Genomic DNA, 252,480 nt, shown 5'->3' with positions numbered 1-252,480 from the left:
CAAAGTGCCCTACATGGCACCCTCTCTTACATCCATATTCAGTCTACCACCAAACCCTGTCCATTCTTTGTTCTATGATGTCTCCTTGCCTTGCCTTGCCTCAGCCCCTCCCCTGGTTATCCTTTACATACTGTTGGAGTCCTCTTCCTAGTAGGCTTTGGAGCCAGGCTGCCTAAATTAGAACCTAAGGCCCATCCCTTACTGGCTGTATGAGATAGCTACGTACTCTCTCTGTGCTACAGTTTCCTCATCGGAAAAATGGAGATCAATAGTATTTACGCCACAGAGTCTTGAGGACTATGCAAGTTAATATAGGTTAAGTGGCTCTCTCAGTAACTGATACAGGGTAGGCACTTAATAAATAGTTCCTGTCATGTCAATCCCATATTATATTTAAGACCTTCTTTACTCAGAGTAGTTTGTGGGCCAGTAGCATCAGTATCATCTGGAAGCTTGTTAAAGATTTTGTCCCTACCGCAGACCTATTGAGTTGGTACTGATCTGCATTCCAACAGGCACATTAATACTGAGAAGTTCTGGTTTAGATGTTCACTAAATATTTCTGAGTAAAGCATGAACTCCCTAGCAGAGAAGAAAAGTGCCTTGTGTGTGATCTGCATCCTCCCACCAAGCCCTTTGGGGGTGGGTTGGGGAAAGGAGCAGGCCAAGGTCTCTTTGCTGGGCTGTGTGCACTCTGTCTACAGGGGGGCAGCATAGTCAAATACACGGTTTTCAGGGACACACATCAGACAATTTTGTTCACCAGGCAAGTCATAATAGTCATCAGAGTTGATCATCAGCTAATTCACTTTACACATATCTATTTAGTCCTCACGGCAACCCTATGAGGTAAGTGATGTTATGTTCCTTTCACAGGTAGGCATTAGGTCCAAATTTGTATAGCTCAGAAGTGGTGGTGTCAGAATTCAAACCTAGGTTGTTTCCTCTTCACGCTGCCTCTTGGACAATATAGGGGACCCTGGTCAGAGTTCTTTTTGGTGAAGATACCTGGCAAGAGGATGATGACCAGCCTTGATGGATGGAGACTGAGAATGAATGAAATGTTCATTGAGCTTTGTGTTAGATACTGTTCTAGTTACTTACATCTTTATCCTTTGTATCCTTGTGAAGTATGGGCATTATCCCCAGTTTATTTATTATTAATTTTTTTTTAAAGTTCACATAAATTATATTTTTAAGTTGAAGTATAGTTGATTTACAGCATTGTTAGTTTCAGGTGTACAGTAAAGTGATTTGGTTATACACACATGTATATGTATTCTTTTTCAGATTCTTTTCCATTATAGGTTATTACAAGATGTTGAATATAGTTCCCTGTGCTATGCAGTAAGTCCTTGTTGTTTTCTATTTTACGTATAGTAGTGTGTATCTGTTAATCCCAAACTCCTAATTTATCCCTCCCCACCCCCACCTTTCCCCTTTGGTAACCATAAATTTGTTTTCTATATCTGTGAGTCTATTTCTGTCTTGTAAATAAGTTCATTTGTATCATTTTCTTTTTTAGATTATACATATAAGTGATATCATATGATATTTGTCTTTGTCTGTCTGACTTAATGTGATAATATCTAGGTCCATCCATGTTGCTGCAAATGGCATTACTTCATTCCTTTTTTATGGCTAAGTAATATTCCATTGTATACACACACACACATACATATATATATACCACATCTTTATACATTTATCTGCTGATGGACATTTAGGTTGCTTCCATATCTTGGCTATTGTAAATAGTGCTGCAGTGAACATTGGGGTGCATATATCTTTTCGAATTAGAGTTTTTGTCTTTTCCAGATACATGCCCAGGAGTGGGATCGCTGGATCATATGGTAACTCCATTTTTAGTTTTTTAAGGAACCTCCATACTGTCTTCCATAGTGGCTGTACCAATTTACATTCCTGCCAACAGTGTAGGGGGGTTCCTTTTTCCCCACACCCTCTCCAGAATTTATTATTTGTAGACTTTTTGATGATGGCCATTCCGACCGGTGTGAGGTGATACCTCACTGTAGTTTTGATTTGTATTTCTCGAATAGTTAGTGACCTTGAGCATCTTTCCATGTGCCTGTTGGCCATCTGTATGTCTTTGGAGAAATGCCTATTTAGATTTTCTGTCCATTTTTGGATTGGGTTGTTTGGTTTTTTTGATATTGAGCTCTATGAGCTATTTGTATATTTTGAAAATTAATCCCTTGTTGGTTGCATTGTTTGCAAATATTTTCCCCATTCCATAGGTTGTCTTTTCGTTTTGTTTATGGTTTCCTTTGTTGTGCAAAAGCTTTTAAGTTTAATTAGGTCCCATTTGTTTATTTTATTTTTAATAAATTTATTTATTTATATATTTTTGGCTGCATTGGGTCTTTGTTGCTGTGCGTGGGCTTTCTGTAGTTGCCGTGAGCGGGGGCTACTCTTCGTTGAGGTGTGTGTGCTTCTCACTGCAGTGGCTTCTCTTGTTGCAGAGCACGGGCTCTCTGCGCACGGACTTCAGTAGTTGTGGCACGCAGGCTCAGTAGTTGTGGCTCACGGGCTCTAGAGCGCAGGCTCAGTAGTCGTGGCGCATGGGCTTAGTTGCTCCGCGGCATGTGGGATCTTCCCAGACCAGGGATCGAACCCATGTCCCCTGCATTGGCAGGCGGATTCTTAACCACTGTGCCGCCAGGGAAGCCCCATTTGTTTATTTTTGCTTCTATTTCCATTACTGTAGGAGACGGATCCAAAAAAATATTGCTGTAATTTATGTCAAAGAGTGTTCTGTGTTTTCCTACAGGAGTTTTATAGTATCTGGTCTTACATTTAGGTCTTTAATCCATTTTGAGTTTATCTTATTAGGTCTTTACTCCATTTTGAGGTGTTAGAGAATGTTCTAATTTCAGTCTTTTACATGTAGGTGTCCAGTATTTCCCCAATTTAAAGGCAAGGAAATTTTTTTAACATCTTTATTGGAGTATAATTGCTTTACAATGGTGTGTTAGTTTCTGCTTTGTAACAAAGTGAATCAGCTATACATATACATATATCCCCATATCTCCTCCCTCTAAGGCAAGGAAATTGAATTTCAGAGATGTGAAATGACTTGCTTACAGACATATCTAGGAGATGGCAGCATCTTTGGTCCACTATACCCCAGCAGAGAAGGGGCCATTCATATGTTCACATAACGTATCTTTAAGGAGCACCTGCTATGTTCCGTATGTCACAACATCCTTGTGAAGCCTACAGATCAGCACTCCATACTCAGGAAGAAAATAAAGGAGACCCTCGGACCCTTTGAATGAAGGAGTTCTACAGAGCCAGAAGGAACATATTTTGGTCAAACCAGAGGCCGTTCTGTCAGACACACACTCTAAGGAATGTCCAAGGAGAGATGCCTGAAAGGAGAAGGTAGGCAAATGGGTAGACACAGATCTAATGTTGAGGGCAGAGAATCTTGAGATTGAGAAGACTCAAAGGCATGAGGAGAGTTGGACATGACTTGTTGGTGTTATCCTCTTCTAAACCTGCAGTTATGAACATTTATTTGCTGATTAAGCAAACCTGAGCAGTTATTCTGTGCCAAGCCTCCAGTGGACTCTGGAGACAGATAAATAAATAATGAGACACTTCAAATGAGCTCATAGTCTAGAGAGACCATTATAGAAACACTGCCCACATTGTATAAAGGGAAAGGGACAGGTAAACCTCTTTGGAAACAGGTCAGGGATAGTTTCACAAAGCAGGTAGCATCTGAGTTGAGCTTTGAAGCATCATCACAAAATGGAGGTGGAGAAAGAAGGGAAATACTTTGCAGGAAGAGGGGGCAGCGTACACAAGCCCAGGAGACTTGAAAGTCAGTCTGATACAGCTGGTAGATTAGTACGATTAGTATGGCTGGAGTAAAAGCTGTAACAGGAGAGGCTGCAGGAGGCAGGTTATAAAGGCCTTGAGTGGCAAGATGGGGAGTTGCCAGAGGTTAAGGAAAGTCACTCTGGTATCCATGTAGGTGGACTGGCAGGCACCAGACTAGAGGCAGGGAGAGCAGTAAAGAGGCAGTGGTAGTCTAGGTAAAAGGCAAAGGTATACTTAACTAGACAGTGGCTGCAGGGTGAGAGAAGGAGAAAGGCTCAATGTTTTAGAGATGGAATGAACAAGACAAACTGATTTGGACAGTGAGGTGCCAAGGACCCTTAAGCTGGATTCAAGGGCCTGCCATCAGAACTGGGGGTGGGGAGTTAAAAGGTCACAACTTTTAACAAGGGGAAAGCAAGAAGAGAATCTACAACAGGAGCAGAGAAAGCAAACAGCGATCATACTCTTTCCTGCATGGACAGTGTTTTGTTTGTAATCTTCCAGCCAACTCTTCTCCTGCTCCAGCTGGCTGCCCCATCAGCGGCCAGAGTCAACACATTCTCAGTCTGGGTTCCGAGCTCAGAAAGTTATGTAAACTCAAGAGGCTCTGATATTCCTAGAGCTGGCTTCCTCTCCCAGCAGTTTGCTAGAAACCCCAGCCTGTAGCCAGGTGAAACCTTGTAACCTGAGATTAGTCAAGTGGCTGGCCTCTTACAGGTGGATGGAGGGAACAGTTAACTGGGTAGTTAGCTGAGCAATGGGGGGAGAAAGTTTTTTCCTGATAATCAATGATGATACCACATATCAATGGCTAATCGAATGTAAACTTAGAATAATTGACACAATACAGTATGTGCCATTTACAGAACACATTTACAGCCTTTTGAGACCTCACAACTCTGTGGAGTGGGTAAGGCAGAGAGATTAGCAGTGCCACCCTACAGATGAGGAAATGAGAGCTCTGATAAGGAAAGTGATTTGCCCAAGGTCACACAACAGCTCCCCCTTTCTCCCTGCCCCCAGCCCCTGGGAACCTCTATTTTACTTTCTGTCTCTCTGAGTTTGTCTGTTCCAGGTACCTCATATAGGTGGAATCATACAATAATTGTTTTTCTGTGTCTGGTTTATTTTACTTAGCATAATGTTTTCAAGATCCATCTGTGTTAAATCATGTATCAAAATTTCATTCCTCTTTGTGGCTGAATAGTATTCCATCTCATGTACATGCCACATTTTGTTTAGCCATTCATCTGTTGTTATACGTACTTGGGTTGTTTCCACCGTTTGGCTATTGTGAATAATGCTGCTGTGAGCATGGGTGTATAAATATTTATTTTGAAGTCCCTGCTCTCAGTTCTTTTGGATATATACCTAGGAGAGGTATTACTGGGTTCTGTGGTAGTTCCATGTTTAACTTTTTGAGGAACTGACAAACCATTTTCCACAGCAGGTGCAACATCAGCAATGCATGAGGGTTCCAATTTCTCCACATCCTCTCTAACACTTAGTATTTTTCCTTTAAAAAAAAAAATTATAGCCATACTAGTAAGTGTGAAGTGGTACTTCATTGTGCTTCTGTAGTTTTTGTATTCCAAGACAGCTAGATGCGGGAGAGAGTGAGTGAGGTGACCCCGGGCAGAGCCCCCATAGAGGGCTCTGGAATTACGAATGTGGACTGATGCTGGCTGGCCCAGGCACTGGAGGCTGGCCCTGCCTGTCCCCAGGCCCACAACCCCAAGAGCCAGAGGGACTCAGGGAGCTGATAGAGAGGATGGCTTTTTCTGGCCTCAAGCACCAGAGGACTAACAGGCTCAGTGGCAACCAGAGAAAGGATTGAGCAGAGGCAGCAGGATAGATTGCCTTGCTCCTCCAGGATGAGCCCACTGACAGTTCCTATTTCCTTTTTTGTTGCAAGAGGGTTAAAAATAGAAATTCCAGAACTCTAGAACCTGGAGAGCATTGTGGGAATTTCTAGGCTGATGGCATCCCCTAGGGAACAGTGTGTAATTTTTAAAAGAATATTTAATATAATTTTTGATATGGTAAGGGGGGAAAAAATCTGTTTTCTGAAACAGATTAAAGAACACAAAGTTAGAGAAAATCTCTCCTGAATGATGTGTCTGAATTTTCAAGACTAAAGAAATTTTTAGATTTATCAGAAGGGTATGGATTTTTTGAGTTTTTTTATACACTTGTGAGTTAGGGAGATAAGCTCCCACATCTCCATAACACACACACACACACACACACACACACACGAACCTCCTTATCGTTCAAGGCCTAAATCAAGTGTCACATGAGCCCATCACACCAGAGATGTAGTGATATCCCTTCCGGACATGTAACATGTTGCGTGTCCCCTTTCCACTAGTATTGTCATTGTGTGGGTTTTCTTCTCTGGGAGCTCTTCAAGGATAGACAGAGTCATCGTCTCCAGCCCCAGCAAAGGGCCAGGCACAGAGGCAACATCAGTAAAGCTTAGTTGAATGAATGAGTGACAGCCACACATGAAATCTGTGCCCATGAAAACACCATCAAGGGTTGGTTGATTCCATCATCTGCCCGCTGTGCTCCTGTTCCAAGAAGCGGACAGGCATGGGTCTCTGAGCCCAGAAATCTGGCTTCTAGTCTTGGCTCTGCCACTGACACACTGTTTAACTATGGACAAGTCACTTCACCTTTCTGGGCCAGGGAAAGTAACTGCCACCCTCTGGTCCCATAAGATGATAAGCAGTTGGACAGGAGGCATGATGGTCATTATTTTAGTTATGCCCCATCTCAAAATGTGGTGAGAGAGACAGTAGTTATCTATGGGGAGCCATCTGATCCCTGCCCTTAAATCCTTAACCAAAAAGACACCTCATTCCTTTGAAATTATATTTGATTTCACCATGGGCTACCCATTTAAAATGCAGATATGCCCCTGGCAGGGATAGCAGGACCCTGTCACTCAGACCTTAGGGGGAGCAGGCCTATCAAGCATTTGATGGGAAGGGTCACGTGATGAAGAAAGGGAATAAAAGAGGATGGGGCAGAGGGGAAGAAGAGGAAGAGGCAGGCTCTACTTCCTAAGGGGGAGAAAGTTGTGGGGATCCCAACGTGAGGAAGGAGAGGTTAGAAGCAGCTGATAGCGGGAGAACTCCCAGCTCCAAATCCGGCTCTGCTTCTAGCAGAGGTCTTTTCTTTGAGCCTCCTTTCCTCTCTTGCCAAAAGAGATGATAATTGTTGTGAATAAGATAAGGGAGATAAAATAGCCGGCACAGAGTAGGTATAAATGTTTGTCTCCTCCCCCAGCCCTTAGCTGATTTCCTCATTTTTCTGAGTATACAGCAGTCTGCAGGCAAACGTCCCTCTGTCCCCACCTCACCCCCTCTCCTTTGGCTTCTCCCAGCTTGAGCAACCAAGGCCCCCGAACAGGGGACTCTTTGAGTGGTTCCATGAAAGGGCAGTTTGTGCTGGCTCCTCTTGGCATTGCTGGATAAGGGCCCCCCAGAATCAACACCCTTTCACTTCCTCCTTCCAGACAGCTCTCCCTGCCCCCTTGTGCGTGAATGGGGGACAGGTGAGGTGGCAGCTGCTCCCCGCCCTCTTCAGGCACATTCTCACTCTTTCTGTGTTCCTGGGGTCCCAATGTGGAAGCCCTCTCATCCCACTCCAGCCATAGGGTTCTCCCCTTTCTCCCAACTCCTGTGATCCTTACGGTGAGCAGCCCACAGCTTTCTATTTGATTATATATAATTCTTTATTCTTATATTTGGGCATGTGCTAATTTTGCTTTAAGGGCAGTGAGCAGACCTCCTCATTTTATTGGAATCTCATGGGGCACCAAGCATGGGGCTGGTCCCACAATAGGTGTTCTCTTTACATCTGTGGAATTGAGGTGATTTGTTCGTGTATTCAGTACCTACATCTGACAGGGCTCTTAGCCATTAGGCATTAGAGGCACAAAGGAAAGATCTTTTCAATGCCTGGGAAAAGGCTGGAGACTCCTTTCAAAAACTGTTGGCTCCAAAAGACATAATTGCTAATGGGAGCAAAGCAACCACAGCAAAATAACATGTAATTCAGACAACAGAGGGCTAGTTAAGATCTTTGGAGACAGACATTCTTTTTGATGGCTGAGTAATATTATATTATATATATATACCACATCTTCTTTATCCATTCATCTGCTGATGGACATTTAGGTTGCTTCCATGTCTTGGCTATTGTAAATAGTACTGCAGTGAATGTTGGGGTGCATATATCTTTTCAAATTAGAGGTTTCTCTGGATATATGCCCAGGAGTAGGATCACTGGATCATATGGTAACTCTATTTTTAGTTTTTTAAGGAACCTCCATAGTGGCTGCACCAATTTACATTCCTACCAACAGTGTAGGAGGGTTCCTTTTTCCCCACACCCTCTCCAGCATTTATTATTTGTAGACTTTTTTATGATGGCCATTCTGACTGGTGTGAGGTGATACCTCATTGTACTTTTGATTTGCATTTTTCTAATAGTTAGCCATGTTGAGCATCTTTTCATGTGCCTATTGGCCATCTGTATGTCTTCTTTGGTGAAACGTCTATTTAGATCTTCTGCCCATTTTTTGATTGGGTTGATTGGTTTTTTTTGATACTAAGCTGTATGAGCTGTTTGTATATTTTGGAAATTAATCCTTTGTCAGTCTCATCATTTGAAAATATTTTCTCCCATTCCATAGACTGTCTTTTTGTTTTGTGTATGGTTTCCTTTGCTGTGCAAATGCTTGTAAGTTTGATTATGTCCCATTTGTTTATTTTTGTTTTTATTTCTATTGCCTTGAGAAACTGACCTAAGAAAACATAGGTATGATTTATGTCAGAGAATTTTTTGCCTATGATCTCTTCTAGGAGTTTTATGGTGTCATATCTTATGTTAAATCTTTAAGCCATTTTGAGTTTATTTTTGTATATGGTGTTAGGGACTGTTCTAATTTCATTCTTTTACATGTAGCTGTCCAATTTTCCCAGCACCACTTATTGAAGAGACTATCTTTTCTCCATTGTATATTCTTGCCTCCTTTGTTGTAGATTAATTGACCATAAGTGAGTGGGTTTATTTCTGGGCTTTCTATGCTTTTCCATTGATCTATACGTCTGTTTTTGTGCCAGTACCATACTGTTTTGATTACTGTAGCTTTGTAGTATAGTCTGAAGTCAGGGAGCCTGATTCCTCGAGCTCCATTTTTCTTTCTCAATATTGCTTTGGTTATTCAGAGACTTTTGTGTTCCCATACAAATTAAAAATTTTTTGCTCTAATTCTCTGAAAAATGCCATTGGTAATTTGATAGGGATTGTGTTGAATCTGTAGATTGCCTTGGGTAGTATTGTCATTTTAACGATATTGATTCTTCCAATCCAAGAACATAGTATATCTTTCCATCTGATTGTGTCGTCTTCAGTTTCTTTCATCAGCATTTTACAGTTTTCAGAGTACAGGTCTTTTGCCTCCTTACGTAGGTTTATTCCTAGGTATTTTATTCTTTCTGATGTGATGGTAAATAGGATTGTTTCCTTAATTTCTCTTTCTGGTATTTCGTTGTTAGTGTATGGAAATGCAACAGATTTCTGTGTGTTAATTTTCTGCAACTTTACCAGATTCACTGATGAGCTCTAGTAGTTTTCTGGTAGTGTCTTTAGGATTTTCTGTGTATAATATCATGTCATCTGCAAACAGTGACAGTTATACTTCTTCTTTTCCAATTTGGATTCCTTTTATTTATTCTTCTCTGATGGCTGTGGCTAGGACTTCCAAAACTATGTTAAATAAAAGTGGTGAGAATAGACATCCTTGTCTTGTTCCTGATCTTAGAGGAAATGCTTTCAGCTTTTCACCATTGAGTATGATGTTAGCTGTGGGTTTGTCATATATGGCCTTTATTATGTTGAGGTGTGTTCTTTCTGTGCCCACTTTCTGGAGAGTTTTTACCATAAATGGATGTTGAATTTTATCAAAAGCTCTTTTTGCAGCTATTGAGATGATCATATAGTTTTTATTCTTCAATTTGTTAATGCGGTGTATCACACTGATTGATTTGCGGATATTGAAAAATCCTTGCATCCTGGGATAAAGCCCACTTGATCGTGGTGTGTGATCCTTTTAATGTATTGTTGGAGTTGGTTTGCTAGCATTTCATTGAGGATTTTTGCATCAATGTTCATCAGTGATACTGGCCTGTAATTTTCCTTTTTTTGTGATATCTTTGGTTGGTTGTTTGTTTGTTTTTAGTATCTTTTTATTTATTTATTTAATTTATTTATTTTTTTAACATCTTTATTGGAGTATAATTGTTTTACAATGGTGTGTTAGTTTCTGCTTTATAACAAAGTGAATCAGCTATACATATACATATATCCCCATATCTCCTCCCTCTTCCGTCTCCCTCCCACTCTTTGTCTGGTTTTGATATCAGGGTGCTGGTGGCCTCATAGAATGAGTTCAGAAGTGTTCCTTCCTCTGCAACGTTTTGGAATAGTTTCAGAAGGATAGGTGTTAACTCTTCTCTAAACGTTTGGTAGAATTCACCTGTGAAGCTATCTGGTCCTGGACTTTGGTTTGTTGGGAGTTTTAAAATTACTGATTCAGTTTCAGTACTGGTACTGGTAATTGGTCTGTTCATATTTTCTGTTTCTTTCTAGGTCCACAGATGGACCTAAAGATTATCATACTAAGTGAAGTAAGCCAGACAAAGACAAATATCACATGATATTGCTTATATGTGGAATCTAAAAAAATGATAAAAGTGATGAACTTATTTACAAAATAGAAACAGACTCACAGACATAGAAAACAAGCTTATGGTTACCAAAGGGGAAAGGGGAGGAGGGATAAATTAGGAATTTAGGAATAAATTAGGAATCTACACTACTATATATAAAATAACCAACAAGAACCTACTGTATAGCACAGAGAACTATACTCAATATCTTGTAATAATCTATAAGGGAAAAGAATCTGAAAAAGAATATATATATACACATATATACTGTATGTGAATCACTTCACTGTACACATGAAATTAACACAACATTGTAAATCAACTATACTTCAATTTAAAAAAAATTTAAAAAAAAAGATCTTCGGAGGCAGACCTGTATTCATTCAAATCCTGCCTCTGCCACTTTATGGCTATGTAACCTCAGGCAAGTTACACATTCTCTGCCTCAGTTTCCCTCGTCTATAAAATGGAGATAATAGTACCTATTCATCATGAGGATTGAAGGAGACAAGTACACCTGAGTTCTTAGCACAGTGCCTGGCCAGTGGTAAACGGTCAGTATGTTACTAATGACAATGATAATAGTCATTAACATAAAGAATCTTCCCTGTAGTGAATCTTGTGAGAGATACTGAGTGCAACACCAGGAACCCAGGTTGGAGAAAGCTGTTAGAAAAACAGTTGAAGAAGCATGCAAGAAAGAAACAAAATTATAAACTAGCTATGTACCAAGCCACAGTCAGTCCTATTTAGAAATAGCTACCTACTAAGCGCTTTTGTGACCTCACAGACACACCACTTTCCCTGAACTGCTCTCACCTGCCTGAAGACAGATGCTCCAAAAGGAACTCAATTGTTAGAAATCCCCTCCTCAAGAGTTTCACCAACCAAGGAAGACTGATCCTTACCACAGGAGAAGAGACTACAAGTGGACACCACACCTAGATAAACTGTCACTATCACATCTCCCACCTATGGGCTGTACTCTAAGGGCCCATTTATCATTCCTAAAAATCTAAGAGGGCTACATCCCCCCTTTCCCTATTAAGATGGTATTTCATCCCAAGTTCTAAGCCACCTCGGGAAGTTATTCATTTTCCTCTGGGTATCTCCCATGTATACATGATATATACATGTCACTAAGCTTGTGGGTTTCCTTTTGTTAATATGTCTTTTATTACACAGGTTTCAGCTAAGAACTCAGAAGGGTAGGGGGAAAGTACTTTTTCTTCCCTACATGACAGTAATTTAGTAAGAGGGTTTCCAGAGTCCTGATGCACTCAGCGGAAATACTGGGGATGTGACCAGGTGCTCATGGAGGCTCTTCAGGAACCTGAATATCAGCACACCAGAACCTTTTCCTTGGGGCCCACAGAGCTCTGGGAGGCAGAAACCCTGACGTGCATGGTGCAGGGAGGGGGCGGAGGCAGCACAGTGTCTAAGCACCTAGTCCTTTACTTGTGTGGCTTCTTTGTGAGCAAGGCACACGCCCTCGCTCCCATTGAGGAACCTGAGCCAAGTCGCCTGGAATGTTCTCTTTGCACAAGTCACTCATCAGTGCAGCTTTAGCTCATGCTAGTCCTTCTGCTGGGAAATGCTTCTCCTCATTAGACTCTGCCTGTAAAAAAAATTCTACCTGGCCTCCAAAGTACAACTCAAAGGAGGCCTTCTTATTCATTTATCCAAAAATATTTGCTGAATGCCTACTTATTTGAAACAGACCTTTTTCTGGGGATACCAAGAGGTGTGAGGAGTGCAGGCAGCCAGGCAAATAAACAAATAGTGAAATTCAGCAAGATGGGGGCTACAGTAGAGGCATTTACAAAGTATAGAGGGGTCTTAAAGCATTCACCCTGCAGGGAAGGCCACTGGCCACAATTAAATGAATAAAGTAATTTCAAGAAAAGTGTTAGGAAGAAAACAAAGTTGGCTAATGTGAACAAAAGTGGCTGGAAGTTTGGGTGTCAGAGAAGGCCTCGGAAGCGACACTGAGCCAAGAGTGGACCGGTAAGACCAGCAGCCACAGCAGCAGCAGCGAACACAAAAGGCCTGAAGAGCGGGACCGACGTTGGTTTTGAGGAATAGAAAGAATGTCTTGTGTCTGGAATGTAGTGAGAGGGGAGCCAAGATGAGATTACACATAAATAAAATGTTATACTCTGCCTTTTGCACTCACTATTACAATGTAAGAATGTTCTTGGTTGTGAAAAATGAGTTGTAAACATCTTTAATGTATTAAAATTTTTTAATGGCTGTATTAAAAAATCATATTTTTAAGAAGTTATTTTCTGCTTTAAAAAAATCATCACATGAGGTACACTCCTAATACAGAGACACCCCCTGCTCAGCCTTCACCAGAAGTCAGTAGGCAGAAGGGCATATGGGGGTCAGGCACCACCTGCAGGCGTCCTCACTGCCACGTCTGGGCCCCCGTGGTCAAGGCTCAAGTAGCAAAAGCCCCAATGACCAAACCCTGGAGACTGGTGATATGTCCTGTTCCCAGCAGAGAGTGTCTGAGCTCCAGAAACTTCTCTCTCCAGCCTCCTTGCCCCCTCCTTTGTATTGTTCACTCTACTGTGACTCATGGCTTTAGGAGAAACTGTAAGTTCTCAGATGTTCCCTGCTAGAGACCACTTCCTTGTTTTCCATTTGCAAGGAATAGGCAATGCTGCCAAAGGCCCTCCTCCAGAAGCTTGCTCTCCTTTCTCCTCTCTTACCATAGCTTTTGGCTTCTGGCTTCTCTGGAAAGCCAAAGGACTCCTCCAGCTTCTCTCTGCCAACATTTTAGTCTTCAGGGCTTGAGCTGCAAGGTCTGCGGAATTCCTGTCCATACTCGTGTATCCACTTGTTGGCCACTGGGGGAAATGGGGAGGAAGAAGAGCAGGCTCAGTGGAGCAGACAGCAGCGATGCTCACTCATAGGGCCATTAAATTCCACACCCTTGGCAACTCACTTGCCTCACCCTGGTCCCAGCCCTACTATGGACTACAAGATGTTGCTTCAGCAGCAGTAAAGAGCAAAAAGGACAGTGGCACCTGGAAAAAGTCCCTGACAGCTCCTGCTACTACAGACTTTTTTTCAAACCCGTGGGTACTGTGGTCACTTACCCTTCATGTAGCTCCTAAAAGCCCACCTCCCCCAGGGAACCATTCCAGGGTAATGAGAGAAAAGGGATGGATTCTCCTGGCAAAGTCCACCTCAGCACAAGAGTCCCTCTTCTACTTCTTTTTCTGTCTTCAGAGCTAAGTGCTCTTAGACACATATATGACATAAACACATCCCCTACTTATTTATCTCTTCCTTGTTTGACCATCTCCTCATGGGGAAGCACCTGATGGTTCTCTCTGTGGGATAGAGGACTGGGACTTGGCAACATATTATTCCTTAGCTGTGCTCAGGAATCAAGGCCCATCTGGTCAGGCCAATAAACTTTTACTGACACCTGCTCTATGACAAAAGCCTGCCCTTATGGGCTCCCAATGTACTGGTGGCAACTAATCCAGAATCTGATCACCTCAATATAATGTGGCACTGTTAAGCTTTTGGAATGAAAAGGCTATGTTATTTTCTATCCATCCCTTATTTCACTTTACCCTGAACCCCTCACCCAATTCCCATGACCAAAAAGGCAGGCCTTACCCCACTTATCTCCTACCAGGACAGGACAGCCAGCATGAAGTGTGTCACCATCCCCTTCACCACTCCTATGCAGGTTCCACCAAAATAGTGCTGCATTCTGAAAACAAGCAGACCCCGCCCCAGGGGAGGTTAGCCCAGAATCTGAGTCCTTAGGAAGCACTTGACTGAGGACAAAGGCATGCATGTCATTAAACAAGAAAACTGTCCACGCAGATTGGGGGCAAGGCATGCATAAACTGCCACAAAATGGTATAAGCTGCCATTTACTCATTCACTCATGCATCACTTATGGAGGGCCTGCTCTGCTCTAGGCCCTGAGGATGCAGAGACGGATCATGTCCAGTTCTCTCAGGGAGTTCATAGCCTTGTGGGAGACACAGACATAAAAACAAGAGGATGAGACAGTGTGACAAGTACTAAGGGAAAGGTGAGCACATAATTTAAAGGGCTTTAAATAATGCAACTAAGAAGCAGCAAGGTCAGGACTCAAACCCAGGCATTTTGATTCCAAATCGTATATGTTCTTTTTCCCCCCATCCCCAGCTTTTTTTCCTATATGCTTACTTTAACCTTGGCCAACCCCCTGAGTTTTGGTAAGATACCCAGCATTTACTCACTGAATGCTTAGGATGTGCTGGGTACTGTGCTAAGTGCTATGAGGCGTGATCTCAGTTATTTGTCTTCATTTCATTCTTGAAGTAAGGGCTGTCATCCCTGATTGATTGATCTGACATTTGGGGGAGATATTAATTCATTAAACAAACCTCTTACCACACTGGCCACCCGCTATGCCTTGCTTGACGTTATACTGCAATACGTTGTTGACTTCTGGAGGCAAGGACTATGAGTTTTCCTCGGTACTCTCAGTGCCTCCAGCCCCCAGTGTTTACTAAACAAATGACTGAAGGGACCAGTTGTTGTCAAGGATCCGAAGGGGACTCTCACCTTTGAGGAGCTCTATTGTAATGGGAAGGCACACATGTAATCATCCTCTTGTAATATAAGTGTAAATAAAATAAAAAATAGGGGTACAAGTAAATGCAGGAGTCAAGAAAATTGAGGGATTATCTTTGATTCTGGGAATTAGGGGAGACCTCTTTTCGTTCCCTCTCCCAGGAATAAGCTTGCAAGCACAGGCAGCATGAACGCTAGGGTGTTAGTTCTGCACTGCTAAAACCACCTGCTGGGGTCAGACCCCCACTCACCTTGACCACAGGCACGCTAAAGTTGCCGTAGATGAAGGCTGTGGCTCCTCCAGCTTCCACCGAGCTCAGCTGCAAGGCCAGAGGAAGAGCCAGGGTTGAAATAGCCCGACTGCCCTACTCTGCCTCCCATGACGTCTGATGTCATTTCTGCATAAATTCCCTCTTGTGTGGCCCTCTTTCAACTCTGGGAGAAATACTTATGGAAATACAATCACCCAATTTAGGAATTGAGAGAGCCTACTCAGTGGCATCAGTATTTGCCTGCAGGGCCACAAGAGGGCAACATTTAGAAATGTCCCCTTTCTTTACCCTTTGAGCTAACATCCTTACTGAGAGTTGCCATAAGTAGATTCGAACTTTGAGGCACTCAGGAAGAAATACAGTTTATGTCACAACCCAAGACACAGACACATCCCTGAAGTAAGTTTCATAAAACATTCTTAACTACATCAGATGCCCTCTGTTATTTTCCATTTTATTTTATTCTATTCTAGTTCAGATTTCTTAAATGCTGACCAGATCCACTAAATTGATTTCACAGCCCACTAATGGATCATGACCAGTGGCTTACAAAACACTGTTTAGATTACAATGACTATTTTTGAAAGCTGGGCATCATAGGAACTACTGATTGCACCTTTGGTGTGTTTACCAGATCACTCAGACCCTCTCTAGGTAATCTCAGCTAAAGGTTTTCACCACTGGTATATTCTAGAATTATGGATGTGTTTACTTAACTTGAAGAGTTATTTCTGATTGTCAAAGAAATATGTAATAACCTAAACATTTTGAAAAATACTGGAAAATACTTTAAAATACTTAAAATAATATTATTCTTCATCTTACCAACTGGAAAAAGAAAAAAGCACTGTTATGGTTTAACTGTACTAGTTGACATTTATTGAGCACTGGCCATATGTTAGGCATCACACTAAGTCCTTACAAATGTATTATCTCACTTATTCCTCACAACAAATATATCATCCTTACTATTCCTGTGAGTTAGGATTGTTATTATTTACATTCTACAGATGAGGAAACCAAGTCTCAGAGAGATTGAGTGGTTTACAAAAGGTCATATAACTCCTTGTTGACTGAGCCAGGCCTAGAGCTGAGCCAATGCTGTCTGACTACAAAGTCCCTGCTCATAACCATTATGCTACATACACTCTTGAACATTAGGTTATTTCCCACTGTTTACTATTATAAACAACACTGTGAACATCTTAACAAGTAAAATCATTTTTGCGTTTTAGATTGTTTTCTTAGGAAAGAGTCTGAGCATTAGTAGTATTGGGTCAAAAGTATATGCAAATATTCAATACTTTAGATACATACTGATAAATTATTTTCTCACCAGCAGCATGACACAGAGTGTCACCCTGGCTAACTGTCTACCAGCACATTCACAGATCCCGCCATATTTGCCTGTGTTACAGAGCAAGGGCTATGGGAGTTGGGATGTTAGCACTTGTTAGAGGAAACAACTGACGTGGCGATTCAGAACCTGGAAAAGGCAGTGGTGATTTTTAGCACATCTTGGCTCCCCCTGTAGTCCTTTGGGAAGGGCGATGAGAGCAACAATTTGCTCCTTGTGTTCAAATAACTAACAAATTGGATGATTCTGTTCAGACCCCTGCTGTCAGCTACTGTGGGTGTAAGCAAGATACAACAGAGGGAACCTGGACTTTCCTGCCTTCCTCTACCTGTGGTTTCACAGTATAGTGGGAAGGAAGGACTTATCCAACAAATTGAAAAGAGAATCGGATCTGTGTGCTATGAAGCTCACGAGCAGGGCATGGATTGTAAGATTGGTGGAGGGGAGGGAAATCTTCCCTCTGTAAACCTTCCACTGTTTTGTACTGGGACTGATCTTATGTCCAGTCTGAGTAGAAAATCACTAACCTGATTTCAACTCAATCCTCCCAATACTTCTTACAGATTATTTTCTCCCTATATAATATTACTCTTATGTTCTCCATAAACCTTAGCTCTTATGTTCAGAAATGTTTATGATGGTCTTAACACCAACCTGAAGATGAAAGGATTGGGCATAACCTAGCACTTCCTAGGTCCCACGATCCCATTTATGGGGTCCTATGCTTGCTTTCTGGGATACATGAGAGAAACATATTGTATGAAACTTCACAGAGAGATATCCCCTTACATTATTTCATCAGATCCTCATGACAGCCCTGTGAGGAGGCGCAGAGCAAGAAAACAAGCTCAAAGAATTGATGTGATTTGTGCTGAGGCCACATGTTAAGTGGCAGAACAAGAATTAGACCAACTGACTCCAAACCCCAAACGCTTTCCATTCCACTCTGTATCAAAGGCTTAAAATCCAAACATATACACACTCTTGCATTTGTCATTTAAAATTGCTGGGCTACCCTTACCATAGTAACTGGGCCTCTGTAATCAGGGAGTCAGCTACAGAAGATACTAGGGGGGTAAAGAACAGGTATTGGCCCCTAGATGTCCTATTCTTTGGTTGGTATCAATGTGCTTCACTGCCTGTGACCTCCCATGCCAGCTTGAGTCATCAACCAGAGATGTACCAGCAGCTGATCCAAGCTGTGTCTCCTGCCCAGAGAGCTGACGTCAGCCATCCCTCTGCCTGATCAGAATGACCATGAGAGGCCAGACACCATTGGCAATGGCAGCCTTCCAGTTCTGCATAAAATTAAAAACCGAGCCACATGAAGAAACATGTTGGGATTGCCAGCATTAAAACTACAGAGTGCTGGCCTCTGATTGTCCTTTCTTGGCTACACTGTGGAGACCAGTTAACAGGACTAAGGAAAGAGGGAATGCTAGGGTGTAGGTGTCTGCTATTCTAATGAGCCTGAAACCAGGCCTTCATCTTAGGGTGTTATGTAGAGGACTTACATTTGGCATGTTTATTCCTTCATTTAACAGTAATACACCTCTTAAAATTTAAGTGACAGATGCCTGAAATTATGACTTGTCCATAGAGAAGGAGGTAAACCCACATGATCTGAAGGGAAGAGGATAGGTGAGATAATGAAGACTGGGTCCGAATTCTATAGGATCAGGTCAGAAACTAGGAGAGGAGGCCAATTTTTTTTTAAGGGGGTATAATGTAGATTTTAGTGAAGAATTTGTGAGGAGATAAGGAAGAAAATTTTCACCGCATATGAGAGAGCCACACTTACTGAATTTCTCTGTAGGCATCTCTGTTCTTCCCTCTTGTAATCTCAGCTGCTTCATTTCTCTCCTCTCTCCCCTCACAGCTCCACAACCTCATCTATAGGTCCATGCTTTTCAACACCAACTAGTCTATGGGACCTCAAAGACAGAGACTCTCACATCCCCTTCCTGTGTTGTTCAGGTCCCAGGATCTCTTGGCCTTCGGTGTAACCCCACTTCCCATCCTAATCACTGACAATGACAAGGTCACATTTAGGTCTACACAATGTAAGCTCTTTGAGGGCAGGAACTGACTTGTATTGATATTTCTTTATCTCTCCTATAGTGCCTAACAAGAGTGCTGTAGGAAATTCACAAACATCCTGGAGATTTTTCTGCTGTGAAATTCAGATAAAATCAGTATCTGATATTGCTTTGAAAACCGTAAAATAAAAGAGATGTAAATAGTCATTAAGTAAGCAGCCCTGGTCCCTCCAGAGCAAGACTCACGTAGATCATAAATGTTGCGACTCGGTTCCCAGAGTTCATTCTGTACAGTGGGCTGGTTGGTGACTGAGACAAAAATAGAACATATCATTATTTTATGCAGATGGCACCAGAGTAACAGCCAGGATGCCACCATAATACAGGGAGGAGAAAAATGGAGGAGTCACAGATGGGATATAGCCTTGAGCTATACCTAGTCAGGTATGTGCCTCTCTTTGCTGGCAGGTACTCAATATACTTTTTTCCTCTTACCACTTTATTAGATACTCATATAAGTGAACTGTATACTACTAATCAAACAAAACTGCTTGTTAGTAGTGAAAGCACTATGTGAGGGGTTGATTGCACCTTCAGGTTCTTGGTGAAATAAATTAACATATAAAATATTACAGGGGCTTCCCTGGTGGCGCAGTGGTTGAGAGTCCGCCTGCCGATGCAGGGGACACGGGTTCGTGCCCCAGTCCGGGAAGATCCCACATGCCGCAGAGCAGCTGGGTCCGTGAGCCATGGCCGCTGGGCCTGCGCTCCGCAACGGGAGAGGCCACAACAGTGAGAGGCCCGTGTACCGCAAAAAAAAATATATTACATAATTATTCTGTAAAAATACTAAGTCATAAGACTGGAGTTCCCAATTATTTGCCAAAGAGGCACAGTTTTTTGTCATAGAAGAGTTTGATATAATTTACATGTCATAAAATTCAATCATTGTAAGAGTGTTTTTCAGTGAGTTTTAGTAAAAAGAAGATGAGTCAGCAGCAATCAGCTTGAAACCAAGGCTTTCAATCTACCTAGAACGAGAACCTTTGTTCTAAACTTTCACGCAGTATCCTCTGGGGGCCCTATAAGAGCTCTGTCTCAGAGAAATAAATAACCCCCTCGTTGCCTACCCCCCGAGATTTGTCACCCACCCCATGGTTACCGTAGCATGGTCAAAGTGAGGCGCATAGTGCCCTCCGATTCCGTAGTTCACCACCTGGAGATACTCTGCGTAGGGAGGCTGGACATCAAGGCCTGTAAGGCAGGCAATGCGATGGTCAAGGGTCACCAGCACTGGATCAACGGTGTCCTTTAGCCAGGCACTAAAACACACCACAGGTTGCAGCATCAGTGATCTGATGCCAGAAATGACTAAATATCTGTGAATGAATGAATGAATGATGTCAACTGCCCGAAGGAAGGAAGGAAGGCAAGGAGGACAGGAAGATAGACACGAATACCTAATTACCTACTCACTCCTCCTGTTAAGTCGGCCCAGTCCATTTTGTGCTCTATCTTAACATTCACACATTCATTCAACAAACACTCTCTGAGGCCTACTGTATGCCAGACCCTGTGCTAGGTGTGTGAAGAGTGAAGGTTCACATCACCAGGCACTGGGATACGAAGAGAAGACAAAACCCTGACTTTAAAAATGCTATGTTTAGAGACATCTCAATGGAGGAAGCTGGGTGCAATGGAAAAAGCTCTGGATTCAGAGGAGTAAGACCAGTCCCGGATCCTCGGCTTGACCCTTGGTCAGGCCCTTAACCTTTCACCTCTCTTAAGGTTCAGTGTATTCACCTATAATATGGGGATGGTAATAATATCTACTACACAGACTTATGAAGATTGTGACAGACAATGCTTCTGAAGATGTTTTGTAAGCTGTATGTTATTGATTGCTGTAAACCACAGAAAAATCTCTGCTCTTTTGTTCTACTCCAGGACAAACCAGGATAGGTCAAAGACCAGAGAGCAAAGTTCTGTCTCTTTTCCTGAATGTCTTGTTAAGGTTCTGATAAAGTGGAGGATTTGGGATCAGAATGTGGTCCCTGGGAAGTGAGGGAGTGCTCCCCAAGCAAAGCCAGTGAGCCTCCTGGGGAGATGATGAAGGCTCTTAAGGGAAGCACCTTGGCACGTCTGGGAAGACCACTTCTTTGGTCTATAAATGATGGATTAATTTGTTCATTCTTCTGTATGGAGTGCATGCATAGTGCTATGCTGTGGGCTCTAAGGTTTACAAAGATACCCAAGACAACGCTGTTGTGTTCTAAGAGCTCATGAGAGGAGACACACAAATATACACAAATACAACTGAGCACAAATCAAGGTAGAGTGAAAAATAAGAACCAGCCCTTAAAGTAAAGTTCTGGGGAGCACAGAGGAAGGAGATGTTAATTCTGACTGGGGCACTTAGGTAAGATGGACACGTAGGCCAAATTTTGAAAGTGCATAAAATTTCAATAGATGGAAAAGACACAGGGATATTCCAGGCTGAAGAAATAGCATAAGCACAGACATGGTGGGGTGATATACTACAGTGTGTGTCAGCAAGAAAGCATTTAGTCTATGAGAGAAGTAATGGGAAATAATGCTAGCAAAGTAGGCTCAGGGCATGTTGTAGAAAGCTGAGGACACTGTGGTCGGGAACCTGGTCTTTGTGGATAGTGATTAGGAGTGCATAGGTGACCTTTGAGGGACCAGTTCCAGTGAAGTTGTGAGGACAGAACCAAAATTCAAATGGGTGCACTGTGGTGGAGGGTGGGTAGTGAGAGGAGGCAATGAGGGTCTCAGTTTCTTTACCTGAAAAGTAAAGAGAATATCACCTATTCCCCTAAAAGCAATGACTCTAAACAGAAGGTTGAATTTTCTCCTTGACACTACAATATCAGAAAGGTTAGCAAAGCAACGAAGCTGAGGTTAGATGGGCCTTTCAAAACTTAGAAAATAACTTCTAATGTAAAAGGTCCCCAAAACGTACCAGACCAAATAAGTTAAGCCAGATGATTCTGAATCCAAGCTTTCATCACTCACTTCGCTTCCCAGACAACAAAACCATCCACCCAGCTTGAGGTCTGGCCTCTCCCCAAGGATGTCATCACCGTCTCCCGTGGCTCCGGTGGGGACCCTCCTCTTACGGTATCCTGTCCTTACAGCACAAACCAAGGGCTACAGTGGAGGGGGAGCAGGGTTGGAGGGGAGGGAATACGGCTGGGCTCTCAACTACAGAAGGTATCAGATCCAGAGATTCTGGCCACCCGTCTTGCCTGAGTGGTGGCAAGTCATGCTTTGAATATGAGTCAGGAGGTAAAGTCAAATTCCAAACAGAGACAGGACTTGTTCCCTGGAAAAGCAATCCTGGTTAGGAGAACAACTACACACTTAATTTTTGGTCTAGGGCATAGGAGTTTTTTCAAGTCTTTCCCTAATAGCCTCCTAGTTAAGTGCTCAGATGATGTAACCACCTGAGAAAGGCCCTTGGGTAAGGGGAGTAGAAACTGCTCCCTCTCAACGAGCATGTACAGATGTAGGCGTGAACTACAGTGGCGTCTCTAATGGCACCTGAATGGCTGTTGCTGACCTTCAGTCACCTGTGCCACAGGCCCAAGGGTGGCCAGCAGGCAGGACCAGAGTCCCTGCCAAGAAAGGACCCCTCTTACCTTTTGCTGATGCGGTACTCCACTGGTAACTGCTTTTCGCCTGATGCCACCACAGATCTCTGTAGCTGGTGTGAAGGATGTAAGAGAAAGTCCAAGTGGTTATGATGCAAAGGGAAGGGCTCTCACTTCCATAGACACGCTTCTCTCTTAGCATAAACCTAACAATCACCTGTTTCTCCTTAATTAAAGGATATTTTGTACATGCTACTAATTTAGTGATAGCTATCAATCTTAAGTGACATAAAAGCTCAGAGTTGAAAATAACCTTTAGCTTCATATCTGGTAAATAGTAAAAACTGAAAAAGGTCTGTAGGACTGAAATACAAGTGATTTTGAATCCCTTTTGCATCTGCAAGACTGAGTTCTGTAAGAACAAGGGCTGTTTCTTATTCATCTTTATATCCCAGTGTTTGGGGCAGGGCCTGACTGATGGTAAGTTAAGCTCTGACTTAGTGTTCGTCAAATTAAATGAACACCTCCAGTGACAGGACACTTTCTACCCTCAGAGGCAGCCTGCTACTTCTGAACAATTCTGATAAAAGCCCTTCCTTACAGAGAATCAAAATCTGTTTTGTTTGCAGCTGCCTTGGTTATGGGGAAAAAACAACCAAACAGGTTTGAAGTCACTAATTTAACTGAATGTCTTTATTTTGTTCTGAATGTCTAGATATAGATTTTAAATTATTTTTAAATAAAGTGGCCTCTAATTGCAAAAGTACTGTACCAGGGACAGAAAGAGAAATATTATTTACATAAGAATATCTACTTCTGCATTTGTCATCAGAATGTCAGCTCCAGGAGGGCAAGGACTTGGTCTTTTTTCAGTGCTGTATCCCCAGGAGGCAAAGAAGGCCTGGCAGGGAGTAGGTGCTCAATATTGGTGAAATGTACCCAGGAGTGAATGAACCAGAGTCCTGTGGCTAAAGACACAGCCCCGGCACTTCACATGCAGTCACAGCAGAGCACGGAGCAACAAAGGGCACGTGACAGAAACCCTTTCCCTTCTCAGAGGCTTCTACAATATTATTATTCCTGCTGCTAAACCAGGTAGACAACCTTGGAAAAGGCTCTTCCCTTGCTTGGACCCGTTTCCCCAGCTATAAAATGCAGCATGGGAACAATACATTCTTGTAGTCCTTCTCAGCCTCTCCCTCTACAATACTAGGATGCAGGGAATCGGTAAGTAACTGATATTGTCTCTTTCTAGTCCTCTAGCCAGCATCCTCTCCTGAGCCATTCATAGAGGAGTGAGGAGAGATTCATAGAGAGATAGTCCCTTCTGTTGTTTTCGGACAACATCAATGGTTTAAAAACAAATCCCAGGGAATCTCCACTCCACCCTGCCTGCCCCCTCCGTTAAAGAGCCACACTGCATTTAATTCCTTTAAGAATTATTTACTGTGCACCTACAAGTCATTCATTTGGGGGGACAAATACTTATTGGTCGTTCTCTGTGCTAAGCACTGTGCTATGCATTGTAAATACAACCTAGGAAACCAGACATAAGGCATCCAGTGGGGCCCTAATGGATAAGTACAGGGTGCTATGGAAATACAGAGAAGGAGCATCTAGCCCATTCTTATGAAGGACAGGAAGGCTTCCCAGGATGCCCAAGAGACAACTGGAATCACACAGGTGAAAAGAGGCCAAGGGAAGAGTGGTTCAGGCAGAGAGAAGAGTGTGTGGGGAGCCAGTGAGAGCACTGCCTGTTCATGGAGAGGCAAGGTGTTTAGGGTGGCTAGGGCGTCAGTATAATGGGAACATGCTGCAGAGGGAGTGGCAGCAGCCAGGCCAAGGAGCTCTGTAATCATTTGAAAGCAAAAGTGACCCATTAAAGAGTTTAAGTGGGCTTCCCTGGTGGTGCCGTGGTTGAGAGTCCGCCTGCCGATGCAGGGGACACGGGTTCGTGCCCCGGTCCGGGAGGATCCCACATGCCGCGGAGCGGCTGGGCCCACGAACCATGGCCTCTGAGCTGCGCGTCCGGAGCCTGTGCTCCGCAACGGGAGAGGCCACAACAGTGAGAGGCCTGCGTACCGCAAAAAAAAAAAAAAAAAAAAAAAAAAGAGTTTAAGTGAGGGCTTGACTCAATCAGATGTGACCCTTTGCAAATTGCTCGGCTACAACGGGCCTAATACGGAGCCAGGCATTTCAAGGACAACATATGATCCCTGCTAGTTTACAGTCTAGCTGGGGGGACAGGATGCTTACCCATGAAACTGATCGTGATTCCAGACAACACGTAAATGGCAGAATAAATGAAAGTACCAAACAGGTGGAGACAAAAACTGAGTTCGGAGGAGGGAGGTTACTGTATGTGGCTCCAAAAAGTGCTCTGAAAAAAATGTTCCTCCTGAAAGAATCTATGAAAGTGGGCCAAAGTGGTCAGGGATAGGGGCCAAGAGAGGCATAGGGTTTCAGCTGAGTCTTCAAGGATGCGTAGGATGCAGATGGGGGAGGAGTGATGAGAGAGCAGAGAAATGCTTCTTTGAGAAACACACAGTGAAGAGGAGCAGAGAAATTCAACACAAGCCACTGAGGTGGCTGTGTCCCATGGGGCAGCCACTACCACACACCCCCAGAGCTTATTCCTGGGTGAGCCAAAGACCAGACAGGGATCAGCAACCCCCAGCGAGACGCTTCTGGAGGAAGGGAGAGTGGCAAGATCTGTGCATGCCAAACAGACGACCTGGCTACAAGGGATTAAATGAACATCTCCGAGTGGGCCGCCTGTCCTGTTACCACAGCAACAGAGTTGTCCTGAGGAAAAAGGAGCTGCGGCCAAACGCTCCCGCTGGCTCATTGAGAAGCCAAAGCTATTGAAAATACATCGTTCCAATTCACCAGGGAGGGGAGCTTAATCGCTTCAAAAACCTTCTGTACAAAGATTCCAGATTTCTCTGAAGGGCTTTTGGATGAAATTATTGCTGTTTTTCTCCCTCCAATCCACGTCTGCTGTCAGAGACTTCCTCAAAATCTGCAGACCTGATCAGGGCACTCCTGTTTCAAACTGTCCCACAGCTCCCCGCCTACCTTCGAGATAAAATCCAAACTCCCCAGCTTGGTACTTCCAGCGCTTCTAATTGTGTCTCACGTTGCAGCCTCAACTCCCACCACCTCGCACCCCCTCCCTTGCACATTTCAGCCCCCGAGCTTCCCCCCCACTCTCTGGACACACCACACAGCAGGCCCGTGCACAGATTGTCTGTCTCCCTGTAATACCCTTTGCCACCTTTCACTCTGATGAATCTCAGGTCCACAGAGAAGCCTTCTCTGTTTCTAACTCTCCCCCTTCCCCCATTTGCTCTTCACCCGACTGCCTTTCCCTCGGAGGAAGGTTCACCTTTTTAGGCTGCCGTAGCACAACTCCCTCACACACCTCTATTACAGCATGTAGCACAGTGCATTGTAAATATGTTTTCCCCATTCTGCAGGAAGCTCCTAAATGGGAGCGAGCAATACTTAACCTCCTCGTAACAGCCCAAGCACCCGGTACAGCATCTGGCACACAGCAGGTTTGTGATGGCCTGGCTGCCGGGGTGAATAGCACACCGTGAAGGCCACAATGTCTGCTTTGACACAGTAGTTCTGAGACCATCTTAATGTACCGTTTGTAAAGAGGCAACATGCTTATAGTGGTGAGGTCGACTGCATGATTTTTCTAAATATTTGCCACACTTCCTGACGGACTAAACTCCCCTCCGCATCAACATCAAGCTTGGCGCGGTGACTGTAGAGCCTTCTCCATGGGAGAATAAGATATACTCTCCCTGCTGACTGCAGTGTTAGCTGTATGCTGTGCCTTAGCCAGGGAAACGTGGGTGGAAGTAATGCCTGGTGCTTCCAAGCAGAAGCTTTAAGAACCAGCTAGTAGTTTGCCATCTCTGCCTTTTTCCTCTCGCATGAGACAGCAGTGTTCCAAAAAGAGGCTGCTCTGTTGGGCTGGGCCCCAGAGGAAGACAGCACGGGGCGGAGCTGCAGCCAGCCCAAGACAGGCAGGCAATGGGAGGATGAAGCCGACCTCTACTGCTGTTGTAGACCTCTTCCACGTATATGGAATGACTGATATTGGGGGAGGGGGGTTCCTTTAATTGTTTGTTGTTTTTTTTTTTGCGGTACGCGGGCCTCTCACTGTTGTGGCCTCTCCCCTTGCGGAGCACAGGCTCCGGACACGCAGGCTCAGCGGCCATGGCTCACGGGCCCAGCCGCTCCGTGGCATGTGGGATCCTCCTGGACCGGGGCACGAACCCGTGTCCCCTGCATCAGCAGGCGGACTCTCAATCACTGCGCCACCAGGGAAGCCCCCTTTTATTTTTTTAGGTTAAATTTATATGCGATGATATGCACAGATCTCAGGAATACCATTTGCTGAGTTTTGACAAAGGCATCCAGCCAGGCACTCCACATCCCTAACAAGACATTGACAGCACATTTTCAATACCCCAGAAAATCCCCTTGTATCCTTTCTCAGCCAGTCCTCACCCTCCAGAGGCAACCACTACTGTGATTTTTTTCACCATTGATTAGTTTTATGGAATGGCTGGTATTTTGAACTCCTGAACAGATGAAGTATCTAGTTGTTCAGGCTGCCTATTCTCACACTTCTGAACACCAGTTATATAAAGAAACAAAGGGAAGTTCTTGGCAGGCCTTGGGGACACTCACCCAGGGTTCTGCAAGGCCTCTAATTTTCTGAGCCTCGGTGTCACTGACAAAGTCATGGTAGAGAACAACATAGGGTTCCAGGTGGATGACCTCTTTCCGGACAGGCTGGAGCAGCAGGTAGGGACTGGAACTGGTCTCATAGGAGCAGTAGAGACTGGGGATCTGGTAGTGAGTAGGCTTAAAGGAAAGACTAGAATCAGCTTAAGAGAAGAAGGGTCTAGGAGCAGAAACTGATTTAGGGGAACTACAGCATAAAAAACCTGGAATGCAGGAGATTCAGAATTCAGTCACTGACGCTGTCCAAATACGCTTTATTTTTTTTTAGTGCATCAGCCTTTCCCCTCATATCGTCCCAATTCTACCTTTTCTCCCTCTATCCGAGCCTGTTCCATTTTTCATTCCCTGAGAAATCCTACCTGGGAACCCAGGGTCTGACATAACTCCTCATAGGTGTCCCTGGTCTGCAGGTGGGGTACGTTGGGCCTCTGGATGACAGCCTCAGCTCCGGCCTGGTTAGGGCTCTCTGCCAAGAGCTTTTCGTATTTCAAGACATTCCTGGCCATCCTCTTATTATCTGGGCCTGGAAGAAATTGGAGCAGGGAATAACACAGGTTAACAAACGGTGGTCCCAGAGAGTGCCACCAAGGTTTCCTATAGCTTCACTGTCACACGTGATCAGCAACTGGACACCTAAATAACTCCCTGTGTCCATGCACAGGAGACTGTAAGGCCCTCACTCCCAGGAGAGTACCTGGCAGTAAGAAAAGACTGAGTGGGCCTGGTAGATCTGAAGGAACACCCTTAGACCAAGGGATCATGAGGATGTGGCTGTAGGATGGTGTGATGGTCAGTTTTATGTAGAGGGAAGAAGCTTCAATCTTTTATTCATTCATTCACCAACTCTCCAGTGAACATCTACTATGTTCCAGACACTGTGCTAGAGGCTAACCTCCCAGAGTTGAGAGTCTAATGGAGAAAAGACACATTAACTACTTACAACACAACACAACAAGGAAGTGCTATGAAACAGAAGTTCAAAGAGCCAAAGCCTATAGCAGAGAGACCCGATCTATTCTTCCCTAGAGAACTGGAAGCTAATTTATTCCCAGCTCTACCAGATCCTTCAAAAAATCCCTAACTGGCCTAGACATAGCAGAGCAGTATGGGACAAAGGGGTTCTAGACGTTGGTTCTAGCTTAGGTTCCTACAGGGGTCTTGTGTTTTGTTTGTGCCCACTTTGGCTGCAGATCCCCCATGGATTGGAGCTACCCATGGCCTGCTAGCCTCTGTGCATGATTCTCAGTGCATCTCAGAAGGAGGTGCTGACTTGTTGTGAGGCTCACAAAGCACCTTTCTCTGAGGAGCTCAATGTCCTTCTAACCACCACTGCCACCACCACCATTATTCTGGCAAAGGAGGGGACAGAAATTACCATCCTTTTTTAACCAGAGAAGAAATGAAGTTTGGGGGAATGGAAATGATGAGCCCAAAATACCAACAAAAATATTGCAAAGCCATTTATGGAACCAGGAATCTCAATTTGCTGTGTCCTACTTATCCACCTATAATAGTGCACAATTTGGGTTCTCTGGGAGAAGCAGAGATTTTAATAGATAAAGCACAAACAAATAAAGAGGGGTTGGGTTATCAATTTGTACCACCAACTGTCTACGTGTTTCCAGACCATACAGCTACTTCCTTATCCTACTGTTTGCCAAATTATCAGAAAGGAATAACATTACTAAATGGATTCATTAGTAAGTGACAGTGAAATCCTACACGAAATACTTCATAAATATTAAAACATAATAGTGATTATGTATCTTACTTTAGTATCTAACTATCTTATTAAAAGAAAACCTGGGAAGCCATCTACCACCAACATTTTAAGCAAAAATATTCAAGTAGAGCTAAGCTAGTAAATCTCCCTCCCAGTTTTACTCTGGTGAGGCGCTGCCTGAAGAGGGTTGAAGCTGAACTCTGTGGCCAACTTGGCAGGATGCTTGCATAGCAAAGTGAGCTCCGGTTTAATGAGAAGAATTGCTATCTTTCTATGAGCAGCCAAAGTGAACATCCCTGCTGAGTCGCTCTCCTTCTTGCACACACAGCTCTCATTGATTGCACTCGTTCCCAGGTCTGCTCCCAAAACCCAGATCTTCAAATGTCCCTAAAGAAACTGGCTCCCAATCTCGGACTTGTTCTCCACTGAAGCAACACTAATATATATGACTGGATGGGGGTGAAGGAGGAAGGGGACAGGTTGATATCTTTTTCTTAGCTTTCTAACTAACTTAAAAGCTCTTGATCAGTATGTAAGATTTAATAAAAAATTAGAAATGTGCCTTGGATTATGAAATTAGAAAAATAAAATTAGACAGCTGTGTTTCATTTGCAAGGACTAAAGGCCAAGAGCAGGAGGGAGTTCCCAGTAAGTCAGACCCGTAGTTATCTTTTATCGTTACGTACTGTACAGAAGAAACTCTCGGGAGAGGCTGAGGGCACAGGAAATATTTCCCACCTATAAAAAAGAAAGAAAAGGAAAAGAAAGAGTTAACTGCACTAAAGATATCTCCTCTGACGAACCATTACATGGATTTTTTAAAAAACTATACGATATTCTTACTAAGAGTAGATAGTAAGACTCATTGAAATGAGCTGCAGACTAAAATGTAGAGGTTCTCTGTCCTAATTCAGGATTTGAGCCCTGATCCAAATCAGGTCTCCTCAGTTTCCTCATTTACAATGACTTATTAACACCCTTACCAGGGAATGGAGAAAAATAAATGAAAATAAACTGTCTTAAAATGCCCTCAAGTCTTTCAAAGCATGCAAAACCATGTAATTGTAGAGTGTTGTTATTTTGGTATATTTTATTATTAAAATTAAAACGGAATTATAAAAACCCTACTAAAAATATAATTTGCTCTCCAGGCTCAGTACTTCTGAGAGTCCACAAAGTTAGAGGAAGGCAAAGGAAGAACTAAACCTGAACCGTTCCCACTGCATAGTAATGACTCTCCCTGCAGCCATTCAACCTTGGGCTACACGTGGTCAAAAGTAAACAGGGGATTTCCAGACAAACCTGGGGAACAGAACCCAGGGCGGGTGGGCTGTGATCCTGCTCTGAGTGCCATGGAATGGTGATGAGCTGCTAGAACTGTATTTCCCTCTGATCATTGTATTTTTGCGTGTGAAAAAATTCATTTTTAATGATAAAAGTAACAATAAGAACACTGTAAAACATATGAGAAATAGGGGGAAAATGTTACACTGAAACCCAGGCATTTCAAGCACTTTGGATAATATATAGTGTTTACATAGTTACAATCATATTTCTTATACATTTTCATATCCTGATTGTTTCCCTCTACAGTGTAATCAGGAGTACTTTTTATATCTTTACATAGTCTTCAGAGACAGCATTTTTTAATTATTATTTTTCATTGTGGTAAAAAACACAAACATAAATTTACCGTCTTAACCATTTCTAAGTGTATAGTTTCAGTAGTATCAATATTAAATATATTCACATTGTTGTGCAACCAATCTCCAGAGTTTTTTCATCTTGCAAAATTGAAACTCTAATCATTAAAAAACAACTGCCAATTCTCCCCTCCCCTCAGCCCCTGGTAACCATCATTCTACTTTCTGTCTCTATAAATTTGACTATTCTAGATACCTCATATAAATGGAATCAAACAGTATTTGTCTTTTTGTGACTGGCTTATTTCACTTAGCATAATGTCCTCAAGGTTCATCTATGTTGTAGCATGTGTTAGAATTTCCTTCTTTTTAAAGACTCAGTAGTATTCCATTGTATGTATACACTAAATTTTGCTTATCCTTTCATCCGTTGATGGATACTTGGATAGCTTCCCACCTATTGGCTGTTGTGAACAGTGCTGCTATGAACATGGATGTACAAGAGAGACACATTTTTTTTTTAATTTACCATCCTAACCATTTTTTAAATTATTTATTTGGTTGCACCGGTTCTTAGCCTCGGCAGGTGGGCTCCTTAGTTGCAGCACGCAGGCTCCTTAGTTGTGGCATGCGATCTCTCAGTTGCAGCATGCATGTGGGATCCAGTTCCCCGACCACTGATCGAACCCAGGCCCCCTGCATTGGGAGCTCAAGTCCCAACCACTGCGTCACCAGGGAAGCCCCAAGACAGAATTTTTAATGGCTGCATTTTATTCCATCTAGAAGCTCCATCACAAACAATCTAACCATTCTGCTATTGTTTGGGCATATAGATTGTTTCTAATTATTTAATATCATGAATTACTCTGTTCTGTACTTAACAGAGGGATAGTTAAGTAATCTACTAATATCTTATAATGTCAGATATTAACCCAGGGTTATAGATTTTCAAACCCTTTTGAGATGAAGAGAACTAAAATACAAATTTACATATTTTTAAAACTCCAGGGCTTTATCACAAGGTAAAATATTTTATCTAGAACAAAGTTAGAGTTACTTTTGAGGTCCCAGTTAAATTCCTTTGGAAATGTGTACACTAAATAATGTTAAATGAAAAAAGAGAATATATACTGTGTATAATATAAAAATAGATTACATTTATTGAGTGCATATGTGTCATAAATTGTGTTAAGGGCTTTACATGTATTAGCTCATTTAATCCTCATGACAACCCTTTGAGGTAAGCATTGAAGGGTAGCAGAATATGCCACCCTAAAGTATGCCTCTTTGGCATAAAGGTTATTTTGAGCTAATTATTTTGAGAAACAACAGATACAGGAGAAGTTTTTCAAACCAGAGTAGAAGTTGCCCTTTTGTAAGGCAAATTTACATTTATAAAGGAAATCTCCATTTGTGAGGGTGTCTCCCCCTGTGTACCTGGAAGAAAAGGATGACTCTACATCAGAGGAGAATCTTATCAATGGAGAAGGCACCCACTTAAATCTACATAACAATCTTAGCCTTGCTTGCTATGCCTGGTCACCTCCCAGAACTGGCTCTCCCCACACCTTCTTTCTTTTGTCTTTAGCTGAATACAGTATTTAAGATGGAGGTTTAGATCCTCTCAGAGTTACTCATCCTCCCTCCCAGCCCCAATATCTCCCATGTCTACAGGAGGTATACATGTTAGTTAACTTATGTTTATTGTTCCTTTTGTTAATCTGTCTTACATTACAGGGAGGTCTCAGACAAAAACTCAGAAGGTTATTCGGAAAATTATTTCCACACTCTTACAGCATCATTATTATCCCCCTTTAAAGATAAGAAAATTAAGGTCCAGGGAGGTTAAGTAAGTTGCCCAAGTTTTCACAGAATTTGAACATAGGTCTGCCTGACTTCAGAGCCTATGGTTTAATTACTACACTTTACTGTCTCTCATTATTAGTAGTTACTGAAATGATTTTTCACTAAAATTTATCATGAAAAAGAATTAAATAATAATAATACTATATATAATATTATATATATTATACTTTTCATGGTATATATAGATATATAATTTTATATGATAATGTAAGGTCCATGGAGGGGCATTTATCCCTAATTTACTAAGGGTAAAAAGGGGACCAGAAATTGTCCATAAGACGATGCCAATGTGTTCTATTCCTGCGGGATAAAAAAAAAAATGTACTATGAGAGCACAAAGAAGGAGAGTCTGAGGAGAATTAAGGAAGACTTCACGAAATAGGTGACATTTGAGCTACACCTAGTAAGATGAATAAAATGTACCAAAGCACGACTGTGGAAAGGGAGAGTCTACAAGTGAGAAGAGGAGAAATCTAAGTAATCATAGGGGAAAAATACCAAAACAATTAGTCAGACACTGTATTTAAAACTCTGTCTTTCAGGGTGAGCTGCTTTAGTTTATCTTCTGTGAGTCTCCACATCAATTCTCCATTTTCTTCTTCTATTAAAATTCAATAACTTCTCGCCGTTTGTTGCATCACAGGGATTCTGTCTCAGCTTTAGTATGTAGCAATTAAGCAGCAGAGTTAGGGAGAGCACCTTGGAAAGTTTTACAACAAAGAGCCACTTACCAGGAACTTGTACTGGAACAGGACTATTTGCTGCACTGCTGTTTTGGCAGCAACACATGGGTTTGGACCACGCACATCCTCCTCCCTTTTCTCAGGAAAAGGGAGAAAGGAAAAGGAATGTATGGAGCAGAAATGGTTTATTAGTTTTAGAAACTCTAGGGAATTGGCTCTGTAGTGATTTTTCCAGCCTATTCTTGAAGACTGTACAACTCTGGTGGAAAATGGGATTAGCTACACAAAGGATGGCAGCTCCCACATGTAGGGAAACGAGCTTTCACGAGGGGCACAACAGGTTATAGATCAACAGTGCCAAAGAAAAACAACAGCTGGAGGAGGTACTGAGCTGATGCTCTGGACCAATGGCACCAGCTGTGTATCCAGACACTATTCACGTCACAGCTGGACTTGACTGCAGACGGGAGAGGATAACAATCAAACTTCGTCCTTGACATTGGCAGTATCATGGCATAATATCTGTGACGAGTTATGAAATGTTGAGAGGGCAAAAGAGCGATCTGCATTGACTATGAAGCTATTAAACATTTGTGGATGCAGCCGCTGCTGCTACAGGTGAGAGACCGCCTCCTACATGGGAGACGATGACTTTAAAGTAGTCAGTACATTGGAAAGAGTACTAACGAAGAATCAGACAGACTTGGGCTCTAATCCCAGCTCTGTGAACTTTGTGACAAGCTAGGAATTCTTTGGAGATTCAGTTTACTCACATGAGAAATAGGGAAATAACAAAACAACTGCCCTTCTTGACTCACATTTGGTCCTGTTGGGAAGATGAAATAAATTAAGAGACATGAAAATGCTTAGAAAATTGTAAAGCAGATATAAAGCATTACAGTTACTGTGATGAAAGCAGTGAGCCTCCTGCTTACTCCCCTACCTGGAAATAGGCGAAGGCCAAGTGATCCAAGGCATCCTCTAGACTTGCCTCATCCTCTGTCTTCCATTCTCCATAAGAGCCTCGGAAGAGACTGACAGCCTCCTCCAGCCATGGAATGGCATGGTAGTAATCTCCCATGTCATAGGCCACCTGCAGGGAGCATAAATACCATCACTAAAGCCTTAGTCCATGGGTAGAGAAAGGAAATGATACTGCAAAGAGTGGAGGGCCTTTGGAACCCAAGAAGGCAAGTTTTCTCTCTAATTCATTTAAATTAAATATATTAAGCATCTATTATACACAAGACAATGTACTAGGCATGGAGAATATAAAGCGTTCTTTCATTTAAAGAATTTATAATCTGGGGAGATGTGAGATATGAACTCAAGTAATTATAACACTGGGCAGAATGGCATGAATGCTTGAGAATCTCAGAAAGCTTCATGGAAGAAGTGCCATCTGAGATGAGCCTTCATTGAAGAAGGAAAAGAATTTCAATGAGCAGAGATTGGAATGAAGGTCATTTTATGGTGAGGGAATGGTAGAAACAGAAGCCAAAACCAAGAATGTGTTCAAGCAGTATATTGTGGCTATAGTCTAAGTCAAAGAGAGGCAGGAAATAAACATAAAAAGGCAATAGGGGCTAAGCTAATTAGAGTGTGACTGTCATGTTTTTAGGAAGATGCTGTTGGTAGCAATGTGAGGAATGGATTAAAAGCATTCAATTATTTATTCAATATTTACTGAGTATTTACAATGTACCTGGTGGTCCCTGCCTTTAAAGAGCTTACAATCAATCAAGGGGCACATAAGTAAACCAATAATTGTGACCTAATGCATTAGACATCTTAATGAAGGTAGACATTGGAACGTTATGAGAGTTCAGTGGATCTGTCCTCTATTAAATGTCTGAATGTGGGGAATATGGCAACACGCACTAGACACAGCTCCTGTCTCCTAATAGCTTACAGTTAACTAGAATACCAGAACTGCAGGTGGAATTTCCTGCAAGTTGATGTTGGAGACAGCAGGGAATTATGAAGTCACAGATTTGGAAGCCCTCTTTCTAATTCAGGTATAATATCCAGCAGGCAGAAAAATAGGGCAGAACCTAGAGATACTGCAACTCTGCCACCTAAACAGTTAAGTCCATTCGTATGCCCCATCTGCCATTAGTCTGCTGTGTTATCTTTCTGGTCCTTAAGTTTTCTATTTGTAAAAACGTTGAGTTGAAGCATAACAATAAAAAATGACTGAACTTTTCCTGTTAAGTTAACAATTTATTTAATTAAGATTTCCATGAGGAACTTTAAGTCTCAGCAATACAGCAGATTGAGATAACTGGAATACTTCCAACCACAAAGACTTAGAAATTTTGAATAAAATATAAAAAGCATTTAATTATATATTTTCAAGAAAGATTGGAAAATACCCAGGTACCAGAAGTAAAAAAGGAGTTGAAAATCCAAGTAATAAGCTTATCAGCAGATGCTGAAGCTGCCTAGGACGGGGTGGGGGTTGGTTCTAGTAACCTTGGTACTTAGTAACCTTAGGTTATAATATCCACATGAGGACAGTATGTGAGCCTTCTGTAGACCTCCCAAAACCTAGGAATTGGAATTAAGACACACTCATAAAACTGAAACCCATGAAAAACTACACTATAAGGGAAAGAGTAGACCAGAAAAAAATCTACCCACTGTCATAAGGAGACAAGAAAGTTGGTTTGTTTCTGTCTGGCCTCTATTCAGAGAAATAGATATGGAAACAACCTAAGTGTCCATCAATGGATGAATGAATAAAGAAAATGTGATCTATATAATTCAGCCATTAAAAAGAATGAAATCTTGCCATTTGTGACAACATGGATGGACGCTGAGGGCATTATGCTAAGTGAAATAAGTCAGACAGAGAAAGACAAATACTGTATGATCTCACTTATATGTGGAAACAAAAACAGAAACAAAACCAAAAACAAACAAAAACCCCAATCCCATAATTAGAGGGAGCAGATTGGTTGCCAGAGGCCAGGGATAGGGGGTAGGCGAAGTGGGTGAAAGGGGTCAAAAGGTATAAACTTCCAGTTATAAAATAAATAAGTCATGGGGATGTAATGTACAGGGGAAAAAAAAAAGTATCTAAGGCTAGTGATACCACCAGACTACCTGGAAGAAGAAAACCCAAAACACTATGAAGGGATATTCCTGCAACTCTGGGCAGAAAAAGGCTCTTAGGGGGGAAAAAGTCCTGCTAAAAATAAGCTCACAATCAAAAATGATAAACTATATCAGGAAATAACTGATAATGAACAAGAGTCAACCAACACAACAGGAGGGTAGTAAAACTAGACAATTAGGAATTTCAGAAAATAGAAAGATTGATCTGCTTTAAAATAATCCATGGAGGAGGGTGCAGATTTGTCTACATGCTAATAATTATCGAAGTTTATTCTGTGACCCAGCAATACCACTCCCAAGTAGTTAACCAAGAGAAATGAAAACACATGTCCACAAAAACACGTACATAAGACTGTTAATAGCAGCTTTATTCTAGCTGATGCTGGAAACAAATCAAGTATCCATCAACATGAGACTGGATAAATAGTTTGTGGTATATTCAAACAACGGAATACTACTCAGCAATAGGAAGGAATGAACTACTGATAAATGCCTCAACATGTATGAATTTCACAGATACAACGTGCTGAGTGACTCAAGAGCACTTTGTATGGTTTAGGACAGTGGTCACCTGGTACCTGGGCAAGGTTAGAGTAGAAAGGGTGGGAGTGGTGAGAAGGAAAAGGAGTAGGGCTGTATTTAGCTATCTGTAAATTCTTTTTAAAAAATCTGAAACAAATATAGCAAAATTTGAACATATATTTCATCTCAATATAGATATAATTGCTTCTTATTTTATGTGTACTTTTCTTATATTTGAAATATTTTATCAGTAAATAAATACAGAAATAAGGATTGCCAGTGAGACTTTTAGGAAGCAACTTACTGAATTTTCAACATATGGTTTTAGTCTCAGAAAAGCCTCACTAAGGAAGCATATATTGGTACCATACATGGAACTGTTTTAACTGGCTTCAATTTAAATTAGCAATGAACATGATGATTCAGCTCTGATTCTATTCAGGATTTCAGAAAAGGAAAAATGGCATACGGAGAGGCTTAGGGCAACCCTCTCCACATTAATTTGGAAGACTGATTCTCAAAACTTGGATTCAGGACACATGAGGCCCCCTCTTATATCAGCTAATGAATACTGCAGGGGCTGGGAGAAATTCACTTTCCTGCAATATGCATCTTCAAAATTAAGAAGGATTTACTCCATTACTTCTTGGGCAAAGGCTAACAAAGAATATATTGTAAAATAACCTCAAGAGTGTTTAAAACTTGTGATCAAAGATCAGTTAAATATCTCATATGGAAGGTTCTTGAAGTCTGTTTTCTCAAGCAATGTTAAAACGATGATTTTTTTTCCTTTGGCTGCAGCACGCGGCTTGCAGGATCTTAGTTCCCCGACCAGGGATGGAACCTGTGACCCCTGCAGTGGAAGTGCAGAGTCCTAACCACTGGACCACCAGGGAAGTCCCAAGTGGCCTGTGTTTTGGCACTACTTTAATTTAGTATTTATAAATGCCTAGGAAATGTTGCAAGGGATTTCACAAAGTCTCAGGAGGCTGAGTTTCCGTGATCGACCTTCACATCACCATTTCCTTTCCTTTCCCCCACCCTTTGACCCTGCTTCTCCTTTCCACCTGGCTGTTCATCTACTGGCGGGGTGCTCTACTTAGGGTGACCATAGGGCCATTTTTCCCAGGACAGTCCCATTTTATGTCTGTCATCCTGGCTAATAACACCTCCTTCACTCTCAAGAGTGTCCTAAGTATGTGATTTCCTTATTATGGAAAGAGCATGGGATTCAGAGTTAAAAGATGCAGGTCCAAATTTTAGTTCTGCTACTTAAAACTGTGTAACCTTAGGCAAGTTATTTACCCTCTGTGAACCTCAGTTTCTTCATCTGAAAATGGGGAATAATACCAAATTTCCAAGTTTGCTGTCAGGATTAGAAATATGTAAAAGGAATCAGGATATAGTGATTTCGTCCCCCAGAAAGAGAGCTGAGCAATTTGCCCTCCCTCTGAATATCATTACCTTGCCAACTTGGAAGCAGTCATCCCCCGTGAGGGAAAAAAGCCGTCTGGGACTGTACAGGTCAGTGACAGCACAGCCGGTGACTCTCTGGAAGACGCCTCGGGCAAGTCCCTTCACACTGAGCATGTACACGTCCTGCAGCCGCATCAGGGCCCTTGCTGCTCCCTCAAGGTCCTCAAAGGCTGGCAGGTCCTGTTCCACCTTCTCATAACCATCCTTCAGAGCTGTAAAGGTCATGAAAGCATCAATCTACCATTCAAAAAACAGGAGGTGAGCATTTAATACAGCAAGGCATCATCACCTTAATGACCATAATCATGAGGCTCATAATATTTCATGAGCAAAGATAATGTTTTATCTGCTTTTGTTCCCAGGGTAACAAAATCTTCTGAATGAGGAACAAACACTCTAGAGTAAAAACTAAGCACCTTTATCATGTTGTTCCATTCTACCTGTCTCCAGGAGTCTTGCCTTTTGGGGGACAAGCTCTTCTTCCTCTTAACTTCCCCAAAGTCAACAAACTTCTTCAAGTACAAAGTAGAGTAAATTAGGAAAGTGATCTTACTACAGATCACACTGTAGTGGCAACTTAATAAAACAGAAATTATTAGAAGACATCACTTTTAGGGACTTCCCTGGCGGTCCACTGGTTAAGACTTTGCCTTCCAAAGCAGGGGGTGTGGGTTCGATCCCTGGTCGGGGAGCTAAGATCCCACATGCCTCACGGCCAAAAAACCAAAACATAAAACAGAAGCAATATTGTAACAAATTCAATAAAGACTTTTAAAATGGTCAACATCAAAAAAAAATCTAAAAAAAAAAAGAAGACGACATCACTTTTACATGTATGTAAATGGGATGATATAACCTATAGTTCTTCATAGCATTGGAGTGAAGATCAAATGAGATAATGGATATGAAAGTGCTTTCTAGGACTTCCCTGGTGGTCCAGTGGTTAAGACCCCGCGCTTCCACTGCAGGGGGCACAGGTTCAATCTCTGGTCAGGGAAGTTCCTCATGCTGCATGGTGCAGCCAAAAAAAAAAAAAAAAAACTAAACTAAAAACTTACTGAAAAAAAAAAAAGAAAAAAGTGCTTTCTAATTATAATCATATAAACATGTTAACAAAGGGACCTAGTTCTTTGTAATAGTTAGAGCTAAGGAGATCAAGTAATACCTACCCACTTCATTATCCTTCATCACATCCCTTCAGAATCTCTCTCCTTTCCACTAAGTCAGGAGATAGAATCTTCTCTCACCCTCCAGCCCTCCTCATTACCTCGGATGTTCTCACTGGCCTCCAGACTATGTACCACATTCTTCCAGTCGGACTGTAGGCGTTTGATGAGAGTAAATGCAAGCAGAGGGTTAGACACAGGGGTTGCTGAATCTTCATGCAAAGATAGCACCTTGTCATAGAATCTGAAAGAGAGGAGTAGAATGATCTCACCTACTGATACAACCACTCTACCGAGTGAAGGCTGGCATGGTGTATGCACATGTAAAGTAGTTAAAAATGAAATGCTGAACCCCTTGAGACTCATGTAATATTCTAAGCAATAAGCACAAAGAATATGAAAACTATCAACACAACAAAAGTAGGTCCATTCATTTGTACATTCAGCGAGTCAGTCTCCACTGGTCAATTTTTGTACGTCAGCTATCATGCTAGATGCTCGAGACCCAAAGGCAAGAGAGAGTGGAGCTCTCAAGGAGGTCACGAATAAGAAAATCCTTTTTTCTCTTATCACTCTATAATCAAAACTTAGAATCTGGTAGAAGCTCGAAAACATTGTTGAATTAGTTATGAAAACTGTGATATGTGCTATGACAGAAGAGAGCATATAATGCTATGAAATGCTCTGGCAATTTGTAGGTAGGGCACCTAACCCAGGTGGGAGTTAGAAGGTGTAAGGGAAGACTTTCCAGAGGATATGCCACCTGATCTGGGTTCCAAAGGATTAGTTAAAATATCAATAGCTACTATTGAGCACTTACCATGTATTAGGCATCCTGTTAAGTGGTTTAAACATATTGTCTCATTTAATCCCCCCAATGATGCTTAGAATAGATTTTATCATGCACTTTTTACAGGAGGAGAAACTGCAACAAGGCTACCTGTTGGTAAACAACAAAGCCAGGAATGAACCCAAGCCTGCCTGACTCTGAAGCTGGGGTTCTTGGCTGATTTTGCCACACAGTTTCCCATGGAGCTAGAACAAAGAAGGGAGGAGAGTAGTTTTATTGAGCCAACAGAGACCAAAGTGTCCAAAGGCACAGAGGCTTGACATATATTTGATCATTCAGTAAGTCACTGGCTAGATGTCAGACTCCATGCTGGAAGCTGAGGATAAACAGGCAAGACAGGGTCCAATGATCAAGGATTTTTTTTTTTTTTTAATAAGGAGGAGGGGGAAAGGATGGTGAAAGGGAAGGGGAGGGGAAGAGGAGGGAAAGGGTGAGGGAGAGGAAGAAGGAGAAGAGAAGGAGAATTTATCATTATTATTTTTTTAAATTTATTTTTGGCTGTGTTGGTCTTCGTTGCTGCGCGCAGGCTTTCTCTAGTTGCAGCGATCGGGGGCTACTCTTCATTGTGGTGCGCGGGCTTCTCATTGCAGTGGCTTCTCTTGTTGCAGAGCACAGCTCTAGGCTCTCAGGCTTCAGTAGTTGTGGCGCATGGGCTCAGTAGTTGTGGCTCACGGGCTTAGTTGCTCCACGGCATGTGGGATCTTCCTGGACCAGGGATTGAACCCGTGTCCCCTGCACTGGCAGGCAGATTCTTAACCACTGTGCTACCAGGGAAGTCCAATCAAGGGTTTCATGGACAAGAAAATAGCTGATTTCTCATCACACTCTTTTCCTAAGTTCAATATATATTTCTATGAAAGAATAAATGAAATACATTCTTCTAGGAGCTAGGAACAAAATTTTGAATAAGACAATAACCTTCATCTTAAAGACTTGCAGCCTTTGAGATCACAAATAATTACATTACAGGTGCAACACCAGATTTAAGAACAAGGTTTAGTGGAGAGTACACAACGGGAGTGATTAATTTGGCCAGAGCAGGTCAGAGAAGATTTCACAGAGGAGATAATAAACTGACTTGATGGGTAAATGCAAATAATGAGGAAGGGAGAAGGAGGCTTCCTTCCAAGGCAGGCAGAGACAGTTCAACATATGCAAAGGTACAGAGAGAAACAGGGAAATTACAAGCCGTTTAGTATTGCTGGAGCACGGGGTATATTGGGAGGATGGGGAGACTAGACTGGAGAAGTGAGGAGCGCCTCACAGACCTTGCTGAGAAATTTGGTTTTTACCCTGCGTGCAATTAGGAGCAGCAAAAGGTTTTAAGTGAGAGTGGAATGCACTATGATACGTTACATATATAAATCTGTGAGAGGGTGGGGAGGAGGGGTTAGAAGTGGAAGTGACCAGAGGCGGAAAGACCATAACAGTGACAGTGGGAGCAGAGAATGGGATGGTTTCAAGAGAGATATTTAGGAAGCAGATCATATAGAAACTGGTGATGGTTGTAATGGGGAATGAACAGGTGGGTTATCCAGCATGCTTCCAACCTTTCTGGTTTGCCAACATTTGCAGAAAATGGCCAGAAATGTTGGGGCCAGAAGTGATGATCTTCCTCATTAATTTCTCTCCTCCTCGATGTCCTACAAGAGTGTTCATACAAGCAAAAGATGCTGTTTCCTTTCCTGGCATACTGTGGTTATTCCATTGCTAACCCTCTAACAGGATTTATATTGTTGAAAGTTATTAGTTATAGTAAGGCAGACTTAAGAGTTCTAGTCCTGCCCTCTAAGACTTTTTTCCCTTTGTTTTAAAATTATTAATTTTGAAAACAATACAATAACAACAATGGAAGTAAAAGAAAAAAGTGTGGGGACTTTCCTGGTGGCGCAGTGGTTAAGAACCCACCTGCCAATGCAGGGGACACGGGTTCCAGCCCTGGTCGGGAAGTTCCCACATGCTGTGGAGCAACGAAGCCCATGTGCCACAACTACTGAAGCCCGCATGCCTAGAGCCCATGCTCCGCAACAAGAGAAGCCACCATGATGAGAAGCCCACGCACCGCAACGAAGAGTAGCCCCCGCTCACTGCAACTAGAGAAAGCCCGCGTGCAGCAACGAAGACCCAATGCAGCCAAAAATAAATAAATAAAATAAATAAATAAGCTAAAAAAAAAAAAAAGCATCTGCCTGCCAATGCAGGTGACACAGATTCAAGCCCTGGTCTGGGAAGATCCCACATGCCACGGAGCAACTAAGCCCGTGCACTATAACTACCGAGCCTGTGCTCTAGAGCCCGCAAGCCACAACTACTGAGCCCACATACAAAGAGGAGCCCCCGCTCGCTGCAACTAGAGAAAGTCTGTGCGCAGCAACGAAGCCACAAATAAATAAATAAATAAATAAATAAATATTTTTTAAAAAAGGAAGTGTGAGCAAAGTGAAAAGGATATGGATTTATAAGAATGCATGCAAGAGCACGTGAGAATAGAAGAGTCCTTTGGCCAGAGTGGAGGACTTCAGAGAGTGGAAAGGGATGGAAGTGACGAATAGAGGGAGTGGCAGGGTGGTGGCGGATTTCAATCCCGTGAAACAGTCAGACCTAAGGATTTCTCAAGGGGACCTCAACTATAAACAGAGCCTGAAACAGAATACTTGCTTCGGGTAGAGGTGCTTCTAGCGAGCCAAACGTTCAATTCAAGCATAAACTAAGGAAAAAGGATCTGCACCTGGGTGCCCCAGGGAGGAAATGGGAAGCCTGTCAAGTCCCAGGACGTCTCTGATCCCCAAGACAGGGGTATCTGAGAGCAGCTACTCTAGGGTTTTGAAACTAAACCAGCCTCCAGGGTGTGGGATTTTGTTTTACTACGCATTATTTCCTGCTTCAGCTCCATATGGAACTACTTAGTGAAAGATATTCCACTGCTAGAGAAAAACACTTACAAGCAAAGACTTGAGCTTGAGTTCAGCCTGAAGGGTAAGTGTCCAGGGACAACTGAGGCTGAGTGGGCAGGAATTTTATAAGACAGTTGAATAGGGAGGAGCTGGAAGGAGACCTGAGAAGTATCCTGACCCAGCCTCCAACTATCCCTCAGTTTCCTCCTCTATAAAATGGCAGAACTGGTCTAGTCTAGAATATCTCTATGAATCCTTTTGGCACAACCATTCTATTATTTCTTTCCATCACCTTTTCCACAACTGAATAAACAGATTCCTCATCTGGTGCTTGAGAACTAATGTATAACAGGCATCAGAGGAAACTGTGGCACAAAGAGAAAGAAGCAAGACAGAGAGGTGAAGATCTGTTCCAAGTCACCCATCAGATCAAAAGCAACATCTTGTTCTCTTCACATCCCACTTTGTATTATGGTGTCAATTTATTTAGGGCAGGGGTTTGATCTCTACTGCAGCACACAATTCAATTCAGTGTTCAGGTATGTCATCTTTCTGTCACACAAAGAAAAAAAGACCTACCAACTGCTATCTGAGGCTGGTTTGGAATCTAAACGTTGGCCTTATGCTCAGCCTCTGAGCAAATAGCTGGTTTTCAGAGACCGAGTTACTGGATGCTGAATTCAAACCTCAGGGTTTCCTAAATGGCATTTTGCTTTAACAAATGCTGAAAATGGAAAATCAAATCCTTTCCTTCAAGAATCTGCACATAAAATTTGCAACCCAATCCCTGCATTAAACATAGCCTGGACAGGTTACCCAACCACAATACATGGGCTATTTTAATTCAATATGTTTCTCCTTTGGAATTCAGAAATAAATGGCTTTGTTTCAGTTCTTCTGAGATATTCTGAATGCTTAATTCCTAGCACAGAAATAATTGCTGCTGATACTACTTTTTAAATCTTGGTGGTTTTTTTAAACTGCAACAACAAAAAAAGGTAGGGGTTAGCTAAATAGTATATAACTAGTATTCATAATACTATACTAGTATACAACTGTATATATTATTGGGCTGGCCAAGAAGTTCGTTCAGGTTTTTGGAAGATGTTACGGAAAAACCCGAACGAACGTTTTGGCCAACCCAATATAACTAGTATAATTTTTATTCATTAACTTGAGGTAGGGAGTAGTAGTTTCAACACCAAAAATATTTAACTTCTAAATTTAGAAATTCAAAGAAGAAGTGATCAACACTGCAAGTTCTCTCTTCTGAACCTGTTCCCCAAGAGGCCCGGCATTAGGATTCTGACACCCATCTCCGTCTAAGCCCCTCAAATAAAGAGATTAGTGGTATGAGAACAAGCACATGAGTAGCAGGGAGCAGGATGGCATCTTGAATCAAAGAGAAGAGTCTGTTCTACTTCCACCAATGAACAAAATTATATCATTTTGCTCTGTAAGCACAGGCCCACAGAACACTAGGCAACTATGCTACTCCAAAGAGTGACAAGAATTATTGAACTTCTCATCATTTATTGTTATAATTAATACACGCTTACGTATACTCTACATATGTGTGTATCATCATGCTATTTCAAACTAACAGTAAATTTAAACATGCATACAACCACTTATAAGCAAACTACATACTTAAGACCATGTACCAAATTACATCATCATTCAGTCACCATTAAGTAACAAACAAGATCTCTCACATACACTTCCTCACACAAACTGATTCCCTTCTACGTGGGCTCTCCCACACAGCCATAGTGGCCCTCACACCTTCTTCCCATATGGCCTGGAAACAGTGTTACTACCGCATACACTCGCTCACAGTTTTATCAGCGGCACACTGTGAGATAGCTCTCTGTGGTCTCAGCTCAGCTGAGGGTCACAAGATATAAATACAGTATTAATATATTCAGATAACTATGTGGTTACACCTCTGTTTCTCATATTGTGAGCTTCTCAGTGTCCCAGGAGAAGGTGCACAGCACATATTCATACATAGGGTATCATATCCAACCATTCATCTTTCATTGTTTGACACTGCAGAGTCGATACATGATGACAGTGCCTCAGTGTTCCAAGTCTTACAGTAGTTTGTTAACTGTATAGCAGAACAACATTGGCCGAGCATCTGCCGGTGTGTACTACACTCAGCATCCCCTAGCATCAACTATGGTTTTGCCCAGTGTTTTCTTGGTGTCAAATACTTTCATATTCATATAACATCTCAGTTATAGTATTTAGAGCTGTTACGTGTGTAAAGAGAAGGGAGGGCAGAAAGCAAGGGGAAGGATGGACGTCTCAGATTAACAATCATGATGTTACAGACTCCGAGCTCCTAGAGGGCAGGGTTTGGTCTTGTTCACCATTCTCTCCCTAGTGCCTGGAACAGTGCTTGGCTCATCGAAGGCACTCAAACATATGTGTTGAATAAACTGATGAACACAAAGCATTATTCATACAGTGACCTGGACAATTATTCGGCATCCTTCACATGCAGACTATGATACCCATAGTGTCATGCCTGCCCAGTCTCAATGACATGTAAATCTCATACATGGTCACAGAATGTCACCCCATACTAAACATCAGTTCCCTGGCTCACACGGTCAACACACGTGTGGCTACAGTGTCACTCTTCTCTCCATTTCACTCTTGCAATGTTGTTGTGTCTCTGTGACACAGAGCCTGGGGGCCCACACAGCTTGACTCAGCACCTTGGGCGGCCCTACTCCACCTCGGAGTCGCTGCTCCACACTTTTCCACAGTGTATCAACTTGGCGGTGTGATGTTGGATTGGGGTGCCACTGTGTGTGTGTGAGGGACAGAGTCAGAGGTCCTACACAGTGTCTTGAGGTCCCACACAGGATGACGGTGTATCTGGGGAGTCACACTGGGCCATGGTATCGCAGTCTCACGGTGAGACACCGCATGTGAGGTCCCGGCAGGGTGTCGATGAACCTAAGAATTACCCAGCCACCCACCCGCACCCCCGTGGCACGGTGTCTTGGCCTCGTCCTCTGACTCGGTCTTCCCTACTCAGACCCCACCCCCTTGCCCTCACCTGGTCAGATCCCGCAGCCGCGCCTCCTCCCCGCGCAGGTAGCGCCGCAGCAGTCCCAGCAGCCGGCGCTCGGGCGCCAGGGCGCGCGCCACACTGGTCAGCGCCGAGAACGTGTCCCCGCGCGCCGCGACCCCGGCCGCGTCCCCTGCCTGGAGCGCCAGCACCGCCAACAGCGCTGCCAGCCGCGCAGCGGGGCCCATCGCCGGCGCTGGCGCGCGTCCTCTCAGACCTTCCAGTCCGGCCCTGCGCCCGACGCTCCGCCCCGGCCCGCCCCCGGCTCCTCCTCGCTCTGACCCCTCCCCTCGCTCTCCACCTCCCACCTTCTTGCCCCCTAGGTCCCCAGACTGCGTGTGGGCTGCCTGCAACCTCAGTGTCCGCCCGCCCTCCACTAAATCACAGCCCTGGGAAAACATTTCCACTGTGTCTATTTCACACTTGGAGAAATTGAGGCAGCGGGTGTGGTGAGGCATGAATTCACCAGTCTATGGCTGTACAACGCCATCCAACGCCTCTGGATCAAGGGGTGGAAATGCAGAAACATCACTGGATTCTGATGGAGAAATCAGGAGAGTAAATGTCATGGTATGGTAACAGCGGTGCGGGTAAAGAGCTGTGACAGACCAGAGGGGAAGAAAACACTTCACACAGAACTTGACGTCTGAACCATCTTGAAGGATGAGTAGAATTTTGACAGGAGGTAGAGGGTGAAGGCCATTAGGGTCAGCGCATGACAAATCTAGGACCTATACAACCACAAACTCTGGGGTCCTGGGTCACTGCTCTACACAACATACCCATGATCACTGAAGCAAACAAAAATATTATTATATCCTACTACTTATTCTTTCCCCCTCTTTCCCAGGCAGTGTTATTCACTCATTCGTTCATTTAACAAATATTCAGCACCTGTTCCACTGTGCTGAGGACAAAGAGAAATAGCAGATCCAACCCTGGACTCATAAGGGGAGACAGAGATGTAAACAAATAACCACAAGTGCTGTCAGGGTAACCGAGGGTTGTGCAGTGAGCAAGGGCAACTCTGAGGAGGGAGCCCATCCCCATGCATAGACGGTGGAGAGGGCTTCACAGAGGGGGCAACGTGTGCAGGTCCAAAAGGATGAAAAGGAATTGTCTGGAAGATGTCGGGCAAGGGAGGGATGGGCTTTCCTGGAGAAGGTACTATGTATGCCAAGGTTCGGAGATGGAAAATAGTTTGAGTTGCAGAGATGATGAAAAGTTCCTTGTGGTTGGGCCTGTCAGATTGTGAAGTGTTTTTGCATGTCATACTAAGAAATTTAGCCTGTTATGAAAATCCAATGGAAGGGTTTTTTTTAATTGAAAAAAAATTTATTTATTCGGCTGCATCGGGTCTCAGTTGCGGCACGCGGGATCTTTGTTGAGGCATGCAGATCTTTCGTTGCGGCACGTGGGCTTCTCTCTAGTTGTGGCGTGTGGGTTTTTCTCTCTCTAGTTGTGGCACACGCAGGCTCCAGGGTACGTGGGCTCTGTGGTTGTGGTGCCCGGGGTCGAGAGCACGTGGGCTCTGTAGTTTGCAGCACACAGGCTCTCTAGTTGAGGCACACGAGCTCAGTAGTTGTGGCGCACAGGCTTAGTTGCCAGGGATCGAACCCATGTCCCCTGCATTGGAAGGTGGATTCTTTACCACTGGACCACCAGGGAAGTCCCCCAGTGGAAGTTCTTAAGGTGGCATTAATAGCCATCCAGTGACTGAGCAAGGTGAAGGAATAAAGGTCCAGCCATTTAGCCCAACATGAGAGAGCTCTGACAGGCAATACTAGCTCTAGCCTTCCTGCCACATTAATCAACGCTTTGTCAAGCCTCTTTGACCTCTTCCTCTGCCCTTTCCTGCTTCCTGTCCCTTTCACAGATGTTGATCCCTAACAAATATCTTGCACTTCAAACTTCATCTCAGCATCTGCTTCTGGAGAACCCGATCTGTAACACCAATGCAATCAACATACACAGCTGGTAAGTGTAGAGCAGGAACTTGAACCCAGGTGGTGTGGATCCAGGTGCCATATTCTTTTTTTTTTTTTTGGGGGGGGGGTGCCATATTCTTAATTGCTACCAGAGGCAGATTTACCATGAAGCCTTTGAAGCTTAAGCTTCAAGGCCCCTAACTTGCACAAACCCTTTCCAACACCCTCAGGATTGAGGGGTGGCAGAACCTAACAATATGTTCACATTGTTATATGTATTTGTAAAATTTGCAAAATAAAGCTATTTTAATGACAATTTTCTCTTTCCACTCTGACTTCCTCTCCATTACACTTCCCCTTATGGTGGGCATGTTGGAATGGCCAAGGGTCTGTATTTACAACTGAGTAGTCATCTTAGCCTGTTTTCTGCCCATAGAAGGTTGAGGGTTGTAGTATGAAGAATAATGGCCCCCCAAAGATGCCCATGTCCTAATTCCCACAGCCTGTGACTATGTTGCCTCACATAGCAAAGGGAATTTTGCAGGTGTGATTAAGGATCCTGAGATGCCCCATTTATTTACTTATTCATTTATTTTACATCAGTATGGGCTCATGAATTTTACTGAATGAATTATAATTCATTACTTTGCTTATTTTGAATCTCATATTGCCCTAGAGTTAGTCAATGGTAGCCTCTTCAATCTGGCTCCTGTGTCCTTTTGATATGTCCCCTTCATTCCTTGAGCACTTCCATAATTTGTTACTTCCAAGGTATTCCAAATCGCCATGTACTTTCCCTGCTCCTGTCCTGGAATCAAGCATTTCCCCCATGAGCCCTGGTTGCTTGTATTCAGAAACTAAGGTCTGGGTGCTAAGTATGCTCATTGCAACTGTAGTGTCTCTGCTCTCAGGTCCTTTCAGCAGACAGAACTACGTAATTATATATAACTCTGTTAAACTTTTCTTAAGTATTTTTTCTTTTAAAAAATGAGATATAATTTACAAACTATAAAATCCACATTTTTAAAGTGTACGATTCATTCATTTTTACTATATTCACAAGGTTGTGCAACCATCACCACTAATATTTTCTTGCACCCCCCCAAAAAAAACCCTATGCCCATTAGCTGCCATTCTCCATCCCCCTCCCATGTGACAACCACCAATCTACTTTCCATCTATATGGATTTACCTATTATGGGCAATTCATATAAATGGTTTCACTTTTGATACTATAATAAATGGAATTTTCTTAATTTCATTTTAAAATTGTTCATTGTTAGTATACAGAAATTCAGTTGATTTTTGTATATTGATCTTGTGTCCTGTAACCTTACTGAAATTGCTTATTATGTTTAATCGTGTTTTTTGTTTATTCCTTATAATGTTATATATAGAAGATTAAAACATTGGAAAATGGAGAGAGTTTACTTCCTCCATTTGAATCTGGATGTTTTTTCTTTCTTTTTTTTTTCCTAATTTACTTTGCTAGAACTTCCAGTGCAATATTGAAGTGACCAGAGATGATATCATTGTCTTATTCCAGATCCTGGGTGGAAAATTTTCAGTCTTTCACCATTAAGTATGATGTTAGCTGTGCATTTGTCAATGCTTTAACTAGGCTGAGGAAGATCTCTTCTGTTCCTAATTTTTTAAGTGTTTTTATCTGTCAAGTACGTTTTCTGCGTCTATTGAGATGATCATGTGGTTTTTATCCTTTTTTGTCTTAATATTATGTGTTATAATGATTGATTTTTAATATTTATTTACTTATTTGGTTGCATTGGGTCTTAGTTGCGTCAGGCGGGCTCCTTAGTTGTGGCAGGCAGGCTCCTTAGTTGTGGCAAGTGAACTCTTAGTTGCGGCATGCATGTGGGATATAGTTCCTGGATCAGGAATCGAACCCAGGCCCCCTGCATTGGGAGTGTGGAGTCTTAACCACTGCACCGCCAGGGAAGTCCCATAATGATTGATTTTTGTTTGTTAAACCAACCTTGCATTCTGGGTTAAATCTTGTTCATATGTTGCTGGGTTCACCTTGCTATTTGTGCTTCACTGAACTTCTTGGTTTATGTCTTGTCAAATCTGGGAAATATTCATATATTATTTCTTCAAATATTTCTTTTTGAAAATCTTCTGGAATTCTGATGACATAAATTAGGTACTGGCTCACAGATCATTAAGGCTCTGTTCACCCTTTTTGTTGTTGTTGTTATTTTTATTTTATTTTTGAATTTTTTTAACATCTTTATTGGAGTATAATTGCTTTACAATGGTGTGTTAGTTTCTGCTTTATAACAAAGTGAATCATTTATATATATATATATATATATATATATATATATATATATATATATATCTCCCCATATCTCCTCCCTCTTGTGTCTCACTCCCATCCTCCCTATCCCACCCCTCTAGGTGGTCACAGACCACCGAGCTGATCTCCCTCTGCTATGCAGCTGCTTCCCACTAGCTATCTATTTTACATTTGGTAGTGCATATATGTCCATGCCACTCTCTCACTTTGTCCCAGCTTCCTCTTCCCCTTCCCTGTGTCCTCAAGTCCATTCTCTATGTCTACGTCTTTATTCCTGTCCTGCCCCTAGGTTCTTCAGAACCATTTTTTTTGAGATTCCATATATATATGTGTTAGCATACAATATTTGTTTTTCTCTTTCTGACTTAACTTCACTCTGTATGACAGACTCTAGGTCCATCCACCTCACTACAAATAGTTCAATTTCATTTCTTTTTATGGCTGAGTAATATTCCATTGTATATATGTGCCACATCTTCTTTAACCACTCATCTGTTGATGGACACTTAGGTTGCTTCCATGTCCTGGCTATTGTAAATAGAGCTGCAATGAACATTGTGGTACATGACTCTTTTTGAATTATGGTTTTCTCAGGGTATATGCCCAGCAGTGGGATTGCTGGGTCGTATGGTAGTTCTAGTTTTAGTTTTTTAAGGAACCTCCATACTGTTCTTCATAGTGGCTGTATTAATTTACATCTCACCAACAGTGCAAGAGGGTTCCCTTTTCTCCACACCCTCTCCAGCCTTTATTGTTTGTAGATTTTTTTGATGATGGCCATTCTGACTGGTGTGAGGTGATACCTCATTGTAGTTTTGATTTGCATTTATCTAATGATTAGTGATGTTGGGCATCCTTTCATGTGTTTGTTGGCAATCTGTATATTTTCTTTGGAGAAATGTCTATTTATGTCTTCTGCCCATTTTTGGATTGGGTTGTTTGATTTTTTGATATTGAGCTGCATGAGCTGCTTGTATATTTTGGAGATTAATTTGTCAGTTGCTTCATTTGCAAATATTTTCTCCCATTCTGAGGGTTGTCTTTTTGTCTTGTTTATGGTTTCCTTTGCTGTGCAAAAGGTTTTAAGTTTCATTAGGTCCCATGTGTTTATTTTTGTTTTTATTAACATTTCTGTAGGAGGTGGGTCAAAAAGGATCTTGCTGTGATTTATGTCATAGAGTGTTCTGCCTGTGTTTTCCTCTAAGAGTTTTATAGTGTCTGGCCTTAGATTTAATCCATTTTGAGTTTATTTTTGTGTATGGTGTTAGGGAGTGTTCTAATTTCATTCTTTTACATGTAGTTGTCCAGTTTTCCCAGCACCACTTATTGAAGAGGTTGTCTTTTCTCCATTGTATATTCTTGCCTCCTTTATCAAAGATAAGGTGACCATATGTGCGTGGGTTTATCTCTGGGCTTTCTATCCTGTTCCATTGATCTATATTTCTGTTTTTGTGCCAGGACCATACTGTCTTGATGACTGTAGCTTTGTAGTATAGTCTGGGATCCTGATTCCTCCAGCTCTGTTTTTCTTTCTCAAGATTGCTTTGTCTATTCAGGGTCTTTTGTGTCACAATACAAATTGTGAAATTTTTTGTTCTAGTTCTGTGGAAAATGCCATTGGTAGTTTGATAGGGAGTGCATTGAATCTGTAGATTTCTTTGGGTAGTATAGTCATTTTCACAATGTTGATTCTTCCAATCCAAGAACATGGTATATCTCTCCATCTGTTTGTATCATCTTTAATTTCTTTCATCAGTGTCTTAGAGTTTTCTGCATAGAGGTCTTTTGTCTCCTTAGGTAGGTTTATTCCTAGGTATTTTATTCTTTTTGTTGCAATGGTAAACGGGAGTGTTTCCTTAATTTCTCTTTCAGATTTTTCATCATTAGTGTATAGCAATGCAAGAGATTTCTGTGCATTAGTTTTGTATCCTGCTACTTTACCAGATTTGTTGATTAGCTCTAGTAGTTTTCTGGTAGCATCTTTAGGATTCCCTATGTATAGTTTCATGTCATCTGCAAACAGTGACAACTTTACTTCTTCTTTTCCGATCTGGATTCCTTTTATTTCTTTTTCTTCTCTGATTGCTGTGGCTACAACTTCCAAAACTATGTTGAATAACAGTGGTGAGAGTGGACAACCTTGTCTCATTCCTGACCTTAGAGAAAATGGTTTCAGTTGTTCACCACTGAGAATGATGTTGGCTGTGGGCAATTTTTTTTAAATCTTTTTTTCTCTCTGTTGTTCAGATTAGATAATTTTAATGAATTTATCTTCAAGTTCACTGACTCTTTCCTCTGTCATGTCTATTCTGCTATTGAGTTCATCAGTGAGTTTTTTTAGTTTGGTTATTATACGTTCATTAGATTCCTCTTTATATCTCTTCTTTCTTGATACTTTCTACCTTTCCATTCACTTCAAGAGTATTCACCCTTACTTCTTGGAGCATTTTATAACAATCTTCAACAATTTCAACATTTGTGTCATCTTTTCCTTGACATTTGTTGATTGTCTTTTCTCATACTAATTGATATTTTCCTGATTCTTTGTATGCTGAGTATCATAGGATTAAATACTGGATATTTTGAATGTTATGCTTTAAATGTCTAGATCTTGTTTAAATCTTATGGATAATAGTAATATTTTTCGTTTTAGCATATAGCTCATCCAGTTTGAGTCAGAAGTACTGACCTGCCTTTGTGGTTGTGGTTCCAATGTCAGTTCAGTTTTCAAAGCTTTTGCAATGCTATTCAGATCTGTCCCAGTTGTATGCCACCCAATGGCCAGTCTTAGATCTGGACAGTGGTCTATTGTATACCTCAGTACTCAGGTGTATGGTATGCTACTTAGCATCAGATCCATGCCTGCACAGTTCAGGGGTGAGGTCACAAATTATGGGGTTGCTTTCCTGAACTCCTCACTCTCTGTGATTTCTCTGATACTTTCCAGTCTTCTGAACCCCCCACTTTTCAGTCCTTTGGCCAAAAACCTGGGGGTTCAGTTACTCTTCTCTGCTGTGTCCTTTTCATGATTGCATGTATCTAGGGCCAAGTGGCAGGAGGATAGAGGTAGAAAAAAAAATCAATGGGGGTTTTCCCTACTACTGGGATTGTTGAAAGCAAAAATTACAACATTATTTGATATGGTTTCAGTGTACGTAGATGTAATACATAAGATAAATTGAAGTTTTAGGTGGCCATAGACACTCACTGCCACCACTGCCATTGTGGCCACCACTGTGGGATTGCCTGGAGGGAGGGGTGCAGGAGGACAGAGAACAACAGACAAGAAAGGTTGGATGTTACCCCCCCACCCCCAAACCTCAATGTGAGAGTCCTCTTTCCCTCTTCTTGAGCCAGAGTTAGAGGGCTTCCCCTGCAGCTTTCTCAGTACTCAACCCGGGGCCCACTTACAGGTTTAAGGTTGCTGAGGATCAAAAAGAGGAAACTCACTGCCAGTTCAGTGGTCCTTCAAATTCTGGTCTTTCCCCTCAATCTAACTGCTATCATTTACTTTGTAGAGTCCTCAAATGCCTGTTCCATGGATTCTGTCCAGGTTTTATAGATGCATTCAGGGGGCAAGACATCATCCCACAACCAGAATTTCCTACGCTTTTATATTTTGTTTTAATTCTGCATCAGAGAGGAATTTTTGAAGTCACTCTAAGTAACAACAGAGTTCCAAGTTCAGCCAAAACCAAACTAAATTTTAACTAAATTATGCTACAAGTACAAATAATTGTGTGACAATAGAATAGATATTTTCCAAGAAAGCTAAGTTTGTGAGGCTCAACTTATGTTCCTGTTTGGTACTCAGCAAGGTTTTTTTGTTTGTTTATTTTTTGACCTGTGTTATTAGACAATTTCTATTTCTGAACGTTAAAAACTAAAAAATGCATGTTAGCTTTGAGGAAATGTTACTATTAGGTTTTTTAATGCAAAAATAGAAAATTGAAGTAGAAATAAAAGGGTCAAGGAAAAGATCACGATTTTCAAATAAATATCAAGGCAGAGGAGAGAAAGGCATTTCCATAAATGATCAACAGCATCAGCTTCATGTCATGCCCCTCTTCCCTGCTCACTCCACACCAGCCACACTGGCCTTTGGCCTTTTCACTTCATGCTCCTGCCAAGCTCTTTCCTGATTCATGAGTAATTTCTGACTCACCCCTACTCACCCTTTGAGTCATTTCCTCAAGGATCTTTTGTTTGTCTGCAGATTAGGTTCAAATCCCCATAATATTCAAAACACCCCCTATATTTTCCCTTGGTAGGATTTATTACAATTATAATTCCTTATTTCTATAATTCATGTCAATCTGCTCTACGAGATCATAAGTTTCATATAGGCCGGACTGAGCTTAGCAGAGTTCCAGGCAATAGTAGGTACTCATTTAAAGAGAATAAATAGAGCAAAAGGAGCATTCAAAATAATCCCACTCATCAATCTCTTTATTGAGGGTCCTCTATGTGCCAGTCCTCTGCCAAGTCTTTTCTAATATTTATCTCCTTTATTCTCACAATAAGCCTATAAGGTATGTATTGTTTTTTTGCATTTTATGGTTGGGAAAACCATTGAAGTTAGTGATTCAACAGCAAGACGGTAAAGCCTGAAATTGAAACCAGCTCTCGGCTGAGTACTCTTTCCACTGCATCATTACTTGGTGTTGCTCATCACCAGCTCCTGGCTCAGCCTCCTTCCGATACCCAAGAAGAGTTTCTGGGATACTGACTTCTCACTTCTCAGTTTTATTCTCCTCTGTATTATGAAAGGATTAAACAAATGGATTGATGTTTCTAAAACTGTGGTCCACAGTACACCTGCATCAGAATCATAGGGGGAAGAGTGGATGTGCTTATGAAAAATTCAGTGTCCATAGCCCTACCAGACTCACTGAATCAAAATGTAGGGGACAAGGAGGCAAAGTCCAGGAATCTGCATTTTTAACAGGCTCTTGAGGAGATGCTTATGCACATTTAATTTAATTTGGTGATTTCCAAAGTTCCCTCCAGCTTGACAGTCTTTTCTTCTAAGACATTAAATTTGGAGGGCATGCCTTTGTATCTCTATCATCTTTTACAGAGCTGTGAACTCAATATATACTATTTCTAGTGAATGAATACATTTGAATTTGGAAGACAGATTCTTAGGTATTTACCAGCTGTGATTCCTTGGGAAAATTACTTCACCTCTTGACCCTTAGAGTTATCATCTTTTAAGATGGAATTAATAATAACAACCCCTATCCTGGCTTCCAACAGTTCGTGTGGGAGATAAATTAAATCATGTTTTTGAAAGCTCTTGTGATTCCAAGTTGAGGAACCGCTACAGGTATAAAATGGACACCAACAGGTGTTACTTCAGTCCTCAAACTCACAGATGGCTCAGTTACAGCTCTTTCAAATGGACAGAATAGGTAGTTTATTAAAACACAAAACAGCAACCACCACCTTTGAAAATCATATTTCCTTGGAAAGACTCTACTTGCTTTTTTATAGAAACCTGAGGCATTCCTATCGCGCCCCCTGGTGGAACTTAGAAGCTAACTCAAATCCACAATTCTTGTCAAACACCGTTTACTTAGCAACAATGTATATAGCCTGGTCCCAGAAGATCCCACATGCCACGGAGCAACTAAGCCCGTGGGCCACAACTACTGAGTTTGTGCTCTAGAGCCTGTGAGCCACAACTACTGATCCCACGTGCCACAACTACTGAAGCCCACATGCCAGAGCCCGTGCTCCGCAACAAGAGAAGCAACCACAATGAGAAGCCCCCGCACCACAACGAAGAGTAGGCCCTGCTCCCCGCAACTAGAGAAAGCCCGCATGCAGTAGCAAAGACCCAAAACAGCCACACACACACACACACACACACACAAAAGTGGAGTCAATTTCCCCTCCCCTTGAATCTGGGAAGGCCTTATTTCATTCTTTAGCCAATAAAATGCAACAAAAGGGACAGTGTGCCAGTTTTGAGCACAAGGACACTTGCATGCTTTGGCCCTCTCTTTGGGAACCCTGCACGGGCACCCATGTGAGCAAGCCTGGGCTCGCCTGCAGGAACATGGGAGCTACGTGAGGCAGAGCTCGGCCAACCCCGCCGAGGCCGTCCTGAACTAGCCAGCACCCAGGCGACTTGGCAGCTGACCTCCACCTATACGTGAACCCAGCTAAGACCAGAAGAACCAGCCTGCTGACCTCAGTCCAAATTGCCAAACTGCAGAACTGTGATATATATAAATACTTGCTGTTTTAAGCCACTAAGTTGTGTGTAGTTTGTTTTGCAGTAAAAGTTGTTACAGAAATTGGTGTCTGAAATGCTACCTTTAACAAAAAACCCCAAATTCACGGCATTGGCTTTGGGATCAGGGATAGATGAAGATTGGAAAAATGTCAAGCAAACCGTGAAGTCTCAGAAAATGGTGAGGGAATTGTGACCGGAGGCTGGAAAAATGGTAATCTGTGTCTTACAGTGGCAAAACAATTGGCAAAACTGTTGCCTATGGTAACTTGGAAGGTGGAGGAAAAATATTCAAAAATTTTTGGTTTGACTAAGGAGATTTCTAAGCAGAATGTTGAAAGTGTCAGTTGGGTTCTCCCAGCTGGGTATGATAACTTTATAACAGGTAGAGAGGTATGAGCTAAAGAAAGGACTGGCCTGCTTGAAACATGAAGTTAGAGAGAATAGAGAGGGGCAGGACTTACTATGTTAAAAAATAAAACTTTCTTCATCTTGAGGCTCTCTAGCCAGCAAAAAATTTTTACAAGGAACTATAGCCTGGAGATGTGAATCACATCAAAGGTGTGGCTGTAACACACTTTATAAAGACCTTTGAGAGAATTAAAGTGATGTCTAGTAGACTCCTAGACAAAAAGACTTCTTGGAATCTTAAGAGCAATATCCACAGAGATCTAATTCCAAAATAGCACTGATAAAATTGAGAGAGATGTCTCAAAAACAATTGTGTATGTATCATTTGGAGTATGGAGTAGACTATAATCAGATACATAGAAAACCCACAAAATTTTTAAATGAGTTGCACATGTGAAAGTGCCACCAGCCAGGACTAAAAGGGACTGAAATAATTCAAATTGCCACTCAGCTACCAATATGAGCCACTTTGTCAGAAGTAGCCAAGGAAGGTGATGGACAAAGGATAGTTCAGAGAGCAGAGCAAAGAAGCAGAGATCAATAGACTAGGGAACAACTCCCAGGGAGTAGAATTTAGGCCTGAGCAAGGAATATTCCCTCTCCCAGGATAGGGGACCTGACAACCTTCATCTACGTGGAGTCCAAGATTGCTCTGTTTAGGGCCTCCCTGGTGGCGCAGTGGTTGAGAGTCCGCCTGCCGATGCAGGGGATACGGGTTCGTGCCCCGGTCTGGGAGGATCCCATATGCCGCGGGGCGGCTGGGCCCGTGAGCCATGGCCGCTGGGCCTGCGCATCCGGAGCCTGTGCTCCGCAACGGGAGAGGCCACAACAGTGAGAGGCCCGCATACCGCAAAAAGAAAAAAAAAAAAAAAAAAAAAAAAGATTGCTCTGTTTAAGGATGTCTATGTACCTTTCATGCTTCTTCTTCTTGAATGGAAATGTCTATTGATGTTACCCTGTCTGCCTCATTGCATACTACGTGTATGGGAGGCAAATAACTTATCTTTTAAATTCACAGATATCAAGGTCAGAAAGAACAACATTCATCAAGTCATTTACAAACCTGATACAGATGATAAGATCCTAGACTTTGAGCCTGATGACATAATTGCAAGAGACTTCTGGGGGTTCTGGAATGGAGGTAAGCATATTTTGCCTGTGGGAGGAATGTGAATAATTAGAGAGTATATATACTGTGGTAGATTATAAAAATGGTCACAATCCTTCAGTCCTCCCTGAATCCATACTCTTTGAGTTGTGACACTGCAGTTCCTCTCATCGAAAGATGGAGACTAAAAAAAAAAAAAAAGAAAAGAAAGATGGAGACTATTTCTCCATCCCTTAAATCTGAAGTGGCCTTGTGACATTTTTGGCCAATGGAATGAAGCAGAGGCATGCTTAAGGCTCAAGATGCCTCAAAAGCATGTTTCAGTTCTTTTTCTTGAAATCCTGTCCTGCCGCCCATGTGAACAGACCTTACCTAGCCTGCTGGAAGACAAGAGACCACATGGAGCAGAGAAGAGCCATCCCCCCAGAGGCCATCCAGCTCCCAGACAACTTGGCAGCTGACTTCAACCCATGAAATGAACCTAGCCAAGACCAAAAGAACAACTCAGCTGAGCTCAGCACAAATTCTTGATTTGCAGAATTGTGAGCTATATAGATACTGGTTTTAAACCACCAAATCCTTTGGGGGGTAGTTTATTATTTAGCAAAAACTAACCAATTGAAGACATCTAACCAATATAGGAGTCAAGGCAGGGAATTGGATTGGGTAGGGGTTTTATAGCAAAGGAAAATATATGAGACAAATGAGAAAGAGTATTGACATTTATTGTTCTAGGTGGTGGGTACATGGGTGTTTGCTGTTATCTTTCTAATTTTATTTATTTTAAAGTCTTTATCATGCAAAATTAAATTGTAACTCTAAATTTAATATAAAAAGAGTAAATGTGGAAGTTCCAAAAGGCAAAGACTCTCCTCTCCATACTATCATTAGGTGATCATATTCATGTCCGTGGCTTTAAATATGTTGATAATTTCTAAATTTAGATCTCTAGCTTAGACCTCTCTTCTGAGTTCCAGACTCATATTTCCAATTGCCTATTTGTCATCTACACTTGGATGTCTCTCAGGTGTCTCAAACATAGCATGTTCAAAATTGGTCACTTCATCTTTCTGTCTATGATAGCCAGTCTCCAAGATGGCCCTCATGATCCCCACCTCCTGCGTAGTCCCTCACAAACTGTATCAGGATTGATCTGTATGACCACAGAATTTTGCAGAAATGACAGCGTGCGACTTCCAAGGCTAAGTCATAAAAGACACTGTGGTTCGTGCCTTGCTCTCTCTTTGGATCACTCACTCTGGAGGAAGCCAGCTGCTTTGCTGTGAGGACCCTCAAGCAACCCTATGGAGAGGCCCATGTGGTGAGGAGCTGAGGCTTCCTGCCATGTGAATGAGCTACCTGGGAAGCTGATCCTCCAGCTCCAGCTGATCCTAAACCTCGCATGACTGCAACCGCAGCTGACATCTTGATTGCAATCTCATTGAGACACGGAGCCAGAACCACCAGTTAAGCAGCGCCCATACTCCTATTCCACAGGAATGGTCAGGGCTTCCAAGCTCACACATGTGCTTCTCCATAGGGCTGCTCATGACATGGCAGCTGGCTTCACCCAGAGTAAATGATCCAAGAAAGAGTACCAAGATGTAAGATAAAGAGTCTTTTATAACCTAATCTTGGAAGTAGGATGGCATTACTTCTGCCAGGCAGGGATTATTGGGGGCCCTCTTGGAGGCTGGCTTTCATATTGCTCAAGGTCTCATAGCTAGTAACAGATAGAAAGGGGGTTTTTGAAACTGGGCGCTCTGAAATTAGAACCTGGTTCTTAACTACTACAAGGTAAAGAAGAAAAAGGGGGAGTTTTACAGATACTGTACAACAAAACTCCACAATAACTGAATTCAGTTGACAACTACAGCTGGATCTCAAATCCTGGCTGGGCTAGAGTTATTGGAAGTGAAGGCGAGGCTCAGTGGGTAAACGACAAGACAACCCCAACTCTGGAAACTGGAAAGTAGAGAATGGGGTCCCAGGGTTCCCAGTTTTCTACTGAGCCAATCTCCCCACATAAGCTGACTGAATGCATGTCAACTAACCAGGCAAGTTCCAGAATCCTTGCTGCCATTCCAGTCCCAAACAGCCTTAGAACCAGGAATTGTTTCTAAGCCATGTCTTAGGCTGGCTTAGAAAGGCTAGATAGATCTGGATGGTGCAACCAAACTTCCAGAAATTCAGGCTGGCTCCATTACCCTAGTAATCATATGACTCCATATTTTATTCAGTTTTAATTGAAAAAAAAAATCCTCACCTCCATCCTGTTACAGTAAGGGGTTTTAATGCATTAAGAAGTAAGATTGGCAGCTCCAGGTCCTTATTTCAGTGTGGGGGAGGGGTGGGGAGGGAGAAGAAATAATGAACGATGACGCATTGAGACAGTCCATAGAGGAGAAGGAGCAAGCTTGCTGGCACCAGGTTGGGGAGGGGGTAGTCAGGTGTGAGAAAAAAAGCTTAGGCCTGGACAACTTAAGTTTGAAGTGCTGTGGGACATCCAGGTAGAGATGACTTGAAAACTGTTGTGTGGCTCTGAAGCTTGGAAGGAAGGTCTGGCCTAAAAACATAGACCTGGGGCTTCCCTGGTGGCGCAGTGGTTGAGAGTCCGCCTGCCGATGCAGGGGACACGGGTTCGTGCCCCGATCCCGGAAGATCCCACATGCCGCGGAGCGGCTGGGCCCGCGAGCCATGGCCGCGGAGCCTGTGTGTCCGGAGCCTGTGCTCCGCAACGGGAGAGGCCACAGCAGTGAGAGGCCCGCGTACAGCAAAAAAAAAAAAAAAAAAAAAAAAACATAGACCTGGAGTCGTCAGCTTCAGAGTGATAGTTGGAACTTCGGGAATTTCATCCAGAAAAAGAGTGTAAAATCGGAAATGCCGTTGGCCGAGATCAGAAACCTATTATCTAGCCTCCGCAGGATGCTTCTTCCTGCGTTCTTTTTGCTGTCTGCTGTGTCTGCAAGGTCTTTTCTCTTTTCTCTACCTGACAAGCTCCTGCTCTTCCTTCAGGGCTCCACTCTAGTCCCAACGATTTTTTCTTTCTTTCTTTTTTTTGCGGTACGCGGGCCTCTCACTGTTGTGGCCTCTCCCTTTGCGGAGCACAGGCTCCGGACGTGCAGGCTCAGCGGCCATGGCTCACGGGCCCAGCCGCTCCGCGGCATGTGGGATCTTCCCGGACCAGGGCACGAACCCGCGTCCCCTGCATCGGCAGGCGGACTCTCAACCACTGCGCCACCAGGGAAGCCCCCAGCCATCCTTTAGAGCCCTTCCTGGATCCAGCAACGATGCCCCTCTATTCCTGCACCATTCTATACTTACCTCTACAACTGCACTTTTATTGCATCCTAATTGTTTTTGTCTTCTTAAAGATGTGGGTTACATCTTATCAACTTTTTATTCACTGTCCTGCTCCTGGTAGGTTACTAAATATTTGTACAGAAGGAGAAAGGGACTACCAGTCAGGAGACCTGAGTATTAGTCCCAGGTTTGCCCCTGAACTGCTTTGTGACTCAGGGGCTCACTTCTCTTCTCTGGACCTTAGTTTACTCCTGATTACAAGGAGGGAGGACTCCTTATGGCTGAAGACTAAGATTCACTGAATGAATTTTAACCAGGTCGTGGGGGAGAAAGCAGCAGATTGGGAAGATGAGTTGGGTTCTGCAGAAATCCACTCTGTGGACTCAAAGTGGATCTCCAACCTGACCCTCAGGCTTTCCTCACTGTAAAGAGAGATGCTTGCATTGAATTTGGGTTCCTTCCAGGGCAGAGGTTCTGAGTTTGTTTCACGGGACACGGATCCCTATCCACCAGGGGAAGCATGCATATGTGGGAATGGCAAACAATTGGAAAAAACTCTGATCCAGTTACTGTTTTATTTTTTTCTGCCCTTGCTCCCTGCTCACCTGAGAATAAATCTCTTCCACCCCTCCCCCAATTCAGCTTTCCTGATTTAGCCTCAGGTTGGTTTCCACCCCACCTCTTCTGGTATTATATTAATTTTGGACCCAGCTCTTTGAAAATTGTCCATGGGGTGATCAGGAAGGTGAGTGGGATCTAAAAAACAGGTCACACACCGGTCAGAATGGCCATCACCAAAAGTCTAGAAACAATAAATGCTGGAGAGGGTGTAGAGAAAATGGAACCCTCTTGCACTGTTGGTGGGAATGTAAATTGATACAGCCACTATGGAGAACAGTATGGAGTTTCCTTAAAAAACTAAAAATAAAACTACCATATGACCCAGCAATCCCACTACTGGGCATATACCCTGAGAAAACCATAATTCAAAAAGAGTCATGTACCACAATGTTCATTGCAGCTCTATTTACAATAGCCAGGACATGGAAGCAACCTAAGTGTCCATCAACAGATGAGTGGTTAAAGAAGATGTGGCACATATATACAATGGAATATTACTCAGCCATAAAAAGGAACAAAATTGAGTTATCTGTAGTGAGGTAAACGGACCTAGAGTCTGTCATACAGAGTGAAGTAAGTCAGAAAGAGAAAAACAAACACCATATGCTAACACTCATTTAGATTCCATATATATGGAATCTAAAAAACAAACAAAAAAATGGTCATGAAGAACCTAGGGGCAAGATGGGAATAAAGATGCAGACCTACTAGAGAATGGACTTGAGGATATGGGGAGGGGGAAGGGTAAGCTGGCACAAAGTGAGAGAGTGGCATGGACATATATACACTACCAAATGTAAAACAGATAGATAGCTAGTGGGAAGCAGCCACATAGCACAGGGAGATCAGCTCAGTGGTTTGTGACCACCTAGAGGGGTGGGATAGGGAGGGTGGGAGGGAGGGAGACGCAAGAGGGAAGAGATATGGGGATGTATGTATATGTATAAATGATTCACTTTGTTATAAAGCAGAAACTAACACACCACTGTAAAGCAATTATACTCCAATAAAGATGTTAAAAAAAAAAAACAGGTCACACAAGGAACAGTTGCTGAATTATGCATATTTAGACTGAGGGGAAAAGTCTTTGAGTGCCAAGGAAATGGATTTTTGTATAACATTGAGTTTCCAAGTGCAGCCAAATAGTAGAAGCTTCAGGAGGCAGATTTCAGCTGAACACAATAAAGAACTCTCTACTGGCCTTTCTTTCCAAGGGAACAACTTGTCTTGGCAAGTTGTCACTGGAAAGGTTCAAATATATATCCTCACTTGGTAGTCATATTGCAGAAAATGATGAGATTGGATAAGATGACCTTTAAGGTTCTTTCCAGTGGTGGATTCTCTCATACCTCCCCCATCCTCACCACCCTCTCTTGGAGACTTTCTGCTTAAACCTTCCCGTGACTCTCATTACCTGCTGATTGAAGTCCAAGCTCCGCAGTGCAGCACACAGGGCCCTCTCCCACCTCTCCACTCTCATCCCTACTCCCAGTGTTGCAAGACGGAACTACTCATGGTTCTCTGCACACTCGTGCTGTCTTCTGCGCTTAAGATGTCCCCCCTCTTCCTTTGCTGAGCTTTTGCTTCTTCTCCAACACTCCCTCTGGCACTGTAGTGGATGTTTGTCACCTTTTGTCTGAACCACAATTTCCAATTGGTCAATTAACTTCCTCTCACTGTCTTGATGGAAGGGTAACTGCAGTGCCCTGTCTCCTGCTACCATTCAGAAGGAAGGTGAGGGGGTCACATCTTTCCCTTATCAGGCTCTAGTTTCAGCTAGGAGGCAGGCATGTGACAAAAGTCCAGCCCACTGGGCCTTCTCTCCAGGTACTTTGAATCCAAAGACATCAGGAAAAGGTAAAGGTGATCTGGTGGTGTGAGGGCGGTGGGAACACTGTCCCGAACAGGCTGTTCCAGCAGTAACCTGGTTGCTGTGTCCTTTCTCCTACTTCTTAGCCTTCTGCAGTGCTCTTGGTTCCTACATATTTCCAGGTCAATAAATATTCATAAAATGAATGAATGAAGCAGAGGGATAAAGGTCAACGACTTAATTTAAGCAAATTACATGCAATACTGGACCATTTAATGATTAGAACCAGAGGTAAAGAGAGGGAAATAAACAGGAGAATGGTCACATCACTACAGGAATGAGGAAGTGCTAGTTTGGGGAAGACAGGGAGGTAGAATGGGGAATAAACATTTTTATTATAATCCCTCCTCCAAGACATCTCCATTTATATACACATGAACTCTTCTCCCTTGGGGATAACAGTTCTATTATTATTTTAGGTGGGATTAGCTTCTTGGTCCCTGTTTTAGGTGGGTCTCAGACCAATAGCCTTGCCCTTACCTTCAGAGACTGTTAAATTTAAAGAACTTGTCAAATATCACATATCCAGTGGCAGGAGAAATCAAAGATGACTTGGAGGTTTCAAACCAGGAAGATACGGGGCCAGGAAAGCAGGAAGAAAATGCTGAGCTCGAGATCTCAGGAGGACATGGGTAGAGATGACCCAGAGGCAGCAAGAAGTAGGTGTTGCCTGAATGAGATGTTGATTAATGGGTTTATAAATCTCTAAAGCTGGTGGTATCACTGCTGCATATTTCTCATCATGTGCAACTCTGTGCGTATGCAGAATCAGTGCAGAATTTAGTGCTTTTCTGCTGCAGGCAGAAACATGAGATGGGTTCATCCATTCAATAAACATTTACTGGGCACCTACTATGGTGCCATGCACTGTTCTAGGCAGTGGTAAAGTAGTGAAAAAGCTACACTCATGGAGACTATGGAGTCAGGTAATACTACTACTTAAATTTATTTGTTATACTGTTTATGTGCTATGAACAATAAAATGGAGGAAGCGCTAGGGATGGGATTAGCATGGTTCCCAGAACATTCCATGCAGAAGGTGATAAAATGACCTTGTAGAATGTTACTCTCACTCATCTTACCTTTAAGCCTGATCAGAGGAAGGCAGGCCTTCCTGGAGACCAGGACTACAGGGTCCTAACAACCCTGGAAACTAATTCCATGACCACCACTACTTTATCACAGCTATATAGTTACTTCTTTGAGAGATTTCCAAACCTTTAACTTTTTATTATATTAGCTGATGCTAACATGGGCAGACGAATTAGGTCAACTGAAGGAGAGAAGGAGAAAAATAAGGTGGAAAGAACTTTAATGTTAGTCCTTTTTTCTGGGACTGCTGATGAACCAATCAAGAAATATTTACTGAGTAATGAGCTGTAATATTCATTTAGGGTCAAAGTAGCTTCTAGGGTATGCCATGTATATATATCAAGAATGTATATATGCCATGTATATATATCAAGAACGTATATATGCCATGTGTATATATATATATATATATATATATCAAGAATGTGTTCAGTTTGGATAGCCAACTTTATAAACTACACAGTATCTAAGATAATAAAAATTACACAGAAACTCATGCCTATGAAGAGACCTGTTTATTACTGATAACACTTCATTTGGCTAAAACCACACGAAAACCACACACACAAATACTTAAATGCAAATTCTCATAGGCAGTACTTATGATACACCCTGGTGTTTTTGTAAGGAAAAATGAGAAGATGTTGACAGAAACTATTAAAACAAGGGCACAATTTTGAACTACTGCTACACAAAAAAATAAATAATTCTTAACTGCATATATTTTATCTGGCATATTCAATGATGTATACAAAGAGTTTGTTTTAGCCTATAACACAAGGCCTCATCATACACAGATGCAACTCTTGTTTGAGTGGTTCTTGTAAGATATATGATGAATCATAACACTGAACAAAAATATACCAAACAGTATCAAATTAGTTGTGACTCACTTGGAAAGCAGCCCTAGCAGGCTCATAATGGCACTAATACTAGTGATATTAAGTCTACACAGACACTTTCTTAGCCTTCTTGGCCAACATCTTGCTTTGAGCGTAAAACACTAGGCATTACATACAATTTCGAAATAGGAATATGCTCTTCTCTCTAAAAAGAAACAGGGTATTTAAGGGTGTGCATGCTTAATAAACTTCAGTACTGAGAATTGTTTTAAAAGCTGAATCAGAAAATGAATGTTTTCAATTGTTTCCTAAACTATTTGTTTCTTTAAAATAAAATCCCATAATTCCTATTGTCATCCATTAAGTACTCTACAACAGGTACTATACTAGGTGGTGTGGAGATGAAAAAATAATAAACCATGATCCTTGCTCTCAGGGAGCTGATAGTCAGGTGCTCCTTCTTAGTCAAGGAATGCCAAAGAATTAAAGAGAACAAACTGGCCAACACCTCTGACTATATTACAAGGTTCAGTGGTAACATAACTGTTTCAGGTCACTTCAATTTGGCATTAATACTTTCAAAAGTCAGCTTCTAAAGGGAATATGCTTGGTATGTGTTTATATTTCTCACACTAGAGTCAGTGTGGTACCCCCAGGGATAATGCAGCAACTGAGGGAGGGCGGGGGGGAGAAAACTGAGAGCCCATGTGATAAACACGGTGCCTCTTTCTGGCAGCACCAGTTTCCATGAAGACTGAAGGAATCATTTTTATACTAAAACAGTTTTATTATGGAGAATGCAAAATTCACTTACATTTTTAAGACAGAACAGGAAATTTCATGAGTGGCAGGCTGCTTCTGATTTTGCTCTCAGGCCCCTTCCCCTACACATTCAGGCTCCTCTGCTTGAGGATTATGCTGGTGGAAAAATTTGAGAAGCAAACTTTAGGTACGTCACTTTGCCCTTATCTTGGTCACTTTACTCATTCTTCTATGTTCTCTTTTTTCTCTATGTTCTCGTGAATTAACAAACAGATGTCTTAATGAATGTAACAGTATGGTGAATATTTAAAGTAACCAATGGTAAACACTAACTTTGTTTCAAACCGGGAGTAAAATCAGGCTGTATAAAGAGTCAGACAATGAGAGATTCTCTTCTTTCCACTTAGTCTTCTTATGGCTTAGGGTAAGATGCTTTAAGGGACAAATGTGCAAAAAGATTATCTCAGATCTTGTGCTTTGCATGCCCAAAGTACAAGGAAACCTGAAATAAAATGCTAGATCAACTGACCATTCATTTAGGTTAGTATGACTCTTTCTTCATCAGTTTCTAGAGCAATTTCAGAAAACAAGTGAATTGTAAAAGGCCATAATAAATTAATATATAGTAGTATCCAGACAAACCAAAAAATGTTATGCAATAGATTTAAAATTACTTCTTACAATGTCTTAAATATTCTCACAATAATAACAAAATAACCCAAAGTCCATAAACAAAAACAGCTTAGGAATAAGTGTAAAGCATTCTGAATGAATACAGTTAAGATCACTTATCAGTGAGGTAAAAGGACAACAGCTTTTCACAGTAACAAAATGTGGGAGGGCACCTAGGGAAAGAGGGAGGTAGAGAGAAAAAAGCATAAAACAAATTTATCCAAGCAGAATTTGGATTTTTCAAGCATCACAAACATCAGTGGAAAACATCTAAGAGAAATACCAATAGCAGCAGTTCGTAGAACAATTTCTCCATTAAACTCCAGCTATTATCTTTGTTGCATCAATTCCAGAAGCAACTTGCTTAAGAACTAGGAGGTCTATTCCCTATATAAAGATATTCCAAAGCATCCAATCTCTTAGAACCTTCTGTCTGCTGAAGTTACAACATCCAAATAACAATAATTTATATTTAAAACAAACCTCTCAACTATCCTATAATGCTATACATTCTTCAAGATGAACAAAATTGTGTTCAAGTCTCACTTAATTTGCAGGTTAAATTAAGCAGGTCTTTATACAATGAATAAAGACTGCACTCATGCATCTACTATTCAACATACACAAGAACCATCTTGTGAGCTAAATTCTTCTAGGTATGGAGTGAAACTGAAATGTTACTTTCAGTGTTCTTTATGACATCATCTTTGTTCCAACCTGAGATTAAAAAAAAAAAAAAGTATTGGAAGGAACCTTAAAAAGCCATTTAGTATACCCCTTTAATGTTAAAATGTTTAATTTTATTTAAAAAAAATCCTTATTCCCTATTATTCTGTCCTTGATGGAGATGGAGAACAGTTTGTCATATTATCAAACTTCCTACTTTGAGTTCTTCAATAAACGATTCAATTAATAACTCAAGAGTTATTAAACTATCTCAACAGCTCTCTCTCCTCCAGAGTTAAATGATCTTAATCCTTTGAACTTCTTCTCATGGATCTTATTTCCCAGTCTATATTTCATTCCTTTTTATTTCTGCTATATACTCCCCTCCCCAGTTCCCATGTGATCCTAAAATACAACATCCTAGCAGGAACTGAATCAGTAAGAGAGGTACTTTTCCTCACCTCCTCAAAGGCCTCCCTGGTCTCTTTTTAGTGGTCACTAATAAAGGAAAACAAAAGCATCACTATCTGCTCATCATAATAACAAGTAAACACAAGTAAACAACTTGCCCACAGCCAGTTCACTCCCCACTTTTCGGGTGATAAGTTTGCCCTTCACAAGAAGCATTTCCTGTGCCACCTTACTGACCTTTCTATTGTTATTTCTACTGTTTATTTCCAGTGCTTTGATCTTGCCCCATTAATTCTTTCCTTTTCCCCAAAGCTCTAGAAAATACCAGTTTTGATTTACACACTCAATGAAAATGCAGTCATTTCCATGATATTATTCATAAACAAAAAGATAAACAATGTAGATCCTAAGGCTGAGACCTACTGGCCAGTACTTCTGTTTCTCCTGGTTGGCTGGGGCTACTGAATTTATTCTGTTAGGCAAGTGTACACCCACTATGTCAAGTTCTTGTTAAATATGCTTAGACAGACTCGAGAGCTTGTCTAGAATCAAATAATTCCCTCAATCTATACACTTCAGGAACATTTGTAAAATTTTGTTAATTTTAACTTTGGATTTTTAAATTTTTGAGATAAGAATCCAAGCCTTAATGACTTTTCACCTTGATTAAGATGACTCAAGTGTTGCATTATATTAAAGCACTCAAAACTGTTCCATTTATAATAGAATGATAGTATGACACGACTTTAGTGATTATGAATGAGCTATTGTATCATTTTAGCTCAACTTTGTTCTTCAGTCACTGAAACACAGATACTAAAACCCAATATACATATTTTTCATATATATATATATATATATATATATATATATATATATATATATATATATAGCATTGTTCATACCACTTTGTAGAATATAGGCCATTTCCTAAATTACAGTCTACATTCCCAAAAGCAAATAAAGCAAAAAATTCTACACATTTCTTCTTTAGTGCAAAGCCTTTGAAAACAAATTCATTCAGAAATAGTGCTCTACATTTAGCTCTATTATCTACAGTCACACAAGACTCAGCTACAAGAAAGTAAGGAAGGAACAAATTAACAATAGTGGCAATACAATAATTTGAAAATCACATCTGGATTATCTGGATTCAACCAAATGTTAGCTGATAGCTGCAATAAACCAAACCATGATTTAATAAATGTTCTAGTCAGTTCAAATTTTATATTATTATTATTATTTAGGAAATAAATTCTCTCATACTAGTTATCGCCCATAGGCAATTTGTTTAGTATAATTACGTACATCCAAGGCCTCATTATTGTTACCTCTTAACTATACCACATGTACTAAGTACTCTGTGAGCTATGTAGGATAGGATACACCTTAAGAAGATTAAACAACACTTCCCTATTAACTCTTTTCTGGAAGATGCAGAATCAACTAAAAGTGACCCTCCAAAAAAATTTTTTTCCACACTAAAAAAGATAAATAGTACTCTTGCGATCAGAAATTCTACAGAAGTCAGCAAGATGTTAGGATAAATTGGACTTTAGTTTTATTTATTTATTTATTTATTTATTTATTTATTTATTTATGGTTGTGTTGGGTCTTTGTTGCTGCATGTGGGCTTTCTGTAGTTGTGGCGAGCGGGGGCTACTCTTCGTTGTGGTGCATGGGCTTCTCATTGCGGTGGCTTCTCTTGCTGTGGAGCACGGGCTCTAGGCACGCGGGCTTCAGTAGTTGTGGCTCATGGGCTCTAGAGCACAGGCTCAGTAGTTGTGGTGCATGGGCTTAGTTGCTCTGTGGCATATGGGATCTTCCCGGACCAGGGCTCGAACCCGTGTCCCCTGAATTGGCAGGCGGATTCTTAGCCACTGCGCCACCAGGGAAGTCCTGGACTTTAGTTTTAAAACATGTAGTTTTAGTGTTTCATAAGATCTAAAATCTGGATGTTTTATTTCTTAGTAAAATGAGCATTACTTCATGTGATAAAGAAATAAATATACTTGTAAAAATGTAATTTAAAGGTTAGGCTTTTAAATAAATTCACAGCTCCTTTCTTAGTTTGGATATTTTTCTTTACTTAGAGGTTGTGATAACTGACACAATTCTAACATGAAGATCCTTAACTACAGTTACACTGAGCCTGCTTTTATTGAGATTTTTACCTACATTCATAACACTTTTATTTTATTTATTTATTTATTTATTTATTTATTTTGCGATACGCGGGCCTCTCACCGTTGTGGCCTCTCCCGTTGTGGAGCACAGGCTCCAGATGCGCAGGCTTAGCGGCCATGGCTCACGGGCCCAGCCGCTCCGCGGCATGTGGGATCCTCCCGGACCGGGGCACAAACCTGTGTCCCCTGCATCGGCAGGCGGACTCTCAACCACTGCACCACCAGGGAAGCCCCATAACACTTTTAAATCAACAAACCTATTTGATATAGAGGGGAAGCACCTATATAGTTTGGAAGATTTTCTTTAACTGTCTGCAAATTAACTGATTAAATTATATTCCATGCAAGAACACTATTTCAATTCAAACCATGCCCTGAGAAGGCACTGAGAAATTTGACAAGAACCAAGCCACTAGGAACGTTGCCACTACTGTTTTATGTTCGGTAAATGTCAGAATTTTAAATAAATACAATAAATTTACACTGCACCAAGAGCACCTGAAACAAAGGTGCTGAAACCACATATTGTAACATCTGTTCTAAGCTAGAAATGCTAAATACCTCATTTCAAATACTCTAATTTGTAAGTTAATACCTGTGATGTAACAATGACACTTTTCCATAGTATACTGGGAACAATGCCATTTTCTTGCCAATTCTATGGATTAATTTCCTTAACTAATTCTACAGTTATATAGCATTTATCTGCCTTAAAAAAGTGCTATACACAATTACAAGAATATGGAACTAAGCTTAATCACACTTTAATAAGAAAACTCATTTGTATTGTTTTGTTTCTGTTGAAGGAAGAATGACGTGTTACCATAATACTTTTAACGTAATGACTTTTGTTCAAGATTATGAAAAATTTGAATCACTTCTCTCCAGACCTTTTCATTTGAAATGTATACAGTTTGTTTAGTCAGCCAACCAAAAAGAAAGAAAGGAAAAGGAAAAAGATAACTTGGCCAGATGAGACAGAGAGAGAATGCTAACTCAAGTTCAATGCATGAAGTTCTTGGTTGTTCTGTTCCATGGGCCAGTGCAAAGCAATGCTGTACTGGTGAACACTACACAGAACGCCAGGTCAGTCCATTTTTCCTGGGCTCAAGAAAATTCTCAATCAAAGCTTCAATGAGTTTCTTCAATTCCTCTTCTAGTAAGGCAGTGTCACTGAGGAAAAAGGTTAAAAATTTTGAAGTTCTTTATTTTCATAGCCTTAAAATTTGTTCAAGTTGTTATAACTTTTTAAGAGGGCATATACCTGATGGGATGATTAAACAACTGGTAAACGAAAGAGAAATTCCCTCAGTTAAAACAAAACAAAACAAAACGAGACCAAAGGTGGGAAGAGGGGAATCACACACACAGAAAACACCATTATCACAAACTGAAATTGAACTGCATTAAAAGGAGTTCCTTGGTACATGAAACATGGATGAGTTATAGTATATCTAAAGATCTCTCCTGAATCAGATAATTTAATGGCTTAGAACACCAATATCAGGTATTAAGATAAAATGGCTTCCTGAGATGTGACTAAAAAAATGAGATGTTTAAAAAATAGCAAGTATTCCCTTCAAAGTTCTCACCTGAAGAGGTGCCACTGCCCAAAACATTTCTAGGAATGCCTCTTTAAAACTGCCTTCACAGTCATTTTACAAGCTACACAACAAATCAATTTTTATTACTTTAATAATCAACCTTCATTCTTAACCAAAGATAGCATTATTCAATATGTTTTACTTCACACTCTGCTCTGAATGACTCCAGGAGGTCATTTTTTTCCCCCAAAGGAAATAAAATCTGCTCCTAAACACAAAGATTAGGGAAACAGTAAATAATGTAACTTGGGCTCTGAAGGCAATTCCAAAAAAAATCTCCTTCCCAAATATATATTGATCAATGACAACCTTATAGGAGATACTACTTATGGAAGTTTAAAAAGTTTAAATACCCTCTGAATATATTATTAAAGTCAAGTTAATTTAGTCACAATTCATACTCCTAAAAGGATATTAATTGGCCAGATTAAGTCAAATCATGCTATATGTAGAAAATGAGAATTTGGCAATAAACAAACTACTTGTTGATCAATTCTTTATGTTCATCAAGAGTTAAAGCTCAGGGCTTCCCTCGTGGCGCAGTGGTTGAGAGTCTGCCTGCCGATGCAGGGGACACAGGTTCATGCCCTGGTCCGGGAAGATCCCACATGCTGCAGAGCGGCTGGGCCCGTGAGCCATGGCCGCTGAGCCTGCGCGTCCGGAGCCTGTGCTCCACAGCGGGAGAGGCCACAACAGTGAGAGGCCCACGTACCGCAAAAAAAAAAAAAAAAAAGAGTTAAAGCTCAGAGAGCCTTCCCAAGAATATAAATTCACTAAAAAATTAAAATTCAGTTCCCAAATAACGCAGCCTCTTTGGAAAACAGTCTGGCAGTTCCTCAAAAAGCTAAACATAGAACTACCATATGACCCAGCAATTCTACTCCTTATATATATATGATATATATCCAAGTGAAATGAAAATATATGTCCACACAAAAACTTGAACACAAACATTTAGAGCACCATTATGCATAATAGCCAAAATGTGGAAATAACCCAAATGTCCATCCTCTGATAAACGGATAAAAAAATATGGTATATCCATACAGTGGAATATCATTGAGCCATGATAACAAATTTTTTAAAAAAGGAATAAAGTACTGATTCATGCTAACATGGATGAACCTTGAAAACATTATGCTAAGTAAAGATGCCAGTCACTAAGGACCACATATTGTATGATTCCATTTATATGAAATGTCCAGAAGAAGCAAATCTATAATGACAAATAGTAGATCGGTGATTGCCTAGGGCTGGGAAGGAGGGGAGTGGAGAGTGACTGCGAATGGGTATGGGGCTTCTTTCTGAGGTGATGAAAATGTTCTAAACTTGATTATAGTGATGTTTCCACAACTCTGAATATATTAAGAAACATTGTTGTATACTTTAAATGGCTGAATGTAAATTACACCTCAATAAAGCTTATATATATACATATATATATATATATAATATTTAAAAAGTCAATTCTCACCTCTGGTCAGGTGACGCACACATCTCTGCATAATACTTTATCTTTGGTTCTGTCCCACTTGTCCGAAGAGTAGCAACACAGCCATTTTGAAAAGTAAATGTAATCATTTGGCTGTTTTTACTCACAGGCAGCACCTATGCACAAATGCAACAACAGCTCAATTACACTTGGTACCTTTCTTGTTTTTAAGAGTTGTAAAATACATTCCACTTATATGAGGTGTGTAAAGTAGCAAAATTCATAGAAAGAGAAAGTAGGAGGGTGGTTGCCAAGGGCTAGCAGGAGGGGGAAATGGAGACTTGTTCAATGGGTACAGAGTTTCAGTTTAGCAAGATGAAAAAGTTCTGGAGATCTGTTGCACAACAATGTGAATATGGTTAACACTACTGAACTGTACTCTTAAAAATGGTTAAGATGGGGCTTCCCTGGTGGTGCAGTGGTTGAGAATCTGCCTGCCAATGCAGGGGACACAGGTTCAAGCCCTGGTCTGGGAAGATCCCACATGCCGCGGAGCAGCTGGGCCTGTGAGCCACAACTACTGAGCCTGCGCGTCTGGAGCCTGTGCTCCATGACAAGAGAGGCCGCGACAGTGAGAGGCCCGCACACCGTGATGAAGAGTGGCCCCCGCTCGCCGCAACTAGAGAAAGCCCACGCACAGAAATGAAGACCCAACACAGCCAAAAATAAATAAGTAAATAAATAAAAATTTTAAAAAAAGGTTAAGATGGTAAATTTTATGTTTTTTTAACTGCAATTAAAAATTTAAAAATATTTAAAAGAATTGTAAAATACAAAAGATTACATGCATAATAATTCACAGCTGTACCATTTACTAAACATTTATAATTGTACAGGCACTGGATTATATACCTTACACACATGATCTCCAGGCCTCAACAATAATCCTGCAAAGTAGATATTACTGCCAATTTATAGACAAGGCTCAAAGAGAATAAACGACCTGTTCAAGGTAATCAGCTAAGTGGCAGAGCAAGAAGTTGAAGCCAGGTCTATTTGTACCAAAGTCCAAACTGCCTCTACATTTGCAAAGTGCTTTAGAATTTCAAAGCACTTTCACAGATAGTTTATCAGTAGTCTCCAAAGCAGAGTGCACATATCCTAGAGGACAGGCAAAATAACCCACTGGGGTGCAAAATATATATGTATTTTTTTTAACCTAAAAGTTAAAACATGAAATGAAGCTTTATTGGGGCTTCCCTGGTGGTGCAGTGATTGAGAGTCCACCTGCTGATGCAGGGGACACAGGTTCGTGCCCCGGTCTGGGAAGATCCCACATGCCGCGGAGCGGCTGGGCCCGTGAGCCAATGCCGCTGAGCCTGCGTGTTCGGAGACTGTGCTCTGCAACGGGAGAGGTCACAACAGTGAGAGGCCCGCGTACCGCACAAAAAAAAAAAAAAAAAAAAAAAGAAATGAAGCTTTACTGACATTAAATATATGGATTAACACTGGTACTCCTCCTGGATCACAAATCAGTCTGTGAAGGTATCTCGAGGGACCCATGGCAGTTGTACTAGGGCAGAAGGGTTGACAGTGGTGCCTTCCCTCAGGTGTAGCGAGCCTGGTCCTCTCCGTGAGATCCCTCTCTCAGTCAGTGGTACTACTAGTTGCTTAAGACAGAGACCTTCCTTCCCTCTTTTCCACTCACAGGCCATCAACTAGCAAGTCCTGTCGATTTTATCCTTTATTTAACTCAATTTTGTCTGGCTCTCTCCATCACTACTGCTATCATATTACATTCAGGCTCCCATCATCTCTCATCTGGATTACTGAAACAGCGTACTAACTGATCTCCCTCCCTGGAAGTCTGCCCCTCTCTAACCCACTCACTGCACAGGCCATTCTTCTTTGCACTCCACACTACAGCTGTAGAGAACTCCTTGTGGTTCTTTGAAAGAAAACATGCCTTCTCACCTCCAGACATAGCACTTGCTGCTCCCTTTGCCTGAAACATCCTCTGTTCCTCCCACATCTGGATAACTCCTACCCAGACTCTAGGACTCAGCTCACAGAAGTCCTCTGCAAAGCCCTCTATAAGCCCCTCAAATCTGAGTAAGGGTCTTTCCTATGCTCTTCCATGGCACCCTTATGTACCCCCAGTAGCCCTTATCATTTTGTAAAGTAACCACTGTTTACTTGACCATTTCCCCACTAGACTCCTGAGTGTAGAAACAGTGCCTTTGTCATTACTGTATTGCCAGTGTGCCTATGCCGGTAGCACAGAAGGGTTTTAATAAATGCCTGTTGAACACACAGTTAACGTCAATCTGAAGTTGGAGAAGAAAGAACTCAGGAAGTGTTTGACAGTCACTGTGTGTGACCTTAGGGGATTAACAAATATCTACACTATGAGTCTTACAAAACTGTTGTAAGCATCAGTGGAGAATAGATAGGAAAGCACTTTGAATAACAAATATCATAAACTTTAAAGGGATTCAAGAGGAAAAAAGCATCACACCAAGGACTATTCTAACCACAGCAACGTTAGAGAAATAAAAAGAAGCAAAAAATTTGGTTCTTTTCAATTAGTTTACAAAGACAGAAAAACAGAAACACACATATGTGCACACCGAATAACAACTGAGAACTAATTTTTGTTGACTGGATGAAAATACACAAAGGGAATATGGGTAGTATTCTACATAAAAGGCTTACAGATTTCCCAAAATATATTATGCGCCTAGAAGCTTGAGACAACATCAGAAATTATAAATAGAAATTTAGGCTAGGGCTTCCCTGGTGGCGCAGTGGTTGAGAGTCCACCTGCCAATGCAGGGGGCGCGGGTTCGTGCCCCGGTCCGGGAAGATCCCACATGCCGCGGAGCGGCTGGGCCCATGAGCCATGGCTGCTGAGCCTGCGCATCCGGAGCCTGTGCTCCGCAATGGGAGAGGCCACAGCTGTGAGAGGCCCACGTACCACACACAAAAAAACACACACAAAAAAACAAAAAAAACAAAAAAAAAGAAATTTAGGCTAATAATTGTCATCATAACAATAACAAAATAAATATAATCAGCAATCTATAGGGCTTTTAAATATTAGTTGAGCACCCACTATGTAGGCAGGAGCTTTGACAGGCATAAAGCTATATTAGAAATGGATCTGCCATGAACAAGACAATGATAACATAAGATGGAAAGTGATAAATGACAAGAGGAAGGCACAGTATATAATGAAACCTCAGGAGGATGATATCGGATTATGGGACCTGGAGGGTATGTGGAGGAGGTGACATTTGCATGAAGTCTTAAAATGGCTAAAGTGTGGATCTGCAGCAGTAGGAAGAAAAGGTAGACTGAGGAAAAAGCCTGAGCAAAAATAGAAAAAAAAATTTTAATGTATATATGTAAGAAACTATAAGTTATTCCATTTGGCTGGAGGTATAGGGAATAAAGTTGAAAAGGGAAGTTAAAACTAGAAAGATGAATAGCTTTGAAATTATAAGCATTTATTTATTTATTTATTTTTAGGTGCTAAGATGATTAGGTAAAATATTAAAATTTAAAAAAATTTTAGGGGCTTCCCTGGTGGCGCAGTGGTTGAGAGTCCGCCTGCAGATGCAGGGGACACGGGTTCGTGCCCCGGTTCGGGAAGATCCCACATGCCGCGGAGTGGCTGGGCCCGTGAGCCATGGCCGCTGAGCCTGTGCGTCCAGAGCCTGTGCTCTGCAGCGGGAGAGGCCACAACAGTGAGAGGCCCGCGTACCACAAAAAAAAAAAAAAAAAAAAAAAAAAAAAAAATTTTAATTTTATTTAAAAATTTTTTATTGAAATATAGCTGATTTACAATGTGTGTTAGTTCCAGGTGTACAGCTATATATATATATATATATATATATATATATATATATATATATATGTTCTTTTTTAGATTCTTTTCCATTATAGGTTATTACAAGACATTGAGTATAGTTCCCTGTGCTATACAGTAGGTCCTTTTTGGTTATCTATTTTATATATAGTAGTGTATATATTTTAATTCCAAACTCCTAATTAATCCCTCCCCCACTTCCCCTTTCATAACCAAAAGTTTGTTTTCTATGTCTGTGAGTCTGTTTCTGTTTTGTAATATGCTCATTTGCATAATTTTTTAGATTCCACATATAAGTGATATCATATGATAAAATTATGGGCTTTTAGACTTTATTTTCAACATTATTTAGCACCACACACCTTTCCCCTCCCTCCCTTTCTCTTTCTGTCTCTCTCATTCTCCTTCCCACTCCCCACCCACAAGGGTAGCATACACTTGGGGGAGTGATGAGGACAGTATGGGAGTCAGAGCCAGTTGGTGAACTTACAACTGCTCTGGAGAAAAACAATGGACCCTAGTTTCAAGAAACTCACAGGCTTGACCTTCAACTGTTTTACTGTAGTATGAGTTATCACAAATTGTTGAAAATTAAAAAAAAATAGGTACTTACTGATTTCTTATTAGGCTGGCTGCTATCATATCCAGTGGTAACATCTCGTATATGCAATATAGCAAATGTCCCACAAAACTTTGGGTATTCTTTTGGAGAATCAAAATTGCGAAGCCTTTCAAATATACTTTTGATGGTAGTTGGATCATAACACAAGAAATACGAAGTTTTTGAAATATGATAACCATATCTGCACAGAGATTTAAAGTGTTAAAATCAGATTTCAACTCACTCTTTAGGAAAGTATGTATTAAAGACAAACCTATTACAGTGTTATGTAGAAAGTGGCAGTCCTTAATGCAGACAATTTTAGTACTTTTTAAAAAGGAATGACTATTCCTCAAAAATAAATTTAGAAGGTTAAAAGTAGCACCAAAACAATAAAAAAATTAGAATGCGAAATTCCTAATAGTAGAACTTACTTTTCATAAACCTTAATCAGTTGTTGTTTCAATGTTATATTCATGGTTTCCAGGTAAGATGCCATCTCAGCAACAACAACGGCTGCACTCACCCCATCCTTATCCAAAACTGAAGTTCCACACAGAAAACCTAAGAATTAAAAACATCTTTAAAAAGAAGGAAAACACAAGCCTATATATAATTTCAATAGTTTTACATTTCTTCAGAAGGACCAATGAATTTAAAAGCCTAGTAATAAATGAAACCCACCGATACTGAAGGTATTTAGGGGACCTTTAAGGTCTTTTTTTTTTTTTTTCCTGATGAGAAATGTATCTACACATTTTGGAGTTTGCGGTGGTTTTTTTTTTTTAAACTCAAAATGCAAAACCAGATGACAAAAACTCCTCTGTACAGAATTAATTTTAAAAAATGCTCTCATTCAAATTTCAAATATTTTAATATTTACTACATACCAATAGACTCCTCAAATGCAAAAAGGACTTCTTTCCCATTTTCCAGAAGGTCTTTTATCCTACTTCCAATCCATTTAAAACCTGGTAACGTTTCCTGAAATGCAGAGGAGGCCATTCTAGTTAAGTGACTCTCTCATAAAAATACATATTAGAGAAAAGTCTGTCACTAAATGCACATAACACTTCCATAGTGATCTTCTGTTATGGTCTTCACCACAAAGATTTATATAGTGGTAAACATATAGTCATAAAGGGCACAGATACACACACTGTCGTGACTGATGCCCTACCATTTTATCGAGCACAGAAATAGGTGATGTAATCCACGAAATATAACCCAATAAGTGGTGATGCATAAAGTCACAAAGTAACATAAATACTCACATATATTATGACCATCTGCTATTTATCAAGCACTGTAACAGCTGCTTTTAATGCTCACAAAAACTCTGTTGCTGAAACAGAGGCTCAGATGTTCAATAACTTTGCCCAAGATTACACTGCATATAAGAGATGAAGCCAGGATTCAATTACACTCCTTCTTAGAAATTGTCCTTTAAGCTGTATTATAAGCACTAATATAAAAGTGCCTATGAAGGTTGTAATTTAGTCCATCTGGGCAATCAAAGGCGTTAAAGTTTTTTTTTTGCGGTACCCGTGCCTCTCACTGTTGTGACCTCTCCCGTTGCGGAGCACAGGCTCTGGACGCGCAGGCTCAGCAGCCATGGCTCACGGGCTTAGCCACTCCGCGGCATGTGGGATCTTCCCGGACCGGGGCACGAACCCGTGTCCCCTGCATCGGCAGGCGGACTCTCAACCACTGCGCCACCAGGGAAGCCCAAAGCTTTTTAATGATACGTTTTTAACATTATCACAACATATACTTGAACCAAGTGTACTTTTACCATAACAGCATGGCCCCAAAAAAACCATCAAAAAGTGACTAAGTCCTTCTTTGGAAATTAGATTTGAGGAATTTTCATCTGATGAACTACTGTTCATTTTAAAGACATGAACTCTTTTAGAGTCAATAGAAAGAGCATGTAATACACAGTGACTCTGGAGCTCTCCATTACTAATTTAAGATTTCTCATTCACCTCTCTACCTCCTCACTGGAAAAAAAAAAAAAGCCAAAAATATCTGCAGCACCCCATCCCCAACAAAAACAAGGAGGCACATTTATAAATAGGTCTTTAGAATCATGTTCTTTTTTTTCTTTTGTGCTCATTATACATTTTTCTTTCTACAAGGAAAAGGTTAACATTAGAGTAATTCAGAATTTTAGGTTTGAATAAATTTTCAATTTCTTCTATTTTGCTATTTGTACTTTAGAAAGCCAGAGACTGGAAGTTCTATTTCATTAAGGAAGGTTCAATTTTCTTTTAGTTAGCCAATTAGTGTTAAGACCTGTAGCTTGATTGTGGCTCAAGAAAAATGCCCAGAGGTGACTTTTTCACTGATGTTTGGCAAAGTTGGCAGAGGAAAAGTAACTTAATTGGTGTCAGTCCCAGTAGCTATAAAAGTGGTCAGTTTAACTGCCCGAGGCTCACAAAGGTTAATGATCTGTGCTGAGAGAGAGTCATTATTTGTTTTTTGGATGTAGAATCACTGGGTCTTAATTTGCAATCTAGGGGACTACTTAAAGTTTCTTAAGACTGAACTTGAAGAGCCTAAACATGCAGTCAATGACACCTACAATTTTTTGGAGTGGAGTTTATGCGATTGATGAGGTCATTCGGAGCCAGATTTTCTCAGTATGGAAGCCAGATACTGTTGTATGGAATAGTAAGCATTAAGGCAATTTTTAAAGAATGTCCTATCTTAGTTTCAGAAACTCACATACAGGATGAATTTGGCTCAACGTTACTAAACAATCAAAAAGATTAAAGTGTTAACAGAATTAGAAAAAAAGAGGGAATTAGAAATGAAATCAATAAAAGTCAGTTTTGGTGGGAAGATGGCTTTAATTTATAGAAATAGGTTTAGAAAAGGAGCACAGAGATATTATCTATTCTTACTTCAAAGTGAAATCCTTCTTTTAGTGCAATTGCCTTCAAAATTTTGGAAGAGACTGTGGTGGCTAACATATAAATGTTCTTCACATCAGCATTTCTTGATTTATTTTTCTTCCAGCAATCAAACATCCACCACCCAAACAAAGCTGCCAACTCATTCCCTGTGAAAACTTTCCAATCACCACTGTAGAGAGAACGAAAATTCAAGTCAAGACCTTTATAACTTCTCATTAAAACTCCTTGACCCCAGGACCTACAAATTACCATCATTCACACAGGAAAACCCAAAAACTACTGTATGGGATTTTTGAGAAAACATTTACTACTACTTCTCTAACTGACCAGGGAGAGCTTAGGGTAGGAATGGCAGCAAAGTACTTTGAAAAATTATTATGCTGTTACTTTTATTTTCTTACTTAATGAGAAATATGTTATAATATGATGTCCTCTTTATGTAAAGACATTTGTCACCACATTATAATGGCAAAAATACACAGCAACCAAAAGGACCATGATTAGGAAATGATTACACTGATAAAGCAATCTGTTGCGATACTATGCCAGTTTAAAAATGAATATTTTAAACAATATTTAAGGACAGAGAAAAATGCTCACAGTACAATATTAACTGGAAACAATCAAGATACAAAACTATATATAGTATGATTACAATTTTATAAAAAACAAATATATCTTAAATATTTGAATAGAGATAACATAGGAAGGAAATGTCAAAATATCAATCTAGGTGGTTATCTCTGGATAGTAGGCTTATGGGAGATTTATTTTCTTATTTTTTTTTATTATTTCCAATGAGCCTATAATACTTAAAATCAAAAACTATTTGTCAAAGTTTAAGCTTTTCATCAGAGGTTTTACTTACTTCTCCTGAAGTTCTGCCACTGCCAGTCGGTCTGCATCAGGATCTGTGGCTAGCACTATCCGGGCATTTTCTTTCTCTGCCAGTCTCAAAGAAAGTTCCTGAAATGGTGACCCAAAAAGCTGGATTGCATTGAAGATGTTAAATTCAATGTAATATTCCTAAATGTAGGCACTATGTTAGTGATACGAATTCTAGAAGGAACTTAGTTTGGCTAAATTTTTTTTTTTACTTTATTTTACTGAAGTATAGTTGATTTACAATGTTGCGTTGATTTCTGCTGTACAGCAAAGTGATTCAGTTATACATATATATACATTCTTTTTCATATTCTTTTCCATTATGGTTTATCACAGGATATTGAATATAGTCCCCTGTGCTATACAAGTGCTATACAAGTAGGACCTTGTTGTTTATCCATTCTATATATAATAGTCTGCATCTGCTAATCTGGTTTGGCTAAATTTAAAATAAGCCTAGAAGTAGGGATATCCACCATAGAGATTTCAAACAAAACAGAATATATGGCTCTAATATAATTTAAAAGATGTAAACTAAAGTGTTTTTTGCTTTTGTAAGTAATCTTTGAACTGTCTAAGAGTTCTAGCTATATGATAAAGTTTAATACACTAATAATAATTTAAATATAGAAAAAATATACCAGCACAGATTCCCCTTCTTCAGGATTTGGGCATTTAACAGTAGAAAAGTCTGGATCAGGATCTTTTTGTTCTGGTACTGGAATTGGAGGCTTAAAACCAAATACTTGAAAAGCCAACTGCACATAGTCATGTCCGACTCCATGAAAAGATGTATGTACAAATTTCAAGGTGGTCTTTGAGTTTAATTCCCTGTAAAGGAAAATATCATTCAGTCAATATCATAAAACTCACTACTTGTGGTATAATTAAAATAATCTAGAGAAAAAGCTAAAATTTATTTTGCTAGAATAAGGAAAATATATTCAACAAGCCATGATATTTTCTAAAAATAGTGTTAGCTATTTATGGAATAGTTACAGAAATATGGAAATAGGTAAGGAAAAATCAAATTTTAGAGGAAATTTCCTTACCTTATATAGAGTGAATACATGTATTCAGCTATAATTTTTAACAGCTTTATTGAGAGTTAATCAATATACTATAAATTCATCCATCGATAGTATACAATTGAATGGCTTTCACTATATTCACAGAGTTGTTTAACCATTACCATAATCAATTTTAAAACATTCTCATTACCCACCAAAAAACTCCATACCCCATAGCCACCACACCCTAATCCTCCCATTTTTCCCAGCCATAGGTAGCACTAAATACACTTTCTGTTTCTATCCCTATAGACCCTACACTGGACATTTCATATCAATGTAACCATACAACATGTGGTCCTTTGTGACTGGCTTCCTTCACTTAGCCTATTTTTAAAGTTTATCCATGTTGTAGTATGCAACAGTACTTCATTTCTTTTCACTGCTGAATAATATTTCATTGTATGGATACACTACATTCTATTTATCCATTCATCAGTTAATGAGTATTTGAATGTTTGTGTTATTTCTACTTTTTAACTATTACGAATAGTAGTATTTAACAATAATTTTAATATAATGAATAGTCAACACATTTTTATCCCTATTGCTTTCTCTTATTTGTTAATCTTATGCTAAGATAATATTATCCTATATTCCCACTTGGATACCTGTAAAAACAGATCTTTTTCAGATCTTCCATGTATCTCCTACAAATGTCCTGCAGAGGATCTCTCTTCAGTGGGCTGGTATCCACTAAATTATCATTCCAGGAACCATTCCAGGGTTCCACACATTCTTCTATACATTTCAGAATTTCTTTGTCATGAGGAGATGTGATCTGAGCACCGTTTTCCCAATAAACCTAGATGATAGGTAAACACAGCTATAATTACTTGAAATGTTGGCCATATGTTTTCTTAGCTACAGTAGAGATATTTGACTTTAAAAAGAAGCATACCTGGACTTCCCTGGTGGTGCAGTGGTTAAGAATCCGCCTGCCAATGCAGGGGACACGGGTTTAAGCCCTGGTCCGGGAAGATCCCACATGCCGCGGAGCAACTAAGCCCATGCACAACTACTGAGCCTGTGCTCTAGAGCCCGTGAGCCACAACTACTGAGCCCACATGCCACAACCACTGAAGCCTGTGCACCTAGAGGCCATGCTCCGCAACAGGTGAGGCCACCGCAATGAGAAGCCCGTGCACAGCAACAAAGACCCAACACAGCCAAAAATAAATAAATAAATAAATAAATAAATAAAAAGAAGCATACCAAATTAATCAAGTAGAAAATGTCAACACTGGACTAACTTAATAAATACCTAAGGATATTGATAGTAATGATTCCACAGGGACTTTTCAATAAAATGATCCAGTATTATTTTCTCATTTAGAAGTATACTTTAATAACAATACAAGTAAAATATAATCGGGGCATCATTACGACAATGTTAAAATATGCATATACCATAATGTACAATCATAATCTTAGATCTATAGCTAAATATATACTAAAGAAGATCTAAGAAACCATGGAGTATCCATGAAACTTGATACTATGAAATTTTAGCATTATAAAATGGTTCTGTTATATGATAAAGAAGAAATTATTTTTCAGCTATAAATTAAAGTAGAATTTATGTCACACTCAATAAAGTCTATTCCAGGAAAGATAGTTAACATGCTAATTATTCCATACACATTTCAGTATATGTATTTTCAGTATTTAATGAAAATACATTTCATTAAGTTGTCAGTTTGTCAAGTAGCCTGATCAAGACAGTAGGAACAGTTAACAAAAAAGCAAGAAAATGTATTTCTATAATTCACAGGATCTCAAGGTTATAAGGGACTCTGCTTAGAGAATATCTATACCAACTTCTCCCATGTATTTGACATGAATCCCTTCTACTGCGTCCTGAATGAAGGAAAGAAGAATACTTTTGAATATATACTATGTACAAAACTCTGTATCAAGCAATATGGTAGACTACATGACCTAAAAATTCTCACTCTGTAAACACCTCAAAATGCTAGATAAAGTAGAAAAAGTATTATCTAAAATGCAGTTTGGTTCACAAGAAGGAAAGGGAAAACTCCAGGCAGTGGGAAAAAAGGAAAGAATAGAAAACCAGAGTGATAAAGCTGTGGGTTGACGCTGTGGCCACCTGGGGTTTGGGAACTGTTCGTTTATCTGACTCCTGAGTTTTGGGGTTTCTTTTTTGTTTGGTTGTTTTTTTTTATATCGGCTCCTGAGTTTTAATGCCCATGTGGAAGGTAGGGAATTGGAACTGAGATGCCACTCTTAGTGGAAACGTAGAATAGAAAAAGTTCTGCCCACTATTATTGAAAGATGATGAGGAAGCATGTCTGTTTCTTCTAAATTCTGGGTGATTAAAAAATTTCAAATCTGAGATCTAAATTGACACAGAAATTGCTCCCAGTCAGTGAAACGCCTGCGTTTCCTGCAGAAATTTAAAAAACAAACCCAAAAATTGCTCTTAAAGGATGCTCCCACATTCCAAGCAACCAACAACACTCTGTCAATAGGCCCTGAAAGCTCTTTATGAAAATTTATATAACATGAGAAAAAAACATCTTGGCCTTTCCTCCCTGCCTTGTAAGTGAATGTGATGCCTAGAGGAACAGCAACACATATAATGGCCATGCTTGAAGAAAAGGCCAAAAAAACTGCAGAGGTGCCAGACCCGACAACGCTGAGCTACAGAACCATGCCAGCAGCCACATACTTCTGGATTTTTTGTTATGTGAGAAAAATAAATTCCTATCAGCTTAAGCCACTTTTGTGGGTTTTCTGAACCTGCAGCAGAAAGTAGCCCTACCTGATTTAGTAACAGAAAAATCCATGCCACAAAATATACCCAGAAATAAACTTAAAAAGAAATGTAAAAGATAAAATATCTTTAAAATGTTACTGAAGGGGCTTCCCTGGTGGCGCAGTGGTTGAGAATCTGCCTGCTAATGCAGGGGACACGGGTTCGAGCCCTGGTCTGGCAAGATCCCACATGCCGCAGGGCAACTAGGCCCGTGAGCCACAACTACTGAGCCTGCGCGTCTGGAGCCTGTGCTCCGCAACAAAAGAGGCCACAATAGTGAGAGGCCCACGCAATGCGATGAAGAGTGGCCCCCGCTTGCCACAACTAGAGGAAGCCCTCGCACAGAAACGAAGACCCAACACAGCCAAAAATAAATAAATAAATTAAAAGAAAAATAAAATAAAATGTTACTGAAGGGTCTAAAAGAAGTCTTGGAAGAATAGAAAGATACATTCTGTTCTTGAATAAAGAGACTCAATCATATGACAAAAATATTGAAGCTTCCTAAATTAATGTACAAGTGAAATATGATACCAATAAAAATGCCAAAATAATTTTTCCAGATGGAAAAAAAATACCATAATACCATGCATGGAAAAATATCATAAATAAAGTCAAAAGGCAAATGACAATATGGGGGGAAACTATCTGAAAAACAAATGACCAAGAGCTACTTTGGAGTTCCTACAAATCAACAAGGAGAAGAGCAACTACCCAAGAAAAAAATGGGCAAAACCTTAAACAGACTTTTCAGGAAAGGGAACACAAATATCATATAAATGCATGAAAAGAAGCTCAACCTTACTCATAAGACAGGTACAGATTAAACATAACATTTCCACATATCTGATTGGCAAAGATGAAAAAGTTTGATAATACAATAATGGACCGTGTGGGATAAAGACCTTAATATTGGTGGTGAGAGTATCAATTAGAACCACCACCTTGAATAGAGAATGACAAATTTTATTTCATAGTCCCTTTGACTCAGAAGTTTCACATCTAGAAATTTATTTTATAGCTCAGCAGGGCCACAGATATATAATGTGAGCCACAATGCAAGTCATATTTACATTACATTCTTTTATTGTATTAACTGTCCGAAATCTGGTGTGTATTTTACACTTACAGCACATCTCAGTTCCGACTAGTCATATTTTAAGTGTTCGATAGCCATAGGTAGCTGGTGGCTATCAGCTTGGACAGTGCAGCTATAGATAAGAATAAAAACAATAGGTAACATTTATTATTTACTGGAGCCAGACACTATACTAAGCATTTTTCATGCACTATCTCCCTTAATCCTTACTCTCACCCTATGATGCTGGTTCTATTATTATTCTCAGTTTGTAGATGGAGAAACTAAAGCACAGAGAAATTAAGTAACTTGCCTTAGGTTACAAAGCTTCTGAGTGGCAGAGATAGGTTTCAAACCCGCAGTACGCGGGCCTCTCACTGTTGTGGCCCCTCCCGCCGCTGAGCACAGGCTCCGGATGCGCAGGCTCAGCGGCCACGGCCCACGGGCCCAGCCACTCCACGCATGTGGGATCCTCCCGGACCGGGGCACGAACCCGTGTCCCCTGCATCGGCAGGCGGACCCTCAACCACTGCGCCACCAGGGAAGCCCACCTCTTTCGTTTTTATCATACCAGCCTCTTCCGGTCTTTGTCCTATCTCCAGCTCCTCTTCTTTCTCCCTTCACTTGAAGTAGATATTCCCTAGGGTTCCATTCTTGACCTCTTTTTCTAACCTACACTGTCTCTGGGCTGCTCATCCAAATAAAGAATTTCCAAATATTCTTATATGCTCTAATACAATATGTATGATGATCCCAAAATCTGTAACTTCAGCGCAGATTTCTCCCGAGCAACACATCTACATATTCAACTGCCTACAAGTCATTGCTGCCTGTTTGACCCACAAATCCCTCAGACTTAATTATGTCCAAAACTAATTAATTATGATTTTTCCCTGCCTCTATAAATGGTAACACTATCCATTTAGCTGGCCAAGGCCAAAATCTTAGATTAGGATTAAATATTCTTTTCCCCAGTAAAACAGAGCTTAGTGTGCCTGGAGTCTCCCTACACAAGATGAAAAAAGAATATAAGATCATGGACTCGTCAGCTAGGAGCCCCAAACACTGGTTCAGTACTGTGCCATATCTTCTGTTTGCCCCTCCAGAGCCACTCTTCACCCTTCCCCACCCTGCTTTCTGCCATGAAGCCTGACACATCAAATAGATCCTGTGGCCAATAGGGAGTCCCAGCAGAAGGTTGGAGGGAGAGGAGAATGAGGTCAAGATACTATTCCTCTGGCTCTCTTCCATCAAACTCCCATTTATTCTTTAAGTTCTTGGTACAAAATGACTTTATTTCTGAAATGGTAGAGAGGGTGGATTTGGGATGGGTTGGGGAAATCAAAGGCAGTAAGATATCAGAAGTAAAAAGACCATTGAAGAGACTATTGTAATAGTACATATTGAAATGTAATAAGGGCCATTAGGGATACACATTCTTTGAGGGGTAGACTCAATGTTTTTATCTTTCTGTTCCCAATGTCTAACCCTGCTCTCCACTGTAGAAAATATACTCAGCACATATTATTTAAATAAAATAAGAACTATGAAATGACCAAAGATGAGGAGTCCAAGGTTTACCTTGTATCCATTGTCTTCTTTGCGGTTGTGAGATGCAGTAATCATCACACCTGCAACTGCTTTGAGCTCCTGGACTGCATATGGCTAAAAAAACAATAACAATAAATATTTGTTTCTTAGCTACTCATACATTTGACATAAGAATAACTTTGATTAAATAACTGGAAAAGACATTAAGATATAAATAGTCTAAAACCTCAATAATCAACTCCAGGTTCCTTGGGTGGGATATAACTAAAGCCACCTAAATATTAGGTCATCAGTAATGACCTAACTGTTAGACTGAATGGTTTTTTTCCCCCTCTAGTCTCATTTAACTTAGTCCTATAATTATTTTGTTCATTTAACAAATATTTAACAAACACCTATTATATGCCAGATACTCCACAAGACTCTGGAGATATGAGAGGGGAATATAATCATAAAATATTAGACCTGGAAGTAAATTTAAGAAATCATCTAATGTATCATATTTTACATATTTTAAACACTGTATACTGTTTATCCAACATTATATAATCATAAGGGAGAATATATAAGAGAAGAACTTAGGTCTCTTGCCTTCCAATTTGAAGATCTTTACATATACTCTGTGGCCTCTATAGCATATAAAGGTCAATTTACCATCTCCCCCAAAGTTAATTCCCAGGTTGAATTTCCCTTTTTCTTTGCAGTTATTATTTATTTGCCTAAGATGTTCCCCATATTCCTTCTTCCATCACATCCAACTTCTCTCCTCCTGGCCATGGGCGGGTGGACACGTGACCCTGATCTGACTAAAGTAACCTATTCCCTTAATGATTTAACTCAGAGACTGGCTCACAATCCAAGCCTGGTCAGAGTCTTTCTCTAAGATGTCTCTGCTATAGGTAGTCAAGGAAGATTGCCTTTTGACTCAAAGACATGGTGATAAAGGGTGCTAAAGATAACTTCCCTAGCAGCTAGAGCAAATCTACCTGCAATAAGAGAGGAAGGCCAACACATAGTTACAGCTGGAAATGGTAACCCAGTGGCAGACTCCTACATAAATGTTCTACATTTCTGGGCCCTCCCTGGTTTCTGTCATTCGTTAGAGCTAATTGTTTAGAAATTCCTTCAATTCTTTGAGCCACTCCATATATTTCCAATAAATCACTAGTAACAGTTTATAGAGACATTATCTAATGGTCAAACATTTGGTAAAACTTGTCCACAAAATCATGTGAACCTGGCATTTTTATTTTGAGAAGATAAATAAAAACCAGTCCAATTTCTTTAGTGGTTATAGGTCTATTCAGGTTTTCTATTTCTTATCAGTTTTGATGTATTAATTATTCCAGAAAATAGGCCAATTCTCCTAAGTTTCACATTTATTTGCACTATGTTATTCAGAATATTGGATTTTCTTAATAGCTATGTATTTATTATTCACTTTTTTACTTTCTTTGTCTTTTTTTTCTTCAGCATCCTTGCCAAAAGGCTTTGTCTATTTTATTAATTGTCTCTTCAGAGAGCCAACTCTCACTTTTGTTGATACACTCTTTTCTTTATTTTCTATTTAATTGATTTTTCCTCATATCTTTATTATTTCTTTTATTTTATTTGGATTTATTCTGTTTTGGTTCTAACATACAAAGTTAAAGTCTTAGCTCGTTATTCTAAAAATTTTTTTCCTAATATATTCATTAAGACTATAAATTTCCCTTTAAGTAGGGCTTTAGCTATATCCCATAGTTTTTGCTATTTATTGTTTTCATTGTTGCTCAGTTTTAAATACAGACAGTCCTTGCTTTGCAAAGTTCCAGTATACATGAATTTCTGATACCATATTTTAGTTAAATAATACCAGTCTCCCAACAACATGCTCAAATTTTAGTTACCATGCTATACTGTGAGTAACTGCATCAAGTATAAACCTGGCTGCTAGCTCTTCCGTCTGAAATAATTATGTATATAAGAGATCCATCATGATTAGTAACCAATCATGTCATCAAGTCTGTCAGTGATTGGTCACTGTGCATCTGTTAGTCAGCTCTCTCACAGACAGCAAAGCATGTAGTTGTGTTGCCTCATCTCCCAGTGATATACCCATTTGACAATTTTGCAAAAATGGATAACTGAAAGAAGGAACTGGCCAAAAAAGATGAAAGTGCAGCAAAGAAACAAAAGTGATAACAGTGGAAGTGACATTTGAATCGACCATAAATGGAGTTATAGAAGAAATAACCAGGAACGTTGACACTGCTGTCATTCAAGAGACTCTAAATGTGCAAGCAGATGAGCTTAGTGAAGGTGAATGTATGGATATAAATGAAGGATGTGGTTGTGATGAAAGGGATGAAGCTGTCCCAGAGGGAGTGATACTGGTAAAAAAAGGAATTCTCAGAGACATTTTATGATACTGAAAGTACAAGCAATAGGGAATTCCCTGATGGTCCAGTGGTTAGGACTCCACGCTTTCACTACCGAGGGCCTGGGTTCAATCCCTGGTTGGGAAGCTAAGATCCCACAAGCTGCACAGCACAACCAAAAAAAGAAAGAAAGAAAGTACAAAAGATAAAATGTGGGAAGCTGATCCAGACTTAGAAAGAAGTGTGATAATTCAGCAAGGCATAGAGAAGATGCTTACTCATATTGTTAAGTTATATGACAAGAAGCAAGCACTGGTCACAGTCTTGATACATTGTATTACAAAGAAATAAAACACTAAAGTGTTTTACCACTTCTAATGTTTTAAATTACAGAGTAGCAAATAAATATTAGTTTATTACTTTTTTCTTTTCTCTGTACATTTTTAATCAAGAGAAAAGGTATATTTAAGGTTTTGACAAAAAAATTTTAAAGGTCACAGAACAATCGAAATTTCCCCCATTGATAACTAACATTGCTTTGCATGGTTTTAGCTTACACAGTTATCTTTTCAGTCCTGCACTACCATGCAAAGCAAGGATGGCTATAGTTTCTAATCTTCATTATATCTTCCTTAATCCATAAATTACTTACGAATGTTTTTAAAATTCCAAACATATGGGGATTTGTGGGCTTCTTTATTTTAAATCTTACTGCATTGGGGTCCAGAGCTATGGCTTAATAAGCAATTATCTTGTACTTGTGAGATTTCCTTTGTGACCCTATTTGGTAAGAATGAGTATCCTACCATCACTGAATACAGGGTTTACACACAGACACACACACACACGATTAAGCACGCTAATTGTGTGTTTAAATCTATCCGTAATAATTTTTGCCTGCCTGATACATCAGTTTCTGAAAGAAGAGTATTAAAATATCCCACCATGACTGTGGATTTGTCAACTTGTTATAGATTAAATTCTTAGATGGTTCGACACATGCTTGTTGAATGAAAATAAATTCAGAGCAAAACTGGTTTTCTTTAGGTCCCTCATATCACTTAATACAGAACTATATGCATGACAAAGATTTAAATCCTGCTTGATTTAAGAAATCTTTTCAAGAGCAATCTTTTCAATCTTTTCTGTACAATCAGTGATACAACGCACTTACTACAAAAGGCGTAGGAACATATCTTGAAAAAAGGTACACAGGAACATCTTTGGCCAGTAAGACTGCAGCAGTGAGTTTAGCAAGCCTAAAAAAAAGAGATTTCACTTGGTCCTTAGCTTTACATACTTTTTGAAAACCAACCTCCCATAAAATAAATGCATTACAATTATTCTGAATATACAGTAGCAAATACAACCGATTCTTATAATCACTAGTTATTTAAGATTCATGCTCCAACTTTAAAATGTTAAATAAGATTTTTTTTGAAAAGGAGTAACAAGGAACAGAATTGACATTTAAATTTCTTCCTTTTTTCTCATTCATCTTCTGATGGCTCTTTTAATAAGAAATAAAACATGCAAAAGGCAAAAAACATGGAAGAAAGTGAAACCAGAGACTTTGATAAACACAATATGCCTATTTACCCCGTGAAGAAAAAGTATCACTACATCATGATTATCTATGTGTGAAAATACCCTAAAACTAATCAAATAGCACTATAATGAGAGAATGCAAGTTACATAATCCTCCTACCCAGTGCCTCTGCCAAAATCATCACACAGTCTATGTCATTCTAAACACTAACTCTAAACATTTAGAAATTTAATCCTTTCTGTAAAAACCAAAGGTTATCTTTGAAATGCTTCCATTTCAGCTCTAAAATAAACATTAGCATGTGATCACACTTTTTTTGGACAGCTTCCTATTTCAGAAATCCTACAACTGGGCATAACATTTTTTTCAAGGTTTTATTCCAATCCAGCTTAATCTCTGAAACAATTAACACTGTACCTCTGGCTGCTGCAGCTGCTGGTTACTTGACCCCGGGTGTCGTACCCCACGACAAAACCTCTTTGCTTGAAGTTTGAGAAACATCTCTCAAGGTATTTGTACATCCCCTGAAGCAGATAAACACAGAAAATTAGTTCCTGACTAATGCCTGCATTTTCTACGACTTAAGGGCTATTTTTTTTTTTTTTTTTTTTTGCGGTACGTGGGCCTCTCACTGTTGTGGCCTCTCCCGTTGCGGAGCACAGGCTCCGGACGTGCAGGCTCAGCGGCCATGGCTCACGGGCCCAGCAGCTCCGCGGCATGTGGGATCTTCCCAGACCGGGACACGAACCCGTGTCCCCTGCATCGGCAGGCGGACTCTCAACCACTGCGCCACCAGGGAAGCCCAGGGCTATTCTTTTTCTGTGTGGTGTGCAGCTTATTGGCTCTCAGGGAATGGCTTCCTCCTTTTGCCCATGTTTACCAATGTGAGAACAACAATGTTCTGTCCTCGGACGTGAGATGATAAACACCTACTTCCTGGAGTTTCAGACACATTTAATACCACAGAAATATCAATTAAGTAACTTAAATCCAATACGATACATAAAACATTAGGGAAAAAAAGATGGGACCTGAGAGTCAGAATGCTAAAAAAAAAAAAAAAAACTGGCTAGAAGAGGCAAAAGAAATTGTTTCTTGCCTTAAGGCTCTAGAGAACAAAATTTTGACCATATTAGGCCTTGCTAAATCATAAGATTGAAGCTAACCAGAAGATTTGATCTAATTTATGACACAAATATTTAAAATCAGCAACATAAACCTTCATTAGAACATTTCTTAAGATGGATCCCATTCTTTAGTTTTAAAATCTCACAGAAAGAAAATCTCATAAACAAGGAAAATTTGCAGTCAAGGGTGACAAAAAAATGAAATGAAGTATTTAATATTGAAAATATCACAATAATAAGCCAAAACACCATTTAACTATCTTATGAATGATTTGCTAACTCTAATAAACACTTCCGTCTGTAAAAATAACACTTCATATTGCTACAGTCCTTTTAAAACTACTTTCTCGGATGTTGCCACATTTAATCCTCACAACAACCCCCAAAAGAAAGAAATGAAGATACCAGTTCTATTTTTGTCTCTGTCTTTCAACATTTCTTCCAAAAAAGATGAAACAAAATAAGATTGAAGCTCCATTTAATGACTTACCCAAAGCCATTCATTCAACCCAAACTATATTATACTGATTTATTGAAGACCTACTATATGGCAGGGACTGCTAAGTAACTATGTGGCAGCACCAAATGAGACCCCAGTGACTTCTGGACCATTCTTTCATGGTTCTTTCAAGTATAATTATTCTTCCTAACCTACTCCCTACAAGTGTGTGTGCGCCCAAGCATGCATGCAATATAGCCCAAATTGACTAGTTTCACCAACTTATTTATTTCTAATGATGATACTATCCTAAAACCTCACAGAATCTCATTCTCTGGTGTAAAAATCCATCTTCTCTTATCCATCTATACATAGGTTCTGAAAAAAACTAGGGTTTAAGACTTAGATTCCATCTGGCTTTTCCACTTCAAATAATGGAATCTCAACTCCTGTAAAAATTTGCACTTCTGTAGAAATTGGTTTTCAAACACCTCCTCCACTCCTTTTTCTGAAGTCAAGGAATCTTCAGTTAAAATGAAAGCTTATAAGGAAACCCAACATACAAAAAAGATCGAACTGAAGCGTTTCTGGATGAAGAAAAGAAAGGGAATGGGGGCAGGAGGAGGCAAGTATCCTACCTATTCAGTCATCTTGTCATCCTTTGTTCCTGATCCCCTACATTAGCCCCTGGATTTAGAGAATTCCCTCAGAATAAGGGTAAAGATGATTTACTGTTTGGTAGTATCAATTAGAATTATATCTACTGAGCAATTCTCTAGTTCAGAACTACTTTTAGTATATGCTAAATGCATTTTGGCCTCAAAAGTGGAGTTCCTTGAAACACTAAGGATGATTCACTGGAAAGAAAAGTAATCTGTTTCTAGAATAAGTTGCATAAGAATGGGGAGAAATAAAACAAATTGTATCATATCAACACTGTCTTAACTCTCAAAATATATGGAAAACCATGTTAAAAGGAAATATTTTCAACTAAATTTTCCAAATACTCTGGTTAATCTTTATCAATGGCCGTATGCCAAAATGAGCAATCACCTTCTTTCTATCTAAATTTGTTTCTTTGTATTAAATGGAAATGTCAATATCCATTTCCTGGTTTCAAATGCAAAGTAACATTGTCACGAAGTTGACAATGGCAACCAAAATAACTCAATAAGCAAGTCAGTCTGTGACTCTAAAGATACATAAATGACCTCTAAGATCAGTTTTGTGCAAGACCAAACGTCAGAATTTATTCTACATTTTTTATTTACAAGAGAGTATCTTGCTGGATATAAAGCTTTTTTTTTTTTTTTTTTTTTAAGAAAAGAAACTAATTTATAAAGCAAAAAAATGGAGTGATAAAAGTACACATATTATAATTTATAATACTTACCTGTGTTGATTGTATTACTGTAAGATCATTAATATAGCAAAATCCTGCCCCCATAGCAGAACGAAGTCCTGCAGTTCCAAAAGTCATTCGGCAACAAAGTCTATCTCGCAGCTCCTTGTTCATCCCATTCCTTAACAGATTTTCAATTTGCTCTTTTGTCTTGGGATTCTATAAAAAAGATGTATTAAAACTTAGTCAGGATCACAAGTAGAGTCCTAATATGAAGCCCTTCTGAGGAAGCAATAAGTATTATTCATACATAACAAGGTTCTACGTTGACTATAAATTCCACAATGCTACTTTAAATTAATATTAGTATGTATAATAAAAAAACACCTGCCATTTATTGAGTCCCCAAAGAGGCCAGACCCTATTGAGTGTGATTTACATATCTCTAATTGTCATATTTTAAAAATAATATATTCAAGGGCTTCCCTGGTGGCGCAGTGGTTGAGAGTCTGCCTGCCGATGCAGGGGACACGGGTTCGTGCCCCGGTCTGGGAGGATCCCACATGCCGCGGAGCGGCTGGGCCCGTGAGCCAAAATTACTGAGCCTGCGCGTCTGGAGCCTGTGCTCCGCAACGAGAGAGGTCGCGATAGTGAGAGGCCCGCGCACCGCGATGAAGAGTGGCCCCCGCTCGCCACAACTAGAGACAGCCCTCGCACAGAAACGAAGACCCAACACAGCCAAAAATAAATAAATAAATAAAGCAAACTGTCAACAAGTAAAAATAAACACTATAACAATAATAATAATATATTCAAGAATTTTTTTTAACAAATTGACAAGAGCTATGGATCCAAAATAAACCTCTTAGTCAAAAATGATATCGACACCAGAAATACAGCTACACGTGGAACAACTCCTACAGAACACCTACTGAACGCTGACAGAAGACCCCAGACCTCCCAAAAGGCAAGAAACTCCCCACATACCTGGGTAGGGCAAAGCGGAGAGATCCCCACACAGAGGATCGGTGCCGAGCGGCACTCACCAGCCCGAGAGGCTTGTCTGCTCACCCGCCGGGGCGCGCAGCGCTGGAAGCTGAGGCTCGGGCTTCGGTCAGAGCGCAGGGAGAGGACTGGGGCTGGCGGCGAGAACTCAGCCTGAAGGGGGCTAATGTGCCACAGCTAGCCGGGAGGGAGTCCGGGAAAACTCTGGAGCTGCCGAAGAGGCAAGAGACTTTTTCTTCCCTCTTGGTTTCCTGGTGCGCGAGGAGAGGGGATTAAGAGCGCTGCTTAAAGGGGCTCCACGGACGGGCGCGAGTCGCGACTGAAAGCGCGGAGCCCAGTGACAGGCGTGGGACGCTGGGGCTGCTGCTGCCGCCGCCAAGAAGCCTGTGTGCGAGCGCAGGTCACTGCCCACACCGCCCTTCCGGGAGCCTGTGCAGCCCGCCACTGCCGGGGTCCCGGGATCCAGGGGCGGCTTCCCTGGGAGAACGCACGGTGCGCCTCGGGCTGGTGCAACGTCACGCCGACCTCTGCCGCTGCAGGCTCGCCCCGCACTCCGTGCCCCTCCCTCCCTCCCGGCCTGAGTGAGCCAGAGTCCCCGAAGAGGCTGCTCCTTTAACCCTGTCCTATCTGAGCGAAGAACAGGCGCCCTCCGGCGACCTACACGCAGAGGCGGGGCCAAATCCAAAGCTGAGACCCAGGAGCTGTGAGAACAAAGAAGAGAAAGGGAAACCTCTCCCAGCAGCCTCAGAAGCAGCGGATTAAAGCTCCACAATCAACTTGATGTACCCTGCATCTGTGGAATACATGAATAGACAACACATCATCCCAAATTGAGGAGCCCGGAGTCAGTGCTGTGCCTCTGAGGTGGGAGAGCCAACTTCAGGACACTGATCCACAAGAGACCTCCCAGCTCCACATAATATCAAACGGCGAAAATCTTCCAGAGATCTCCATCTCAACACCAGCACCCAGCTTCACTCAACGACCAGCAGGCTACAGTGCTGGACACCCTATGCCAAACAACTAGCAAGACAGGAACACAACACCACCCATTAGCAGAGAGGTGGCCTAAAATCATAAGAAGTCCACAGACACCCCAAAACACACCACCAGACGTGGACCTGCCCACCAGAAAGACAAGATCCAGCCTCATCCACCAGAACACAGGCACTAGTCCCCTCCACCAGGAAGCCTACACAACCCACTAAACCAACCTTAGCCACTGGGGACAGACACCAAAAACAACAGGAACTACGAACCTGCAGCCTGCAAAAAGGAGACCCCAAACACAGTAACATAAGCAAAATGAGAAGACAGAAAAACACACAGCAGGAGAAGGAGCAAGATAAAAACCCACCAGACCTAACAAATGAAGAGGTAATAGGCACTCTACCTGAAAAAGAATTCAGAATAATGATGGTAAAGATGATCCAAGATTCTATTTCCCAGATCCAAAATCTTGGAAATAGAATAGACAAAATGCAAGAAACAGTTAACAAGGACCTAGAAGAACTAAAGATGAATCAAGCATCGATTAAAAACACAATACATGAAATAAAAAATACTCTAGATGGGATCGATAGCAGAATAACTGAGGCAGAAGAACGGATAAGTGAGGTGGAAGATAAAATAGTGGAAATAACTGCTGCAGAGCAAAATAAAGAAAAAAGAATGAAAAGAACAGAGGACAGTCTCAGAGACCTCTGGGACAACATTAAACACACCAACATTCGAATTATAGGGGTTCCAGAAGAAGAAGAGAAAAAGAAAGGGACTGAGAAAATATTTGAAGAGATTATAGTTGAAAACTTCCCTAATATGGGAAAGGAAATAGTTAATCAAGTCCAGGAGGCACAGAGAGTCCCATACAGAATAAATCCAAGGAGAAATACGCCAAGACACATATTAATCAAACTGTCAAAAATTAAACACAAAGAAATCATATTAAAAGCAGCAAGGCAAAAACAACAAATAACACACAAGGGAATCCCCATCAGGATAACAGCTGATCTCTCAGCAGAAACTCTACAAGCCAGAAGGGAGTGGCAGGACATAATTAAAGTGATGAAGGAGAAAAACCTGCAACCAAGATTACTCTACCCAGCAAGGATCTCATTCAGATTTGATGGAGAAATTAAAACGTTTACAGACAAGCAAAAGCTGAGAGAGTTCAGCACCACCAAACCAGCTTTACAACAAATGCTAAAGGAACTTCTCTAGGCAAGAAACACAACAGAAGTAAAAGACCTACAATAATGAACCCAAAACAATTAAGAAAATGGGAATAGGAACATACATATCGATAATTACCTTAAATGTAAATGGACTAAATGCTCCCACCAAAAGACACAGAGTGGCTGAATGGATACAAAAACAAGACCCATCTATATGCTGTCTACAAGAGACCCACTTCAGACCTAGAGACACATACAGACTGAAAGTAAGGGGATGGAAAAAGATATTCCATGCAAATGGAAACCAAAAGAAAGCTGGAGTAGCAATTCTCATATCAGACAAAATAGACTTTAAAATAAGGACTACTAGAAGAGACAAAGAAGGACACTACATAATGATCAAGGGATCGATCCAAGAAGAAGATATAACAATTGTAAATATTTATGCACCAAACATAGGAGCACCTCAATACATAAGGCAAATACTAACAGCCATAAAAGGAGAAATCGACAGTAACACACTCATAGTAGGGGACTTTAACACCCCACTTTCACCAATGGACAGATCATCCAAAATGAAAATAAATAAGGAAACACAAGCTTTAAATGATTCATTAAACAAGATGGACTTAATTGATATTTATAGGACATTCCATCCAAAAACAACAGAATACACATTTTTCTCAAGTGCTCATGGAACATTCTCCAGGATAGATCATATCTTGGGTCACAAATCAAGCCTTGGTAAATTTAAGAAAATTGAAATTTTATCAAGTATCTTTTCCGACCACAATGCTATGAGACTAGATATCAATTACAGGAAAAGATCTGTAAAAAATACAAACACATGGAGGCTAAACAATACACTACTTAATAACGAAGTGATCACTGAAGAAATCAAAGAGGAAATTAAAAAATACCTAGAAACAAATGACAATGGAGACACGACGACCCAAAACCTATGGGATGCAGCAAAAGCAGTTCTAAGAGGGAAGTTTATAGCAATACAATCCCACCTTAAGAAACAGGAAACATCTCGAATAAACAACCAAACCTTACACCTAAAGCAATTAGAGAAAGAAGAACAAAAACATCCCAAAGTTAGCAGAAGGAAAGAAATCATAAAAATCAGATCAGAAATAAATGAAAAAGAAATGAAGGAAACGATAGCAAAGATCAATAAAACTAAAAGCTGGTTCTTTGAGAAGATAAACAAAATTGATAAACCATTAGCCAGACTCATCAAGAAAAAAAGGGAGAAGACTCAAATCAATAGAATTAGAAATGAAAAAGGAGAAGTAACAACTGACACTACAGAAATACAAAAGATCATGAGAGATTACTATAAGCAACTCTATGCCAATAAAATGGACAACCTGGAAGAAATGGACAAATTCTTAGAAATGCACAACCTGCCAAGACTGAATCAGGAAGAAATAGAAAATATGAACAGACCAATCACAAGCACTGAAATTGAAACTGTGATAAAAAATCTTCCAACAAACAAAAGCCCAGGACCAGATGACTTCACAGGCGAATTCTATCAAGCATTTAGAGAAGAGCTAACACCTATCCTTCTGAAACTCTTCCAAAATATAGCAGAGGGAGGAACACTCCCAAACTCATTCTACGAGGCCACCATCACCTTGATACCAAAACCAGGCAAGGATGTCACAAAGAAAGAAAACTACAGGCCAATATCACTGATGAACATAGATGCAAAAATCCTCAACAAAATACTAGCAAACAGAATCCAACAGCACATTAAAAGGATCATACACCATGATCAAGTGGGGTTTATTCCAGGAATGCAAGGATTCTTCAATATACGCAAATCAATCAACGTGATACACCATATTAACAAATTGAAGGAGAAAAACCATATGATCATCTCAATAGATGCAGAGAAAGCTTTCGACAAAATTCAACACCCATTTATGATAAAAACCCTGCAGAAAGTAGGCATAGAGGGAACTTTCCTCAACATAATAAAGGCCATATATGACAAACCCACAGCCAGCATCGTCCTCAATGGTGAAAAACTGAAACCATTTCCACTAAGATCAGGAACTAGACAAGGTTGCCCACTTTCACCACTCTTATTCAACCTAGTTTTGGAAGTTTTAGCCACAGCAATCAGAGAAGAAAAGGAAATAAAAGGAATCCAAATTGGAAAAGAAGAAGTAAAGCTGTCACTGTTTGCAGATGACATGATACTATACATAGAGAATCCTAAAGATGCTACCAGAAAACTACTAGAGTTAATCAATGAATTTGGTAAAGTTGCAGGATATAAAATTAATGCACAGAAATCTCTGGCATTCCTATATACTGATGATGAAAAATCTGAAAGTGAAATCAAGGAAACACTCCCATTTACCATTGCAATAAAAAGAATAAAATATCTAGGAATAAACCTACCTAAGGAGACAAAAGACCTGTATGCAGAAAATTATAAGACACTGATGAAAGAAATTAAAGATGATACAAATAGATGGAGAGATGTACCATGTTCTTGGATTGGAAGAATCAACATTGTGAAAATGACTCTACTACCCAAAGCAATCTACAGATTCAATGCAATCCTTATCAAACTACCACTGGCATTTTTCACAGAACTAGAACAAAAAATTTCACAATTTGTATGGAAACACAAAAGACCCCGAATAGCCAAAGCAATCTTGAGAACGAAAAATGGAGCTGGAGGAATCAGGCTCCCTGACTTCAGACTATACTACAAAGCTACAGTAATCAAGACAGTATGGTACTGGCACAAAAACAGAAAGATAGATCAATGGAACAGGATAGAAAGCCCAGAGTTAAACCCACGGACATATGGTCACCTTATCTTTGATAAAGGAGGCAGGAATGTACAGTGGAGAAAGGACAGTCTCTTCAATAAGTGGTGCTGGGAAAACTGGATAGGGACATGTAAAAGTATGAGATTAGATCACTCCCTAACACCATACACAAAAATAAGCTCAAAATGGATTAAAGACCTAAATGTAAGGCCAGACACTATCAAACTCTTAGAGGAAAACATAGGCAGAACACTCTATGACATAAATCACAGCAAGATCCTTTTTGACCCACCTCCTAGAGAAATGGAAATAAAGACAAAAATAAGCACATGGGACCTAATGAAACTTAAAAGCTTTTGCACAGCAAAGGAAACCATAAACAAGACAAAAAGACAACCCTCAGAATGGGAGAAAATATTTGCAAATGAAGCAACTGACAAAGGATTAATCTCCAAAATTTATAAGCAGCTCATGCAGCTCAATAACAAAAAAACAAACAACCCAATCCAAAAATGGGCAGAAGACCTAAATAGACATTTCTCCACAGAAGATATACAGACTGCCAACAAACACATGAAAGGATGCTCAACATCTTTACTCAGAGAAATGCAAATCAAAACTACAATGAGATATCATCTCACACCAGTCAGAATGGCCATCATCAAAAAATCTAGAAACAATAAATGCTGGAGAGGGTGTGGAAAAAAGGGAACACTCTTGCACTGCTGGTGGGAATGTGAATTGGTACAGCCGCTATGGAGAATGGTATGGAGGTTCCTTAAAAAACTACAAATAGAACTACCATATGACCCAGCAATCCCACTACTGGGCATATACCCTGAGAAAACCATAATTCAAAAAGAGACATGTACCAAAATGTTCATAGCAGCCCTATTTACAATAGCCCGGAGATGGAAACAACCTAAGTGTCCATCATCGGATGAATGGATAAAGAAGATGTGGCACATATATACAATGGAATATTACTCAGCCATAAAAAGAAATGAAATTGAGCTATTTGTAATGAGGTGGATAGACCTAGAGTCTGTCATACAGAGTGAAGTAAGTCAGAAAGAGAAAGACAAATACTGTATGCTAACACATATATATGGAATTTAAGAAAAAAAAATGTCATGAAGAACATAGGGGTAAGACAGGAATAAAGACACAGACCTACTAGAGAATGGACTTAAGGATATGGGGAGGGGGAAGGGTAAGCTGTGACAAAGTGAAAGAGCGGCATGGACATATATACACTACCAAACGTGAGGTAGATAGCTAGTGGGAAGCAGCCGCATAGCACAGGGAGATCAGCTCGGTACTTTGTGACCGCCTGGAGGGGTGGGATAGGGAGGGTGGGAGGGAGACGCAAAAAGGGAGGGGATATGGAAACATATGTATATGTATAACTGATTCAATTTGTTATAAAGCAAAAAAATAAAATTAAATTAAATTAAAAAAAAAAAAAAAAAAAAAGAGGGCAGAGCACAGACTCTGGAAATCCATTCTCTCTCCATTGATTCAATCTACGGTACCTACCAGGGACATTCAACTCTACCAGCATCGTGGGTCATTTCTTCTCCTTTTCTCAGTTATGACAACACCACCATAGAACATGCCTCCCTGCAGAATCATCATCCTCTCCCCTCACATATGCCAAACAGCTGGACTCAAAGACTCCATAGGAAATCCCATCCAAAGGGGATAAATGGGTAGGTAGGCAACAAGTACTGCTTTTACTGTCAAATCACCTTTATCCTCTTCTACTGCCAGAGCCATTTCCTTGGTGCCAAAGGAAATCTGACTGGTCATGTCAATTCTCTTGTGAAAAAAAAAAAAAAATGATATCAATTAAAGTCTATGTTAAGTTTTAAAAGAAATATGGAAGCTATTAGATAAATGCCATCAAAACATGCCTACCAAATACTTCCTAAACATCTGTAATTCAAAATGGCCTGATAAGCCTTACTGCTCTTTAAAGTCACAGAAAACCGTTCAATTTATCTACAGCAAAAGTTGACCATGAAAAGGTCTTAAGTGTTAAATGTGGACTTGGTTAAGAGTGAGAATGAAAATTCAGTCCAAATTTGGTTTGTGAAGCAAGACATGCCAACATCTTTATTTTAGGGTTCGTATTTCATTAGCACATACTTCAACTTATTTTCATAAAGCTCAGGGTGCCTATAACTGAAAACAGTGCTTCACAAATGAGTAGCAAGTTTTGAATAGAAATGCAATTACAATAAGAATAAAACTTAAATGGAATTTTCCAGTATTTTCTTTTTAGGAGAAAGAGTCAAATAATAAGAAAATAAGGTAAAGCATAACTTCTCTCTTCCATACCATACATAATATGGATTTAGTCCATACTAACTGCATAGATTGTCTACATCTACAGTCTATATAATGACAATGAATATTCAGAATGATAAACCAAGGCACTTGAAAGACGCTAAATATTAGAGTATATTTGTACTTGTAAAGGAATAAAATCATATTAATATATAATTTAAACAAAAAGGTATTCTGGGGATAGTGGAAATTAAAGTAACCAGAGGACATGCCACAAACTAATGAGAAGCCATGGAAATTTTGATCAACTGAAATTGTAATCTGCTTAAACTAGATGGATGTTAAAAAAAATGTATATACACACACACACACACACACACACACACACACACACACACATATATGTGTATATATAGAGAGAGCACCTTGACTCAAGGAGTCTCTATTTCATAAATGGCACAAACTAACAAATATAGAGCCTACATTAAAATATGAATAGCTATTAAGAGAAAAATCTAAACAATAAGATTATCTGGGCTACTATATATTATTCCAATGTCTAAGATATCGCCAGATTTGATACAGAGGTCAGAGACTTGAAGAGAGTTAACATTTAAAAATAGGTTATAAGAAAGACAAAAACTGAAAAGACTGAAAAACTTCAGTACAATAGAGGGTACAAGGCAGTGTCATACAGTTAGTTACATTGAAATAGGGAGTCTTTTTAGAGTGATTTTGCAGCAATTATCAATATTTAAACTGCAAATGCCTTTTGGCCCATAGATTTCTCTGTCCACAGTAATACCTTCACATGAACAAGATTCATTCATACAAGAATATTCACTGCAGTATCTTACAGGTAGTAGTATTATTACCACTGTATTGATGAAGAGATTAAGATTTAGAGAAGGAGCCTTGTAACACTGAGCTAATATTGGAGGTCTAGACAGGATTTGAATCCAGTTTGGTCTGGCTCTAAAGCCTATACCATCTCACTATAAACAAAATAATTATGTAGGGCAGGTTAATAATGTTTCTAATAATAATTTAACTCCAGCTACAAAGCAAAAAATATTCCTTTTTATTACAGCTGTATAAATATAAAAATGATCCACCAGACATGAATGCTATTAGGTTACTGAGTGTACTTCCTAATATTTATTGCACAGCTACTAGAGTAGGGCCTAAAAATTCTATTTTCTGTTATACATCACAACCAGTTCTAACCTAATTCCTGGTTCTGAAAAAGCCTGTAAGTTGGAGAAAAATAAAAATGGGTAAAGAATCATGATGCATTAGAAATAAGCAAATCTTTATGGTAAAAAGAGCTAAGTGACTAGGTGACAGTCATTTGAAATCTACTTTAAAGGCAGATTTCTCTACTATTTCATAGCTAGACATTAAATTAGATGTTGATGTTACAAACATTTAAAATGTAATTAAAAGTATCTATGTAGCCATGATTATCATATATTTTCCATTTGGATGATGAAATTACATTTGTATTTTGCTGTTAAAATCTTCAAATAACCATGATTTTTATAAACTATAATATGTGAAGATTCTCAAGAATTACAAAATTATTTTAAAAATACTATTTCCGGGCTTCCCTGGTGGTGCAGTGGTTAAGAATCTGCCTGCCAATGCAGGGGACACAGGTTCAAGCCCTGGTATGGGAAGATCCCACATGCCGTAGAGCAACTAAACCCATGCGCCACAGCTACTGAGCCTGAGCTCTAGAGCCCACGAGCCATAACTACTGAGCCCACGTGCCACAACTACTGAAGTACGTGCGCCTAGAGCCCGTGCTCCACAACAAGAGAAGCCACCACAATGAGAAGCCCGCGCACCGCAATGAAGAGCAGCCTCTGCTCGCCGCAACTAGAAAAAGCCTGCACGCAGCAACAAAGACCCAACACAGCCAAAACTAACTAAATAAATTTATTTAAAAAAATACTATTTCCACAAGGAACTAAGATATATTAAATGAAAAGGAAGGAAAAGCAGAAGAGTATATAAGGTGTTTAAATTTGTATAAAAAGATGTATATGTATACTTATGTATAATTCTAGAAATACTCCATGCAAATATAAGACACTACAAATAGTGATTATCTATGATGGGAAAATCAGGGGCAAATGCTGAGGTAGAAAGGATTATTTTTATTGTACAGTCTTGGTTCTGATGGGCTATTTTATGTATGTATTACTTATTTTATGGTAAAAATTATATAGATATCCATGGGGGCTGAGAAAAACTACTACTTGTGTATCTACATGAATACTTTTTACCTCACAAACTACTCTCTTTTTCCTACCTACAGAAAGCTATTAAGAAGACCTGAATCTATAAAACATATATTGGCGCTTTCTCAAATACAAATTATTGTTTTCTTTCTAAGTGTGCGCTCTTATTTACAATTCACTCATTACTTGAGAGTAGGAGAAGCCCTTATCAGCAAAAAAGAAGAAAATTGTTCAACTGTTAAAAAAAAAAAAGCACCTCTAAAATTAAAATGTAAGTCAGTAGGAAAGTTGATTTACATACTTCTTAGAAATGTACTTATTGACCTACTATATAAAATGAAAATTAATTATTTAGAAAGTAAATGTATCCAATCTGAACTAAATTTGCTCTTAACTAGCATATTTTAGAATCCTAATAATTTTAGTACCTTAAAAAAGTAACCCTGAAGAAAATCCAAAGAGATTTTAGTGACTACTAGCATGTTCTATACTTCATCAGAAATGAAGCTGGTTGTTTAGTATGAATCAGTAAGCTAAAGAATACAGAATTAAAGCCATGCATTATTTTCAAATTTTACCTGTATACCAAAAATTTTCCTTTGGTTCTAATCATATGGATTGCTGCAACTTTATACGGCTGAACTGAAGACAAGAAAGCGTCTTCTTACATAACACTGTGTGGAGGTTTTTTTTTTTTTTTTCCCATATTGTAGGTCCATAAGGCCCAAATTCAAAGAAAACATGAAAGAACTGATTTACAAAAAAGGCAACACTTTAAATATATAGAAGTGCCTCTTCTAACAAACTTAACTTCTTAAAGACTTTCATAACTGTGAAGAAAGCTCACATCAACCCAAAATCACACCAACTCTGCCTGCCATGAAATGAAAGTATTAGCGTTTACTTATGAAGGCTCATTTTGGACTCACCCAAGCTTTTCTGAACCTATTCTGTTAATAATTAGGGGGCTTCTGTATTATTTATGCATAACAAATATAAATGTGTATAAAAGTATATAAAAAAGTACGTAATCGTCATTAAATAAAACAAATCAAGTTTGCCAGTGAGGAATTCACCTGTAAATCTTCTTTCCTGGGGCTTCCCTGGTGGCGCAGTGGTTGAGAGTCCGCCTGCCGATGCAGGGGACACGGGTTCGTGCCCCGATCCCGGAAGATCCCACATGCCGCGGAGCGGCTGGGCCCGCGAGCCATGGCCGCGGAGCCTGTGTGTCCGGAGCCTGTGCTCCGCAACGGGAGAGGCCACGGCAGTGAGAGGCCCGCGTACAGCAAAAAAAAAAAAAAAAAAAAAAAAAAAAAATCTTCTTTCCTACTACTTTTATAAACCTAGTATTTTTATAATTCTTATACAGTCTGAATCTCTATTAATATTCTACTACTAAACCTAACAGCTTAAAAGCAATCTAAAATATGAATCTCATTGTTTAGAAGATTAGAACAGATCTAAAAGAACATAACATATATCTAAAAGAACATAACATAAATCTTAATATTGTTAAACATCTAAAGAGGAGACAACATATAAAATTGATTTTTTAGTAACTCAAATATATCTAAAATTACAAATCTGTAACACTTTTAAAGGCTTCTGACAGAGATGGGTGTCTAAACAATAAATATCAGTTTTATATTAACTACAGACAAAAAAAATTAAGTTTATTTCTAGACAGAAGTTAAAATAGGAAACTGCAATCTGAAAATCTGAACGGTGAATGCAACTGACATTTACTTCTGAGGGTCAGCCAGCTTGGAGATCCAAGTCTAGAGTCCTGAAGCAGAACATGTTATCCAAGCCAGATGCTTCCTGAGTCCAAAATACACTCTCTTAAAACCAATAATTTTTTTCCCTTTAAAATGATTTTGGTGTAATTCTAAATTTAATTTCTCCATCTTTAAAAATATTGTAGAAATTAGCATAAGCTAAATTGGCTTAGATAAAACACTTGAATGACTATACTTGTCATATAAAGTGAGATTTACTTAATAATAATTGGTTTAATAAAAGTTGAATAATAATCACTGAGTGAATATAAAAATCATATCCAGGAAAAAAGATGCTAACTACTCCAAAAGTAGAAAATAAGCTTTAAAATAAAATACATTGAGGGCAGACAGCAGAAGCAAGAAGAACTACAATCCCGCAGCCTGTGGAACAAAAACCACATTCACAGAAAGATAGACAAGATGAAAAGGCAGAGGGCTATGTACCAGATGAAGGAACAAGATAAAACCCCAGAAAAACAACTAAATGAAGTGGAGATAGGCAACCTTCCAGAAAAATAATTCAGAATAATGATAGTGAAGATGATCCAGGACCTCAGAAAAAGAATGGAGGCAAAGATCAAGAAGATGCAAGAAACGTTTAACAAAGACCTAGAAGAATTAAAGAACAAACAAACAGAGATGAACAATACAATAACTGAAATGAAAACTACACTAGAAGGAATCAATAGCAGAATAACTGAGGCAGAAGAACACATAAGTGACCTGGAAGACAGAATGGTGGAATTCACTGCTGTGGAACAGAATAAAGAAAAAGAATGAAAAGAAATGAAGACAGCCAAAGAGACCTCCAGGACAACATTGAACGCAACAACATTTGCATTATAGGGGTCCCAGAAAAAGAGAGAGAGAAAGAACGTGAAAAAATATTTGAAGAGATTATAGTTGAAAACTTCCCTAACATGGGAAATGAAATAGCCACCCAAGTCCAGGAAGCACAGAAAGTCCCATACAGGATAAACCCAAGGAGAAGCATGCTGAGACACGTAGTAATCAAATTGGAAAAAATTAAAGACAAAGAAAAATTATTGAAAGCAGCAAGGGAAAAACGACAAATAACATACAAGGGAACTCCCATAAGGTTAACAGCGGATTTCTCAGCAGAAACTCTACAAGCCAGAAGGGAGTGGCCTGACATATTTAAAGTGATGAAAGGGAAGAAACTACAACCAAGATTACTCTACCTGGCAAGGATCTCATTCAGATTCGATGGAGAAATCAAAAGCTTTACAGACAAGCAAAAGCTAAGAGAATTCAGCACCACCAAACCAGCTCTACAACAAATGCTATAGGAACTTCTCTAAGTGGGAAACACAAGAGAAGAAAAGGACCTACAAAAACAAACCCAAAACAATTAAGAAAATGGTCATAGGAACATAAGATTGCATAAAGTTTTTTTTTTAACTTACAGATTTTTTTCTAACAAAGCACAGTCTACTGAGTCTACTATGTTCAACTCTTCTTCCTGAGCACACAGTTAGAATATATTTTCCAGCCTCCCTTAGAGCCAGATGAGATCATGCGACAGAGTTCTGGTCAATGGATCTGAGTAGAAGAGATGTGTGGCATTCCAGGCCTAGCCCATTAAACACTCCCTTACCCCCGCAATCCTCTCTTTCCCCATCTACCCACGAAAGAGAGAGGGCTCCAAGGACTTCCAGGAGTACGTAGCATCAAGATGGAACAAGTGATTCACAGAGCAAAATTCCCCTCTACCTCCTACCTCACAAATACTCCAACAAATTTTGGACTATTTGTTACCACAGTTAACCTGACTTGTTTAATAAAATTAGTATGCAGAGAGGAATACTCGCATACTCCTCAAAACTTTTTTTTTAATGGTAGATTGAAAGAAATCACTTCACTTTCTATGTTCGTATCTTCGGGGCTTATGCAGTATCCTGGTTGGGCTTACTCTTTCCATAATGTTGTTAGTTTCTTTAATAGACTAAGATGTAGAAGACTTGAGTTCTTTACTCAGTCTCTTCTATCAAATAAACTATGAGCCCCTGGACAGGTCACTTCTCTCTGAGGCTCATCAGTACAATTTAGGGGTTGGAATTTAATCTGAAAAGATCTCACTCTAGTATATAGCTTTTCTATGTGCATTTTTTTTAAAAAAAGAAGAAGAAAGAAAAGATCTCTTCAAACCCTAACATTTTGATTGTTAGACTCACTTTGGAATCTAGTCAACAGTTCAAACTCCTTGTCTCTCTCTATTTAACTTTTTCTCCAATAAAGTTCATACTTGGAACTTGTTTTGTCCAGTAAAATACATCAATTTATTAAATTTTTTTCAATCAAGGACAATTGCCAATTGCTAAGAACTGAGTATATCTTGAGTACTACCATACACACTCCTAATTCCAATCAAAAGCAAAAAAAACTTAGAATTTTAATTGGATTATAAACAGACACATATATAAGTTTCCTAAGGTGTTTTAAAAGTTTGACAATAAGTCAGGAATCTTAGGACCCTAGATTGGTAATAGCACCCAACTGCTAGAGGTCTCCCAATATTTCTCTCTCCTTTAATCATACAGTTGGGTACATACATGGCAGCCCAGCTAAGGGCTATACTTCAGTCTACCTTATAGCTAGGTGTGACCATGTGACTAAGTTCTGGCCAATGGAATGAAAATGGGAATGACATGTTCCACTTTCAGGTCTTTCCCTGGAAAGGATTAAGTGTACACTCTCCTGAGTCTTATTCCTCTTCCCATGGGCTGAAGACATCTTGGATCAATAGTGGAAGTCACATTTTGAGGATGGCACAGGTACCCCATACCAACCCTGGACTGCCAGTGACCTCTGAGTGTTACGAGAGAAATTATCTTCTCTCTGCTTTGAGCCATTACATTTTATAGCCCTTGGTATAATAGCTTAGACTGTACCCTAATACAGTAAGTGATGTTTGTGTCCCAATGGGAAATAAGGTTGAGCCTTCTTGACGCCCAATATAATGCTTCTTCAAAACACTGAATTCCATCCCCTAACATTCCTCCTTCTCCTACCTATCCAAGCATTCTTCTTGCCATTCATACATTAAAGCAACATTCATCAAAGTCCTTATTTGGCAAACATTTTGAGGGAAATAACTATACATTTTTGCTATTCTATATTTTTCCTATAATTCTAAATGCAATGTAACTCAAAAATAAGTATTAGGAAAAATGTTAACAGATGATAGTGGGCATTTCCTTAAAAAGAGTATTCAATTACATAATGGGGGTGGGGGTACCTTCAGTTGATAGTAGTAACCATATATTTTTTTTTTCCCTGTGGTACGTGGGCCTCTCACCGCTGTGGCCTCTCCCGCTGCAGAGCACAGGCTCTGGACGCGCAGGCCCAGCTGCTCCGCACAGCATGCGGGATCCTCCCAGACCAGGGCACGAACCCGCGTCCCCTGCATCGGCAGGCAGACTCTCAACCACTGCGCCACCAGGGAAGCCCCGTGACCATATTTTAAACAACTCTATATTCCCCACATTACCTAACCTGTACTTTGTACACAGAAGATGTGTTGACTATGAGTCATTAATGGTGACAAAATAGCCATGTTCTTTCAGGAAACATAAATATTAGGGAAAGAAAATATCAGAACAGGTTTAAGTTATCATGCAATCAAACATAAGAACCCCCAATTGAAATGAATTTTCTAATTAAGTGGTATATTTTTTAAGATAAAGGCCTTTGGAAAAATAATTTCATGTTTTTCTTTGAGGCTAAATTAAATCACAAATATATACTTCACGTGATCACTCAAAAATATTACTTTGTGGGGCTTCCCTGGTGGCGCAGTGGTTGAGAGTCTGCCTGCCGATGCAGGGGACACGGGTTCATGCCCCAGTCTGGGAAGATCCCACATGCTGCAGAGCGGCTGGGCCCGTGAGCCATGGCCGCTGGGCCTGCGCGTCCAGAGCCTGTGCTCCGCAACGGGAGAGGCCACAACAGTGAGAGGCCCGCGTACCGCAAAAAAAAAAAAAAAAAATATATATATATATATTACTTTGTTTTAATTATTACCATATCTTCAGTACCGAGAATAGAACCTGGTACCCAGTAGGCACTCAACAAATATTTGTTGAATTAATCAAAAATATCTACTTATTAAGCACACACTATGCGCTAGGTACAGGAAACACTATAGGGAAGAAGAAGAAGACACCTGTCTTTGCTCTCACAAGGCTCAAGATCTACTGAGGCATAAAGATAAGTAAAAGGGTAATTACCACATTGAATATAAAAAATATTAAAATAGGAGTAAGTAATAGAGTTCTATAGGAGCACACAAGATAAGTCTCTAACCCAGAATGGATTGAAAGATAGAGAGCAGAGTCAGGGAAACCTAACTGGAGGAAGTAATATCTGAAGTGAAAAATGAGTAGAAATTGGAGGGTAGAGGGTGAGGAACAAGTTGAGGGTAGACTGATAGTGAGTTCAGCATTAGACTTATTTACTAAATTTGAAATGATATCTACAGTCAGCATGCCAACTATTAACTTCCCTACCCGATAGCCTCTTCCTAGTAACCGAGGAAATAAAAATTACCATTTTCACTTAGAAACTTTATTAAGAGTTTTCAAAATTATAAGCCCAGTGCTGGAAATGGAGGGTATATAAATTACTATGGCAGGGGTAACAAACCACTCCAAACTTAGTGGCTTAAATCAATAATCATTTATCTCTCACAGTTTCTGTGGGTCATGAATTCAGAAAGGGTACAGCCAGGATGGGGCTAGCTGGGGCTGTCAACAGGAATACACTATCTGTGACATGGTTCCAAGGGCAGGTATCTCAAGAGCAAGCAAGCCAGGTGGAAGCCACATTACCGTTTATGACCTAGCTTTGGAAGTCAGGAAGCTTCACTTCCACTGTACTGCATTTCTGGAGACAGTTACAAAGATCTACCCAGGTATCAGGGGAGGAGATATAGATCCTACCTTTCAACTGAGATGTGCCAAAGTTATAGCACGTGAGATGGGATATGTATATATGATATGAAAAAGATAAATGCATATGATACCAAAAAATGATACATAGCGATATAATATATATGCATATATATAATATATATGGGTGCAGCCACCTTTGAAAAATACAATCTATCATAGAGGGAGTATAAACTGATACAATATCTCAGATGACAATTTGCCAATGTCATAAATAACTTAAATATTAATAGCCTTTGATCCAGCAATTCTATTTTTAGAAACTTATCCCAAGGAAATAATCATAGATGCATGTTAAAATTTAGTCATGAGTATATAAAATTTGTTATTGTATTATGTCTGTAATAGTAAAATATGTATATAAGCAAACTACATATCCAATAGAAAACCAGTTAAATAAAAAGTATGATGTAACAGTGCATTAGAATAGTATATTAAAAATAACTTTAGAATTCTATGATATGGGAAAAAATTCTTGATATATTAAGGGGGAAAGTATATACACCATATGTGCAATATGATTTCAAATTTATAAAATGGATACATACAAATGCACAGAAAAATAAAACTAAAAGGAAACAGACTGTTCTTTATTAGTGGTCATTAAACTTTTTATTCCTTTATTTCCTTGTATGGAAGGATGATATAATCAGGGAGAAAAGTTTAGAAAGTACAAATTAACCCCAAACTCATTTACCTGTGGATTGATATCATTCACCAGTTTAGGAAATTTCACAGCTGTTGTCTCTTCAAATGTTGTTTCTAGTTCATTTTCTTTCCTCTCCTTAAGAGATTTCAATTAAATGTATGTTGGAACTTTTTCACTGTATTGTCTTATGTCTTAAGCCTTCTTCTTTATTTTCCTCTTCATCCTTTTGTCATTCCATCCTTCAATTCTGAACATTTTCCATGACCTATCTTCTAGTTTACTAATTCTCTCTTCAATTCTGTTTGAAATGTTATAAATTCATTCACTGAATTCTTGATTTTAGTTATTGCACTTTTTCAGATCCATAATTTCTATTAAAATCTACTATGTCTTTTTTGTATCATTTTCATTTCTCTGCCCAATTTTTAATTGGGAAGTTGACAAGCATAGTTATTTTAAAGTCTGCATTTGGGACCTCCCTGGTCCAGTGGTTAAGACTCCCTTCTCCCAGTGCAGGGGGCCCGGGTTCGAGTCCTGATCAGGGAACTAGATCCTGCATGCCACAAATAAGAGCCTGCATGCTGCAACTAAAGATCCCGCATGCTGCAACAAAGATCTCATATGTGGCAACGAAGATCCCGTGTGCTGCAACTAAGACCTGGTGCAGCCAAATAAATAAATAAATATTTAAAAAAATAATACTAAAGCCTGGATTTGATAACTGCAGTATAAAGAGCCCCTTCAGGAGTTTCTGTTATCTGTTGGTTCTTCAGGTTCTTGTTCATGTTGACTTGTTTCCCTGCGTGTCTGGTTATCTTTGACTCTGTATTGAATATTATATTTGAAACATTATTAGTAGGAATAATTTGAAACCTGGGATGAAGGTACTTTCCTCTAGGGAAGATTTTTTTTTTTTTTTTTTGCTTCTTCCAGGCACCTGAAGACACTAGTAATCCAGGTTTCCCTTAATTCACTTTTCAGGCTCCAAACGACTCAGAGCTGGATGCAGTCTGTGTGCAGGATGTTTAGTTCAAGTTCACCAGTATTCACAGGTAAGTATTTACGGTATTCACAGTATTCACCAGTATTCAAGTGGAAGTATTTTCAGCGTTCCCACCTATGGTAGGCCCTAAATTCCAATACTTGTCCCTCTATTCTAGCAAGGCTAACAAAAAGACTGCTAAACCTCTTGGCTGCCCATCCTGGATCAGAAAATGAGTACAGGTCAAAGGTGGCCCTAAATGCTAAACTCAACCTCTCTGAATTTCTGTCTTCTTCCAGATCTTGAATGGGAAATTCCTGACTAACCTGCTGAGTCATTAACACCTATAAATCTATACTTTGTCTATCTTTTCTAGCTGTTAGAGGAAAGTTGTCCAAACTACCTCATCTGTCATTACTAGAACCAGAAGTCCTTCTACTATACAATACTGTTCTACATAGTATAGTTTTATATACATTTAACTTACACATATTCAACTATATGTACTTAGCCCTACCTCCCAAAGCACTGCTAAAGACTACATTTTGAGCATGTGCTCCATTATATATGGTGAATTACTATATATGTTATTAAACAGTAATGTAACTGTACCAAGATAGATACTTGAAGTCACATATTCTGTAGTTCATAGGCAATTTAAGATATCCCAAGTGTAATTTTTTACTTTATGAAATTTTCGTTATTTATTGACTTTAGAATCTAACTCCCAAGTAAGACAAGAGCCTACTATATCAGGGATATTCTGACACTGAAGTTATCTATTAGGGATACTTTAGACATTTTAATTCTGAGTAGGAGCTTAAACAAGATGACATCTAGGTCCCTGTCAACTGAGATTCTGTAATTCTGTACTTAATTTAATTTGTACCAGAAAAAGATTCATGGCCTGATGTTTAATACGTATTTTGGAATGGTGAAAATACTAACAATCAGGAGAAACTTTCCCATCAGCATGAAAACTATCAATGAAGGAAACAATAAGACGGGTTTTATTTCTTTTTTAATAAGGCCCAATTTTCATATGCTTCCAAACTCATGCTACAATTATGGTCTGACTGCATTTCTCAGAAATTAAATATCTCTATCTCATATATATGTCATCTTTACATATGCCACAGAAATAATCCAAAAGAAAAAAAAAAGCTGTATGCAAAACAATGCTCTCAGCATTCTTGAAAACAGCTTTTAAAAAATCAGAAACACCTTATTGTATCTGTATGAGATGATGGATGTTTACTAAACCTACTGTGGTAATCATTTCACAATATATGTAAATCAAACCATCATGCCATATACCTTAAACTTTTTTTTTTCTGGCTGCACCATGCAGCATGCGGGGTCTTAGTTCCCCAACCAAGGATCAAACCTGTGCCCCCTGCAGTGGAAGCATGGAGTCTTAACCACTGGACCCCAGGGTAGTCCTGTATACCTTAAACTTATACAGTGATGTATGTCAATTATTTCTCAATAAAACTGGAAAAAAATTAGAAACACTTTAAGATGTTCAACAAACAGAAAATGTTAAGTATGACATATCTACCAAGTATTATCTGTCAATAAAATTATAATTATGTTCTGCATGATAAAAACTACATAAATAAATCCAAAAGACAAACTGAAAAAAAAAACATTTGTAATCAAAACAACTAACAACCCAATTAAAAAAATGGACAGAGGACCTAAACAGACATTTCTCCAAAGAAGACCTACAGGTGGCCAACAGGCACATGAAAAGATGCTCAACATAGCTAATATTAGAGAAATGCAAATCAAAACTACTGACACAATGAAGTATCACTTCACACTGGTCAGAATGGCCATCATCCAAAAGCCCCCAAATAATAAATGTTGGATAGGGTGTGGAGAAAGAAGAACCCTCCTGCAGTGTTGGTGGGAATGTAAATTGGTGCAGCCACTATGGAGAACAGTATGGAGGTTCCTTAAAACACTAAAAATAGTTACCATACGATCCAGCAATCCCACTCTCAGGCATATAAAATCCCACTTTTCTGGAAAAGATGAAAACTCTTAAGTTGAAAATATACACACACTCCAATGTTCATAGCAGCACTATTTACAGTAGCCAACACATGGAAGCAACCAATGTCCATCGACAGATGAATGGATAAAGATGTGGTGTATACATATATACACACAATGGAATATTACTGAACCATAAATAGAATGAAATAATGCCATTTACAGCAACATGGATGGACCTAGAGATTATCATACTAAGTGAAGTCAGACAAATGTCACAGATGTCATTTTTATATGGAATCTAAAAAAAATGATATGAATGAACTTATTTACAAGACAGAAATAGATGCACAGACATAGAGAACAAACTTATGGTTGCCAAAGGGGAAGGGGGGAGGGATAAATTAGGGGTTTGGGATTAACAGATATACACTACTATATATAAAATAGATAAACAACAAGGTCCTAACTGTATAGCATAGGGAACTATATTCAATATCTTGTAATAACCTATAATAGAAAAGAATCTGAGAAAGAATACATATATGTGTATAATTGAATCACTATGCTGTACACTAGAAAGTTAACACAACACTGTAAATCAACACTACTTCAATAAGAATAAAAAATAAAATAAAATAAAACCATCTGTAATATGTAAGTTAACCAAAGGTTTATTTCTTTAAAATAAATTAAAAAAGAGAAAAGATCAATGACTCAATAGAAAAATAAACAAAAGATATGAAGACAGTTCATAAAAAAGGAAATACAGATAGATGTCTTGTAAATATACTCAGGCTCATTTTTAAGAAAAATTAAAATTAAAATATAGCTTTCATTTTTCACATTGGCAAAGAAAAATATTTGATACTACACTGTGGTGCAAGAATTTGGGAAAGCAGGCACTTTTACATATTTCTGGTAGAAGAATAAATTGGTACACCCTCTCTGGAGGGCAATTTGGCAATATCTATCAAAATTTAAAGGCACATAACCTGACTCAATATTCTGTTTCTAGGAATTGATGTCACAGAGATACTGAGAAACACACGTCTAAATATGTGTGTACTACAAGCATTACCCTGACTGCAATAGCAAATAACAAAACAAAACCATAAATGTCCATTAGTAAGATACTGGTTAATTAGTTTGGATATCAATTTAATGAAATACTATCTAGCTCTTATAAAGAATGGAGCAGTTCTATATATACACTGACAAAAATATTTAAAGTGGGGGAAAAAAGCAAAGCGCAGGACACTGGCAGGATAGTATACTAGTATTTATATTAAGGGACAGGTTAAATATCTGTGAAAATATGTACAAAAAGCTAATAGGGCTTCCCTGGTGACGCAGTGGTTCAGAGTCCGCCTGCCGATGCAGGGGACACGAGTTCGTGCCCCAGTCTGGGAGGATCCCACACGCCACGGAGCGGCTGGGCTCGTGAGCCACGGCCGCTGAGCCTGCACGTCCGGAGCCTGTGCTCCCCAGCGGGAGGGGCCACAACAGTGAGAGGCCCGCATACCACAAAAAAAAAAAAAAAAAAAAGCTAATAGTAGTGTCTCTGGGTAGGAACACTTAGATGGATATGGGAAAACAATTGAGAGGGTATTTAGTCAAGTACCTTTTGAATTTGTGTATGTATGGCCTATTTGTTTAACTATATAAAATTACATAGGATAGAATTCCATGCTATGAGCATGGAAATGTTGTGGTAAATAGAAAAAGAAACAAAAATTTAAGCACACTGTGCTAACAGGCAAAGAAAAACTAGATACACTTACAGACAAAGATTAAGTGGGAGGGAATTCCTAGTGGCTCAGTGGTTAAGAATCCACCTGCCAATGCAGGGGACACAGGTTTGAACCCAGGAAGATCCCATATGCCACGAAGCAACTAAGCCCATGCACCACAACTACTGAGCCTGCGCTCTAGAGCCCACGAGCCACAACTACTGAGCTTGCATGCCACAAGTACTGAAGCCCACGGACCTAGAGTCCATGTTCCACAATGAGAAGCCTGTGCACTGCAACGAAGAGTAGCCCCCGCTCTCCGCAACTAGAGAAAGCCTGCGTGCAGCAACGAAGACCCAACACAGCCAAAAATAAATAAATAAATAAATAAAATTAAAAAAAAAAAGACTAAGTGGGAAAGGGAAAAATGTAAAAAAAAAAAGATGTCATATTATAGTTTAATTTATATTAATATATTAAAATTATTTATATATAAAATACTGATGAAGGAAAAAGACCTAGATATATGATTTTCCACAAGACTGCCCCCACTTCAGACATTAATCCCAAGCCCCAGGCTACCCTTACTTCTTTTTTTTTTTTTTTTTTTTTTTTTTTTTTGCAGTACGTGGGCCTCTCCCGTTGTGGAGCACAGGCTCCAGACACGCAGGCTCAGCGGCCATGGCTCATGGGCCCAGCTGCTCTGCGGCATGTGGGATCTTCCCAGACCGGGGCACGAACCCGTGACCCCTGCATCGGCAAGCGGACTCTCAACCACTGCGCCACCAGGGAAGCCCTACCCTTACTTCTTACAGATTGGCTATAAATCAGGGGTTGCCATGATCCCCTCCTCAGGTTCAATAATTTGCTAGAATAGCTCGCAGAACTCAGGAAAACACTTTACTTGTGTTACCCAGTTCATTATGAAGGACACAACTCAGGAAGAGCCAAAGGGAAGAAATGAACAGGGCAAGATACATACCCAAAACCCAAGGTATTTACCCAACAGTAAAGCATGGAAAGATAAGAGAGTCTGAGAGACAAAGAAGATACAGGGTGAAGGTTTAACACATTTAAGAAGATTCCCTGAAGGAGGAGAAAGATACAGAACGCAGCAAAATTGTTGTTCTCCTCTTCTACCTACCTTCACAATTTTCTCTTTGTCTATGTTTTCTAGAGATTAACACCTAGAAACATCATAGCTAATCTTTTGAAATCAAGACAAAAAGAAAATTATAAAAGTAGGTAGAAAAAAATTACCTTCAAAGAAATGATAGTCATTCTAAGTTGACTTTTCAACAGTAACAATGTAAACTGGTAGGCAATGGGATTATATCTTTAATGCACTGAAAGAAAAAACTGCCAGTGTTAATTTCACCCAGCAAAAATATCTTGGAAGAAACACTGTAAAATAAAGACATTTTCAGATAAAATAAAGACATTTTCAGACAAAAACTAAGAGCTCAATGTCAGACGGAAGTAAAATGATCCCAAATGGAAGGTTTGAGTTGAGAAATGAAGAAAAAAGGATATATAGATTACTCTACATAAATATTGACTATAAAAAGAACATATGGTAGGGCTTTTAAAATATAGACTAATAAAAGTAAATATAAGTAGTGTTCTAAAATCCTTGTGTTATCTGAGAGTTAGATAAAGGTATTGATTAACATCTAAATAACACAATGGTCAAAAAAGAAAACAGCAATTAGGAATATTTTGAATCAAATGGTAATGAAAATACTACATATGAAAAATGAATGGGTACAACTAAGTAGTAGTTTGAGGGAGAAAAATGTACATAGTAGAAAAGGCTTAACATTAATGATATAAACATGCATTTTAAGAATGAAATGAGGACTTTGCAGGGGACATGGGTTGTTCGAGCCCTGGTCCAGGCAGATTCCACATGCCACGGAGCAACTAAGCCCGTGCACCACAACTATTGAGCCTGTGCTCTAGAGCCCGTGAGCCACAACTACTGAGCCCGTGTGCTGCAAATACTGAAGCCCATGTACCTAGAGCCCGTGCTCCACAACAAGAGAAGCCATTGCAATGAGAAGCTTGTATACAGCAATGAAGAGTAGCCCCTGCTGGCCGCAACTAGAGAAAGCCCGCGCACAGCAACGAAGACCCAACACAGTCAAAAAAATAATTAAAAAAGAAAGAAAAAAAAAGAATGATATGAACAATGGAAGGACTAAGAGGACATTATGCTAAGTGAAATAAGCCAGTCACAGAAGGACAAATACTGCATAGTTCCACTTATATGAGGTATCTAAATTAGTTAAACTCATAGAAACAGAGTAGGATGATGGTTGCCAGGGGCTGGGGGGAGGAGAAAATAGGTTGTTGCCTTTAGAAGGGTATAAAGTTTCAGTTATGCAAAATGAATAAATTCTAGAGATCCGCTGTACACACTGTGTCTATAGTTAACAATACTGTATTGTGTACTTAAAAATGTGGTAAGAGGGTAGATCTCATATTAAGTGTTCTTACCACTAATAAAAGAAAAAAGAATGAAATGAATAATAAAATTGACAATGAACAAAAACCCCTAAACTAGAAGAGCATAAATTAATGAACTAGAAAATAAACATCAAAAGAGAGTATATTCAGGGACTTCCTTGGCAGTCCAGTGGTTAAGACTCTGCACTTCCAATGCAAGGGGTGCAGGTCTGATCCCTGGTCAGGGAACTAAGATCCCACATGCCGTGCAGTGCAGCCGAGAAAATATTTAAAAATTAAACAAAATTTTTTTAATAAATAAATAAAAGAGTATATACAAAGCAAAAAATTTGTTCTGAAAGAAAAAAGAGAAGGCACAAATAAATAACATCATGAAAGAAAAACAGGTCAGTGCTAGAGATACCACAGATATTAAAATGATAAAAGGATATTAAGAACAATTTTGTACCACTAAATTTGAAATTTAGACAAAATGGACAATTTTGCTCAAGGAAAAAAAAACCTGATTAGAATTATAAATGTGAAAGAGATTAAATAATAAAATGCTCCTGCAAAGAAAGCTCCAGCCCCAGCTGACTTGAATGGCAAGTTGAAAAGTATATTTAGGAAATAAATCACTCAAATCTTAAAAGAACTCTTCCAGGGAAGATAAAAAGAGGGTACACCCATCAACTCTTTTCCTCTGCTTAGCTTAACCTTGATACAACAACCAAAGATATCATAAGAAAGAAAAATCATAGTCCGACCTCACTAATGAACACAGGTGCAAAAATCATAAATAAAATTTATCAAATCAAATCCAGCAATATATAAAAAGGATAATAAATCATGACAAAGGTGAATTTACACCAGAATATAACGTTGGTGTAATATTTGAAAATCAGTCAAGGTGATCCACAACATCGACAGGTTTAAAAAAAAATCAAATGACAATCTGAACAGACAAAGTACCTGATAAAGTTAAACATTTATTACATATGATAAAATCTTAGCAAACAAGGAATATATACAAACTCAGGATGCATGTGCTAAGATCCTGTTAAGATCCTCCAGAGATCGTTTTAATGGTTGTGTCCCTCTCTAGCTGCTATAGGTACTACTGCTATGAGTTCACACATGCAACCTTCTCTGGAGAACTGCCTTGGGATGATCAAAGGCAGCTTATGCAGAGGACCTGAGGGTTATACACACCTTTCCCCTACAGTCAATAGCCAATGACTGTCTGCTGCAGGAGTATAACTCTGTTATGCAATTAATACTCCAGAGAGCATAGAATCGAGCTGAGATTAAACTTCACCTGAAACTATATCATTGCTTAGTTCTTTCCTTTCCCTAACTTGATTCCCTCACTCTTTTACAGGTTTCTCCTGAGAGAAATCATTTGCACAGAAATTCCTATCTTTGCTTCTAGGGAACTCAACCTAAAATACATACAAGTAAAAGTGTTTAACCTTTCAACTTTTAGCACATGAGGAATAGAAAGGAACTTCCTGAATCTGATAATGGCTAGCTATGAGGAGGAGGGAGGCGGGGGTGGGGGGGTGGGGGTGGGGAGAAGAAAATCCTACAGTCCTAGCCAAAAGAAAAAGAGACAAAAAGTACAAGAATTGAAAAAAAAGAAACAAAACTCACATAATTTGCAGAATAAATGACTGAACACATTAAAAAATCTAAAAGAGTAAATAGGGCTTCCCTGGTGGCGCAGTGGTTGAGTCCGCCTGCCGATTCAGGGGACACGGGTTCATGCCCTGGTCTGGGAAGATCCCACATGCCGCGGAGCGGCTAGGCCCATGGGCCGTGGCCATGGCCATGGCCGCTGAGCCTGCGCGTCCCGAGCCTGTGCTCCGCAACGGGAGAGGCCACAGCAGTGGCCCTCCCCCCAAAAAACACACAAAAAACAAAAACCAATAATGCAAATAAAAAAGAAATATTAAAAAAAAGAGAATTAATGTTAGACTATAGTAGAGTTTTTGGATACAAGGTCAATATACAAAAGTCAATTGCATTTTTCTATACCAGCAAACAGAAAAAGAAATAATTTTAAATGGTGCAAAAAAATATCATGTACCACCTGTTCCCTGTATAGCCAAGTAAACTCCAACCATATCTGACCTTCCCACAGGTAACAACTATAACCTCTAGACAAAATTTGAAAAAAAAAAGAAAGAAAACCAAAATCCACAAAGACCTTAAGGTCCTGGAGAGTGAACAAATGCAGATTTGATTCTAAAAGGGAGTTAACACTTGGGAGAAGGAACCAGCATGGAATGTTTCCTGTTTTTATGGCTTTTGAGAGCAGACAGTAGTCAGAGCCCTGAACAGTGGCTGAAACACCAATGGAAATCCCACGGTCCTTGTGGCCTGAAGAACCAGAGCACAAAATTCAGGGCAACCACAGCCACTGGAGTATATGTCCAGAAAGGAGAGAGTCAGAGAGGAAGAACCCCACATTCTGTGCATAAACTCTGTCCAAAACTCTAGCTGACTCCTGTACTACATGTGTGGGACAGACATCAGCTAAGGATAAAAGAAGAAACTGAGATTTGAGCAGCCTTCCAGGAAACAGTTTGCAGTTTGAGTTGAACTAAGTTAATTACATGCTAAAATAAACACAATAAACACTCTCTTGAGGAATAATGGATTCCAGGCTCTCCATAATAGAACACTCATAATGTCCACGATGCAATCCATAATTACCAGACAAATGAAGAACTAGAGAAATGTGACCCATTCTCAAGAGCAAAGATAATTAGTGGTGATCAACTCTAAGATACCCAGATGTTAGAATTAGCAAACAAGGATTTTAACACAGCTATTATCAGTGACTTAAAGAAAAATGTTCTTGCAATGGAGGAAAAGATGAGATATCTCAGAAAAGAAATAGAAACTATACAAAAGAACCAGATGGAAATTTTTGAACTGAAAAATACAATATCTGAGATTAGAAATTCACTAAATGGTCTTAATAGCAGAATGGAGATGAAAGAGAAAAGGGTCCATGAACTAGAAGACAGATCAATAGAAATTATCTATTCTGAAATACAGAGAGAAAAAGGTTAAAAATAAATTTAACAGAGCCTCCGAGATCTAAAAGACAATACCAAGGAATCTAACATATGTATAAAGAAAACTAAGATAATTCATTGCCAGTGAATCTGTATTACAGTAAATGCTAAAGGAAATTCTTCAAGTTGAAGGGAAGTGATACTACTTGGAAATTTGAATTTTTAGGAAAGAAAGAAGAGCACTGGATATGGTAGACAGCTGGATAAATATAAAAAGACTATTTTTCCTTCTTTATGTTTAAAATGCTTAGGACTGATTAAAGCAAAAATTAAAACACTTTCATAAAAAGTGATACAAATGATAAAGGATGGAGGTAGTATTGATGATAAAACATGGGCCAACAATGTTGCAAGAATTTACAAGGAGTGGTATAATATTAACTCTAAATAGACTGAGAAAAGTTAATTTTCCAAAATTGAAACTAATGAAACAAAATCCCCAAAGCCCTTTATCTGTCAAAGAGATTATACTTGTTCTCAAAAAGCTTTCCATGAAGAAAACTTCAGGCCCAGATGGTTTGGGTGGCAAATTCTATCAAACATTTAAAGAAATAAATACCACCATACAAAAACACTTTCAGAAAATAGAGCAGGGAACACTTCAACTAATTTTACAAGGCCAGCATAATCCTAATATAAAAATCTAACAGATATACAAAAAGATCCTTACCAAAATATATAAAAAGAATAACAAGTGGTATTTTTCTGAGGAATGTCAGTTGAATCAACATCTAAAAATCAATGTAATTCATTACATCTCAAAGTAAAAAAATTGCTTAATGCTATGGTACACCCAGATAATGGACTATTATTTAGTGATAAAAAGAAATGAGATCTCAAGCCATGAAAAGACATGGAGGAAACTTAAGTGCATATTACTAAGTGAAAGAAGCCAATTTGAAAAGGCTACATACTGTATGAGGCCAGCTATATGACATTCTGTAAAAGCCAAATTACAGAGATAGTAAAAAGATCAGTGGTTTCCAGGTGTTGAGGGTTGAGGAAGGGATGAATAGGTGGAACATAGAGGATTTTTAGGGCAGTGAAATTATTCTGTATGACAATATAATGGTAGATACATGTCATTACACATTTGTCCAAACCCACAGAATGTACACCACCAAGATTAAAACATATGTATGACCAGGCCACCCAAGATGGCTGTTCTCTTGCTCTCTGAACGTCCCCTATTCGACCAGTGCCTGCTTCACCTACACCGTACTCACATGACTAACCTTCCCTCCTAATCATAGAGACATACTTGCCCCCAGCCCCAGCTAGTGATTGTTCTAATCTTCAGATTAGAACATCTCCGCTATGATAGCTTAACAAAGGGGCAGTAAGGGGCATGCTACTCTGCTGGTTTCCCTGATAACTGATGAGCCAACCTGACATCAATTCCCTCTATAACTGGTAAATTGCCCCCTCCCTTCCACAATAGCAAAGACTACTGCCATGTCCTGCCTGCCATCTCCCACACATGGTGGGGTGTTGCTCCAGGACCTTGCTTCAGACATGTAAGATCCTCATGTCCATTAAATCACTGATGTCTCTGTTGCTGACTCTGGGCTCTTTCTTCGGTCTTGAGGCTGGGCAAGTATAAGGCTGTCAGGTCTGCGGGGTGCAGCCCAACAACATAATATAAATGATGGACTTTGGGTGATTAATATGTGTCAATGTAGGTTTATCAGTTCTAACAAGTGTACCACACTGGTGGTGGATGCTGATAATGAGGGAGGCTGTGCATGAGTAAGGGCAGGGGGAGTATGAGAAATCTCTGTACTTTCACTTCAATTGTGCTGTGAACCTAAAACTGCTTAAAAAATAAAGTTTTAATTAAAAAAAAACAAAACATGATCTTCTCAGTAGATGCAGAAAAAGCATTTGACACAAATTCAATACCCAATAATTATTTTAAAATTTCTCAGTAAATTCTGAATAGTAATTCCATTCCTAGGTATCTACCCAAGAGAAATGAAACATGTTCACACTATGACCTGTACGTGAATTTTAATGGCAGATTTATTCAGAATAGTTGAAACCTGATGTTTCTCAATTGGTGAATGAATAAACAAATTGTTGTACATCCATACAATGGAATCCTACTCAGCAATAAAAAGGAATATACTACCAATATGGACAACAAAATGAATAAATCTCACAAGCATTGTTAAGTGAGGAAGCTAAACCCAAAAAGTCTATATACTGTTATGATTTCTGTAAGGCAAACTATTGGAACAGTGTAGAAATATGACGACTCAACGATAAAAAGACCACCCCCCCAAAAAATGGACAAAGGATTTAAGCAGACATTTTGCTAAAGAAGATGCACAAATGGCTATTGAGCTATAATTACTGATTTATGCTACGACACAGATGAAAATTGAAAACATGCCAAGTTGAAAGAACAGGGACATAAAAGGCCATATATTGTGTGGTTCCATTTATATAATAGGTGCAGAACAGGCAAATCCATGGAGACAGAAAGCAGATTAGTGGCTGTCAGGAGTTAGGAGAAGAGAGGAGTGACTATTAATTATGGGTATAGAGTTTCTTTTTAGGGTGATTAAAATGTTGTGAAATTAGTGGTGATTGCATAACTTTTTTTTTTTTTTTTTTGCAGTACGCGGGCCTCTCACCGTTGTGGCCTCTCCCATTGCAGAGCACAGGCTCCGGACGCGCAGGCTCAGCGACCATGGCTCACGGGCCCAGCTGCTCCACAGCATGTGGGATCTTCCCGGACCGGGGCACGAACCTGTGTCCCCTGCATCGGCAGGCAGACTCTCAACCACTGTGCCACCAGAGAAGCCCATGATTGCATAACTTTTTGAATATACTAGAACCCCTTGAATTAGATACTTTAAAGTGGTGAATTTTATAATTTTATGTTATGTGAATTACATCCCAATTAAAAACAACTACTGGACTTAAATTAGATCAGTGGTTGCCAGGGGCTGGAGTGATGGGATTCACTACAAAAGGACATGAGGCAACGTTCTGCAGGATAGAAATGCTCTATATCTTGATTGTGGTGTTGGTTATGCAACTATTTACACTTGTCAAAACTCTTTAAATTGAACACTTAAAAGGATGAAATTTACTGTCAATTATGTAAATGTAAATTATATTTCAATAAGCCTGATTTTTAAAAAAGTATATAGAAAAGCTCTAAAACTGATGTTGGAGCAGAGGAAAATGGTTAAGGACAGATGCATAGTGTTTTACCTTATAAAGCATGAATTAATGACAAACAATATTGGATGGTTTTTTCCTTTCCCTTTACGAAACATATGGAAAATGTAATTTAACGTTAAAAATACAATACTTGGGGGACTTCCCTGGTGATCCAGTGGTTAGAACTCTGCGCTTCCACTGCAGTGGGCACAGGTTTGATCCCTGGTGGGGGAACTAGGATCCCACATGCCACGCAGCACAGCCCCCACCCCCACCCCACCCCAAAAAAGAAAAAAAATACAATACTTGAAAAATGCTTGAATTCTCAGTGGCTTTATAAAACAGAGTTTTAAAAAAGGATATGCAAATTACAAAAAATAAATTCATGTCAGTGTGAGTTGTGATATAATGTCAACTCTTTTACTGTTAAGTTTTCCTTCATAATTATGTAAAAGTTCCTTGATATTTGGAGGAGAGGACGTTTAAGTCATTTATTTTATGTAAGTATGAACCTAATTTTACAGAAACCACAAATACAACTGATTACTATCTTTGTAAAATGTGACATTTCTATTTAGAGAACATCTTAGGGTGTATTTGACATATGTTATTGTTGACTTCTCTTTTTAAAGAACTATAGCTTCTCAAAATCTTACAGTGTACTATTTAGGGATAAGTTAATAGTATCCATATTTTCAAAAGTTATATACTAAGCATATATTATAAGAAATGTAATACTTCAATTTTGATTTGAGTGTTTTCAGGCATTGAAATAGTTTTGACTAAGGATTTTTTTTTTTTAAGCTGTTTAACCTCCAGGGTTATCTTTATTTAATTGAAAAACAGGGACTTCCCTGGTGGTCCAGAGGGTAAGACTCCAAGCTCCCAGTGCAGGGGGCCCGGGTTTGATCCCTTGTTGGGGAACTAGATCCCGCGTGCATGCTGCAACTAAGAGTCTGCATGTCGCAACTAAGAGTCCACATGCCGCAACTAAGAAGTCTGCATGCTGCAAACTAAGAGCCTGCATGCTGCAACTAAGACCTGGAGCAGCCAAAATAAATAAAATAAATAAATAAGTAAATAAGCAAATAAATAAATAAATAATTTTAAAAAAGAGAAAAGAAAAACAAAACTATTTTTTAAAGAAACAGGAAATTTAGACAAAACCCTAGTAGTCCTAAATATGCCTTAGTTACTTTGGGGAAAGGAGGAAGAGAGGAAAGTGGGATCAGGGAAGTAGACACAGAAATTTAAACTGATTTTATAATTTATTTCCTTAAAAAGGAGAGCTGAGGCTTCCCTGGTGGCGCAGTGGTTGGGAGTCCGCCTGCCGATGCAGGGGACGCGGGTTCGTGCCCCGGTCCGGGAAGATCCCACGTGCCGCGGAGCGGCTGGGCCCGTGAGCCATGGCCACTGAGCCTGCGCATCCGGAGCCTGTGCTGTGCAACGGGAGAGGCCACAGCAGTGAGAGGCCCGCGAACCGAAAAAAAAAAAAAAAAAAAGGAGAGCTGATTCAAAGTTAGCAAAATGCTGTGATTTAACAAAATGGGAACTGTTTACCATTCTCTGTGTTTTTAAAAAAGACAGAAATCAATTTATTAATAAGTCTCATTATTTCCTCCTTAAGTTTCTTATAAGATTCTATGAGCATCCTAATATAAAACTTTTATATCTATATTTCTAGAAGAGTCTCCAAGCTACCCTCTGCTACTCTAAACCATCTCATCCTGATTACATACTGCAGCCAGATTAATCAACCAAGAACCAACAATAAAGTCCAATTCTGATTACATCAAATGTAAAGGTTAGGAAGGGTGGGATCAGATCTCAAAGGGCAGAGGAGTTCAAAACCTTTTTGGATTCAAATACTCTCTCCATTTCTCTGAGTTTGTGTGTAGGTTAAACAAAAAGGTAATTACTACCTCATACAATTCTTGGAAGGATTTAAAAAGACTTTTTATATGAAAGCGTCTAGTACCATGTTTGGCATATTGGCATTCAATAAATACTAGTTTTCCTTCACCTATTCTTAATCACCACAAGAGTCTAACACATGTGCTCTACCTGAGTAGATGGTCTTCATATATGGTCAGTTAATCTATGCAAAAGAAGGCAAGAATATACAATGGGGAAAGGACAGTCTATTCAATCAGTGTGCTGGGAAAACTGGACAGCTACACGTAAAAGAATGAAATTAGAACATTTTCTTACACCATATACAAAAATAAGTTAAAATGGACTAAAGACCTAAATGTAAGACTGGAAACCATAAAACTCCTAGAAGAAAACATAAAACACTCTTTGACATAATCATAGCAATATTTTTTTGGGTCTGCCTCTTATGGCAAAGGAAACAAAAGCAAAAATAAACAAATGGGACCTAATTAAACTTAAAAGCTTTTGCGCAGCAAAGGAAGCCATCAACAAAATGAAAAAAAACCCCTACTGAATGAGAGAAAATATTTGCAAATGATATGACCATTAAGGGGTTAAGATCCTAAATATATAATCAGCTCATACAACTCAATATAAAAAAAACAAAACCCATTAAAAAAATGGGCAGAACACCTGAACAGTTATTTTTCCAAAGAAAACATACAGGGACTTCCCTGGTGGTGCAGTGGTTAAGAATCTGCCTGCCAATTCAGGGAACATGGGTTTGAGCCCTAGTCAGGGGAGATCCACATGCCGCGGAGCAACTAAGCCTGTGCACCGCAACTACTGAACCTGCGCTCTACAGCCCGCAAGCCACAACTACTGAGCCTGCGTGCCACAACTACTGAGGCTGCGTGCCACAACTACTGTAGGCGGCACGCCTAGAGCCCGTGCTCCACAACGAGAGAAGCCACCACAATGAGAAGCCCGAGCACCACAACGAAGAGTAGCCCCTGCTCACCCCAACTAGAGAAGGCCCAGGCACAGCAATGAAGACCCAATGCAGACAAAAATAATTAATTAAAAAAAAAAAAAGAAAACATACAGATGACCAACAGGCACATGAAGAGATACTCAACATTGCTAATTATTAGAGAAATGCAAACCCAAACTACAATCAGGTATCATCTCACATCGGTCAGAATGGCCATCATTTAAAAGTCCACAAACAATAAATGCTGGATAGGGTATGGAAAAAAGGGAACCTTCCTACACTGCTAGTGGGAATGTAAATTGGTACGGCCACTTAGGGAAAACATTAAGGAGGTTCCTCAAAAAAAAAAAAAAAAAAAAAAGAGCTACTATATGATCCCGCAATTCCACCCCTGGGTAGATGTCTGAAAAAAACGAAAACACTAATTCGAAAAGATACATGCATCCCATGTTCATAGCAGCATTATTTACAATAGCCAAGCTATGGAAGCAACCCAAGTGTCCATCAACAGATGGATAAAGAAGATACAACACACACACACAATGATGAAATTTTAAATATTTATTTATTTATTTATTTATGGCTGCGTTGGGTCTTTGTTGCTGAGCGCGGGCTTTCTCTAGTTGCGGGGCACGGGCTCTAGGTGCGTGGGCTTCAGTAGTTGTGGCACGTGGGCTCAGCAGTTGTGGCTCGTGGGCTCTAGAGTACAGGCTCAATAGTTGTGGTGCATGGGCTTAGCTGCTCCGCGGCATGTGGGATCGTCCCAGACCAGGGCTCGAACCCATGTTCCCTGCATTGGCAGGCGGATTCTTAACTTTCCTGCGCCAGGAAAGTCCCCCAAATAATGAAATTTTGCCATTTGCAACAACATAGATGGACCTGGAGGGTATTGTGCTTAGTGAAGTAACTCAGACAGAGAAAGACAAATACTGTATGTAATCACTTATATGTAGAATACAAAAAATAAAACAAACTAATGAATATAACAAAACAGAAACAGACTCACAGATATAGAGAAAAAACTATGGGGAGAGGAAAGGGAGGAGGGGCAAAATAGAAGCAGGGGATTAAGAGGTACAAACTACTATGTGTAAAATAAATAAGCTACAAGGATATATTGTACAGCACATGGAATATAACCAGTGTTTTATAATAATTTTAAATGGAGTATAATCTATAAAAATTTTGAATCAATCGCTGTTTCACACCTGAAACTAATATAATATTATAAATCAACTATACCTCAATTTAAAAAAATCTCTTCATTGTTCTTGCATGTTCCCTGTTCAGTTTCATTTCCGTGATCAGTTTCATTCTATTTTATTACTCTATTTCTCCCACTCTAAATTTTCTGCCCCCATATCCACCATCTATTCCTATCCTACTTAACCTTCAAGGCCCAGCTCAAATTCTACTTCTTACATAAAGTCTTCCTGACTTTGAACTCCTATTGCTCTTAGAAACCAGTACCAGACAGTTGACCACTTAATTGTTCTTTGTTCATGTTTGAATTTTTACTTTTAATTATTAATTATAAGTACATCAATACACTTTCCTTGTTTTAAAAAATACTAATAACGCAAATAAAACTACAGAGATCTTTGACTATTATCATTCCCAGACCCCTCTTTTAGGGGAGCCAATACTGTATGTGATGTATCTTTCCAGACCTTTACCTACATCTACATACTTACAGAAATGTAGTTTTTTTTTTGTTTGTTTGTTTGTTTTTTTTTTGCGGTATGCGGGCCTCTCACTGTTGTGGCCTCTCCCGTTGAGGAGCACAGGCTCCGGATGCGCAAGCTCAGCGGCCATGGCTCACACGCCCAGGGCTCACACGCCCAGCCGCTCCGCAGCATGTGGGATCCTCCCGGACCGGGGCACGAACCCGTGTCCCCTGCATCGGCAGGCGGACTCTCAACCACTGCGCCACGAGGGAAGCCCCAGAAATGTAGTTTTGCTTTATCTTTTTATTTTATATACGTGATATCAAATTGTACACGATGCTCTGGAACTTGCTCATTTCATTCAATAAATCTTGGAGGTCCTCTCAATACATGTAGATATGTGTATTCTTTTCAAATGTCACAGTGTTCTAGTTTATTTATTTATCCTTTCCCCTATTGGTGGGCATTTAGCTTTTTTTATAGTTTTTACCTACATGAATAATGAAATATTTCAGAGGGAAAATGACATGAGAAAATTCTGAAGCAGAAACCACAAAACAAAACTACCACTTACACTGAAGAGATTTTCTAACAAGGTTAAGTCTGGTGAGCCGAAAGCTAAGATGACTTTGTATCTGAGAAGCATAGTATTTTTCATTTACATTATAATTTTCATATTCTTTTGGGCATTCAGTAAGACCATTTTCATAGTTTTTTTTTGGTAAGGTATAGTGCTCATTAAATTATTTGGTGTAAAAGATCCCATGCAGGATTGGATACACTACCTGTCTGTTTATTCTTTCCACCAGCATTAATCATTTTCTCCATTAACTCCCAACACCAGAGGGCAGCAGCCTCAGTACTAATTAGCAATAATGTAGAGAGTTAAGTGACTTAAGAAAAAAATACTCCTTTAGTAAAATCTACACTAAATTACTAACCAACCTTTTATTTGGGGGAAAAGTGTTTCTAAACATATGAAATAGGTAAAAACAACCAAATAAGCAAAACATACTGTCTTTACGCAAAGATAGATAAAAGAAATCAAATTTAGATTATCTGGGGAGGGACCATGAAAATCCGAGCTAGTAGAATATAACATTTACATTCTATGGTTAATTTAATGTATCTTATAAGTACAATTCGGAAGAACCAAATAAAGATAAATTCCTTTTCATTAGCTTTTTCAAAGAGGAGGAAAGGAGGAGATGGGGAAAAAATAATTCCAGATTAAAGATATATCCAAATAGACTTCTAATGGCCTTGTAGAAAACTTAAAGGAACTAAACAGAAAGCCTTTATGAAAGAAAAAACAGGGCAAAGAAGACCCCTAAATAAAAAGCAGAAGTAGCCAGTCTACTTATTTTGAAATTTTCAGGTGGGAAAAAAGAAAGTGCTTTCAAATAAGAATGCTTTCCCTTTCAAATATAAGTACTTTTTAAATTCACGGACTTTAATTTTTAGAAGTTTCAGGTTTACAGAAAATTGAACAGATAATACAGGGAGTTCCCATAAATCCTCCCACCCAACCCGTTTCCCCTGTTGTTAACATCTCGTATTGGGGCTGTAAAGAGGGGAGGTAAGGGGACTTCTTTAATGGGTATAGAGTTTCAGATTTGCAAGATAAAAAAGTTCTGGAGATCTGTTTCATAAAAATGTGAATATGATTAACGCTATTGAACTGTACACTTAAAAATGGTTAAGATGGTAAATTTTATGTTATGTGTTTTTTTACCACAATAAAAAATTAAAATTTTCTGTTTTGTCTTCAGATTGATCCTCAACATTGAAAATAATGTTAAGTACCAGGTTAAGATCATCTAAATATTGTTCACTACAGACCCTAGTAGTGGGCTTGGATAAAATTTCCTTCTCACCAGGCCTACCTTGTGTCTTCTGAAGGTACTGAGATCAAATGGATTTTTTGTTTCCTTAAGCTCCATCAATTAATTGTTCAAAATCATGCCCTGTTTTAGTTTTCTTCAGTTTTGAACCATAACTTGCTTATCCAGGTCTGTTTTCCTTCCTTCCTCCCCTCCCTCCCTCTTCCCCTTCCTCCCTTTCTTCCATCTGTGGATAACTGCTTTTCTTTTTCTGATGTTGCTGTTGCCAGAAATAACATGCCATCTTCAACATTATCATTAACATCTTCCAGCTTTTTATTATTTACGGCATAGGCATTGCATTCTTTTTCAAGACACATTTCTTTGAAGCCCAATGTCAAACTACTACACAGTTGCCATCTGGGATTTCTTTACACTGGACTCCTGGGGTAGTTCCTTCATGTCAGCTTCCCTCATATCTCCTATTTCCTTTTGCTATAGGTTTCTTCAACTTATGCTTTTATATTTTCTATTGCATTTGGCAGGGGGTGGAGGGATACAGTTTTTTTTTTTCCCTTAACTCCCAAGAGCTCATTCTTCTTTCCTATTCCTTTTTCACCTTTCATCTTTCATCATTCCTTAGCATCTTTCCTTGTTTGATGGAATAATTATCTTTTTAAACTTAATTTTAAGATTTTAAGTTCTTATATTCCCTTATTTACCTCAGTTCCTTTCTGGGTCCATTGCTTTGTTTTTATTTTTCATGCTGCTTGTTTTCTTTACATAACTTGATCCTTGGTTAGTCATTGATATCCACAGATTTTTCTGGGAAGCTGGTATGGGTTTTCTCTGGTTTTGTATACATAGGTATGTTTTCTGCCAATCTCTTCTCAAATAAAATGGCCAGTTGGGAGCTCTGTGTTTGTGAGCTAAGCTTACTGTTCTGGAGACTTTGTTAGCACTGATTACATTATTTAAGCTTTCAAAAGAATAACTAAAACTAATGGCATAATGAAATTTAGGAAGGGTGGGGACTCCCCTGGCAGTCCAGTGGTTAAGACTTTGCCTTCCAGTACAGGGGGTGCAGGTTTGATCCCTGGTCAGGGAGCTAAGATCCCACATGCCTTGTGGCCAAAAAAACAAAACATAAAACAGAAGCAATATTGTAACAAATCCAATAAAGACTTTAAAAATGGTCCACATCAAAGAAAAAAATCTTAAAAAAAAAAGTTTAGGTAGGGTGGAGAACAGTGTTAGTGAGCTCTCATTTTTCATAGTATGTATTTGACAGATAACATCCAAAACAAATCAAGGAATAGTGGTACTAGCATATTATTTAGTCTTTTGATGGTAGTCATGAGAATAACTAAAGACACACAGTTAAAAATGGTTTTTAAGGAGCAAACTGAGGATGAGAAGAGGCAATTAGGAACGCCGCTTTCTATTATAATCCCTTTGTACTAATTTTTAAAAATCATAAGCATGTATTTCTTTGAAATAAATAAAAATAAATTAAATTAAAATTTAAATAAAAAATAAATTAAAAGTTAATTAAAATAAATTAAAAAATAAAATGGTAGAAACTAAAGAGCAAATGTAAGAAATTTGGAAATAAAAAGAAAAAAAAATGTGTGTGTGCGTGTGTGTGTGTGTATCTCCAAACCCTTATTTATATGTACTAAATCTCTTGGACAGAGGGAGAATGTTGTTGCCAAGGAAACCAAAGCAACTGTTGAGCAGCAAATTCAGCTCTTTTAAAAAATATTCCATGGCAATTTATTCTGCAGAATATTACAGCCTACCACAGCTTTCACAAAAGTCAGTAAAATGGTTTTAATGAGGTCCTTGAAACTTGGTTTATTATGTCACTAACATTTACTAAATATTCAGGTTACAGAGTCTAGTACAGTGATAAGAAAACGAGAGTAAAGGTCAGATATCCTAGGTTTGGTACCAAGTGTACCACTTAAAAGCCATATGTCCTTGAGCAAGTCGTTTTCCTTGTCTGAAACTAAATTTCTTTACTTATAAAAATAGGGATAACTACTACACGGTTGCTGTGAATATCAAATGATTCAGATCATCAAGGTTTGAAACACTACACAAATAAATTCAAGTAATAAGCACTAATATTTTCCAAAATTAATAAGGTGATAAGTGCTCTTCATTGATTAAATGCCAAATTATGTAAAGTATTAGAAAAATGTGAACAAAAAATGTAATATAGACCAGTATTGTAAAAATTGGATTGAACTAGGTGGCAGATCCAAGTTCTGGTCCAGGCTCTACCCACCACAACTGATAATTTCCACAACTTCTTTGGGTCTCTGCACAATGAAACTGGACTAGACAACCTTTGTAGAGCTGCTTCATGGGTGTGTTTTCCATCACACGATGATGATTTAAAAGGAAATTCATTCACCACTTTTAAAACAATTTGGGCTATATTTTGCTTGAAAAACTTTCATTGCTAGATGTTTGAAAATCACTGACTTTAGAATGAAGTCTTTTATTTCTATTTTCAGGCATTTCATAACCCTAACCTAACTAACTTATCTTTACCTTTACCTTCTACTCTTTCTCAACATAGACCTACATTCTGAGACCATAGTACTCTACTCATTATTTCTCAAAACACCGAGCCAATTCCTGCCTCCACATTGTTTTCAATATGTATGTAGCTGTTGCTGCTACAGCTGGCTGAGCAGCTCTGCCCTGGGTCCCGTCCTACCCCCCACCCATACATTCACACACCCAAATTTGGCCAGTGCTTAATATCTTTGATAAGACTGTTTTCAAAAAGTTAAAATTTACAGCATATCAAAAACAGGAGAGAGTTGTCATGTTAAAGAGAACCTGGCTTCTAGGCCAGCAAGACTTGTCTGTAATTTGATAGAATGTATGAAAGCTGTGAAAGAAAGAAGTAGGAAGGAAGTGGGGGCCTTAGTCAGCTCTAAAAGATAGAAGGGGAGAGCACTGTAGAAGAGTCATCTGTGCATTGCCTGGAGGAGGAACACCTTGATCCACAGACTTGTTGGATTCCAGGGGTAGGACAGTCCCATCATAGAGATTGATGCATTTACTTATTACAGGCTAATGCTGTTAAACATTTATGCCATATATCTGACTCCCTGTGATTTGATTTCACAATCACTAAAAATCTTCTGATTCTTTGACTTCCCTTATGGTGCATCTAGAAAATGGCTTGACTGAGATGAATCTATTTATATTACAACTGTACCATAAATTAATAAAACAGCATTCTGAATTCAGACATCAGTTTCTGTAACCTTGAGCAGGGTGAGTCCATCCTGAGACAAGACAGACTAACAAATTAGTCTGAAAGTATAGGAACCAAGGGTCAGATGCTGGACTATACTAAACGGCACAACAGAATGCCACTCCATAGAAACAGGAATGGGTACCTGGGACCTCCCCAGTAAACACCCTGTCTTGTTGCACTAATTTATTTTTAACACTTACATACACCTTTATTTATTCAAGGCCACTAACGACATACTAATGCGTTTCTATGACCTGGTCTACATGCCTTTCCAACAATTTCTCTCTATGTACCCTAAGCTACAGCAGAAACAAATGTTCTAAGTATACACATTAATGTTTTTATCTCTACTTGGAATATTCCTCCTCTCAATGTTGACAAGTCTAAATTTTAATTAATCCTGAAGGTTCAGCACAGATAACACCTCTTTCATGAAGAGATTTCAAAGACCACCACCCACCAAGGCTAAAACTAGCAATACTGGTGACCTGGGCAAGTAGCAAGTTGCCTTTAGATCAACTTATGTCTTAGTACTATGTGCCGCACCAGAGTCATCAAGAATCAGGGCATTTGGTAGGTTCTTTTTTTCACTATAAAAAAAATAAATAGGTATTCATCAGGTATTAAACTCAGTTCCTCTGTGCTGGAAGACCACATATGCCATCCACGTGTAATGCAATAAATGCTGTTGGTCTGATCTATTATTTTACATTTCTGCACTCTACATTTTAGTGCCCTGGGACATCATAGCCTAGCTTACCTACACTATCTATCTACAGTAGATATACCTTTGCTTACTAATTAAAAGTATTTTTCTCATTAAGAGAGGGATCAATTAAGTAAATCTTATTTTTATTAAATAATGATTAAACTTATTTAAATGTTTATCTGTTAAAGGCACTTGTTACTTGCTCCCTGTATTATATTTGTGAGCTTTTGTTTTATTTTCCCTTCTATTTTCTTTGAAGATACAATCCATATCTAGTTCATCTTTGTGTCTCCCACAGATTTTCAGCCAGTGCCTTGTATGTAGAGGGCACTTTAAATATAAATTAATTTCTCTTCGACTTTCAATGAAGGCTCTTCTCATTCTTTTTAGATGCATCCCATCTTCTTATTGTCTTCCTTGACTACCCAGTCCACAGGTCACTTACTTTTAAACTACTATAAAAACTGACTGCCTATAAACCATTTAATTGCCACCAATACCACCCTTGCGTTATCTTTTTACATGTATATGTATTTCATAGTCTTTTTACATTTTAGTATACCCCAACAATATATAGGTATAGCCTGGACAATTAATAAATATTAATTCGGGCTTCCCTGGTGGCGCAGTGGTTGAGAGTCCGCCTGCCGATGCAGAGGACACGGGTTCGTGCCCCGGTCTGGGAAGATCCCACATGCCGCGGAGCGGCTGGGCCCGTGAGCCATGGCTGCTGAGCCTGTGCGTCCGGAGCCTGAGCTCCGCAACGGGAGAGGCCACAACAGTGAGAGGCCCGCGAAACACAAAATAAATAAATAAATAAATAAATAAATATTAATTCATTCAGGTAACATTTTTAAAAAAAATCAAATCAACAGACCCATTAGGAAAAGTGTAGTCAAAACTGGCACCTAAAGAGAACAAAAGATTTCACCCATGGCAATGAAAAACAAACTCCTATTGTTGAAGGGCCAAAGGCTATGACATCCATAGTAGTTACTAGTAAATTAAATTGTGTTGGAATTCTACAAGTGTCTTTAAAGTTCATAAATCTTCCTTTCACTTTAGGGAGACACAAGTGCAACCACATCCATTTACTGACAGCAGATGGCTTTAAACAACAGCAATTAACTATATTAAACATGTAAGGATAACTTTCATCTGTAATTTAGTTAGATATCCCTGCTGAAGATATTTATACAGTCAGTTTGTAGTATATATCATTTCACAGTATGCTAAATCTTAACTCTTTTATTTCTATTAGGCTTCCTCCTCCCTAATGAACTAAAAGTAGAAGAGCAATCTCTGAATCTTCACTTCTTTTGTATCCTTCCACAACAAGGAACTATATTCACAGCAGGCAATTAATAAATAAAAAGTTCAGCTTTTCTTACTGAGTTTCCACACTGCTAATAAGTAGATGAAATACAAAAATACATCAACATCTCAAAAGCAAAAAGAGAGAGAGCATGAAAAAGGCAGGGGAAAAATGTGGTTTCACTTCCAAATGTGCTGAATAAAAATAATTATGGATGTAAGGAGGCCAGCTTTAGGTTTTAATCATTGTTTTTCCACTACCTAATAATTTGCTATTCAGCTCCTGCTGTCATATAGGTTTTGGGTTGGGTGGCATAAGCTCACCAGGTGACCTAATGGATTTAAAGTTATTTGCATTTTGCACATCCTTAGGATAATTAATGGGATACCACAGATTTTTCACACTTGATTGAAAAAATATATATGTATATACATACATATTTTTTATATATATGGTCAAATCCCACAAAAAGGGTGTTAGCTCTCTAGTGTCTCAGTCAGAACACTCTAGAGCCTTGCTACTCAAAGTGTGGTCCACAGCCCAGCAGGATTGGTATCACTTGGGAGCTCATTATGAGGCAGAAGCTCAGGCCCCACCCCAGGTGTCCTAAATCACAACTTGCATTTTAAGATCTCCAGGTGATCTGTAAGAACTTCAAAGTTTGAGCCGCACTGGTTTAGACTCCAGAGGAAGTATTAGAATGTCCAAGATACATATGATCAAGTAATACTAAATAACTCATAATTGCTTATTTGTTGGTCTTCCTCATCTGCTGACTGAAGGCTTTTCGAGGGCAGGAACCCTTTCTAGCTTCCTCACCACCAGCATACCCTGGGCCTAAAAGGCCCTGAAGCACTACCCAGTGCTCAATGGATATTTTTTGCTGAATGCATGAATGACTGAACAAAGTGAAAATAAAACTTTTTAAGAAAACTAATAATCCTTTAGGAAATTGAATAACATGATTTCACATATTACCACACTAATTCTTTAATTCAGTATTATTAATTCCATTTAAAATATGTTGCCTTCTCTATTTCAACAAATTCATTTAATGCATTCGACAAAGCAAAAGCCTGGATTATCTTGCTCTGTTGGAGCCAAGGGCCTCTTACAAGTGAAATAACTGCATTTTAATTTTAGCTCTCACATATCCATCCTATATGCCTGCACAAGATGAAATCATCGCAACAGTTTGGAGGGGGTGGGGGCAGAATAGAGGAGGAATGGGTAAAGCAAAAACAATTCTGTATCAGGAGCATCACATGAAATCTGGAAAACATGATTTTTGGAATAGGATACTTCCATAAAATAACTCCTGGCCAGAGAAAGAAAGAGAACCCTTATCTTTCTCAAGAGCAAAAGGTGATATTAGAGAATACAAGGGAGCGATAAAAGACCAGCGACTACCTAGCGACGCAAGGTGGAAACACACCAGACCAGAACTAAAAAGGATAGCGGTTAGATAGCGTCCAAGCACAGAGCAAAAAACCACTTTCAGATTTGCAGAGAAGGAAGTCAAGAGAGAAGAAAGGGGAAAGGAAACAGTTGTATTAAGGGTATAGCTTACGATGATGATTAATTATTATATATTATTATTTTTTTGATTAAGAGGGATGACATACACTTAAAGGGGGGGGGAAGGATGGGAGGAAGGGAGGTTGCACTTTCGCGCACTGCAAAAGGAAGGGACTACAGGCGTTCTTTCTCAGCTCAGACGGTCCCAGGGAGGCAGCCCAGGCATAGGTGGGTGGCAACGCCCGGCTCCGCTAGCCGCTGCAGCATGGCCTGAGCCATCTCCCCCACAGCCTGCCTAGCACCGGGTGGGGACGGGAAAGGGCGTACACTGGGTAGGGGGCGGATGCCGGGCTGACCAGGTACCCACCTTATCCCAAGGGAGCCACTGCCCAATGGCCGTGTCTAGCTGAGGGTCCCCGGAGTGATAGGGGGCGGATGCCGGGCTGACTAGATACCCACCTTATCCCAACGGAGCCACTGCCCGATGGCCGTGTCTAGCTGAGGGTCCCCGGTGTGATAGGGGGCGTGGAGTAGGTTGGAGTTCAGGTCCCCCTCGGCGTTTTCAGCCATGGCAGCCAGACTTGGGTGTGCGGGCCTGGGGGGCCGGCGAAGACACGTAGCTGGAGGGGCTTGACGTGCGCTCACCAGGATCCCGACGCCCCCTCCTCACTGAAGGGCATCAGAGACCAACCGCAGGATGTTTGTGCCAGCTCCTGCCGCAGCTTTGGGGGAAGCAGGAGAGAGGGGGGACGCGGCCGCCCCGCTCCCAACGAGACCAGCTCCTGGTCTCTCTGGGCGACCAGACTGTGGCGGTCCCACCGAGAGAGAACAACAACAGTTCTAGATGTCTGGGTCGTGGCCCCGCCGCGGCCGCCGCACTCGCCACTCTAGGCCCCGCCCCCCGCGCCGCTGGCCCCGCCCCCTCCCACCCCTGCTGACTTAAGCTTCCGAGACCCGAGGCGCGAGCCGGTTCCGACGCCTCCTCAGCTGCGCAAGTTAGGGCCCGCGGCGTGGTGAGGAATTGGGGCACAGCCCTTTTTATTTTTTAATTTGCCTTTTTCCACGTGTTTTATCCTTGTTACAACCCCCACACACTCCCACTCGTCTCATTTTCTGGATCAGCCGCTACGGCCACCACAACGCGCTCCGCCTCAGGGCTCGCTTTGTGAATCCCCGTCGCGCGCATAGGCCCCCTCCCGTTTGGTCCAGGGGCGCCCGCCGGCGGGAGGGTGCGCGGGACTGTCCCCGCACGGCGTCACGGGAGTTGTAGTTCTTTTCTTTCCTCGAGGTGTGTGGAGACCGCCGCAAAGACTACAACTCCCAGCAGCTCCGCGCCCTGCGTTTTCTCAAAGGAAAAAAGATCTACCTCTAGGCTGTTCCCTACGGACACGCCCTGTCCGCGTTAGGTTCGCTGCGGTTTGTGGCTCTGGGCTTCAATTAAATTAAACAAGGACTGGTACAGTAAGGGGACAGCTGATACCCATTCAGTGCTTTACAGTTTACGAATCGCGTTCTGTCGTTTCAACCATCGTGTGACAGAGTAAATGGACGTGATCCATCTCCATTTTACACACAAAGAGGAAACTGCCTCTGAGTGAACCGACTTTTTCAAAGAGGCGGAATTCGTGATGCAACAAGGGTTCCAACCTCATTTCAGATCTCAGATGGCAGTTCTTTTTGATCTGCTGCTACAGTGGACTGGGAGGCAGGAAGAACAAGATGGGGGAAAACAAAAATCAAGTTGTGAAGAGGGAAGATGTGTCAGCATTTAACCATAACATAAGTAAGAATGAATAAGAGAGTGCAAAAATCAATGGCAGTAGGAATACAGAGGAAGAAGAAAGATTATTCAAATAGCCTTAAATTTCTCCTTATTTTGGCCTCCTCTCTTTCACACGACTTTAGGTGTGGGAGTTGCTGAGAAGTGCTTACCTGTCAGACGCAGCTGCTCCTGAGTTTTTGGTGTAGCCTTAAAATGGCTCAATGATTTTTTTTTTTTTTTTTTTTTTTTTTTCCGGTACGCGGGCCTCTCACTGCTGTGGCCTCTCCCATTGCGGAGCACGGGCTCCGAACGCGCAGGCTCAGCGGCCATGGCTCACGGGCCCAGCCGCTCCGCGGCATGTGGCATGTTCCCAGACCGGGACACGAACCCGTGTCCCCTGCATCGGCAGGCGGACTCTCAACCACTGCGCCACCAGGGAAGCCCATGGCTCCATGATTTTGATCGAGTATCTTGTAACTCTTTCAAATAAAGAGTTTATATATGATTTACAAATACACCCCTTCATTCTGTGGGTTGTGTTTTCATATTCTTTTTTTTTTTTTTTTAAGTATCTCTATTTCTCTGTTTTTTTTTTTTTTTTTGGCCATGTGGGTTGTGGGATCTTAGTTCCCTGACAGGGATTGAACCTGGGCCTTCAGCAGTGAGAGTGCTGAGTCCTAACCACTGAACTGCCAGGGAATTCCCCATATTCTTTTCAGTGTCTTTTGAAGAACAAACGTTTTTTGTTTTGAGGAAGTCTGGTTTATTTTTGTTGTTGTTGCTCATAATTTTGGTGTCATATCTAAGAATCCTTTGCCAAATCTTAGGTTATAGAGATTTTCCCTTTATTTTCTTCTAAGAGTTTTTATAGTTCTAGCTCTTACATTTAGGTCCTTGATACCTTTCGAGTTAATTTTTATATATGGTGTTAGGAAGGGATCTAACCTCATTCTTCTGCATATGGCTATTCAATTGTCCCAGGACCATTTGTTCTATTCTTTCCTTATTGGATGGTTTTGGCATTCTTGTTGAAAATTAGTTGACTATAGACATATGGGTTTATTTCTGGACTCTCAATTCTAGTCCATTGATCTATGTCTATCCTTGTGCTAGTACCACATTGTCTAGATTACTATTACTTTTTTTTTTGCCACAAAATGTGGCATGTGGGACCTTAGTTCCCCAACCAGGGATCGAAACCGCACCCCCTGCATTGGAAGCTTGGAGTCTTAATCACTGGACCACCAGGGAAGTCCCTAGATTACTGTTACTTTGTATTAAGATTTGAAATCAGGAGGGATAAATTAGGATGTTGGGATTAACACATACACACTACTATATATAAAATAGATAGTCAACAAGGACCTACTGTATAGCACAGGGAACTTTACTTAATATTCTGTAATAACTTACATGGGAAAAGAATCTGAAAAAGAATAGATACATGTATATGTATAGCTGAATCAATTTGCTGTACACCTGAAACTAACACAACATTGTAAATCATCTATGCTCCAATATTAAAAAAGAAAAAAGATTTGAAATCAGGAAGTGTGACTCCCACTTTGTTCTTCTTTCTCAAGACTGTTTTGACTATTCTAGGTCCCTTACAATTCCATATAAATTTTACAAGGATTTTGTCAATTTCTACAAAGAAGCCAGCTGGAATTGGGATTGGGATTGCATTGAATCTGTAGATCAGACTGGGGAGTATCCTTGTTTTAACAAGGTTAAGCCTTCTGATCCATGAACATGTGGTATTTTTCCAATTATAGATCTTCTCTAATATCTTTCAACAGTGTTTTGTGGCTTTCAGAGTATAATTTTTGTACTTCTTTCATTAAATTTATTCCTAAATACTTTACTCTTTTGGATGCAATTGTAAATGGAATTGTTTTCTTAATTTCATTTTTTAGTAGTTCATGCAAGTGTATAGAAATACAATTGGTTTTTGTATATTTATTGTATCTTGAAAACTTGCTGAACTTTTTATTAGTTCTAATCATTTTTTAGTGAATTTCCTAGGATTTTCCATATACACTAGCATGTCATCTGTGAATAGATAATTTTACTTCTTCCTTTCCAATCTGAATGACTTTTATTTCTTTTTCTTGCCTTTTTGCCCTGGCTAGAACCTCCAGTACAAGGCTGAATAGAAGTGGCAAGAGCAGACATCCTTGTCTCATTCCTGACCTTAGGCGGAAAACATTCAGCCTTTCATCAGTAAGTATAATGTTAACTCTGGAGTTTTGTTGTGTGGATATTCTTTATCGTATTGGCGAAGTTCCCTTCTGTTTCTAGTTTGTTGAGTGTTTTTATCATGAAAGAGTGTTGGATTTTGTCAAATACTCTTCTGTATCTATTGAGATGTTCATGTAAGTTTTGGTTTTTTATTATATTGATTTGAAGTATTACATTAATTGATTTTGGGAAGTTGGACCAAACTTGCATCCTGCTTGGTCATGGTATATCATTGTTTTTATATGTTGCTGCATTTGGTTTGCTAGTATTTGTTGAGGATTAATTTGACCATATTCATAATAGATATTGGTCTATAGTTTTCTTATGATGTGTTTTTCTGGTTTTGGTATCAGAATAATACTGGCGTAGTAAAGTGAGATGAGAAGTGTTCTGTCCTCTTCTAATTTTTGAAAGAGTTTGTGAAGAATTGGTATTAATTCTTCTTTAAACTTTTAGTAGAATTCAGTGGTAAAGCCATCTGGGTCTGGAGTTTGTGGGTAGTTTTCTAATTATTGACTCAATCTCTCCACTTGTTATAGGTCTATTCATTTATCTATTTCTTCTTGAGTCTATTTCAGTAGTTTGTGTCATTGTAAGAATTTGTCCATTTTACCAAGGTTATCTAATTTGTAGGCATAAAATTGTTTTTAGTACTCCTTTATAATCCTGTTTTTTATTTTCTGTAAGGTCAGTGATAATGTCCCTTCTTTCATTTCTGATTCTAGTACTTAAAGTCTGTTTCCCTGCCACCCCCCAACCCGCAGCCCCCCACCCCCCTGCCCCATCCGTCTAATTAAAGGTTTGTCAATTTTGTTGCTGTTTTCAAAGAACTAACTTTTAGTTTCGTTGATTTTCTCTATTGCTTTTCTATTCATTATTTCATTAATTTCCACTCTAATCTTTATTATTTTTCTTTTTCTAATTTCCTAATTTTCTTTTCATCAGAATGCAATCTTCTAAACTGGGTGGGCCTTGGGTTTTGTGTATGTGAATGTATTCCAATAAAACTTTATCTACAAAAACAGGTGGCAGACCAGATTTGGCCTCTGAGCCACCGTTTGCCCATTCCTGATCCAGAGTAATGGATCCCAACCCTGGATGCATAGCATTTTAAGGAACCGACTCCTGGGTCTTACTCCCTAAGATTCTAATTCAACTGATCTGGGTTGGAGCATGGTAATTAGTGGTTTTTTGCTTGCTTGTTTTTTGTTTTAAGCTCTCCCAGGTGTTTCAAATGTGTAGCCAAGGCCAAGAGCCATCTTTTCAGAGCAGAGATTTGACCTTTGGGATGTGCGTGTGCGTGTGCGTGTGCGTGTGTGTGTGTGTTTGGCTTGAAACAACAGAAATTTATTATCTTAGAGTTTGAAAGCCAGAAGTCCGAATTGAAGTGTCAGTAAGGCGATGCTCTCTCTGAAGGCTCTAGGGGAGAATGCTTCCTTGCCACTTTCAGCTTCTGGTGGCTCTAAGTGTTCCTTAGCTTATGGCTGCATTACTCCAACCTCTGCACCTGTCTTCACATGGCCTTCTCCTCCTCCAGCTCAGGAACAGCCAAATGGAAGAGATACATAGGCCAAAGTATGGGGAGAGGGGGTGGCGTGGAGCTTCCATTCCCTCCCAGGGTGTGCCACCATCACCATCCTAGTACCTGGATGTGTTCACCAACACCTTTGGGGTTTTAATTTCAGTTACTGTATTTTTTATTTCTAGAATTCTTTTAGATTCTTTTGCACCTTTATTATAGCACTTTTTATGGTTTCTGTTCTCTGTAGAGATCTTCAAACTTGTCTTTTCCTTATCTATAATCAGCATAGTTGTTCAATATCTGAAATCTTTGTGGATCTGTTTCTCTTGTCTATTGTTTTTGCTAGTTCTTGCTCATAGACTCTAGTTTCTTTGTGATCCTTGTGTTTGTGTTGGACATTATATTTGACCAATTATTTGTGAGAATAAATTTAGACTTGCAAGGAAAGGGGATATGACATCTAGAAAGGATTTGCATTTGCTTCTGCTAAGTTCCTTGGAGTTCAGCTACTTTAAGGCTTATAATTCTCTGGTGCTCTTATGACCCTACATAAGGTGTAATTCTGTATAAGATATTTCTCTCCTAGTTTATCCTCACTCTGGGTGTAAAGTTCCAACATATTGTGAGAAGTTTCTTTTATGAGACTCTCAATCTTTTGCAGACCCTGGGCTTTACTTTCTGCCTTTCTTGCCCGAAAGGGTTTTTAATTTAAGGTACAAAATTTTAAGGATTGACAAATGCTTTCAGGGAAAAAACCACATTTCCAGTTACCTCCCTGGGATGACCTTTTCCCTTCACTTTTGGCCTAGTAATTTCTTGTTGGCTTGTCACGTTTCTTCTGTGATTTAAAAGAAGGTGAAAAACTATTAATTGAGCTTTGTTATTTAGTTATAGCAGGATGATTAATTTAAAAAAAAACCCTAGTCTGCCATTTTAAGAAATATTCTATTACTTTGATAATCATCTTTTGGCTGTAAAATATTACATCAAGTTGATCTACCATGTTATTTTTTAAATGAATCTCATTTTGTATGACTCTTAGCTTATCTCCATTTTTCTTTAATAAATAACAATAACAATGAACATTTTTGTGCATAAAGCTGTATTTTGCCTTCTGCGTTATTCCATACATCTAACTTCTTGGGAGTATAATTACTGGGCAATATACTATAAATGTTTAGGACATTTGATTTCCAAAGGGTTGATCTAATTTTTTATGAATTGAATTGCATGATCTTAATCTATTTAATTCTGTCATGGTGATATTAATATCTTTTAAAACCAAGTCAGATAAACAAGTCCTGGCCACCTGTGTAAATAGTTCTCAGGCAAAAGATGACCTTTATGAGTTTTCTTTTAAAATATTAACTTTTTTTTTACAAAAATTATTGAAGTTCAACTTAATGCAGCAAATACTTGCATGTCTGTAGTGTGTGGGCACCCTTCTAGGTGGTGCAGATTCAGTGGTAAACCAGACAGATCCTTGTCCATGCCCTTATGAAATCTAAGGTGGGGAGCACATCATTGAAATGCACTGTGGTAAGTGCTTTGATGACTGTAGTTCAGAATACTGAGGGAGTGTAGAAGAGAGGCACTTAACCCAGACTGGAAAGGCCATGGAAGGTATCCTAGGGGAAGGAATAGCTATGCATAGTAAGTCTTGAAATCAGGTAGCCTAAATTCTCCAACTTTGTCCTTATTTTTCAATGTTCATTGAATTTTCCTTTGCATTTCCATGTAAATTTTAGAATAAGCTTGTGACTTTCTACCAAGAAAAAAAAAAGCCTACTGAGATTGGAATTGGAATTGTGTTAAATCTCTACATCAATTTGGGGATAACTGACATTTTAACAATATTGAGTTTTCCAATCCATGAAAATGGTGTATCTCTTTATTTTTAAGGGTTTCTTTAATTTCTCTCAGCAATGTTATATAGTTTTCAGTGTAGAGGTCTTATAAATCTTAAATATATTCCTAAATATTTTATTTTTTAAACAAGTGTAAATGGTTTCATTTTATAGCATAGCTTGGAACTGAAGAATAAATAGGAGTTAGGGAAAGGGGATATGACATTTTAGGCAAAGTTAACAAAGTAAGAAGAATATTTGGATGTTGAAAGCTCAAAATGACAAATATCAAGCCTCTTTTATCATACCGACATGGAAGAAATATCTCTGAAGTAAGTAACAAGCACAACAAAGAAGACATAGTCTTTTTGAATTCCAGGGTCTGTAGCTATATACCTAATAATAATATCTAATAATGTTTATTAGGTGGAATTATTATCTAACAATAGAAAAATAATATCTAATAAGTTGAGGAGTTAGTTTAAACTCTTTTGGAGAAGGAATAATTTGGAGAACTTATACTTTCTGCTTTCAAGACTTACTATAAAGCTATAGCAACCAAAAGAGTGTGTGGTACCAGCATTCTGAGGGACAAATAGATCAATGGAACTGACTCAAGAGACCAGAAACAGACTCAGAGTCACTTGATTTTCAACAAAAGCACCAAAACAAGCAAATGAGGAAAAAAAGTTTCTTCAAAATATTATGTTGAAACAACTAAATATCCATCTGGAAAAAAAAAAAAAGTCAACCTTGACACCTATCTCACACCAAATTAATTTCAGATAGATTATAGACCTAAACAAAAAGCTAAAGCTATAAAGCTTCTAGAAGAAAACAAAGTAGAATATCTTTGCAACTTGGGAATAGGAAAAGGTTTCTTAGGATAGAGAAAGCATTAATCAGAAAAAGATAAAATTGATAAATTAGTTGTCATCAAAATGAAAACATCTGCTTATCAAAAGACAGCCTTAAGAAAATAATTAGGTAGGCTACAGACTGGGAGAAAATGTTCTCAAAATATGTATCTGATAGGGCTTCCCTGGTGGCGCAGTGGTTGAGAGTCTGCCTGCTGATGCAGGGGACACGGGTTCGTGCCCCGGTCTGGGAAGATCCCACATGCTGCAGAGCGGCTGGGCCCGTGAGCCATGGCTGCTGGGCCTGCACGTCCAGAGCCTGTGCTCTGCAACGGGAGAGGCCACAGCACTAAGAGGCCCGTGTACCTCAAAAAAAAAAAAAAAAGTATCTGATAAAGAACTGATATCGAGACTATATAGTGAACTCTTAGAATAATAAAAAGAGGGGGAAAAACCATGTCTTTTGATTACAGTGGACAAAAACAACCTTAATATAGTTTAAGTAGAAAACAATTTTTGCACAACAATGTGAAAGTACATACGCCACTGAACTGTATACCTAAATATGGTTAAAATAGTAAATTTTATGTTATTTATATTTTACCACAATGAAAAAAAATGGAACTTATCGGCTTATGTACCTGAGAAAGGCAGGAGTGGAGCTAGTTTCAAGCACTCCTGGATCCTGAAACAAAGACTCTGTCTCCATTTTTCAGCTTTAACCTCTGCCCCCTGACCCGTACCCCAGGCTCTCCTACTTAACGCTTCAGAAGAAGACAGTTATGGCTACACACAGCTTCTGGCAAATGTTATCCCAGCTAGCAACCCCAAAAGGAAAGAGAGGATTTATCTCTCTGCTTCAGTAGATATAAGTTTCAGGAAATAATTGGCCCAGCTTGTGTTCTGTGCCCACCACCCCTATGGCCATAGGGTAATATGATTGATCATTCCAGAAGAATCACATAAAATGGATAATGAAGGAGGAGCAGTTCCTCGAAGGAAGGGCAGGGTTCTGTTACTGGAAGAAGGGGAAAGGGGAACCTAAACAGAACAACAACAAAAAAGCCTTCAGGGCTCCCCTGGTGGCGCAGTGGTTGAGAATCTGCCTGCTAATGCAGGGGACACGGGTTCGAGCCCTGGTCTGGGAAGATCCCACATGCCGCAGAGCAACTAGGCCCGTGAGCCACAACTACTGAGCCTGCGCATCTGGAGCGTGTGCTCCACAATAAGAGAGGCCGCGACAGTGAGAGGCCCGTGCACTGTGATGAAGAGTGGCCCCCGCTTGCCACAACTAGAGAAAGCCCTCGTACAGAAACGAAGACTCAACACAGCAAAAATAAATTAATTAATTAATAAACTCCTACCCCTAACATCTTCAAAAAAAAAAAAAAAGCCTTCAAATTGATTCATTTTCTCTTCCTTTTTTATTATTTATTTATTTATTTATTTTTGCAGTTTGCGGTACATGGGCCTCTCACTGTTGTGGCCTCTCCTGTTGCAGAGCACAGGCTCCAGACGCACAGGCTCAGCAGCCATGGCTCACGGGCCCAGCCGCTCCGTGGCATGTGGGATCCTCCCGGACCGGGGCACGAACCCGTGTCCCCTGCATCGGCAGGCGGACTCTCAACCACTGCGCCACCAGGGAAGCCCTCTTCCTTTTTTTAAACAAGTTCTTTACCATCTTGTCAGTCACCTTTCTCAATTCTTTCTGAAATGTCCTAATTTTCATTTATTTATTCAGCAATGTTATATCGTGCACCTCTATTGTGCCATGCACTCTTCTAGGCATTGGAGAGAGAGTGTGGTGAACAAGTTAAAGTCCCTGTACTCCTGTGACATGAATGACTTCCTCTTTTATATGCAAGTATTTGCCAGCTTCACATCGTGGCATATCCAAAGACCAACAGGAAAGAAATTTTTTTTCCTCTTGAAAAAAGAATGTTAACATTTTGAAAGGTCAAAAATAACCTTCCACTTTTAGTGATGTTGTAGTATTCTTTACCTAGAGCCACTTAATGTGTCATTCTAAGCTTCAAAAATTATGAAGTATCTTATATTTATTTCAGTTCTAAACCTTTATTTCCCCAGTTTGTGTTCATTTCATTTTCTGCATACCCTATAGCTCATTTTGAAATAATATGTTGTTTTCTATTTTATAGAAAGTGTGCTGTGGACGCTATAAAGTGCATGTAGATGATTATAAAATGTATGGTAACTTGTTTTCCTATAAATATATATTTTTGGTGTTCTGTTTATTCAGTGAAAGAACTGGTAGCCAGTAGTCAATTTTCTATACCTAACTTTGTTTCATTTCCTGATGAAATCCAAGATCTACCTTATATTGTGGTATGCAGACAGTATGGTATATGTAGACAAAGGGAAATTGAATTAGTTGTAGTCAGCTCTGGACTCTGGAAGAGAAGCTATGATTTTATGATGATGTGATGTCCTCAGCCTGAAATATCCTAGATATTTCTAGGATTAGAAGAAAATGACACATTCTGGACTCAGAGCAACAGAGGGGAAAAAACCCCACATTGTTTGGTAAACGGAAGACTAAAAGATATTATTTTCTGTGGAGTTCATTGTTTTAAAAAATTCTATATGAGTCACAAGTTGGAACAAGTTATATATCATATATGATATTTAATTTTTCTAACCACTCTTTAGTTAGGAATATCAGTGAGGAGTGAAATGGCAAAAAAAAATGTATCAGTTATGATTGTATTCAGCTACCTGTAATGAAAACCACACTACAGTGGCTTAACCAAAGAGAGGTGTACTTTTTTTTTTTTGCAGTGCGCGGGCCTCTCACTGTTGTGGCTTCTCCCGTTGCGGAGCACAGGCTCTGGACGCGCAGGCTCAGCGGCCATGGTTCACGGGCCCAGCCACTCCGCGGCATGTGGGATCTTCCCAGACCGGGGCACGAACCCGTGTCCCCTGGATCGGCAGGCGGACTCTCAACCACTGCGCCACCAGGGAAGCCCAAGAGGTGTACTTTCATTTTCCAAATAACAAGAAGCACCTAGGAAGGAAATCCAAGTGCAGTAAGTCAAAGACATCATCAGTGACCAGCCTCCTTTTATCTCCTTCTCTGTCATCCATAACATGTGGCTCACATTTTCATGGTCAAAAGATGACTATTGACTTCCAGTTTCTGGTCTGGCACGTAAGGAGCTTGGAAATCACCACTGTATCCTAACAACAAGCTGAACAAATTGAAAAAAGATCAACAACTCTTCTTGGATCCATCAGAGAAGTGAAATCCCAATGCAAACTGCTGCCCGAAGACACAGGCCTATAAAAAGAATCACAAACTTACTGGAGCAGAAACCCAGAAGCAGAAACCTCAGGAGCCAGTGCAAGGGTTGGAAAACCTAAACTGTAATTGATGAATTGCTGGAGAGAGGCTTACTGTGGACAAGTTTGAGAATCAAAAACTTCAAGGGGGACCCAGTTATATGGGGGGGGGCAGGGTCCTACACTTTGGTCAGTTTTACCTCCAGGCGCTTGACCAGGTTCTCACAGTGAATACTGGAGAAAAACCCCTTGTGCTTCTGGCAGGGCAAGGGGGAAAGTAGCCATTTTGAATATGCCAGAGCATCTCTTCTTCTTAACAAGGTCTGCCCTCAGGAGAAACTATTTAACCAGAGTCTAATCTGCTGGGCTTTTATCAGAGCCTAACTGACCTGGGGAAAGGGAAATACCCAACTCCAGCCTACTCTAGCCATCCTGTCCCACCTAAGGGTTGGGGGAGGACTAAGAAGTACTTGTCAAGTTCAAACTCCAGAGGCACAGGCACATTAAAAGACTGATACCTAATCTTAGAACTACAGGCACTTCCTCTCCCCCCACACCTTACCACCACAAATGACCTTAGTTTGGTGATGACTTTTTAGATACAACACCAAAGGCACAATCCATGAAAGAAAGAATTGGTAAGCTGGACTTCATTAAAATTAAAAATTTCTACTCTGTGAAAGACACTGTTAAGAGAATAAAAAGACAACACACAGACTGGGAGAAAATATTTGCAAAAGACATACTGATAAAGGACTGCTATCCAAAATATACAACACATTCTTAAAACTCAACAATAAGAAAATGAACAACCTGTTTTAAAAAATGGACCAAAGACCTTAAAAGACACCTCACCAAAGAAGATACACAAGCATATGAAAAGGTGCTCCACATAATATGTCATCATGAAAATGCAAATTAAAATACAATGAGATACCACTACATACATAGTAGAGTGGCCAAAATTCAGAACACTGACAATACCAAATTCTAACAAGGATGTGGAGCAACAGGAACTCTCATTCATTGCTGGTAGGAATGCAAAATAGTACAGCTGCTTTGGAAGATAGTTTGGCAGTTTCTATTTTTTTATTAATTAATTCATTAATTCATTAATTAATTTTTGGCTGTGTTGGGTCTTCGTTGCTGCGTGCGGGCTTTCTCTACTTGCGGTGAGCGTGGGCTACTCTTCATTGCGGTGCATGGGCTTCTCATTGCAGTGGCTTCTCTTGTGGAGCACAGACTCTAGGCATGCAGGCTTCAGTAGTTGTGGCTCGCGGCCTCTAGAGCTCAGGCTCAGTAGTTGTGGCACACGGGCTTAGTTGCTCCGCGGCACGTGGGATCTTCCCGGGTCCAGGGCTCGCACCTGTGTCCCTTGCATTGGTAGGCAGATTTGTAACCACTGTGCCACCAGGGAAGCCCCTAGTTTGGCATTTTCTTATGAAACTAAACATATGCTTACTATCAAATCCAGCAATCATGCTCCTTGGTATTTACCCAAAGGAGGTGAAAACTAATGCCCACACAAAAACCTGCACATGGATGTTTATAGCAGCTTTATTAATAATTGCCAAACCTTGGAAGCAACCAAGATGTCCTTCAGGAGGTGAATGGATAAAAACACTGTGGTACATCCAGACCGTGTAGTACAGTTGTCCCATGATATCCACAGGGGATTGGTTCCAGGACTCGCCCCAGTTACTAAAATCCACAGATGCTTGAGCCCCATAGTTGGCCCTGTGTATCTGTGGTTCCACATTCCAGATTTAACCATGGATCATATAGTATTTTCTGGAAAAAAATCCATGTACAAATGTACCCTCACAATTCAAATCTGTGTTGTCCAAGGGTCAACTCTATTATTCACTGCTAAAAAATGAGCTATCAAGCCATGAAAAAAACATGGCAGAAACTTAAGTGCATATTACTAAGTAAAAGAAGCCAGTCTGAAAAGCCAGTATGATTCCAACTGTATGACATTCTGGAAAAGGCAAAACTATGGAGACAGTAAAAAGACTATTGTTTGCTAGGAGTTAGTGGGGAGAGAAGAATGAGAGCACAAAGGGTTTATAGTGCAGTGAAGCTATTGCATACAATACTGTAACCATGGATACATGTCATTATACGTTTGTCCAAACTCATAGAACATACAACACCAAGAGTGAAAGGTAATGTAAACTATGGACTTTGGGTGATTAAGTTAATCAATTGTAACAAATTACTACTCTGGTGGGGGATGTTGATAGTAAGAGAGGCCGGCTATGCATGTGTGGAGGCAAGGGTATTTGGGGAATCTCCGTAACTTCCACTGAATTTTACTGTGAACCTAAAATTGCTCTTAAAAAAAAAAAAGACTATTTTAAAAAGATCACTAAACCACCTTATCATTGTATCTGAATTCTAGGTAAGAAGAAGGGTGAAAGGTGAAGGGCTAAAGGTATTTGTCAGAGAAGTTTGCCCACCCATCTTTTTTTAATACAGGAAAAGCAATTGCTTTCCCATGAGCTCCTTTCAGTAGACTTTCCCTTACATCTCATTGGCTAGAAGTATGTTATACAGCCACTCCTAGGAAATCAAATTTCTAATGGTAAGGAAAAAGAAAAATGAGATTCAGTAGGTATTTAGCAGTGCTGCCACAAGTGACAAATAGAGGAAAGAAGGTATGGCTCAAGATCTGGGTACATCTTAACCTCTTTAGAAACTATAACACGTTTCCTGGAAAGTTAATGAGCATATCAGCATCATTTATACAACATCTAGATCAATGCCTAGCATGGTTCTGTGGCAAACTCAGCAGCAGATTTCAGAGTCCAGTAATGGGAGCCCCGGTCAGTTACCTTCCCTATAGTTGGAAGTCTGGAGGTGCATTCTCTAGGCTGCCACAGCATTCAAAACACCACAATTTATGGCATTCTGTGCTATCTTCATTGCTGGCTTTTAATAGCCCATTAGTTAAATGCATATTCTTTGGGGTTCTTTTTGAAGCCCTTTTCTTAATTTTCACATTTTTCCTGGATGATTTTTTTGTGTGTTCCTGTGGCTTCAGTCATGAATTAATTTATCATGTTTCTCAAATCAGTGACAGCAGCCTTTGTCTCTCTTCTGGCCTCCCAACCCCATCAAATACTTCCACTTGGATATCTCACAGACAAGTATTAAGTATTCTGATTCCATTATTTTAATACTATTTTAACACCACTATTTCAACCATGAGGACATTTTGAGAGTAAAGAATCTCATCAGAATTAGGTCAATATTGATGAATTTTCATTAAGAAACTATTTTATGGGGTAAATTCTACCACACTGGTTTAATGCCATGATAAATTTTATACTTTATACTATTTCTTCCCAGTTTGCCTCTCTTATTTTTATTTTTCCTAAAATTGTTTTAAAATAAATTCTTCTTCCTTTACATTTTACAACAAAGATTTGATTCATTGATCAGTTTTCATCCATATCAAATGTTTCTATAACCTCTGCCTTTTTGAATTTTCTTTTGTGGCCATTATTTCCACAAAATCTAATTTTTCTGGAGTAGCTATTTTAAATGTTTTATTTTTTATTATTATTATTTTTTTTGCGGTACGCGGGCCTCTCACTGTTGTGGCCTCTCCCGTTGCGGAGCACAGGCTCTGGACGTGCAGGCTCAGCGGCCATGGCTCACGGGCCCAGCCGCTCCGCGGCATGTGGGATCTTCCCGGACCGGGGCACTTACCCGTGTCCCCTGCATCGGCAGGCAGACTCTCTACCACTGTGCCACCAGGGAAGCCCTAAATGTATTTTTTGAGAAACAAATAAATTATAAGGAAAAATAGAGAGAGGGAAAACTGTAGATTAAAATAGACTTAAGAAACCATGTGAATCACATTTAATCTGCACACCTTGTTTGATCTTGATTTGAACAAATTGACCATCAAAATTATGAAGCAGCTTTGGAAATTTGAATATTGACAGGTATTTAATGTTAATAATGAGTTATTCATTTTAGGTATGATAATGCTATTTTAGTTATATATTTACAAGTCCTTATATCTTGGAGATACTTGCTAATCTTAGAGGTATTTCCTGATGAAATAATATGAGGTCTCCAGATTTGCTTCAAAATATTCTAGAAGTGGAGAGAGTAGGTGGTATAGATGAAACAGAATTGACCTTGAGTTGACAGTTGTTGAAGCTGAAGTGATAGGTACATGGGACTTCATTATACTAGTTTCTATTCTTTTGAATTATCTTGAATTTTTCCACAATTAATGGGAATAGATAAATCCTTTGAAGATTTGATTCTCTGAAAACAACAAATTTTACTGTATGTAATTTTAGCCATTGTCAGTTTTATTCTGGTGTTAATTTTTTTTTTAACATCTTTATTGGAGTATAATTGCTTTACAATGGTGTGTTAGTTTCTGCTTTATAACAAAGTGAATCAGCTATACATATACATATATCCCCATATCTACTCCCTCTTGTGTCTCCTTCCCAATTATTTCTAATACTAATGGTTATTACAAATTGGATAGAATTTGATAGTGTGTGTTCATTTCTTAGCTATCCATGAGAAACTTGTGAGAAATTTTGTTAGAATGTTTCAGCTGCAAGTAACAACAAACCTTAACTCAACTGGTTATGACCTTAGGGGAATGTACTGTTTCCCATAACTAGAAGCTCTAAATTGGGACCACAGCAGGGTTTATTCAGTCGATGGCTCAGAACTGTGCCATCCTCAGTGTGTCATCCCTGTCCTCATAGTTGTAAGGGACTGCTTCATTTCCAGTCATCACATCTGGATCCAATAATGTCTGAGAGAACAAAAGGACTGTGTATCTCTTTTTACTAGCCTGAGAAACCTTTCCCAGAGGTCCTTGGCAGCTTTCTACTCATATCTAATTGCCCAAATTAGATACATGCCTAATCAGTCTTTGGCAAGGAGAATGAGACCACATGAATGCTTTAGATCAGCCATCATTCCCTCCTGGAGTGTGCAGGAGCTGAAGAGCCTTGGGCAGGAAGGTGGAATCTACTCAAAAGTGGAGGTCTGCCAGGATGAGAAAAGGAAGAAGTGGCTCCAACAATATCTGCTAAAGACAGGAAAAGTAACAACAAGGAGAGACAGAGACAGAGACACCAAAAGAGAGAGCAAGAGACAGAGGCCACACTATCCTAAGCTCTTGAATGCACAGTAGCATCAAAATTTCCCGGGGTGGGCTTCCCTGGTGGCGCAGTGGTTGAGTCCGCCTGCCGAAGCAGGAGACACGGGTTCGTGCCCCGGTCCGGGAGGATCCCACATGCCGCGGAGCAGCTGGGCCCGTGAGCCATGGCCGCTGAGCCTGCGCGACTGGAGCCTGTGCTCCGCAACGGGAAAGGCCACAACAGTGAGAGGCCCGCGTACCGCAGGGGGAAAAAAAAAAACAAAAAAAACTAACCACACAGACTGTAGTTTATTTATTACATGCATTCAAGATGAAAAGAAATGAAGTGGTCCTAGCAAGTCACCTGGGAATAGCTCAAATTTTGTATCTAGCCTTGCTACATGATTCTTTCTTTGCCCTTGTCTTTTGGTTACCATGACAACTGGAGAGCTCAGGGGGAAGAAAGATTGTTTTGACTGTTGGACTGAGTGGGAGGAAGAGTTGGGATAGGTGTAGAAACATGGACTTAGATCAGGGAACAATAAGAGCTGGGGGCTATGTGGATGTGACTCTGCTGAGCATTTTGTGTTATTGTATAGGGCAGACAGGCATGACGCTGAGTAATATTACAATGCAGAGTACTTGAGTAAGACATGGAAAACCTAGAGGCCAGTGGGGCAGAAAAGTTTTGTGTAGCCACAATGTCCCCTGCTGTCTCCTGCCGCAGATTTTGTGCCTTAATCCACCCGAGAGTATGAGTGCCTGATCCACCCAGTCCATCAGCCAGGCAACTAACACAAAGAAAATATATCCATTTAATAGCTAAGTAAAAATCCTTTCCTCCAACTCCACTCTCTATTATCAAGATATCTTGAGTAGAAGAATACAACCAGCTTGATGCTGTCTTGCTGAGGTGCCCTCAGGGGAAGGGACTTGGTGCCAGAGCAGCAACAGCAGGCCTTGACAGGTCCTCTCCAAAGTGTGGAAACTAGCAAGTCCCCAACTCATGGAGCAACCAAGGTGTGTTGGGGAACATTGTCCCCTTCGGCGATCCTGGGAATAGGTACCGGCAATGGACAAGCTGAGACTAACTTAGAAGAGGGCTGTTGTTCCCAAGTTGGACCTGGCCTAATTTGGTACACATTGGTAAAGGCTGGTCCTCGCACAGGATGCCATTCTTGGCAGTGCATCCTGTCCATTTCGGCCGTGGGCACAGCCACCTCTTGGGCTTCAGTGGCGATGGAGACAGTTTCAGAATTGATTCTGGTTTCTACCCATCACAGATGCAGAATCCCTCCCTCGTGTTTTATTTTAAAACTTTTTATGTTTTAAAAATATGTTTTTACCTACTACTTTGTATTTATTACAGTACTGATTCCAAGTGGGGGTAGAGCAAGTACTTTTTCCCCAAAATAAGAATTGGAAAATTTTACTGCTTAAAACCGATGATGAGTCATTTGACCCTCAGGAACTCTTCCATAATGAATCAATGACTTGAATTATATCACGTCTTTATTCTAAAGTCTGCCTTTTGTGTTACTTCCTCTATTTCCCTGACCTCCTGTTGGTGAAGAGGGAGTTTGGTGGTGTGTAACCTTTGAAAAGTGCATTCATTAAGGCTCCCAGTACCATGTCATTTGAGCATTACAATCCTGGCTTTTTATTATTGTTCTCAGTTTGTTTGTTTGTTTTTTTGCGGTACGCGGGCCTTTCACTGCTGTGGCCTCTCCCGTTGCGGAGCACAGGCTCTGGACGCGCAGGCTCAGCGGCCATGGCTCACGGGCCCAGCCGCTCCACAGCATGTGGGATCCTCCTGGACCGGGACACGAACCCGTGTCCCCTGCATTGGCAGGCGGACTCTCAACCACTGCGCCACCAGGGAAGCCCCTGTTCTCAGTTTTTACTCCTGAATGTTCTGCAATCTCTCTTTACTGCATGTTGAATTACAAGTATACACACACAAAAAAGGCTTTTATGACATGCTAAGGCAAGAATGTTGTGTTTTATGACATGCTAAAGACTGAATAGGCTCTACTTCAAAAGACTTTTAGAAAAAAAATAGAAAAAAAAAAGACTTTTAGTTAATTAAAGTTAGGGTGGTGAAGAGCCTAAAAAGTAACTCTTTGACCCAATACTAGTTTAATTTAGCTATTAATTAAATATATTTTCATTGTGTTTTTAGCCTTACCTCTTAGTACTTTTGTTTGCAAATAGACAAACAAAAATGCATGTGCTGAAAAGATGTTAGCATCACTAATTATTAGAGAAATGCATATTGAAACTTCAGTGAGGTATCACCTCACACGGGTCAGAATGATCATTATAAAGAAGTATACAAATAAATGCTGGAGAGGGTGTGGAGAAAAGGGAAACCTCCTACACTGTTGATAGGAATGTAAATTGGTAAAGCCACTATGGAGAACAGTATGGATGTTCCTTAAAAAACTGTATGGTCCAGCAATCCCACTCCTGGGCATGTATCTGGAAAAGATGAAAACTCTGATTTGAAAAGATACATGCACCTCAATGTTCATAGCAGACTATTTACAATAGCCAAGACATGGAAGCAACCTAAATGTCCATTGACAGATGAATGGATAAAGAAGATGTAGTATGTATATATATATATATGAAATGGAATATTACTCAGCCATAAAAAAGAATGAAATAATGCCATTTGCAGCAACATGGATGGACCTAGAGATTATCGCACTAAGTGAACTAAGTCAGAAAAAGACACATATCATATGATAACACTTATATGTGAAATCTAAAAAAATGATACAAACTACACTTCAACTTAAAAAAGGAAAAAAATAAGAAATAAAAAACGATACAAATGAACTTATTTACAAAACAGAAATAGACTCACAGACATAGAAAACAAATTTATGGTTACCAAAGGGGAAGGGGCAGAGACATAAATTAGGAGTTTGGGATTAACAGATACAAACTACTGTATATAAAATAGATAAAACACAAGGACCTACTGTATAGCACAGGGAACTATATTCAATATCTTGTAATAACATATAATGGAAAAGAATCTGAAAAAGAATAGGTAGATAGATGTACACATAATTGAATCACTTTGCCATACACCTGAAACTAACACAACACTGTAAATCAACTATACTTCAATTTAAAAAAAATAAGAAAAAAGAAATATAGTGAAAAAAGAAAAAAAATGCATGTGCATGTTAGACTGCCTTTACTGTATTTAATTACTTCTTTTATCTACACTATGACTTACTAAAAATGATGTCATATTTGCTGACACAGTACTGATGATTCACATTTATTACACAGTTAATATGAGGTGTATTTTGCATCTAAGAGTAGCAACCTGGTCATCTGTTCTCCTGCCCCCTCTCTGCAAGCCGTCTGCTTTCTCTCATAACAGCTCTACTCCTTACCTATTCCACATGCTGGCTCTGACAAAAAATTCATTTATTCATTTACCTAACATCTGATATGTCCATGGCACAATTGTACACATTACAGGAAATGTAAAAAATAACAGTATATTATATACTGTTTTATAATTTTTAAAAATATTTTTTTACAATGTGGGGTGGGTGGGAAGTAGTCAGGAAGGCAGTAGGATTCATTAGAGATGAACCCTGAAGTAGATACGTGGGATATTGCCAGACAATTGAGAGAGAAGAGAGTCATATATAGAGATGTAAAAATAGGTAAAGTTTACCCCTGTCTCTCCCATCTTGCTCCTCTCTTCCCACAAAACTTGCTCCCAGCATGCCTGTCCATTTCTTCCCAAAATGAATGTGAGCTTCATGAGGGCAGGGGTTTTTATCTATTTTATTCACTGCTGCATATTCAGTACAAGAAATGTCTGGCACATGCAGTTGCTAAGTATTGTGAGTTGTTGAATGAATAAACATATGAATGAAATGATAATTACCTATAAGGTTTAGGGTTTCTGGCCTTCAAGATGTCAGTTCACTTTTCTCTCCTTAAACCTTGACCAGTACAATTTATTATCAAACTTTTAAAAAGTCTTTTATTTTAATTTATATCTTTAAAATTATGAATGAGATTGCACATCATATTATATATATATTCCAGACATTTTTTAGCTTATTGTTATTAACTTCTGTTTGTCTTTTCCCATTTTTATATTTGTTGTCTCTTATTGCAAGAGCTCTTTTTATATATCAAGAAAATCAATTTTCTGTTTGTCATATGTCTTGCAAACATTTTTTCCAGCTTGTCATTTATCTTTTGACTTAGTTTATTGTATTATTTACTGTGTGTTATTTTTAATTTTTATGTAGTCATCTATGTAAATATTTTACTTCATGTTTTTGGAGTTTCTCCTTGATTATTTAAGAAAAATTATCTCATACTGGGACTTACCTGGTGGTGCAGCGGTTACGAATCCACCTGCCAATGCAGGGGACACAGGTTTGAGCCCTGGTCCAGGAAGATCCCACATGCCACGGAGCAACTAAGCCCGTGAGCCACAACTACTGAGCCTGTGCTCTAGAGCCCGTGAGCCACAACTACTGAGCCCAAGTGCCACAACTACTGAAGCCCATGTGCCTAAAGCCGGTGCTCCACAACAAGAGAAGCTACTGCAGTGAGAAGCCCGCACACCACAATGAAGACCCAACACAGCCAAAAATAAATAAATATATTAATTTAAAAAAAAAAGAAAAATTATCTCATACTTTCTCCTCACAATTCAGTTATTTTGTTTTTTTTTTCTACTTATATATATCTTTGATCTATTTAGGACAATTTTTATTAAATAATCCATCTTTTTTGTCACTGATTTGAAATACCTATAGAAAACATATATTTCTATATTTTGGATCCATAACTGATCTCTCTTTTCCATTCCATTGATCTTTTTTTTCCATTCATGTGTCTGTACCAACATGCTTGGAATACTGTATCTTTATAATATGCCATTTGTGTGTGTGTGTGTGTGTGTGTGTGTAGTTCTGTGCAATTTTATCCCATACGTATATTTGTGTAACCATCACCACATTCAAGATACAGAACTGTTCATGACTACAAAGAAACTCCCTAGTGCTACCATTAATATTCCTATCCCCACCTTGTCATGCTTCTGGCAACCACTTTGTTCTCCCTGTCTATAATTTTGTCATTTCGAGAATGTTATTAAATGGAGTCATGCAGTAGATAGCCTTTTGAAATTAACTTTTATCACTAAGCACAATGCCCTTGATATCCATCCAGGTTATTGTGTTTACCACTAGTTTTTCCCCCTTTTTTTGCTGAGTAGTATTCCAGTGTGTGGATGTACCAGATTTTATTTAGCCATTCACCACTTTTTTTTTTTTTTGGGGGCCACGTTTGGTCTTTGTTGCTGCGCACAGGCTTTCTCTAGTTGTGGTGAGTGGGGGCTATTCTTCGTTGTGGCAAGTGGGCTTCTCAGTGTGGTGGCTTCTTCTCTTGTTGAGGAGCATGGGCTCTAGGCACGTTGTGGCACACGGGCTCAGTAGTTGTGGCTCGCAGGCTCTAGAGCACAGGCTCAGTAGTTGTGGCGCACGGGTTTAGTTGCTTCATGGCATATGGGATCCTCCCAGACCAGGGCTCAAACCCATGTCCCCTGCATTGGCAGGCAGACTCCCAAACACTGCACCACCAGGGAAGTCCCCACCACTCACCACTTTACTTAGTGTTATTTGGGTTGGAAGTTTGGTTTATTTTCAGGTTTTCTTTATTACAAATAAAGCTGTTATGAACATTATTCTTGGTGAAGAGAGTGTTGGATTAAACATGATCCCCGGTATGTCATCACTGGTCCAGTGCAGAGCCTTATTATTCATTTATTTATTTTCATTTATTTATCTGTACTAATAAAATAAACATCTGTGAATCTACCACCTAAGCTAACAACAAATAACTTACATCTTCCTGTGTTCTCCATTCCTATCCCATCCCCTTTCTTCCCCCTTAGACACCCACCCTCTTGAATTTTGTTTCTATCACTACTTTAGGGGAAGGAGTGTTTTATCACATACATTGTTTGTTTTACTTATTTTTTATTCTTACAAAAAGATTTTAATAATCTATGTTATCTTCTAGGATTTTCTGTGTTACTAAAATTTTGTTGTCACTTTATTTTCATTCCTGATTAATACTGCACTGTGAAAACATAACAAGAAAATTTAGGTTGTTTTCAGTTTTGCTATTATGAGCAAAGGTCCTACTTCTAATCATTAAGCTATAATTTAGTAATAGTAATACATTGTTTTAACAGTAATAAAAATAATGCTCTAATCTAGTAGTACTACTACTAAGTAATGTGATTGCCATCATAACACTGTTACATTGATCTGAGTTGCCTTGTATTTAATGTCATAAATTAAACAGGTCAGTGGAAAACCAAGTAGGATCTAAACACTCTGCCCACTCATGGTGATACTTATGTTTTGTAATAAACCTCTCCCCAATATACTCTTTATAGAGTATTTCTTGGGAGTAAGGGATTACTTATATGTTGACATTCAGATGACGTGAAAAAGAAATGCTCTCATTCTGCAGAGGCTGCTGTCCTTAGTGTACTGGATGTCTTCCATATGCCCCTCTAAATCTATCCTCCACCCTTCTACAGCACACTCTGCCTCAGTGGGTTGACCTGTATGGAGTTCATCCACAGGCTTCCCTCTTGTCTGCTTCCAGTCTGTTTGGCCAATGGAGAACATCAGTAGATAACTAGAGGAAGGAGGAGATTTAGGTTGGGACACAATCTGACTTATCCTTTGGCACAAGTGCTGTCAGATGACCCTCTTCACACAGCTTTTTGGTCTCTGATTCCAGTAACTGCTACCTCCCCTCATCCCTTCAGGCTTTGGAGAGGTAACAGATCTCCACCAGGCTGTTTCTAGCCCTGGGACATTGCATTATCCTTTGTGGTATTTCTACCCATATCTTTGTACGTAATCTCTTTGTACTCCTCAGATTACAGTCTGAAAGGCCTCTCTTTCCTGTCAGCACTCTCTCTGATACCCTGAGGTGGCAGGTGATCATTTACTTGCCACATAGTGGAACAGGCATGTCTTCAGCAGAAAAGAATGAGACAATTAAAGTACAAGATGCAGAGGGAAAGTCCTGATGCCGCAGAGATCTGAATTCCAGTCCCTGAAGTCCTTGTTTCTACAGCTCTTCCTTCCATTCCTTCAGTTACCTTAGTAGACTCCATGGCAAACAGGCAAGTAACAGGAAGCCCTTTAATGTCTATGCTAATTTGAGTTGAGTTTTCTATTACTTGCCATGAAGTATGCCAAGATAGCTCATGGCTTATGAAACTGCAAAGTCTAGAGGTGTATTGGGCTTCAGAAATAGTTGATCTAGTACTTTAGTAATGTTACCAAAGACCCTGTTTGCCATCCACTTTGTCATCTTTGTTCTAAGGCTGGTTTTCTACATAGTTGTAAAAAGGAAGGTGTATCCATTCCCCTCACATCTGGTGGGAGACATTTCTTTCCAGATACTTTCTCATTAAATTCAGGAGATTCTTTCCCTGAAACTCTTGGCAAACCTCTCCTTGCTTCTCATTGGTCCATATATTGTCACATGCCTGCCCTTGAACCAATAACTGTGGCCAGGAGGTGGGATTATGCTGATTAGTTTAAGCTTAAGCCTAAGCCCTTCTTCTTGAAACAGGGGTGGGTCAGTTTTCCCCAAAGCACATGGGCTTCACGGTAGGGATGGAAGGGGAGAGAAGAGAATGAACAACAAATAGGGGGGATTCCAAGAGAAAAGAGAACAGTTATTGAGGAGATAACCACAATATCTTTTATACCTTGCCAGCTATCTAAGCCAGAAGTTTGTTTCCTGCTTAAACTATTGTATGTTAAGTTTCTTTCTTGTCTTGATAAAGCCCTAATTAACTCCACAAGGAATACCTTGGTATTAGTCTTAGTTCTGACATTTCCTAGTTGTGTGACTTGGGGCATGTTGTATAAGCCATCGAAGCCTTAGTTTCTGCTTCTAAAAAATTAAGATAAATTACATCTGCCTGACAAGGTTGCTGGGGGCTCAAGTGAGATGAGAGACATGAAAGCACTCTGTAACCTATAAAGGGCTAAACAAACGTGAGGGCTTTTTATTAGCAGTAGCTTTGTTCTTCCATACCCTGGAGATCATGTTGCTCTCTTTAGTGAGCAAATTAAAAGTTCCCACCTGAGTCAGTAATGCTAAATTGTTAACAACCTCACTAAGGTTTTATCTTCTTCCCTTTTCATTAGAGACTTTTCTCTGAGCTACTAAGAGCCAGAGTTGGATTAAATGAGAAGGTTTTCTCCCCTGTTCTGGAAAAGAACCAAGATGTACAAGTCATTCTAGTCAATCCAAAAACATTTATTAAGCACCTTCTGGTATCTCCTACTGTGCTAGATATAAATATAACCATAACAAATTGTTAGCATGAGTTATCACAGAGAGCAGTCCCCTACGTAACTGGAGAAGCAGCAAACGTTTACTGTGCTATCTTCTAGGCATTATGCAAACTCGCTGTCAATGTAAGGACTTTTAGGATTTGACCCTAATAAGGAGGAAAGCATTGATGGTAATGACTATATGGTTAGAATTTGGCCAGGTGGGTTTTGTAAGTAGACTGTAGAGAGCTTGGGACACTTATGAATCTCTTCAGTCCCCTGGAGCTGATAACTCTAATTTGAGAAAACAGTTACTGGGTTCTATTGAATAAAAATAGCTCTCAGTAATCAGAATAATCATGAGATATGGAGAAAGATGCTTTCTCCCTGCAACTGCACAAAGCTGTTAGAGGTAACTACACTGAATAATCTCAGAGTCTAATACTGTAGTGGTTCTCAGCAGAACATTTCCTAAATACATCTCTCTCTGTTGCCTTCCCATCCTAGAGTACATCAATGAGCAAGAAAAGGGAAAATACACAAGCCTGTGTATTGTGATAAAAAGTGACCACCCCCCTCCAATCTTTGAGACCCATTGGCCTAAGATAATGAGCTTTGAGTACCCAAGGACCCCCGCTCTCTTCATCCAATATTTTCTCCCATTGTACCATAGGTTTAAGGGATAAATAAGTACTTCTTGGTCCAGAATCCCAGAGCCAGCACATAAGCTTGGAGCCTGTGCTTCTAAATCCAATTTTCTTTCCCACTGTTCCAAGCTGCTTCATGCTCATTGTTGACACAGTCCTCAACAGGGAGGTTTTGGGAGATATGTATTGCCCTTCTAGTATGTTTAGTGCACTTTGATAGAACTACAAGGTAAATATATATTTGCACATATTTTTATACGCATATGTATATATATCAAGGTTTTTGCCTTTATTAGTGTTTTTAACCTAGTTAGGAACATAGGACATATCCTTTAAAAGATTTTTTAAAAAGGGGTGTGTGCTTAGTGCCAAATGAGTGATTTTTTTAAAAAAATTTTTAAATTTTATTTTCGGCTGCATCGGGTCTCAGGTGTGGCATGCGTGATCTTCTTTCAGGCATGCAGGATCTTTCGTTGTGGCACGGGCTCTTTGTTGGGGCGTGCGGGCTTCTCTCTAGTTGTGGCATGTGGGTTTTCTCTCTCCAGTTGTGGCGCGGGGGCTCCAGGGCGTGTGGGCTCTGTAGTTTGTGGCACGTGGGCTCTCTCATTGAGGTGCGTGAGCTCAGTAGTTGTGGCGCGCAGGCTTAGTTGCCCCATGGCACGTGGGATCTTAGTTCCCTGACCAGGGATCCAACCCACGTCCCCTGCAATGGGAAGCGGATTCTTTACCACTGGACCACCAGGGAAGTCCTGCCAAATGAGTGATTTAGACCAGTGAAACGTCACAAATAATTTATTGCTGATAATGAAGCAAATTTTGCAAATGATTTACCTTTATAAAATAAATTAGGAAAATGAAGACATTTTTATTCACATTTCAGTATACTTTCTTAAACTGAGGAGAAAGGGGTTGAATTATATCCAACTAGCCAGAAGTTACAAATTGTTCATAATAATAAATCATTTCACATGTAACTTAATCTATTAAGTTTTTCTGTAGGGATGGGGAAAAGGCTGAGAACGGTTAATTTATACATAGAACTTTGGAATTCCCTAATATAGACAATTATTGAAGGCTAGTGATTTTGGAAATTTTTGTAAAGAAGATGAGACTAGAACTGCATTTTGATTGAAGTATAGGATTTAAGCAGATTGCAGAGAGATGATGGGGAGTGGGAGGAAGGATTCACTCCAGACCCTAGAAGTGTTGAGCAACTGTAAGACTTACAGCAAGTGAAAATAACATTGGATAAATGGTCGTTATATGGTAGGGAGTTCGTTAGGTACTTATACATTATCTTATTTAATATTTACAAGAACCCAAGACAATTGGGATTACTTTCACAATTTCCCAGATAAGGAAACTGATCTCAGGAGAAATAAATTGCCCAAGGTCAACCAGCTAGGAATTGAGGTAGATTACATATGGCCATAAATTGTTTTAAGCTCTTCTCACCAGCACCACCATATAAGGAACCTGGTTTAGCCTTCTGGAGGATGAATAGCCACGTGGAAGGCACCCCAGCAAAGCCAGACATGTAAGTGAGGCCACGATGAACCTTCTACCCTGCAGACCATCCCACTAATTGCCACCCCATGAGTGAACTCCAGTGAAACCAGCAGAGGAATGGCCCAGCTGATTCACATAATTGTGAGAAATAATAAATTGCTGTTGTTCTAACTGCTAAGTTATGGAGTGGTTTGTTCCACAGCCATAGGTAAAAAAACCAGCCAAGTTTTGACTTTAAGTCTTCCTTGTTCCAAAGCTGGTATTCTTTCCATGACACATACTACTCTTTGTCAGTGATAACATAGGATTATCCAGTAAGATTATCAGGCTCCTTCGAATTCTTAAGAGAATTATATTCTAGATGCACAGAGTTGGAAAAGTCCAAGGTGTGTTTGGATAACAGGAGGCCATTCTAAGTAAGGTGGAAGGTTGTTGTCCATGAAGTAGTAGAAAGAAGGGTCTTATAGCATAGTGATTAAGAGCAAGAGCTGGGGCTTCCCTGGTGGCGCAGTGGTTGAGAGTCCGCCTGCTGATGCAGGGGACACGGGTTCGTGCCCCGGTCCGGGAAGATCCCACATGCCGCGGAGCGGCTGGGCCCGTGAGCCATGGCCGCTGAGCCTGTGCGTCCGGAGCCTGTGCTCCGCAACGGGAGAGGCCACAACAGTGAGAGGCCCGTGTGCCGCAAAAAAAAAAAAAAAGCAAGAGCTGGGTTTGAATCCTAGCTCCATCAGTTGATAGCTCTGTGACTTCGCACAAGTCTTATAACCTCCCTGTGTCTTGGTATTCCCATCAAAAAGAAATAAAAATAGAACCTTCTTCCTAGAGCTGTTGTTGTAAGTATTAAATGAGATAAAGCATGTGAAAACTTAGAACAGGAACTGACTCGCAGTGGGCACTCAATACAGGGACACCAAGTACAATAGATTGAGGAAGAGACCAGAGGCAGGGAGTCCAGCCTGCCCTTGAGGTGAGGATAATGTCATAAAGGCAGTGCTTGACTCTGGTGATGGTGTTTGCTGATGGCAGTAGCAGGGCCCTTCTAAACATTTAAGAGTCTTGGAAACTTTTGTGGATGGAATGCTGAATTTTTTTTTTTTTGTATCTCCATATCGGAAACAGAGGTTTTTTTTTTATTTTTATAGTAATAGCCGATTTAATGAGTTGTCATAATAAGTCCTTCACATAATGTGTTCAGCTATAAAGTATTCACATCCTTTTTTTATTTGATCACTACTACGCAAATAATTAGGAACCATGGAGTCAGAGTTCTGGTCATTCATTCAATAGATATTTATGCAGCATTTGCCATGTGCTGGGCTTTTTTGCTGGGTCCTGGGGGAAGCAATGGTACAGGGAAACAAAAATGAATAGTCTCTGTGCTCACAGAAGTTATAGTAGAGAATAGTGATAAAGCAAGCAGGCAATTACTGTCCAGGGTGATAAATATTTTGTTGGAGGAAGTATGGGGTACTAATTGTGCTTATAGGAGGTATTCCTGACCCAGCCAGGGGAAACAGACCAAATAAAATATATTTCACTACCCAAAATGAAGTGATCTAAATGGATATCTGAGAGATAAGTTGGAGTTAGCAAGTTGATGCCTGAAATTCTGCCACAAGTCAAGACTAGTTTGCTTAAATAGTGGGTTCATGTTGAAAAGTAATGAAGAGAATATTGCATAATTGGTGGGGGAATCTCTCATTCCTGACAGCAGAGAATAAGACAACAGCTAGTTGACTGGACCTGGAGGTAACTAAACAGTAATATAGTAAAACTGACCTAGAGAAGGTATCTCAGTAGGTGACCCAGAGATACAAAAGAATGGGAAGAAGGTGAGATGAAGGGGTAGCTCATCTTTCAGGTCATAAATGTGCAGAAAAACAAAGGGTGCCACAATGGGAAAACAAGTGTCAGATGACATGGAGTCTGCTCTTGGTATGGCCATTAACTCCCTTTTAATATGATGTTGGATAAGAAGTATTCCCTCTCGGAGACTGATTTCTTCATCTGTGACCATCTCAAGAGAGTGGCCTTGTCTCTGGTCTGTTACAAAAAAAGAAAGTGAAAGTGGTCAGACTAGCTGAGTAGTATTTTGTTTCAGTAACATTGTCACTTGAGCCACAACCAGGCCAAAGCCCAGAGGATTTTAGGATCAAATGTTGAGCAGGTTAAGTCGGTAGCTACCAGTTCTAGAAAGGAAGCTACCAGTTCTAGAAAGAGAGCTAACCTTTCTACGTTTGTGGTTGGCCCCTCTGATTATTTACTGAAGGTTTGCAGAGGAGAGTGGACTGTGATTTTACTTTGTTGCCCATCCTACTCCCTGCTCGTGTCACCCTTCTGCTCTCCTCCTTCTGTTACAGGGAACTCAGAGAAGGTATATGATAAAATGAGCCTAGGAGAGCAGAACCCAAACCAAAGCTAATTAATTGCAAATGGTGGCACTTCAGGTCTCAGTGTGGGAATTATCTTTAGAAAACGGTGATGGACCACATTTACAGTATTGTTTTGTCTGCCTGGCACCCACGCTTTCTTCTTGGAACAGTAACCTCCCTTCTGTTTGAACACTGATTGCCCCACTGTAGTCATGTGGTTCCAGGGGGGGCTAGAAATCACAGTGTCCCCCACCCTTGGCACGGAGTTGGATATGTCACTCAAGGCAGGACAAAGGGAGATTTTGCAAATTGGAATTAAGAGAAGGGGCTCAGTGCCTCTCAGCTGGCAGAACTGTGAGGTGGAGCCTGAAACACGTCCCTTGCTGTGTTGAGGGAGCCTATCTGTAGTAGGTAGGCCGAAAAGAGAGGGAGCAGGTGTGGGGGCAGGGTTGGGGGTAGGGGGAGACGAGAAGGGGGAGGAGAATTAGAAGACTGTCTACCTTGTGCCATTATTGTGCCTATTTCCATTGTCTTGGAGGCCCAGCTACAACTTTCCCCTTGTTACGCGAAGAAATAAATTTGCCTTTTAGCATTTTTGGGTTTCTGTACCGAGCAACCAAAAAAGTACTACCCGACCCAGAAATCTTTAGTTTTCTGTTGGAAGTCACTACTCACTCTGTTCAGATATAAGCCTACTGCTGGTCCTGAGCCTCTCATAGGTCCAGCTTCCCTGGAACAGCCACTTACTTCTCATGTTGTTTCATATTTTTACAGTTTACCAAGTGGTAGTTTTAAATCGTTCCTCACGATGACCCTTTGAGATGGACAGGGCAAGGCAGGGTTATTCCTGTTTTGCATCAAAATCAAGTCACACAGTTTGTGAGAGGAAGAGCAAGGTCTTAAACCGGAGATGTGGCTAGGACTCTTCCTACTATGGCAGGCTCTCTGCCCACTTGGGCAAGAGCATCGGGCTGGCTCCGAATATGTTGCTCATTCGTTCAGCAAATACCACTGAGCCTGCGCTAGGGCCAAGCACCTTTCTTGGCCCAGGGTACGGTGTCGAACAAGACACAGACTCTACCTTCACAAAGCTGATAACCTGGAGTGGATATAGACCAGTAAACAGGCATTTAGAATAAAGTGTGGCAGATATGATGGTAGGGGGAGTACAGGGTCCTTCTGAAGCAGATAAGAGGGGCACAAAACCTGATCTGATTTAGGAAAGGCTTCTCAGTAGGATTACTGCCAGCCCAAAACTGATACCTTTTCCTCAAAACACTTGACAACCAACTGCCAAAAAATTGTTATAAAAATATATAAATCTGTAATATCTATACTGTGACACACCCTAGGTGTGTGCAGTGTGCAGCCTGCACTAACTGTGTGAGGCACCCTACTTCCCAGAGGAAATACTATTTAAGCTGAGATCCAAAGGGTGAGGGTGAGTTAGCTGACTCTCTACCTGTAGGCCCCAGGCATGAATTGGGTTTGCTGCCAAACATGCCATTATTTATTTAGGCAGCACAGTCCTCCTGTGGCTACTCTTATGTCCTCATGGACACCACACCCTTTCCCCTTCACTTCAGCCTGGTCTCCCAGGGAGCCCAGAGCACTCTGTCCCTGTGGGTCATACAATCTCCCCAGACCTGTTTGTCTACCAGAGACTAGGTTTAGGGTTTGTGTTTCTGGACCATAGCCCTCAGTGGTGCTTAATTCAAAAGGGAAGAAATCCCAAGAGAAAACCTGATCCTCTCTGGGAGGCACTAGCCTGCAAGGTACAATATCTGAAGGCCTGGAGCCTTCTCCCGATTGGCTGCTAATTATGCCATTCCCTTGACTGCAGGTTTTTTTTTTTTTTTTTTAACTGTGGTGTTTTCTTAGCTTAATAAGAGAAATAAATGAGAAGGGAGCATGGAATCCTGTTCTTTTTTTTAAAATTTATTTATTTTTGGCTGCATTGGGTCTTCGTTGCTGCCCGCGGGCTTTCTCTAATTGCGGCAAGCGGGGGCTACTCTTTGTTGTGGTGTGTGGGCTTCTCATCATGGTGGCTTCTCTTGTTGCGGAGCACCGGCTCTAGGCGCACGGGCTTCAGTAGTTATGGCACGCGGGCTCAGTAGTTGTGGCTCATGAGCTCTAGAGTGCAGGCTCAGTAGTTGTGGCGCACGGGCTTAGTTGCTCCACGGCACGTGGGATCTTCCCGGACCAGGGCTCGAACCCTTGTCCCCTGCGTTGGCAGGCGGGTTCTTAATCACTGTGCCACCAGGGAAGCCCCGGAATCCTGTTCTTAGTATCCTAAAATATTAGGCCTGGGGAAAATCCCATGGTATGCTTTCCCCTCCAAGTGTTCTTATCTAGATGAAAATAAGCAGCAAATGCAGACTTAAAGGGGAGTAGAAATTGTTTGTATAAGAGAAAACTGGAGGAGCGTTCATAAAGGACAAGGACAGTGCTGTTTTGATAATGTTGGGGGTTCATGTGTTGTTGGAATGTTTATGAATCTCAGATCTTCTAGAACCAGCTGACAGGTGGAACTATTTTCCTCCCCCGATCATCTGTACCTCTATATAAAGATAGAACAGAGTCACATTTTGATGTCCTAAATGTCTTGATCGTGAAATAAGCTCCACTTTAGAGGTTTTACTGGTCCCCATTCCTACATTCTACTACTTATCATAATGATTGTTATGTTTTGTTATGTTATGTTACATTATGTTATACTATTCCTGAGTTCACTGTAGATTCTTTTCATCTTACACCCCCTCTTTTTCATGCCTCTCTGCAGGCTCTTCCAGGGTTGTTTCATGGAAGCTGTTAGAATGTTAGACTGTTCAAATGGGAAGAACTTTAAAGAGTGTCTGGCCTAGCTCTGCAGATTATAGCCAAGGAGCACAGGCCCACAGGGGCACTGAGTGACAAAGGTCAGCCAGGGAGTTACAGGCAGAGCTTGGGTGTCATGCCCAGCATTCTTTCTGCCATGGACACTATCTCTTTTGCCAGGTGATGAGGCTGAGATGAATTTTGGCATGGTTCTGAAAAGCCTGCTGTCTTCTTTCTTCCCACTATAAATCCCTCTTTTCCAGTTCCTTCCTCTTCTCTCCTTTCTCCCTCCCAAACTTTGACTCTGATCCAGGAGCTACAACAGGTGTTGGGCCTGCCTTTCAGCAAATCCTGAATCTTGGCTGGACGGTCCTGGGGGTGGAGCATGCCCTTGTGCCACCCGGTTGGCTGCCAGATCTTGTTTCAAGGTCTCTCTGGTAACCTGCAAGGCCAATTCTACTAAAAGTCTCCTTCCTCCTTGGCACATCTGGTGAGTGGCATGAGAGAAGTCTTCAAAAGTCTCCTCTGAGGCTTCCCTGGTGGCGCAGTGGTTGAGAGTCCGCCTGCTGATGCAGGGGACACGGGTTCGTGCCCCAGTCCGGGAGGATCCCACATGCCGCGGAGCGGCTGGGCCCGTGAGCCATGGCCCCTGAGCCTGCGCGTCCGGAGCCTGTGCTCCGCAACGGGAGAGGCCACAACAGTGAGAGGCCCGCGTACTGCAAAAAAAAAAAAAAAAAAAAAAAAAAAAAAAAAAAAAAGTCTCCTCTGAGCTCCCCAAAGGGGAGGGATATTTTATTGCAACCTTATCTTGAGCTCCCTAAGGATTTTTCTTTTTTGTATTAAGCTTGACACAGTACTAGTATACAATGGAGGCTAGTAAAACATACCTAGTGTTGGCAATAATGGTAATAAAAAACTTACCTGATTATCTGAAACCTTCCCAGACTCACTCATTCCACCGGAGAGGGTGGGGCTGCTGTAGTGCTGAGTGTAATACCTTTTAGAGGCTCGATAAATATTTGTAATAAATATGTCAAATATGTGTCAGCTTGAGCTTAAATTATATCCACTTTTTGAATTCACACAGGTGTGTGCATGTCTGGTGTGGCAGGCATGGGGAGTATACTGCTCAGATCCCCCACATGGAGAGCTTGCTGGGAAGAGTGTTGCTGTCTGACAGCCTCTGGCTATAGCACCTCCAAAATCTACTGCTGTGTTTACACCACAGTCATGCTCTCCCTCTCCTCCCTGTCAGTGACGGAGCACTGCAGACATGCTAGAGCCAAGCCATTCCTGCCTAACACAGCGTTTCTCTAATGGGCAGTCTTGTTCTGTGGCTTCCGATTAGCCTGGCTGAGACTTTCTCAGAGCTGCATCGAAGTCTGAGGCTTCTCCTGCCCAAGCCTCCTTCCTTCTCCCTTTCATTTCACAGGTGTCAAACCTGCATTGCAGCCTGCGGCTCTCCAACCTGCTCCTCTTCCCTCTCCCTTTTATCCTTCCCAGGTGTTTCCCCTAGTAAGTCTTTTGTACTTCTTACTCCATCTTGGCATCTGCTTCCCAGAGGACCCAAACAGGCGCTTCCACCTTAGTGGGCCCAACTCACAAAATCTATTTTTCATGAAGGTCTTGGGTCTCTCCGGGGAGGAACTCATCCTAAGGAAAGCAAGGAGATAGGCAATCGGGTCCAGCAACCGAATCTTCAAAATCAACGAGAAGTGAGTCAAAGTTCAATCAATATTAGGTTTATCGTGCAGATTTGTTTCCTGGCCTCACTGCAGCCCTATCCCTACCCCTACCCCACCATTGGTTCATGCTTAGTAGTTTGTGGAGGGGAATGGGGGTGAGGAGGAATCAGCAAAATATAGAAGACCTTCTTTACTAAAAACTCCGTGAGTCAAAAGGGCATAAATAACACCTATTGGAAGCTCATGTGACAAAATATAGCACAATGGCGGGAGAAAAGTATTCTTCTCTCCTCTGCACAATCCATATAATGGATTCTGTGGACTGGGGACTCCAGAAGGGTCAGCGTCACCTGGCATCTCAACAACCCAGTGAGTGAGAATCACTCTTTGGGCCTCCCAGAAATTAAGAGGTGCATTTCTTAAGGAGCTAGGGTCCTTTATTAACAGGTGTAGGCAATGGCTTGCAAAACTACATACAAATATGAATTACAGATTATCAGAACTGAAAGGAACTGTAGAGATCATTTAATCTACTGGTTCTCAAACCATGTTCCAAAGAGATTTTCACAGGCCTGGGGGGAAGAGTGCTACAGACAAAATATAAGTGTATGGTAGCCAAAGAAGGGAGAGATTAATTTGATGCAAGAGGGTTTTCAATGAAAGTAAGAGGATGAGCAGATGAATGAACTAGTCTAGGTCCAGTGGCTAATAGAGGAAAAGCTAACATGAGAATCATGATTTCCTGGCCTCCTGTGTGCTTTCGTAAGGGACTTTAGCTGTTACTTTTGTGATGTGGTGGCTGTGAGCAAATTGCTCAGAATGGAAAGAATTTGGGGGTCATGGCGTATGTCTTTTCCTCTATATTCCTGCTCCTGGGAGAGGGGCAGAGCAGATCTGTCTTGGATGCAATTAGGTGACTCTAAACAAGTATGCTCTTTCTGGAGTCTGGTTTTCATTATTTTTATATCCTCAGGCTCCAAGTCAGCCAGGGCAGAGATGTGGACAGAAAGGCCTAATGGAAGGGATATGTTTGCTTCTAATTTAGAATAAGAACAACCACACCCTGCAGATCAAAATCCATGGAAACTTCCACTGCCCTGCAGCAGTGTATAAGAAAGCATTCTTAGGGCTATTTAATAGGCTCCTGAGAAAGGATTCCATATCAATACTTGGGGGAATGTTCCATTTAATATCCTTGTCTTGGAGATTCATGTTGCTCATAGAAAAGTCTCTTGAAGAGCTCTGCAAAAGATGTCTATTTAACCTTAATCCAGTGTTTTGCAAACTTGCTTGTCGATGGAAACTTTTATTCATGGAATATCTATTATCATTATACAGAAAACATTTGAGAAGTGCTGAGGTGAAGACTACTGACTGAACAGAGGAGGTTTGGGTTGTGGTCCCGGCTCTGCCATTAACTCACATTTTTCATCTTCTTTGGACTTTAGTTTCCTCAGCTGCAAAAGGAGAGGGTTGGAATCAATGATCTAGAGAGAAAAAAGAACTACCATTTATTGCACACTTACTCTGTGCCAGGCACTGACATGCCATCAGGACCCTTAGAGGGGCCCCATGCTTGGTTTAATCTGCTGTCATCGTCTTGAAATTCTTAATAATTTTTAAACAAGAGGCTTTGCATTTTCACTTTGCACTGAGCCCCATAAATTATGTAGCAAATCATGTAGCTGGTCCTATGTATGTGTGTGTATGTATGTATATGAGAGAAAGAAAGAGAGAGAGAGATTATCTCTAATATTATCTCTAATCTTTACATCAGCCTCAAGTATGTGTATTATTATTTATGATATACAGATATGGAAACTGAGAATGAATGAGGTGATATAAATTGCTCAAGGTCACATAGGGAGTGAATAGCAGAGCCAGGATTCCAAATGAATCCACTGGGCTCTAAAGTTTTGCTCTTTCCACTAGACCAGCTGCCAGTGCAAACATTCTATAATTCTAAGATTCTTTCATTCTTCAAGCTATTACTAGATCTATCTCACTGTTCAAGTAACAGAATAACTGTATTGCTACCACTCACTGTCTAAGTGAATATCTGGCTAAATGAATTAGTGAGCAATGGACTAGATGTCAGTAAATGCAAGGCTAGATGACAATAGAAAGTTAGACAGACGTGGAGTCCAGAAAACCTGGTTCTGCCATTTACTAACCACGTGACCTGCGGTGACCCACTTGACTTTTCTAGGTCTCATTCTACTTCATAGGTACGTTGTGAGGGTTAAATGAAATAGTGTATTGCCTAACGCTTGATAATCCCTCAAAATATTATTACTATTCTTTTATTTACCTAGCCAGTCTAGATTTACTATTGTGATATCAGAGCTCCAACTATTGGAACCCATTTGACTTGTTCAATAATAACAAGCGCAAAAACATTAGATGGCTTTACTTTTTTTCTGAATCAAATTAAGTTTTAATTTTTCTAATTCACATTAAATTTAGCTTCAGCCTCATCTACCATGTTGGTGGGACATTCGATATCAGAACTTCTGTGGGGATAAAAAAACCTCAGGGCTTACCCAATCTAGAAAACCTGGGGAACTGTCTTCAGTTCATTGAAGTTGTAGCTCACTGTCCAAGCAGGAGTATTGCAGTCAGATGTATCTGACCCAGTTGCTCAAGGCATCTGCTCCTTCTATTCTAAACCAGGCCACCAAGAACTCCTGTATGGCTCCCAAAGCCATGGCTTGGTGTTCATTCCCCAGGTGTGCTTATAGTCACCACTGCCAGAGATACTGGAAGAGAGCCAAGTTCAGGTCCCTTCCTGGCTGTGGAGACTCCAACTCTGCTCCCTATTAATCTTCAGAGTTCCCCCCCTCCCAAACAATCCAGCTCTGTCCCTTTGAGAATGTATATGTTGGAGGGTTTCCCTGGTGGCACAGTGGTTAAGAATCCGCCTGCCAATGCAGGGGACACGGGTTCGAGCCCTGGTCCGGGAAGATCCCACATGCCGCGGAGCAACTAAGCCCGTGCGCTGCAACTACTGAGGCTGCGCTCTAGAACCCGTGAGCCACAACTACTGAAGCCCTCATGCCTAGAGCCCATGCTCCGCAACAAGAGAAGCCACCACAATGAGAAGCCCGTGCATCGCAACGAAGAATAAACCCCACTCACCGCAACTAGAGAAAGCCCGCATGCAGCAACGAAGACCCAACGCAGCCAAAAATAAAATAAATAAATTTATTTAAAAAAAGAATATATATGTTGGAAACTAGTGAATAAAACAAAAAAGAAGCAGACTCACAGATTTAGAGAACAAACTAGTGGTTACCAGTGGGGAGAAGGGGAAAGGGCAATATAGGAGTAGGGGGAAAAAAGGGTTATTATGGGATTACATGAAATCATGTGTGTGAAACTTTTGAAAATTGTAAAGCACTATAGAATTTAAAGAATTTTTCATTCAATTTAAAAAAAAGAATACATTAAAAAAAAAAGAATGTATATGTTGGAAACGGAGACCTCTAAATGGTCCAAACCCTCCCTCCCTATCCCTCAAAGAAAGCCTCCCAACCTACAAAGGACTAACTGTGTTTCTGAAAAGGATACAGAGGAAAATTTTCTTTAAGTCTTTTTACTGAGTCCACAGCCGAAAAATAAATAAATTGATTTAATTAATCAACCATTAATTCATACACAGCGTTCTCAAACTTTTTCATCTTCTTTGAAGATTCCCATGACCCCTTTCTTCCTTGGCCACTGTAGTTCATATGTAATCCTGTATGTCTTATCTTTACTGCCAACTGGGGAAGTGGGGTGGGGAAGGGGAAGTGACAGGACTAAACAGATTATGTTGCTGATTCTCTCCATTTTGGGGTGAAAATTGTCACAACCAACTGTTTGGAATTCCACATTTCTGATCTTTGGAACCCCTTGGGAACAATGAGAGCAGTGGGTGGAAAAAACACAGGCTTTGGAAGCTTTGATTTATGGGAATACGTTTATATGTAATGGCACAGAGTGCTTGGTGACAGGGTATTGGAACAGGCTAGGACACTGATGTTCATGGCTTAGGTAAAAGAGAAGGAAGCATTAGACCAGCAGTTTTCCCCCTCGTGTAGACAATTATACTGGTGTCTGCCAAGTCAAGGGCAAAATTAGAATTTTGCTCTAAGGTAGCTGCACAACTATAGATGAGTAGTGCTGGGCCCTCTAGTGGCCAGTTTTTATTCAGTGACCATAACTCGCTGTTTTTCTACACCGCCAGTCTCTATTACTGCCTTGTCTTCATTTTGGTTTTGCTAGAACCACTAACTGTCTCCATCTATATTCTATCATCCCATTCCTCTGTCATTACTGACAACTACTTAGGAACAGTCTCAGTGCTAGGAAACAGTTCTTGAGAGAGAGATTGATTCCCTTGGAAACAGACTGAGGTGGAGAGTGGCATGCAGGTCTTTTGGAGAGCGCTCTTGGGAGCTACATCAGTAAGGAAGTGAGGAAGCAGGAGTGGGCAGAGGGAGAAGCTAACTCACAATTTGGTTGCAGCTGAAACCTCAGCTGATCCTACCAGGAGTTCTGGAGCTGAGATGGCTCCTCAGGGTTGTCCCAAATTGATGCGATGGAACCAGCCCTTTGTATCCCTGTATCAGTCTGTCATTGGTCATGAGCTGCCCCCCAGTAGGGGTTATAGCCTTGGATGAAATAGTTCCCTCTGGCCCAGGAAAATGCACAGTGAGGGGTGCAGCTGTGAGCTGCCAGCAGCCCATGTTTGCAGCAGCTGGGTGATGGGTGCGTTGACCCCAAAGATCCGGGCAGAGTGTCACTGTATCCACTCCTGGGAGTTAGCAGTCATATTTAGGGGCTCCCCGAGCAATTTGTCTGTACCTTTCTTTTGTCAGTTACCCCTGAGGCAGGGAGGGAAAGTCCAGAAACAGAAGTCAGGGGACAGAGATTCTAGCACAGACTACTGCTGCGTGATCTTAAGTATGTTACCTAAATTATCCTGGCCTCGAGACTAGCAATAGTCAATATGGTTCAGTAACAGTCCTTACCATTCATATTTTACAAAGTGTTCTCACATCCACTTTTAACTGAGTCCACCAGACCAAACTCTCTAAACCAAATGAGAGAATGGAGATGAAAATGTCTTGAAAGGTTGGAAGCACCATACACATACACATGTGAGAGGTTATGTAGCACAATACTCATAATAATGTTGATTCACTTCACCAATACTTATGGAGCATACACTTTGTGCCAAGACTTATCCTAGTTGATGAGGGCATAGAGATGCATTAGACATGGTCCCTGCTTGCACCTTTGCAGTGTTCCTAGGAGGGGAAAAGACATGCCTGGAGAGTACACTGTGGTAAAAATTATCAGAAAATTATAAGCAGGGCAATAACATGAGTGAAAGAAGCCTCCACCTGTGAAGAGGAGGGTAGTTCAAAGTAGAGCTTCATAGAAATGGAATAGTTTTATAGGTAGAAAAACAAGTGGGTGAGCTAATCCTTGCCCCCATGAAGACAGGGACTGTGCCTTTCTTGTTTGCTGCTATATTCTTTTGCCAAACACATTGCCTAATATCTTGGTTGTATTTAATAATTATTTCTTGAATGAATGAATGGTAATCCAAGAGCAGAACTGTAAGCCTGTAGCTGTCCCACAGAGATCTTTTGAAATGTATTTAAATAATCTCATCCTCTCTCCAACTGAGGGAGGTGCATCAATGATTCACATTAGATCTTTCCTTGAGATTTAACCCTTCTAATCTCCCAGCAGATTCTGTGGCTGCTCTCTATATGTTTCTCTTATTCCCAGTGTTGAGTTAGTGCTGTAGGGACTCAGGGACTCTTACCCAAGAGCTGTCCCAATTGACTTATTATTCCCATAAGCACTGTGACAATGACCTCTCTTCTCTTTGAGGCATCTTGCCTGGGGGCAAAAGGAGCTGGGCGAGGACAAGATTGTGACTGCTCTACTTGATCCGTGAAGGGGAGAGGAGAGGCCAGCCACAGAGTGTGCTAGGAGATTAAGAGTGTTTAGTCTCAAGAAAGGATCTAATGTGACTCTCAAAGGGACCAGCTATAGTGGGGAGAATATGGGCTTTGAATTTAAGTGAGTCTGTGTTAAAATCTAGACAGTGCTACATATTAAGTGAATGTTAAACAAGCTATTTCACTTTTGAGCTTCTGTTACTTCATCTATGAAATGAGGTTAAAAAAATAATTACCTCTAGAGCTTCCCAGCACAGTGCCTGGCAGAGATTGTTTGGTCATCAAAAAGTAATTTTTCTTCCCTTTCTTTCCTGTTCACTAATTTCCTTCTCTCCTGCTCCTAGACCTCATTCTGTCACAGTTTAACCACAGATGGGTTCTCTGATTTCATCCAGGCAGATCATGCTCTTGGTTTCCTAGTGGCACGTGAAAGAGGATTCTTTTTCCTACACAAAGCTGGCTGAAAGACTTGCTTTGTCTATTTCCCCTTTGCCTAAACAAATATCTTGGATATTACCACTCCAATGAGAGGAGAGACCAGACCCACCAGTGCCAGAAAAAAAAAAAAAAAAAAAAAAGAGCAAAAGTCACATTCCCAGGACAGGCTTAGTTAGACCTGCAAGGCTCCCACCTGCACCCCTCAGAAAACATGACTGAATCAGAGTAATAGCACTTCTTCCTCTTGGCAGGACTGTACTTTTTTTTTTGGCCACACTACACGGCTTGTGGGATATTAGTTCCCTGACCAGGGATTGAACCCGTACCCTCAGCAGTGAAAGCACGGAGTCCTAACCTCTGGACGACCAGGGAATTCCCAGGACTCTACATATTTTTTATCATGGCCCGTCCTGGGGAAAGTGAGGAGGGTAGAGTGAAGACCACTAGCTGTCCACAAAATCCATTCTTTCTTCCTTAGTAATTGAGGTTTGGCTGCTTGAAGCCAGCTGTGGCCATGTTACTGAACCCTTGTCAATAGATGTGAGAAGATGGGATGTATGCAGCTTTTGCCTTGCTTGCTTAAGAGAAAATCTCAGGCTCTGGAATTCTGTTCTTTCTCTCTCCTCACTAACTAGAAGTGCTTCAACCAGAGTAAACTTGGAAGCTACACATTGAGGATGGCTGTCATCATCCCATGTCCCTGAATGACCGAGTAGAGCAGAGCCATCCACCTACTTGGAATGCTGCCTTGGACCATACTACACTGGACCACCTAATCAAATCCTACCGCACATCTCCAGGAAACATCCATGAATACATCCCTCTCCCTCTTCTTCTTCTTTTTTTTTTTTTTTTTGGCGGTACGCGGGCCTCTCACTGTTGTGGCCTCTCCCATTGCGGAGCACAGGCTCCGGACGGGCAGGCTCAGCGGCCATGGCTCACAGGCCTAGCCTCTCCGTAGCATGTGGGATCCTCCCAGACCAGGGCTTGAACCCGTGTCCCCTGCATTGGCAGGCATATTCTTAACCACCTCGCCACCAGGGAAGCCCCCTCTCCCTCTTCTTGACCATCACATTTAATATCGGTTCCCCACATTTTCTGATACTTAAGTGTATTGTTTCCTATTAGGTTCTTTTCGGTGTAATCTTGTTTTGTTCTTTATTTAGTGTGTGCTTCTTGGCTCTTAAGCTAGAAGGAGATCACAAGATGTGACACTCTACTTCTGCTCCCATTTCCCCAATAGCACAGCTGTTGTGGATGCTGATGGAGCCCCGTGTGGCCCCTTCCCCAGCTGCTGTGAGTGTTGGCTGCTATCACTTCAGAGCTGCTGCCTTCTCCAGCTCAGCCAAATGTGAGCACCTGTGGGAGGTTACGTGCTCCCCTCTAGCAGCCAGCAGTCAATGGTGACTGACATGGGGTAGAAAAGGATAGTCACTAAAGATGAGGCTGATCCTGTGATGAAAATTGAGCTTCAGAACCTTCCTGAGGAACTAGGCTGTTGCAGATCTCCAACCAAGACAACTGGTCTAGGCTGCAATTGCTCACAGGTGCCACCCTTCTCCAGAGACCTGCCCTCAGCAGATGGGCACCTCCTCACAACCCTCCTCTCTTCCCCCTCCCCACCAGGGTGGCCCACAAGCAATGACTGACTTATATGGGGCATAAAAGCCCGGCCCCTTTGCCTCAAGGGGGTGTAAGTCTGCCTTGTGGTTTATGCCCCAGTTCCCTGTGGATCAGGCCAGGGCTAGATGTGACCTGACATGTACCTTGTTTGTCTTGTTCCCTTTCCTATCTACTTCACTCTTTCCCTTGCATGTTTCCCCCAAACAGTGCTCCCTCAATAAATGCCTGTCTCAGACTTTGCTTCTAGGGAACCCAACTTCAGTCTACTGGTGTCAATACTCTGCCGTCATCTTCCCAAATCATCTCCGGGGACCGTTCAGACCCATGGTCTGGGCTGGGTATGCCATGGTGCTGAAATTGGGCTGAGAGTGAGGAAGGAGCTACGTGAAGAACAAGTGGGCTCTACTGAAGTAGTTGTAAGGAATACCTGCTACATAGGGATGTTATGAAGGTTTTAAAAGTTAAATGAGTTAATGTCTGTAAAATGCTTAGGCCATAGCCTGACATGTAGTATCTTAAGTATTAAGTGCTTTTAAGTATTAAGGCAGGGATTTCTTTGATCTTTTTCATTTGTTTATGTATTCCAAGTGTGCCTAGATGAGTCCATGGCACATAGTAGGTGCTCAGCGTCTGAATGAGTGATTATTGAAGTTTTGCTTTGAGGGCCCAAGGTGATGTGCTGGGCTCTGGCCAGCAGAGGGCAGAACCAGTGCAGCCAAAAGAGCCTATGGGCTGAAGGAGGTAGTGGGATAGAGCTGGGGGGAGAGCCAAGGGGAGTACCTACATCATAAAATATTAGAATGTTTAAATTATACCTTAAAATCTTAGATTTTTATTTAGCCCAACCTTGAGTATACATAATGAGGTATATTGAGCCCCTACTTTGTAAATTAAGACAAATAAGTAGTTCCAGGCCCCAAGATCCCTAGAGTTGCCCCGGTAGCTCCTTTTTTTTTTTTTTTTTTCCCAGTACGCGGGCCTCTCACTGTTGTGGCCTGTCCCATTGCGGAGCACAGACTCCAGATGCGCAGGCTCAGCGGCCATGGCTCACGGGCCCAGCCGCTCCGTGGCATGTGGGATCCTCCCGGACCAGGGCACGAACCCATCCCCTGCATCGGCAGGCGGACTCTCAACCACTGCGCCACCAGGGAAGCCCCGGTACCTCCTCTTTTGAACTACCCCATACTCCTCTCAATAAATCCCCTTTTGTGCTTATGCTAATACACACTGGATTTCTGTAACTTACAAGCAAAAGAATTTGTATTACTCTATTTTTAAGCCCTGTGAGTATAAGGACTGTGTGAAGGGGAGTCTGCCCCGTAGATGGGGACACTGAACTCCCAGCGCAGCCACTCTGGGCTGCTTCCTGCTCCATCCACCCGCCCGACCTGCTCTCTTCAGGAGGGTGGTCTTGCCACATTTCTGCCTCCAAGCTTCCCTTGTCTTGTTCCGTTCATTCTCTCTGCCCATGTAGATCTGTCCTATCTCTCAAAGCCCAGTTCAAATTCTACCTTTCTCTGGCTCCTCTACATCCACTCAATCTCATTTCTCAAAATCCTGATAGCATCCATTACCTGACATTCATTCTTATTCTTGTTGGGATTCCATAATTTATTTGGGTGTTTGGGCTGGGCGGTCTCCAAAGGCCCATCCAGCTGTAGACTTCCGAGTCCGTTGTCCACCCATATGTCACGTCTTCTTAAGCAGGTCTCCACCTTCTCCCTCAAGAAGATATGAGGAAAGGCTTGAGAGCACACGTGGGGCTCAGCACTGATTTGCATGGAATCAACATAACTAACTGCTCATGGGAGCAAATGTGTACTGTGATCCTCCATTCAAGTAACACACAGGCGTTTATTTTCATTTTTTCAAAGTAGAAGTAGCTTCCCTCCCCCCTTATTATATAAGAAACATACTTACGGTCAAGTAAATCAAATATTACATACATTTTTAAAGTAGAAAGGGAAAATCACCCATAATCCTTCTCTTCAGAGATAAGTGCTCTCAAAATATGATTTCAAAGTTTTTGATATACACAAATATGTATGTTTTGATAGGGCTCTCTGGAGAGCCCATGGAGATTCCTTAATAACAGAAATTAAACAGAACAGTGGGAGGTTCCATCCTGGGATTTGTAGCTGGCCACATTTCATGTATTCCGCTGAAGCATGTGAAACTACTGATCCTCAGCTGTTTGTGACCTACAAGCACAGCAGTTTTATGTGGTTCACATCAATGTATGTGAAGCGTAGAATATCAGATCTGGTAGAGCCCTTAGAGACTTTCAACTATTTCAACTTTCATTTCACGGTGCGGAAGAAGGACAAGAGTCAGAGAGAGAAGTGTCTAGCCAGCTTATACACCACCCTGGTAGTAGAATCAGGACTGGTTCTCTTTCCACTGAATCAGGTACCCACCTCTTTTAATATGATAATCTTCTAGGTGTGATAATAATCTTCTAGAAGCAGATTTCAACTTGATATCAGAAAATTACTCACAGAATTCATTCAAAATGTTAGAGGCTGCCTTAGAGGTAGTGAAGTCCCCAGGGCTGGAGATGGGGCTGGGAAAGGCACTGGGATATGGGTGGAAGGGTACAGGGACCATGGAGCTAGTGAGGCTTAACAGTCAGGGCTCTGCACTTGCATGGCTCCTTCTTAAGATCTTAGGAGGGGGGCCCTAACAATGTATTAACATGGTGATACGTTTTTGTAATACTTGCAAAAACAAGATATTTTAAAATTCTTTTTCTTAAGGAGGGCCCCCCAGAATTATATAAGTTTCAGGCCTAGATCCACTCCTAGGTAGCACACAGTTTTGCAAAGCACTAGGCAAGGTGACCAGAGAACCTGGGTTCCAGTCATGGTACTGCTTTGGCCCAAATGGGCAGAATGGCACTTGCTCTGCTTCCCTCACAGGGGGTAAAATCACAAATGTTAAATGTGCTGAAAAACATAAAATGTGAAAAAATATAAATAAGTAACATAACTTAGATTTCCTGTCTGTGATATGGGATAATCATTGCTGCTTCTCATGGTCATTGAAGATAACACATCAAAAAAGTGTCCTCAGGGCATTTTCCTGTCTCATTTCCCTCTGCTACAACTTCCTCTTTTCCTTCCTCTAGCCCCTAGCCCCCAACACTCCGGCCACTAGAACACTCATTTGTCATTATATGTTGCCACTTTTATATATGTATACATATGTGTGTGTGTGTGTGTGTATATATATGTATGTATATATATATATATATATATATATATATACTTTTTTTTTTTTTTGCCACACTGAACGGCTCGTGGGATTTCAGTTCCCTGACCAGGGATTGAACCTAGGCCCTTGGCAGTGAGAGCATGGAGTCCTAACCACTGGACCACCAGGGAATTCCTGCCACTTTTATATACTTGTTCAAAGGGCTCCTACTGTCTATAAAGTCTATCTTTGCTGGAAAAAATCCTTATCCACAAGGCCTAGGTCTGCTAGATCCTCTCCTCCTTCCCTAATGATGACCTCCCTTAGTACTGTTTCTTGTTGATCTTACAGATTAGAACACTGAGGCCTGATGTAACACACAGCTGAGTTCTGGAGGCCCCACAAGATAATCCTCAGGAATCTTGATCTTCTGCCATCCCCGGCCTCTTAGCATTAGAGCATAGACACACGGTTCTTGATGTATACGTGATAGGGGTCACTGCGCTTATCCACTTTGCGGGAGCGGGTGTATCCCAGGATGAGGCTGCCCACAGTGGCAGCAAATAGGAACATGACGAAGAGAATGTACATGTAGGAGTTGTCATTGCGGCCAGGTAGGCTGGCCCGCCTCTCCTCAGTCAGGTTGTCTGACCCTGGCCGGCAGAGCAAGTTGCTGTGAAGAGTGGCATTTAGAGCCTTCAACACAGCATGCAGGCTCTCATACCAGGTCTCAGTCCCATTGGTGGTCTCCATAGCAACAGGGCTTCAGGTGGGGGAAGAATCGGAGGATGCTCTGGTAGTGACAGAAAAGAGAGAGGATGGCTTCTGTTACTTGTAGATTGAATGACCTTCCCACTCCTTCAGACCCCCGCTAAAATCCCAACATCACAGTTTATTCTAACTACTTGTTTACTTGTCTGTCTTCTCCACTAGACTGCCAGCCCAAGGAAGGCAGGGAATATGTCTGTTTTATTCACTGCTATGTATGAGCACTTATGACAGCACTCAGTAGGTGCTCAATAAATACTTGGGGAAGGAAGTCTTCCTTGACCATTGTAAGCATGCTGATCTATCCTTTCTTTGGGTTCTATAAGTCACTGAGCTTTAGGCTAGAAGGGCCTTAGGGATTATTTAGTGTAATTTCTTCCATTTTACACACAGGCCCAGAGAGAATAGTTGGCTTGCCCATGATCACAGAGAATACTGGAGGTAGAGCCGAGATAGAGCCCTGCTCTTCGACGGCCAGCTCAGAGCTCCTCTGGCCTCCACACCAGCTCTGGGGAGGACTGTGTGGCACAGTTAGAAGACATTCCTCAGAGCTCTCCCTCAGCACAGTTCTTTCTTATGCTCCACAGACACCATGGAGAAGATGTTTGGGGATGGCTTAGATTTCCCCCTACCTGGAGGCCAGAGGCTGGGTCATTTGACCTCTAAAGCATCCTAGGTCCCACTCTAGATATTCCTAGCTATTGAGGAGAAATTCTGTTGGAAAGGAGGTGGCTGGGGGAGCAGGGAAAGGCTGATAACCACTGCAGGCACTGGGCCTGAGGGTTTCGGAGTGAAAGGAATACTTAGTCCGGTTTGGGGTTTTACCCACCCCAGAGAGAAAAGACACTAGCACCTCAACTATCCTGCCTTCCAAAACAACGTCACTATGTACATGGCATATAACTGGTGAGAACAGATGTTCCTTTTCCTTCCTCTCAGAGATCCTTAGTCTACAATGTAGAAAAATAGCCAAAGGCAGCCTTGTATCCTAGTCTCTGGAAAAACATATGTCATTCCGTTAAACAAGGCTCCACGCTCACTTCCTTCAGGAAGCCTTTGTATGCTCCCAACATACTCCACAAGCTTTATCATCGTAGCCTTCCCTTTGCCCCAGCACTTACATATAAGGCAATGTGTGGCTGTCCTCTTGCTATTGATAAGGGTTATCAGCAGACCACATGCTCCTGGTCAGCAAGGCTGCGTCTCTCCTCCAAGTCTAGGGGACTACCCTAGTTCTCCTTCCCTCAGTGGTCTCCAGTAAAGATGGCCACTTTGGATTTCTCCATAGGCCAGGCACTCAGTGTTCGCTGACTGGTTCCAAAGCCCTCCTTTATCTAGGTAGAGCTGTTTAACACACTTGACTATTAACCATCACGTCTCTTCCCCGGAAAAGTTGACAGTTAGTTATGACCATGATAAATATTCATGAAGAACTCTATGAATGCAGAATTTGGGGGGAAGAATCAAAATAATACAGCAATAACCCAGGACTGGCCCACATTTTATGCAAGGCCTTGGGGCCCCCTGCCATCTAGTACTTGGGCAACCTTGTCTGGATGGAAAAGGGGAAGAGTTAAGATCCAGGAGGCATAGGTTCTCATCTACTATTCCACTTGTCAGGCAACAAATTTGTGCCTTCCTCTTTCGTCATATGGGCTAATGGAAAGTGGGAGCAGCACAATGAAATTAATGGCTCAGTGAATCACCTGGCCAGTCATCGTTTATGGAGGCCCACTCCTGGGCAGCCTTATTCTGGGAGCTCTAGGAGGCCAGTCCCTACACTCAGGGGCACATCACCAGCTCTTAATGTGGGAGACAATCTAGGAGCTCCTGGGACTTAAAGGAAGAAGGGATGAATTCTGAGCAGTGCTCAGAGAGTGTTCACAGTGATGGAAGAATTTGAGTTGGACCTTGAAGGATTCTTTGGAAGTAGAGAAGGCAAGGGAAGCAAACAGATGGACTAGAAAGCACACTTTGAAGAATGGAAAGTAGCATAAAGAGTGTAAGATGCGTGAAAGGATAAGATAGGATGTGGGATGGAGACATTGGCCCAAACCAGACCATAGAGGACCTTGAGTGCCAGGCTGAAGAGTTGGAACTTTATCCTGTAGGTGGAGAAAAACCATGGAATGATATTTTAAAAGGGGGTAAAATAATCAGATCTGTGCTTGGAAAGGACACTCTGGCTGCTATGTGGAGTGTGGAGTAAAGAGGGCAGGGATGGAGGCAGGGAGCCCAGTGATAAGTGAAATAGTCTGGGTTCAAGGTGCTGAGTCCTGAGCTGGGGCGGAGGGGATGACAAGGTGGGGGCGGGGACAGATAGAGGATGTGAGAGGCATTTGGGGGTGGGAATGGCTAAGGCAGTGGTTGCAGGAGGAAGGGGCCTCAGACAGTTTTATAAGCAGACAACAGACAGATGGCATAAGTGCGGGAAGAGCTCACTTTGAGGGAAATAAGTTTCTCGCCCTGTTTGCACTTCAGTTTCCTCATCTATCAAAAAAAAATATCACCAGGAGTTGTTGTTCAGTGGGTACAGAGTTTCAGTTTTGCAAGATGAAAAACATCTAGAGATCTGCTGCATAGCAATGTAAAGATAGTTAACACTACTGAGATGTACCATTAAAAATGTTAAGATGATAAATTTTATGTTGCTTTTTACCACATTAAAAATTTTTTTAATTAAAAAGAAAAAAAAAAGATTATTATCTCTGCTCTGCCCCCTGCCCCAGGCTTGCTTGAGCATATACTTTTATTATAGTGAAGAGGATTTTTAAAATACATTTTAATAAAAAACACAGTTTTCATTAAAATGAAAATCTGTTTTTCATTTTTGAGAAATACATATACACAGCAAAAAAAAAAGAAATTGAAGCAGTACGTACAATGAAAATGCAGTCTCTCTGTTTCCAATGGCCCAGGTTTCTTTCCCAGGGTAGTCACTGTCACCAGTTTTCTTAGATAGCCTTGCATGGGGGTTTGAACTGACAAGGCAGGCGGAGGGCCACCTCCATCTGGAAGACTCACCAAACAACAGCAAATTCACTGGCTCCTAGTCGGCTCTAGGAATCTCCCTGTGGGCGCCCTAAGGCTCCTCAGCCCCTCAGGATGTCCTGACATGTCTTCAGGATGTCCCTGGACACATCTGGGGTCTCAATATTGACTTTGGGAGCTGGGAATGCCCAGAGCTGGGTGGGGAGGGGACAGAAAAAGAAGGAACTAGACACACAGAAAAAACTTCAGAACAAGGGTGGATCGCCCGAGGCCAAGCCCCAAAGGTTGTGCAATAGCTGTGCTGTGGGTGCTGACACCCTGCAGCTTCCCCTCCCCTTCCTGCAGCAGCTGGATCAGGCCAACCTAGGGTTGCAGTTATAGGAACTGTGCCATGGCCAAGGGACATCTGATTGCTGTCCCCCTACTCCAGATTCACAATGTCTCATCTGGGTGACTTCATGAGAAACCTCAGTTCAACACATGAGCTGCTGCTCAGGGACCAGCTAAGAGTGCAGTCTAAAACATCCCCTTTCCCCAGGGTACTGGCATCTTAGCAGGAGCCTCTAAAAGGCTGAAAGGGCCTGAGACCCAAGGAAATGATGTGAGTGGCAGAATGGCAGCCAGCAATTGGGTTGCTATTTTACGTAGGAACAAATGATGTTACCAGTCAACCTATTTGGATAGACTGGGTATAAACATAGGCATGGCATCAACACTATCTGTACCATAGCTTTGTTGTGAAAATTAAAGAAGAAAAGTATGCAGTGCCTGGCACTAGACACTCCACAGATGTGGTGGTGGTTTTATTTGTGCAGAGCAGAGGCTGGCAGGGCCTTCAGAGTCCATCTAATCTAACCTCCCTCATTTTACAGTGAAAGAAATGAAAACCAAAGAGCTGTCTTGGTTCAGCTGCTACTTGTGTGACTTTGGGCATGTGACTTCCCTTTTCTGGGCCCCAGCTTCTGTCTGCATCTGTAAAATGAAAGGGTTTTACTATGTAATCTTATAAGGTCCTGATCAGCTCTAACATGAAGATACCACAAAACCATATGTGAGATTTGGGAGATTGGGTAGGCTGGTGGGAGAGGATTTGGGGGGCTCTCTAGAGTCCCTCAAATCACGAGATAGAGAAGACTGCAGATTCTTTCCTCACAGGTTAAGATGCTCCAGAGTCCCAGGACTGAGTTACACTTAGTATTCCAGCCTAGATAAACTGAAGGCCAAATTTGCTGACTTGTTCATTTTTCCTCTTTATAGCTCACCTGCCAGGGTGATCTAGCCTGGGGGAGACAGACTCTGTGTTAGAAAGTGGGGGTAGGGGGAAAGCGTCGGGGACAGGGTGGGCTCTGAGGTGGAGTTCAGTAAGAGGAGTAAAGGTTCACAAAACCATTCATTCCTCACACCCTCCTTCCAGTGCCTCTCTGGATAGACCTGGATGGATATTTGTAGTTCTCATGGAACGTGCAAAGGAGCCACAGTTGCATATCTTTAGAAGCTGGGTTGAGGTGGGATGGAGGACCTGTGTGCAAGGAGAGGCAGAGAGCTCATAAAGGGACAGCTTGGTTCTCTATGACCTGCCTCTGGGTCCCAAGTTGGGAATTGGCAGCTGGCGATGTGGGGAATTCTGTTCCTCTTTCTGAGCTCCTTGGCTTCCCTCTTCAAGACAGTCGCTGATTGTGAAGCTCTTTGGATGGGGAAGACAGAGCTCCTGCCTTGGAGAGTCCCTGACTTGAAACAAGAGATAATCATTTAGGAAGGGAGATGAACAGTGACTGAAAAGAGATTTTGAAGATCGTTTAGAATCTAGATTCTAGGCCAACCCCTCCATTTTGTAATTGAGAAAACTGAAGGTCAGAGAGGGGAAGTGACTAGTCCAAAATGACATGGCTAGTAAATGGCAGAGCTCTGATGAGAACCCAGGTCTTTGGCGTGCTGTTCAGGTGCTCTTTCCGCTACAAATGGCAATGTCTTCTGGCATCTGAGCTGCATATCACACCAAACACAGGCTCTTCATGTCCTGGGGCATCATCTCCTCTAAGTTCACCACTACTCCTTTTTCCTGTACTACAGATTCTTGCTAATCTTTTTTTTTTTTGGCCACACCACTAGTATGTGGGATCTTAGTTCCCTGACCAGCGATCGAACCCGCACCCCCTGGATTGGAAGCGCGGAGTCTTAACCACTGGACCTCCAGGGAAGTCGCTCTTGCCAATCTTAAGTGAGGATCCAGTAAGGGGAGAAGTTGGTAACTTTTGGAGGAGTTAACCTTCCTTTCTAGTCTTGCTCCCCATGGCCCTTTCTGCTCCAGACCTACTCCTGCTTTTCCATACAAGCCAGGTGCACTCTCTTCCTCCACACCCCGATGTCACTCTTTCCAGCACATTAACAGGTTTGCCCAAAATGTTCTTGACTTGAGCTCGCCTGGCCTCTTACTTGGGGATGGAGGCATAAAGCTGGGACCTGGAGGATGAACTGGGTATCTTAGTAAGGTTTTCTTTCAGGTTTCTCTGGGGAAAAGTGAAACGCCACCATCGGTTCTTTTGGTTTCCCTATGCTCTGTTTCAGCTACTCTTGCAGACTGAGTGTCTGAAGTGCTTGGAAATGTAGTAGAGAGGCAGGGGGAAAAGGCCACATAAAGCAAGTGGATCCAAGGACAACTCCTGGGAAAGCACAGTTTTGCCTCTGGCCCCTCTGGTGGTCTTATCACCACCATGGGCTGGTGGGAGAGGAACCTTAACTTATAGTTAGAAGGAGACACAGAAATAGAATCTGAGCTGGAAGGGATCTTAATAATCACGTCATTGGTGTAACCCCCTCATTCAACCAGTGGGAAAACCCACCCCACCCCAAGAGGAAATCACTTGCGCAAGGTCTCACAGCCTAGGAACTGGGACCAGAAACAGGTATCTCATCCACATTTCTTTCCACTATAAGTCCTCTGTTGCCTATAGGACGGTCTAACCTCCTGCGATTATCATTCAAGCTCCTTTGGATATGACCCTGCCTCCAGCCCCATCTCACCACAGCTCTCCTCACTGCCTGTGCCCCATGATACTGAGCTATAGGCCATTCCCCAAACGTTCCTTGCACTTGCACACCTCTTGCCTTTGCTCATGCTGTTTTCTTAGGCAGAAATACCCTTCCTCTTTTTTATCTGCCTAGTGAACTCCTACTCATCCTTCAAGACCCAGCTCCAGTATAACCTCTGTAGACCCTCTCCTGAGACACCATCTTCCCCACTCCCTAGCCAGTTAAGTCTCTTCTTGTCTGTTCCTAAAGTGCTTTTCATAAAACCCTATTAGAGCACTATGCTGTACTGAAATTGGGTGTGTATATCTGTATAAATTAGATATAGATATACTAAACTGTGCGCTGGGAGGTGTGAAGGTAGGGACCTGTGCCTCATACATTTCTTTAGAGAAGGCACTCAAGAATAGGTGGATAAATGTCTCTTCTTATTAGACTATTCCCCCCTGCACACACACATACGCATTCATGAAAACAGCTTACAGCACTTAAAAAGCAACTTCAGGGCTTCCCTGGTGGCGCAGTGGTTGAGAGTCCGCCTGCCGATGCAGGGGACACGGGTTCGTGCCCCGATCCCGGAAGATCCCACATGCCGCGGAGCGGCTGGGCCCGCGAGCCATGGCCGCGGAGCCTGTGTGTCCGGAGCCTGTGCTCCGCGACGGGAGAGGCCACAGCAGTGAGAGGCCCGCGTACAGCAAAAAAAAAAAAAAAAAAAAAAAAAAAAAAAAAAAAGCAACTTCAAGGGCAGGCCAAAACAGATTCTATTTGGTCTGGGGAAGGGGAAGCTCAAAGAAAAGACACCATCTCAGTCAGGTGGGCAAGTGAGTCAGGGGAGGAGGAATTCTAAGCCGCCTTTGGAAGCCCAGATATTCCCTGCACCGGAACCCCATTCAATCCAAAGGGCAAACATTCTTGGCCCCAAAACACCAGCAGCAGCTTAGCTGTGTACCCATCCAGGGGGCAGCCACACCCACCCACCTGCTGCACACACACAGTCCAACTCCCAGTCTCCCAGCCTCTAATCTTGCCTTTCAGGTATGCCTTTCATGGTTCCAATTCTTGGCTGTATGCTTGGCTATGTGACCTTGAGCACTGCATTTATGTTCTCTGAATCTCATCTGTGAGATGGGGATAATTACCCCAGTTCTGCTTGCCTCACACGGCAACTCGGGGAGACCAAGGGGGAAAGGTGTTTTAGAAATTGCGAGGTATTATGTAAACATAAGAGAGAATTATTGGGCAGCCTGGTCACCTGTTTCCTTTTCTGTTTCCCTATCTCCTCTGCCGCCCCCCAGTATTACCAAGAACAGCTATCCCTATGTCCCCTCTCCCCACCTTAGGTTCTCCTACCCTCAGAAGAAGCCAGGAGGTTCTTTATTACTTTTCTTGATTCTCAGACACACTTACCTCCTTCAGAAGCCTTCCTTGTTTCTCGTCCTCTCTGATCAGCCCTGTAATCTCTCTCCATTTAGGGGTACCATTCTGTAGTCCTGCTGGTGATAGAGAACACACCAGAGTTGGAGTCAAGAGACCTGCCCCTATTTTGTAGACATGTCTAGCCGTGTGTCTTGGTTAAGTCATTTCTCCACTCTGGGGCCTCATTCTGCCCATCAGTAAGATGGGATATCTTGTCTTGCCTCCCTCTTAGTAGGCATTTTGAGCATCCACCCATTCAGTTTATAGATAGAAATGTGTTTTGCAAAGTGTGGAGTGAGTGAAGGATGAAGGTTGTTTGTTCTCATCTTAAGGAGTCAAGAACATCTGAAGGCAGTTTCCTTGCCTCCAGCTTGGCTCTCCTCCATTCAGAGCGGGTAACTGGCTGGATGCCAGGAGATAAAGAGCAGCTAACACATTTACAATTCACTTTTGTAGCTGAAGTGGAATCAGTCCTGGGCTAGGAGTGAGGAGAATTGGGTTCTACTTCTGTCTGGTCCCTGGTGTGACCCTGGGTGAGCCATCTCCCCCCTGGGCCTCAGATTCCCCTTATGCAAACTGCTGAGGAGTGGGGAGGGGGGATAGGAGGAGACACTCTCCAAGGGCCCTCACACAGGGCTCTGAACTCCTGTACTTTCTAAACAAGAGACTCCCGGGTCCAGTCCCCTTCCCCCACATGCCATACGGAGTACATGGGCAACAGGACCAGGAGGCTCATTTTACATTTAGTGACCCAGGAAAAGAGCGCACAAAGCACAGAGCAGGTGGGCGATTGGCACAGGTTTACACAACCTGTAAACTAGAACTCAAGTCTCCTGACTCCCAGCCTAGATCTATGTTACTAGTACTAGAAGACGTCTAAGGGAGCTCCTAGGCTTTTCCCAGGACTGGGGCGCATAGGGCGAGGGGCACAATAAAGTAGCGAATGGGCAGGTCAACTCGAACGCTGAGCAAGCGGCTCCCTCCAAGCAAGAAGGCACACCGGGTCCCGGAGCGCCATTTCCGCGTGTGCTCGCGCTGCGGAGCCGCAGGTTGGTGGTTATATTGTGCGCTCGCATATCTGTGGATGTGGAAGGAGCTTGGGTGCCGCCGTCCCGGGGCCCGTGAGTGCCGACCTAAGCCCCCACGGTTTCCGGGCAAGGCGTGCCAGGAGCCCAGCTTCGCGCTCCCACGTGCGCCCCGGGATCCCTGTGGCTCTGTCCAGGGGAGGATAAGTATGTATCTGAGCCGCCCCCTACGTCGGGTCGGCGGTCTCCACGGAGGCGGATACACCCCTCATTTCTACCCCCGGCGCCGGCTCAGCCTTCCCGAGCCGGCGGGTGCGCCTTACCTGCCGGTCGGCAAGGCTTCCAGGGGCGCCGTCTGTTCGTTGGACACCTCGCCCTGGGCTCGCGGGTGCCCTGCACTGCGCCCCAAGGCGCTCCGCCAGCCCCCCGCTCGCAGCCCGCGGCCAGCACCGCCTGTGCCCCCTCCGCTCTGCGCTCCAACTCGCGCTCAACTGCCTTTTCCCTTCCTCAGGGCGTCCCCTCACCCGGCCCCGCCCGGCCCCTAACACACCCACTTCTCCCGGAGCTGGCTTCGGGCGCCTCCGCCCAGCTGCTTGGCCTCGCCCAGCTGCTTGGCCTCACCCAGCTGTGCACTGCGACCTCTCCATCCCCTGCAGCGCCTGCTTCCTGGACCTGAGACCGAATGTTCCTTGCTTCGCTTCAGCTTGCCCGGTCTGAGGAGGATCTCAGAAGAGCGTCGGGTGCTGGTGGAATCAGACCTTGCTCCTACGTGGTTGTATGGTGGTGGGCTGGTCACTGCTCCTCACTGGGCCATGGCTTCCTCGCTATAAAACGGGTACAGTTCCTGCATGCATTCTTCACAGGGTGATGGTTAGGGTCAGATGAGATCTTAGAATCCAAAATATTAAAGCCGGATAGTCACTGGAGAAATCATCTGATTCTAACACAAACCCTCTTTTCCAGACAGGATGCAGTTTGGGGAAGGGGCCCAGTTTGGGGAAGGGGACTTGCCCAAGCTCACTAAGGAGGTCACTGGCAGAGCTCAGACTCAGAATGCACTAGGCCACTCTCTCCCCTTAACCTCGGCCAATGTTTCATCCAAGTCTCAACAGTCCCTCACATGCCCAGACAACTGGTGTCCAGCCACACCACGCTGCTCCCTGTCCCTGAATACCCTTCACTTTCTGGCCACCAGGCCCTCACTCAAGCTGTTTCTTCCTTGCTGGGGACACTGCAGTTTCCAGAGAAGAGAAGCATCCAGGGACAGCTGGGAAATGAGAGCCAGGAGGCCATGGGCAAGGGAGTGGACAGTGGCAGGGAATAGCCTCTCAGGAACTCTGTGGGGAGTCCTTATCAGAGCCCTCTTTGCCAGCCTCCGGCCTTGGGATAGTTAATAACAAACTGAGGGGACTTCCCTGGTGGCACAGTGGTTAAGAATCTGCCTGCCAATGCAGGGGACACGGGTTCGATCCCTGGTCTGGGAAGATCCCACATGCCACGGAGCAACTAAGCCTGTGTGCCGCAACTACTGAGCCTGTGCTCTAGAGCCCGTGAGCCACAACTACTGAACCCACATGCCACAACTACTGAAGCCCTCATGCCTAGAGCCCGTGCTCCGCAACAAGAGAAGCCATGGCAATGAGAAGCCCATGCACTGCAGTAAACAGTAGCCCCCGCTTGGCACAACTGGAGAAAACCTGTGCGCAGCAATGAAGACCCAACGCAGCCAAAAATAAATAAATAAAATAAGTAAATTAAAAACAAAAAACAAAAAGCCGAGGCCAGCTCTGGCTCCCTTGCAAACAAAAATCTCTTCTAGGGCTTCTCTGGTGGCACAGTGGTTAAGAATCTGCCTGCCAATGCAGGGGACATGGGTTCGAGCCCTGTTCTGGGAAGATCCCACATGCCGTGGAGCAGCTAAGCCCGCACGCCACAACTACTGAGCCTGTGCTCTAGAGCCCGCGAGCTGCAACTGCTGAAGCCTGTGCGCCTAGAGCCTGTGCTCCACAACGAGAGGAGCCCCTGCAATGAGAAACCCATGCACCACAGCGAAGAGTAGCCCCCGCTCACCACAACTAGAGAAAACCCGCCCGCAACAATGAAGACCCAATGCAGCCAAAAATAAATTAATTAATTTTAAAAAAGAAAAGAATCAAAATTAAAATTTAAAAACAAAATCTGTTCTAGGTAGGACATCTGAGGCATATACCCTCAATCACAGAATCTCAGATTATATCTAAGAAGTGCTGTCATTTAAAAGAGACCTATCACATGGAGGGAATGTTGTACAAAATTGCTAATCTTCATCAAAACATGTTACTTCTGTCCCACTACTGGGCATATACCCTGAGAAAACCATAATTCAAAAAGAGTCATGTACCAGAATGTTCACTGCAGCTCTATTTACAATAGCCAGGACATGGAAGCAACCTAAGTGTCCATCGACAGATGAATGGATAAAGAAGATGTGGCACATATACACAATAGAATATTACTGAGCCATAAAAAGAAACAAAATTGAGTTATTTGTAGTGAGGTGGATGGACCTAGAGTCTGTCATACAGAGTGAAGTAAGTCAGAAAGAGAAAGACAAATACCATATGCTAACACATATATATGGAATTTAAGGGGAAAAAAATGTCATGAAGAACCTAGGGGTAAGACGGGAATAAAGACAAAGACCTACTAGAGAATGGACTTGAGGATATGGGGAGGGGGAAGGGTAAGCTGTGACAAAGTGAGAGAGTGGCATGGACATATATACACTGGCAAACGTAAAATAGATAGCTAGTGGGAAGCAGCCGCATAGCACAGGGAGATCAGCTTGGTGCTTTCTGATCACCTAGAGGGGTGGGATAGGGAGGGTGGGAGGGAGGGAGATACAAGAGGGAAGAGATATGGGAACATATGTATATGTATAACTGATTCACTTTGTTGTAAAGCAGAAACTAACACACATTGTAAAGCAATTATACTCCAATAAAGATGTTTAAAAAAACCCCAAACCAACCAAACAAAAAAAACACGTTACTTCTGTGTGACTTCCGTAGTTTCATATTTTGACCCAGCTACTTTTTTTTTTTTTTTTTTTTCTGTCTGGATATCATATCTCAGTGGAGTCATCCTGACTCTGAGCAGGCAGTCTCAAATTACAGTCCACCTAAGAATCACCTTGGCCTTTATTTTAAGTGAAGTAGACTTTTGGGTTCCACTCCAGAGGTTCTGATTCAGGAGATCTGGACTAGAGCCCAGAAATTAGCATTTAAAAAAAAAAAAAAAAAGCTGCTGGAGAGATTGTGATGCAAGTGGTTCTTGAGACCAGCCTTGAGGAAACAGCCATGGCTCAGTAAGCATTCCTTCCCACATCCTGCCAAGCCTTGCATCTAATCTATAGGACTGTTTATTACAGTTATGAAAAGTCACTATTTGTCCACCTCATCTACTAGATTGTGAGTTCTCTGAAGTTAGGGATTGTCTCTTGTCCTAATAAAATTTTGGAATCACAGTCGTAGAATCATACCACGTTAGAGTTCTAGAATCATTTAGTGATAGAACCTAAGTTGGAAGGACTCTTAGAGTTATCTAGTCAAATCCCTTACCCAAGAATTCCCTATATTTCTTTGTGTGTGTGTAATAGAGGCTTTATTGCTTATTAATTGTGTCATTCCATACAATTTTAAGTAAACAAACTTAGAAAATGATGATGGCAATATTGATGAGCATGTTCAACTGTTTTGTTTTTTTTTTTTTTTTTTTTTTTTTTTTATTTTTTTTAATTTATTTTATTTTATTTTTTTGCTTTATAACAAATTTAATCAGTTATACATATACATATGTTTCCATATCCCCTCCCTTTTGCGTCTCCCTCCCACCCTCCCTATCCCACCCCTCCAGGCGGTCACAAAGTACCGAGCTGATCTCCCTGTGCTATGCGGCTGCTTCCCACTAGCTATCTACCTCACGTTTGGTAGTGTATATATGTCCATGCCGCTCTTTCACTTTGTCACAGCTTACCCTTCCCCCTCCCCATATCCTCAAGTCCATTCTCTAGTAGGTCTGTGTCTTTATTCCTGTCTTACCCCTATGTTCTTCATGACATTTTTTTTTTCTTAAATTCCATATATATGTGTTAGCATACAGTATTTGTCTTTCTCTTTCTGACTTACTTCACTCTGTATGACAGACTCTAGGTCTATCCACCTCATTACAAATAGCTCAATTTCATTTCTTTTTATGGCTGAGTAATATTCCATTGTATATATGTGCCACATCTTCTTTATCCATTCATCCGATGATGGACACTTAGGTTGTTTCCATCTCCGGGCTATTGTAAATAGGGCTGCTATGAACATTTTGGTACATGTCTCTTTTTGAATTATGGTTTTCTCAGGGTATATGCCCAGTAGTGGGATTGCTGGGTCATATGGTAGTTCTATTTGTAGTTTTTTAAGGAACCTCCATACCGTTCTCCATAGCGGCTGTACCAATTCACATTCCCACCAGCAGTGCAAGAGTGTTCCCTTTTTTCCACACCCTCTCCAGCATTTATTGTTTCTAGATTTTTTGATGATGGCCATTCTGACTGGTGTGAGATGATATCTCATTGTAGTTTTGATTTGCATTTCTCTAATGAGTAAAGATGTTGAGCATCCTTTCATGTGTTTGTTGGCAGTCTGTATATCTTCTGTGGAGAAATGTCTATTTAGGTCTTCTGCCCATTTTTGGATTGGGTTGTTTGTTTTTTTGTTATTGAGCTGCATGAGCTGCTTATAAATTTTGGAGATTAATCCTTTGTCAGTTGCTTCATTTGCAAATATTTTCTCCCATTCTGAGGGTTGTCTTTTGGTCTTGTTTATGGTTTCCTTTGCTGTGCAAAAGCTTTTAAGTTTCATTAGGTCCCATGTGTTTATTTTTGTCTTTATTTCCATTTCTCTAGGAGGTGGGTCAAAAAGGATCTTGCTGTGATTTATGTCATAGAGTGTTCTGCCTATGTTTTCCTCTAAGAGTTTGATAGTGTCTGGCCTTACATTTAGGTCTTTAATCCATTTTGAGCTTATTTTTGTGTATGGTGTTAGGGAGTGATCTAATCTCATACTTTTACATGTCCCTATCCAGTTTTCCCAGCACCACTTATTGAAGAGACTGTCCTTTCTCCACTGTACATTCCTGCCTCCTTTATCAAAGATAAGGTGACCATATGTCCGTGGGTTTAACTCTGGGCTTTCTATCCTGTTCCATTGATCTATCTTTCTGTTTTTGTGCCAGTACCATACTGTCTTGATGACTGTAGCTTTGTAGTATAGTCTGAAGTCAGGGAGCCTGATTCCTCCAGCTCCATTTTTCGTTCTCAAGATTGCTTTGGCTATTCAGGGTCTTTTGTGTTTCCATACAAATTGTGAAATTTTTTGTTCTAGTTCTGTGAAAAATGCCAGTGGTAGTTTGATAGGGATTGCATTGAACCTGTAGATTGCTTTGGGTAGTAGAGTCATTTTCACAATGTTGATTCTTCCAATCCAAGAACATGGTACATCTCTCCATCTATTTGTATCATCTTTAATTTCTTTCATCAGTGTCTTATAATTTTCTGCATACAGGTCTTTTGTCTCCTTAGGTAGGTTTATTCCTAGATATTTTATTCTTTTTGTTGCAATGGTAAATGGGAGTGTTTCCTTGATTTCACTTTCAGATTTTTCATCATCAGTATATAGGAATGCCAGAGATTTCTGTGCATTAATTTTGTATCCTGCAACTTTACCAAATTCATTGATTAACTCTAGTAGTTTTCTGGTAGCATCTTTAGGATTCTCTATGTATAGTATCATGTCATCTGCAAACAGTGACAGCTTTACTTCTTCTTTTCCAATTTGGATTCCTTTTATTTCCTTTTCTTCTCTGATTGCTGTGGCTAAAACTTCCAAAACTAGGTTGAATAAGAGTGGTGAAAGTGGGCAACCTTGTCTAGTTCCTGATCTTAGTGGAAATGGTTTCAGTTTTTCACCATTGAGGACGATGCTGGCTGTGGGTTTGTCATATATGGCCTTTATTATGTTGAGGAAAGTTCCCTCTATGCCTACTTTCTGCAGGGTTTTTATCATAAATGGGTGTTGAATTTTGTCGAAAGCTTTCTCTGCATCTATTGAGATGATCATATGGTTTTTCTCCTTCAATTTGTTAATATGGTGTATCACGTTGATTGATTTGCGTATATTGAAGAATCCTTGCATTCCTGGAATAAACCCCACTTGATCATGGTGTATGATCCTTTTAATGTGCTGTTGGATTCTGTTTGCTAGTATTTTGTTGAGGATTTTTGCATCTATGTTCATCAGTGATATTGGCCTGTAGTTTTCTTTCTTTGTGACATCCTTGCCTGGTTTTGGTATCAAGGTGATGGTGGCCTCGTAGAATGAGTTTGGGAGTGTTCCTCCCTCTGCTATATTTTGGAAGAGTTTGAGAAGGATAGGTGTTAGCTCTTCTCTAAATGCTTGATAGAATTCGCCTGTGAAGCCATCTGGTCCTGGGCTTTTGTTTGTTGGAAGATTTTTTATCACAGTTTCAATTTCAGTGCTTGTGATTGGTCTGTTCATATTTTCTATTTCTTCCTGATTCAGTCTTGGCAGGTTGTGCATTTCTAAGAATTTGTCCATTTCTTCCAGGTTGTCCATTTTATTGGCATAGAGTTGCTTATAGTAATCTCTCATGATCTTTTGTATTTCTGTAGTGTCAGTTGTTACTTCTCCTTTTTCATTTCTAATTCTATTGATTTGAGTCTTCTCCCTTTTTTTCTTGATGAGTCTGGCTAATGGTTTATCAATTTTGTTTATCTTCTCAAAGAACCAGCTTTTAGTTTTATTGATCTTTGCAATCGTTTCCTTCATTTCTTTTTCATTTATTTCTGATCTGATTTTTATGATTTCTTTCCTTCTGCTAACTTTGGGATGTTTTTGTTCTTCTTTCTCTAATTGCTTTAGGTGCAAGGTTAGGTTGTTTATTCGAGATGTTTCCTGTTTCTTAAGGTGGGATTGTATTGCTATAAACTTCCCTCTTAGAACTGCTTTTGCTGCATCCCATAGGTTTTGGGTCGTCGTGTCTCCATTGTCATTTGTTTCTAGGTATTTTTTAATTTCCTCTTTGATTTCTTCAGTGATCACTTCGTTATTAAGTAGTGTATTGTTTAGCCTCCATGTGTTTGTATTTTTTACAGCTCTTTTCCTGTAATTGATATCTAGTCTCATAGCATTGTGGTCAGAAAAGATACTTGATACAATTTCAATTTTCTTAAATTTACCAAGGCTTGATTTGTGACCCAAGATATGATCTATCCTGGAGAATGTTCCATGAGCACTTGAGAAAAATGTGTATTCTGTTGTTTTTGGATGGAATGTCCTATAAATATCAATTAAGTCCATCTTGTTTAATGTATCATTTAAAGCTTGTGTTTCCTTATTTATTTTCATTTTGGATGATCTGTCCATTGGTGAAAGTGGGGTGTTAAAGTCCCCTACTATGATTGTGTTACTGTCGATTTCTCCTTTTATGGCTGTTAGTATTTGCCTTATGTATTGAGGTGCTCCTATGTTTGGTGCATAAATATTTACAATTGTTATATCTTCTTCTTGGATCGATCCCTTGATCATTATGTAGTGTCCTTCTTTGTCTCTTCTAGTAGTCCTTATTTTAAAGTCTATTTTGTCTGATATGAGAATTGCTACTCCAGCTTTCTTTTGGTTTCCATTTGCATGGAATATCTTTTTCCATCCCCTTACTTTCAGTCTGTATGTGTCTCTAGGTCTGAAGTGGGTCTCTTGTAGACAGCATATAGATGGGTCTTGTTTTTGTATCCATTCAGCCACTCTGTGTCTTTTGGTGGGAGCATTTAGTCCATTTACATTTAAGGTAATTATCGATATGTATGTTCCTATTCCCATTTTCTTAATTGTTTTGGGTTCATTATTGTAGGTCTTTTACTTCTGTTGTGTTTCTTGCCTAGAGAAGTTCCTTTAGCATTTGTTGTAAAGCTGGTTTGGTGGTGCTGAACTCTCTCAGCTTTTGCTTGTCTGTAAACGTTTTAATTTCTCCATCAAATCTGAATGAGATCCTTGCTGGGTAGAGTAATCTTGGTTGCAGGTTTTTCTCCTTCATCACTTTAAGTATGTCCTGCCACTCCCTTCTGGCTTGTAGAGTTTCTGCTGAGAGATCAGCTGTTATCCTGATGGGGATTCCCTTGTGTGTTATTTGTTGTTTTTGCCTTGCTGCTTTTAATATGATTTCTTTGTGTTTAATTTTTGACAGTTTGATTAATATGTGTCTTGGCGTATTTCTCCTTGGATTTATTCTGTATGGGACTCTCTGTGCCTCCTGGACTTGATTAACTATTTCCTTTCCCATATTAGGGAAGTTTTCAACTATAATCTCTTCAAATATTTTCTCAGTCCCTTTCTTTTTCTCTTCTTCTTCTGGAACCCCTATAATTCGAATGTTGGTGCGTTTAATGTTGTCCCAGAGGTCTCTGAGACTGTCCTCTGTTCTTTTCATTCTTTTTTGTTTATTTTGCTCTGCAGCAGTTATTTCCACTATTTTATCTTCCACCTCACTTATCCGTTCTTCTGCCTCAGTTATTCTGCTATTGATCCCATCTAGAGTATTTTTTATTTCATGTATTGTGTTTTTAATCGATGCTTGATTCATCTTTAGTTCTTCTAGGTCCTTGTTAACTGTTTCTTGCATTTTGTCTATTCTATTTCCAAGATTTTGGATCTGGGAAATAGAATCTTGGATCATCTTTACCATCATTATTCTGAATTCTTTTTCAGGTAGACTGCCTATTACCTCTTCATTTGTTAGGTCTGGTGGGTTTTTATCTTGCTCCTTCTCCTGCTGTGTGTTTTTCTGTCTTCTCATTTTGCTTATGTTACTGTGTTTGGGGTCTCCTTTTTGCAGGCTGCAGGTTCGTAGTTCCTGTTGTTTTTGGTGTCTGTCCCCAGTGGCTAAGGTTGGTTTAGTGGGTTGTGTAGGCTTCCTGGTGGAGGGGACTAGTGCCTGTGTTCTGGTGGATGAGGCTGGATCTTGTCTTTCTGGTGGGCAGGTCCACGTCTGGTGGTGTGTTTTGGGGTGTCTGTGGACTTTTTATGATTTTAGGCCACCTCTCTGCTAATGGGTGGCGTTGTGTTCCTGTCTTGCTAGTTGTTTGGCTCAGGGTGTCCAGCACTGTAGCCTGCTGGTCGTTGAGTGAAGCTGGGTGCTGGTGTTGAGATGGAGATCTCTGGAGGATTTTCGCCGTTTGATATTATGTGGAGCTGGGAGGTCTCTTGTGGACCAGTGTCCTGAAGTTGGCTCTCCCACCTCAGAGGCACAGCACTGACTCCTGGCTCCTCAATTTGGGATGATGTGTTGTCTATTCATGTATTCCGCAGATGCAGGGTACATCAAGTTGATTGTGGAGCTTTAATCCGCTGCTTCTGAGGCTGCTGGGAGAGGTTTCCCTTTCTCTTCTTTGTTCTCACAGCTCCTGGGTCTCAGCTTTGGATTTGGCCCCGCCTCTGCGTGTAGGTCGCCGGAGGGCGTCTGCTCTTCGCTCAGATAGGACAGGGTTAAAGGAGCAGCCTCTTCGGGGACTCTGGCTCACTCAGGCCGGGAGGGAGGGAGGGGCGCGGAGTGCGGGGCAAGCCTGCAGCGGCAGAGGTCGGCGTGACGTTGCACCAGCCCGAGGCGCGCCGTGCGTTCTCCCAGGGAAGCCGCCCCTGGATCCCGGGACCCCGGCAGTGGCGGGCTGCACAGGCTCCCGGAAGGGCGGTGTGGGCAGTGACCTGCGCTCGCACACAGGCTTCTTGGCGGCGGCAGCAGCAGGCCCAGCGTCCCACGCCTGTCACTGGGCTCCGCGCTTTCAGTCGCGACTCGCGCCCGTCCGTGGAGCCCCTTTAAGCAGCGCTCTTAATCCCCTCTCCTAGCGCACCAGGAAACCAAGAGGGAAGAAAAAGTCTCTTGCCTCTTCGGCAGCTCCAGAGTTTTCCCGGACTCCCTCCCGGCTAGCTGTGGCACATTAGCCCCCTTCAGGCTGAGTTCTCGCCGCCAGCCCCAGTCCTCTCCCTGCGCTCTGACCGAAGCCCGAGCCTCAGCTTCCAGCGCTGCACGCCCCGGCGGGCGAGCAGACAAGCCTTTCGGGCTGGTGAGTGCCGCTCGGCACCGATCCTCTGTGTGCGGATCTCTCCGCTTTGCCCTACCCAGGTATGTGGGGAGTTTCTTGCCTTTTGGGAGGTCTGGGGTCTTCTGCCAGCGTTCAGTAGGTGTTCTGTAGGAGTTGTTCCACGTGTAGCTGTATTTCTGGTGTATCCGTGGGGAGGAAGGTGATCTCCGCGTCTTACTCTTCCGCCATCTTACCCGGAAGTCAGTTCAACTGTTTTAATAAGGTAGTAAGAGGCACCACTGCCACCATCACCCCACCTCCGAAATTTGTACATTTCATATAAAAAGAGTAAAAATAGTTAATTGGCATTTAGCTAGCATTAGTTTTTGTAATCTATGAACCATGATAAGCCTGAACAATTACAGAATCTTCAGAGCAAAACAAACCATTTTCTTCCAGTAGCAAATGTAGCAGTTTCAATTTCTTTAAAAACACAAGCAAACAAATCAACATATTCCAATGGTCCTGAATTTTAATGTTTATATCATATTAATTCAAGAAATAAAATGTGATTCAGCATTTGAAAATGAGGCTGAACTTCTTCACCATAATTATACTTACTTCACAATTCAAATGATTTAACTGAAGCCAGGTTAGCCCAGTAAAAACCATGGTCACAACTCAACTGCTCTTTTGCTAAGGAAACTTCTTTAAAAGTTAGCTATTCTTTAAAAACTCAGACCCAAGCTGCATAACTGTGACTTGAGGAACCAACAATGAACCCTTCCAGATACCACTGCAGTAGTCCTATGTGGGGTTTTTTTGTTTTTGTTTTTATTTTTGGCTGCGTTGGGTCTTCGTTGCGGTGTGCGGGCCTCTCATTGTGGTGGCTTCTCTTGTTGCAGAGCACGGGCTCTAGGCATGCAGGCTTCAGTAGTTGCAGTGCGCAGGCTTCAGTAGTTGTGGCTCACGGGCTTTAGAGTTCAGGCTTAGTAATTGTGGCACACGGCTTAGTTGCTCCGCAGCATGTGGGATCTTCCCAGACCAGGGCTCGAGCCCATGTCCCCTGCATTGGCAGGCGGATTCCTAACCACTGCGCCACCAGGTAAGTCCATCCTATGTGTTCTTTTAGCTGGGGAGCACATACAGAATCACTGTGAATCACACATACAGATCAATAACTTCCTGGTAAAACTACACCAATAGTTTCCTCTGTTAATGATTAAAAAAAAAATAAGCATGTACTACAGTTCAGCAGTTGAAAGACTTCTAAGTCTATTATTTTAAAGATGCTGAGAAATACATTTGGATACTTGAAAAGAAGCAAGACTAGCATTGTGGTTTTATATTAAACCATTTAGAAGACCTCAGTTACAAACAACTAAAAATACATAAATAGGAATTTCTTTAAACCATTGTCTCTGACAATACAAAAATTAAATATTAAGGCATCCTTTACTCCCATCTATTTTGGTATATACAGCAAAGAGAAATGTTTTAAATAGAAACCAGCACTTCTATTCAAATGCTCTCTAATGTATTTGGCAGATTTGTTTTTATATTCTCCTGTTCAATGTTCCATTGAAAGCTCTTATAATTGAACATTGTGACCCAAACCAAGAGAAAAGTATAAACAGATATTCGTTTATTAAAAATAAGCAGTTCACCCTTGAAAAGTAAAAAGTAACTACAAACAATATTATGTATAAAATTCAAATACTAGTATTTAAATCTCTGAAGCAATTTATGCTTCAGTAATTAAGAGAAAGAAGAGATGAAGACTTCACTAAGATGAGAAGCCTATTGATATGGATCATGCTGTGGACTAATTGTTCACTCAGTGTTCTGCCCCACTGGGATGAGAGTTTGAGAAGGGCTTCATATTCCTTTAAAAAAATTACACCGGGGGCTTCCCTGGTGGCGCAGTGGTTGAGAGTCTGCCTGCCAATGCAGGGGACACATCCGGTCCGGGAAGATCCCACATGCCGCAGAGCGGCTGGGCCCGTGAGCCATGGCTGCTGAGCCTGCGCGCCCGGAGCCTGTGCTCCACAGCAGGAGAGGCCACAACAGTGAGAGGCCCGCGTACCGCAAAAAAAAAAAAAAAAATTACGCCAACTAGAATAAGATCATATGAGTTAACGTTGATTATTATTCCCCATATTTGTCCATTTACAGAACTCAATTGGCTTCATAAAGTATACTAATCAGTAACATTTTCACCTTTTATTAAGGTAAGTTTGTGAAAATAATTTAATACAACCAGATCTCCTCATGCACTTTCAGCTTAAAACATTTTTATGTAAGAAATATATCAAAAAAATCTGTTTTATAAAAAGCCACTTCAATACCAGAAAAGAGTAATAAAAGATTTTGAACCCAGTTTATTTTTTAAAAGATGCTCTTCCCATGTCTCAAATTCCAAGTGCTATTCATCATCTTTAAAGCCAGTTTTACTTAACTTCACCACATCAACCCAGTTCCATCCTCGAGGAAGCTCTCCTTTGTGATCTGCTTTATCTACCAACTTATGCTTCTGGGCTTTTTTTTTTTTTAATTCTCTATTTTAAAAAATATTTATTTATTTGGTTGCACTGGGTCTTAGTTGTGGCACACGGGATCTTCACTGTGGCTTGTGAACTCTTAGTTGCAGCATGCATGTGGGATCTAGTTCCCCGACCAGGGATCAAACCCGGGCGCCCTGCATTGGGAGCCCAGAGCCCTAGCCACTGGACCACCAGGGAAGTCCCCTAATTCTCTATTTTTTTAAATTGAAGTATAGTTGATTTACAATGTTGTGCTAATTTCTGCTGTACAGCGAAGTGACTCAGTTATACACATATATACATTCTTTTTTAAAATATTTTTTTCCATATGGTTTATCCCAGGAGATTGGATATAGTTCCTTGTGGGCTTTTGAAAGTTGTCTTTTTTGTCTTTTTTTCTCACTTGACGGGGCTGTATTAGGAATTTCAAACAAGATGATATTTCTTGTGGATGTCGTAGAATTAAGAGAGATGGTGATTCTCCATGAACTGCTGTTTATTGTCCTTCGCATATTCAAACAACATGTGGGTCATGGCGGTCCTTCCACTGCTTCCTGTAACTTGGCTGATATGCTCTGCTTTACAGCTGATGATATGGTGCTAAAAGATGCGTTCATAGATATGACTGGAGGTGTTTGAGGATATGTTTCTGTCCAGGAAATCTCTATGAAGAAGGCTTTGGGATCACCATTTTCTCCTATCTTATACTGAAATGAAGCTGGACTTAATTCCTGGAAACTTTTCATCTCCTTCATAAGTAGAATGTGGTGCCTCCAGTTCAATCTCCTGGTCCTTCTTGGCGCTCAGTGCACTGGTTGCAAGGCACCTCCCTTGGACTGCATTCAAGACAGCAAGAGAAAATGAGGGCAGTGGCTCCGAGGCCCATAGTGGTGGGAGGCACACCCTTCACAGGGCAGAGGAGAGTCATGCACGTGCCCCTGGCCCTTGGGCAGCATGAAACTGCTGGCTAGGGGCTGGCCTATATTTCATTTTTTTTTTTTTTTTTTTTTTTTTTGCGGTACGCGGGCCTCTCACTGCTGTGGCCTCTCCCATTGCGGAGCACAGGCTCCGGACGCGCAGGCTCAGCGGCCATGGCTCACGGGCCCAGCCGCTCCGTGGCATGTGGGATCTTCCTGGACCGGGGCACGAACCCGTGTCCCCTGCATTGGCAGGCAGACTCTCAACCACTGCGCCACCAGGGAAGCCCTATATTTCATTTTTGACAACAGATTCATCAGCTTCTCTTGCATACCTCTAGTGAAAAGGAGCTCATTGCCACCAAGGCATCTGAGGCTCTGATTGTTAGGATGTCCTCACATTTTGATAAATACTGCCTCCTATTGACTTCTACCCTTTGGTCCTTGTGCACAATGGAGACATCAAGTACACTCCTAATCTTTGTTCCCTTTTTCAGTCCTTCAAAAACTTAAGGCCTATCTTCCATTTCCCCTTCTCTGGAGTGAAGATGGGGCAGGAACCCTGTTAGGGAAGGCAGCTGGCCAAGGGGCCAATGGAAAGTGGGCCGAACTGCCTAATTTTCCCCAGCTGTGCCTTGCAGTCTTGCTATGAGGCTTAGATGGCCCAATGTGTGTAACATGCCAAGAGTGTGATGCACATGCTTAATAAATGGTAGCTTCTAGTGTTATTAGATGAGAAAAGGAAGGATGAAACAGAACTCCTCTCCTGGGGAAACCGTAGTCTGAGAAGGACCTTCAGGGAACTCTCTAATCCAGAGAGGTTGGGGACAAGGCCCTGGACCTTGAGATGGGGGATGCTGGAGTGAAGTGGGCCAACTGAAGGAGTCTGGGGAAAACTCATCTAGAGATACACCTCCTTCAAGTTTTGCTTAAATGCCACCTTTTTTGTGAGGCCTTTCCTGATCATCCTATTTACAAATCCTAATCCCTCCCTTCTCCTGCCCTCCCTTAAAGCCCTTCCCTGCCTTGTTTTCCAATCTGATCTACTTAACTTTAAAATATATATATATTTTGCTACTGTTGTTCTTGCTGCATCCCTCAACTGAAGCTCACAGCTCCTGTCTGTCAGCCCTATCTCAGACCTCTCTTCTTCTGTGGATTCCTGTAACCACCCCCTTTCCTCTCCCCTTCAGGCCTGGAGAGGTAATGGTGCCCAAATGTTTCAAGATCCAGGGTACTTCACAACCCCTTGTGGTTTCCCTACTCCCTGCCCACCTCTTTGAATAGAGCCTCCTCAAATTACTGATGTAACGTGGCCATCTGCTTCCCGCTGGACCTGGCTGATGCAGAAGGCCATTCTCCTACAGCCCCTTACACTTCCCTTGAACACAGCACTTACCATTCTGTGTTATAATTGTCTACTTTATTTGTTGATTCCACACCTTAGTGCTCCTTAAGGGCACTAAGCCGGCACTAAGTCTGCACAGAGTAGACCTTACTGAGAATTTGTTGAATAAATGAATGAATGAATAAAGGTAATGAAAGGAAAGGTCACTAGGAATTACATTATCAGGGAAAGCTTCCAAGAAGAGATAGAACCTGAGAGAGCCTGATGTTCTTTCAACCCCTCGGCCAGACCTCTCTCCTCTGAGCACTAGACTTCTATATCTAACTACCTACTTGACATCTCTGTTTGGTTAACATGTTGTGGCTGGAACTCGTGACTTCCTTCCCTGCTCCCTTCAGTTTTCTGTCTCCTGGTAAATGCAACCATCATCCATCCAATTCCCTGTTTGTTTTCTTCATAGGACTCAACCCCAACCCAGTCTTCTATTTATCTGTATATTGATTTGGGGTCTGCCTTTCCCATTAGACTGTAAGCGCTACAAGAAGACAGGCCAGGTGTATCTTTTTCGCCATAGAATACCCAGGATGTAACTCAATGTCTGTCTAGTAGGTGGGGGAGAAGCGTTGGGAGGTAGGACGAGCATGGATGATGTCTGTCGTCAACAGTCTCAGAAGCCTGGGTTACCAAGGAAAATAGAGCATGAATCACAGAGGAAGTTTAATGATCACATCAAGTAATTTTATTCCATTACTCATCAGGAGCCTGTGTCTGTGCTTCTGCAATCTTGTCTCCTCTTGGCCTGTCAGTTTAGCCCACAGAACGTTTGTCTTCTTGTTCTGAGCTTAACCATTCTCCTGCCCCTGCAGGCAGCAAAGAGCAGTGAAAAGAGCACTGGAAGACGTGCAGCAAGGTGTGGTGTCAGGAGACTGAAAATCTCAGTGGCCTCTTCTTCCTCACCCTCACACATGCTGTGTCCTGGGCAGCAAGGTGGAAGAGTGCTCAAGAACACACCTTCTGGGGTCCAACCGAGCTGGGTTTGAATCCTAGCCCTGCAATTATCAGCTGTGAGAACTTAACCTCACTGAGTCTTAGTTTCCTTATGTAGAATGGGGATTAAAAACAACTACATCTTATGGTTGTATGGATTAAAGTAAGATATTGTATTTAAAGTGCTTCACCTGATACCTGGCACATAGCAAGTGTTCCATAAAGAATAGCTATTGGGAACTCCCTGGTGGTCCAGTGGTTAGGATGCCATGCTTTCACTGCCGAGGGCACAGGTTCAATCCCTAGTCGGGGAACTAAGATCACGCAAGCAGCACAACATGGGGAAAAAAAATTAATAAGGGCATGTGTGTTCATGGTTGTATAAATATGGACTTTTGAATCTTATGGTTTAAACAATAAGGGCTATGGGAATGCAGAAGAATGTGGGTTCAGTGTGGACTAGGGTTTGCAGAGATGAGGGATGTATCAATCAGGAATCTTACGAAAACCCAGCTCAAACTGACTTAAGTAGAAAAGGGAATTTCTCAGCTCATAAAATTATAAAATCCTGACATATCTAGCTTCAGGTATGGCTGGATCCAGGAGCCCAGATGATGTCTTCAGGAAGCTGTCTCTGCTTTTCTCACTGATGCTCCATGCTCAGGCAGAATCCCATGTTGCGGTAACAAAATGACTGCCTGAATTCCATGCATACACTCTATTCTATGAATGAAACTGGTAGAAAGAGCTTCTTTCCCCCACAACCCTCCTGACAGAAGTCTTGGGTCAGACTCTTATTGTCCTGAAACGGACCCAGTGCCTATCCCAGTCACAGAAGCTGGTAGGGGGTGTGTCATCTCTATTCAAACCACATACACTTGGGTGGGGGAAATGGGTGGAGGGGGCAAAAGGTACAAACTTCCAGTTATAAAATAAATAAGCCAGGAATTCCCGGACTCTGTGCTTTCCCTGCTGTGGGCCCGGGTTTGATCCTTGGTCGGGGAACTAAGATGCCAGGAGCTGTGGGGCACGGCCATAAATGAATGAATGAATGAAATAAGCCATGAGGATGTAATGTACAGCATGGTGACTATAGTTAGTAATACTGGATTGCATGTTTGAGAGTTGCTAAAAGAATAAATCTTGGGCTGTGGAGTGGCCTCCCACGCCTGTACCAATGGTGGTGGCCTGCGAGGGTCACTTTTAGCAGGGGGGTGGAGGCGGAGGCGTTCTAGCTTTGCTAATGTAACTACACATTTACAGAGCTCTAAAACAGAGATGGATAAAACTGCCCTGCCCCGGGGAACGTAGGCACCACCTGTCTGGGAAGACCCTGTGGCGAGCAATGCAACAAGCTCCCGATGGGGACCATTCACTGTGCCCAGGGAACTATGGCGCCCGCGGAGGGGCGGGGACCGCGTTCTTCCGGGCGCTTAGAGAAAGTTCCTGCAGGAGGCGACCTGGGAGCCAAGTTTTTAGATTGACTGAGGGTTAGCTGGGAAAAAAGGAACAAGATAGAGCATTAGAAGCACTGGGATAGTCACGCGTGTAAGAAAAATTTTGTTCAGGAAAGTGGTAATGGCTTATTCTGGCGAGTGTGGCAAAGTGCTTGGGATGGTGGAGGTGTCCTGGTCACTGCCCGCCCTATGCTTTCCACTCTGCCAACCCCTGAAGAGTGAAGGCAGCTTAACGCCTAACTCTGGAAATGGGATAATGACCCCGATGAGCTGACGTCCAACTCTGAGTTTGGAAGGAAAAGTAGGTGTTAGTGATGGGGCAAAGAGACCTTTAAGTGCAAAGGTTGGAAAGTATGACAGGGTTAGAGGTGTCCGGAAGAGGGACAGGTGGGAAAAGATTGAGGCCACATTGGGGAAAGATATGCTGAGTCATTGATACAAAATTTACACACAGCAATTGGAAACAATAATGCCTGAGCAATCAGTCACAAAGTCGACCTAACTTGTTCAGTGGATCATAAGGACAAGAAGGAACCGATCAAGGGCAGAATATGTGCTGAAGCTGGAGTGATCTGAGAAAACTCTACAAAAAGGTGGCATCTGTGTGTGACCGGGAAAATCAGCTAGGAGGGACTATGATCTTATAAATAAACAGATGAGATGAGTCTTTCCCAGGGTGATATCATGCCAAAAGACACATCCAGGCTAAAAACCCTGGAGAACCCTACTGCTGGATTACATCATCTCCTCAGTCTTCATGTTTAGGAAATAACCTTTTTGGCTTGCAGATCTGGCAAGATTAAAGCTGCAGGAGAATGGACAGTGAGGTACAGAGAGATGGAAGGATCTTGGATTTGATTGATGATGCTTGGTGAGAAGACAAGCTGCCTTATGAGGATGTTGCAATACCACTGAATGAGCTTCCTGAACCTGAACAGGACAATGGCGGCACCACAGAATGTTAAAAAACAAGAAATGAAGCGGACTGACTTACCCTTACAGTACCTCCATGAGAACATTCCCCCCATAGGAAACTGACACCTGGCTCCTTGTTCATTGACAGATTTTTTAAAATACACAGATACAAAATGTTTTCTTTCAGTCCCCTAATTTGAATCTTTGAGTGATAGATCAACACTCAAAAATGTACCACTAATTTTGTGGCCGCAAAATGCAAGGTGAAAATATTTAACCAGAATGAGAAGCTGATGGCGATTTCTTGGGAATGCAGAATATCTGGCCCTTTGAACCTAAAGTTCTTCATTGACTAGCTTGTGTTTGAACGTGATTCATTAAACATTTGCCTTTAACTCTGATTTTGCTTTACTGTTAGAGTTTAACACTTCCCAACTACTTATATGTGTCCTGTGACACAGGTGATTGAAGATATGAGAGGGAAAGGTGAAGAACCACAAAGCCAGGCATGAGAATTAACTTCTCATATACCCCTATTCTGAGAATCATCTGAGTGTGTGTGTGTGTAGTCTGTAGATGTAGTGGACATATAGGTAGGCCATTCACTGACTAGTGGGATTCCTAAGAATCCCCATGATATTTTCAAACTTTGGATAAATTTACAAATTAAAAGCTATCTTGACAGTTAACCTCTGCTCTCCCTACATCTTCCTTTGGTGCTGCTGGAAAGGCGAGATGGACCACTAGTTTTATCCAGTAACAGGACTTCTTATTTTCTCAAAGCCCTTTCAGATATAACTGAAGCACCATGGAGTCAGTATTTAGTTACACGTTTGTGTAAGAACTTGTATTTTGAAAAACACATTGAGGGACATTTATCTCCTAGAATTATTTGCCTCTGTTATGTGGTATCTCTCTTGTTCTCTCCCCAGATTGTAAACTCTGTGGGAAGAGGCCCTGACTTTCCCATCTGTATCCCTTATTGAAAAACTGGAAACACTGAATAACTGAAACCTCCCTTCAAAAAACAAAAAAGAATAAATCTTAAAAATTCTCATCACAAGAAAAAAAATTTTGTAACAGTGTAAGGGGATGGATGTTAACTAGACTTATTGTGGTCATCATTCCACAATGTATACAAATATCAAATCATTATGTTGTATACCTGAAACTAATATAATGTTACATGCCAATTATACTTCAATGAAAAGAAACAAACAAACAAATACACACACATAAAACTGGTCGGGGGTGATTCCCTAAGGAAAATCTGGATGCTACTATCAGAGGTAGTCTAAATGGCTATACAGGCTGAAGCAACAAGTATCCTCTATAGTAGGCCTTGGAAAACAGATATGATTTGGGCAGATAGGAGATTCACAGTTGAGCAGAAATGAGAAATGAGAAGAGGGGAGTAAGTGTGCCATGAGCACGGCTCACATACCTGGGCAGAGGGAGCAGGCATGTTCTGTGGAGTCCTAGAGAGAAGACCTGGGACCAAGCGGGCTTGGGGATGGGAGAGTCACAGGATCCAGATCTCTGCTCACTGGGAGTGTGGGACAGGCTGCCTCTGATGGGAATGGGCTTCTTATCTTGGGTGAGCAAGTAGAGCTTCCTTGTCAGAGTGGCTATCAGAGGAGCCTTCTAGATGGGCTCTGAAATCCCTTGCATCCCTCACGTCTGAAATTCTGTAGTCCAGAAATCATCAGCTTCCCCCATCCTGATCCCCACCCCTTCTCTCTCTTCTAAACTTCTAAGGGGAGTGCTACATCCTTCTCCCTGATATATTTATGGGGTGTCTGAAGACATTCTAAATTCTAATTCTGGCTCCTACTGCAAGTGTAGGACCTTGGGGGAACCACTTATCTTCTCTGGGGCTGTTTCTCCCTTAGCACAGGAAGGGGTGAGGCTGTCTGATCTCTGGGGCCTCTGCCAGCCCTGACCTTCTTGAGTGCCTGTCAAAGACTCAGCCTGACCCTGGGGAGCAACAGGACACACCACAGCTCTCAGGCCAACCTGGTGTGTTGGCTCTTCAGGGTCTCAAAAGCACTTTCACACTCATTGTCTCCTTTGGTCCTTTCACCTTCCTGTGTGGAGGGCAGAGTGGGAGTCAACAGGAGTGCTGTTTAATGTACAGCCTTTGGAGTCCAGACTTGAGTTCAAATCATGGATCTGCCTCTAACTAACCATATGAACTTGGGCAAATCTTCATCTGAGCCGGTTTCCTCTTCTCAGAATACAGTCAGCAATACAACTTTGTGGGTTTGTTATTTGCTGTGATGATTAAATAATGCCTGTAAAGTGCTTAGAACAGCCCTGGGCCCACGTGGCTTGGGCTGGAGAGGGGTGAGTGTGGTGGAATTCAGCTGAGCTGAGCTGAACAACAAAAACTCCTTGAAGGCACCCAGCATCTCACAAGGCATAGCATGTCCCCAGTCCAGCCTCTGACTGCAAATCAGGGCCATATCAGTCAGGGTTCTGGCAGGAAACAGATGGCACCCTGAAACTAGATACTTCGAAGAGAGCATGAAGGAGAGTTTAGGAAACTGACAAGGAATGGTGCAGCATGTCTGGCTAGCAACAGTGAGGAGGGAAAGCATTGCCAGGCTTGGAGGGCAAGGGTGGGATGGGTTTATTGGAGCCCAAGGAGGGCAGCCAGGCTGGGACTGTGACTTCATGTAGAGACTGCAACCAACCCATGCTGACCTAGCAGAGACAGAGCTGGGAAATGAATCCCTTCCTTTCCCTCCACTCCCTCCCCTCCCACCCTATGGTCTTCTACTGCTGACTCTTTTTGTACCAACCCAGATGGAAGCTCAAGAGCAAGGAGTCCCATGGTGGGTGGAGAAGGGTGGTGAGCATACAGAGGGGCAAATGGGAGGCTCAAGCAGAGGCAGTGGCAAGTCAGTCAGATGGGTGAGGTCCTCCGCATTCATTTTCAGGCTGCTCCAGGCAAGGGGTGGTAGGGAGGAGCAGGAGAAGTAAGGAATGTGGGAGGAGGCTGTGAGCCCAGGCTGTTCGCCCTAGAAAGGGGTAGGAGGACAATCTGCTGTGCTTCCAGTACCCACCTGCTCTCTTTCACCTCCAGGCCTTCGCCTATGCTGCTCTCTCTGCCTGGAACACCCTTCCTCCTGGGGCTGGCTAACTCACTCTGAGATGTTGCCTGCTCCTGGATCAATCTGTGCCTAAAGTCTATCCCCAGACTTCTTAGTTACGAGATCTAAGATACTGCTTTTCATTGCGTTTGAGCCAGGTTTTCTCTTTCTTACAACTTAGAAGTCACTTGAGCCTTTTCTGCCCCTCTTCCCTTTTTTTTTTTTTTTTTGGTACGCGGGCCTCTCACTGCTGTGGCCTCTCCCGTTGCGGAGCACAGGCTCCGGACGCGCAGGCTCAGCGGCCATGGCTCACGGGCCCAACCGCTCCGCGGCACGCGGGATCCTCCCGGACTGGGGCACGAACCCGTGTTCCCCGCACCGGCAGGCGGACTCTCAACCACTGCGCTACCAGGGAAGCCCCCTCTTCCCTTTTAAGAATAGTCACTTCTGTGTTCCCATAGTACCTATACAGACTTCTCTCATGGTACTTATAACAGGTTACTGTGAACAGTTTTTACTGGTGTGTCTCCTCCACCAAGCTGTGAGCTCCCTGAAGACAGGGACCAAGTCTGACCCATCTCTGTGTTCCCAGGGCCCAGCACAGGCTGACACACCTTGCACTGGCTGTTTTGCCAAAAGTCTGCTTTGGGTTTTAAGGTTCATTGGATTCGCTGGCAAAATAACCACTCGTCTCACACAAATAAACAGCTTCAATCAAATCTTTAATAGAAGGTGATTTAACTTAATTTCAATATACAACCATTAAAAGGAAAGGAATAAGAATATCAACAGAGTATATAACAGAGCATACATCACCGAATTGGGCCGACACCTACTTCCAGATCCAAGCAGCAGCTGGGAAGTCCCTTGCACAGCAATCTGGAGTCCCAATTGGGAAGGTCCCAGGCGGTGTGTTCACCCCACGGGTGAGATTGCAGAGTGCCGCCCAAAGGAGTCCTGCTTTTAACGCCAAGCTGCAAACTGATGATCATCAGCTTGCGTGAAGATGTGCAGCTCTGGCTGTTATTGCAAATGCTTTGATACTTTAGTTGTAAGTCTCAGAATGTTCGCTGATCCCCGAGAACTGGCCAGATTCCCAAGATTTGCTAGCACCGTTTCTGCTGACCTGCATGTAGTCTAGCAATTCGGCATGTAGCTCTTCCAGCGTCTTTTTTAGTCAAAGGCCTATTGTTGCCTCTGAAGCCTGAACAAGACTATTTCACTAGCTTCCCCAACACTGGCTGGACCACACCAGGCATGTTATCTTCAAGCAATACAGGTTAAGGCCATGTTAGCCAATTGGAACCTGTTGAGATGAGGGCAGTGGGGGCAGAGTCTGGAAGCCACATTTTATGAAGAACAGAAGAATCAGGAAAGTTTAACTTGAAGAAGAGCCTGCTCCTAGGATAGGATTCATTTGCTGACTCAACAGGCCATTTCTGGGCACCTCTGTGTGAGGCCCTGGGCTGGTCCTGAGAGGGCCATGGGTGATACAGCTATAGTCCCTGCCTGGGGAGCTCACAGTCTGGACGGGGTCAGACATGGAAATAAGTAACTACATCATAGGGGCCACTGCCACCTGAGGGGGATGCACGGTGTGGCGAGGGAAGACCTCTCAGAGGAGGACTTGCAGGAGGGCAGAATTATGACACTGTTGAGGGCAGGTTTCAGTTTGGGATGAGGAACAACTTTCTAACAATCAGAATTATGAAGAATGCTCCACATCTGGAGCTGTGTGAGCAGGGCTGGGATGACCACTTCACAGACTGGATACTGATGTCTGTCAACAAAAGGACCAAAGTAGAGGCTACAGGGAATTCCTCATAATAACAGTCATTGAACCACTGTTTCCTTTCACATGCTAGAATACAAACAAACAAAACCAAGAAACAGTCTCTGGCTTAGAAAAGCTCACAGTTTAGGTAAATTGAAAAAATGTAACACTATAGCCTTATACCAGTGTCTCTTGAACTTGAATGATGTATGAACCCCTTTTAAAGGAAAAAAATCATTGAGGTACTCAGTGCTGATAATCTAAATATGTTCAAATTTAAACTCAGTTTAAACTCCAATGCAACTGTAAAAGCAAATCTTTTACATAGTATTTATTCAATACAAATTTTAATGAAAATGAACAAAACTAAAAAACTAATAAAATGCTAATAACACTAATGCTACCGGACATGTTGAGTTCTTTTGCACTCAGCCTGCCAGGTCTACAGACGTATTCCAGCTGGTAAGTGAAGAAGGAATGATAGAATCCGAGTATCACATCTTTCAAACCCTTAATAAAATAATGAATCTAGGGCATAGTCATCACAAAAAAAAAAGAGGAAAAAATAAAACCCCAAAACAGATACTACATGCTACTTGATGTAAGAACACACCATCACCTACAAAGCAGATGTGCTAAAAAAAATCATACCTGAATCATGTCAATTGTCAGGATCTACTTTTTAACCTTCAGGAAACACAGGAGAAAAAGATAAAAAAGATGGCGGGGTGAAAAGAGACATTTATGAGACCTATGAGACCTATGAACCAAATTCAGTGTGTAGACCTTGTTTGAATCCTGGTTTGAACAAACCAACTACAGGAAGGAAGGAGGGACGGAGGGAGGGAGGGAGCGGGGGAGGAGGGAGAAAGAAAGAAATCTGAATATTAACTGAATATTTGTTGATACTGAATAAGTATTTATATGTGTTAATGATATACTGTGGTTATGTTTTTTTTTAAAGAGTCTTTATCTTTTGGGAATACATACTGAAATATTTATGCATGAAATAATATGGTACCTGTGATTTGCTTCACAACAATCCAGGGAGGAGGCAGGAAATGGGCACTGGTTTAGATAAACTAAGAATGGCCATGAGTTGATTGTTTTACCTGCGTGATGGGTACATGGGGTTCATGGGGTTTGTTGTATGTTTGAAAGATTTTATAATAAAAAGCTTTAAAGATGAAGAAAAATCTAAGATGCTACAACATTTAAAATTCAGGCATTGTGCATTGCCGATGGGAATATAAATCGGTATGTTTTATGAAAGGCAATATGACAACATCTATTAAAATAAAAATGCACATATCCTTTGACTCAGAAAATCACTTCTAGAAACGCAAACTCTGTGCTCACCATGTGTGATACAATATGCAGACACAGACACACATGCACATTTATACAGGGATCATCATTGCAGCCCTATTTGTAAAAGAAAAAGATTAGTAATAACCTAAACATCCTCCATAGGGGGCTAGCTAAATAAGTCATGGTAAATCCACTGAATGGAATACTCCACAGCTGTTTCGAAAAATGAGGATGATTCCATAGCCGTTTTTAAAAATGAGATGTTCTTTATATACTGACCTGAAACAATCTTACAAAGTGCAGGGATGTTTGTATAGTATGCTACTATATGAAAAAGAATGTACACATGTAAGCATGTATGCTTATATATATATATATATATATATATATAATATCTATGAAGAATATAAATAAGACATTTACCATCATTTAGGCCTCCAGGAAAGGGACTGGGTTTACAGGGGAAAGGGATAGGAATAAGCCTTACATTTCAATGGTAGCATTTTGTACCTTTTAAATTTTTTTCCATGTATATGCATTGCCTATATTTTTTTAAAAGATCTAAGTTTTAAAAGAAAAAAACAAGATTAAGGGCTTCCCTGGTGGCGCAGTGGTTGAGAGTCCGCCTGCCGATGCAGGGGACGAGGGTTCGTGCCCCGGTCCGGGAGGATCCCACGTGCCACGGAGCAGCTGGGCCCGTGAGCCATGGCCGCTGGGCCTGTGCGTCTGGAGCCTGTGCTCCACAACGGGAGAGGCCACAGCAGTGAGAGGCCCACGTACCGAAAAAAACAAACAAACAAACAAAAATCAAGATTAAGATGTTAAAAATATAAAGACTATCTAGCAATGTGGGAAAATCTTTGTAATACTATGGTTTAAAATAGTATACATTTTATCCACATAATAATTCATAATAGAATTATAAAACAGAATAGAATAATAAAAGATGTCTGCTCATAATCAAGTGCTGGAAACACACAAATGAATGTGTTTTTAGGTGGGAGTGCAAGTGTTGTTGTTTGCTAAAACTTTATAGTTATTATAATATGGTTTGATAATAGGTAAGGTAAATTATGATTTAGTGAAAAAATTAGATTTTGATTGCAAATATCTGATTTCCATGAAGGTTTTCAGTCAGAGGCTTTTTTCATGAAGCTAGGTGCACCTGGTCACACTGCCAGAGCAGGTTCTGTTTGGTTTCCTGCCAGCCTTGTTGAGGAACAAGATGCTGGGCCAGTCACTGCAGTTGGTCACGTCCTCACACTTAGCACTCATTCACCAGACCTTGGACAATTTGTTTATTTATGAGGAAAAGACTTCTCATAAACAAGAAGAGGCTTTCTGGAGGTGGAAAAGCCAGCGTGTTAACTATCCTCCTTCATACACTCAGCTTCCTTCCTTGAGGAAGGGCCCCAGTGGGAAAGCGTAGGTGGGCTCTGTCCAGAAAGGAAGGAGTCAGGAACCCACAGCAGTGGCCTGAGCCAATTCCACACGTCCGGCCTCAGCCTAACTCTGGCCTTCTGCCCTGTGTCCTCCTCAGCTGTCGACCCACCTGTTCTTGGAGGCATGTCTCCTCCAGGATACCTGCCCTGCTCACTCTTCAGAGGCAGCTGTGGAAGAGTGGGAAAGAGCCCAGATTAGGAGCCAGGGACTGACTCTGCCCCTAACTAAGTGCATGACCTCAAATAAGTCACTTAGCCTCCCAAGCCTCAGTTTTTTCATCCATAAAATAAGCCTACCTATCTTGCTGTGCTGCCAGAAGAGTGAATGAGATCGTCGTGTTGTCTCATTCTGGGTCCCACACTATGTCTCTGCCTAGACTGCTTCTCAGTTTCCTTGGCCTGCTCCTCCTTGGCCCGTGCCTCACATGTATCAGTCCTCTGCCCTCCCCTTCTCTTTGGGCTCCCAGACCTAAACCATCGTTCATCACAGCCATGCTCCAGATCCAAACACCCAACTGGCCCTCTCCACCTACATCTTCCACAAGTATCTCAAACCTGATTTACCTAAAACTGAACTCATTATCATTCTCTCCAAACTTGGTCATTATCCAGAGTTCTCTATCCCAGCAATACCTCTAGCATCCACCCACTTGCTCAAGCCAGAAACCTGGGGATTTTCCTTGACTCTCCTCCAACATTCATGGATAACAGCAGCAGTAGCCATCTTCCACTACATGGCCTGGGAAACAGAGAAAGCTGGACTGAAGTAAGATAGAATGAAGCAAACACACCAAGAATCACGGCAGAGAACAGGAGAGAAAAGACCATGTGGGTTCCTAAAGGGCTACACGCTCTGGTTCTGTTCTGGAGCCCAGCTGCAGCCCCACCCTTGGATTTTATGAGACCCCCCTCAGTACCTTTTCCAATAACCCTCCCATTGTGGGGTTTGCTTGTTTGTTTTTGCTTTAGTTTGAGTTGGGTTTCTACACTTGCAAATACAAGAGTCCTAATTAATATAAACATATTTTATCCATCAGCATAAGCTAGTTATGCTGTGGTAATGAACAACCCTCACATCTTGGTGGCTGAACTCCACCACATGTCCATCAGCAGCAGGGAGCTCTGCTCATTGCAGTCCCTCAGGAAGCAACCACCATCTTGAATGTTGTTGGTTACTGTTCCACAGAGCCAGGACTGGAACTAGAGTTGCCTGACTTCCCATTCAAGGCTCTTTCTACTCTAACTGCCTGTGGTAGTCAGTCTCCAAGATGGCCCTTAATGATCCTCACCTCCTATCACCCTCATGCAGTCCCTTCCATACTGAATAGGGCTCACATATTAAGAGACTGCGGAAATGACTGTGTGACTTCCAATGCTGGGTCATAAAAGACATTGCGGCTTCCACCTTGTCTCTTTCTGGCATCACTTGCTCTGGGGGAAGCCAGTTGCCAGGTCATGAGAACATTCAAGCAGCCCTGTGGAATGATGAGTAACTAAGGTGAGGAATTAAGGCCTCCTTTTAACAACTACTACCAACCAAGCATGTGAGTGAATCATCTTGGAAGCTGATTCTCCAGCCCCAGTCAAATCTTCAGATGAGAGCTGCCCCAGCTGACATCTTGATTGCACCTGAGAGACCCTGACCAGAACCACCCAACTAAGCTTCTCCCGAATTCCTGACCCACAATATACGAGATAATAAATGTTTATTCTTTTAAGTCATTAAGTTTTGGGGTAATTTGTTACACAGCAATAGATAATTACTATAGAACCTTACAAACAGAGATCTCATATAAGAAAAACTTACTTCTATCTTTGGCATTTGTACAGTGTGAGAAATTATTCTTCTCTTTCCCCTAGCCTCTGGCCTAGCTCAGGTTACCTAACTAAAAATAGCTATCAGGCTTGAGGAATCCAACCCAGGAACACATAATCCCATTTTATTCTTTAAAGACGCCTTTCCCTTTCCCTTTTATTGCAGAAAGCACCCAGGTCTCTTGAGAATGAAAAAGCACCACATCACATCACCTTCACCTGGATGATCCAGAGAAATGATTCTTACAAAAATCAAAGGAACTGGAGCCCAGGCTTCCCCAGTTAAATACAGTATTGAGGAAATAATAAATATTTGAGAAATGACACTCTATGATATCTGAGTTTTTCTAAGCTGAGAAGATGGTGTCAACAGTAGTGCTAATGCCTTATATTTATACAACATGCTTTTCATAATGTTTTCACATCTATATCTGAGGTAGGTGGGGAAGATGTAAATAAACCAGGATACATATGGAACCAATGGCTCAGAGCTCATGATCTGCCCATAGTCTCATGGCGTGTGAATGACAGGGCTGGGTCTAGAATCTGGGTTTCAGTGACTCCAAGTCAGGTGTGGTGCTTTCCAAGGCAGGACTTCCAGGCTGTGATAATATAAATGCCCTTCAGCTGGGGCTGTCCTCTGAGATCAATGTGCACTTGTAGGTCTCTTTAAAGGCCTCAAGGAAACGTGGTATTACTTCATCCACAGTGACATGCCTCTGGAGCTCCTTACTCAGGGAAGTGACACCTGTCCCAACCAGCCCACAGGGCACAATGTGCTCAAACCACGTAAGGTCCGTAGAACAGTTCAGCGCCAGGCCGTGAGATGTAATGTGCTTTCCACAGCGGACTCCTGCAAGGCAAACCAATGGGTCTTAGAATAGGTACCCTCCCTCCCCAGGCTTCATGATCCCCCTCAGTGTGATGAGGAAACTGGACTAGACCACTGACTTTCCAACTTCGTTTCTAGAGCACCCAAGGGGCTGTGCACAGATCAGGGGAGGGGGACAAAATGGGAGGAGAGGTGTGTCGCTCCACAGTAGCTGCACTTATTATGGAGATTACAGAAAATGTCCTTTAACAAAAAGATTCCTCCGTTGCTTAAAAAAAAGTTCGAAAACACTATTTCACCCTTATTGTCCTGATACTGTGAAGTACCCTGGCAATTCACTTCCCGTGTGTCTCCACTGGTAAAAATGAGTGTTAAACGAGTTGGCCCTTCTGGTTCTGAATATTTCAGTAAAGAGGGTTAAAAACTTTGTTTTGTTTGTTGTTTATTTGTTTTTACATGTAATGAGATATTTATTAAGCCTTAAAAAGGAAGAAAATCCTGACACACACTACAACATAGATGAACCTTGAGAACATTATGCTAAGTGAAATAATCCAGTCACAAAAAGACAACTACTGTATGATTGCACTTAAATGAGTTACCTAGAGAAGTCAAATTCATACATATAAAAGTAGAATGGAGGTTGTCAGGAGCTAGGGGGAAGGTGAAATGGAGAGTTGTTTAAAAGTGGAGTTTAAATTTTGAGAGATGAAAAGAGTTCTGGAGACTGGTTGCATAACAATGTGGAAGCACTTAACACTACTGAACTGTACACTTTAAAATGGTTAAGATGGTACATTTTATATTATGTGTATTTTACCACAATTTTTTTTAAAAAAGGGGGGAAAAATCATTCAGAGGAAGAAAGATACATTACATCCAGGACTAGTTCTGATTCAAAGCCCGCGCTAGATACACCTCCTCCCAGCCGGAGCTCTGCCCTCACCACCATTGGTCCGGCCCCGCCAGGCCCCGCCCCGAGGCGCTCACCGATTGCGCAGATCTTGCGCTCGCCCAGCCAGACGCCGGTGTAGGGTGGGGGCCGCGCGCGGGCTCCTGGTAGGCCCTGGAGCTCGCACAGGCGCACGGCGCACGCCTCCAGCGCCGCCACGTGGGCGCGCAGGCGTAGGCCAAGGGGTCGCAGGTCGAGTACGGGGTGGCAGAGCAGCTGGCCCGGGCCGTGGAAGGTGGCTAGGCCGCCGCGGCCAGTGGCGCGCACCTCGGCACCCAAGGCCCGCAGCCGCGTCGCCTCCTCGGACGTCAGGCCGCCGCGCAGCCCGGCGGTGTACACGGGCCCCGCGGGCTCGCAGAGCAGGAGCGCGCCCGCCTCGGTCCCTGGCTCGGCCTGCAGCCGCCGCAGCCAGCGCTCCTGCAGCGCCAGCAGCTCAGCATACGGCACCTGACTCAGCCGCAGCAGCCGTACAGCCGGTTGCCGCATTGCACGGGCCGCGTCGTCTGCGGGGCCCCGCCTCCTGCCTGGGCCTGGGGGCGTGCTGGGAGGGGCGGGGACTCGGGGACTTGTCCGGAGTCTCCGCCCCCAAATGCTTGTTACTGGCTGTTGAGAGACTGGATGATACCTAGGGCAAGGTGTGTCTCTTTTCATTCGTTCATTCCAACAACCAGTATTTAGGGCCTGCTTGTGTTCTGCAGGCGCTGCCCTAGGTGCTTGATACAGTAGTGTACATTGTATGGAAAAAGAAAAAGGTCTGTGTCCTGGGAAGCTTACATTCTTATAGCAGGCAATAAGCAAGTATTAAAGCATTAAATAAATAAGGTTATTTCAAATACTGATAACTGCTATGAAAAGAAAAGTAAAATAGGGTAATACGTGTCCTGAGTGGAGTTCCCCGAGGAAGAGGGAGATTAACATGCAGAAGCTTTATTGGGGTGGGGATGGGGTGAAGGTACTTTCAAGGCCAAGCCTGTAAGGTAGTGATGGAAGCAGGATTAGGCAGGAGGAGAGGTTGAATTGTGAAACTATCTAAGCAGAAGCCTCACCCAATCCCAAAGAATGCTCTGAGCCTGGGATGACCTTTCAGAATTATTCCAAATTAAAGAAGGGGGCCAGAAATTTATGTCCTTGCATTGACCAGTGATGGAGGCTGTATGTGGACAGGTCCTGTAACTTTTTTTTTTTTGCGGTACGCGGGCCTCTCACTGTTGTGGCCTCTCCTGTTGCGGAGCACAGGCTCCGGACGCGCAGGCTCAGCGGCCATGGCTCACGGGCCCAGCCGCTCTGCGGTATGTGAGATCTTCCCGGACCGGGGCACGAACCCGTGTACCCTGCATCGGCAGGCGGACTCTCAACCACTGCGCCACCAGGGAAGCCCCAGGTCCTGTAACTTTTGGCAAGGCTGTTTCCTTTGGAGGAGGGCAATTCCCAGAGAGAAATTGAGTCATGAGCAACTTACTCCCAGAAGCTGGGGGAATGACTGACTAGATCCTGAGGATGGATCTGGATCACAGCATCCATTATGTTGTATTGGAGTGTGATTTAAACAAATTAAATTCATTTAATAAACTTTTACTGCGTACCAACTATGTATTTGGCCCATTGCTATGTGAAGAGGTTACACAAGACTATCCTACCCCTGTATTCCTAATAGCACACAGAACCCAGTTTTTCTGTCCTCAATCTATCCTCTGAATGTGTCTTCTAAGCTGCAACCAAGGATTGTTTAATTGAAAAGAAGAAAGCAGAGAAGTATAGAGAATAATGTAACAAATTACTGTTTACCCACCATCCAGGCTTATCAAATTTTAATATTTTATTACTTTTGCTCAGATCTTTTTTTCATTTTAGAAACTAATAACATTGATCACTCCCATAGGTACCTGAAAGACATTTCATAAATGTAGACATAAAATCCTAAGCAAATATTAGCAAATTTATCCAGCAATAAAGTATTGCTTATCCCAGGAATGCAAAATTGGCTTAACATTCTAAAACCAAACAATATAATTTTCACCGAAAAGGAGAAAAACCATGAGATTATTTTCAATAAATGCATAAAAAGCAGTTGGTAAAAATCAACACCTACTCTAACTAAAATTCTCATCAAACTAGGAAGAGAAGAGAAATTCTCCAATCTGATGAAGTGTATTGCATCAATCAAGATTTAGATGACAGAGAAACCACACAGGTAATATTTTAATTAAATTTTTTATTTTGAGAAAATGGTAGACTCATATGCAATTGTAAAGAATAATACAGAGAGATCCTGTGTACCCTTTACCCAGATTCCCTCAAAGGTAATGTCTTGCCAATGTCACAGTTGGGATATGGACATCGATACAGTCAAGATACAGAACATTTCGATCACCATGAGGATCTCTTATGTTGCTCTCTTATATCTACACCACTACTTAACTCCCAGCAAACAATTATCTGTGTTATATAAATAGCATCGTACGGTATGTAAACTTTGGGAACTGGCTTTTTTTTTTTCCACTCAGCATAATTTTCTAGAGACTCATCTGGGTTGTTGCATGTATCAGTATTCATTTCTTTTTATTGATGAGTAGTATTCCATGATATGGATGTACCATAGCTTGTTTTACCACTCATCCATTGAAGAATAACTAGGTTATTTCCAGTTTTCAGATATTCTGAATAAAGCTGCTACAAATATTCATGTAAAAGTTTTTAATGTGAACATAAGTTTTCATTTCTCTGGAATAAGTGCCCAAGAGTGTAATTACTGGATCACATGGTAGCTGCATGTTTAGTTTTTCAAGAAACTGCCAAACTGCTCTCCAGAGTAGCTGTACCATTTTACATTCTCACCAGCAATATATATATGAATGATGTAGTTTCTCTGCATCCTTGCCAACATTTGCTTTACCACTATTTTTTATTTTAGACACTCTGATAGGTGTATAGTGGTATTTCATTGTGATTTTAATTTGTATTTCCCTAAAGGCTAATGGTGTTGAACATCTTATCATGTGCTTGTTTTCCATCTGTATATCCTCTTTAATGAAATATCTGTTCATGCTTTATGCCCATTTTCTAATTGATTGTCTTTTTTTTTTTTTTTTTTTTTGCGGTATGCGGGCCTCTCACTGTTGTGGCCTCTCCCGTTGCGGAGCACAGGCTCCAGACGCGCAGGCTCAGCGGCCATGGCTCACGGGCCCAGCTGCTCCACAGCATGTGGGATCCTCCCGGACCGGGGCACGAACCCGTGTCCCCTGCATCGGCAGGCAGACTCCCAACCACTGCGCCACCAGGGGAAGCCCCTCTGTCTTTTAATTAGTGTATTTAGACCATTTAGGTTAAGGTAATTATTGATATATTAAGGCTGAAGCCTGAACCTTTTTTTGTTTTTGTTTGTTCTCTCTGTTTATTATTTCTGTTTTCTTTTTCCCATCTTCCTGTGCTTAATATCATTAATCATATGGAAATGTAAATTAAAACCACAATGAAATGTCATTACACAATCACAAGAATGGCTAAAAATTAAGAAGACTGAATACATCAAGTGTTGGCAAGGTTGCAGAGCAACCAGAACTCTCACATATTGCTGGTTGTAGTGTTAAATGGCATAAACACTTTTGACAAAGGACTAGCATTTTTCATGATATTAAATATACACCTATCCTATGACCCAGTTTTAATCCTAAGAATTTATCCATGATAAATGGAAACATTTATACCACAAAAAGATTTGTACAACAAAGTCCACTGCAACTTTATTTACAATACTTCCAAATTGGAAACAGCCCAGGTGCCTATCAGTAAGAGAACTGATATACCGTGATATATTCATACAATGGAATACTTCTCAGCAATTAAATGGACAAACTATCTTCCATGAGTAGCGTAGGGTGCGGCTCACAGGAGTCTCAAGTACTATGACTATGCTAAGTGCTTCATGCAGTTTATCTTATTTAATCCTTCCAGCCCTAAGGGGTAATCATCATTATTATTGCTAAGTGCCTTGCATATATTTTCTTATTTGATCCTGTACAACCCTATGAGGCAGTATTCTGACACTAGCAGCTGATATACTGAAATACAATTTAATTCCAATGCTAACCACCCAGAGTTAGCAGCAGACTCCACAGGTTCAAGAGCATACTTCCCGGGACTTCTCTGATGGCGCAGTGGTTAAGAATCCACCTGCCAATACAGGGGACACAGGTTTGAGCCCTGGTCTGGGAAGATCCCACATGCTGAGGCACAACTAAGCCCGTGCGCCACAGCTACTGAGCCTGTGCTCTAGAGCCCACATGCCACAACTACTGAAGCCCGCTTGTGTAGAGGCTGTGCTCCACAGCAAGAGAAGCCACCACAATGAGAAGCCCGTGCACCACAACGAAGAGTAGCCTCCGCTCTCGGCAACTAGAGAAAGCCCATGCACAGCAACAAAGACCCAAGGCAGCCAAAAATAACTAAATAAATAATTAATTAATTTTTAAAAAAAGAGCATACTTCCCAACAAGACTGTCCTCACTTCAGATGCCAGTTGCACTTTTGAGGGTTCCCCAGCCACCAGCATTTCTGACCAAATGGCTACAATTTCTGGGGTTCCCGTGACCCCCTTGGGTTCAATGATTTGCTAGAACAACTCACAGAACTCAGAAAAGCATTATACTTATGATTACAGTTTTATTATAAAGGATACAAATCAGTTTCAGTTAAATGAAGAGACACACAGGGTGGGGTCTGTGAGAGTTCTGTATGTAGAGCTTTCATGACCTCTCCTCATGGAATCAGGATATGTCACCCTCCAGGAACACTGATGTGTTCATCATCTAGGAAGCTCTACTGGGCTATGGTGTCCAGAGTTTTTATTGGATTTTCATTACAAAGGTATGATTGATTGAAGCATTGGTCACATGCTTGAACTCAATCTCCAGTTCTTCCCCTTGTCCCTAGAGATCAGGTTGGCTCAGAGTCCCAACCCTCTAACCACATCATTGGTCTTTATGATGACCAGCCCCCATCCTGAGTCATCCTATCTCTTAGCAGAAACTCAGATTTATGATCCAAAGAGCTCATGATAACAAAGATACTCCTATTACTTTGGAAATTCCAAGGGTTGAAATTCACCTTCCCAGTAATCAGGGACAGAGGCCAGTCAAATTCTTTATTACATAAGAGATGGGCATTATTATTGCCCCCATTTTACAGATAAATAGAGACCTACAGAGGTTGCTCAAAGTCACACACCTAGTAAGTAGCAAAACCAGGACTCAAACCTAGGTATATCTGACCACAATCTTGATACTCCTCCACTATATATATTGTCTGAAAGTAAATGCTCACTATTTCCTGAATGAATAAATTACTAGGAAAATATCAAAAATGATTCTGAAATTTCTAGCTTGGGGGACTGAAAATGATCAAGGCCTTTCTAAGAACTTCATTGGTCTTCCATACACATATTTTTTAGGTCCTATCCTATATTAAAATGTTTCTATATCCCATGTAAAATATTGTTTCTTTGCTGAAAATATTTTAAAGGATTTTTAAATTTTTACTTTGAAATCATTTGCTATGTCTACTTAAATTATGACAAGATTTGATTTCTTGTCAGTCACAGCCCATACATGGAATGTTTGCAAAGTGAGAAAATCAAACTTAGAAATTTTGTTTTGTTTTGTTGTTTGTTTTTTATTTTTGGCCGTGCCACGCGGCTTGCAGGATCTTAGTTCCCTGACCAGGGATCCAACCCACACCCTCGGGAGTGAAAGCACAGAGTCCTAACCACTGGACCGCCAGGGAATTCCCTACAAATTATTTTTAAATGTAATCAAATGTTTATGAATACCAACTCCAGCTCTTGCCTGAAGGTCTGCATCTCAGCCAGGGGCAGGGCTGCTGCATTGCACAATGGCAGGGAGCATTCTCATAGACTGCAATGCAAATGTGCCCCCTGGAGTTGTCCAATGCAATAACCCTGGCCAGTGAGTCAGGGGAAAGATGAAGAGCCCCCATCCACTGCACAACCAGAAGTAGCAGGTATCAAGTGTACTCACTACTTCTCATGTCCAGAATTTAGTCACATGACCACATCCGGCTTCAAGAGATGCTGGGAAGTGTATCTTGCTGGGTGATCTTGTGCCTGGTTAAAATTCAGGTGATCTATTAATAAAGGAGGGAGGGCATATGTGGCAGTCACTATCACAATTAAATTGAACAGCTAATGAAGCTGTTATAAATTTACATTGGTAGACGTTTGTCTAAATATTTATTGATTTTGATTTTATCATTTTCTTTTGGTATTCTGGATTCTGTAAAAAAAAAAAAAAAAAAGGGAGGAGGTAGTCTGAAACTTTTCTCTAGGCCCTTGAAAATCTTGTCAGTACCAGATGCTGAGCCTGTGAGGCCCAGTGGATACAAGGTCTATGAGGATGATGAGTCCACTAACCAAAAGAGGGAACCCAGAGGGGGTGTGATCTCTCTCGGCTCCAGCACCCCCCTAGACAAGAAGGTAGCCCCTCAAAGGGTGTGTGCCCAGATTCCGTATGCAGTTTGTGCGGCTAACGGAGTACAGACATTTAAACATTAAATATCAACTAATCCTTATGTAGTTGATTAGTCCACAACTAATCCTTATGTAGGGGAATAGTCCACAGAGGTGGGGAAGGAGGAAGTGAGAACTGGAGTGGGGACAGGAAATAACAACCAAAATGAGGCTCAGGGCCAAGAAATTAGGAAGGAGACAAAATAGCTGGACAGACTGGGTTTCAGAGCAGATTACAAAAGTCTCTGTGAGTCATCAATGGCAGTGCTGTTGTTTAAAAATAAACATAACATTTAGATAGCTCCAGGCTCTGAGGGAAAAACAGAGGTTGGATTGCTTAAGGCCCTGTCCCAGGGTGCCTACAGTCTATAAGTAAATATGTATGAGGTGGGATCCCTGGATCCCACCTAGCCTAGAGCCTGGCACAAAGTAAGTTCTTAGTAAATATTTGTAGAATGAATGAATGATTTGTTAAATAAATAACTAGCTGTGTGTCCTTGAACTGGGACCTTTTACCAGGGGTCTCAACCATAAAAGGAAACACTGGGTCACTGTGGCCTTCAGGTCCCTAGTGACCCCAAATTTTCTGGACAGGAGGACTGATATTTGGCTACCATCACCTGAAAAAGTGTGCATCCCATAGCATGCTGCATCAAATCTAAACTCAACCCACAAGGTTCAGCTCAAAGACTGCCTCCTCCACAATGCCTCCCTACCCCTTCCCTCAACAAATTGTACCTCTTCTAGTACATAGTCTACCCAGGTTACTGTGTGTTGGGTTCATCATCCCCCTCACTTGACCTGTGACCTGAGAATACAGAGTAAAGCTAATACTTATGTTGTACTTACCATGTGTCAGGCACTCTGAAAGCTTTAAAATCATCAATGTGCTTAATATCTTAACAACCATGAAGTAGGTACTATTTTTCCCTCAGTTCACAGATGAAAACTAGAGGCACAGAGTGAGTAATTTGTTTACCATTAGGCTGCTAGTAAGTGTCAGAGACAGGATTCAAATCTGGGTAGTCAGGGTCCAGAATCCTTGTCCTTAACCAGCACTCGGTCTTATTCCTCTTTAAACACCCCATAGCAAAAATCTCAGTTTGGCACATAGTAGGTACTCAGTAAAAATGTCTATTGAATAAATAAATAAAAGCAGTAAACTGAGAAGCTGGGTATTAGAAGGGTATGCGGTTCCCCTGAGTATCCATCTGCTTACTGAGCCCCAGTCTTTCTCCAACATATGGGCTTAGTATGTGGTTCAGTACATCCACCTATCCACTTATCATTCATCCATCCATCCATCCATCCACCCATTCACCCATCTCTCCATCCATTCAATGAGTAGTTACTGTCCTACCCCACCCCACAATGGGGGCCAGTGATACGAAAATGAATTGGCACAGTAGTGACAAATATGTCCATAGACAGTGGCAGTACAGCATGACAGGAGCTACACAAAAGAGGGCACCACTAATTCTGCCTGGATGGAGTCAGGGACTTACGGACTTACTGAAGGGCATTTAGGGAAAGAAACATGACTGGAGCTCAGGGCTTCTGACTACCAGCCTGTGTACTTTCCTTTACACTAGGGGCTCTGAAGTCCATTTTTAGTAATGGAAACTTTCCAAAAATCGTATACAGATTCCCATTACATAAAGCAGAAAGCCTCTGCTTCTTGGTTTCTCCCTCGCTGTCTCAGCCTTTAAGTCACTTTTTGTTTTTTTAAATCACTAGCTCTCAACAGTGGAAGTTGGTCCAGTGAGATCTTAAGCCCATGCATAGATGGCAGCTGCTTCCCTCTAGCCTGTTTCCACCTATTTCACCTTCCACACTGCAGCCAGAGACCTTTCAAAAACGCAGACCCATCTGTGCCACCCTTCAGTTTAAAAACATCCATTCATCTGTTTGGCCAACAATACTTACTAAGTGCTTTCACTGTACAAGGTAAGAATGCCAAGAACAGAACAGATAGTCCCTGCCTGCTTTCGGGGGGTGGGGGTGGGTGAGGGAGACAAGAAACCTGTGGGCAATTACTCAAATCGCTAAATAAGATGTGCTGATCAAGAATAAATCCGGCGGCTTCCCTGGTGGTGCAGTGGTTGAGAGTCCGCCTGCCAATGCAGGGGACACGGGTTCGTGCCCCGGTCCGGGAAGATCCCACATGCCGCGGAGCGGCTGGGCCCGTGAGCCATGGCCGCTGAGCCTGGTCCGGAGCCTGTGCTCCGCAAGGGGAGAGGCCACAACAGTGAGAGGCCCGCGTACCGCAAAAAATAATAATGATGCCACTGAACTGGTTACTTTTAAAAATGGCTAAAATGATACATTTTATGTTATGTATACTTTACAGTAAAAATAAATACATAAATAATATCCCGAGTAAAAGAAGCCAGATACACACAAAGAGCATGGTCCCAGGTACCCAGTGGGTGATCTGTGTGTCTGAGCTTCTTTCTTCCTTCCTTCTGGATTTCTTTTCACCTGGGTTCCAGGGCCACGGCCAAGAGGCAGGATGAGGGAGTGCATGACGGGAGGGAGGGAGGAAGTGATTAAACGTTGAACAAGGATCTGGTGGTTGTGAGGTCAAAGCCAGGACGGCCCATTGGGAAGGCCAGGCATGAGGAGGTGGGATGCCTCCCTGCCTGGAAGGAAGAGGGTATCCGGAGGTCAGGGATGACACTAGTGTTTTTGGCCCTGGGAGAAAAGTGAGATATCTAAATTAAGGAGGAAAGGCGGGTGGGAATTGCAGGATGTCCATATTGGCCTATGTGGCAAAAATAAATGCTTTTGGAAGTAAATACGTACGTAAACAGAAGAGTACAGATTTTTTTTAAGCCTCCAAATCCACCTTCTTGCTCCACTTTACCAAGGACAAGGGCAGCATAATAAGCTGAGAAGGGAAACAAAGATATTTCTAGATTCCAGCTGCTATGGGGAAATTACAAATGAGGTCTGACGCTATGTTTGTTTCTTTTTCATTAGGAAAAAATACCTTGCCTGACATGGGCACCCTGCCACCGTTGGGAGAACCGTGAGAATCCAGTTTGTTCCCAAAACACTGCCACTGGGAGGTGAGGTCACAAGGTAATATGGTTTTCCCCCATGGCAGCCCAAACCAAAAATAAATCAATGAATAAATGATAAATAAATAATGTCCTGGGAGAAACACTGAAATAGGAATCAGAGCACATGGCCTCTGGTCTGATGCTTTCATATCCTAGCTGGGTGCCCTGGGGCAAATCATTTCCCCTCTCTGCACTTCAGTTGTAGGGCACGTCTATCGCTAATATTCTATGGGTCTAGAATATACTTTTTTCACGTCCTTAAAGAGAACAATGATGACAGTTGGAGAGAGGAAAAAATGCTGAGCTGAATGGTGGAGCTGAATATCCCAGAGCTAGAAGAGAGTTCGCCTAGCTCATTCATTCATCCACTGATTCATTGATTCATTCACTCATTCATTCATTCATATTCCTACCTGAGCAAATACCCTGTTCCTGGCCCCTGGTAGGGAAGTAAAGACCAGAAATGGATCAGACTGAGCTTTCAGTCTTAAGAGATAGAAGAGATGATGTGGGGCAAAGCAAAAGGGTAAATAAATGATCATACCACCAGGGGCTATGAGCCTGGGGACTGACTGTGGAGGGTATGGTAGGAGTGCAGAGTGGGCCAGACTCGCTCAGCTTGCAGAAGCCAGGAAGGGCTTCCAGAGGAAGAATCTGCTCAAGGGAGAAGTAGAAGGTCACCAGGCAGATAAAGGGGGAAACAGCAGACTAGCATACGCACACGTGTGTGACCCAGTCATTCCAATCCCGGGAGACCAATGTTCTACGTTATAGCTCTTCAGGAAAAGACATTCCAGAGTTGTGGAAATGATTAGACCAGAGTTTCTCAGACCCGAGTCTGTAGACCCCTTGAGGCCAATAGATGTATTTTTAGGAGCCTGAGATGTGTCTCTGAGATCTTCTAAATGTTATATTTCATTTTGGTGATAATCCAGACAAGTTAAAACAAACATGTTCTGAACTGGTTGAAAGACCACCGCCTGCCTTGCCACTTTGGCATTCACTTTGTGTTTGTGATCGCTCTAGTGCCCAATAGTGCTATGTTAATTGTAGCCTGATCAGGAAAATAGGGAGGTGGTGTAAATGATGTTCCTGTGCATAGTGAAAGTCAAATGGGGTCTTGGTGCCCTGTCACAATGAAGATTTTCCAGGAGTTTGACCAGGGAAGCATGAAGGGAGCTGCTGTAGTACACAGTGCGATGGGTGCCAGACTCAAAAGAACCGTGTGTGTCACGGTCAGGTTTCAAATAGCAGTCTAATTTCATCAAAACAACATCTTCTGTCACATTAAACTGAAGTGTTTATTTGAATTTCGTAGGTTTTATAGTTTTATTTTCCATGTGTCTTGGTTTAGAGTTGTAGAAGAGCTATAAGCATAAGGAATATATATACTGAGCGCTACGTTTATAAATATGTAAGTGGTATTAAAATTAAAATAATTTAAGTCAACTTTGGGGTGAGTCTGTGAGAGTTTTTTTTTTTTTTTTTTTTGGTAAGCGGGCCTCTCACTGTTGTGGCCTCTCCCGTTGCGGAGCACAGGCTCCGGACGCGCAGGCTCAGCGGCCATGGCTCACGGGCCCAGCCGCTCCGCGGCATATGGGATCCTCCCAGACCGGGGCACAAACCCGCGTCCCCTGCATCGGCAGGCGGACTCTCAACCACTGAGCCACCAGGGAAGCCCTCTGTGAGCGTTTTAAACAGGGGCCCATCCATCACTTGAGTTTGAAAAACATTCTGTTAGCTGCTTACTGAACATTCTCATCCTTAAGAATTTTATTTGAGTCTAATGGGAGTCTTTCCTGCTGCCACCTAAGGCCAAAATGACCTCCAAAAAGATGAACCACAACATATTATCATGTAGTTCCAAGAAAAGGTGTACAGGGCCTCTTGGATGTAACTGTGTCTTCCAAGATTAGGCACATCTGACATTTCCTTTACCATTTTCCGCTGCCCCCAACGTGTACCTTCTGCTGCAGCCATGCTGCGGAGGTTGACACCTTTGCAGTGTTTCCTGAGCAATTTGGGTAAAGTCCTTAACTTCTCCAAGCTTAAGGTCCCTAATCTGTAAAACAGTCAGCCTAATAAAACTTTACCTCTCAGGGCTATTGTGAGGATTAATTGGGCAGGTGCTTGGAATGAAGCAATAGCTGTTCTAATAGTCACCATTAATGCTAAACACGTTTCCTCCTTTATTTAATTCAATCTTCCCAATAAGTCTGCATGGAGATGGTTTATCTCAGTCTTATAGTTCAAGAAACAGGCTCACAGAGGTGAAGGGAATTTGCTCAAATGGCTGAACTGGGGTTCACACCTAACTCTCAAACATGCAAAGAGTCTGCTTGTGACCATTGCCCAAATCACACCCTGCCAGGTTCAAATGGAAATCCTGCCTGCCTTTAAAAAATTCTTGCCAGAGTTAAGTTCTCTTCCTGTGTGCTCATACTTTTAGCTTGGCCTCATGGATTGCAGGAATTTAATCTAATTTTGTATTATACAGGGTCAGTTTACCCAGGACAACCCGCTGGGGTTGGGAGATGGGGACAGATTATTTGGGGTCTGGCAACAATCAAATGTTCTCTGGCTCTGAGCCCCGACCTAGTGAAGTCACGTACACACAGAGCCCCTTCCCAGAAAACCCTCACCACTCCTTTCCCTTGGCTGGGCTCCCAGGGGCTCACTTGGTGTTTGTTATACTGAATGGAATTGACTTGAGCCAGGACACTTGGGCTCTAGTCCCTGCCCTGTGACTACAGTGTTTAATTTGGACAAGTCATTTGAACTGTCTGCGCCTCACACTCTGTATAATGAGGGTAGGGGAATGTCTGTGGGAAATGACTGCTTGATGAAGTCCTACCTAGCTTCAACACTTGATGATTTCTAAAGTTGTAGCCACAGAATCAATATGAGACCTGTGGCCAGGTTAAGTTTCTTGGAGCAGGGCATTTCCTGCGATAACATTTATCATAGTATATCTTCGTGAATTGTAGCAAGAAGGGGAAAAAATGGATACTGAAAACAAAACTTGGCATAGTCTTGTTTGCCTTCCAGGGAATGCCATATTCATCAGTAGAGAAAAGATTTTATTTGTTTAGAAAAATACCATAATCAGTCTTTTTGGATATGAAAAGTGGGTCTTTCTCCCACACCCCTTGGATAGGGTCTGATCTGGAAGGGGAGGGCAAAACAAAGAAAGATATAAATTGCACTGTGTAAGAGAATAATGAGAGTTTAGGTATTGTTCATGGACAGCTTGAGAGACTAGAAAGTAAGAAGTTTAAGAGTAGAAAGAGGAGAAGAGAGGGAGAAAGAGCATACAGAAGGATGCAGCCAGTGGGGGGAAAAACCTGTGGTAGGGGATGGATAATAAACCTTTAGGGAAGCAATATTTGACATTCGATTTCTTTCTTGCCTGTGATGTAATTACTCTCCATCACCTGTTAAGTCTTCAGTAATAGCCATGTGTTAGTGCCACTTTGGGAGAAAAAAGGACAGTGGGGCAGGGGGGTTGGTGGCCAGCGTAGGGCAAAGGGGATCAGCCACAGAGTACAGGAAGGACCAAGGACAATGGTCAGAAGCAGGATACAGCAGAGCTGCTGAAACAATTCAGTGCAACAACCTGGACTGACTGAGAAGAAGGTAAGACACCTTTCCAAACCCTTGGAGATGTGGAGGAGGGATCTGAATTTCTGCAGTATATGGCATGAAGAATTGGTACATTTCACTTTTGATTCTTTAACACTTTGTTGAGGTATAATTGACATACAATAAACTACACATACTTAAAGTTTATAATTTGATAAGTTTTGACATATGACATATCTGTTTTGAGACCATCATCATAATAATGAACATTTCCATCACTTTCCAAAATTTCCTCATGCCCCTTGGCAACCTGATCCCTTCATCCATTCCCAGGCAACTACTAATCTGCTCTCTGAAACTATAGATAAGGTTGTATTTTCAGTGTCTATTCAGTGTCTATTTCTTCTTGAGTGAAGCTTGGCAGTTTGTGCCTTCAAGGAAATCGTCCATTTCATCCAAGTTGTTGAATATGTTGACATAAAGTTGTTCATTCTTTTATTGTCCTTTTAATATCTGTAGAATCTATAAGGATGTCCCAGGTCTCATTCCTGATATTGGTAATTTTGTCATATTTCTTTTTTCCTCATCAGTGTGTCTAGAGGTTTATCAATTTTATTGATCTCAAAGAACTTTCTTTTGATTTCGTTGACCTCTATTTTTCTGGTTTTGACTTCATTGATTTCTGCTCCTAATTTTTTTCACTTTCTTTGGGTTTAATTTGCTCTTCTTTTTCTTGCTTTTAGGGGGAAACTGACATAATTCTTTTGAGACCTCTGTTCTTTTTCTAATATATATATATATATATATATACATATACATATATATATATATAATACAGTTCTCCCTAAGTATTGCTTTAGTGATATCCCACAAATCTTGATATTTTGTGTTTTCCTTTTCATTCAGTTCAAAATACTTTCTAGGGCTTCCCTGGTAGCGCAGTGGTTGAGAATCCGCCTGCCAATGCAGGGGACACGGGTTTGATCCCTGGTCCTGGAAGATCCCACATGCCGTGGAGCAGCTAAGCCTGTGAGCCACAACTACTGAGCCCGTGTGCCGCAGCTACTGAAGCCCGCGTGCCTAGAGCCCGTGCTCCACAACGAGAGATGCCACCGCCATGAGAAGCCCGCGCACTGCAACGAAGAGTAGCCCCCGCTCACCGCAACTAGAGAAAGCCCGCGCACAGCAACGAAGACCCAACACAGCCAAAAATAAATAAATAAAATAAATGAATTTATTTAAAAAAAATTCTCACTTCCCTTTTGACTTCTCTTTTGACCCATGGGTTATTTAGAAGTGTATTTGGTTTTCAAATACTTGGGAGCTTTTCCAGAAATCTTTCTATTATTGATTTTCAATTTAATTGCACTGCATTCAGAGAACACTCTTTTTATGATCGCAATAGTTTAGTTTTAAATTTATTGAAACTTATTTTATGACCCCAAATGCAATCTATCTTGGCAAATATTCCGTGTGAACTTGAACTGAATGGGTATTCTGCTGTTCGGGATACAATGTACTACAAATATCAATTAGGTGTTTAACATTATTGTTTAAATCTATATCCTTAATGATCTTCTGTCTATTCTTTTTAAAATTATTTAGAGAGAGAGTGAAATCCAATTACAATTGTGGGTTTATTTCTCTTTGTAGGCATATCCATTTTTGCTTCATATTTTAAAACTTTATTAGGTGTCAATGTTTAGGATTGTTAGATGAACTAACTCCCTTATCATTATTAAGTGATCCTCTTTGTACTTATATTATTCTTTGCTCTAAGTATTCCACTTACCCATCTGTTCTTTGTTTCCTTTTGCTCTTCTGCCTTCTTTTTGTCTAATTAAATTATTTAAAATAATTCTGTTTTATCTGCTTTGTTAGCTAATAAGCTATAACTCTGTTTTGTATTTTAGTGATTGCTTTAGGGTTTAGACTATACATCTTTAGATATTTCAGTCCACCTTTTTTTTTTTTTGAGGTACGCGGGCCTCTCACTGTTGTGGCCTCTCCCGTTGTGGAGCACAGGCTCCGGACGCGTAGGCTCAGCGGCCATGGCTCACGGGCCCAGCCGCTCAGCGGCATGTGGGTTCTTCCCGGACCGGGGCACGAACCCGTGTCCCCTGCATCGGCAGGCGGACTCTCAACCACTGCGCCACCAGGGAAGCCCTCAGTCTACCTTTAAGTGATATTATGCCACTTCACATATTGTCTATGTGAGATAATAGAAACTATATGTTGGTCTCTGCCCCCAGTTCCTGGCACAGAACTCCTAACACCCTTATAACTTCCTAAGTGATGAGAACACTGGGAGCATCTCTTGTTCTAATATTGGTCTTTGACCTCTGTTCCTGACCAGAGTTCCTGAAATCCCTGTAATTTCCTGGGTGATAGGAGTGTCTTTTGTTCTAATGATGTAACTCTGGGTGGGCTCCTGGATGGCTCCTGGATGAGGGCTGGTCACCAGAAAGACCAAGCCATGATTAGAAGCTTGGAATTTTCAGTCCCATCCTCTATTCTCTTGATTAGGGGGAAGGGCTGAAAATGGAGTTAATGATCAATCATGCCTTTATGATGAAGCCTCCGTAAAATCCCAAAAGTATGGGGTTCGGAGAGCTTCCAGGTTTTTGAACACATGGAGGTTCTGGGAGAGTGGTGCACCCAGAGAGGGCATGGAAACTCCATGCCCCTTCCCACATACCTCATCCTACGCATCTCTTCCATTTGGGTGTTCACCTGTATCCTTTATCATATCCTTTAATAAAATGTTAAATGTAACTAAGTTTCCCTGAGTTCTGTGAGCTGCTCTAGCAAATTAATTGAACCTGAGGAGGGGGTCAAGGGACCCTCTGATATACAGCCAGCTGGTCAGAAGCCCGGGTGACAATCTGGGCTTCGGTCTGACATCCGAAGTGGGGGGGGGGCAGGGGGCAGTATTGTGGGACCCTCCTGGTGTTCGAGAATTGCTTGCTGGTGTGAGGGAAAACCTCCACACATTTAGTGACCAGAAATGTCAGAAGTGAAGTGCTGTTCTGTGTGAAATAGAAAATACAAGAAGAGAAACACAGTAAGGAAGAACTAGGTTTTCTCCTACACAGAAGAAGAGAAACTGAGTTTTTTCTAGCGCAATATAAGAATTGTAAAATAGTATACTTTGATTTCCCTTCTCCTGCCCTTAGTGCTATTGCTGTCATACATTTTATTTTTACATACGTTGTAAACTCTACCTTGTTCTTTTTGTTAAACAGTTAATTTTCTTTTAAAGAGATACAAATAATGAGAATTCTTATATATTTTCCCGTGCAGATACCCCTCCCTGTGCTCTTCATTCCTCTGTGTAGATTCATATTTTCATCTGGTATTTTCCTTCTTGATGAAAAAATTCCTTTAGCATTTCTTTCAGTGTTTGTCTCCTGGTGATGAATTCTTTCAGTTTTTCTATGTCTGAAGACATCTTTATTTTGATTTTTTAAAATGATGTTTTCACTGGGTATGGAATTCTAGGTTCACAATTTTTTTTCAGTACTTTAAAGATTTTGCTGCACTATATTCTCACTTGAATTGTTTCCAGTAAGAAAACTGTTGTCATCCTTATCTTTATTCTTTTGTATATAACTTGGCTTTTTCTCTGGCTGCTTTCAATATTTTCTCTTTATCACTGATTTTGAACAATTAGGGTATGATGTGCCTTGTAGCTTTCTCCATGTTTCTTGAGGTTTTTTTTTTTTTGGTAATGACAACTTTTTTGAGATATAATTCATGTGTAATAAAAATTCACCTTTTTAAAATTGACATATAGTTGATTTACAATGTTGTGTTAGTTTCAGGTGTACAGCACAAGTGATTCAGATATATATGTATGTATATATATTCTTTTTCCTTGTAGGTTATTACAAAATATTGAGCAGAGTTCCCTGTGCTATACAGTAGGTTCTTGTTGGTTATCAATTTTATATGTAATAGTGTGTATATGTTAATCCCAAACTCCAAATTTATCCCTCCATTGAAATTTGTGTTCTATGAGTTTACAGTTTCAATCAAATTTGAAAAAAATTCAGCTGCTGTTTTTTTGAAATATTTGTTTCTGTTCTCCTCTTTGTTCTATTCTTTGGGAACTGCTATTACATGTATATTAGACTGATTGAGGTTGTCCCACAGCTCACTCATGTTCTTTTCATTATTCTTAACTCATTTTTATCTCTGTATTTCATTTGTATAGTTTATATTGCTATGCCTTTAAATTCACTAATATTTTCTTCTGCTATGTCTAACCTACTGTTAATTCCATCCAGTGTATTTGTCATCACAGACATTTGAGGTTTTCATCTCTAAAGATTTTATTTGTGTCTTTTTATATCTTCCGTGGCTCTACTTTCTGAACATATGGAATACAGTCATAACAACTGTTTTAATGTTCTGCTCTGCTAGTTCAAACATCTTTGTCAGTTCTGGGTGTTTCAATGGGTTGATATTCTTCTCACCATAAGTCACATTTTCCTGCCTCTTTGCATACCACTACTGAGCCAAGATCTTCCTGATTGCTTCATCCAATGCCCCATTAAATATGAGTTTTACTAGTCTGGCTGGTGGGAAGAGACACTTCTGGATGGTACTGGCCACTGTCACCTCTAGTCTGTTCAGGTGGTTCTTTCCCTGGCCCTGGTAGTTTCCTCACATGCATGTGCTGATCATTACTCAGCTGAAAGACTCAAGTAAGATATTCTGGAGTTCTCTCTGTGTGAAGTTCTCACCTCTCTGTACAGTGCCTTTTGAACTCTAGCTATTCCTCCCTGTTGAAAATTTGAAAAATCACTGCATGTTATAACCAATGAATATATTAATAAAAATATTAATTAACATTTATTGAACAGTTACAATTTCTGAATGAAGAAACTGAGCTTAGGAAAGTTAAGTAATTTATCACAGGTCATTAAAACAGAGGTAATCTCTCTCTAGCACTCACAATTTAAACCATCAATTTGTACTGCCTTACCATATATTTTATGTTATTATTTCCTTATTTTTATGATGAGTTGCTATTAAATCTAAGGTGTGGTCTATAATCAGTGGCAGTTTAGAATAGAGGAAGTTTAAGAATTAAAAAAACTGAAGATATAGACTAAGGAATGTGAGGTCATATGAATTGCCTGATAACCATAAGTATTGCTAACATTTACCAAGCACTTTTTGCAGTCCAGACATTTGGTTGAATGCTCTGAATACATTACCTATTTTATTCTCACATTCTATTCAGCAAATATTATCTCTATTTTATAGATGAAGAAATTGAGGCTGAGAAAGATTTAAGTAGGTTGTTGCCTATAATCCTACAGTAAGATGGCAGACCTAGACTATACCTAGGTCTGTCTGACTACTAAACCCATTATATTTACCACTCCATTAAATTGCCTGTTTTTGGAGAATATGGAATGACAAAAAAGATAACGCAGGATCTCTGCCCTCTCAGGGTTTATAGTTTAACAGAGGAGATAGGTATTAGTTGCATTATACTGTTCTTTTCGTTAGGACCTTCTTGATTGCAAGTGACAGAATTCCAATTTGACCTAGCACAGTAAAAAGAGAAAAAAATTTCCTAGGTAGTCATGATGAGCAGGGCAAGAAATCAGCTGGGCCCTTAGGAGAACTGGACCCAGAGGCTGGAATCTCCCCAGGACTCTCTCACTCTTTGACCCTTGTTTATTTCTTACCCCCTCCTTCAATAATTTACTATAAAAAATTCCATATACAGAAAAGTTGAAAGATTTGTACATATATATATACCACAACTTAAATTTTACAACTGTTACCATTTTGCTATATTTAATTTATCACATATCTGTCCATCCATTTCTGTTTTATTTTGCATTTATTTTCTCAGATTAACTTCCCCCCGATGGCTTAAATCCCCGTCTCATACCTTACAGTCTTAATTCTGCAGCTCCGGTTCAAAAACTCTTATGATCAGACTCAAATTCATCTAACTGGGGTTGTGCATCTGCCCCCTGGACTAACTAAGGGGAAGGTATACTGTAATAGGCAGCTCCTGATAGGACTACATGGTGGGCATGGAGGAAAAGGCAGGAAATGGAGGCAAGCAAACAAAACAATATATATGAGATAAGTCCTGTGACCACTGGAACAGCAGGGGAGTGTGGGAATGCAAAGGGAGGTACCTAATCCAGTGGAGGTAGTCAAAACATGGCCTCTTTCAAAGGAGGTGATTCCTGAACTGAGGAAGTTAAAAGACATGGGAAGTTAAGCATTGGGAAAAGGTTAGATGCTAAAGAGATCATGGAACTCAAAGTACAAAGTAGTGAGAGAGTCTGGGGAGGTATAAACTAAGAAAAGAAAAATAATGTGGCCACACAGGTGTGCTCCAGTGTTGAAATACTTTATGGTGCAGGCAATAGTGAATTGGCTTTCAAAGCTGATTGTATGCACGTTAGTAGTTTGAAATTGGCCATTGTACGAGTACTTATACCAAGGAAATCAGCAAATCTACAAATGCAGGCTTTCTTTTTTTCTTAGACTAAACATTTACCGGCACCACTGGTCCCAGGCTATAAAGACCTGAAGATGACTATTATATCTTCTCCTGATATCCTCTGGTGTAGGCTTAAATATATCTATTATAAAAGTTTCTGCTGAAGATTCTGTTTCTGGCCTGTAATTCTTTTCCCTTGATGTTTCTTTCATTCATTCATTTCACAAGCCTGCCTACATGGTGCCATACTTGTGCTGAGTGCTGCAGATAAGTGGGTAGGTGCTGACACCACCAAGAAGTCATGGCACCTGCTCTTAAATACTCCCAGGATCCTAGGGCCAGTGCCCTTATTCCTGTCTGGACTAGGAAGAGCATTTTATCAGGAACTAAAGTAGACAGATTGCTATCAAGAAAGAAAGATTTCTTAGCTTGTGGGATTTTAAAAAAATTATCCATTAACATTAATGGAGTCCTAGTTGGCTCCAGGGTACCTCCTCTCTGGATCCCACAGGAGATTACAGTAGGGGTTGGCCAACTTTCCCAAGTACTCTACCAAGTCCACATGTAACCATTCTCCTATTCAAAATTTTCTTTCTCTGCAGTGGTAAGTTTAGACTACCTTCACTATCAACAATTATTTATCAAAGTACTCACTGAACTGTGCTAAATGACACTTCCTACCCTTACGGAGAATCAGGACCCATTTTAAAATATATAAAGTAAAATAAAAGCAAAAGTAAATAAAAATAGTACTTAGAGAATCATAAGAGTGAAAGGAACTATTGTGCCTCCATTCTGTGTGTTGTGTTTTCATTTTCTTAATAATGTACTTTGAAGCACAGAAGTTTTAAATTTTGATGCTGTCAAGTTTATTTTTTCTTTGTTGTTTTAGTTTTTAATGTCATATTCAAAAAGTATATATATTGCTTTATACAGTTGCTTTTATTTATTTTTTAATTTTTAAAATTTATTTATTTTTGGCTGTGTTGGGTCTTTGTTGCTGCACGCGGGCTTTCTCTAGTTGCGGCAAGCAGGGGCTACTCTTCACTGCAGTGTGTGGGCTTCTTATTGCGGTGGCTTCTCTTGTTGCAGAACATGGGCTCTAGGCACATGGGCTTCAGTAGTTGCAGCATGTGGGCTCAGTAGTTGTGGCTCGCGGGCTCTAGAGCACAGGCTCAGTAGTTGTAGCACAAGGGCTTAGTTACTCCACAGCATGTGGGATATTCCTGGACCAGGGATTGAACCTGTGTCTGCTTTATTGGCAGGCGGATTCTTAACCACTGCAACACCAGGGAAGTCCCTACAATTGCTTTTAAAATCAGTTAATAGAATAAAGGAGAAAAAATATGTATTTATTTGTCTTTTATAACTATAAAGGCAACGTAATTACCTTTACTAGGCTCTTTGTGTTTTTACGTGGATTTGAATTACCATGTGGGTTGAGTTGCTTTCAGGCTGAAGAATTCCTTTAGCATTTCCTGTAAGGTGGGTCTGCTAGCAAAAAAATTCTCTCAGCTTTTATTGGTCTGGGAATGTCTTTATTTCACCTTCTTTTTTTTTTTTTTTTTTTTTTTTTTTTGTGGTACGCGGGCCTCTCACTGTTGTGGCCTCTCCCATTGCGGAGCACAGGCTCCGGACGCACAGGCTCAGCGGCCATGGCTCACGGGCCCAGCCGCTCCACGGCATGTGGGATCTTCCCAGACCGGGGCACGAACCCGTATCCCCTGCATCAGCAGGTGGACTCTCAACCACTGCGCCACGAGGGAAGCCCTCACCTTCATTTTTGAAAGATAGTTTCACCACTGGATGTAATTTTTTTATTTTCAGCACTTTGAATATGTCATCCCACTGCCTTCTGGCTCCCACTATTTCATACAAGGAATCAACTGTTAATCTTACTGGGGTTCTCTTGTGTATGACAAGCCTCTTGTGCTTGCTGCTTTCAAAATTCTCTCTGTCTTTCAGCATTTTTTCTGTAATATATCTGAGTGTGGATCTCTTTGTGTTTATCCTACTTGAACTTCATTGAACTACTTGGATGTGTATATCAGTGGTTTTCATCAAATTGGGGATGTTTTCAGCCATTATATCTTCAAGTATTTTTTCTGCTCCATTCTTTCTCTCCTCTTCTCTGGTACTTCCTTTACACAAATGTTGGTGTACTTAATGGTGTCCCACAAGCTCTGTTCATTTTTCCTTATTCTTTTTTTCTGTCTGTTTTTTAATTTGCATAATCCCTATCAATCTATCTTCAAGTTTACCAATTCTTCTGCCAGTTCAAATCTACTGTTGAGCCACTCTCTCTACTGAATTTTTAATTTTACTTATTGTACTTTTCAACTCCAGAATTTCCATTTGGTTATTTTTAATAATTTCTATCTCTTTGTTAACATTTTCAATTTGATGAGATATTGTCAGTGTATCTTCCTTTGCTTCTTTAAACATGTTTCTTTGAACTCTGAATGCTGGACATTGAATGTATGAAACACAACGGCTGCTTTGAAGTCTTTGTTCAATCTGACATCTATGCCTCCTCATAAGCAGTTTCTGTTGCCTGCTTTAAGGAAAAGAAAAAAACAACAGTGTATCTGCCACACTTTCCTGTTTCTTTGCATGTCTCATAATTTTTTGTTGAAAACTGGATACTTTAGGTAATATATTGTAGCCACTTTGGATCCTAATTCCCTTCTCTCCTCTCTGAGGCTTGTTTTTGTTGATTTTTGCTTGTTCATTTGTTTAAGAACTTGGCTGCACTATTTTAGTAAAGTCTATTTCCCCCACAGTGTGAAGCCTCTGATGTCACTCCTCAGATGACACAGCCTTAAGTATGTGTGCAGTCACCCTGGGTTTACAGTGGTTTTATCAGGGCTCTTTTTGTCTTTCCCTGATTTCTCTGTTAAGCTGTCTACCTCACTGGTATCACACCAAGATGTTAGGCTCCACTAATTGCTGGCTGATTGCTCTATTGTTCTCATCAATGCCCTGGGGCATAAACTGCCCTGAAGCCTAATTTAACATTAGAGATACGCTGCCTCAGATCTCACTTCAAGGAGAATTTGTGTTTTTTTTGTTTTTTAAAAAAATATTTTTATTTACTTATTTATTTGGTTGCACTGGGTCTTAGCGGTGGCAGGCAGGATCCTTGGTTGTGGCACGTGAACTCTTAGTTGCGGCATGCATGTGGGATCTAGTTCCCTGACCAGGGATTGAACCTGGGCCCCCTGCATTGGGAGTGCAGTCTTATCCACTGTACCACCAGGGAAGTCCCCAAGGAGAATTTGTTGCCCCCATTGCTAGGAGTGCTGCTCCAAGACAACTTCCAGCTGTCAGTTCATTCAGGATTTGCCTCAGCTATCTAGAGACCTACCTTACGCAAGGTCTTGTCCTTCCCGGGGCAGCCCATGCTAGGTGATGGAGTGAGGCAGGGATATAAAGGCTTGGACATTTTGGCCCACCATGGGACAACTCTGATGAGTTATAAATGTTTCAGAGACCTCATGGGTTGGCTGAAGCTTTGTCAGACCTGCATGGCATTTGGGCTTTTCCCTCTGCCCAGTTTTGTTTTGTTTTCCTTTCCCTCCTTTGCACAGATATGGATCCCTGATAAATATTCTGCAGGCTGAACTCCTACAGTTATCAGCATCTGCATCTGGAGAATGCAACCTGTGGAAATTTGTGCCAGGAGAGGTCCAAAAAAGCAGTTGGTAAGATGAGATTTTAAAGCTAGATCACTAACCACCTGGTTGGCAATGAGGAGCTCATCACTGGTAATAGGTAGAGCATAAAAGGTTGTGATCCAGTTCTCACTGGTGATGAATTAGGGTGGTATGTCCGTGGAGAGGAATGCACTAGCTGGTGTGATGTACTAAGCATTTGAGAAATATAGGAGAAATGGTAACTATAAGGGTAATAGACTTGAGTGATGATTGCAAAGTCCATGGATATTCTAGAAAAAGATAATAACAAGCTGCAGGCCATTAACAGGCAATGAAAGCCAAGTGAGAAAGCTTACAAAGAGGTTCTCATCTCCTGCAGCAGGAGGGCAGAGAAAGCTGAAGACCTGGACTGGGACTTAATAAAGTAGTCAAGTTCCAGAGATGGTAAATGACTAACCAAGGCAGGTCTGATATACCAAGGTTAATGGGACTCTGACACTTAGGATGGGGATGTTCTGTGTATATTTTGAACTCCCAGACTCCTCTAAATTCTCTGAGCATGCAGAAGTACCCCTCTTCTCCTTTTAAGAGTTAGCGCACCCTGCTTGTTTGAAGGCAATGCAGAGAACTCAGACCCTTAAGACAAAGTATGCCTCCCTCAGGAACTGCCCCCACCTATACCCCTGGCCACTAGGCCTACACTTAGGGTTAAGTCATGGCATAATCCAGCTCGGGATGTGCTGGGCCTATTAAAGGAAGAAAAGGACTATTCACCAAAGGAGCTGCAAAGGAACGACAAGGCCCAGCCATCATTTACTAGCATGAGCCAGGGTGTACACATGAGACTGGACTCTGAGGAGGCTTGGTCAAGGGAACCAGAACATAAGACTGGATAGAGGAGAGTCTGATTTAGTAGATAGACAAACTTGCTATTAGGATGGCTCCTGGAAGCATGGGAAAAGTGATGGCTCACACTAAGTGAAGTTAAAATGTCACAAGGGCCAGTGCAGCTGGTGGAGGAAAGGATTAAAAGGTTCAGGGAAGTGGATACACTATGTAAGGCCAGAAGACTCACCAGATAACTATGCTCCAAAGGAACTTTACTCCATTTACCAAAGCTACAAGCAATGTGCTGCTAAGAGGGGCCCCAGCATTACTGAAAAATTCAGCGGTGGCTCTCCTGCATACACCAGCGCTGGTAGTAGGAGAAACTGATATAGAACTAGGCACACTAAACAGCAATGAGGATGGTAGAACCGCAAAATGATAGAAGCCAGGTGGCAGTGCTTAACCACTGGATTACAGAGGTAACTAGAAACCAGGTAGATTCAATTATGCTAATGAGCCATTGAAAGTTATGGCCCCAATTAAAATTTGATGATCCTGAGCCACTTCTCAGACCAGAACCCACTGAATGAAGAAGAGGCTAGGTCCCCAGAAGGAAAAACTCTATGACATTCTAGCAAGTATACACGGTAATGATTTCCCTCTCAGTCCTCCCACTACCGTGGAAATGAGAACACCAAAATATTGTGGGGAGTGTTGATTATAGGGTCCTGACTTCCAAAATACATTCCTAGCATGCAGCACATAGCACTACAAATACAGAGTTGGGATGGGACGGTTAATCTACCCTTTCCGTCTGATCATCCATCTCCAAGCACTATTTGTTACATTACATAAGTACCTAATAAAACTCCACCCAGGGGCTTCCCTGGTGGCGCAGCGGTTGAGAGTCCGCCTGCCGATGCAGGGGACACGGGTTCATGTCCCGGTCCGGGAGGATCCCACATGCCGCGGAGTGGCTGGGCCTGTGAGCCATGGCCGCTGAGCCTGTGCTCTGCAACGGGAGAGGCCACAACAGTGAGAGGCCCGCATACAGCAAAAAAAAAAAACAAAAAAACAAAAAAACAAAAACTCCACCCAGAATTTCTATTTGGTAGGTCAGTGTTCATTTTCTTATGTTTCTTCACTGCCTCTACCATGTTTAATGTCTTTTTGAGCCAATTATCAAGTTTCCTTGCCCTATTAGTAGCCAGCGGGTTTTTCCCCCCTCTTTTAAAATAAATGAGGTATATATGGAATTCAAGAGAACTCAGCTCGTTTCCTTTGAGAAGCCTCCTTACCCTTGTACCACCAACCAACAAACCAGTACAGTGCAACCAGTCAATTTCACTTCAGAACAAAAAGTTGGTACGTTACTCAAGTATTGAACCCTTGCTTTCTCATCTTATTAGTTAATTATTCTTACAGTTACGGCTTCCTCAGGAGTTGAAGTGGTATTTTATCTTTCTTCTGGATCTCCATTGTAGAACTTGGCCCATAATGGGCCCTTAATATATCTTAATTGACGTTTGATAACTAGATTGATCCAAAATATCAAACTCTTTAATGCCAAGGTGCAGTTTTAACCTAAATGTAATAATAATAAACCCCAAACTTAGCCTCAGAGTCATCAAAAATCTAACATTTTTGAAAACCCATTTTTAGTTTATTAATCTTAAAAAAAAATAAAAAATAGAGCCATGACTCATTTTGTTCATAGCTAGGCAAAATTATAGAATGCTGGAATTGTGAGGAATTTTAGGGATGATGTAGCCTAAAATTCTTGTTTTATACCAGAGGAAACTGAGGACCCAAAGACATAAAATGACCTGCTGGTGATCTGACCTAGAGTAAGGGGTAGGCAGCTGCTCCAGTTTATAAGACTCCAGAGGTGGAGGTGCCCAAACATCTCTGGGTACCAAACCACTGCAGGAAATTTAACAAGGTAGGAAAGTTTGTGTATGTATATGAGAGCCCTTCTGGGGCAGTGAACTCCAGTTGTTGTAAGAGAGACTTTGATTAGTAATTTAAGGCGAGAATGAATAACAATGAACTCTCACTCAACAGCTTCCTAAGGAGTCTGGAATGGACAAACAAAGGGCTTTTGTTTTGTGGAATGGAGTAAGCAAATTTGGCTCACAGCTGGATTGCCCTGGAAAACAACGGTGAGGATTAGCCTACCACCTCCGGTCCCCCCTCCTACCCTTCCTCTATCGAACCTCTATAGAACAAAAGTTAAAGAAACATGGTTTGAAGAAAGTGTGTGAGTAGCTCTTAGCCTCCAATCTACGCTTCCAAACCCTGAGCTGGGTGGGGCTCTGCAAACCACATTTCTCCTTTGCCTGCCTGGTCCTCTGTTAAGCTCTCCCTGCAAAGGGCACTGGAGGAAGACTGGAACACTGCAGGAGGCAGATGGGACCTGGTTCTTTCGCTCTATTTCCTGTTCCCTGTCAGTGTCACCCTAGCAAAGGCCATTGATCTTGACAGCAGCAGTTGGTGCCAGTTTCCAGATTTGGGGGTGGTGGGGAGGTGCCCTCTCAGAACAAGCCTGAACTCCAAACTTCTAGATTTTGATAACCCCATCCTCTTCCCTCTCTATTCCCCCAGGCCTGGGGGAGGTCGCCACTAATGCAATTATTCTCTCTTCTCTGCTTTTTCTCTTCTTTCAGTCCTCTAACGCCCATTTAACTAAGTCTCTATATTAAAATTCTACTAACATGACTAGTGTGAATTTTGTTTTCCTGAAGGGATAAAACTGCTGAAAGCTGCCAGAGCATTAACCTGCTCAGAGTTCCTATAAGTCAATCCAATCTTGAGTGGGGCTAATTATAGCTACAGTTTATTAAAATACCTGCTATGGGGACTTCCCTGGTGTTCCAGTGGGTAAGACTCCATGCTCCCAATGCAGGGGGCCCAAGTTTGATCCCTGGTTGGGGAACTAATGCCCACATGCATGCCACAACTAAGAGTTCGCATGCCACAACTAAGAAGCCCGCATGCCGCAGCTATGAGCCTACATGCCACAACTAAAGATCTCTCGTGCCGCAACTAAGACCTGGCACAGCCTAAATAAATCAATAAATATTTAAAATGACTGCTATGTACTCAGCACTTAAATACATGATCTCTTTTAATTCTCACAACTCTAGGGGCTGGGTATCATGCCCATCTTAACAGATAAGAAGACAGAGGCTCAGAGAGGTTTGAGTAAGTTGTTCATGGTTACCCAGCTAGTGAAAGATAGAATTTGGATTCAAACTTAGGTTTTTTGAACTGCCAAACCTATGCTTTTACTCTCTTTTCTTTTAATTTTTTTTAAAGATTTTTTTGATGTAGACCATTTTCAAAGCCTTTGTGGAATTTGTTACAATATTGCTTCTGTTTTATGTTTTGATTTTTTTAGCCACAAGGCACGTGGGATCTTAGCTCCCCAACCAGGGATCAAACCCACACCTCCTGCACCCGAAGGAGAAGTTTCAACCACTGGACCTCCAGGGAAGTCCCTCTTTTCTTCTAATTTTTAAACATGCTTTTTTAAAAAATTAGAGTAATTCATATACTTTATAGTAGGTCAAACAGTGGAAAAATTAACATATAAAAGCACATGTTAATAATTTCCCGTTTCTTCCCTCTAATGCCTTCACCACTCCCTTACCACCATCCTCCACCCCACCTCAATCAACCAACATTAACACTGTGTTGTGTAACTTCCCATGACTTTCTTTTTGCTGATACAAATATATAAACATAAAAAGTGGGTGCTTTTCTCCTTTTTTTTTCCTTAACAAAAATAGGGACATGCAATACACATTACTGTGCAACTTGCTTTTTCACTTAACAATATTTCATACTCATTCCTCCTGGTTGGTACAGATAGATTTAACTCATGTTTTTTTTTTTTTTTTTTTTGCGGTATGCGGGCCTCTCACTGCTGTGGCCTCTCCCGTTGCGGAGCACAGGCTCCGGATGCGCAGGCCCAGCGGCCATGGCTCACGGGCCCAGCCGCTCTGCGGCATATGGGATCCTCCCAGACCGGGGCACGAACCCGTATCCCCTGCATCGGCAGGCGGACTCTCAACCACTGCGCCACCAGGGAGGCCCTAACTCATGTTTTTAATAGCTAGATCATATTCCATAATATAACGTAAATGCATAAAAATGTATTCAGTTATTTCTCTCCTGTTGGACATTCAGGTTACTTCCAGTTTTCTTTTTTTTTCTTTTTTTGCCACTATAAGCAATGTACCCATAAATATTCTTGCACATATATCATTAGGTACTGATACTTTTACTCTAATAGCATAGAGTCTTACAAGAGATTTCTGGACCAAAGGGTATCTACATTTTAAATTTTAATAGATTCTTCCAGAATATTTTCCAAACAGATTATGGTACAGTGTTATACCTCTACCAGCAATGTGAAATGTGTCCGTTTCCTTACTCTTTAACAGGGGCTGGATGTTCTCAATCTTTTATTTTTTTGTTAGACATATTGTTGAAAAGCTATATTC

General features: G+C 41.2%; 4 protein-coding genes, 1 long non-coding RNA gene and 1 pseudogene across 12 annotated transcripts; 1 reads left to right on the top strand and 5 right to left on the bottom strand.

The window, feature by feature from the left end:
• Positions 1-12,818: 12,818 nt before the first annotated feature.
• Positions 12,819-46,576, bottom strand: P4HA3 (prolyl 4-hydroxylase subunit alpha 3). The gene is made up of 13 exons (XM_082626720.1): positions 46,254-46,576; positions 39,535-39,677; positions 38,256-38,479; positions 34,093-34,242; positions 29,644-29,695; positions 27,594-27,757; positions 27,178-27,354; positions 22,516-22,580; positions 20,016-20,175; positions 19,100-19,162; positions 15,437-15,505; positions 14,232-14,328; positions 12,819-13,447 (listed from the first exon to the last, which is right to left on the bottom strand). The coding sequence occupies exons 1-13, from the start codon at positions 46,451-46,453 to the stop codon at positions 13,377-13,379; spliced, it is 1,635 nt and encodes a 544-aa protein (XP_082482846.1). The 5' UTR covers positions 46,454-46,576; the 3' UTR covers positions 12,819-13,376.
• An 11,682-nt stretch (positions 46,577-58,258) lies between these two features.
• On the bottom strand, positions 58,259-140,733 carry PGM2L1 (phosphoglucomutase 2 like 1). Of its 3 annotated transcripts, XR_014294550.1 has the most exons (15): positions 140,290-140,733; positions 95,356-95,523; positions 92,814-92,920; positions 92,022-92,106; positions 88,518-88,601; positions 83,691-83,884; positions 82,651-82,840; positions 81,993-82,090; positions 81,113-81,293; positions 79,094-79,187; positions 78,638-78,767; positions 78,216-78,405; positions 73,774-73,907; positions 66,813-66,916; positions 58,259-58,318 (listed from the first exon to the last, which is right to left on the bottom strand). XR_014294550.1 is itself a non-coding variant. In XM_082626711.1 (14 exons), the coding sequence occupies exons 1-14, from the start codon at positions 140,398-140,400 to the stop codon at positions 66,883-66,885; spliced, it is 1,800 nt and encodes a 599-aa protein (XP_082482837.1). In that variant the 5' UTR covers positions 140,401-140,733; the 3' UTR covers positions 65,685-66,882. The 3 variants fall into 3 exon arrangements, 2 of the variants coding, with proteins under 2 accessions (XP_082482837.1, XP_082482836.1); XM_082626711.1 differs by lacking the exon at positions 58,259-58,318 and having other exon boundaries at positions 65,685-66,916; XM_082626710.1 differs by lacking the exons at positions 58,259-58,318; positions 66,813-66,916 and adding an exon at positions 70,676-71,868 and having other exon boundaries at positions 140,290-140,730.
• Positions 140,734-140,797: 64 nt separating this feature from the next.
• On the top strand, positions 140,798-233,441 carry LOC309807316. 4 transcript variants are annotated; one of them, XR_014294553.1, is made up of 4 exons: positions 140,798-140,843; positions 143,725-143,815; positions 225,956-226,031; positions 226,129-226,171. It is a non-coding gene; the product is annotated as an uncharacterized lncRNA (long non-coding RNA). The 4 variants fall into 4 exon arrangements; XR_014294552.1 differs by lacking the exons at positions 225,956-226,031; positions 226,129-226,171 and adding an exon at positions 233,343-233,441; XR_014294554.1 differs by lacking the exons at positions 225,956-226,031; positions 226,129-226,171 and adding an exon at positions 222,223-222,297.
• KCNE3 (potassium voltage-gated channel subfamily E regulatory subunit 3) lies at positions 183,764-194,810 on the bottom strand. 2 transcript variants are annotated; one of them, XM_082628761.1, is made up of 3 exons: positions 194,653-194,810; positions 193,296-193,381; positions 183,764-185,895 (listed from the first exon to the last, which is right to left on the bottom strand). In XM_082628761.1, exon 3 carries the CDS (start codon positions 185,853-185,855, stop codon positions 185,556-185,558), a length of 300 nt encoding a protein of 99 aa, XP_082484887.1. In that variant the 5' UTR covers positions 185,856-185,895; positions 193,296-193,381; positions 194,653-194,810; the 3' UTR covers positions 183,764-185,555. The 2 variants fall into 2 exon arrangements, with proteins under 2 accessions (XP_082484887.1, XP_082484888.1); XM_082628762.1 differs by having other exon boundaries at positions 193,296-193,378.
• LOC309807580 (RWD domain-containing protein 4-like) lies at positions 206,878-207,612 on the bottom strand (annotated as a pseudogene). The gene is made up of 2 exons: positions 207,358-207,612; positions 206,878-206,985 (listed from the first exon to the last, which is right to left on the bottom strand). The product of its transcript is annotated as an RWD domain-containing protein 4-like (transcript).
• Positions 219,800-224,326, bottom strand: LIPT2 (lipoyl(octanoyl) transferase 2; the record flags this gene model as incomplete). Its single annotated transcript, XM_082626715.1, has 2 exons — positions 219,800-222,909; positions 223,879-224,326. 2 exons carry the CDS (start codon positions 224,324-224,326, stop codon positions 222,680-222,682), a joined length of 678 nt encoding a protein of 225 aa, XP_082482841.1. The 3' UTR covers positions 219,800-222,679.
• Positions 233,442-252,480: the final 19,039 nt, after the last annotated feature.

This window comes from Mesoplodon mirus, assembly GCF_964341445.2.
Source record: "Mesoplodon mirus genome assembly, chromosome: 7".
In the NCBI taxonomy this organism is placed as follows: Eukaryota; Metazoa; Chordata; class Mammalia; order Artiodactyla; family Ziphiidae; genus Mesoplodon; species Mesoplodon mirus.
This window is presented reverse-complemented; position numbering and strand designations above follow the sequence as displayed.

Bases quoted from the DNA above. Each gene is read 5' to 3' on its own strand.
- P4HA3 (XM_082626720.1), bottom strand. From the start codon at position 46,453: ATGGGCCCCGCTGCGCGGCTGGCAGCGCTGTTGGCGGTGCTGGCGCTC. The intron at 39,678-46,253 runs GTGAGGGCAAGG...CCTCTCTTTCAG, and splicing joins CGGCTGCGGGATCTGACCAG to ATTCTATGACAAGGTGCTAT. The intron at 38,480-39,534 runs GTAATGAGGAGG...TGACCTTTACAG, and splicing joins GGCCAGTGAGAACATCCGAG to CTCTGAAGGATGGTTATGAG.
- PGM2L1 (XM_082626710.1), bottom strand. From the start codon at position 140,400: ATGGCTGAAAACGCCGAGGGGGACCTGAACTCCAACCTACTCCACGCC. The intron at 82,841-83,690 runs GTATCCAAGTGG...TTTCCTTTACAG, and splicing joins AAAAAGATCTGTTTTTACAG to GGAATTAAACTCAAAGACCA. The intron at 82,091-82,650 runs GTATATTTTTTC...TCACCATTTCAG, and splicing joins AAGAAGGGGAATCTGTGCTG to GAACTTTCTTTGAGACTGGC.
- KCNE3 (XM_082628761.1), bottom strand. From the start codon at position 185,855: ATGGAGACCACCAATGGGACTGAGACCTGGTATGAGAGCCTGCATGCT.